The sequence below is a fragment of the Polypterus senegalus genome, chromosome 13, assembly GCF_016835505.1.
Source record: "Polypterus senegalus isolate Bchr_013 chromosome 13, ASM1683550v1, whole genome shotgun sequence".
NCBI lineage: Eukaryota > Metazoa > Chordata > Cladistia > Polypteriformes > Polypteridae > Polypterus > Polypterus senegalus.
In genome coordinates, this window is record NC_053166.1 from 110,381,260 (window position 1) to 110,633,572 (window position 252,313).

Sequence of the window (252,313 nt, forward strand, 5' to 3'; positions counted from 1 at the left end):
GCTAAGGAGATGCCATCGGATCATATGCTGTCTGTCTGCTGCTGCTGCCGAGCTGCATGTTCTTTTTGTCACGCTGCACATTGATTATTTAAAAGCCTGTACAGCAGCTGTCCCTTTGCCAGTTCGTGTCTCTGCCGCTCACATTGTGAAGGGGGGGCTGAACGCACACTAAGGACTTGCAGTCGGATCATCTGCTGGCTTATTGCTGCTGGAGAGCTGCGTTTTCTGTTTGTCGCGCTTTGCATCGATAATTTCAAAGCTTGAACAGCATTTGTCCTTTTGCCACTTCGCGTTGTGAAGTAGGGGAGGGTGGCTAAACGCATGCTATGGAGAAGTGGTCAGATCATCTGCTTGCTTCCTGCTGCTGCTGCTGGCAAGCTGCATGTTCTGCTTGTCGCTTGTCATTGTTTTAAGAGCTGGGAGCACATGATGTATGTCTGCCAAAAGCATTCCAACAACTGCTTGGTTAGATGTCCGTGAACTTGTTTTAAATGTCTCACTGCCTTGTCTCACGTGACGTTAAAGTGTCTCTTGCAAGACGTCAAATTGTCTTCGCGTGAAATTAAAGTGTCTTTCACGGGACGTCAAATTGTCTTCCAAGTAGATCACGTCTCGCTTCCCTAGTCTCCCTCCCAGGATTTTTTTTTATAATAGAGAAACATACAGGGAAGGGTAATAAAAGGGAGAACTAAAGTACAAAAGAATATGTCAAACAAACCTGCTGCTCCACTGGGCTCACCTACACAAATTTCATTCATGTCTCTGTGGTGAAATTGCTGATCAGTTAACATACCTACCAAGCTCCTACCTTCAATTTCTCTCTCCCTGTGTTACCTTCTTTTTTCCATAGCCCCAAAAGGTAAATATTCCCCTACAATTCCAGGGTCAATGGAACTTCTGGGTGAGAAGGGATTAAACCTGATTCTGCTGTCACTTCTAGCCAAGTTCTAAAATCATCTGCAGGTTTTTGGAAAAGCCTTCTTCCCTGACAGTCCTATATTTCAAAAAGTTATTAAAGGACAGGATCTCTCAGGCACTGTGTGAACCAACTGTTGAAATGGCTCTTGACTTTCATTCTACCTTTCTTTCTCATTCTGTCTCCCTCTATGAGCACCACTGTCTCTCTTCTGCCTCTCTTCTTGTGGGTTTCAACTTTGGGACACCATTCATAAAAAGTTAAAGCACTGTGTTTGACTTTTGCTTTCCCACAATAGCATACATAAGTGCTCTGGCAGAGCCCAAATATTTCTTTTTGACTTGCCTAGACATTTTCCGCCATTCTGGTAGTTTCCTTGTCTCAACAATCCCTTCTACACAAATCCTAATTAAAATAAAAAATTCAGAGTGCCTTTCTATAATACTCTGTGTCACTCCACCACTCCTCCCTTACCCTCACAGTTATGAAACATGTTTTTCCACATTTTGTTTTTGCCTGGGCTTGTGAGATGCTTCAATACTTTCCCATGATTTATTGCTTAACTGATTTATTCACTGATTGGATGAAGTGTAGTACAATTGTTGAACCAATCAGTTTACTCTAAAGTTTTGAATTTATGGGAATGACAGAGAGATTTCTGTGCATCTGGATAATACAGATAAGCAAGTGAAGAAATAAATGCATTACAAGAGGTGTTAGGTCCTTAAACCTGCAATAATCAGAAACTACTTTATTGTTCTTCTTGTGGTCAGCTGTGGCCATCTCAGATGAGCTGAATAACATTCAGATCTATGTGTTTTAAATTTTCTGTTTATATACCTTTGACTACATTGTGTGCACACTGATTTCCTCTCTTTGCTTGCATCTACAACTCCTTTATTCTAACCTTATGATATTGGCCAAGGCATAGAATTGGCATTCATCTGAAAATAAAAAAGCACAAATGATAAGATCTGTCATCTTCAAGCTGACTAAAATCTGTGTGCAATCAGATAAATGTGACAACTAAATAACTGGAAGTAATGAGATACAAGCAGAAAAATCTGAGACTGCAGCAGGCTTACTCAAATGGCAAGTGTGTGCAGATAACATAAAAAACCAACCACAACAGCAGTGTGCTGATGAGGTCACACTGTGTAAGCTGCTTTATCAGCCGATCACATTCCCCACCCTACAGACCAGCTGAGTCATAGCCACCTGTTTCCTCTTTCATTTGGCAAAACATTGATTCATCCCAGAGCACACAATAACAAAAGCTATCTGTCTGTCTCTGCAGAATATTAAAAAGTTTGTTTATCTGATCATTAAAAATACTGCTAGATGGCAACATCAACTGACCTGCAACTTTTAGCACCCATGACAGAAAATTATAGGTGTATACAAATTAGTTTAGGGTAGATAGCTGTGGTGTACTGAATATTTAAGTGAGCTGTTCAATAAGAACTGAAATTATATAATAATTAATAAAAAAAAAAACAAATGATGGAAATCATAGTTTTTTTTACATCTCTGCCTAGAACTCAAGTCATTATCATATAGTATGTATATGTACTATATATATAAAATCCTAAGCCTAAAAATGCAATGATTTTATGTGACGTTTTTATGTCACATTTTTTGTCACGCTTTAAATCAGGCTTATTTTAAAACCTACATATATATGTTTGGTATCATTCTTTTCAGAATTTATCGGACTTTAATGTGATGTTAGATTTTCAAATTCTTATTCTGTTTTTAAATTATAAACTAAAAAATATCAAGATCTCACTTTCCACGAGACGAGATTTTGTGCCGACAGATTTAACCACGCCCGGGGCCGGAAATAAAAGACGAAGAGTAGATGACAATGACAGCTGCTGTACAGGATTTAAATGTTCGAAGCACCGCAGGAGATGTTTTGGAGGAGTGACCACATCTCCTTGGGGTGCGTTCAGCCCCCCTCTTCACAAGGTGAGCGGCAGAGACGCGAAGTGGCTGGTGCGTAGCACAGGCAAAGGGGGTTGTTGAGGGGGGTAAGCCCCTAGCTGCATATAAAGTTACTTAACAGTGGGTGACAAAACTAACAATGAATATAAAATAATAACAGATGATACATTTAATTTAATTGTATCAACCATCAATATCTGATATTGTTAAAGTCTGTATTATGCAAATAAACAAAATGATCAAAAAAGAAAGGGAATTTATATGAGAAACATTCAAAAAGTTTCTACACCATTATATTTTCTTTGGAAACGGTGAAGGTGGGAGGAGGAGTAGTAATTGGGCATTAAAAAGTTGGTACGACACTAGGAAAATTGCATCACAAACGAAGGTGACTATGTGACTATATTTTGAATGTCCCTCGTAGTTATGACATTCATGGCCTGCCTGAAGATATCCTGTCCAAACTATCATACACAAGTGTGCCCACCAAACCTGAAGTGCTCAGAAAGATAGAAACTGAAAATAATGTCCCATTTCCTAATCTTCCATCCATTCTTCAGGCCAAGTTATCAGAATCTTGTATGGGACATATACTGTATAGATGTGGCTGAATAAATTGGGAATCTTATATTTATTCAAATGAAAAGTTTTGAAATTAAAATATATTTTGTCATCCATACATGCATTACTTTGGTTCACCATGGAATATATAAAAAAAGACATGAAAGCAGCTAAGTTATTGCTTATGCTTCAAAGACATTCCAAAATGCACAAAATTATTGGAACCCTTGGGAAGTAACAAGAAATACTTGCCTTGTAGTGATCCTTCAAGCAGACTAATGTCTTTTAATGATTATCACAAGTGTATTCAATCTTGTTATCACTTATTCCACCAGTTTAAATAGAGACAAGAACATATGAATGTGAAGGAAAAGCATAAGGCTGTCTGAAGAACAATGGTCAATGCAAAGGTGACATGAACGTCCTCAACAGGCCTGATGTTCTTGTGACTACTGTTACCAATATTATCAAAAAATATAAGCCCCCTGTGACTGTAGCTGACATTTCTGGATGTGGCCGCATGAGGAAAATTTACCAAAGATTGAAGAAAAAGACTGTTCAAATGGTGGAGAAAGAACCAAGGAATTCTTCAAAACAGTTCTAAGCTGCTCTTTAAATTTAAGGTGTAACAGTTTCAAGTCATGTCATCCACTGCTGTCTCCATGAAAATGGGCTGTATAGTAAAAAACCTAATAAGACCCGACCTCTAAGAAAAAAAACATAAACAAGCTCCTGAGTTTGGCATAATGCATGTTGACAAGTCACACTCCTATTGAGAGAATGTCCTTTGGCCAAATGAAACTAAACAAGATTTTTTTTGGTAAATTATACCAATTCTGTGTTTACAGTAGAAAAAAAAACAACAAAGCTTTAATAGAAAAGAACAACATTCCTACCCTGAGACATCTATGGATGTAGGAGGCTCAGTGATTTTTGAGGTTTCTTTTCTGCCTCTTTCGATCTATACTGGACACAATATAATAAGAAAACTATTAGGGCATTTTGCAGTGAAATATACGGCTCATTGTAAGAAAGCTGTGCCTCAGTCTCAGGTTATAGATCGTTCAGCTGGATAACTACCTGAAACATACCTCTAAAAGTACCCAAGAATGGATTAGAAGATAAAACATTGGACTGTTCAGAAGGGGCCGGCTATGAATCCTGATATGAACCCTATTGAACAACTGCAGAAAAAGCTGAAAGACACAGCTAGGAGAAGGTGACCATCAAACCTGAGAGAGCCTTTTTATCTTAAGCAAAAGGAGATTAAGAGAACACATGATTGAAATGATTAAAAATATGAAGGGAATTAATACAGTGGATTGAGACTGTTGCTTTAAGATGAGTTTATCAAGAACATGCGGACACAGTTGGAACTTGTTATGGGTAAATTTCACACAAACATTAGGAAGTTTTTCACTGAAGAAGTGTGGGCCAAACTACCAGTAAGGAAGTATAGAAATCTCACTGTACTACAAAATATTAGGTCAAGAGTACCAATATTTTTGTCCATAGCATTTTCATTTGTTTCATTATTTAAAATAATATTGTAGTGCTAATATGTTTGCTATCCTTAAAAGGACCACCACACTAGATGGAATTCTGTTTTCAACATTAAGGCTTGCTATTTTTATAGACACCACTGCCATTGGTGATGGAATGCCAGCTTATATTATGGGTGATTCAACCATAGGTGATGTAACTTGTCAGAACCATTAAAATATGTTTAGTTATAAATCTAAAGAATAGTTTTGGTTCTATTAAACATGTTTTAAAGAGATGTGAGTACCAAACACTTTTGCCAGTTTCAGCTCATTTAAGAGAAAACTGAGTTGTATTTATTAGTTTATTTATATTAAAGTGAGTGGGTACCAATATTTTCAGCCACATTTGTACATAACTTTAAGCCTAGTTGATTAGTGAAATTTTAACATCAACCTTATATGCACAATATACACATCATGTTACATGTACTAGGTTCTGAAGACTAATTTCATAAAACAGAATAACTCTTTAACCTTGTTAATGTATTTGGGAACAAATGTGTTTAATCTGAAAATCCCCAGAAAAGTCTTGTTGTGTCAAATGCATATTATGCCCATTCCATGAATGATTTTTCAAAGTCTTTGAAACTGATTATTTTAATTGTGTTCTGTTAGCATAAAATGTTTCAGCCACAAGATATATCAGGGATCCTATCCTAATATTGCTGTTACACATTGGAGTGCACCACCTGTAAAGCTGGACCACATCAATAGATATACACCTCTTTTAAGTAGTGTGATCATTTAATCACAACAGTTGATTACGTTTTGGAATCTTAAAACATGGAAAACATTAGCAAAAACATAACATAAAAACAGCTTAGCTGAGATCAGAGTTCTTTTGCATCCATGGTTATTACTTGACAATTAAAGTCCCCTTTTCAAAACCTTGAATCACATTTCAGATGATGCAAGTACAAAATTGTTTTCATCTGAAGAAACTCCCTGTATACAGAAGTATTGAGGTATAGGTAAACAAGGAATTTGGAATTTGCTATATAAAAATGACGCAACCAAAGGATGTTTGGCTGTTGAACTGCAGCAGGCTTTCACATGATGCATCCTACTGTGAGTGATTAAATGTAGAACAAGAGTGACAGGAAATCTGCAGGATGCAGACTCACTTTTCCATAATTCTAAGCATAACTGAGTAAGAGTTTCCAAATTAAAAGTCAGCTCCACATATTAGGTTAAGAATGTAACAGTGTGTTTATAATTACCCATAAATAAGAACAGTAAATATATTATACATCTTTTTGAAAGTTCAGGTAATGTTGATAAATATCTATTAGACTTATATAACCTAGCCTCACAATACAAAACATACATCATGAAGTTTACCATTTGTCATTGTCATGAACTGGAGTTTCCTCCTGAGCAAAATGAGGACGAGCCCTCAGCCCTGCAAGTAGGTCAACGAACCTACAGGGAAAACTTGGGTTGGTGGCAGGATTGCCACCATAAAAAAACCACTCAAGTCCCAATCCAGGTGGTTCGTAGTGTGGTGGGTGCGGCAATGTCCTATCAGTGCATGCTCCCAGCCCCAAAAGGATGGGCCAGGCCTTCTTATCCTGCAGTGTTGTGGTGTATTGTTGATTGCTGAAAGATTGTTCCTGGATGACCAGATTTTGATGTAAATCGGTTCTTTGCTTTTATCTTCTTCCCTGCTGACACATTTTGATTTAGTGCATTCATACTGTTCAATTTGTTTATTAATGTGTAGTGATATAGTATATATTTCAATATCATTATTCTGGGGGGAGATTCAGTGTCTGTTGATGAGAACATTAGAACACTCTAGACAAGAACATTCAGCTCAACAAAGCTTACCAGTCCCATCCACTTATTTCTTCCAAAAAACATCAAGTCGAGTTTTGAAGGTCCCTAAAGTCTTACTGTCTACAACACTACTTGGTAGCTTATTCCAAATGTCTGTCGTTCTTTGTGCAAAGAAAAACTTCCTAATGTTTGTGTGAAATTTACCCTTAACAAGTTTCCAACTGTGTCCCCATGTTCTTGATGAACTCATTTTAAAATACAAGTCTCGATCCACTGTACTAATTCCCTTCATAATTTTAAACATTTCAGTCATGTTACCTCTTAATCTTCTTTTGCTTAAACTGTAAAGGCTCAGCTCTTTTAATCTTCCCTCATAATTCAACCCCTGTAGGCCTGGAATCAGCCTAGTCACTCTCCTCTGGACCTTTTCTAGTGCTGCTATGTCCTTTTTGTAGCCTGGAGACCAAAATTGCACAAAATACTCAAGATTAGGCCTCACCAGTGCATTATAAAGCGTGAGCATAATCTCCTTGGACTTGTACTCCACACACCGTGCTATATAACCTAACATTCTGTTAGCCTTCTTAATGACTTCTGAACACTGTCTGGAAGTCGATAGCTTAGAGTCCACTATGACTCCTAAATCCTTCTCATATGGTGTACTCTCGATTTTCCGAACGCCCATTGTGTATTCAAACCTAACATTTTTACTTCTTTTGTGTAATGCTTTACATTTACTGACATTAAATTTCATCTGCCACAGATCTGCCCAAGCCTGTATGCTATCCAAGTCTTTCTGTAATGATATAATAAATTCCAAATTATCTTCTAATCCACCTATCTTGGTATCATCTGCAAACTTAACCAGCTTGTTACTTATATTCCTATCTAAATCATTTATATATATTAAAAATAGCAGTGGCCCTAGCACTGATCCCTGTGGACATCGGCCAATTCTGATGAGGTTCCTCGCACCATCACCCTCTGCTTCCTGTGTCTGAGCCAATTCTGCACCCATCTAAAAACATCACCCTGAACTCCCACTTCTTTTAATTTGATGCCCAACCTCTCATGTGGCATCTTATCAAATGCCTTCTGAAAGTCAAGATAAATAATATCATATGCTCCACTTTGATCGTATCCTTTTGTTGTCTCCTCATAGAATTCCAGCATGTTAGTAAAACACGACCTCTCTCTTCTGAACCAATGCTGACTCTTCAGAATAACTCCTGTCCTTGCCAGGTGTTGCTCAATCTTATCCTTAATAATATTTTCATGGGTGAGTGATGGAATGGTCTTTACTGATGATGCGGCAATTGTGACCCATTGGGCTGGCTGCTTTGAACAGCTGTTTAAAAGTGATCTTTCAGCTAGGATGTTGAACATCTCTGGGTCCACGGTTCTTGAAGCTGATTCTTCAGTTAGCTGTGAACCACCCAGTCTTACTGAGATTGCACAGGTGGTGAACCAGCTGAGGGTAGAGAAGACCACAGGGATCTGTGGTATCCAAGGTGAACTTCTCCAGCCTAGTGAGAAGGCTGTCCTGCTGGCATTGCAAGCAATCTTTGCTTCCATTTGGGAGACTGGCTTCAACCTAACTGACTGGAATACAGGACTTGTCATCCCTATATGGAAAGGGAAGGGTGATCCCTGGATTGCGGCAACTACAGGGGGATTACAGTGTTCTGTAAGGTCCTTCCTAGGGTCATCTTCAATATGATCCATGATCACTTGCTCACCTCACCTACCAGTAACCAGTGCAGTCTAGTTTTATACCTAAGAAGTCATCCTGGCATTGAGGGTTCTCATGGAGCACAACATGAATATCAGCAGAGTTTAATTGCAGCCTTTGTCAGTTTTCATAAATCGTTTGACTCAGTTGATTGATCTGTCCTGTGAGACATCCTGAAAGATTGCGGGATCCCCCCGAAGTTGCTGGATTTCATGGCCAGCCTGTACACTGGTACTGTGAATGCTAACCAGAGCTCCATTCTGCAGTAACTCTGTGTTTACTCCAATTGATTCTATGATTCATCAGGGGTGTGTTCTTGCTCCTACTCTGTTCAATGCTTGCATGGACTGGGTGTTGGGTAGGGTCATGGGGTCTAGCAACTATGGGGCATCTGTTCATGGAGAAAGATTCACTGATCTTGACTTTGCCAATGATACTGTGATCTTTGCAGAGTCAATGGAGACTCTGTTCGGGGCTCTCAAGAGATGGAGTGAGGATTCTGAGTGTCTGGGCTTGCAAGTGTAATGAAAACCAAGACCCAGGCCTTTAATTACCTTTTGGGCACAGCCATCAGCAGTGTAGCTGTCTGCAGAGAGAATGTCAACCTTGTCGAGAGGTTTACTTACCTCAGTAGTGACATTCATGTTTCTGGTGACTCGTCCTAAGAAGTCAATAGACAGAGTAGGAGAGCATGGGAGAGGGTCATGAGGTCGCTGGAAAGGAGTGTGTGGTGCTCCTGATATCTTTACAAAAGGATGAAGGTCTAAGTCTGTTCTGGAACTTCCTGTTTTGCTATATTGTTGTGAGATATGGATGCTATCCTGTGACCTGAAATGAAGACAGGACTCCTTCGGTACTGTGTCTCTTCTTAGAGTCATTGGGTACTGCTGATTTGACTTTGTGTTGAATGAGCAGTTGTTCACAGAGTCCCAAATGAGGCACATTACCTGTATTGTAAAGGAGCAGCACTATGGCTATGTGGTGCGATTCCCAGAGGGTCATCACAAGATCCTTGTTGCTGAGGAGCTGAGTGGCTGGACCAGGCAAAGGGAACACCCACGTAACACTGGCTGCAGCACATAGATGGTGACATTTGGTGGGGGGGTGGACCATGTTTCTGCCTGGGGGGGTTGCTAACCAATTTTTTTTTAACTAAATTATCTACTAAGTATCTTTTAAATGGAAATATATGGTGTAGGATTTGTTTGGACTAAATTCATATGAATTTGACTGGAAAATATTTAAAAATACAAAATGTGTCACTGTAGGCAATTAGGCTTACTGCAGTTTTTATTTTTACAAATGTATGGAGTATTTTTATATTTTATTTTTTAAGGGAATGTCTTACTGTTCTTACCCTTAATTTTTATATACATTCTTAATTATTTTTGTATTTGATTTTATTTGATGACGTTTATTTGGTTTCCTTTGATAGTATCTTTTTCCAAAGTATGACTCTGCTACCACTCCTCAAATAAAGAGTGAAGTATGAATCAGAAACTGAAAAGAAAGCACCAAGTTTAATCCTTTTTATAAACTGTCAGTGTTTCAGCTGTGAAAACATAAAAACAAATGGCACTCTAATTTTTACCTGTAGTTCTATTTTGGATTAATGCTTTACCAAAAAATAAATAGAAAAGCAAAAATATAAGTACATATCTTCTTGGATTTACCAAAAAAACACAAGAGGACAATCCAACTTGCTAACCTGAAGGTACCAATTAATGGAACCCAAGAATGTAGTACTATAAGAGTAAGTGAATGGAGTCCACTACTTTCATCTTACCAGAGTCTGCTGTCAGTACTTTCTTGGTTCTTAATTGACTATGGTAGCATAGCAGAGGAGTCCTTGATATTTAGAAAAGCACACAGAGATGGTTGTTCCAGTTTGTGGAGAACGTGACAATTTTTTTAATGCAACAACAGTACATACAACTCTGAGCTACACCAAGCACTTTTTTCCAATCCTACACTTCCCCTCCCTAGTTGCTCCTCCTTCTTTTTTAACATAATCAATAAACTTTATTAACACTCTAACATGAGCTACAATTTACAGCAATAGGTTTGTTTAACTGTGAAGCACAACCTCAAAATCAAATTAATTAAAAAATATTTGTTGTATATAGGGTGTAGTTATTATACAACTTGATTACACAAGTTCTAGACACTACACATTAACAAAATTTTCATTATATCTGTTTAATTCATATCATAGCTATAATTTAAATTTAAATAAAATTAAATTTGGTCCCAATTAAATATAACAAGATTTTACTTTTAATTTATTAAGAGTATTTTCTTCATGTACTGAATCTATGTGTGTGAATGTAGTAAATAGTGAGGAATGCAACAGCATTTCGCAAACATTTTTATGAAATTGTTCCTAAAATCCTTTTTGCATCTGATTTCATAATTGTGAAATGTGAAAATCATTAAAGTTAGGGTTTTGGACATTTTTAAAGTTTTTGTTTGGAATGGAAAGCAAGGAATATTGTTCCCTAAGGGTTTATTCCATAGCCAAAAAGCTATCTTCTTCTTAGGCCATCATCAAGTGCTGCTCTGAATCTTTGACTTCCTCCATGTGGTTTCATGCACTCTCATATGCCTTTTGCACTGCCTGTCTGCATAATCATACAGTATATCCACCTTGCATCACTCATTTGGGGATCAGAGGTTACACCATCCTTGCTGAATTTCCTCAACTCTGCCTCTCCAAGCCAGGATCCTTACACAGCCTCAGTACCCAGGCCAATTGATTTTAGCAGCAGAGAAGTATTTGCAGGTCAAGTAGTGTCTAAACATGTCCAGCTCTTCATGATCTGTACCAGAATAAATTCTACCATGCTTTTCTTACATAGAGGAAAAGGTTATAGATGACATGAAAAATACATGCACTAATGTGCACAAACTGCACAAATTTCACATGATGCAAAACACAATTCAATTTTAAGCGAATTGCTCTTAGCTCATCATTATAGTAAATACTATCCATGGACCTCTCCTAGCATCATTATCTTGGTGTGGTACTGTCATTTGAAGACCCTGGGTATCTTTAGAGATATGTTATCAGGAGTCACATACTCTCAAATTTTTTTAAGCTTAGCAGCCAAACAAAGAATGACTCAAAATTACACCCTTCATAGTGGGCTCAGCACCTACGAGGTAAATAACTGAATTTAGATTCAATTCCTTGCAGGACTGCAAGAAAACAATCAAACATGTAAGACCTTGGCAATGAAAAGTTATTTTTAGGACATGAAATATCACTTCACAAGTGTGAAAAACATTTTTTTTTAAGGTGTGGCTTGGATGTAGTCAACTCACATATATGGAGCATTTGGCCCGGTATGAGATTGTTCATTTAGGGGTAAAGTCTTTGAAGAAGTGTGAAAATCCTCAAAAGCTGTGGACTGAGGGTCTTGCAGTTGTAGTTTGTATTGATAGATGGAATTGTCACCTCAATGGGGTTTATACTGTAGTTTTAGAGAATAAATCATTTTTAAGTGTTTGATTGCGTATGCCTAAATATTATTTGGGACATTTTGCTATCTGAGAGATGTGATGAACGGTTTGCCTGCAGCTGGCATAATGTTCTTGAACCTGGGACATTGATATTCATGAAACTGATGATGGACTGGGCAATGAAGATACATAAACACATAGGGATTAGTGCAAAGTGCATTGTGCAAGTTTATTTAACACAATTGTCCAAATATATAAAATGCAGTGCTCCTACAAAAATAAATAATCCAATAAAAACAAAGTGCACAGGGGGGTTAAAATCCAATGAATACATAAATCCAAAACCAAAAGGCAGGTTTTTATCCCTGGGCACAGGTGCCACAATTTTGATCAGAATACTAATGAGGAAATCCACTGAACTGACCACATCTTCACATGAATACATACTCAGCCAATTTCTCCATCAACACCCTGGGGCTGCTTGGTCATGATACTATGTGCACCCACGCACCACCCCTCACCAAGCCTGAACACTTTGTTTTTGTTTAAAACACACTCACCCCATGGACCTCTAGCATGCATCATCACAAGGAAATGTGAGTGCAGTGCTTGAAACATTTTAACCTACAGTATATATTTTTGTCTTTCTTGGGCACTTAAACACTCTGCTGTGGAACAATGCAGATACCTAGGGAGATGTGATTGAACACAATGACTTGACTGATCTGAATCCTTTCTGTGCTGCCGCCACCACCATTTGAAGGGTTGAGAAGAGTAGACAAGTATATTGAGCAGAGAAGAAGAAATGTTGACTGATGACTTAAGTTACTCCATTGCTGAAAAACTCCATTTTGGCTGTGGAAGTGGAAGAGAAAAACTCAAGTTTAAGGATATTGTTTGGATATTTTAGTTAATGTGTCCATTCAGTTTTACCTGGAAGACAAAAATTAGTTGGTAGTGGATCATCTTTACAAAAAGGGTTCTAAAGGCCATTTTCCTGTTAATGAGTGATCTCCTTCATCTACTTTCCTAGGATAGTCTGTTGAAGGTAGTTAAAATGGAAAATCTTGGAGACACTCGAGCTTTGGAGACTTGCTCTAATATTCAGGGTATTGTGAGTTTTTTTCTTTCTATATAGTTGTTTTTTATTTGAAGATACCTTATGACCATATGCCTTGGGGTATTCTGTGCAAGAATATAGATACTTTAACCACTCCTGTATACCATCTGGTTCTATGTAAGATTAAACTGGTGGCCACATTGTCTGCATTAACTGTAAGTCATTTAAGTTGGACATACAGCAGGACTTCACTTGTAAAATAAACTAGACACACTGTCTGCATTAACTCAAATTAATCTGAGAAAGATTTAATGCAGGATTTCACTAAGAGCACACCCGGCCTCCCCTTTTGCATATCATTTTCATGGACAGGACTTCAAAAAGCAGGCAAGATTTTCAAAGTATTTAATTAGGGGCAATTAAAGGATAAATTTGCTACTTTTCAAGTCAAACTTATTTCTTCACAGTTATGGTTTATATTAATTTACCACTTGAAAGTGAAGCATTTTTATACATTTTTTTGAAAACTTGTAGTTTACAATGGGGCTTTAGAGGACAAGGGTGCATAGGTGATAGAAAATACCTTAAAACGTACCATAAATGTCAATTTTTTAAGCCAAAAGTGTTATTTAGTATTGATCCACATCTTGTGATTACACACATATTGCAAAACAATGTATGTATCTCATTTTAAGAAGGATTAAAAGGGAAATTCAAACCAGTGTTGTTAGATTCAACCAGCTCTGCACTTTTACTACCTTGTTGTTTTTACTCCATGGCACTATGGTACCCTCCAGAGCCATTGGGGAGTGGATTCACCTCAGAAAGTCATTACCATTCACTAATATTGACATTGAACGTTGATGCCTAGATGTGAACTGCTGTTATAATTCTGTAAACAACTAGACAATATAAACAGAAAAAAGTCACATGATCACTTGTATTTTTTTCACTATATGGAAGCTTTTTTTCTTTACTTCACAAAGGTACTGTAGGCTTCTGCTGAATTGTCAAAGCATTCATGTGCTTCAGTGAGAAAGAATATTGAACAGGTGCATAGCTTGGGCTTGAAGTGGGGCATTTTTCTGTTTCAGAGGAGGAATACCTGCTGTAAAATGTTCGTGCTCTGACAGGAACCACACCAGCCTCCCTCCACCAAGGTCTTTTAAATAGTGTACCTCTAATAACACCCTCAAATCTCCAAGGGGGATTCCCACACAACAGCTCAAATAAGAAATTGTATAAAATATTAAATGTATTGTGAGAGAGACCAAGCAGCCTACTAATAAATACTGGCATTTATTTGTTTCCACTTCAAGCACTACACATAACATAAATTTGAGTGACAAGACCTGAGTAGATGTTATAGGCATCCATCCCACTTATCCAGGGCAGGGTTGTGTTAAAAATGGAGCCTATCTTAACCATCATTGGGTGGGTGGAAAGAACAAACCATGGAGAGGGCAAACACCCCCATATATATAAATTCATCTAATGCAGGTGAAGGCAATGTCAGTCCACAGTGGCTGCAGGTTTTTGTTACATCCTAACTGCTTAATTAGAAACCAATTCTTGCCAATCTGAGACCTTATTTAATTTAATGGTTTGTTAGTCTGCAATGTTAGATTCTTTCTAAGGATATCATCTAAATGATTTGAAGCCTAAAATGAATAATTTTAAGTCGGTCACATTTTTCTCTTAAGTGTTTTATTAAACTAAGTAGTGAATGATGGATCCATACATGTGTAAATAGGAACAAGTTAAACAGAGAATGGCTGGATCTTTTTTCATTTGCATCTCATTGCAATCAAGGAGCCATTTAAAACAGTGAATGCAGCTGTTTAAGACTGAAATAAGCATTTAAAGGTGGGGATCCTTAACAAGCGAGACCAATAAAAAAAATTATTTTGTGGAAAGCAAAGGTTGTTCTGTACTACTCAATCTCCCAAGCACATACCAGGAGAAGATTCAGTTCTTGTGTCAGATGAAAAGATTCCCCAAAAAATGGCTGACTTCATTTATAAGGTTCCATCAGCTTGAGGGCCTCTTTATTATTATTAATGTTTTTTTTGTTGAGATACAGTCAGTTAGCCTCTTTTAGTCTTGTTTAATAGACAATGGAAACTTACAATGAGAGAACCTGTATAATTCCAATTAATGAAACATACGGTGAAATGTTACAGTTGACAAAATCAGGAACAAGATGATCCATTATGGCAACCCCTAATAGGAGCAGCTGAAAGAAAGAAGAAGACAGTGTAGTAGACATAGCCTCAGTTTCCAATGCTATTTGAAATAGAGACAAAGTAAAAATTGTTGCTCATTAAGTACCAACCACTAAACTTAAGGGCATCTTCCGTGTTTTTCTATCAAGAATACCTTTTCAATGGTAGGCCCTTAGCAACTTCAATCAGTGCGTTGTCTTTAAATTGTATCTCGCTAAATGGCAAGGAATAGGCACGGGCTAATAATTAAAGCAAGCAAGATAAAATAGCTTACCCCAGGCCCCAATAACAAAATTTTGTAACCCCTGTTATTGCTGTCATGATTTGAAAACAGGTGGATGACACATATGAGCCCACAGCACCAGTGTCCTTGAAACAATGGACACATTTTAATGATTAAATCATGGATGAGAAAAAGCCTAGCTAACTATACCCACCATATTGCACAATTCTTCAAGAAAATGGTCTTGTACAGATGTCAACCCACAATTATAAAGGAAATTAATCTCTGATCAACAATTCATTAATGTATCTCTCTCCACATAAAAAAATACAAAAAAAAACTTAAGAATGATGCTTAGAAACTTTACTTCTTGTGCTAAATGGGAGCAACTGCCTGGACAGCTATTTATACCATTTGGCACCCTAATAGTGTATGCATTTGTTTGTTAAAAAAACATATACCTCATATTTATCTGAAACTCTGCAAGCAATAAACAAAAAAAACTGGAGACTTCAATAGCACAATTACATTCGAAAATGGCTGTAACCGGCCTACATTTTACAGAACTCGGCCCAATAAACAAAAAATGTAATTCAGTAACATGGTCATCTTTCCAAACGTTCAACACCACAACACTCCAGGGATAAGGCTGGTCCATTTCTCAGGGGCAGTTGTGCCCATGTCATTAAACAGTAGAGATCATAAATAAAATAATAATTGTGCATAATATATGGTTGCAGGGACGTCACTTTCTTTCAAGATGGCCAACCATGAGATAAAAAGTGTTGTGGAATAACTGAAATTCCTAGAGATGCAGATTCAACAGCTCCTTGCCAGACAAAAGCTTTTTTTTTAGTGATCTGGCTAATTCTGGCTAATCTGTGTCACTTGTACCCTGGGCTAAATCAGCTTTACTCTGGCGGCTGCTCTAGACAACAATGGTGACAGAACCTTGACACAATCCCAACTGGCTTTTCAAAGAAGTCTCCAATGTGCTAATTGATAGGATTTTTGACATAGTTAAGCCGTCATTAGTTGTTAAACCCCTGCTCATGAAAACAACTTTAGACCTATTTATAACCTATCTTTCTTACATTAAATTCTAGAAAAGGCAGATTTCCAGCAATTAAATTTACTTGGAAAAACATTTTATCCTTGATAAGTTCAGTTATAGAACAGAAAATGCATTGGTTAAAGTAGTAAATGACTTGAGGGTTAGACATAGGCCACATATCTGTTCTAGTTCTCCCAGACCCCAGTGTAGCATTTGACACCACAGAACACATTATTCTTTTTACTTCACCTTAGACAGTGGGTGGGTCTCTCTGGTATTTTATTAAACTGGTTTCAGTCTTATTTAACATGACTATTTAAGAAACACATCAATCTTTTGCAGTTAGTTCAGAATGCAGCAGTAAGAATATTAATCAGAAAAAGAAAAACTGAGCACAACTCACCAGTTTTAGCATCATTACATTGGTTACTTGTGCCCTTTAAAACTGACTTTAAAATACTACTAATGATATAAAAAGCTTTAAATATTCTTGCTCCTTTCTATATTTCGGAATGCCTATTCCCCTACATTCCAAGTCGTAAACTTAGATCAAGTAACAGTAGTTTGCTTATTACTCCAAGAGCGAAGCATAAAAGTAATGAGATCGCCTTATGCTGTTATGGACCAAAAATCTGGAATAATTTACCAATAGAGATACACCAGGCTAATACTACGGAACATTTTAAAAAATTCCCAAAAATCCACATACATACAGAATTATCATATTCTTCATGGATTTGCAATCTTTACTGATCTCTACTTTTCACTGCTTTCTTTTCCAGTTTCACTGGCATTTTTCACCACCTAATGAAAGCACTGTGCAGCCACTGTGCACTGTGGTGCTCGAATGAATGAGAATGCCCCAACTGTCCATGAGATCTACTGTGTTGAATCTCTGGAACAAAGCATGAAAACAATGTTGAACAACTGAAGAATATTTATTTTACGTAGAATGCCCAGTGGAGGCTGAACAGACTTTTATCCATTGAACTTTTGTTTGTTTTCTCTCCAGCTTAGCTTTTTGTTTTTTTCTGTCCTTGCGGCAGGCTGACGTTATCACAGGACTCATCTTTAGAGAATTAGAATATGATATTGTATATAAATATATATATGTATATATATATATTGTATATAAAGGCTTTACTTTATATTTCCATGTTATATATTGATTATATATATAATAATATATTATTATATATTGATTATCATATTGATTTATTTTTTATTACTTATTCATTATAATTATTGATTAACTTGTTTTTCTTTTCTTGTATCTATTTTTTGACATCTTGCAAAGCACTTTAAGCTACAATTTGTGTATGAAAAAGTGCTATAGAAATACATGTTGCTACTGTTGTTGTAGTTGGCGGCAGATTTAGCAGAGTTAGGCAAGGAAGATTTACTCATCCAACGGATACTTGCTTATTGCTGATATAATTATGGCATCACATGTCCACTTCTATTCCACTTCTAGTCAATTTATTTAAAACAATTTAGAAAAATGCACACATCACATAACATTCAGATGTGTTTGAGGGCTGTCCAGCCACTGCAGTCTTCAATGGACAGAGTTCAATGACAGGTTCTACAACATTCTCAACATGTTGTTTTCCAAGTGAGCGCAATTATTCATGGAAATTAAGTCGTGCCTCTGTCTGTTTGCGTGTATGTTTCCTGTATGTTTTCTCATTAAAGGCATGCGAATTAGCTAGCTGCACAATACAGAAATGTCGAAGCGAGCACGATCATATACCCTAACTGTATAGCAGAGACTAAGACACACGAGTTTAACTGCAAAATTGAGGGCACAACAATATCCTGGCGACTTTTACGAAGCTGGACAACAACTTTTCTGCAAGTTTTGCCAACATACCATAGACTGGAAACTAAAAGATACTTGCAATGACCACATGAAATCTAAAACCCATCTAAAGAACAAGGAAAAATTAAGATCAAAAAGTGTTCCCCTTCAGATAACAATAGAGGAAATAACAATATCGTCAGATGCAAGACACCAGTTTATGGTCATGCGAATCAGACATACCGCTCAAAAAATGACGAAGATGCATCCTTTCTTTATTAAGCATTTTAAACAAGGAGGCACACTGCCAGAAAATGACAGCAGTGTTCATCAAACTCATTTGCTCTGTGTCTTTGAACAACTTATGGATGCTGTACTTCAAAAGATTCGTAGCAAGAAAATTTATGTTGTAGTTGATGAAACCACAGATATCCAAGACCACATAATTCTCATCGTAGTGATAGGTGTGTAAACATGTATGGTAATTCTTTTATGTTGGGAGTTCTAATTGTACATGAAATATATTTAACTGGTATTAACAGTCATTCCGGTAGAAAGATGTTATTGGTGAACGGCACTGGGTGTTAACGGATTCCCTTGCAAAAATTAACAACAATGTTTCTGGATTTAATTAATGTTTTGCCTCGCGGTGACAAGGCATGCAAGGTCCACACTTCCGTTATAAACTTGGTACCTACAAAACCTGGGCAAAAGAGCAGTGCAAGGTTCAACTTGGATGCTGGACAGGTTGAGACTGAAATCCTTACATTGCAAAATGACCTCCATGTCAAAGCCCATCAGGGTGCACTAAGCCTTTAGTGTCTTGTGGACACAGAAAATTACAAAGGTGTATGCAGAGCAGTTATGAAGGTTGCCTACCTTTTTTGGTTCAACCTATCATTGTGAATCAGCCTTTTCGGATATGAACTTTATCAAAAACAAGCACAGAACACGCCTTACTGATGCACATCTACAAGACTCACTCAGAGTTGCATTGTCAAATTATACTCTAGATTACAGTACACTGGTGAACAGCATGTAATGCCAGGCTTCCAACTAACAAACATTTACAGACAAAGAAAGAGATAACAGATGTTTTCACATGGCAACGTTAAACTCAGATATTGTGCAAAAATGTGAAAAATAATTTGTTCAAAAAGTGTAACAGATGAGATGATTTGTTTAAATTGCTACAGATTTGGTGATTAGTACAAATATGATAGGATTCATTTAAAAATGTGAAAGAACTGATGTTTTTAAAATCTTACATAACAGATAATTTGTACAAACATGGGGCAGACGTCATGATTTGTTCAAAAATTCTACAAAGGTAGCGGGTTAGTACAAATGGGGCATGATATATGAATATTCATTATTGTTGTTATTATTATTATCTTTAAAAGGCAAACCGTGCCACTTTATGTTATTCTGGAAGTTTGTATCGAACAACTATCCCTTCGTATTACTCCATACCTTTAAAGTAGCTCTCAGTTTCAAAAAGGTTGGTGAACCCTGCAGTAAAGTATGTATATTACATTATGCAGATACATTTTTAACTTCATTTAAATAACACTTGCTGGGACTGGCGCAAGCCTGGATGCATAGATAGATTAAATAATTAAACATGTACTACGAAGATATTTAAACGTTCATTAAAAGTTTTGAAGAATCAACATTCTAAGCTTACAGGTGGCTTGACATTTATTACAGAGCTGATTGCATGGTAATTGGTTATTTGGAGAAAGAAAAGGAAGGACAGGAATAAGGGGTTAGTACGTTTGAAAGAGACAGTATTGTGTGACGATACGGGTTCTACTCCATGCTCCCACTTCCAGTTTTGGAAGCATCTTGAACCCAACACAATCAATAATGTAACAGAATGGCAGATGAGGACAAATCACACATAGACCAAGGGGAAGGTGTAAAGTATGCAGTGCTTTTATTAAACAATAAAAATCATAACAGTGCCAAAGTGCAGTTCTCCAAGTTCATAAAAAAATAATTCATAAAAACAAAATTGTGTAAAATGTGTAGTTTAAAATTTCCAGTAAATACTTCAATCAAGGTTAAAATGGCTGGCAGGATTCTATTCCCTTAAAAACTGCTGTCTCCTCAGCTTAAACCCAACGGGACCCAGCAACTGAGGAGACGCCTACTCGACAGGCACAGCCTTCCATCTATGTGGTCAACAGATCCAGATCCCTGCCTCTTCAATGGTTCACTGCACGGCTCCCGTTCCAGACCCAGGCATGGGTCCTTCCCATCCATGGACACAGAAAGGGTCCCTTTCCGAACCATTGTTGCCAGCTCCCATTGCCTTCCTGGACTTAAATGGAGAGCGGGACAACTCTAGCTCTCTGTAATGCTGAGCTTGTGCAATCAAACACCACCGCCCTGAGTGTCAGGAACACACACTTCTCCTCTAGGATGTCTGCTTTCTATCTCACACACCTGCCCTCTCTCTTGCTCCTGCCTTCCCTGAAGGTAACCTCTGTTTTGTTTCTTTTTCCATTTCCACCAGGAAACACATGCAGTACACTCAGGTGTGGTGATTAGCAGCTTCCGGTATCAATTACAGGCATGGACAATTCCATACCTGTGCACTTAACTGCGAGAATATCGTGAATGTAATGTATTCTGCGTCCTGTTGGTGTAAACAAAAGCCTGTTTAAGAAGCACATAGTGATTCACACACAGAGTACATAGAAGAACACCCAGAATACAAAGCATTTAACGTGCTACCTTAGTTACAATGGGATTTGAGAAACTAGTAAATTAAATGACTTTAAGATTAAGTTTATGCCATTTTACTTTCATGACAAAATAAAATATGTGATTAAAGTAGAAATTTCGAGATTAAAGTTGACATTTCCACCTTTTTTTTCCACTTTGTCCCTATTTTTTTTTCTTTCTCTTAACCCTAATAAACTTCCATATGACACTCAGATGCTGGGCTGCAACTCAAATTTTCAAGGCAACTTTGATATCTGACCACTTCTTTTTATTTCAGACACTGTGCAACTTTCTGAACTTGAACTTTCGAGTTTCTCCGCCACTCTATGTCACTACAGTAGATCAACTTCCTTTTGTTGTTTATACCACTGTTTAAACCAGCAAATAATGCGTTTTTCCTTGCCTCCACTTGGTATTCGCTGAAATTCTTCTTTTTTTCCTGTGCTTTTGCCATTGTCTTTTCACAAAATGCTGAACTTATGGGGCTATTTATATGGATTTGCACATTCAAAGAGGCATAAATCTGGGAGAAGTCGGGGTGGGGCGGCAGGAGCGTGCACATGTGTTACGTTACACATTGACCAGGATTGTAGCAGAAAAATGTGTAAGTTGTGCATACACACATTTCTGTTTTGTCGATACACCATGTTTTAGTGTGAATTCTATGCACAGCATTATACACCCCCAGGTGAATGTGACACTCTTAGTGTCAATTATAGGGTGACCAGATCTTCAAAGTCCCAAACTGGGAGACTTGTGTACCATGTAAAGCCCATCATCAATTGTTTAATGCATGCTTTATAACATCATCAACTGTAACGGTTCAGAGCATGAACAAAAAAAAAAAATAACACTTTCACAAATGAACATATATGATTCCAAACAGTGCTTGAAGTGGAAACAATTAAGTGGCAGCTCTGTCTGTTTTTGTCTGTTTTCCCTGCTGGTATTTTGACCATGCTATTATATGTATAGAACTGTGAGTTGCGGTTTGGGGGGGGTAGTCATCTTTGGAGTTTTGTACGTATTGTTCTAAATATATTGTGAGGATGTTTCTGTTGGCCAAGCAATGTGTTATTAGATGGGAAAACTATTAAAATATTTGGCATTCTTTACTTAATCATTTGAATGCATAGCCTAAAATTCAACCCCGGGTCCTCCCTGTGTGGAGTTTGCATGTTCTCCCCGTTCCCCGTGTCTGTGTGGGTTTCCTCCAGGTGCTCCGGTTTCCTCCCACAGTCCAAAGACATGTAGGTTAGGTGCATTGGCGATTCTAAATTGTCCTTAGTGTGTGCTTGGTGTGTGTGTGCCTGCCTGCAGTGGGCTGGCGCCTTGCCCAGGGTTTATTTCCTGCCTTGCGCCCTGTGTTGGCTGGAATTGGCTAATGGATGGATGGATGGATGGAATAGCAAATCATTGTGATGTGTAGATAATGAATCTGTCAGGGCGGTTTAGTGTAAGGTGTGGCAGTAGGGGGCGCTTGTGCTCCCTTGAACCCTCAGATACCACACTAGACACCAGGTAAAAGTCCCAGACTCTTTATTAACTTGTAACAATGTGCACAAAGTACTCTCCACACTCCTCACACAAATCACAAACAATACTCTTCCTCTTCGCCCTACTCCCTCCCAGCTCAGCTCAGTGTCTGGACTGGCCCATAGTCCTTTTATATACCCTGACCCGGACGTGTTCCTGCCCAATCAGACCACAGTTCCTTATTCCTTCCGGGTCAGGGTAAACAGTCCTTTTCTTCACCCCGGGAGCACGTTGTTCCTTCCTGTCACGTGACCGTGACATACTTCCAGGTTATAAGGCACACAAGAGCCCACGAGCCCCCCTACAGCGACTCCCAGTGGCCCCCAAGGTATCCAGCATCCTGGCGGCCTGGGGGTGAGGGACGGAGCACGAAGCCGGCAGTCCTCCACAAAGGTAAATAGTACTCTGTGCAATCATACTGTATCTCAATAACCTTGTTTTTCTTTTTTGCATTTTATATTTTTGTATTCGTTTGTATACTTCAATAAGATCACTTAACTTACTTGTTAAGACTTAAATCACATAAAGGAGGAAGATGCATGCAGCATGAGCTGGGCTTGCTGATAAGAACAATTTTAAAGTACAGTGCAACGGATTCAAGATAGCTCAATGAAAATGGCACTGTCTTGACAAAAATTTTGCCAGCTTTCAACAAAATTGGTCAATGGGGGGGCAGTGTTGTTTCATGCAGACTGACAGATGGGCAGACACAGACGAAAAACAGTAACAGCATGAGCAAAACAGACATAGGAAACAGGGAAGGAGGAAAAGGAAACATACAATAATACATGCATTTGTGTTATGTGTTTCCTGAAATCTGTGTAAGGTTAGGAAGTATACCTAATGCAATATTCATCTCTACCTCCTGTTACAGGTGAGTAAACTTGACTTTCCCCTGCCCACACTCTTAAAAATAAAGGTGCCACAGTGGTTCTTCAGAGCGATGCCACAAGGGAACCATTTTTGCTTCTCAAAGGAAGAACCTTTATTTATTTTGATCTGTAACAGGCTCCATACACTGATTTATGAAATACCAAACAGTCATGATTTTAAAAGGACTCTTACTGCATGTGTTCAGTAACACAAGCTGAGTCCAGGTTTTCTTAATTTGTTAATGCCCTTTAGCCTACCGTACATTAAAGATTTCAGGTTTTTTGGGGTGTATTTTCTACATATTAAGAAGTTTTTCAAACCACAAAGAACCACACGCAAAAAAAATGTATCTGAAAAAGATGGCGCTTTGTCAAACAATGTTTCTATGAGGAACCACACAACCCAGTAAAGAACCATCAAATGCTGCTAAATAACCACTACTTTAAAGAGTGCAGTCCTTTACATACACTTGTCAGCCACTTTATTATGTACACCTTGCTAGTACTGGGTTGGACCCCCAATTTATCCTTCAGAACTGCCATAATTCTTGATGACATAGATTCTTCAAGGTGCTGGAAAAATTCCTCAGGGATTTTGGTCCATATTGAAATGATAGCATCATGTAGTTGCTGCAGATTTGTCACTTGCACATTCATGATGTGAATCTCCCATTCCACCACATCTCAAAGATGCTCTATTGGAAGGAGATCAAGTGACTGAAAAGGCCATTTGAGTATAGTGAACTCATTGTCATGTTCAAGAAACCAGTTTCAGATGATTTCAGCTTTGTGGCATAGCTTATTATCCTGATGGGAGTAGCCATCAGAAGATAAAAGCATCAACATGGTCAGCAACAATACTCGGGTAGGCTGTAGAATTTAAATGATGCTGAGTTGGCACTAAGGGGCCCAAAGTGTTCCAAGAAAATATCCCCCACATCATTACACCACCACCACCAGCCTGAACAGTTGATACAAGGCAGGATGGATCCATGTTTTCATATTGTTGACACCAAATTCTGACACAACCATCTAAATATCATAGCAAAAACCGAGACTCATCAGACCAGGCAACCTTTTTCCCATCTTCTATTGTCCAATTTTGGTGAGCCTGTGCAAATTGTAGCCTTAGTGACCTGTTCTTAGCTGACAAGAGTGGCATCCGGTATGATCACCTGCTGGTGTAGCCCATCGGCTTTATGGTTCAACATGTTGTGCATTCAGGGATGCTGCTCTGCATATCTCAGTTGTAATGAGTGATTATTTGAATTACTGTTGCCTTTCTATCAGCACAAACCAGTCTGGCCATTCTCCAATGACCTCTGGTATCAACGAGGCATTTTCACCCAGAGAACCGATGCTCGTGGATATTCTACCTTTTCCGGGCCATTCCCTGCAAACCCTAGAGATGGCTGTGTGTGAAAATCGCAGTAAATCAGCAGTTTATGAAATACTCAGACCACCCAGTCTGGCACCAACAACTGTGCCATGTTCAAAGTCACTTAAATCACCTTTCATCCCCATGCTGATGCTCGGTTTGAACTTCAACAGGTTGTCTTAACAATGTCTATATGCCTAAATGCATTGAGTTGCTGCCATGGCTGATTAGATAGGTGTGTTAACAAGCAGTTGAACAGGTGTACCTAATAAAGTGGCCAGTGAGTGCATGTGCAGGTATCAAAGAGTAATACAGTCCAGTGGCAGAAAAAAAAACTCCAATATGTGAGGAGACTATTGAGAATTGATAACTGAAGAGGCTGTGAGGAATGGAACATGTACCATAGTATTATGTGACAGGAGTGTGATCAGGTGTATTTAAGGACTAAAATAAAGGTAATGCAGTGGTCGATGGTAGTGCTAAAGATATGGCATGTCTCTCCCTCCACAGTTCAGAACTCCCCAACCAAGAATAGGAATGATGAGACAGAAAAGGCTATGCCAATCAGCATTCAGGACCCACAACATTCATATTCCTGCTGAGGACTGGATGGAAGAAGCTCCACTCTTCACTATTATTCTACAGGGCCGTTCTTAGCCATGGGCGAGCATGGCAGTCGCCCGGGACCATGAGACAAAAGAGGTCATTCGAGGTTTTTTTTTTTTTAAGATTGACGCAAGCTACATATCTGTACTACGAAGTTTAATGCTAAGTTTACTGCCCTTTCCCACAGCAGGGACGCTGCAACAGGGAATTAGGGCTTGATGCATTCGCTATGGCCAGGGCCCTGCGCAGGCACAGGCGGAGCCCTGTTATGACACTCCCCCACAAAATTCAATAAACAGAGTGCTCTTGTCGGAGGAAACCATTCCGTTCCAGACCTCGGTGGCATCGTGAGCGTGGGTGCGGACTTCTTCCTGTGTTTTTCTGTAGCATATAATGTTTTCTTCCCTTTTTTGCCTTGGCATTGGCCTTATCGTACTCTGCTCATAACTGCATCTTATTCATGTTAGCAGTTTCGAAAGTAACATATTAATATGAAATGCAGTTATCCATCCGGTGCTGCTAAACGAAAGAAAAAGGTAGACAATGTAGCTTTTATTGAGACAGGAAAAGGAGCTTTGCTGAAATTTGTCATGGCCGAAAAGGTGCATTCTCCTACTGATTCCTTTCAAAAACTGACCAGCAGTAAGCAACGAGCAATATACCAGTTACTGTCGCTGCTGGGGAACGCAGCTTTTCTAAGCTAAAGATAATCAAGAATTACTTCAGGACAACCATGTTACAAAAACGATTGAATGTTTTAGCATTAATGTCCATTGAGCTAGATTGTCCAATCGCTTGATTACTTGGCATTAATTAAAGATTTTGCAAGTGTTAAAGCGTGAAAAGTTGATTTTGTTTCTTGAGCTTTATTCTGGAATGTTCTCTAGCCCAAGTTTTAATTTGGTAGAAAAAAGCAGAAAACGGTAAAAAAAACACACTTTTTAATTGTGACAAAAAAATAAATAAAATGCTCTAAAATTTATAAAAAATATGCACCACTGCACTGCACATTTTGCACATGCTGGGCTTAGCTACATACCTCCAAGCAGTGCCCAGTGGAAACAGTTCAAATCTGGCTGAACTGTAGCTAATACTACACGCATTAGGACCCCCACAGTCTAATTATGCCCAGAGCCCCCAACGTCCTAAGAACGGCCCTGTATTCTACAAGCTATATTTGCTGCTACCAGTGTCCTAATGCATACCCTTCCAAATTACATATTTTCTGTAATAATTTGAATTGCTCCCAATTGGGATCCCAATACTTTGCTATCTTTAATTTTTATTTTTTGCAACAGGCAATATTTTTATATGGTAATTTAGAATATGGTCTAATTCAGTCGTCCAACTTTGAGGCTACAACAGAGAAGACCTGTCTCATCAGCTACACTGAAGGAATCATTTCTGGTTTTCTATTACTACACCAATAAGAAGTAGAAGGTTTTCGCCTAATTAGAGTCTCGTTTCCCTTGCTAATCATTTACAATGAGTTACAACTTCCGTTCTAAAGAATTTTTTTTTCAGTGGCTTCTCCTAACTCCTTCCAAACAGTATGAAAACCTCAAATTCTGCAGCATGTATCAATGACACATACTTGGCTTATAGACTGATATGCAGAAAATCAGTTTAAACTTAAGGGTTTTTCTGAATGACGTCTTCTTTGACATTATCTCCTTCTTAATTGTGAGCCTCCACAGAAGCAATATTTGAAAAGCAGCAACCCCTGGCAGAACTTCAATGAGCTAAATATAAAATATTTTAGTTAAATTGAGGAAGGGATTGAAAAAGATGATTACTTCAGATATGTCACTAAAAAGTGAAACTTGTAATAGACCCAATCCACTTAAATAGTCTGTGAGGTATGTTAAGCAAAAAACTGTCACATTTTTCACTCATTGTCTAAGAATCATATTAAGGCAACTCAACTCAAAATTTTGAAGAAAACAAAGTCTAACTTGATTAGAAGGACAGCTGGTTCCTCAAGGCTTGACTAGCCATACTTCAGCAGCAGTTCCTATCTTTTGTCCTTCCTGTGCTTATTTTACATGGCACCTTTTAAAATATGAACAACTTTCCTTTCACCTTTATCCCTTTGGTATGTCTAATATATTAAATGCAGTAGTATCGTTGTTCAAATTGCTCATAATATTTCACTTACTTTCTGATAATTACTGAGATTATCAATTGTGTAATCATTTGGTAATGATCCTTCTGATCTCCCTTACATCCTTAGCATGTTCAATTCATTTGAGATCCTGTCTGGCAATAGAATTAATCGGGCAACGTTTGTTCTCCTTAGATTAAATTCTTTATTCTGTCAGCTAGGCTTCCTGCTATATGTTATTTTGACTAACTTATTGACATATTTGGGCATCAACATTTATCTTTTTCTGTAGGGCATTGCTTCATCTAATTACTGATGTACTGTCAAAGAATGCCTTTCTCTACTCTTATCTTGACTATTATGCAGCAGAGATTATTTTGTCTGGGTGCCATCACTGCAAAACTAAGATTAGATTCTTGTTAGAAATTTCCTGACTCACTCCCTGCAAACTTCTGGAAATCATTTCTTAAATCTGCCCTTACTGGACATTTCAGTATTACGGATCTATGGATCATCTGGCTCCAATATAGAGAAGTGACAAGCTTTTGTTTGTTTGATAGGGAATTGTTTGGAAAGTAGTCTGACCTCTCTCTCTGGTCTACACAGATATCAATAACTTTCAGTCCTTAAGGAACCCCTTTACAGGGCAATTTTTTCTGAGGGTGGATTTTATGGGTTTTTATTGCTTTCTGTCACTGTTCCTTTTTCCATGATTGTTTTTCTTTCCTATTGAAGCAAACAAAATAAATATTAATATATTAATAATTAACTTTATATTATAGGCAGTGGCACAGTGGTAATGCTGCTGCTTTGCAACAAGGAGGATGGGGTTTAAGCTCAGAGTTTATATGTTCTCTCTGTGTCCTTGTAGGTTTACTTCATGGCTCTGGTTTCCTCCAATAATTCAAATATTTCCAGGTTAGAAGAAATTGAGATGGCAAATTGTCCCCTGATGTCTGTGTGTGTGTGCGTGTGGGTATGTGTGTGTGTGTGGGGGTGTGGGCGTGTGTGTGTGAGGGGGTGTGTACGTGAATTCAGCCTGTAATAGGCTAGTACCCTGGTCATAGACTGTTCCTGCCTTGCACCCAATGCTTGCTGAGCTAGGCATCAGTTTTCCCATGACTCTGCTTTAAATTACTGTATTTGGAAGATGGATGGATGGATTTATATAATAGGTTCAGACGAAATATAGTCACAAGTTCAAAGATTGACCCTCAAAGTGAGGGCTTATAAATGCTGTATATGGTCCTGTTTAAAAGAGAAGGCTTGTATATGACTGTAGGTGACTTAGTTCAGTGGTTTTCAAGTTCAGTCCTAGGGGGCCCCATGACTACAGGTTTTTATTCCAACCAATTTCACAATCAGTGTGTCATACTTAACTTTAATTTGTTGCATTGTTTAGTTATCTGCCATAGTTTTAAATGAGTACATTTCTTTTGCCATTTTCATTTTAATCCATGCATTTCTGAAGAGTTTGCGCCTTTAATGGTTGTATCCAAATGCTTCACTGGCATGTCACTTGTCTCCTCATTAACAAGTGTGTTTTATAAATAGGTAGATATGTGAATATGTCATTGGAGTAATTGCTCTCCTTCAGTATTCAGTGCTGTCATCATTTGGACACAATTAAATGAAAAAACACGATAGAAAGGGGTAAATTAAAAGGAAAATTGCTAAAGAAACTTAAGAATTGAATGTTTTGGCAAAAACACAAATAATTCAGGATTTCTGAAATAAAAGGACAGCTGACTAAACATTGACATCAATTAAAAATAAAAATGATAAACTTATTGTGAAGCTGGCTGGAATAAAAACCCACATCCACAGGGATCTGCTAGGACTGAACTTGGGATAAAGATATGTCACATTCAATGTTATCTTCTTTTACAGACCTTGGAAATATCCCCATAAAAGATTCATGTAGATTGCAATAGATCTTGTCTTGTGAGAGGTGTAGTCTTTTGTTCTTCAAAGTTGGGCAGAAACTATGCAAAGTGATAAGCTAAAACCATATTTTCTATTAAATAATGAATTGAGATTCAGAACTATGTGTGGTGGGGTAGTTAGATCATTATGCTACCACAAAGAAGTGCAGCCATAATTAACTAACTGTATGTTCAAATGTCTAAATGAAAAGCATGGCATAAACTTAATATGATGGTCAAAAATTGATTTAGCCAAACTCAGACAATGTCTTACTTGCCAGACTATTTTCCACTTATCAACCCAAGCATTGGTAAATTCATGAGATTGGTCAAAGGCTTTTGGTCTAGACTGCATGCACAGCTGATGTTGCAGGGCTTATTATTGAAAAAAATGTTTCCGGTGAAAGTTGATGAACACTCATACTGCATTAACGTCACAGAAAGCCATTGACTACCTTTTTCTATGCATGTGATATGGTTCAATGAAAATGCATCAGTTTTCATATGTGCAGAATCCCAAAATGTCTTGTGATCAAGTGTTCTTAAATATATAACCCCTAACTAAGCTATGCAGAAAGTTAAAGAAAGGCTAAAAAAATGAAAGGAGGCCCACATGAGACAAAACTGATAAACATTTCTCTTTAAATTCTAAATAACACCCGATGTAACTACTTTCTGGATAGAAAATTAAAATCACACATAGACCTTATATATCTTTGGCTAAAAAAGCCTGTTCATGGAGCTTTAGGGCCATTGAAACATGTCTAAGTCCTGCAAGTTAAAAACTGCCATTGGGATCTCATTTTTACACTAGTAGAAAAAATGTCTCTGTGTCATTTACTGTTAGCTTGAAGAATTGGTGTATTATTGAAAGACTCCTAGACCACTAAAGACCTTGTTTTGTACAACAAAATAAAAATGAGCAGATATAAAGTAGCTTTATCAAATAGCAGCACTAGAAGTGACTAAAACATTACAATCCCATTATCATCATCATCATGAGTAGAGCATGTGCATATTTACTGGTGGATGAACTAGGAGAGAAATGCTGTAGTAGCACCCTCACTTCTAATAGTCATTTACTACAGCATTCCATCTGATTGCCTTAGTTTCATCCATCCATCCATTATCCAACCCGCTATATCCTAACTACAGGGACATGGGGATCTGCTGAAACCATTCCCAGCTAACACAGGGCGCAAGGCAGGAAACAAACCCCAGGCAGGGCGCCAGCCCACCACAAGATTGCCTTAGTTTGTTCCACCAAAATAAAGGTTTTTTATATTACTCCTGATTAGATGTATATTGAAAGGGACTGTAGTATGTCACTATTTTTAATGCACATATTAATAAATGATAAATTATGATGAATAAAACGTTTTGGGCCAGTTTCCCACAACATATCTAATACATATACTACTCCCATATTTTGCTTCTACCACTTCAACTGGTATGATCAATGATGAATTCACCTCTGACCATCAGTATGGGCTTTCCATAACAATTGAGGAGGCTACACACAGGGAAAGCCATGGAGACAAGACAGAGTTAGTCCTCAAGTAGTTAAAGCTTGTGCTGACCACTTTTGTGGTATCTTCTGTTACCTGTTCAACCAGTTACTGAGGCTCCAGACATACTTCTATTGTGGAAAACATCCTGTATTGTTCATGTTCCAAAGAAAGTAGAAGATTCCTCTTCATCTAATGACTATAGACAAGTAGCCCTTGCTTTTCACATAATGATGACCTTCAAGAGGCAATTCCTGGACTATGTAAAATTTCTTGTGAAGGACCAGTTTGGCCCACTGAAGTTTGTCTATGTGACACAGATTAGAGTAGAAAATGTAATTATTTATTTGCTTCACAAGGCTTATTTCCATCTGTAAGTATTATTATTTTTTTTTATTTCTGCAGTGCCTTCAATGCCATCTGGTATTGTCAAGTGAATAAGCTCCAGGATATGCAAGTGAATGAGTATCTATCTATCTATCTATCTATCTATCTATCTATCTATCTATCTATCTATCTATCTATCTATCTATCTATCTATCTACATTTTATTAACACCATTTATTATTATATATTCATACACTTTTGCATATTTATTAGGTAATCTTAAGAGTGTGCAATTTTGGAAGCTCACTATTTAGGGGAACATGTTCTTATTTACAGAAGGAAAGCAGGGTTTTAGTAAATTATGCATGTTAGAAGTCTGAAAGTGTTGTTCAGTTTCATTCTCTGGCAGTGTTTTCTCTGCATTAAGGACAGGTGGGCATTGCCCAGATGGCATTTTTGTACAAGAATTAAATAGGAAACTCACATCAGTTAACTTAATATAATGTTAAATTGTTTATAGAAAATTCAACTTAGTAAAGATATTTTCCAATGTATCATGATATGATAAATGCAATTTCTTATCTAGAAACATATTTCTTTTTGGACTATGTAAAACTTTCTTTGTGTCTAATGTTTCCAGAGAGTTGGGCTCCCTGCAGTGTCCTTGACATACCTTTCCTTCTCTATGCATGTGAAGCCTGAACTTTTCCATTCTACCTTGGAACTTGAAGCCAAGAGCCCATAAAGGGATCCATTCATTGAGTTTTTTAACAATGCAATTTAAAAGGATATGTAAACCTGCACATGTTAGTATTTTGTAGTAATTGTCATCATCATCATAAATTAAGTTGATTATTTATGCATAATACAATTTAACACATTGCCAAATGAACAAAAGTGGTACATTTACAAATATTCATTTGTGGTTTTTCTTTCAATTTGAAGTAATTGATGCTGATGTTGGACACCTTTTAATACCATCATTATTATTATTACTGGTACAAAAGGAACAACAAAGATGAAGTTAATAAAACTGGATACAAACAAATATCAAACATTAAACATCAAAGTAATAAATTAATATAAGAAACAAAAAGTTTGGAATTAGAATACAAAACCACAAGCAGGAATATTAAAACACACACACATGCATCACTCACACACACACAAAAGCTACAAGAGTTAGATAAGCAAATAACATAATTTGTTTAAAGTGCCATGTAGGAATATCAACAAAAATGTGAAAAAGCCCACAAGAATGATTGTCTGTTAAAGAGGACCTAACTGAGTTATTGGTTGTTCAGCTAGTTCAGATCTCTTTATAAAGATCAACTGTATTGTGGAGAATGATCAGAAAAATAAGACCGAAATTTATTATTGTTTTAGAACCAAACACTTGATGGGCAATAGACATTCAATTTGTGTTTGCAGAATATAAGAAAAACTCTGTTGATGGATCTTCATTTTGTGTTATTTTTTTGTTATGGTTTTATTTGGTGGATATTTTATTATCACTGGTGCTAATATTCTAATACATTGTGAAACAGAGCTTCTCTCCTTCATGTAAAGTTTATTTGAGTCTAGTCTCAGTGAAGCCAGATATGTAACATGTATTTCTGGAGACAACCATGAGTGAATTTTGCTTAAAACTGGGTGAGAACAATTAGACAACTCACTGACTGTCACATTTCTAATCCTATCCAGTGCCTCATGAAGGCAGTGCTTAAAGTACAGGCAGTGATTTTAAACTGCAAAGAGCAGAGGTTCCCTTGTTAACCTGGTCTGACAGACAGCAAGCTTCTGATTATGATGAACTATTTAAAACCAGAAAGCCTCCTAAAAAAACTATTAACCCTGTTAAACCCAATTATTTAAAAAAATAGCACTTTTTTTCACCTTTCAGATGTTGTTGTAGGAGGTCTCTGATGTAGAAATTAAAGAGTTTTCAAATTTCTGTTGTTTCAGTTAAATTTTAGGGAAATGTAATATTGCAACGTTAGGCCTATTTAGGAGCAGAATTTCCGTATTTCTTCTCACACTGTCTAAACAAACATAAAGAACAACTAAGGGTTTAATTGTAGGTTTGACTGATTATGTACCCCATACGACTATATTATGGATAACAGTTACATTTTTATTAATTATAATTTATTCATAATAATCATTGAATAATAATTATTATTAATTCAAAAACAGGAGAAAATTGTATTTAGAAATTAATTCAGCTTAATGGAAACTGTAATAGACACCCAGTGTTTAACAGTATTCATTACACCTGAGAAGCAGAGACAGACATTGCACTTGCTGCATAATGTGTGGGTGTGTTGGCGTCCCCTTGTTGTCTTCACAGGGAGATGTGCAAGCATGTTGTGGATGCACAGATGATCTCTTGGCAGCAGTCCCATTTAGTGGACTCCCATCACCTGAGAATAGTCTCATTCAAAGAGCTTCTTGATACCTGTGTTCCTGGGATCTTAATTTAAACCCAAGTCCCCCCCCCCCCAGACCTCTTACATCCTCACATTTAAGAGCATTATCACCTGTCCCTAATCTATGCAACAACCACTTCCCCTAAACATTCCAAAACATTCAGAACTTGTTTCTGCCTAATGCAACAAACACCTCTTTGGGCAAAGAATGTCTAAAAATAATTCCAGGATTAGTATTTTTTAAAATAAGATACAGATAGAGTTTTAAATACTGCTACAGAAAGAGTTTAAAATACTGCAACCAGAAATAATGTATTCCTTAATTTAATTTTGGTCAAAACTGCAAATTGTAACAAAGAAAATTGTGGAAGAAAAATGAGATTAAGGGGTCACATAGTCATTCAGGGGTAACATATTGTGCAAAAAGTGTTTCAGTATGCTTTCCACATTAAAAACACAGCATCTATTTTAGAAGTAGCATGAAGGGTTAATAAATATACTCTAATGTTGTTCAAGCATATCAGGAAACCCAATAAAGGTCATCTGAACAACAAGTAACAAGAATGTTTTATGAGATGCTTTGAAGAAGTGGGCAACTGTCTAATTTGATTAATATATTACACAATAACTAAGTATCTACTATATTTCGGGCATTTTACTTATTTGAATGTTGCTATATCCAGTTAAATAAAACAAGTAGATGAACTTCATGGAAAGTTTGCAGGTAGAATGAGTTCATGGCCAAATGGACAGATGTATATACACATTTACTATCCAAAAGAATTGCAAGGCTAAACAATAGGACCCGTTGACTTTGTAAATGTGGTTGTTTTGAACACAACCATTTACAGGTATTAGGAGAGATAGTTAATGTAAGTTAATGTAATTTTACAACAGTGGGTCAAGGTTCAACATATAAATGTGGCTTGTATGTGCAGAGAGAACATTGCACATGTTAAAAATAAACATAACCTATTGCCAGGGAAAAAACGTTCTGTAACATCAGGTTATACACATTGGCATTTGAAGATATTAATTGTCTAGTGGTATGTGTAAGTAATAAGTTGTTGCAGGTGCTGTGTGTACTCTCTGTTTTTCAGTGTTAAAATGATAATGTATGATTTGATGTACGCCTGAAAGAACTGGCATCTATATGCGTGAAAATATGAGCTGTAAAATATGCATTTGAAGTAGACAGTGTGTCACACCCTGTCAAAAAGTCTGCCATTAAAAGAGCTAATAACAAAGAGCCCCAGGAGATGCAGATTTCAGTAAACAAGACACCTAAATCAACAAATCTGCCTAATGGTACCTGTAAAATCATGGACAAGGCCACACAGAACCCACCTTCTGACTGCATGACGAAATGAGTAACTAAAGGAAGTTAATATTACTGTCATTATCAATATTTATCATTAAGCTGCAGTTATCTTGTGCTACTGAGCTTCTGAATGGATAACAGCAATTTTAGCTTTTATTTTGTTCTTAATTTAATATCAAGTGTTTTGTTCAGTTTCTTTTTGCTCTTTTCTTGAATCCCTGTTGGTTGAAAATGCACAGACTGGAGAAATTAATTTGGGAAGAAGCCCAGTGCATGTAACCTTTGTAGCAGCAGATTTCACTACAAACGTTTTAATAGGTTGTCCTCAGACATGTATTCTCATTTGAGAATCACATCTGGCGCCATAAGACTAATTGCATGCCATCTACTTCTTTGGCCATAAAGCAATAGCCAGCTACCGCTCCAGTCTTCCACATGGCTCCAAACACCTTTCCTTTGCTGTGTCCACTGCCCACACATTCATGCTGCTGACTCTGCCTCACATTGCTCACATGGAGAGCGAGACAAAACCTTCTGCACTAATTCTCCTCAACTCATTGAGGTGTATTCAACCAGGATCCTTTCTGAGATTTAAGCAGAGGAGCAGGGCACATAAGCACTGTCTTATAAGTGCTTGATTGTCTCTCTCTGTTTCGCTTTTACACACTCACTCACTCAGTCACATACACTGTGATGCTCCTGCAGATGGCTCCACCACTGCTGACAGCTTCTTTCACTCAGATCCCTGTGATCCCACCAGAATTTTCATTCTGTAGATGACCCTGTTATTTAATAATAATAATAATAATAATAATAATAATAATAATAATTATAAGAAGAAGAAGAAGAAGAAAAAGAAGAAGACGGATATTGCGCCACCTTTTTCATGTTATTTTCTAACTCACTTAATCCAGATCAGGGTTGCACGGTGCTGGAGCATATTCCTGCTAGCACAGATATGCAAATTACAGATTTCATATGAGTAATATATACTTTAATATACAATTTTATTTCTGTTCTTTTACATCCATTTTTTTTTATTAATCTTAATCTAGAGCATTATGTGGTTGTGTCATACACTGTATTGTTCCTCAGTTTGGTATGATTTTTGCATGACCAGACCAAGCAGCAAATACTCTCATTATACTATAAGATATTGTGGTAGTGAGCTGAATTGGTTCAAACAATTATGAAATTAAAATAAAAACGCCATGGCAAAAACAACGCGAGGTCCACAATAAAAAGTCACTGATCTTATGTGAAAATAATTTATTTTTAAGTCATCCTTTCCAGGAAATCAAATATTTTTCTCGATAAATTTCTGTTCAAGTGACTCTTGGCTCTGTTTATTTTGTCACGGTGTTTCTCGTTTTATTCCTTTACTCCTTCTTTCTTTAAGCCCCTCCTCCACTAAAAACAAAACAAAACAAAAATACCCACGGAAAGAATCGAGAAGTATCTTAGGGATTTCCTCGCCCCGGATATGACGTTTTGAGATAAGTTATTTTGCATAAAAGCACCGCCCTAGTACACCTGATAGCTGGGTGTGGTCTAGCGTGGGGTGTTCATTGTCTCTAGTGACTTCGTCACGGTTGCTTGTTTTGTAGCTGTGCTGGGATTTGGCGATACTCCCTCTGTGATCCCAGATTCAGTTCACTCTCGTCTCAGATAACGCGCGTACATTTAGGTTTGAATTTGCTGTGAACGGTAAGTTCTCTGTTAAGTAAAGTTTCGTGATATTTTTTTTTTCGTTTCGACGGTTATTGTGTAAATAGAGGAGTGTTCATGTGTAGGTGTCGGGAGTTAGTTGTAAGAGCTTGTCTGATCCTGTTTCCTCTCTAAACTGGAAGTTTTGATCGTTGAAAAGACCAAGGGAGGAGTGAAACGATAGCTAATTAGAGAGCGGTGGAAAAAGTTTTACGAAATATTCGACTTCGAATCTTTGTGTTTTGTTCCTATATAAAGATATAAAGCGGTAAGTGTTTTGCTGGTCTGTTTCTATCTTTCAGCCGGATTTCTCACTTTTCACCCTGGAAACTTCCAGCGGAATATACAAGTGGTGTTCATCCATGTTGGACATGGGTGTGTACATTTACAACTCGACCCCATTCTTTTTTTTTTTTTTTAAAAGGACGGTTTAAGCTTGGTATAGTGTAAAGACGTAAATGATCTCAGTTGTACATTTTAATTTTGATTCGTTGTCCGAACGGTTAAGTATGCTTTTTAACGAGGCAGGCAGCGCCACATTGAGAAATGACCCCCGCCACTCCATGCACATAACCCCCGCCCCGCTTGTGTCCGCTTTAGTTCGGCGTAATGACGCTGGAATGTCGGAATGTTAACAGGGCCTTATCATTGTGGTAGAGAGGTGTAGAGGGATCTGCACTTCCACGCATATTACCAAAGTAAACGTAGAGCTTTCAGTGCTTCGTTATTTAATTTGAAATCGATAGTTTTAATAATGTGAATTACAGACGTAGTTTGTGGTTGAACTGGAGTGGGACTGGCACCCAAGTACACGTTGAGTATGCTGGGTTGCATCGTCGCTGCACCACCCCTTGTTTTTATCCCAGCGTTGTTTCATTAACTTTAAGGCCATGAATGAACTCGGTATCTTGGAATTAAGTTTTCCTAAAGCTCTGGTTCTGGCCAGTCGTACCTCCAATGAAAGGCATCATGTCTTCCATTATACTGAAGTGCGCGTTTGGGTAAACAGTTATTCCTCAGTAGTGTGGGTTTTTTTTTTTTTTTCTTCTTCTTTTTCATACATTTTACATTCATATCTCAAGTGGAATCTGTTCATGCAGAGCGATAATTTTTATTAGGTTGTTTTTTTTCCTTATGACACATTTTGTGGTTAGATGGAGAGTAATCTCTCTTTAGTTATACTTTTCAAACCTGTAACAGCCCTTGTATATGATTGACCTTGAATGAATGTGCCTGGTAGCTAATAATTATATTCTAGTTGTACTTAACTCGGATTGATTGTTAATAGCACATGGCTGTGAGAGACTATTTTATATATTAAAAATATTTAAAAAAGACTGTTCGATTGTACAGTGCTATATGTAACTGCTTCAGGAATGTCAGTTTTGAGAGAACATAGCTAGTACAGTGGCATCACAACTTTCAACTTGTATTCTGTTTGCTTTTAACTTTGTTATAGAATTTGTTAACCTATCAACATGCTCGTGAATATGAATCTGTTTTAGCCAGCATCCCTAGATGCTTTCCATGTATAATTTGTATTGTCAAGGATTCCTTATGACACATGATTTTGATGCACTGTATAAATTAGAGGAAAAATGCACCATTTTCATCATAGGTTTTATGCTCATTGACTTCCTAAACAGTGTGGGAAATGAAATTGTTTGAGCCTATATATTTGTAAGCATTTAATAAATTTTACATGAAGAGACCTGACACACAGTTCTCAGTATGATGTGTTAACTGCTGGATCTCCTTGTTTTTATTTTGTGATATTTCTCAACATAAAGCTGAAATCTATTTTGTGACTTTCAATAAACTCTTGACTTGATGATATAAAAAGAAGTTCCTGTTTCTAAATCCCATACCCTGTTGTTACTTTTTCTGGCAGCACATTGTTTTTCTTGCTACTTAACCCTTAATGTAAAAGGCCACAGTGAATCTTTTGACTGTGAATTGATATTTTCCTTCTCTTTTTTTCAGGCATATTTAACGTTGACTTGAGTGTGCTAAGCTTCATTTTCAGTCTGCAGAATTTTTGCAGTCAGAATGACGAGTATTAACACGCCAAACATTAATTTTAAATGGGATCCAAAAAGTTTGGAGATTAGGACTTTGGCTGTTGAGCGTTTGCTGGAGCCATTAGTAACACAGGTAAAAAAAAAAATGCATATTTATATAGGTGTGTTAACAATCAGTTTTACCCCTTAATTGTTGCATATATTGTTTAAGCCAGTGCTTTGTGAACATACAGTGTAACATCAGTCTCTTTCAGTGTATACCATTGCACAATTGGTGTCTTAAAATGTGGAAATGTTTATCCAAAATGTACTTAATGTGCAATTATAAAGGGGGCATATTTGTAGCTTGAGTTGCTGTCAAGTGTGTAACTGATGTGCAAATAGTTTAACTATCATAAATAAAAGGCAATTGAGTGCAGTCTCTCAAAAATATGAGCAGTTTATTCTACTAGACAAATATGTAAGGAATATTTTACTTTGACAAATAGATATTTTATCAGGTAAAATAACCAAAAGTTGCAGGCTTTTTATTATGGTTAATAGAAAATAATACATTTGTGTGCCTGTGTCTGTTTTCATTATGGATTTAACACCCTGACAGTTCTATGAAAGGGACAGTAGTTTAGCACTTGCTGATCAAATTTCCTAGGTTCCTATTCTATTTCCAGGCATCCAAGTGTGAAATTTGCTGTTCTCCATGTTTCTCAGTGGGTTTACCTGATAAATCCCCAAAGTGAAGTATTCCTACATCCTATCCAGGGTTTCTATTTTATTTTTTCCCCCCTCGGCACCATTCTATCTGGATTGTCTTGGGTCCCCATTTCATGAAATTCGGAACCTAATTTGACAGTGTTGACCGTGTTATGCTATCCATGTGATATTTTGACAAAATATACACTAACAATGTGCATGCTGTGCCTATTTTTCAGAAGGAAGCTCAAACTTGCTTTTTGGAAACCACCTTATTTAGCCTTAGCATGAACATGGATCTAAAAATTAATGTTGGCGCTGTCTTAAGCCATCTCTATTTTACATTTTGATTGCATTGATCCAAAGACACAGTAAATAAAAGATGACTAAGAATAACTCGGAACCTTTAGTGCTCAAAATGTGGATGGGCAGTAGGTTCTAATAATTTAAGGTCATAACTGGCCACTTAATTTTTGGGCTAAGGTTAACCTTTTAGTGGAAACTTTGGGATATGTGGGGTGTTTGGTAGTTTTAATCCTACAGTAAAATAAGAACTCGCTTGGATTGACAAACTTTGCATTTGATCTTTTTGAATTTCTTAAGCCTCTTATCAATATATTTTTCTTGGCAAACTAAGAGTAGTCCATCCCACTTTACCTTCCATACAGTGGAGCAAGCAAGATTTCGGCCTTGACCATGAAATTTAGAGCACTGTTCATGGAGGGGTGATTTGGGCATCTAGCAACATCTGTATTTGATGTAATGTATACAATCAAACCAAACCAACACCTCTCCCCTTCTTGTATTACAGCTTGATAATGTAATGGCATATCATGTTAATACTGTGTGGCTAATCCTGGGTGGGGAATGCAGAGTGCCATTCTTTTGTTTATAATTATTGCATTCTGATATTTTTGACTGAACAGAAATTTTGCTATCATAGTAATTTTTTGGCCTATCCTGAAAAATTTGCTATTATGGGAACTATAGAGAAGCTGTTCACTCTCTCAAAGGGATATCTGTAAAGCATTTTTGAAAAACTATTAAGTCTACAAAATTAACAAAGGTGTGTGTGTTTGTTTTTTGTTTTTTTTAAAATATATATAAATACTACTGTTAAAGGTGACCACATTGGTGAATTCCAGCAATAAAGGGCCCTCAAATAAAAAGAAGGGACGTTCAAAGAAAGCCCATGTACTGGCTGCCTCAGTTGAGCAGGCAACTCAAAACTTCTTGGAGAAAGGAGACAAAATTGCAAAAGAGAGCCAGTTTCTACAGGAAGAGCTAACTGCAGCAGTTGACGATGTTCGGAAACAGGGTACGTTTACATTGTCTGCTTATTCATAATCTGTTTGAACTGGGGTGATAATCATATAATTCAATCTATTAGACAATTATTGGGTTATGTTTTGAAAGGTATAAGTACTTTTTAATAGCAAAATACAGGAGCAAGGTGTTATACAGGGTGGGCTATTTATATGGATACACCTTAATAAAATCGGAATGGTTGGTGATATTAACTTCCTGTTTGTGGCACATTAGTATATGTGAGGGGGGAAACTTTTCAAGATGGGTGGTGACCATGGTGGCCATTTGAAGTCGGCCATTTTGGATCCAACTTTTGTTTTTTCAATAGGAAGAGGGTCATATGACACATCAAACTTCTTGGGAATTTCGCAAGAAAAACAATGGTGTGCTTGGTTTTAACATAACTTTATTCTTTCATGAGTTATTTACAAGTTTCTGACCACTTATAAAATGTGTTCAATGTGCTGCCCATTGTGTTGGATTGTCAATGCAACCCTCTTCTCCCACTCTTCACACACTGATAGCAACACCGCAGGAGAAATGCTAGCACAGGCTTCCAGTATCTGTAGTTTCAGGTGCTGCACATCTCGTATCTTCACAGCATAGACAATTGCCTTCAGATGACCCCAAAGATAAAAGTCTAAGGGGGTCAGATCGGGAGACCTTGGGGGCCATTCAACTGGCCCATGACGACCAATCCACTTTCCAGGAAACTGTTCATCTAGGAATGCTCGGACCTGACACCCATAATGTGGTGGCGCACCATCTTGCTGGAAAAAGTCGGGGAAAGTGCCAGCTTCAGTGCATAAAGAGGGAAACACATCATCATGTAGCAATTTCACATATCCAGTGGCCTTGAGGTTTCCATTGATGAAGAATGGCCCCACTATCTTTGTACCCCATATACCACACCAAAGCATCAATTTTTTTGTTCCAACAGTCTTGGAGGGATCTATCCAATGTGGGTTAGTGTCAGACCAATAGCGGTGGTTTTGTTTAACTTCACCATTCACATAGGTTTGCCTCCTCACTGAACAAAATCTTCTGTGTAAACTGAGGGTCCTGTTCCAATTTTTGTTTTGCCCATTCTGCAAATTCAGTGCGCCGATCTGGGTCATCCTCGTTGAGATGCTGGAGTTTGTAAGGGTGCCATGTGTGAGTAGCTAATATCCGCCGAAGGGATGTTCGACTAATGCCACTCTCCAGTGACATGCGGCGAGTGCTACGCTGTGGGCTCTTGCTGAATGAAGCTAGGACAGCCACTGATGTTTCTTCATTAGTGACGGTTTTCATGCGTCCACATTTTGGCAAATCCAACACTGAACCAGTTTCACGAAACTTAGCAAGCAGTTTGCTAACTGTAGCATGGGAGATGGGTGGTCTCGTAGGGTGTCTTGCATTGAAATCTGCTGCAATGACCCGGTTACTGCGTTCACCAGACATCAACACAATTTCTATCCGCTCCTCACGTGTTAACCTCTGCGACATGTCAATGGCTGTAAACAAAGAGAAACTTGTAAATAACTCATGAAAGAATAAAGTTACGTTAAAACCAAGCACACCATTGTTTTTCTTGTGAAATTCCCAATAAGTTTGAGTCAAATGACCCTCTTCCTATTGAAAAACAAAAGCTGGATTCAAAATGGCCACCATGGTCACCACCCATCTTGAAAAGTTTCCCCCTCACATATACTAATGAGCCACAAACAGGAAGTTAACATCACCAACCATTCCCATTTTATTAAGGTGTATCTATATAAATGGCCCACCCTGTAGTTGCATTCTTGTGTTTTTTTTTTTAAATATTTGATCAATGTGATTTCATTCAGCAAGCAAGATTATAAACCAGTTTCATGCAGTAGTTTTTTCTGTTTTAACAAGGCTTGCTTTCCAGAACTGATTTCAGTAAATTTTCTCCAAGTCCAAAAAATTTCAGAGGTGGTTCTACTTTGAACAAGAAATAGCATCTAAGCAGAGGTACATTTTGCATAGCAGCGCCTTGTGCACATCAATTTTTACATGTTTATTATAGTGTCATGCACAAGTACTTAATCCCCTTGAAAGATTCAGTATTTTTTTATATATGTGTGTGTACACTTGCGCTGTAACGGTATATTTCTAAAGTGAAACCTTTTTCTGTAGATATGTAACTAAAGAAAAATGCAATGTGTTGGGTTGAATGCTTATGCAAACACTTTTATTACTTTGAGAACTCTTTTGGTGCAATAGCAGCCTTCAGTCTTTTGGGGGTAAGTATGTACCAGTTTTGCACATTGTTTTGGAGTGATTCTACCCAATTCTTGTCAGAATTAGAGATCCGCACATGACTTTGCCATTCTGAAACATTTGTGATGACTTACAAGGGAATTGAATAGGTTTGAACACAGCTGTTATTTCAACATTAAAGGTGATGTTTACTTAAATAACCATTTCTTTTCTACAACATAATGGTCACCCAAGACTTTTCGATGAGGTTCCTATCCAAGTGCCCTTTATCCGTGTACACAAGTCACTCTGTAAAATCATACCTGCATTCCACAACTTTTGGGAAGATGTGTTATGTTCAATCCTTAAGAAGGTTAAAGAATACACGTTAATACTTTCAGAGGAGTGAATAAATAGTATTTTACATCCCTCAAATTTTAAATGGGTTGTCTGTGAAATATACTTATTGTCACAAAAATATGTAATACTAATGTGGTAACTTACTTCAAAGAGTCATTTACATTTATAATTTCCCAGTTCCCAAAGGTTTTTGAATGTTGTACTAGGGAAGAAACTTTAATACAAGTGTAGACCTAGATATCGCCCACCCAAAAATCCTATGCTTTACTAATGGTCTGTACATGTGTGTTTTTGTTTGCATATTTCTGACCAAAAACTCTGATTCTGGTCTGTTGCTGAAAAACCAGTGCATCAATGCCTTTATCATATGGATTAAAACTGTTTATTTGAAAAGGTATTTAAAGGTAAAGGCAGATGTTTAATTGTAGCAGAAATGCATGTGGTGTGTTTTTCTTATAAAATATTTCCTTTCCATCTGAGACCCAAGTGACAAATTAAGTGTGTTGATGATTGTAGTTATGTAGGGTGGGGTATTCTATGAAGCAAGCTTAAGTTGTATTTAGCAACTTTTGCCATGGGGTATGTCAGATTTGCAGACATTGGCATGGTGCATCGATGAGATCAATTATAACCATTTAAAATCTCCCATGTAAAGGGCCTTTTCAGTATCGCACAAGTTTCACAATCCTCTCCAGGGTGCGGTTATCCCTATTGCTTGTACACTTTTTTTTTTTTTTTTCTACCACATCTTGTCCTTACCTTTGCCTCTCTATTAATGTGCTTGGACACAGAGCTCTGTGAACAGCCAGACTCTTTAGCAATGACCTTTTGTCTTGCCCTCCTTGTGCCATTTGTCAATGGCCTTCTTTTGGACCACTGTCAAGTCGGCAGTCTTCCCCATGATTGTGTAGCCTACAGAACTAGACTGAGACCATTTAAAGGCTTTTGCAGGTGTTTTGAGTTAGCTGATTAGAGTGTGGCACCAGGTGTCTTCAATATTGAATCTTTTAACAATATTCTAATTTTCAGAGATACTGAATTTGGGACTTTCATTAGTTGTCAGTTATCAACAGTTATCAATAAACATTTGAAATACATCGGCCTGTGTGTAATGAATGAATCTAAAATACAAGTTTCACTTTTTGAATGGAATTACTGAAATAAATCAACTTTGTTGTCATGATATTCTAATTTTCTGACCAGTACCTGTAGTTTTTAGGCACCTGTAAAGAAGAAATAAGACTCTTGTTTAGTTTATTTCCATGTGTTGTTCATTAACTGCTGCGACTACAATTAAGGCTGATGTTGATAACCGGTTTCATGTTCCTTGATTGGCCAGTTCAGGTTTGATCTTTTTGTTTTCCTTCTATCCCCTTAAACTTCTTAGGCCGAGTTTATACTTCACTCCTGCAACACAAGCGTTTTACTGTTTATACCTGTTTGCGTACTTTATGGAAATCTGGAGGAATCCACCAGGTGGCAGTGCGAGATCACGGTGAGAACAGGTTTGGCTTCACTGTGTTGTGAATTGCCTGGAACACCCATTAAATTCCGATGACGCCTTACCGCAATATCTCTGAAAAGGATATTTAATGATTAAATCCATCAATCCAGGGATTTGTCCATTCCAGCAAGCATTGAGCACGACACTGAAACAATCCTTGGACGGGCATCAGCTCATCGCAAGTTGAATACAAGCACTCGCATACACTAGCATCATTTTAGTGTCACCAAATCTGCATATCTTTGGAAGGAAATCGGAGCACACTGTAGAAACCCAGAAGGAAAGCATGCCAACTCCAGGCAGAGAGTGCCAGCAATGTGACTCCTTGCGAGGCAGTGCTACCGCTCTGTCACCGTGTCACCCATGTGTGTAATTAACAGTATTCATTATTTAAATGAAATTATTGATTTATCTGTGAAATGTAACATACTTTTTAATTTCATCATGAAAGTGATATCAAGTATAAATCTTAGGATTCTAAATGTGCAGAGAGTTGGAATATCATACATTTTAATGTGTTCTGTGTGGTGCTCTATTGCTGTTTGCTGCTGCTGTCAGGTCCGGAGGAAGCTCTAGAAAAAAGACGGTATGTGAGACTTTTAAAATGTATCGTGCCATAACGATCTGGAATATAAAACCACCACAAATGCATTTGTATGTCGGCATTTTTGCTTCACCACATCGGACCGTTCATCAAACATCGAAGTGCGCATATCGATCTTGTAGGATCCACAAAGTGGATTTCTGTCACATATAGATAGTAACCAGAGAATGACGTCCCATTCCAACTTTTAGCCCACTGTGCCCCCCGACCTTTTGCTGGTACTGCAACTTGCGCACACGTCACATTAATCTCTGAAGACCTGCTTAAAGGACGTGTGAAATGAATGCTCTGGACGTGTGGCAGCCATGATGCGGACGCATATGCATTCTGAGCGTAAAGTATGAATGAGCCCTAACACTAAGCTCCTGCATAATCGGATACATAGAAGCCTTATCTCCTATATTTACAGTGTAGTTTTACAACTAAACTATAGACCTCAAGTTTTATTTGTCTTTATTAACAAAGTGAAATTCTTTAACAATACTAAAGTGAAATTTCCTTATTACATAACTTCAACTTAATACAGTGTGCAAAAATATATATCCATAATACATTTGAAATCTGAAACAAAGCTTAATTTAAAAAATGTTTCACATTTTCTGTAACATATACTCTCTCGCACAATCGGTTAATTGATATTGACAATCAAACATTAAGTATACTTGGCACTTGGTGTTAAGTGTACTACGTCCTTTTTGCAGTTTATTGGTTTACCATTTATGTGTGGGGTGGTAGGGTTGTTTTTTTTTTTTTTCCTTCCTCCCTCCCCACCCCCTTCAGTATAACTGCAAGACATTGGGGTGTAATTTATAAATGTAGATTACCATTTTAAATATGTAGTACTTGTTTCTTGCCCAAACTTGACACATGTGACACACAACTAACAAACACATCTTTTTTTAAAAAAAACAATAACTGAATGTATCAAATGTGCATAAGTTGTTTTATAAAGAAGACATAAGAGTAACATGCTTAGCAGGTTTATAAGTAAGACATTTTGCTGTTGGGGCTAACATTTTTCTTTTTCCAATTGCAAATTTAAGCTGCTGCACTTAAGTCAAGCTTGCTGTCCAAACTAAAATGGTGTGCGGTTAAAAAGACTATTTCAGTTCTAAGTAAAAAGGTCTGAATTCATTAAAGTAGCTTGTCTTAATGTCTAATTGCACATGACAACTGCTCAGACACAGCGCTTTTCTAACCTATTGAAAGTTCTACATGTGGTAATTTGCTCACCCAGCAGTCCATTCTAGACTGAAGACAACTGTGCACATTCTCTCCTTTTCTCACACACACATACATACACACAGTGCAGCCGGAAAGTATTCACAGCACATCACTTTCAACATTTTATGTTACAGCCTTATTTCAAAATGGATTCAGTTAATTTTTTTTCCCTCATAATTCTGCACACAACACCCCGTAATGACAACGTGAAAAAAAGTTTTTACTTGAGGTTTTTGCAAATTATATAATACTAGCAAAATACCCGCGCTTCGCAGCGGAGAAGTAGTGTGTTAACGAAGCAATGAAAAAGAAAAGGAAACATTTTGAAAATAACGTGATTGTCAATGTAATTGTTTTGTCACTGTTGTGAGTGATGAGTGTTGTGTTATATATATATATATATATATATATATATATATATATATATATATATATATATATATATATATATATATATATATATATATATATATATATATATATATATATATATATATATATATACACACACACACACACAGCTATTTCAGATCAGTGCAATACGCTGTTTGTTAAACCGGATGACACCGCTCTTACGCAAGTCTGCGTGGATATTATGAACTATCGTATTTGTTCAAGTTCTATTTAAATTTTAAATAGAAGGAATTTTTATTTAGTCGACAGAAATATCTTTGGTAGGAATGGTAAAAACAGACAGTAATATTATTCCTGAATAAATCAACTCAAACCTTAAACAACTTATAATATTTTGCTCTCCATAAAAATATATCCTGTCAAAATTATACAAATTCAAATATGAACATGCTGCATAACAAAACCTGGAAATATAAATAAAATGTGTTCCTTTCAGCAATAACAAATCAAATCATTCAGTTGTCTTTGCTCATATGTCATTTTAGAGCTGGACGCCTGGCATCTACCAAACATGCACGAGGTTCGAGCCGCATGTAGACAGACTTTTTATGTTCTTCAAAGTCACCAAAGCTCCATGCAAACTGAGTGCGCTCAGTTTATCAGCAAAGTGCGTATTTGGGAACACCGTAGTGACGACTTGGTTTAACATTACTTGGTAATAGGGAAAGTGGGGCAAGTGGTTGTGTCTCCAATAAAAGCAGCCTCAATTGAAATCACTTTGTGATTGTGCACGGGTAAAAACGTCAGCTGAAGTGTCAGATTCTTATTTAATTCTTCTGCTTTCTGTGTCTTCTGCATTGCATTCAGGTCTTTCAGGTTACCCTGATGTTTTGTTTTATAGTGCCGTCTTAGATTAAATTCTGTAATTACAGCCACAATAGCTCCACAAATGAGACACACGGGTTCAGTAAACATATACTCAGCCTCCCATCGGTTTTTAAAGGCTCTATTTTCAGAATCAACTTTTCTCTTCAGCATCGTGTGAGCTAGCGTTGCATTATGGGATCTGTAGTTGTGTTACCAGCGCTTCATATACCTGGGCTTTAATAACAATAATACAGTATATAAAATGATCTCGAGCCGGATATAATTACACGCCGGGCGGATGTGGCCCGGCCCTTGAGTTTGACACATATGGACTAAATAGAACTTGAAAAGATATATTTTTTCAAATGTGATCGCGCAATTCAGATAGAGTTGACGCGCACTACAGCCTGCATGCCTAAATGAGTCATCCTCCCCTCGCTCTTACTTTTTTACCGTTCATCTAATGAATACACTGAGTATGGCTTTACCAAAACAATCATTGATGGCGAATAAAGTATCCATTATTTGAGTATGTAGATCGATCTTCTGTCTGTCTGTATCGCAGCGTGTTAAAAAAGCTAGAAAAAGAAAATGGAACATTTTAAAAATAACGTAACATGACTGTCAATATACAGTATTTGTTTTGTGAGTGTTGCGGTCATCAAGGATTTGATTATCATTTCTTTCAATCAGGTTCGTATTTGTGGATGTGTTGTGTTCAAGTTACATTCCGTGTTTGTCAATCGTTGTAAAGATGACAGGTTTCATTCATCGATTCGTTTCTTACTGCATCAATAAACAGCTCGTCTTCTTTATCTGAGACCTGACACACTGCATGCACGGGTTTTTTTTACACTGTCTTCCTTTAGCGGGACATTGACTTTTTCCAACGTGTGCTTTTGTTTCCGCAGTAGTTGGATTTATGAATATGCTTGTATGTATGAGACGCTTCATATTTTTTGCTGCCTTTTCAATTGTGTAATGCGGTTTTGTTCAGCTCTTTGGAACTGTTGCCTTTTATCTGTGCACTGCGTCAGTTCACGTGAGCCACTCGGTGTACATGCATCGAAGGTTCCCAGCTGTGCTGGTGCCATCTCGTGCTATGTCCATGGCTGTATTTAATGTTACCTTAGTCCTGGCACTTAAAACTTTCTCTTGCAGTTTCGCTGAGTTTGTGTCAAACACCACCCTGACCATTTCATCTTCCTCTCCATAAGCACAGTCCTTCACCCGTGAATATTTACCCGTGGCAGTTTGCTATTGGATTGCCGCTGACGGACGGCCTTATATGGGCAGGCACTAAATTACAAACGCCAGCGGCAGCCTGTCTATGAACTTAATTTAAAGTGTAGGTTTACATCGTGCTTTGTTTCCGAAGTAGCAGAACTCATGAATATGGTTGTATATGTCACTCGCTCGCTTCTTATTGTTTCGCTGCCTTCTCAATTGTATAATGCATGTTTTCTTGAGCGCTTTTTTGAGGTCTTCCTGGTTTTCTATGTACTGCGTGATTACGTGGGAGGCGTGATGATGTCACACGAAACTCCCCCACGGCGTTGAAGCTCATCATTACAGTAAATGGAGAAAAACTGCTTCCAGTTATGACCATTACGCGTAGAATTTCGATATAAAACCTGCCCAACTTTTGTAAGGAAGCTGTAAGGAATGAACCTGCCAAATTTCAGCCTTCCACCCACACGGGAAGTTGGAGAATTGGTGATGAGTCAGTGAGTGAGTGAGGGCTTTGCCTTTTATTAGTATAGATACTAGCAAAATACCCGCGCTTCGCAGCAGCGAAGTACTGCATTAACATTTTTATTAAGAAGAAAATTAAACCTTTTTAAACTGAGGGAAAATATGCCAATAATTTGTTTTGGATCTCTGTGTGCCACGTTGTCAGTTCGGCCCTCCGGTTGTAACATGACCAAGCTGTGCGCTGAGCTTACTCTTGAGCATGCAACTTACAGTTGGCCATGTGAACAGTAATCTTGTCTCAAATCTCATAGCTTGGATTGCTGCTGTCATAATCGGTTTGAGTTTCATGGTTTGTTTCAATTACGACAGTATTTACAGGATTAGTTGTGTTGAAGTGACATCTGTGAAGCGTCGTGAGCACACAACCAGTTTCATCGATAAAATCACATCCAGCTTTTGAGAGTTTAAACATTCATAAACATCAAAGTGTCCACTACTGAAATCGTCACCTGTGAATCTAAGATGTTTAAGAGGCATTGGCGGTTGTCGAAAGGTGTAAAATATTTGGCTATTTCGGTACACTTGAAAGCGACAACCGAACAATTCAGCGGCAGCCATCAACTCACATGCAGAACCATAGGTGAAGGGCTTAAGCATTTCACTCTTCTAGTGCTCCTGTGTAGTATAATTATCTCCTGTACTGTCATCGGTCCACACCTTGAACCTGTCCCAGTCATTCAATACATAAGACACAATGTTCCTCCGGATATCAAGAGCGAGCCTGATATGGCCGTGCAATATGTAACACAGAGAATGGAAAAGGTAGGTGGTAAGTGACAGTTCTTTGATCGATAGAATTTCTTTAAGATGGGCCCATAAGTAACAAAGACTGTTGAAAAGTTCAATATGGCGGCTGACAATGGCGTCATACCACCAAAATAAGTATGTACATTGGTTTCGGTTAGCGCAGGGAAGCTGCCTACCAAATTTCGTGAAGATGGTGTCATGCATAAGAAAGTTCAACATGGCGGACGTTGTTGACTGTTATGACCATTACACGTAGAATTTCGAAATGAAACCTGCTTAACTTTTGTAAGTAAGCTGTAAGGAATGAGCCTGCCAAATTTCAGCCTTCTACCTACACGGGAAGTTGGAGAATTAGTGATAAGTCAGTCAGTGAGGGCTTTGCCTTTTATTAGTATAGATAATGCTCACCCACCCTTTGGGGTGCCAGAATTGAGGTAGAAAAATGAAAAACATTATTTGTACAAAATCTTAATCTATCCATTCCTAAATAATTAAATGGGCAGGGTATTTCGTATTAGTGCAGTACGCTGCTTGTTAAAACGGATGACTTCCGTTCTTACGCGCACTTAGTGCTGCGTGGTTATGAACTATCTGAAGTTCTATTTAAATTTTAAATAAAAGTGATTTTTATTTAGTCGACAAATATCTTTGGTACGAATGTAAGTGGAATTTAGTCATCCTTGCATACATTTTTCTTCACCATAGAAATTTAAAGACTAAATTCCACTTGCATTCCTACCAAAGATATTTCTGTCGACTAAATCGAACCTACTTATATCCAAACAGAACTTGAAGATATATTTTTTTCAAATCTGATTGCGCATTTTAGAGCGACTTGATGTGCACCACATCGAGCCCGCATGCTATTGTGCTCTCGCCTGCCTGCCTCAATAAGTCAGTCGCTTCGCTCTTACTTTTTTACCGTTCATTTAATCATGGCTAGCCACAAAAACAAATTAGAAAATGGGAGGATTACAAGGAGTATGGCTTTATCAAAAACAATTATTGATGGCGAAGAAAGTATCCATTATTCATAAAGCTTCAATTGGTGATATGTTTTTCCGCGTTAACCTCATTTTTTCATACTTCTCAAACCATGGGGGTGCGAAATTGGCCTTGTCAGTCACAGGGGGTGTGAGGGTAAAATGAAGCGGGAACCGCTGATATCTATCGCTCTACAGTGGCTACGGAAAGTATTCTGACCCCCTTCAATTTTTCATTTTTTGTTATATTGCAGCCATTTGCTAAAATCATTTAAATTAATTTTTTCCCTCAATGTACACACAGCACCCCATATTAACAGACAAAAAATTTTTGATATTGTTGCAGATTTATTAAAGAAACTGAAATATCACATTGTCCTAAGTATTCAGACCCTTTGCTCAGTATTTAGTAGAAGCACCCTTTTGAGCTAATACAGCCATGAGTCTTCTTGGGAAAGATGCAACAAGTTTTTCACACCTGGATTTGGGGATCCTCTGCCATTCCTCCTTGCAGATCCTCTCCGGTTCTGTCAGGTTGGATGGTAAACGTTGGTGGACAGCCATTTTGAGGTCTCTCCAGAGATGCTCAATTGGGTTTAAGTCGGGGCTCTGGCTGGGCCATTCAAGAACAGTCAAGAGTTGTTGTGAAGCCATTCCTTCGTTATTTTAGCTGTGTGCTTATGGTCGTCATCTTGTTGGAAGGTAAACCTTCAGCCCAGTCTGAGGTCCTTAGCACTCTGGAGAAGGTTTTTGTCCAGGATATCCCTGTACTTGGCCGCATTCATGTTTCCCTCGATTGCAAACTATCGTCCTGTCCCTGCAGCTCAAAAACACCCCCACAGCATGATGCTGCCACCGACATGCTTCACTGTGGGGACTGTATTGGACAAGTGATGAGCAGTGCCTGGTTGTCTCCACACATACCGCTTAGAATTAAGGCCAAAAAGTTCTATCTTGATCTCATCAGACCAGAGAATCTTATTTCTCACCATCTCGGAGTCCTTCAGGTGTCTTTTAGCAAACTCCATGCGGGCTGTCGTGTCTTGCCTCTCCTCAGTGTGTGGAGACAACCAGGCATTGCTCATTACTGACTGACTGACTCGTCACTAATTCTCCAACTTCACGTGTAGGTGGTTGGCAGGCTCATTCCTTACAGCTTGCTTACTTAAATTCTACGTGTAATGGTCATAACTGGAAGCTATTTTTCTCCGTATACTGTAATGGAGTTGAGCTCGATGGCTGTGGGGAGCGGAGTTTCATGTGACATCATGCCTCCCACGTAACCACGTGAACTGACTGTCAACGCAGTATGTAGAAAACAAGGAAGAGCTCCAAAAAGCGCTGAAGAAAACATGCATTATACAATTGAGAAGGCACCGAAACGGTATGAAGCGAGCGACTGACGCATACAACCATATTCATGAGTGCAGCTACTTTGGAAACAAAGCACAGTGTAAACCTAAAGTTTAAATTAAGTTCATAGACAGGCTGCCGCTGGCGTTTGTCATGCCCACGGCTAATGTGGGATACAAGTTTAATGAGGATGCAGGATATAAATGAGAGTTTTGATCACTTTGTAACTAAGTTAAAATTGCTGGTAAAGGGCTGTGCTTATGCAAATTCCAAGAGACTGTGGGGGGGATTGACAGTTAAGGCAGAAGGGAGAGTCACGTCCTCATCTCCCTTTCCATTCACCTTATTTCGCTCTGAGCTGAGCTCCGCAGCTGACGTAGTCTTGCGGAAGCAACTTTGTGACGGTGCCACCAGATACTCGCAGAAAAATCCACAAGTTAATGCACACGCTGCCTCTATAGAGTTTCTCTACACTCTGAATCCTCCAGGCACTACTTACAAAAGGTTACATTGACAATCATATGTTATTTTTAAAATGTTTCCTTAGCACAACCACAGCTGAGAAGCTTCGATGCATGTGTTCCATAACACGTTAAAAAAAATAACGCATTTAATCACACTTTGCATTCTTTGCAAAGGGGAACTTCTGTCAGTGCACGATTTCCTGGTACACCGATTACATTGATGCACACATCAGAGCTACAAAAATGTAAGAGTCAGAAGAAAGCGCGTTGCTACGACTGATTGTAGGAAAATTTCATTTCAAAAGACTACACGACGGAAGCCTTGATAAAAGCGTGGTTTTGTACACATTATGTATGTATGTATGTATGTATGTAATGACAGCAACACTCATGACAATCTCAATCATGTTACGTTATTACAATGTTTCCTTTTCTAAGACCATGAGATATGCTCAACAGAGCCCTGCCTGCCAATTCTAACCCTCCTACCACGTCATGGGATACGCATGACAGAGCCACGCACGCTAACTGTAACCGTCATCCAGCGTCGCTCTCGAGGCATGTGCACTGCCTGCTCATGTGCCTGCACGCAGCAACTCGCCAAACATAGCCTCAGTCGCTTTCGTCTGCGCAAAAGTCCACATGCCATCATCCAACATTTTTGCTTATTCGGCAGTGGAGAAGGTAACGCCTTGTTGAGTTTACAAATGTTGTGTTTTTTTTTTTTATCCTTTTATCAATTTCAGTGAATGTTTTTTTTCTCTTGTTTTGTGTCCAAAAATCCCCCAAAATTGTAGCTTATATATTTTTGATGTAATGGGTTGTGTTGAGTAAATAATGGTTGCATTTTTGTTTTCATGTTAGTAGTGTCGGGCGGTATACCGGTTCATACCAGAAACAGTTTTTATTTTTTTTTATGATATGGATTTTTCTTATACCACAACACCAGTTTAAACTGCCTAAACACATGTGGGACCTTTTTCACTGCTACACCGCTACAAACGCATGCAACAGAGTACATGCATTGGTGGAGGTATTGCGCGGGGACCCTTTTTCACTGCTAAACACATATGCAACAGAATATACATGGTAGTGGAGGTATTGCACGGTGAAAATGGAAACTGAAGCTGTAGCAGACGATAAAGTTGAACATGATGAAAAAGAAGAACTTTTGCCGAAAAAAAGAGTTGTCCATTGCCTGGAGATACTTTGGTTTTAAAAGGTTGGATGTGGACCATTATATTCAAATGTGTGAATACTGTTTCTATACTACTGAATAATACTGCAAGCCAGGTTGTACTTTATTTATTTTTTTTTCCCCCCAATACTGTGTAATGTACCTGGGTACTATAGTGTGACGACATGATGACTTTATTCTTGACATTTCCACTTTAATCACTACGCTTGTGACGAGAAAGTACATTTTGGTTTACAAAAATTATTTTAATTCTTTTCTAAGACATGTTCAGTACAATACAACTTTTGACAAGCACCTCTTGATATTTTACTAAGTCTAAATGCCTCTGGATGGTTGAAAATATGTTGTCAAAATTTTTTAAGTTGTTTGCAAAATTTGTTCAATGAAAAGGTTCTATATTTTTTGACTGCAGCTGTCATGCAATGTGATTCCTTCTCTTCATTAGTGCCACCCCCTTAAACTATCACTTTATGGGGCCATGCAAACCTGTATTACCGTAGATCCCGTTATATAAGCCGAGAATTTCGTCCTAGATTTTTGGCTTGGAGTTTGGGGGTCGGTTTATACAACGAGTATCGTTTCAGATTCAAGATTTCCAGTGCAATGCCGGTTTTGCCGATGAATACGGAAGTAAATGACGAAACCACAGAGCCATCTTTCAGATGAAGTAACTTTGCATGCCGGTAAAGAATAAATAATTTATTCAAAAAAGTGTTTTAGTTGATTTTTATTAATTTATAAATTATCGGGAAGTTTAAAATGATTTTTTGTTTTTGTGTGTGTGTGTATATATAATATATATACATGTATATGTGTATATCTATACTAATAAAAGGCAAAGCCCTCACTCACTGACTCATCACTAATTCTCCAACTTCCCGTGTAGGTAGAAGGCTGAAATTTGGCAGGCTTATTCCTTACAGCTTACTTACAAAAGTTGGGCAGGTTTCATTTCGAAATTCTACGCGTAAGGGTCATAACTAGAACCTATTTTTCTACATATAATGTAATGGAGTTGAGTTAGAGATGGCAGTGGGGGCGGAGTTTCGTGTGACATCATCACGCCTCCTACGTAAGTACGTAGAGAACAAGGAAGAACTCCAAACAGCGATGAGCACAAACCGCCATTTCACAATTGAGAAGGCAGAAAAACATTATGAAGCAAATGATGCATACAAGCATATTCATAAGTACAGCTACTGCGGAAACAAAGCACGGCGTGAACCGTAAGTTTATATTAAATTAAGTTCATAGACAGGCTGCCACTAGCGTTTGTAATTTAGTGCCTGCCCATATAAGGCCGTCCATCAGCGGCAATCCAATACAAACACTGCCGGTAAATATTCACGTGTGAAGGACTGTGCTTATGCAGAGGAAGATGAGATGGTCAGGGTGGTGTTTGGCACAAACTCAGCGAAACTGCGAGAGAAAGTTTTAAGTGCCGGGTCTTAGCTGACATTACACGAGATGGCACCAGCACAGCTGGGAACCTTCGATGCAAGAACACCAAGCGGCTCACGTGAACTGACGCAGTGCACAGACAAAGCAACAGTTCCAAAGAGTGCTGAACAAAAACCGAATTACACAATTGAGAAGGCAGCAAAAAAATATGAAGCGTCTGATACATAGAATCATATTCATAAGTGCAGCTACTGCGGAAACAAAGCACACGGTGGAAAAAGTGAATGTCCCGCTAAAAGAAGACAGTGTAAAAAAAAAAAAAACCAGTGCATGCAGTTTGTCACATCTCAGATAAAGAGGAAGACAAGCTGTTTATTGATGCAGTAAGAAACTAATCAATGAATGAAACCTCTTATCTTTACAACGATTGACAAACACGGAATGTAACTTGAACACAACACATCGTATAAATACGACCCTGATTGAAAGAAATAATGATAATCAAATCCTTGATGACAGCAACATTCAATAACACTCACAAAACAATTACTGTATATTGACAATCATGTTACATTATTTTTAAAATGTTCCCTTTTTCATAACTTCTACTTCTCCACTGCGATGCGTGTGTGTGTGTGTATATATATATATATATATATATATATATATATATATATATATATATATATAAATGTGTGTATATATGTATATATATATATATATATATATATATAATTATATATATATATATATATACCCGATCTACAGTACATACTCTCGCATAGACAAGCCACACGCTGTGGCGCAATTGTAGAGTCTTCACCTCTAATGCCGACATTCGAGGTTCGATTCCCGAGAGGGGATGCACTGAGTATGTACGCGCGCTACCCGATTCATTTTACCTTCGCATCTCCTTGGTTTGGGACGTATGAAAAAATATTCGGTTAACGCAGAATCCTGTTAAGTTTATTTTTAAAATGTTTCCCTTTATTAGCACAAGCACAGCTGAGAAGCTTCGATGCATGTACTCCATAACGCGTTAAAAAAACGCATTTAATCACACTTTCAATTACAAGCAAACGGGAACTTTTGTCAATGCATGATTTCCTGGATTGTCAATGCATGATTTCCTGGTACATCCATTACACTGATGCACACATCCGAGCTACAAAAATGTTAGAGTCGGAATAAAGCGCGTTCTTACGGCTGATCATTTCGACTTCCCGAGCGAAGCCTTGATAAAAGCATGGTTTTGTGCACACTGAAAAGCAAGCAAAATTAGATGCATTACAGAAAGCGGACTTTGGACTTCCGTGACCGTTAGTAATTCTGATTACATCTAATTACAAAATGTTCAATGAACACTGTTTTAGCCTAATGTACAAAATAATTTTGGCTAAGGTTACTCAGAGTTTAAAGATTAAGTTGGTCAAATTACCTTTTATGTTTCTGACTTATTTTTTTAAGAAGAAAAACTGCACTTTATGTTAATTTTGGTTATTATTATTTAAAGACAATACTATTCTGAAAATCTACTTAAACTACCACTTTATTTTTAAGTCTGCCCAATTTTAACCAGGGATGATATTTTTGTTTCTGTTTTGAATTCAAATGCAGTTTAAAGGCTTTTTTTTTTCAGAAATTAAAACAGCTTCAGTTTACAATATTCATGTACATGTCTATTTGATTCTGTTGCCCACTAAAACACTTTTAAATTAAAAAAAAAAAAAAACCATTTGAGATTTGGGGGAAATTTACGTGTGCGATTACATACGATTAATCAAGATTAGTCCCACCCCTTATATGTATATTTATATATATATATGTGTATATATATGTATATGTATATGTATATATATGTATGTGTATGTATATGTATGTATGTGTATATACAGTGTATGTGTATGTGTATAGATGTGTGTGTATGTATATATGTGTATAATATGCCAGCAACACTCATGACAATGACAAAACAATTGCATTGTCAATCATGTTACGTTATTATTAAAATGTTTCCTTTTTCTTTTTACTTCTCCGCTGCCAATCGCAGGTATTTTGCTATAGATATAGATATATATATATAGATAGATAGATATGACAACAACACTCATCAATAACAAAACAATTACATTAACAATCATCTTACGTTATTTTTAAAATGTTTGCTTTTCTTTTTCATAACTTCTTTAACTCTCTACTTCTCCGCTGCGAAGCACGGGTATTCTGCTAGTGGATGGATGGATGGTACGGTGGTGTGAAAAACTATTTGCCCCCTTCCTGATTTCTTATTCTTTTGCATGTTTGTCACACAATGTTTCTGATCATCAAACACATTTAACCATTCGTCAAATATAACACAAGTAAACACAAAATGCAGTTTTTAAATGATGGTTTTTATTATTTAGGGAGAAAAAATCCAAACCTACATGGCCCTGTGTGAAAAAGTAATTGCCCCCTTGTTAAAAAATAACCTAACTGTGGTGTATCACACCCGAGTTCAATTTCCGTAGCCACCCCCAGGCCTGATTACTGCCACACCTGTTTCACTCAAGAAATCACTTAAGTAGGCGCTGCCTGACACAGAGAAGTAGACCAAAAGCACCTCAAAAGCTAGACATCATGCCAAGATCCAATGAAATTCAGGAACAAATGAGAACAGAAGTAATTGAGATCGATCAGTCTGGTAAAGGTTATAAAGCCATTTCTAAAGCTTTGGGACTCCAGCGAACCACACTGAGAGCCATTATCCACAAATGGCAAAAACATGGAACAGTGGTGAACCTTCCCAGGAGTGGCTGGCCGACCAAAATTACCCCAAGAGCGCAGAGACGACTCATCCGAGAGGTCACAAAAGACCCCAGGACGACGTCTAAAGAACTGCAGGCCTCGCTTGCCTCAATTTAAGGTCAGTGTTCACGACTCCACCATAAGAAAGAGACTGGTCATAAACGGCCTGCATGGCAGATTTCCAAGACGCAAACCACTGTTAAGCAAAAAGAACATTAGGGCTCGTCTCAATTTTGCCAAGAAACATCTCAATGATTGCCAAGACTTTTGGCAAAATACCATGTGGACTGATGAGACAAAAGTTGAACTTTTTGGAAGGCAAATGTCCCGTTACATCTGGCGTAAAAGGAACACAGCATTTCAGTAAAAGAACATCATACCAACAGTAAAATATGGTGGTGGTAGTGTGATGGTCTAGGGTTGTTTTGCTGCTTCAGGACCTGGAAGGCTTGCTGTGATAGATGGAACCATGAATTCTACTGTCTACCAAAAAATCCTGAAGGAGAATGTCCGGCCATCTGTTGGTCAACTCAAGCTGAAGCGATCTTGGGTGCTGCAACAGTACAATGACCCAAAACACACCAGCAAATCCACCTCTGAATGGCTGAAGAAAAAAAAATGAAGACTTTGGAGTGGCCTAGTCAAAGTCCTGACCTGAATCCAATTGAGATGCTATGGCATGACCTTAAAAAGGCGGTTCATGCTAGAAAACCCTCAAATAAAGCTGAATTACAACAATTCTGCAAAGATGAGTGGGCCAAAATTCCTCCAGAGCGCTGTAAAAGACTCATTGCAAGTTATCGCAAACGCTTGATTGAAGTTATTGCTGCTAAGGGTGGCCCAACCAGTTATTAGGTTCAGGGGGCAATTACTTTTTCACACAGGGCCATGTAGGTTTGGATTTTTTTCTCCCTAAATAATAAAAACCATCATTTAAAAACTGCATTTTGTGTTTACTTGTGTTATATTTGACTAATGGTTAAATGTGTTTGATGATCAGAAACATTTTGTGTGACAAACCTGCAAAAGAATAAGAAATCAGGAAGGGGGTAAATAGATACAGTGGTGTGAAAAACTGTATTATATGTATATGTATATGTATATGTATATGTATATGTATATGTATATCTCTCTCATGCAAGCAAGACACATAATTGCTAAGGAAGGTAAAGAAAGCGATCGCAATCGAAACGAAGATGAACATTGTGTGGAAACATCTCCTCCTCCTCCTCTGTTCCTGCAGCTCAAAGATGTCAAATTAAATGGTGAGTACAGTATGAAATTGTTTCTAGAATAGAATGCCTTTTATTGTCACTATACACATCTACAATGAGATTAAAAGCAGCTCCTTCAGTGCAGAAAGTTCTGTATAGGGCTTGTATGGTTGTTGTTTAGCCTTAGCATAACGCCGCATCTGTGGCCCCGTTTCTGCTTTCTTTCCCTCCTCCGTCTGTCGTCTCCTAGACCCGACAACAGTCCATGGAGAGCCCGCTGGTCTCGCTATGTTGTCTGGGATGTTGTGCGTGTGATGAAAAACACTCGAAACAGATGTCTGGCTCTGGACACCGATGTGTCTAAGGTTCTGACGAGTGTAGCAGATGTTCGCCGAACCAATCATGCACAAACAAGGACCAAAAAAAAAATTACAAAAACAACGAAGTGCACTGAAAAGGAGAGCCCTGAGCCGCTGCGACCATGCACACCTCCATTCTCCTAGCTTAATCTAAGTAGGCTAGGCACTTTTTATAACTTTTTTAGTTAGTACATTAGAAAAATTATTGGTGTTTTGGTAAATTATGCACATTATACAACCCTTTCTTTTATGAAAAGGTTAAGTGTTGCAGTGGTAGGTTTGGAACGCATTATGGGTTAGCCTTTGTGAGCGAATTAAGTTCGTAAGTCAAGGGTCCACTGTATTGTGTATTAAAGTTAATCAAATTTATAACGAGTCTCCGGAAATCCACCCGCCGATGTACCGTATTTGCGAATATAGTTTCAACACAAAGGTTTCATTTTACTAAACTTCTCCGCAATCACTTCCTGGTTTCGATCAAAAATGCTGGCAGTCTCAATTTCTCGCCGATGAACATTATAAATCTACCCGAAGAGACACTTTTAAGGAAATTTAGAAAATTTTGCTTGGAGAAGGGGGTCGGCTTAAATACCGGTTATCGGCAAATCCATGTTATTTAGTAGGTAGAGAAGGGGGTCAGCCAATATACCGGGTCGGCTTGTATTCCGGGATCTACAATAGGTTTGCACATTTTTATTTATTTTCAGTTCTCATGGCAGTGGAATAGGGTACAGTAATCCCTCCTCGATCGCGGGGGTTGCGTTCCAGACCCCCCCGCGATAGGTGAAAATCCGCGAAGTAGAAACCATATGTTTCTATGGTTATTTTTATATATTTTAAGCCCTTATAAACTCTCCCACACTGTTTATAAATATTCCCCGCAGAGTTATACAGCATAATCCCTTTGTATTCTCTTATTAGGTAAGATTCATTGAAATTATGTATATAAACACACTGTTTATATACAGTAAAACCTAAATATTATTTTAAAGATATTGAGTGTCTCCGATAGCACATATGTTACAGCCATTACGATAGACATGCCACCAGCAATAAATACGTACAATACAAGAAAAATAGTATACAGTAAATGTGTGTACAGTGACACTAAACGCACGTACATGTACTAAGCACTGTAAGTAGAAAATTAATTATGGTTACTCACCAACAATGACACGATGACTTGTCCGATAACAATGAGTTTAATTTTACTGTACAACAAAGGAGAGCGTTACAGCCCTTAAAGGAGCCACTTCAGGCGATTGTGTAGCACTGCCGTTGTTCTTCTTCTGGCAGTCTTCAATGCAAATCCCTAAAGCAGATTCCATCCGGACTACTGCCTTATTACATCCACTTACAACTCGTTTTGCACCCTGGTTAAAAGGACACTGCAGCTGTAGATCTTATATTCCTTTCCTACTTTTTAAATAAAAAGAATCGTAGCCTTCAAAAAATCCAAAACGTTTACCTTTTCGGCAATCATTAACATCTTCCGTTTGCACTTGGGCACGGCCCCTGAAGCAGTAGCAGATCGTTTTGGAGCCATAATGAAGGGCTTGACTATGCACAAAGATAAACACAAAAAAGCACAACTCTTTACACAGCGAAACACGTTGATGCTGAATGAGTGAGACGAGACTTCCTGGTTAAAACTGCATTCAGCAGGCAGGAACTTAACTGCGTGCTCTGATTGGTTAGCTTCTTAGTCATCCGCCAATAGCGTCCCTTGTATGAAATCAACTGGGCAAACCAACTGAGGAAGCATGTACAAGGAAGTAAAAAGACACATTGTCCGCAGAACCCGCGAAGCAGCGAAAAATCCGCGTTATATATTTAGTTATGCTTTCATATAAAATCCGCGATAGAGCGAAACCGCGAAAGTCAAAGCACGATATAGCAAGGGATTACTGTATTCTTAGCCAGTCTACTGCAGTAATTGCAGTAAAATATCTGGTTAACATCCACTCATGCATGGGGGGGGTGAAAAAATATAGTTGAGTACCATGAAACCGGTGGTATTTTGGAAAAAACGTGATTTATAGAATTTTGGTCATACCACCCAGCACTACGTGTTAGGTTTTAAAGCAACAGAATTAATTTTTCAAACTGATTCTTTTCTATAATTGCTGTAACTTGATCTTCAGTTGGAAATGGGTAGGATCCATGCCTAACAGATTTGAGTAGCTTGATGCTTTCCATTGTATTAAATATTTCAGTCCTAGCACATGGGGCCATGTTAACCCTAAGCTTGATCGGCCCATACAATATAATGTATGTTAGTTTTATTGTTGGTCTTCTGAATCACTTCAGGACAAGCCAGATAATCCTGCTCTATTCTACAATAAACAATTAAGGAATTTGAAACATGGCAAATTATTTTACTTCGTTTTGGAAGGTTAAATCAATATTCTTGTAAGTAGGGCGATGTAATTTTTGGTATATTTCTGTTTCAATACACTTTCAGAGTGCGAATGATGCCCAAATCCAAGGGTGCGAATGATGCCCAAATCCAATGGCTGAAACACTGTTGTGCAATTGGGTGGTAGGAATTTAACATGAACATTATCTAAATGTGGAAGCATGTTGTGGACAGCACAGTTATCAATCAGAAGCCGAATCATCATTTTCTTCTTGTGAGGTTTCTGAACTGTGGTGGACCCCCTTCACCCCCCAAAAACGGGATGACGTGCTGAAGTGCATTTGCCGCATCTTTGGAAGATTATCCCTTGCTGGGGCAGGGCAACAGCAAATTCACAGTGCTGCAGAGAAGCACCACAGAAACAAATCCTAAAAGATTGTGGTCGCGATAAGGTCCTGTTTTGCACCCCAAAACATTAAGTGTAGTCTGTTTTATTTAGCAAAACGAGCTTCATTCAACTTGAAACAAACAGGGTTATTTATTGTGGCGTGGTCTACCATTCTCTTATACACAGACACAGCAATCAGGCAGGGTTGTGACTAGGTTAGTGGCCAAGTAATACTTTTCCCTGCTTCACCCATTGAGATCTTTTCTGTTTGCTTCGGTGAACAGCTGCAGCAGAGCTGCGAGCCTGCTGTTACCCCGGCAAAGCGTAAACAGTCTTCCACAGATATCTTCCACATCGCACTTCGGGAAGCTCTTCGGTGTGTTTTGTTGGGGGAGGTCACAAGAGTTTAGAAACCTCAGATTTTCTTGAATGAGTGCTGCATTAATAGGAATGTTTTTTGAACGAGTATCACTGAACCACTTAACTGCTTTATCAACATTTTCAAATGTAGCAGTTTGCATACATTTGCAACCTGATTTTTTTTGCTCGGTCTTTCAAGAAAGTTGAGTGTCAATGGTAATTCCAAATTCGGTAACAACTTTTTTTCTTTTTCTTTTTGCCGGAATCGAGAGCCGCAAAAATATTTTTCAAATGTTGATGAGCAACAAGCAAAAGGTATCACTGACAACCATAGAAAACAAAAGCAGCAAGAAAACAGTACAAGGAAAGTTCGAAGAAAAGAAAAGAAAAAAAAACAAATTTACAATGTTTCTGTTTGGGGGATCGTTATGCACAACTGAGCTACAAGCACAGAACTAACTGCTCTGTGGATGATTCATTCAGGCATTTTAAAGTATTCTTAAAGCTGTTCAGGAACTAGAAATCAAATCACTTGACTTTGTGATGGGTGATTTTTAATTTATGCATTCTGTAATCCGTATTGCAATATTACCCTCGGTATGTTAATATTAATACTAGAGGGCACAAAACATAAGACCAGTGTAATGGAAATGTCATTGGCACCTACATATCACATCATAGAGCAGCCCTGGGTGCGTCTTACCACATTGTTCACATACTACCAAAGTACAAACAAACTGAAGTAAGAAAAAACAGCCATACGAAAAATGCAAAACTGGTGGACAGCATAGTGGAACTGAAGGATTGCTTCTCCTGGACTGACTGGGATATGCGGACATCCTCCGTTACTCAGTGAGGTCACTTTCACTGTAACTGAATATATGAAATTTTGTGAATGTCTGATCATTAAGCAAAAAAAAAAACTGTCAAGGTCTACCTCGACAGTAAACCATGTAACCTCTAAAGAGGTTAAAGCACCACTATTTTTTTTAGAACATGCTCACCCAGAAAATAAGTTGGAGGGAAAACTAACTTTACATCAAAAGATTAAGAGGTTAATTAAACAAAATAAAGACGTATGGAATCAAGAGGTGGTTTAAATCCAGTGCAGGTTCAGACAGGCCTACCAACAAACAGAGGCCTGGGCTCTTTATATATGGAAAAAAAAAAAAAGTGTGAACTTTCCAGTTGACGAAGACCAGAAGCTTTTGGCAGATGAACTTTAACCTTTTTACCATGTTTGAAACGAGCAATTCCAGCACCTGAAATGCAGAAGTAAAGGAGATTCTTTATAAAAACACCAGGCATTCTGCTGTGATATAGTTCAGTTTATCTGGAATGGAAAAAGGCTTGCAGCAGGTTAAAACAAACTGGGCTGTGGGGCCAGACAGCATATCAGCTTGGCTCTTAAATTCCTGCGTTAAGCATCTCTTACCAGGTTTTCATTTGCATTTTAACCCGTCTGACCTGTGGCATTGTAACTAACCTGTGGAAACCATCATTACACCAGTTTGTAAGGTTTCCAGGCCAAGCTTTCTTGACTACAGACTAGTAGCACTCCCCTCTGTTCAAATGAGATGCTACAACATTTTGGTGAAAAACATTTTAATGACAGACAATCTTTTCAAGATAACCACTAATTTGCTTGCTGTTCAACCAGAAGTGTTGAAGATGTTCTGCTTATCTATCTTCAAATCTATATTTGATCAGCCTGATACATATGTCCGAGCACTATTTCTGGATTTTTTTTCTTCAACATACAATGCCATACAGCCTCACATACTGATTGGAGAATGTTAATAGTATGAAAGTAAACCCATTCATCGCATTATGGATTCAGTACTTTCTTTTAAATCGTTGAGACAATCGGGGTCCAGGGTTTATTTTCAAAAGTCATTCATTGAAACGTAGGAAGTCTGCGGGGGTGTGTCTTATCACCATTACTATTTACTCTATACACGAGTGACCTGACACAACAATGACCACTGCTCCATTATCAAATATGCAGATAACACCATGCTCAAAGGGCACATCTGGGGAGGATGAAAGCCACCATCTAAATCAAGTGGACTGTATGGTAAACTGATGTAATAATAAACTTTCTTATTCTGAATATTTAAAAAAAAAAAATGGCAGGGACCTGAGCTTTGACTTGGTCTAGACTGTAATGTAAACTTCCATAGATTTTAGAAAATTACCTAAAAATGACTAGGTAATATGGGTCCTTGATGATCTTGCAGTTTTCCCTGGGTAAGTTTTGTGTGAAGTGAGCAGATGTTATGAGTGCTTTTTAGTTACTGCATCTTTTGGCTTATGTTGATCTGGAATGTATTTTGTGAATATTTTTAAGGTTAAGCCTGAAATGATGTTACTTTACCCCACTCCAGTTAATTTTTTTACCCGTCCTGGGTATAACATGACTCTGCATCCATCCTTGCATCTAGGCCCTTCAACCTGCAGGGAAAAACTTGGGGATTGGTGGCAGAATTGGCACTCCAGTCACCATAAAAAAACCTCACAGTTTCACTCCATCTAAAGTGGTGCTGAGGTATCACCCGTTGTATGGTTGTACTCGGGTCCTAATATGCATCCTGAGTTGGTTTGTCTGGTGGGTGTGGCAATGCACTGTATCAGCACATGCTCCTAACCTCCTCCTCCTGCCATCACCCTCCAAGGCTGAGGGTTTTTTATGAATCGCTGGCTACAATCTATTGCATGGAAAAATAAGGTTATTGGATTTCTGTTCTAAATGTAGTTTTCACATCTTAACATAAGGTATTTATCAAATTTAGTCTTGCAGGAGACTGCTGGAATGTGTATTCTGTTATCTTTCATAAATTCTAATTCATAAAAACATTAACTGCCGTAGTATGGATTGTATTTACTTATTTGTCTAATATGTTTGACAAAGAAATGTTGAGTTAGTCTACTTGTCTTTGTCTTCCCCTACTTGTATGATGGAAAAAAATTGATCTGGATTGTGGTCTAGAAATAGAATTCAGGGTGGTACATTTTGACAGCTGACCATAAGCATCTGAGGAATTTTATCATGTTGGTTATTCTTGGTTGACTTTATTTGTGCAGCTTCAGTCCCCCATGCATTTGAGCCCTTTCAGCTGTTTAAATTGCCTTTCGGTTTCAGAAGAAAGACTTTGGGTTTTCACTTGTTATATGGGGCTCGTTTCCTTGTATTTCAAAATGCCATGCAGGAATGGGGTTCTTGAAAAACTAATGTGCTTCTTGAAAAACTAATGTGCTTCAGAGCATGATGTATACTGTTTAGTTGTTGCAACTCACTATGCTCATTTTGTAATAAGTAATGCTTACCTGTTAATTTCCACAGCCAATCCAATTAGTCATTTTGGTGTTCCTTAAACTCGGGATATTTTCATTTAGCATAGCTTTTTTAGAAAATGTTTTTATCTGGTTTTATAAAGAAGTTTTTACATTTTTCCACACTTTAATTTTCTGTGTGAAATCAAACTTAATCTTTACATTAATTACATTACCTTTATACAAAGATGGAATATTAACTGGACCTATATTGGAAGACTGCATTATATTTGCCAACATTTCTGTTAAATATGACACATGCTTTTACTACACTCGTCACATGAATGCTAGAATTTGCATCTGTTTTTAAAGCTTCATTGCTAAATACCGTTTTTTCTGTTTTGATTCTGTTTAACCTTGGTGCTTTGAAACAATGAATTTTATTTTGCTATTAACAAATGGAATAGCTTTTTTTTTACACCAGTGTAGATTAGTCATATTTCCACTTCATCTGTACCTTACCCTGACTTTTGCTTGCTAGTTATTTGTACTGCCATTGTTCAGTTCTGTATGTGTTTATTGTAGGAGCATTTCTCCCGTGACCTTGAACTGTTATAAACATGTTAGAAAATGTGTGGATACTTGGTTGGAAATCTTTAGATTTTCTGAATGAGGAATGAATGTGAAACCTCAGTTTCTTCTTGAACTGTTTAGGACACTCACTCAAAGTGATTCACCTTGCAGTTTCTCTCCTCTTACATCCTCTGTGGCACCAGTCACTTTTTTGCTTTGTGCTCTCCCCCACCATATCTTATCTTATCTCTGGTTTTCGACAGATCTTGACGTTTTTGGGGTCCTCTGATACTGAAAACCTATCTCGTTGATGGGATGTGTTCATGTGTCTGTCAGTTCCTTGAGGATGGTCTAGAGCAGTGATGGCGAACCATTTAGAAACCAAGTGCCCAAACTGCAATCCAAAACCCACTTATTTATCGCAAAGTGCCAACATGGCAATTTAACCTGAATACCACCTAAAACTGAACACCATCATAACCAAGGAGCTGGTGGTGGATTTTTAGGAGGCCCAGGCCCCTCATGGACCCCGTGATCATCAGAGGTGAGTGTGTGCAGAGGGTACAGACCTATAAATACCTGGAAGTGCAGCTGGATGATAAATTGGACTGAACTGCCAATACTGATGCTCTGTCTATCTACTGAGCTTTTAGTTTAGAAAAGCAACTCGTACATTAACATCTTTTGTCTTAAAAGAAAAACATAATAACAGAGCTTTCAATGATGCAAACAACTTTTTGTTGAAAGGTAAAAGTTTGCATTCGGTATGCTTTTGAACAATTAATGTGCTTTTTGCTGTTGTATGCATGCTGATAATTTGTCTAACCTTGGCTCATACTTTAAGTTTGAGAGCAACACATGCAGCACTCAGGTTATCTGTTAGTCTGTTTCTGGTGTCAGATTTGATTTAATTCAAGGCTGAAAACAGCTGCGCACAAGCATAAGATGTTCCAAACAAAGTAAGGAAAGCAATCTCAAGTGCCTTCATTGTCTTAAGATTATTTGGCAGAGAATTCCACACTTAATTTCATTTTCATAACTAACTGTGCTGTCCTTTGTCATCCCTTCGATCCTCTCAAGTGTTTCACGCAGATCTTCCCTATTAAGCTCCGCCCCAAAGCTTCCATTATATATTACGGGGTCATGGATCAGGTGTGGCAATTAGCAACTCCCGGCAATAATTACAGATGCGGACGACTCCTCACCTGTGCGCTTAAGCGAGGACTGCCCGCATCATTTAAGCCGCGAGTGCGGCAATTATCTGTTAAAACTGGCCTTTTCAATTTTGAGCTGTGGACCCGCTATACCACATCACCTCCAACCCCACCACGGGAATCACAGGCTCAAAAGGCTGCAGTCCGTGCCGCACCCTCAAGCAGCATGTGTGCCGCCTGCCTTACTATTATGATAGCAATACTTTGCAGGTGATGGTAGAGTTGAATTTTTGCAGTATTGCCATAGTAATTGAGGCAAAAGAGAGCTGCAATGCAAAATTCTGCTTTGTACCATTTTTTAAACCATTTAGTGTTTTTAAAAAACACTATCCCAGAATACTTTTTAAATTTTTTTTTTATTTTTTGTTTTCTTTATTTCACCTTATACAATTTCTTGTAGGAATTTGTTAGTTTTCACATACCCCTTGGGGTCAGAGCGCAGGGTCTGCCGTTGTACAGCGCCCCTGGAGCAATTGAAGGTTAAGGGCCTTGCTCAAGGGCCCAGCAGATTAGGATCTCTTTAGGCAGTGACGGGGATTCGAACCAGCAACCTTCTGGATACCAGCACAGATCCTTGGCCTTTGACTACATTATTTTTAGTCTGTTCAGCCTCATGATTGTAATTCCATTTTCAGATGTATACTTGCATATTGTGACAATATATGAGAAGTCCTGCATGCTGTGATTAATTGACTTAACTGGCTTTAAAAAAAAAAAAATCAAATTACATTTTCTTAATTGACTAGATATCCCTGCCCCTTCCCCTCATTGGGTACAGGTAGGCTATGACTTTTTCCCACCCCCTCTGTCTGGGAGTGTTTCTCCTGAAGGCCTTTGAAAAAGGTTATTCATTGTGTAATATTCAGGTTTGAATGCTTTGGTTATGTTGCTGATGTATTGTGCATGATCAAAGAAACGGCAGTGCATGAAATAGATCCAAGTCAGTACTTTCCTAGGGGTTTTGGAGCAAGATATGGCTGGTCTCTGTAGTAAAAATACTCCAGGTTATGTACAAAAATCTACTCATCATACACATTATGGGTAACTTAAGCACATTAAGACAGCATGGCATTGGATATATCTACAAAAGAATGTATTCTATTTGTGCCATAATCGGACACATATATTACAATAAGTAAAACTTAAATGAAAAGTACAATGAGGCCAGCAACACGAATAGTGGGTTTTTTTTGTAACCAGAAAAACAAACATTTATACCTTTTCACCAACAAATCTGTTTCTCTTTTCATTCACTATATTTCACAAAAGATGTTCACTGTCTAGACAGGTATAAGATGCTGATAGGTAATTGATCACTGCCTTGGCCAAGGTGGTGAAATAGGCTCCATTGCATTTCTGATACTGAAGGGATCATTGCTATTAAGCTGAAAGAGAAAAGGTTTAGAAATGTTTACCTATATAACAATAAAAAAATATTAGATTGACCATTATTGTTGTAAAGAAACTGTACCAACCACTGCCATTAATAAAAACTAAAGTTTGACGTGTATATACAGAAATGCCATTTTATGACCCAAATCATTAAAGTTTGATGCTGCAGCACAAGCTGTTCCACAAGAAACACTTCGTAATGCAAATGTGCCTTGACATTTTGAGAGAATGCTGTATATTTCAGGGTGATTTTGTTTTAAAGTAATTCTTACATTAAAACTGGAGTAGATCTTGTTTCCATGTCTTTTACAGTTTAGAAATGGGGATCACTTTTTTTTTTTACATAATTTGAAGCTGCATTTTCGTATGCAGGTGAACCTGTTACTACTTTAAGTGCCCACTAAATTAATCCCCTTTCTTATTTTTCCACAGAGGCTCAACTGTCCAAAATTGTAAAAGGCCACTAACTGTGCTGCTGCAGCAACTGTTTTGTAGGCAATCTGGTAAACATATGTTGTAAAAACCTGATGAAAAGGGCAAGGTGATGCCTTTAACATTTTCCTTTTAATCTCGGCTGATGTTTGTAGAGCAGGTTTGCCCCGTGCTGTTAGCTTGTATTACAGTTCCAACAAGCTGCCATGCAGTGCAGACTGGGAGTTATCGGCAAATTCACAATGATGCTGATTATTTTGAAGTTGCAGTGTATGATTTGTGGATTACAAAAAGTCCATAACAAAGTTTTTATTCCAGGATGTCCAGCCGCATATAAAATTTCTTCAAGAATTTCTACATACATCTCCAAAAATGAAGCTGCAACATCTGAGTGCAGTTCCTTTTTCTTGTGTTGCCCTGTTGCTCTCTGCATACAATTCACCACCCAGTTGTTTCAAGTGCTGCTTACACTTGTTTTTGGCACCTTGGTCAAAAAAAATCCTTGTACTGTGGATTAAGGACAGTAGATAGTATAGTGGCTTAGAGAGTGTGCTAGTGAAGCATTTTTGTGTCGATCTCTAAATGTTTGTATTTCACCAACTGAACACCGCTAAGCAGGCATTTAAGTGCTTCAAAAGAGCGCATCAAGAGTTTGTCATATTAATGATCTGTGGAAGAATTTTTTTTTTTTTTTTGGTCACTGTTTATAACCGTATAATGTTGTTGTGAATGAATATGAATAATGTTGCATCCATGTGACCATGTTTTGCGAAATGTACTATACAGGTCATAAAACGAATAATTCCAAATATCATATATACCTTTTTTTTTGTCAGTGCGGCTTTGACATCATGGACCATAATGTGCATAATTCCGCATGAGCAGGAATCTATACTAATAAAAGGCAAAGCCCTCACTCACTCTCCAACTTCCTGTGTAGGTAGAAGGCTGAAATTTGGCAGGCTCATTCCTTACAGCTTACTTACAAAAGTTAAGCAGGTTTAATTTCGAAATTCAGTGTAACGGTCGACAACGTCCGCCACGTTGAACTTTTTAATTTATGGCCCCATCTTCACAAAATTTGGTAGACTGCTTCCCTGCGCTAATCGAAACCAATATACGTACTTATTTCAATGGTATGATGCTACTGTCGGCCGCCATATTGAACTTTTCAACGGTCTTTGTTACTTATGGGCCCATCTTCAAGAAATTTGATACGCGGGTTCCCAACGCTAACTGAATCCTACTTACGTACATATATACGTCCATATCCTGCAACTTGGTCACCGTGCGAGGCGGCGTTGGGTCCCCCATCCCAACGCCTCCCACGTTGTTGGCTGCCTGCCTATATAAGGCCGTCCATAGCTCTGGTCTCTACATTCCCTTCCTTGCTTCGCCATGGGATTCACGTCTCCCTGCTGATAGCTACAGCCTTTTTATTTAATCCATCCGCTGTTTTATTGTTCATTTATTACGATTATAGTAGCTGTGTAGGTATTTTAGACTTACTTTACATTGTTCAGGTACCCATTTCTTTTATCATTCCAACCGTACCCCCATTAACCTGTCTATCGAGGTGATCACCATCGATGAAAGAACTGTCACTTATCGAGTGGTTTCCATCCCCAGAGATGGCACCTACCTTTTCCATTCTCTTTGTTACATATTGCACGGCCATATCGGGCTCAGTCTTGATATCCGGAGGAACATTGTGTCTTATGTATTGAAATGACTGGGACAGGTTCAAGGTGTGGACTGATGACGGTACAAGAGAAATATACTACTCAGGAGCAGTATAAGAGTGAAATGCTTAAGACTTTAAGACTTTCACCTATGGTTCTGCATGCGAGTTGATGGCTTCCGCTGAATTGTTCGGTTGTCGCTTTCAAGTGTACCGAAATGGCCAAATATTTTATACCTTTCGACAACTGCCAATGCCTCTTAAACATCTTTGATTCACAGGTGACGATTTCAGTAGTGGACACTTTGATGTTTTATGGATGTTTAAATTCTCAAAAGCTGGATGTGAAGTTATCGATGAAACCGGTTGTATGCTTACAACGCTTGACCGTTGCCGAATGTCACTTCAACACAAGTCCTGCAAATACTGTCGTAATTGAAGCAAACCATGAAACTCAACCGATTATGACAGCAGCAATCCAAGCTGTGAGATTTGAAACAAGATTACTGTTCACATGGCCAACTGTACGTTGCATGCTCAAGAGTAAGCTCAGCGCACAGCTTGGTCATATTGCAACCAGAGGGCCGAACTCGCAATGTAGTATACAAAGAGATCCTTAAATAATTATTTGCATATTCTCCCTCAGTTTTAAAAAGGTTCATTTTCTTCTTAATTTCCTCCTGAATGGGAATTCTCTTGCTCTTTATATGGCTCTTGTTGGTGGCTCACTATTCTTAAAAGGACCACTTGAAGTTGCAGGCTTGCAGATTTTTACAGGCTCATTGCAACTGCTGGTGTTATACCAAGTCATTGGGTGTCATCCTGGGCTAATGCATCTTGTCAGTGCTATTATGATGATCACAATTTTTTCCAGTACAATAAATCAGAAGTGATAAAAGCTTGACGTGTTGTGTTAGGAAGGCCAAAGTAGTAGTCTCGAATTTTCACATTCATGGTGGTTACCACCCTTAACCCTTGCTAATGTGAAGGGTTTACCTGTATTCTCATTACAGCCACACTTTAATTACACAAGCAACACACTGACTTAACTCTTGCAGTTAACGATTAAAGTGAACAAGTATTTTTATGGCGTATTCTAACTGGAACTGAATGTTTTCCATCAGTCTGTTCACCCCCCAATATATGAAGGGGATTTTTGAATTACCTATTGTTCAATAGCTCATGGCACGAATATACAAAACTGTCATTCTGCTGGTATAATTTCATGATTGGCAATCAAGATACTTATTTTCCTATGGGGGTGGTTGATGGGCATTGCATTTTTAATGGCTTATGGATGCAAAATGACAAGTTTTGTTTTGGGGAGAAAAAAAAAGTCTGGGATACTCTTATCACTGCAGTAAAATTGGTTTGCTGATTCATTCATATGATATACCTTAGCAGGCCATTTTTATTTACTGAAAGGTAGGTATTCAGACCATTGGAAAAATTAAAGGGGCATGATTTGTGCCACTAGTTGAATAGGCCTGGCTTAAAATATAAATTCACTTTGATTTCTGTGTTATTTTACCAATTACAGAAATGCATGAATAGTACCTGCCTATTGCATTGTAGTATCTAGTGTCTTTTGTTTTAGCTCTTTTTATATAAAGGTGGTGTTGCTGCTGCTAATAAAATAATGGAGTTTTCTTACCAATTTCACAACTTTGCAGATTTTAAAACTGAATTTTTCTTGTAGGTGAATCCATGAAGCTAGCCTCTGGGGAATTTGCTGATGACCCTTGCTCATCAATGAAACGAGGGAACATGGTGCGTGCTGCTCGTGCCCTACTGTCTGCAGTAACTCACCTTCTTGTATTGGCAGATATGGCTGATGTTTATAAACTTCTCGTTCAGCTAAAACTGGTTAGTGACACTTTCATCTGAAATTAGTGACTTTCTTATTGGTTGTGCCAGGTACTTGATCTTGTATTTTGTTTCATAGGTTGAAGATAGCCTTGTGAAAGTCCGTAATGCAGGAACTGAGCAGGAGCTGGGAATACAGTACAAGGCCCTGAAGCCTGAGTTAGAGAAATTGAACTTAATGGCAGCAAAGAGGCAGCAGGTGGGACTCTTATTTAAGTTTTTCGTGTACTTTATTTCGGGTGTTGTAATTTGCCACCTGAAAAATTAGTTTAATTAGAAAATTGTACATTGAATTGGCTTGTACATTGTTTTATTAAGTGTAATACCTGTTACTATGATTTAATTGTATGTTCCTGTGGGCAGTTTTAAATGTTTTATAACGGGTGTTTTGTGCCCCCAAAAATTTGTAAAATGTAAATTCGGTAGTTACAGGTAAGTTATTTGTGTAACTGATCTATTGAATGATCAGATACAATCTGGTGGTGTACTTTCATTTGTTGAGGCCTTCTAAATGCCATTTTCTTTCAGTAAAAAATTTATTTACCCCCACCAAAGAGTCTTCAACTCCTCTGAGGCTTGTCTACAAGTCAAGTTGCAGAGCATGCATTGGTACAGTGAGTTGCCACACCCACTACATGACGAAACAACTCGGGATCCCGGTTGGCAACCCCCCCCAGGCAGACACGAGGTCCACTGCCGCCCTCCGGAAATGACCCTCTATCTGCTGCAACCAGGTGTTATGTGGGCGACCCCTTGTCCTGGTCCAGCCACTTGGGTCCCCAACAATGAGGATCTTACGAGATGGATCACCCTCGGGTGGTGATTGAAGCACCGCATGGCCATTGTGCTGTAACTGACGCTCCCTCACAGGGCAGGTACTGTGCCTCATTCGGGACTCCATGAGCAACTGCTCATTTGACACCAAGTCAAGCCAACGGTACCCAAGGATTTTCCGGAGAGACACCGTACCAAAGTAGTCCAGTCTTCGTCTCGGGTCACTGGATAGTGTCCATGTCTCGCAAACATATAGCTAGACGGGAAGAACCAGGATTCTAAAGACTTGGACCTTCTTCCTTTTGCATAAATATCGGGAGCACCACACATCCCTTTTCAGCGACCTCATGACACCCCCATGCTCTCCCAATCTGTCTACTGACTTCATAGGAAGAGTTACCAGAGACATGAATGTCAGTGCGGAGGTAAGTAAACCTCTTGACAAGCTCGACACTCTTTCTGCAGATACACTGCTGATGGCTATGCCCAAGAGGTCATTAAAAGCCTGGATCTTGGTTATCTGGGACACTTGCAAGCCCAGACACTCTGACTCCTCGCTCAGTCTCTTAAGCACCCCATTCAGAGCTCTCTATTGACTCCGAAGATCATAGCATCGTTGGCAAAGTCAAGACCCGTGAATCTATCTTCATCAGATGCTCTACAGCCACTGGACCCCATGACCTTGCCCAACACCCAGTCCATACAAGCATTGAACAGAGTAGGAGCAAGAACACACCCCTGAAAAACAGAGGTTCTGCCTCCACTCTTCACAGCACTCATAGTACCAGTGTATAGGCTGGCCATGATATCCAGCAACCTCGAAGGGATCCCGCGAGCCCTTGGGATGTTCCACAGGACAGCTCGATCAACTGAGTCGAACACTTTACGAAAATCATCAAAGGCTGCAAGTAATCTCTGCTGATGCTTGCGCTGCATGAGAACCCTCGGTTCCAGGATGCAGCCGATGGTAGACTTCTTAGGCGTAAACCAGACTGTTGGGTTGCTGGTAGGTTATTAAGTGATCACGGATCCAATTGAGCATGACCCTAGCAAGGGCCTTACCTGGCACAGGGAATAGTGTTATCCCCCCTGTAGTTGCCGCAATCCAGGCGATCACCCTTCCCTTTCCAAATAGGAATGACAAGTCCCGTTTTCCAGTCAGTTGGGATGATGCCAGTCTCCCAAATGGATGCAAAGATTGCTTGCAATGCCAGGGGAACAGCCTTACCACCAGCCTAGAGAAGTTCACCCCAGATACCACAGATCCTTGCAGCCTTCCCTTCCCTCAGCTAATTCACCACCTGTACAATCTCAGTGAGCTTTGTCTACCCCATACATACAGTCATATGAAAAAGTTTGGGGAACCCCTCTTAATTCTTTGGATTTGTGTTTTTCATTGGCTGAGCTTTCAAAGTTAGCAACTACCTTTTAATACACTGTGTGCACAATTAGGCAAGTGAGTATTTTGACCATATCCTTTTTAATGCGTATATTCCAACTCCAAGCTGTATTAACTTGAATGCTTATTGGATTTAAGCATGTCAGGTGATGTGTATTTGTGTAATGAGGGAGGGTGTGGCCTAAGGAGATCAACACCCTATATCAAGGTGTGCAGAATTATTAGGCAGCTAGTTTTCCTCCGGCAAAATGGGCCAAAAAAGAGATTTAACTGACTCTGAAAAGTCAAAAATTGTAAAAAGTCTTTCAGAGGGATGCAGCACTTTTGGAATTGCTAAGATATTGGTGTGTGATCACAGAACCATCAAACATTTTGTTGCAAATAGTCAACAGGGTCGCAAGAAACGTGTTGAGAACAAAAGACGCAAATTAGCTGCCAAAGATTTGAGAAGAATCAAACGTGAAGCTACCAGGAACCCATTATCCTCCAGTACTTTCATATTCCAGAGCTGCAACCTACCTGGAGTGCCCAGAAGTACAAGGTGTTCAGTGCTCAAAGACATGGCCAAGGTAAGGAGGGCTGAAACCCAACCACCACTGAACAAGAAACATAAGTTGAAACGTCAAAACTGGGCCGAGAAATATCTGAAGACAGATTTTTTTCAAAGGTTTTATGGACCGAGATGAGAGTGACTCTTGATGGACCAGATGGATGGACCTGTGGATCAGTAATGGGCACAGAGCTCCACTCCAACGTGGAGGTGGGGTACTGGTATGAGCTGGTATTTTTAAAGATGAGCTAGTTGGACCTTTTGCATTGAAGATGAACTCAAAATCAACTCCCAAACCTACTGCCAGTTTTTCGAAGACACTTTCTTCAAACAGTGATACAGGAAAAAGACCATGATTTTTATGCAGGCCAATGCTCCATCACTTGCATCGAAGTTCTCCACTGCGTGGCCAGCCAGTAAAGGCCTTAAAGATGAAGGAATAATGACATGGCCCCCTTCCTCATCTGACCTAAACCCTATCGAGAACTTGTGGGCACTTCTTAAATGCTAGATTTACGGGGGAGAAAAACAATACACCTCTCTGAAGAGTGTCTGGGAGGCTGTAGTCACTGCTCCACAAAAAGCTGATCGTCAACAGATCAAGAAACTGACAGACTCCATGAATGGAAAGGCTTATGACTGTTATTGGAAAGAAGGGTGGCTATATTGGTCATTGATTGATTTTTTTTTTTGAAATGTCAGATGTTTGTAAATTTTGAGGTGTTTATTATTCTCACTATAACAGATGAAAATTTTCCCATCTCACTTGTTTTATTTTCATTTTTCCTTTAGTTGCATAATAAATCTGCACACTAATAGTTGCCTAATAATTGTGCGCACATATGTATTCCCCTGATGATGTTCACACTCACATTTCCGTTGTGAAACATTCAGATTTCAGGTTTATTAACATTTTGGATTGACTGATAGCACTGTGTTTGTTCCATATTAAAATTAATCCTCAAAAATACAACTTGCCTAATAATTCTGCACTCCCTGTATATGACATTCCTTATAGAAACAGTAGTATTTTAGCAGTGACATTACGTTTATTGGATTAACAGAAAACATGCAATATGTATCATAACAAAATTAGACAGGTGCATAAATTTGGGCACCCCAACAGAGATACCACATCAATACTTAGTTGAGCCACCTTTTGCAAGTACAACAGCCTCTAGATGCCTCCTATAGCCTTTGAGTGTCTGGATTCTGGATGGAGGTATTTTTGACCATTTTTCCATACAAAATCTCTCCAGTTTAGTTAAATTTTGATGGCTGCCGAGCATGGACAGCCTGCTTCAAATCATCCCATAGATTTTCAATGATAATCGAAAGTGAGGGGAATGTGGTGGCCCTTCCAACCCCTGCATAACTTTGTGACTGATGCTTGAACATTATCCTGAAGAATTTGTTGATATTGGGTTGAATTCATCCCACTCAACTTTAACAAGGGCCCCAGTCCCTGAACTAGCCCCACAGCATGATGGAACCTCCACCAAATTTGACAGTAGGTAGCAGGTGTTTTTCTTGGAATGCTGTGGTGTTCTTCCGCCATGCAAAGTGCTTTTTGTTATGACCAAATAAGTAAATTTTTGTCTCATTAGTCCAAAGCACTTTGTTCCAAAATGAATCTGGCTTGTCTAAATGAGCATTTGCATACAACAAGCGACTCTTGTTTGGTGTGAGTGCAGAAAGGGCTTCTTTCTCATCACACTGCCATACAGATATTCTTTGTGCAAAATGCGCTGAATTGTAGCGATACACCATCTGCAGCAAGATGTTCTTGCAGGTCTTTGTAGGTGATCTGTGGGTTGTCTGTAACCATTCTCTCAATCCTGCACATAAGGCCACTCCTGTGTTTTTCTTGGCCTGCCAGACCTGGGTTTAACAACTGTGCCTGTGGCCTTCCATTTCCTGATTTCATTCCTTACAGTTGGAACTGACAGTTTAAACCTCTGAGAGAGCTTTTTGTAGCCTTCCCCTTAATCATGATACTTAATCTTTTGTTTTCAGATCTTTTGAGAGTTGCTTTGAGGATCCCATGCTGTCACTCTTCAGAGGAGAGTCAAAGAGAAGCACAATTTGCAATTGACCACCTTAAATACCTTTTCTCATGATTTGACACACCTGTCAATGAAGTTAAAGGCTTAATGAGCTAATCCAACCAGTTTGGTGTTGCAAGTAATCAGTATTGAGCAGTTACATGCATTCAAATCAGCTAAATTACAAGGGTACCCAAATTTTTGATTTTATTTCATACAACTCAATACTGCTTCACTAAAAAATCTTTGTTCGGAAACACCCCAGTACTCAGATGTTCCTAGGAAATGAAAGACATACCACTGCTATATTTTTTGTTGAAAGTAGAGTAAATTATTACACAGGCTGAGATAATCAGACTTTTATCTTCTAATAGATCTTAAGTTTATATCAAATATCTGTATCTGAGCTTTTTCTTGGTAGGTTTATATTTTTTGTTTTATTTTAAGGAGCTTAAAGATGTCCACCAAAAGGATCAGATGGCTGCAGCACGTGGAGTGTTGCAGAGGAACATCCCTATGCTCTATACTGCTTCACAGGCCTGCCTTCAACACCCTGATGTGGCTGCTTATAAGGCAAATCGAGACCTTATTTACAAACAGCTTCAAACTGCTGTGTCTGGTATCTCAAGTGCTGCTCAGGCCACTGCCTCTGAAGATGTTACCTTTTCACAGTCTGCAGGAGGAGGTGAACTGGCCCATGCCCTCAACAACTTTGATGTGAGTGCACTTTGGCTGTATATATTAAAATTGTAGCATTTTGAGTATGGATGGATAGATATACACTGTATATACATTTTATTTTTTTATTAACAAAAAACTTCAGTTTTCCTGGCAGAGAGCTTGGAATTTGTAGCGTGACACCCTTAATGCTCAGTTTTGTTCCCCAAGGGCAAGTCAGATTTTTTTTTCTTTTTCTTTGCTTTGTGGTGTTTTTCATCCTATTACACATATGAAGAAAGAAATTTGGTCCAAGAGTGTTGGCAGAATGCACCATATCATGAAAAAACTTGTATAGGCACTTGTTCTGTCAGGCAGAACTTGAACTAGATATTCTTTTTTAATACCTTGTCGTGTAATCTGACATCAAATCAGTGAGATCATGAATGCTTTCTCTCGGAGTATCATGTAGTGTGCTGTTGGCTTCAGCACCGGATAAGTGGTATCGATTTCATGTTTTATATAACTATTTATTTTTAAAAAAAAAAAAGCCCTCTTGCATCCTAAGTGGAATAAATATTAACCACCTTTTTTGTCTAATATGAAACACTTTTACTAGAACAGTCAGACCTGCCATGCCATGGAGCCTGAAAATCTGTTTACTATTTTGTAACACAGCTCTGTTTGCAAATCTATAACATTTGCCAGCATTTGAAGTGTCTTACAAATCTAATTCTTCTAACTTGCAAAAGTGTCATTTAGCAGATATTGCTTTGCACCTAATGCGAGTTACTGTTACCTTGCAAAGATGGGCCTAATCATGATAATTTGGCATGCATCCTAGGTGGAGTTGGTGGTGTTGTGAAATGGAATATAATTAGCAAACATCAATGTACTGAAGCATTGGATATCCTGTAAAACATTTAGTATAACACCTACTGTAGACTTGCTTTCTATTAACACTTATTGTTGACTCTCTATATGTAAAATGTGATCTGCTCCTGTTTGTGTGACCTTTTTACATGTGAATGTTTCATGTTGTGGAACACCTCTCCAACCTGTTCAGTGCTGAGTATACACATGTGTAGCTGAATAACATCTAGTTATGTAGAAGCTGCAGTTTTCAGTATTTATTCAAAGTGGGGTTGTGTGTGTGTGCATATATAGGAATTTTTATTTTTGGCTCAGTTTGAATTTCTATGAAGAATCCAGTAGATGGAGCACTTGATACATGTTTGGAAAATCCACTGCTAGTTCTGTTGGCCTGTTTACAAAGGAAAGTGCTTTTTTGCCTCTTTCAAAAATTGTGGTTGCCTTTTTTGTTTGAGTTTCTTTCCATATGGATGTAGTTGCACTGTTTTATATGAATTTGTGTGTATATACTATAAAATGTGCTGTTTGCATTAATGCATCCTTATTTCCTTTTAGTTGATGACCAGAATAATGCAGATTTACAGCTTCAGTTAATCTACAGCATTATCAAGAATTCTTTTTTCCAAATGAATAGGTTGGATGGATGGATTTAGTAATTTTTAACTTTAAAATGTTTTATTAGGTGGAACTCGTTTACCTTTTAAAAAAAAAAAAAAAATTGGCTTAGATAACTTAAAGGGTTTATTTTTATTTCGTTAGTAGATCCTTTTCACATTTAACACTGTCATTTTTACATCAGACATGACTGCCTTCAAAGAATACAGATGTGAGTTGCTGCTCACATGTTGGCAGTCTATTATGATGGAGGAACCAATTGATGAGTCATGTTTAGTTTCCTTGACAACAAGATCTAGCCTATAATACTCTGCCAAAGGCTTAGAATAGCTGCTGATATTTTGGATTTGCAATGATTATATACACTGGGCTCTTGGGCTTTCTGAATTGTTTGAAAACTTCTTGTCAGAAAATGGGGAGGGGTTTGGATGCTGGAGGTTATCAAATCTGCAGGATTTTGTTTTCCTGCAACCAAACACTTCCCAACCCTGTGTGTGTATGCAGCACACAATGTTATGTAATTTGCTGAAACAGTCTTCCTCCTTTTTTTTTTTTTTCTTTCCCCCCATATTTTAAATTGTGCCTTACACGTTTAGCTCCCACCTTGGTTATTTAAGGAATATCATACAAATTTCTTAAAAATATGCAAACACAAATGCCTCTAAAATCAGTAAGATTTACTGCGAACTGGGTTTTTTTTTTTATATAACTGTTTGCTTTGAAACAAATTGGTCTAAAGTGGTCTTTGTGGTATTTATTGGGCCTTCATTGCTCGGAGCTTCAAATACAGCTGCTCTTTGCAGATGCTTGGGAGTAGAGCCCATATAGATAAACTATTCTCTGGCATGCTCTTTGTGTGATTGTACATCCAAGTGATGTGAGGAGTGAAAAAATGGGGTTGGGATTATATTAACAATTTTGAATCCCATATGTATATTTGTGTTGGTTTTACCTCGAACCAACCTTTATATTTATGTCCTTGTGAATTTGTTTTTCTTATTGCAAATATACAAAGTTGCTTCTGTGCTCTTAGTGAGTCCATGATGATTAAATGCTGCAGCTAGTGGACATGGCCTTTTTTTACCAAGTCTTGAAGTGCTTTCATAAAGTGTTTTTATAAATTGAAGTACTAACACTAGAATTCCTGAAGCCTACGAAAAAAGTCGTAATCCCGGGCCACCTTAAATTCCATCACGCCTCTCCATTAGCATCTTTTGTTTTGCAAATGTGTTGATAAGCGCAAGCCGCCTGCTATCCCACCACCACCCCTCACTGCCACAGCTTAAGTCAGACAAAATGTTCTCCCAGCTCACTGAGGTGCCTGGAATTTGTATAGAGTAAATAATATATTTAGAACACCTGTGTTTAAGGTGTGTTCCGTGTTGCAGTGATCTGGGTAAATGTAGGATGACAAGAAATGTGAGGTAAGAAATGTTGAGGACCTAACTGTTTTCCTGTTATAGTACCAATGACATTTTGAAAGGAATTGTATAATGTGTGAAAATTGAAGTCCAAATATGAAACGCTTTCACAAAAGATACAAGTATAACAAAACAAGTGTGCTTTTATTCAAGAATATAACCAAATATAACCTGCTGCTGCTGTTACTGTTATAGAATAAACATACATTTGATTTGAGTCTGTAACAGCTGGTGTAAATTTTGTTTTTTTAAATTGTTATTCTGTTACGTTCACGCTCTCCCCGGTCTGACACTCTTTTCAAATAAAGAACTGGTATAGAAGAGGTGAACTCAAATACCTAGCATTTGTCTGGCGTTGTAGACATAGAATATGCATGAAATGCATGTGTTCCAAATAACTATTTACCCTGTACAACTCCGGATACCTCACACCCAGATAAAGAGACTTGAGCTGCGGTAGTGGGGGGATGAGATAGCAGGCTTCTTGCTGCCAGTGCTGATTGATACATTTGTAAAACAAAAGATGTAGAGTAGTTTTCCCGTGCAAGCTTTATTATTTAATTTGCATTATCAAAACGGAGACTGTAGGGAATTTAGTTGGGCTCTTAACATGTTGTCCCTGAATTCTTCAGAATCTATACAGGGCTATAGTCCGTATTTCTTTTGCTTAACTATAGTCTTGGAAAAGAACATACTTTAAATTTGAATCCTGATAAGAATACTGAAAATTGCTCTGGTATACCGGCTGAGTTGAGAAATTTTGGTGTAATTTTTACTACCTCCACAAAGCCACATTTGTTACTTGTCGCAAAGCTGAGTCATGTTGCAGTGGTGGTCTGTGGAGTGCGTGTTCATTACCTTCTTATGGTAGTACAACTCTAAAGATGGGAAAAGGTGGTAAAGAATTATTGGCCAAGATTGACTTGCATCCACTTCACAAACAAAAAGAGCTGGTTGGCTTCAATTAATTACAGCTATATTTGAGTCTTCACATGCATCCAAGTAGTGCATAACCTACATTTTACTAAAACTGAAGTTTTAGTTTGTGAACTGTGGAATCTGATGATAGTAAGTCTGTTAATATTTTGCATTTATTTTGTATGCATTTTCTGCAGAATTTCATGTGCATTTGCAACCTGGAGAGAAACACAAGGGCGTAGAGACGTGAGCTTCACGTTAAGATCGCGGAAGACATTTAAACAAAACCGCGAGATGAAAGAGATTGGCGACAGAGCATCTTGCGGGGACCTTAAACATGAGATTCTTGCAAGACACGCCCGACTTGCAATCAATATCAAATAAGCCAAGAGGCAGCAAAACATTCAGTCATCTAAAGGATTTGTGCACACACAGATGTACAGATATATATAGTAATCCCTCCTCGATCGCGGGGGTTGCGTTCCAGAACCCCCCCGCGATAGACGAAAATCCACAAAGTAGAAACCATATGTTTGTGTAGTTATTTTTATATATTTTAAGCCCTTATACACTCTCCCACACTGTTAACATTATTAGAGCCCTCTAGACATGAAATAACACCCTTTAGTCAAAAGTTTAAACTGTCCTCTATGACAAGACAGAGATGACAGTTCTTTCTCACAATTAAAAGAATGCAAATAGATCTTCTCTTCAGGAGTAGAGAATTTCAGAGGGAGAGAGAGCTCGCAAAGAAAAGCAAACAATCAAAAAATCAATACTTGTGCTTTTAAGTTTGCCGCGCCATTTTTAGAGTAGCGTTAATATCTTCTAAGCAAACAGCCTCTGTGCAAACAGCCCCTCTGCTCACACCCCCTCCGTCAGGCGCAGAGAATATCAGAGAGGGTGAGAGAGAGGCAGAGACAAGCAAACAATCAAGCTCCGCGAGGGATGCATATCTTATAGCATTGAGGAGTTTTAGTTAATGTGTAATACATGCTCTGATTGGGTAGCTTCTAAGCCATCCGCCAATAGCGTCCCTTGTATGAAATCAACAGGGCAAACAAACTGAGGAAGCGTGTAGCATAAATTTAAAGACCCACTGTCTGCAGAAATCCGCGAACCAGCGAAAAATCTGTGATATATATTTAGATGTGCTTACATTTAAAATCCAGCGATGGAGTGAAGCCGCGAAAGTCAAAGCGCGATATAGCGAGGGATTACTGTGTGTGTTACTGTGTGTGTGTGTGTGTGTGTGTGTGTGTGTGTGTGTGTGTGTGTATGGATGGATGGATGTGGGTACACCACCTAAGGGAGGGGCCAAGGAGGTTGGGTGCAGTGTGAGTTGGGTGGTGGCCGAAGGCGGGGACCTTGGCAGTCTGATCCTCGGCTACAGAAACTGGCTCTTGGGACATGGAATGTCGCCTCTCTAAAGGGGAAGGAGCCTGAACTAGTGCGCGAGGTCGAGAGGTTCCGGCTAGATATAGTCGGACTCACCTCGACGCACAGCTTGGACTCTGGAACCAATCTCCTTGAGAGGGGCTGGACTCTCTACCACTCTGGAGTTGCCCCCGGTGAGAGGCGCCGAGTAGGTGTGGGCATACTTATTGCCCCCCGACTCGGAGCCTGTGCATTGGGGTTTACCCCAGTGAACGAGAGAGTGGCCTCCCTCCGCCTTCGGGTGGGGGGAAGGGTCCTGACTGTTTGTGCGTATGCGCCGAACGGCAGTTTGGAGTATCCACCCTTTTCGCAGTCTCTGGAGGGGTTGCTAGAGGGCATACCTTCTGGGGATTCCCTCGTTTTGCTGGGAGACTTCAATGCTCACGTGGGCAATGACAGTGAGACCTGGAAGGGCGTGATTGGGAGGAATGGCCCCCCCCGATCTGAACCAGAGCGGTGTTTTGTTATTGGCCTTCTGTGCTTGTCACAGATTGTCCATAATGAACACCATGTTCAAGCATAAGGGTGTTCATATGTGCACTTGGCACCAGGACACCCTAGGCCTCAGGTCGATGATCGACTTTGTGGTCGTGTCGTCGGACTTGCGGCCATATGTCTGGGACACTCGGGTGAAGAGCGGGTCAGACCTGGTAGGCCCAAACGTGTTGAGGGTCTGCTGGGAACGGCTGGCAGAGTCCCCTGTCAGAAGTAGCCTATATGTGTGTATATATAGCGGCCATATATATATATATATATATATATAATATATGTATATATGTATATATATGTATATATATATATATATGTATATATATATATATATGTATATATATGTATGTATGTATGTATGTATGTATGTATGTATGTATGTATGTATGTATGTATGTATGTATGTATGTATGTATGTATGTATGTATGTATGTATGTATGTATGTATGTATGTATGTATGTATGTATGTATGTATGTATGTATGTATGTATGTATGTATGTATGTATGTATGTATGTATGTATGTATGTATGTATGTATGTATGTATGTATGTATGTATGTATATGTATGTATGTATGTATGTATGTATGTATGTATGTATGTATGTATGTATGTATGTATGTATGTATGTATGTATGTATGTATGTATGTATGTATGTATGTATATATATATATGTGTGTGTGTGTGTGTACATACACATTATGTACATCACAATTTTACTTATTTATGTTCTACTTTACTGTTATCTTTCAATCTATGTATATGTGTGTGTGTGTACACAGTGGTGTGAAAAACTATTTGCCCCCTTCCTGATTTCTTATTCTTTTGCATGATTGTCACACAAAATGTTTCTGATCATCAAACACATTTAACCATTAGTCAGATATAACACAAGTAAACACAAAATGCAGTTTTTAAATGGTTATTATTTAGGGAGAAAAAAAAATCCAAACCTACATGGCCCTGTGTGGAAAAAGTAATTGCCCCCTGAACCTAATAACTGGTTGGGCCACCCTTGGCAGCAATAACTGCAATCAGGCGTTTGCGAAAAATTGCAATGAGTCTTTTACAGTGCTCTAGAGGAATTTTGGCCCACTCATCTTTGCAGAATTGTTGTAATTCAGCTTTATTTGAGGGTTTTATAGCATGAACCGCCTTTTTAAGGTCATGCCATAGCATCTCAATTGGATTCAGGTCAGGACTTTGACTAGGCCACTCCAAAGTCTTCATTTTATTTTTCTTCAGCCATTCAGAGGTGGATTTGCTGGTGTGTTTTGGGTCATTGTCATGTCGCTTCAGCTTGAGTTGACGAACAGATGGCCGGACGTTCTCCTTCAGGATTTTTTGGTAGACAGTAGAATTCTTGGTTCCATCTATCACAGCAAGCCTTCCAGGTCCTGAAGCAGCAAAACAACCCCAGACCATCACACTACTACCACCACCATATTTTACTGTTGGTATGATGTTCTTTTTCTGAAATGCCGTGTTCCTTTTACGCCAGATGTAACGGGACATTTGCCTTCCAAAAAGTTCAACTTTTGTCTCATCAGTCCACAAGGTCCAATCATTGAGATGTTTCTTAGCAAAATTGAGACGAGCCCTAATGTTCTTTTTGCTTAACAGTGGTTTGCGTCTTGGAAATCTGCCATGCAGGCCGTTTTTGCCCAGGCTCTCTCTTATGGTGGAGTCGTGAACGCTAACCTTAATTGAGGCAAGTGAGGCCTGCAGTTCTTTAGACGTTGTCCTGGGGTCTTTTGTGACCTCTCGGATGAGTCGTCTCTGCGCTCTTGGGGTAATTTTGGTCGGCCGGCCACTCCTGGGAAGGATCACCACTGTTCCATGTTTTTGCCATTTGTGGATAATGGCTCTCACTGTGGTTCGCTGGAGTCCCAAAGCTTTAGAAATGGCTTTATAACCTTTACCAGACTGATCGATCTTAATTACTTCTGTTCTCATTTGTTCCAGAATTTCTTTGGATCTTGGCATGATGTCTAGCTTTTGAGGTACTTTTGGTCTACTTCTCTGTGTCAGGCAGCCCCTATTTACTATGTATACTCCTATGTATACATCTAAGTATTTTAATTTTTCAGAGAGCAGTAATATTACGAATATAATGGATTCTGTGTCCTGTCGGAGGAAGCACATAGTGATTCACACACACAGCACAAAAGATCGAATGCAAAGCAAAGCATTTAATGTGCTACTTTAGTTATGATGGGATTTGAGAAACTAGTAAATTAAATGATTTTAAGATGAAGCTTATGATCTACTTTAATGACAAAATAAACTACGCGATTAAAGTGGAAATTGCGAGATTGAAGTTGACATTTCGTGCTTCCCCAAAAACAGTGTGCATTTTTTTTTTTCCTCTGTACCCTAATAAGCTTTCTTTTGACACTCGGACGGTGGGCTACGACTTGCCTTTTCGCGGCGACTTTGATATCTGACTTTTTTTTTTTTTATTATTTCTGGCCGTGTGCGACTTTGATCTTGAGCTTTCCAGTTTCTCCGACACTGTTACTCTATCAACTTCCTTTTGTTGTTTATACCACTTTTTTCGTTTTTCCTTGCCTCCACTTGGTATTCGCTGAAGTTATTGTATTTTCCCACGTGCTTTTACCGTTGTCTTTTCACAGAAGGCTGATTTACATATTCCAAGTGGCGGCGCAGTGGGTAGCGCTGCTGCCTCGCAGTTAGGAGACCCAGGTTCACCTTTACGCCTGGTGCAGCTGCGTCGTTCTATGTAAGTGGACGTTTCTTGCAGGGAGGGCTTCGGTTTTCTCCAATCTGAGTTCACCTCTGTTATAGCGCGTCTTTATTTGAAAACAGCAGTGTCAGAACGCGACTGAGAGAATAAAACTGAATAAAAAAAAATGGTAACTTTGACAAGCACTATAAATTTACTGCGGTTGTTACAGACATAAATTTTTTGTATAATATTAACAATAATAGCAGCTCTCTACTCAAAATGGTAAACTTGAGAAGCTGCCAGCATCGAACCCAGAAGCTCTTGATTGGGAGTCGGCGGTTCTTGGCATTGCATCACGCAAGCTGTCGCATCAACCACCTACCGTAACCTGCATTCTTTTTTCTTCAGTTATATTCTTGAATAAAAGTGCACTTGTTTTGTTATAATTTTTGTGAAAGTGTTTGTTTGATATTTGGACTTCAGGCTTCACACCTTATACACAAGTTGTAAAGACGGTCCTTGGGTGTGTGTGGGAACTCTCTCTATACTATTCTGTCCTCTGCATCTCCTGGAGTTCAAAAGAAATACCAACATGCAGCAACATGTGGACACTGGCCAAGATCGGAAATAAAAGTGCACTTGTTTTGTTATACTTGTACCTTTTGAGAAAGTGTTTATTTCATATTTGTATTTCGGCTTCACACATTAAACATTTCATGTCTACATTTTTTCAGTTATTACTAAAACATGAAAACTGTTTCACTTATTCAACGTTCTGCTGGCCCGTTTATGATGGATAAGCGAGACTCTAGAGTGTGTGTGTGTGTATCTTGCAGCTTGGAATTAAAGTGAAAAGTGCATTAGCTTGTTAACTTTGACAGCCCAGTTTTTAATATTTAGCAAGCTCAATGTGTAGTAAAAACAATCTTGTAGGGTTATCTGTATATGCTTCCTCTAAATATGGCTGCCACTAAGCATCAGTCTTAATCCCTTACATCTCTTACACTAGAGCTGGTTGATTAGACCGATCTTCACACTCTATCAAAATATTTATGAATAATTCAGTTTATAAATGATGATGTGCTGCCAATTCAATTATATGATTCAGTTTATAACGTATTCGCAAACATCTTGGGTTTTAATATTCAGGTTGAATTTTGCCTTGCTACACTTTTATTAAAAAATGGTCGAATTGTCTGCAAATAAACAAAACTGGGAGAGATCATATGTGGAATGCTATAAATAAGCTCATACAATATATGTAGTTACATAGCCTAATATTTCACAGGCAATTTGTGAGCAAGTACATGACTAGGCACATGAGCAGCACACATTTTAATGAAGCCAATTATTGCCTAGATCCCAGCACTTGCTTGAGTTTCTTTTCGGAGCCTTGTGTTTTGCCACCCTCCCAGATTAGGCTTAAGTGTAATTTTTCTTTACTGATAATATCAATACTATAGCTTATGTTTGTTCTACAATTTACAGTGAAGTTGAATGATAGGCAGCTTGGTACCCTACAGGATTTGCATTTCATTTGTGAAGGTTGGAACTGGACTTTCCCACTAATGTATCAGGTGTAGGAGATTTTTAAGATTTTATTTTCTAAGAATTTTATCATAGGGGTTATTGAGAAAGTGATCATCCTAAATAACCTGATTTATCTGACCATGTTGAAATGCAATAAATTAAATAAATATTACTTAAAATCAATTTTAGTAAATTAAATCATTATTATAGCAGTGTCCCATAAATTGATAAATACCAGTATTTAGGATGTTTTAATTTGCACACACTGTCAGTCTGGCTGCCTATCTTATCAAAATGGATAAGATGAAATACAAGTGTTCCCAAGATGATTGGCAGGTCTGTAAATATTGTTCATATGAGCTTTGAATGCAGGTTCAAAATCGAATGCTGTATCTAGTATTTGCAAGCAGATGCAAAAGTGTTACCTCCCAATCATTTTGGGAATTAAAAAATCTGGAATTAGATTTTATTACCACCAGACAACGTTGCTAAAGTGCATTCTGCAAGATTAATCCAAAAGAGCTGCAGTCCACAGCTAGATCGAAAAAGAAAAGGCAGCAAAAAGCATACATTCTCAACATCACTAGCTGCAAGAACATTCTCTCCCACAAGCCTTGCGAGTGAAAGCCATTGCCTGATGTTCAAACCAGATACTCAATTATCCTCATTGCCAAGAGTTCAAGAAGTGTTAGATTATAGAATGAAGAACTCCAAGAATCAATAGAGAAAGAACAGTAGGCATTTCCATTTGGAGGCCAGTGCAAGTTTGACCGCAGTTGTACCCAGAGAGAAGGACCTCTGCTGGATTGGATGGGTAGGAGTGTGTGGGAAGGTTAAGGAGAAGAAAAAGTGAGATCTGAGCAGAGAGAGAGAGTGAAATAGCAAACCAATAGAAAGCAACAGTGGGACAGTTCCAAAACGTGGAGAAAGGTTCTGGGGATGTTTTAAGAAGCAGTAGTGGCAAACAGGGTAGGTTGATAAACCCATAGCAAACCAATTTGTTGTGCTATGATACAAGTGATGGACAAGTTAAATTTAATATTCTGATTGGGTTTCCTGGATGACAGTGATATTCTTGAAGATGCTGTTCCATAATAAGGTAATGGAGGATGGGAGTTCATGCTGTCACACGGAATTGAAGGATAAAGGCTTATTGGAGGCTTGGTATAGTTCTGCAAATGAAGTGGCATTTGGCTTTCATTATGAGAGGAAAAAGAAAGCGCAAATACAAAAAGTGGATGAGAAGGAAAGAAAGCAATACACCACATGTCTTAAGGGCTGAGCTCGGCTGAAGATAAATGAATAGAGAACCTGGATCTAAGTGCCTCAAATGTCTAAAATCTCCCCTATAATGCCCAAAGTAAACCAATGCGAAAAAAGAAAATGGTTGCCCAACAGAATCTAGGTGCTTTTCTGCTTCGTGCTAGGACTTTAAAGCATATGGAATAAATGGATCAAATTCAGACTGGAGTGGTTTTAGCTTTAAGGAAATGAAGGAAAGATTGTGTAGTGGCCAAGAGGAAGACTGGCAAGATCATCGAGCCTGTTCCAGACTTATGGTTAGTGAGGAGTAATACGGGGTTTTAAAAATTTGGAAAATTTATTGGAGTGAAGTTAAAACCCTTGATACAATGAGCGAGGGCACATTGAGCGCGCAATATTCATTTTAACAGTGGAAAATGAAGAGCAAAAAGATGGGACATGTTTGGATTTTACACTTGTGCTTGTGAATTTGAAACTGTTAATGTCTGAATTAGTAAGAATCACTGCTGAAGATGAGTGTAGGGTTTTAGTCATTAATAAAGTTGGCACCAAATAATTGTTTCAGGATCTGGTGAAGCAAGGCCCAGTTCAACTGTCATCTTTGCGTCTAAAGATAGAGGCAGCTGGTAAGGGTAAGGTAGGGACTACATCAACTGAATATGCAAGATAATTGATATTGTCAGCTGCATAACGTGCACAAATATAACCAGTTTTGAAATGGGAGCAGCTGCATCTTTTCCAAGTTCCCAAAATGAAGCATCTCCAATTGGCAAATTTATGATCCAGCATGAATCAAACCTGTGACAAAAGAAATTCCAATTGTCCAACACAGTCCAGTGGTTTGTTTTAAATAACTTTCCATTTTCATTTAACTTATTACGCAATCGGAATAAAAGGCAGAAGTTTCTTCACGGTTTCATTTCAATCTTAGCTTGCACATGTTGAACTTCAGTTGCTTTCTATACTTGTTTTGTTACTTTTCTATGATGAAATTTAAATGGGTTTCAGTATACTCCTTATGTTCAATATTGTTCAACATTATTTGCCCTCCATGACATACCATGTCCAAGGCAGATCATAGACTGAACTAGTCTAGTCAGAAATAAAAAAGAAAAAATCCATTTATATTTTACCTTGTAGTGGTTATATTAGAATCTTCCATTGACTATGCATCAGTATATACAGTAGGTAAACATTTTAACATAACTAGGAAAATTTACTTTTATCAATTTTAATATAATCTGACTTAACAAAGGGCATTTAGAATTGGTATATTAATGTGTAACAGATAAATGCAGCACAGGAGTTTTAGCCAACCACTTGGTGTCAGAGTTGATTAGCAAAATTGGATGATCGGCACAGATCATTTAAAGAGTCTTTGTCTGGTTTTGGCAGGACAGTAATCAGTGTGGTATTAAGTTCATCTGAGATTATAAGAATGCAGACTTTAATATCTGAAGAAGTTGGCCGGATAATTGATATCAAAGTAGGAAAAAGCCTAAGTACTGATTCAATAAGGGCCTGGTGATTTTTTTTTTTTCTTTTTGATAATGGTGTCTAAGGCTTTAAGTTCAGGGGGTCGTAATGCAGAATCCTCAAACACACTCAAAACTGGTAGATCTTTTAAAAGAAGGCATTAATGTCAGGAGAAAAGGGATTTGAATTTTTTTGCAAGCAATTGATTAAAAATTCTAGTGGGTTTAGCTCCAGACTCTCTTGGCCAGCCCGCAAATGTTGAATTGTAAATTCAGCCATTTGCAGGAGCAATGAATTTAAATTTTTGCCTAGTAAAGAATTCTTAATTTAAGATCAACCATATGATGGTTTATTTTTTTTTTTTTTAATGAGCTGCAGTTTTATTAGAGAAGTTTACATTCTGGAGTAAAGCAGAGTTGGAGCACCAGTGAGGAGCACATGGATGAAGCTAAGGGAGAACCAGAGTAGAATGTATTTGGCCAGTGTGAGCTTTAGAGGTATTACTGGCATTCAGAATGGCAGGTGAGGATGATTGCAGGATGAAAATACTAAAATGGTTTTGAGAGAATTAAAAAGAATATCCTTTTTAAATTTAAAGGAATCAACAAAGCTTAAGGTGGTGCCTGTGTGGAATAGGGTAAGCGTACACAAAGGAGCGTAGCATTCTTCTAAAAGACAATTCATAGTAGGGTGTTTTTTTTTTTTTTTTGTCAACACCTAGAATTATTTCATTCTTTTAAAGTGAAGAATTTGACTAGTCAGATACCCAAAAAGGTTGTAAGTGAAGGGGTCCATAAATGCATGAAGGCATTTTATTTTTAACCACAAATCACTGCAAGAAGATAGCAAAATTTGCCCAAGGAAGCTATAATGCTTTTTGTTTATATAGGTCAATGCTTAATGTGCTTCATATATTCAAATTAGTACAAAAGTGATAAATGCACAGAAAAAGATTGATACACATTAATATCCAGCATTGAAAACTGAAAGTAATTAAATGAGATCAAGTTCTATATTTGAATAAGAGACAACCGATTGCGGTAAAAAATACAACCTGTTAGAAAGTGACCATAAGCAAGTAACATAATTGTGCAACTTAATACAACCCCTAATTCGAAAAAAAGTTGGGACGCTGTGTAAAATGTAAATAAAAACAATGTTTTGCAAATCTCATACCCATATTTTGTTCACAATAGAAGATGTCAAATGTTGAAAGTGAGATTTACTATATCAAGTCATTTTGAATTTGGTTGCAGCAAGACATCTTAGTTTGAACTAGGGGCAGCATAAGTCTGGAAAGGTGGTTCTGGAAAAACAGCTGGGAGTGTGTTTTGCAACAATTGAGGTTAATTTTCAATATTTGTTGCTCGTGATCTTATTTCAGGCCCTCGGGTGGCACTGCATTAAAAAACACCATGATTCTGTCATGGAAATCACTGCATGGGCTCAGGTACACTTTCAGAAATCGGCTGTGAATATAGTTCACCGTGCTATCCGCAAGCACTGGTTAAAGCTCCATTGTGCAAAGAAGTCGTCATATGTGAAAATGGTCTAGAAACGCTGCCATCTTCACTGGGCCAAAGCTTATTTAAAATGGACTGCGGCAAAGTGGAAAACTGTTCTGTGGTCAGACTAATTGAAATTCTTTTTGGAAAACATGAACGATGCATTCTCTGGACTAAAGAGGAGAGGTATAATCCTGGCTTGTTATGAACACTTAGTTATAAAGCTTGCATCTGTGATGGTATGGGGTGCATTAGTGCCTATGGCATTGGCAGCTTGCACATCTGGAAAGGCACCATCAATGCTGAAATATGTACAGTACAGGCCAAAAGTTTGGACACACCTCCTCATTCAATGTGTTTTCTTTATTTTCATGACCATTTACAGCACTCCATCACTGTCCTTTTTGGTCAAATAGCCCTTACATAGCCTGGAGGTGTGTTTGGGGGTCATTGTCCTGTTGAAAAATAAATGATCGTCCAACTAACCTGACTTCTGCACAACACAACTGCTGGTCCCAACCCCATTGATAAAGCAAGAAATTCCACTAAATAACCCTGATAAGGCACACCTGTGAAGTGAAAACCATTTCTGGTGACTACCTGTTGAAGCTCATCGAGAGAATGCCAAGAATGTGCAAAGTAGTAATCGGAGCAAAGGGTGGCTATTTTGATGAAACTAGAATGTAAAACATGTTTTCATTTGTTTCACCTTTTTTTTTAAAAAAGTACATAACTTCGCATATGTTCATTCATAGTTTTGATGCCTTCAGTGAGAATCTACCAATGTAAATGGTCATGAAAATAAACACTTTGAATGAGGAGGTGTCCAAACTTTTGGCCTGTACTGTATATACAAGTTTTGGAGCTCCCATCCAGACAACATCTTTTTCAGGGAAGGCCTTGCATATTTCAGCAAGACAATGCTAAGCCACATGCTGCATCTGTTACAACAACATGGCTTCGTAGTAGAAGAGTCCAGCTGCAGAACTGGCCTGTCTGCAGTCCAGAGCTTTCACCAGTTGAAAACATGTGGTGCGTCACGAAATGAAAAATACAACAGACTACCCAGTACTGTTGAGCAACTGAAATCCTATATCAGACAATCCTATATCAGTTTCCAGATGCTGCACAGTGTTAAACACACTACAACTACAGTTCAAAAGCTTGGATTTGTGTAATCAGGCTACACTTTTGTGCATTTCAGGATTTTCTGGAAATGTTTCATATAAATATGTTTAGAAGTTAGAAAAAACTCATATCTGGAACATAGTGAGCATGTATGACTAGTTAGTTGACAGATTGTGTGACACTGATGTTTTGATACTTGCTCTTTAAACACTGGCCCCTTTTGAAGCCCATTGTATGGGGATGCTTCTTAATCCTCTATGAAAATATAACATTTTTAACAACTACTACGATCTACACCAAGTAACAATTTTTTCATCATTGGTAGGAGTATTCCTTTATAACTCACCGTTAAGTTACTCCCCACTTTACCAGTTTTTTTTTTTTTAAACATAAAGTACAGAATGTAATACCCTTGTCTCTCCTTCAGTGTCTAAAATTTGACAAAAATGCAGTTGTGCAGTTTCAGTTTTTTTTTTTTGTACTTGTGGTTTTTTAGCTTAATTGATATGCTGAGGTTTACTTACTGAATTAATGATTTTTGATATAAACCTGATATTTTAAATTGATGAAAAAAATACAAAAGTAATGCTCATTAAAAATTTTCCCTACAGAAACAAGTCATTATGGATCCCCAGAGTTTCACCGAAGAACGTTTCAGACCTTCTCTGGAGGAAAGGTTGGAGAGCATCATTAGTGGAGCAGCGCTGATGGCTGACTCCTCTTGTACAAGGGATGATCGAAGAGAACGTATTGTGGCAGAGTGCAATGCAGTACGCCAGGCTTTGCAAGATCTTCTTTCTGAGTACATGGGCAATGTAAGTGCTTGAATCCACCATTTTTTTTTTTTTTTTTTAATGCCTTTGTTTTAATGGTTTATTGTGATGTTTTATGCTGAAATGTCCTTCAGTTTTTTGCACACTTAAAAATTATGCTGGGTTTTCCAGGAAGGAAAGAGCATGGCCTGAACAGTATATCCAAATCACTCTTGACATACTGTTCCTTTAGAATAACTCCTACCCCATTTCTCTTCCCGTCCACACCATGATAGAACCATTTAAATCCATCTCCAATCCACCTGGCCTTACTCCCCTTCCATTTAGTCTCATGCACGCACAATATATCAACCTTCCTTCTCTCCTCTCAATCATATCTGCTAACTCTTTCCCCTTACCAGTCCTACTGCCAACATTCAAAGTTCCTACCCTCCGTTCCACTCTCTTTACTTTCCTCCTGCCTCCAGACATGTCTCTAACCCCTTTTCTTCTCCTTCAGCCAACAGTAGTCCAATTTCCGCCATCACCCTGTTGGCTAACAGTACTGGTGGTGGTCGCTGTCAACTCGGCGCTCGACTGATCCGGTATGAAACTTTGTATTGTTGTCCGCATATTGATTTGGCAAAATTTTACACCGGATGCCCTTCCTGACGTAATCCTCCCTATTTATCCGAGCTTAGGACCTGCATGAAGAAACGCAGGTTTGTGCATTCCCTGCGGCTGGGTGTTTGCACAAACTAACAATCATAACTATTACCATTTTCAATATTTGGTTGAAAATTCCTTACATTCAATGACTTCCTGAAGTCTGGGGCTCATGGACCAAGTCCTTGGTTTCCACCCTACTGATGCTTTGTCAGGCTTCTACTACAGTTGTCTTTAGTTGCTCCTTGTTTGTTGGATTTTCTGTGTTCAGTTTTTGTCTTCAGCAAGTGAATCTGCATGTCCAGTTGGGTTGATTTCATTTGATTTTGCCAATGAATATTACACTAGTTTGCATTGAAAGCACTTGTGTTGGCTTTGCAGTATGTTTTGGCTCATTATCTCTCTCTAAACTTAGAAGCTTTGCCCTATCAGTTTTGTAGTATTTGGCTCAATCTGAACAGACAGTATAGTCCTACATGCTTCAGAATTCATCCTGCTACTTCTGTCAGCAGTCATCTCATCAATAAACACTACTATGCGATTTCATGCCATGATCATGCCATGAAACTGCTCCATGTTTCACAGATGAGGTGGTATTAATTAGATTATAAGCTGTTTCTTTTCTCCATACTCTTACCAACATTCTGGTATATATTCATTTTAGTTACCTTTCTCCAATGACAATTGTTCCAGAACTGGACAGGCTTTTAAAAAGTGTTTTCTGGGAAAGTCTAATCTGTCCTTCCTATGCTTGAGGTTTACCAGTGGTTTGCACCTTGTGGTAAACCCTCTGTTTTTTGTTTTTACTTTCATGATGTCTTCTCTTGATAGTAGACTTTTGGTAATATGTTTACCTCCAGGGGGATGTTCTTGGTTTGGCTACAAATTGTGAAGGGGTTCTTCACTAAGGATAGCATTCTGCAGTTTTCCAGACTTTCAGGTGTTGCTGAGTTCACCAGTTAATTCCTTCTTTTTAATAATGTTCCAAGTGGTTGATTTGTCAACACCTCATGTTTCTACTATATCTCTAAAGGATTTGTTTTGTTTTTATCAGCCTAATGAAGGACTGTTTTTTTTACTTGTGTGGACAGTTCTTTGGACCGCAAGTTCACAGTGACACCTTCCAAATGCAAAATCAACTCTTGGAATGAACGCCAGACCTTTTTCCCTGCTTAATAGTTAATGAAATAGTAAAGGAACTGCTCCCACCTGGGTATGGAACCGCATCTTTGTCAGATGTCCAAATACTTTTGAACACCTGGAAATGCTGGGGCTAAGCAGGAAAAAAAAAATTGGTAAACCCCTTAAATTAAAGCTACAAGTCTGCACTTCAATCATCTAATTGCTTTATTTCAAATCCTTGATGGCTCTGTGTACAGAGCCAAAATTATAAAAAATGTTACTGTCCAAATACTTATGAGCATGACAGTATGTGATGATCATGCTTTTCAGTCTTTGGCAACATGATTTTGGAATAATATCCCCTGGTCCTTTGTCAGGCTTGTTCCATTGAGACGTTCAAAGGTCAGATTAAAAGGTGCTTTTAGAAAAACCTTTAGGGTAGCATTTATGCAAGTCAGATTATTCTGTTCTTTTTATTCATTGATAAAAAAAAATGTTTCTATGATTGTTAATGCGACTCTACAGTGGTTTCTGGCTATTGGCTGTGTAAGGCTTTTTTTTTTTTTTTTTAATATAGTGGATGTATTTAGGAAATTTTAAGGCTGTTTTTGATTTGTGTTAATGTGCTCTATACTGCCCTTTTAAACCTTTAGAGAAGGGGTCTATTTTTTGGTAAAAAGAAATAATTGCCACTGGAAATTGTGCTTTTTTTGTGTTTTAACTTCTAACACATAGCCCCAAGGAGTAATGTTTAAAGTCTGCACTTTCAGAATTTTTTGTATTTTCAACTTATGTTTTAGATTAATTTATGCATTGATCTCCAAGTATTTTTCCTAAACATTTGTTCATAAAACCTCACTGAGGCAGTGATGATTAAAGCAGCATTTAAGCAGCTGGTAGTGTAATGTTAAAATAACAGTTGGGACTGCTACAAATGAGTTTCAAAAATTACTTTTCTCGTAAATTATAGACCACCAAATTAATGTTCTCCTGACTATACAGTAAATACTGTGGTCATTTGCATTTTGTATTGCTAATTATTAATTGTAAATTGCTAGCTCTTAAGGAGTAACTTGTACAGTATATGAATACCAGTCTTCACCATACACAATCCATTTTTTTTTTATCTGACTTTGGACATTGCGCATGTCCCCTACTTTGAGTTTAGTTCAGTATGCTCGAAACGGAGAAGGTTAAAAATTAATGGCAGTTTATTTTTTGCTAGCTCATTACTCGTGATATAATTTTAACAAGTGGTTTGCATGAATTTTAATTTTTCTTAGGACATTAATGAGAGTTGTATTAAAACATTATACAACAAATACCTTGCATACAGCAGGAGCACTACAACTAAATTGCAACAAATCTTAGAAAAGCTGGGGCTGTAAATATTAGTTTTTGTGATCTGCCTTTTTATCGGAGTCTTTTTTTCCAGTGAAAATCTGCCAATTTCAATCGGTGGCTCATTGATCAGAGACCAGACCTATAAAATATGGTCAAATGCTAGCAAGAAGAGAGCAACAGTGATTCCCGCATGGGGATCAGTGTTCAGTAATGTTGATTCTACAGGTAAAGGTAAATTTTTGTGTAATATATTTAAAAACGCAAAAATCACGTTTTTGAATTTTAGAGTTAACAACACAGGCATTTGCAGCTATTTAGTAAAATGGCACCCAGTCTAATGAAATGTGAATGTTTTGTTAGATTTGAAATTAAGTTCACAATTACCCAGCCTCTCGGAAAAACTAGGATAAAGGTTAAGCATTTGAAGAATATCCGAAGATTGGCATCTTTACCTTCCTAATTGTAGTACCCGACGCTCCATACAAGGTGGAACTAGTAATGTAGATGAGACTCCCGATATGAGATGCAAGGAAATGTCTTAAGGATGAGGTAAAGGTTTGTAAATCGTTAACATAATGGAGCCATGATGAAGTGGATATGGCAGGTGTTTTCTTCACCCTTATACTTGGGGATGAAATTAGGAAGGTTTGGAAACTATTTAACCATTTGGGCCACTTCTTAGATAGGAAGAAGTCAAAATTGTCATTATCTACAACTTCTTGAAGGCCTAAAATCAGAATGTTAATTGTGGCGTGCTGCATTGTTTATGGATTTTCCATGTTGAGGGAGCCATGGCAAAAGGCATGATATTAGAGTGTGAACTTGAATGAACTTCTCTGGTAACAGTTAGTCAGTGAAGTTAGTTTTATATGGTTGCACTAATGGTGTCCCAGAGGTTCTGGCAAATTTGTCAGTAATATGATGAATCAAAATGAGGGTTCCAATAAGTTGAAAGACCTAAGGAAAACTTGAACAATTTAAGATTTGGCATCAAAGCTGGCTAGTAAAAGTGCACACAAACATTAGAAGGGTAATACAAATATGACTGGTCTTGGTACTTAAATTCCTTCTACCACACACACATTAATAGGTTGATCTTACATGCTTGGATTACCAAGTAGTGGGTAATTTTTGTGGAAATAAATGAGTCCAGGGGCGTTCCTGATGAGAATCTGGAAAAACTTTCATGTTGCATATCAATTTTTATATATTGCTGTTTTTAGAACGGCCTTCTTGGGGTGCTGTGTGAAATGTCTTTGCTTGGCTGTTAGTTGAAATTCTTTCCCTTCTTTGGATTGCTGCAATTGATAAACTTCACTTAATATAAATGCATAAATGCATGTACACAGATTAAAAATGGATGTATATTTGGATAGACAAATTTTTATTTATGCATATTTTCCATCAAGAGTGACTCTGATTTTAAAGCCCTGGCTAGTAATGATGTACTTACATATTCTAAAAATGTGTTGTCAGGTATGTTTGCAATAGAAAATGAAGACAAGTATTAAAAGTGGTAGCATTGCAGCTACTTCAAATATGGACACCAAGGTGTTCATACCAGGTCCATCCTATGTGGAGTTTGCATGTTTTCCCTGTGTCTACTTGAAATTCCTCTGGGTGCTCCGGTTTCCTCCCACAGTCCAAAAACATGCAGGTTATGTGAATTGGCAAATCTAAATTGACCATTTTGTGTGACAGGGGGTGTGTTTGCCCCGCAATTGATTGGCGTGCTGTCTAGGGCTAGTTCCTGCATCGTGCCCTGTGCTGGTTGGCAAAGGTTCCAGCACCCCACAGGCCACCCTCTTAAGGCCTATACAGGTTGGAAAATGACTGACTGACAAGTATTACAAAAGTAAAAGACATATAATTTTTTTATTTTTTTTTTAACTATACAGGTCTATCAAAAATTCAGTTTCTAGAAGCACAAGTTGGACTGTTCAAAGATAGTGTATACATACTCATTGATTTAAAATCTTGGTGACTTTCGGAGAGCTCTGTCTAGCAGCTAATGGAGTATCATCTTCACTTTTCTTTGTCCCTGTAAGTGGTGAAATTGCTTGACTCTGTCTCATGCCAATTAGGGTTTTCATGTCCGATGTTACTTTGCAAACTGCATCTTTTGCTTTTCATGGCTTAATTGTTGGCTGCTAGGTGGTAGATCTCAGTTTAATGTTCCTAAATCATGCTACTTTGCATTTAGCTCACATTAGAGAGCATATTCCGAATTCAAATCAAGTGTATTTTGTGTGGGATGGTGCTTTAGCATGCAGCTTCATGAAATTGTCTCTAAAGGAGTTGATTGTTCAATCTAGAGTACTGGCAAGTGTCATCTGGGAGATGCAAATAGTTCGAGGACTGACGCATTCATTAAGACTGTTCACCAATGTCTTTAATAGTATTTGAATAATTAGTTTTCCCTTACTTGTAGTGCATTTTAATAGTGTAAACACAGATACTAGAAATTTGAGTGCATTGTTAAAAATTTCAATGTGTATAAGCCAGTGCAGAAAAGTGGTTACATGGTGTTAAAGTGTGAAGTTGTTCTTGCATTACTATGAATAAAGTAAACTATTATGATTTTTTTAGTTTTGTGATTGCTGATCAGGAAAAGCATCTAAAATAACAAATCTGCCATTTCTGTGAAGAATGTGGACACAATTTATTTATAGATAAAGGGGACTGTTTTTTTGTATGCTATGTTAGTGGTTAGTATTGCTCCTGTGAAGAGGAGGAATTAAGAGACATTTTTCACCCTACATGGGAAATAACCTTAACTTTACATCTAAAAGTGAAATAATGAGGATTAAAGTGGAAATCTTGAAACCTTATTTAGGGGCCCTGTAGCTTGTGAGTGCTATACCTGTTTGTAGTCCCAAGAAGCAACTGAATCAAGAATTTAATGTTGTCTGGTAGATGAACATATAAGGTACTGGCTTCACTTGTGCCTATGTGGTATATATAAACCCTCTTATCAGAAGTAATGCACTGGCAAGGTATCAACCCTCTAGTAGGGCAGTTAATGAAAATGTTTTAATTATGATATGTTGCTTTACATTGGCAAGATAAAATACTTTTGATTCAATTGTCAAAAATGTATGTGATATTATATATACTATATTATATATATAGTTTGATATGCTGTTTGCATGTCTTTGTTTAGCTGACCTAATGTTAATAATATAACAATCTGATGTTATGTTGGCTGAATTGTGAAATTTTCTGTCCTCCAGGTACATCATGGAGTGCAGAAAGTCTGGAAACCATCCTAGAATCAGCCCTTGTAACTTTGAAAATCTAGTTAATAATAAACATTGAATTTTAATTTTGTGCATTAATTTTGAGCTCGTCCTAGAAAAAATGCTGTGTGCCTCATTGCTGAGTATCACATTGGTCACCATTGAAGTGCTTCCCTTGGGAAGCTATGCCAGCGCCTGTCCTGATTTTTCCTATTTATTGGAATCTGTAATGTCCGCTTTACTTTGGTGACCTTATGCTGCATTCAAACATGCTTCGCAGACCCTACCTCCATCACATGTTTATTGTAATAGCTGAGAAAAATGACTCGGGTTTTTATGGGGATTTGTAATAACAAAATTCATGGCACACAAGATTTCTATAGGGACATAAAACAATACTGACACATCCATTTACTTGTGCTGTATAATCCATATGTTAGATACCCAGCTATATGCTCAGTTTGTAGTTTAGTGTACTGAAACAAGAATGATCTTTTGAATTAAGGACAGTCCTGTCATGTAATAGCTCATTCATTGGCTTTAATAGCACTTCACCTCCCAGACTACACCCTACAATAAGATATGAATAGTTGGGAAAGAAATAAGAAGTGGAAAATTTAATTTTGTGCATATCCAAGGTGCCTTAAATTCTTCTTGTTCTTTGTAGAGTTAATGTGCTTGATCAACCATTTCTAAAAAGCTTGGTCCTGCACCTCTTTCAGTCAGGCCCCTTTCCTTTAAATCTCCCCCCCCCCCATCTATCCTCCTCCACTTTGTTCTGTCTACAACGATGATTCCATTTCCATCAGTCTTTTGCCCACATTCATTTTGTCTCCTCATAACTTATCCGTACCACGTCATTCTATTTTGCTGTACAGTTGTACCTCGAGATAAGAGTTTAATTCATTCCATGACTGAGCTCGTAAGTCAAAATACTCGTATCTCAAATCAATTTTCCCCATTGAAAGTTAATAAAGAGATTAATTCGTGCCAGCCCCCAAAAAACCACCCCAATCTTTTGTTAAATGTTTTCAACATAAGAAAAATGTTTTTATTATGAACAAATATTGTATACAAACAAAATAAAACCTAATGCATAAGAGAATCTAAAGAAATAAACGGATGTTGGCGGAGCCAATTAGCTTATTGTAAGGTTTTTTTTTTTCACTTCACTTTTGCTTAACTTCTAGTTTTTTTTTTTTTTTTCTTTTTTGCCACACTTTTTTGTCACTTTCATTCACATGGGTGTTTCGATAGAAATCTGTCCAAGGAGCTTTGTTTCTTTCTCCCCTTTTAGAATGTTTCTGAAATGAGTTAGGCAAGTGTCATTAAATAGTGCCGCTGCATGACCAGTTGCCACTTTTTCAGAGTTTCTTTTCAATAAAGTCCGAAACTTTTTCCCACATTGCCAACACTTCCTTTATCTCACTTGAAGAGATTGGCTCCTCTGCGATACAGATCTCCTGCAGAACCCCTGTATGTTGCTGCTTCTGTAGTTCTGTCAGCCCCTTCGTCATCAGTTCCTCAAAATGTGCGGCGACAGGCTCCTTGATGGGCTTGTGTTTAGAATTTTGGCTCGAAACTCAAGGCAAAAAATCGACCTAGTGACAGCTCGTATCTCAAAACTCGTATGTTGGGACACTCGTATCTCAAGGTACCACTGTACTTCCACCCCCCGCCCCCCACTTTTGTTGCATCTCTAATTGTCATCCGGATACTTCAACATGTAGGTCAATTCAACTATACAGCCACCTTTGGAATATCAAAAGTATGGTGATGTGGCTTAATGACCAGTGAATAAGGGGTGAGGCAGGTCTTCTGGGAGGGTGAATAAATGTATGTGTGTGTATATGTATATGTATATATCATGTAAAAGACTGTTTTTCCACTGTGGTAGAGGAGCATTTCATATTTGGGTGTACACACCAACACGAACTTGAAATGGCAGCAGCTGGAATATCCTTTGAAGAGGTGGAAGAATGGCATAAAGTAAGCTAGTCTTAAGGAGCTGTATCAGCAAGCTGGGAAATGTGTAGTCGTTTTAATCTCTTTACAGGATTTTTTATTCCCCCAAAGAATGACTTATTATAAATTCAGTGGTGCTGACATTAACAGTTTTGCCTTTCTTGTTGAACATTTGATTTTGTACTATGGGTGTATGTTACTAGACACTTGAAATATGAGCGTTTTGTCATTAAGATATCTATAATATATCTTAGGATCCTAATAGTTTTTTTTTTTTTTTTTTAAATCGTAGTACTGAAGTTGTCTTCCAGATAAAATCCTCTGCTTCATGGTTCTGTACTTGCCTCTATTTGCTTTGGAGTCTTGGGATAGCTAAACTGTCCTTTTTATGTTTGACTCCTTTTATATACAGAGGTTGCTTACACTTAATATTCACAGGTATTGCTTTTTATTCTGTTTGCTGCATAGAAAGTGAGTGAAATGGATGTTTTTGCATCATATGTTCTAAATAGTGCTTGTTTCCTTTATTTATACATATTTGATGAATTGTTTGCAGTTTCCTAATTAGAGCAACTGAACATGAAATGTGCATTACTCCTTCTGGATGTAAATCAAATGTAATAGTAGCAGTGATTTAGGATACATAAAATTTCAGTTTTCTTCTCTCACAATCATTTTATCTATTTACTATATTCCTCATTTTAAACTGAACAAAATTTAGGGGTCACTTTATAGCCCCTCTTCTGTTTTAATTACCTGTGCCAGTGCCTCTGGAGAATTCTTGTGGGGAAATTAGTGTGCTCTTCTTGAAACGACTTGTAATTACATTTAATAAATATCCACAGTAAAGGAATAAATCAGCTGCAAATAGATAAACAAGGTCTAGAAAAGATTAATTGCCACCAAGCTCTGCAAACAAATACTTCAATTAGTTTAAATGGAACACAAATGGCGCTACATGCTGTCAAAAGTACTGGCACACTGAATTTGAGAAGACTGATTTCTTGGCTTCAGGTATATGTCTTGTGTGACTGGTTTATTCTGTTGGTAAGAATTACTTGGAATTTGTTTACAAGTTTTTAGCAGTACATAGAATATCTGAAATTACATTATGAAGGGAGCAAAGCTTATCCATTCAAGTGCTTTGTGTGTTGTACTGACACAAACTGTTTTAGTAACACCTGTTACAAGAGACCGTAAAGGTGATGCAGCCTAACCGAGATTATTGCAGAGGTTGTGCAGTAGAGACATCTAATAGTATACCCATTACAACAGGTGACCTTGCACATGCTTTGTCACCTTTCGCATGCTAGACCCAAACATTCATGCAGAAATCGCTGCAATAGTTCATTTTCTGTGCACAATTACAGATTTTATGCACTTCGATCTGAGACCCCCAATTACTTTTAATAGCATTGTTTTTCAACCATGCATGAGCTTTCTGTGGTCTGTGAGAACTGTTCTTTTACAGAAAATTAATACACACTTTTTCCCCTTCTGCGTGTTTTTGTTAAAGCCAGCCATGAGTTTTCCATTTTAGTCCTATGAGTATTTTCACCAGTGTTTTGTCAGATTCAGATCACATGGAATTTGCATCTATCTGAATATGTTGTTAAAGGCTGTGATTCCATTCATTCCTTGTTTAATTTTCAAGAAAACTCAATATGTAAAATCCACCTTTGCAGTGTTCAGCGGTTCATGTTTCCACATCTTCTTGTGAATGTTAAATAAAATCCACAATTCCCAGTGTTTTTTCTAAGCCTGACTATATTGACTGTCTATGTTGACAAAGTGATTAGCGCAAGGAGAAAATAAAATGGACGAGAGCTGAAAATGAAGCGTTTAGAACATGTAAGGTTAGTGCTTCTATTTTGGGTATGATTTGGTTTTCTGTTGGATCACCTTCTGGTGTGATGTGAATTACTGGTTAGTGTAGTTATCAGAAGTCCAGATGTTTGTACAGCATAAATTCCTATCTGTCCATCTAACCATCCGTTTAACATTCTCCATTACCAAAATGTTAACAAGCGGGAATAAAATTACAAGCCATTGTTTTCTTTTGTGCGACTTTATTGTGTATCAGGTAAACTGCATCTTGGCCTCTCAATTTCCCCTCATTTTAAGTTTGTAATTTTGCATAGCAGGTCAGTTGAGCTTACCACAGTAGTTACAATAATGTATATTCAATGTAGAGCATGTTCATTTTGATTTAGCATTTTTAAATGCGATATTGAGTTGGGAGTGTGGGAGATGAAAGAATAGGTTTCTAAATAGAACTAAATTTGGTGTTACTGAAATTGACCATTTATTCTGCAGCTAAATGTGCTACCGCCTTCTTCCACACCACATGGTCTGCATCTCCATGCTCCCATCCCATTGTCTTTGCACGCTGCTGGCCTTACCTGTCATTGATTACTTGGCCTTTGTGAGCACATATGAGGCTTTCAAGTGGCCACAGAACCAGGCAGATGGATTTTAGCAGTGAGGATACTCTTTTGGACTGCTGGCCGGCTTCTCCAGTTATCCCAACTCCCAACAATCTGTCAACATTGTTTGTAGGAAATCGAGTGTACATCTGTATTACTTGGTGAGCAGAGGTTAGTCACAGAATAATAAAATCAATTCATGAATACAAATCTGTTTTTAAGGTGGTAAATTTTAATAGGGAAATGTTACTTTTAGTTTCAAACCCAATGATCAGTGAAGTTTCACATAGTTTCCACAGAAATATAACCACCCTCCTCAGAATTTCAGTTCCCCCTTACAGATTCTTAACCTGGCTGCCCCCTTATCGATTCTTACCTGGGTTTAGACATATAATGTACCAAAATAAGGATTGAAGAAGCCGTTAAGAGCACTTGATGCAAAATACAACTTGTTTAGCTGCAGAAGCAGTACTTGCTATGCTGGTAAACATAAATTAGATATTGCATACATTATAGACTGTCCCAGATGAGGAAAAACAGATACGCAAACAGTCATGCACTGACATTGTGAGACCATCTGTTGGACTGCATGTGAGTGCTATGGATCTAGTGTAGGCCACAGGTATGCATACCTTAACTGTGGAATAGCACAAGCTGATTTTTGAGCTTTACGTGCCTTTTTTCAGTGTACAAAAACCAAACGCCAGTTGCATCATGTTGGCATTAAAATTTTCATATGTTTGTGTGCTTTGGATTTTAGAATTTTGGATTAAGGTACAAAACCTGCATATACAGTGGAACCTCGGATCACGACCATAATTCGTTCCAAACCTCTGGTCGTAAACAGATTTGATTGTGAACTGAAGCAATTTCCCCCATAGGATTGTATGTAAAAAAATATATATATATATTTTTTCAAAGATTTTTAAGCACAAATATTAATTACACCATAGAATGCACAGTGTAATGGTAAACTAATGTAAGTAAAAACATTGAATAACACTGACACAAACACTCAGGCTCCCTGCTCAGCTGCTGGGTCTCTCTCTCTCTCTCTAGCCCTCTCTGTCTCAGTTCGCGCTATAGCCTTACAAGCCGATCGCTATATACACCTTGTGACCCAACCCATTGTTTGCCCTCCACATTACTGGCAGTCTGGCTTTGTTTACATTGTGCTGCTTGAAAGCACGAGGGTTCTCAAATTGGTAAATGAGTAAACTGGTAAACAGTTTTTCCACCTCTTCCAGCACTTGAGGCCTCTGTCTGGTTAACACTGTAACTCCTTTTGCAACATCAGCTGCTTTAATAGATTCTTTCTGCTTTAGAATAGTCAATCGTAGGTTTTGACTTCTTGTACTCTGCGGCAAGATCAGTAACATTAACGCCACACTCATACTTTTCAATAATTTAATTTCATTTTTCTGCAAAACTTTCTAATCGCCACTCTTCTTCCTTAGAAGCCATGGTTAACTGCAAAAGCACACAAAATACTGTAGAGCACAAAGAGATCACAGGTAAAGCATGCACGTCTGACGGAGAACAATGAATAGGGAGCGGTTCAACACATGCTTAAATACAGTAATCGGCGCGCACGAACCGGAAGGGAAATGAAATGGAACACAAGGAGTTCACAGTGAAAGCACGCACACACAAGCACGCACGTCTGACCGAGAACAGTGCAACACGTGTGGAAATCATCAGCGCGCACAAACCGAAAGGGAAACTGGCTTGTTTGTATACCGAGTGTGTGGTTGTGAACCGAGGCAAAGGTTTGGCGAACTTTTTGGTCGTAAGCCGAGTTGTACATGTACCGAGACGTTCGTGATTTCAATCTTAAAGGTGTTTTGCGAATGTATTAAAATATGGAATATCACATTTTGGGTCAAAATCTTAATATCAACTATCTGTATTTTGGCATAGTATGATGAACGAGTTTTATCTTAATACTGCCGGAAGCATATTTAGCATTCATAATGGAACAGAAGAGAGTAACACATTACACAAAGTAAGCTGATGCAAACTAGGCACAGTTTTGAAAGGTTTTTTTTTCCTCAAGCTGAATGGGCCCCTATTCAAAATTGATTTTAACTTAATACAATCTACTATATGATATAAACCTTGAATGTGTATCAGATCATCTTGTCACTGTTTATGGTGCATCATTTTCTGCCACTCTAAATATTTTGTTAGTATACCAATATTTTAATGAGGGAAAAATCACTGTGCCTTTTCAGCAGTGGTGGGAAGTAATGAAGTACTGTACACTTAGTGTATTTAAGTACTTTTTTCCATGTATCTGTACTTAGATTTAACTGAGGATATATTTGACATTTATTCATTTCCACTACATTTTCTAGCAAATATCTGGATTTTCTCTTATCATTCCATTTCTACATTGTGATGCGTTACATGTTACAGTGACACGAATGTTCATTGTTTTTGAATGACACTCTTCAGTGAATTGTGAAAATCTATTTGTGAGCATGAACAAATCAAGCAAGCAGAGCGCCACAGGAGTGCTAAAACACATGCGTGATACTGTCCAGCTGTTTAGATCTCTTAAGCGTGTCTGTAATGGGTTGCAACATGATTATATGGAAAAATTAGCCAAGTTTGTCCAAGTGCGGATTCAGTATTGAGTCACCAACCACTTGCATTTTATCATACTGTTTGCAGCAGTTGCAGTATATGATGATGATATGCTGACGCATTAGTTTAGCACCACAGAAACGAAACTTCTCCATGAAGTGTTCCCACCTTCTATTTTGCAACCAGTGAAATAATCAAACTGAGAAGACTAATATCAAAGACCCATACAAGAAAGGGGCAGAGAGGATGAAATGATAGATGATCTGGTGAGGACTGTGTTGTTAATTTGAAATGTCTAAATGAAAATAGCAGGCTCAGCTCAAGGGTGTGATAGCTTTCAGATTTTTTGGGGATTTTGGGCATGGTAAATCAACAGTGTGGGTAGATGTAGAGCCATGGCAGTATTTTATACTAAAGTTTCTGTGATCACTGATAACTGGTTGGTTCCTCATTGTGTGTTTGTCTTTTATGGCATATCTGTTACTGTGAAATACATGTTTGTTAGACCACAGAGAATTGCAAGAAAACCAGAACCATGTCTCAAGTTTTGAGACAAGCAATTAATATTCAGCATGATGTTAGTCAGTAGAGTAAACATTTCAAAAGTAAACAGGCTGTATTGATTTTCCTTTCTTTTAAAAGCTGCTTAATTCCTTAACTGGTGCAATGAGTCAAAAGACAAATGTTTAACATGACCTTTCAAAATTATACCTTTAAAAATCCTACCCTCCTGTCGCACCCCAAGAAATTAAATTAAACTAAGCATTTCCTGTTTTTAGTGATGATAATTTTTAGTTTGCTTCTCCAGGTGCTTTCAGCCTGGAATTTGCAGGTTCTTCCTGTGTCCGTTTTTAGTTTCCACTTGGTTAACTGGTTTACTCCCAGAGTCTGAAGATCTGCAGATCAGATTTTAATGATGAATTGACCTGTGTATGCTTGAAGGGATGAAATCCTGTCCTGGAAGTATTTAATTACGCTTTGGATCCTGTTGAAAATCCAGTGCCCCTCCTGGTAAATTGACCCTGTAATGAATCAAAAAAAGTAACAACGTCCCAGTTTAAGAGTATGAGTGTGCATTCCTTTCTGTTTCAATGCTTATTCCTGACTCATTATTAACTTATGTGATTTTCATAATGTGAGTAGTGAGGGGTTTGGTGGCCTTTTAAGTTTGGACACTCTTGAGACATGGAGGTCGTAATCTGGTTTTGTTAGTAGCATAATCTGCATCATTCATCACAAATGAACTGTTTCAAAATCTTCTGTTTACTGATCACTACTGGGGTCTTGTACATGTTAAGCTTCCATACTTAGTACACATGACAATAATAATCCTATAAACATTTTTCTGGTGTATGTTGGAATATCCTGGAGTGAGAATTTTATCTCCATAATTTAATTCAAGTGACATTGTAGAACAAGTTCAGTTTATATTTAAATACATCTGTGTTCTCTTGTAGTAAAAGGTGCACTAAGTGTTATCTAAATCGACATACTGACTGAAGCCATGTACAAAGTTGGTTCCTACGTCTATAGAATACTGGATTAGAGTTGATTCACAAAACCGATTATATATACACAGTCCGTATCAAAAAGTTGCGGTGGTCCACGTTTTCTGTAGTACACATGACTTGCCTGAACTGTAATACTCGGTGTCCATAACACATGCTTCTTAACTTTCATAAATGGTGGCCCTTGAGTGATGTCAGCTAATGGATTGACCGGATTAATATAAAGTTTTACATAAAAATTTCACAATCGTGAAGGTTACATTTAAACATAAAATCATTTGACATATAAAATCAAATGCAAATCTCTGAAGCAACAAGTACTTTTTCTGTTGTGCTGTGCATGTGTTCTTAGGATGATATCGTGGTCAGTTTTTTAAACATGTTAAACTTAAGCATAAGCATGAGTGAAGCTCAGCAGTCAGCATTTTTGCTGAAGGACAAACCAAAAATTGTAGATTAATAATATTATCAATGTGATCAGCAAAGTCAAACCATACGTTGAGAAACCTGTAATTAAGCGATTTAAGACTAGCTGTGGCAAACCTCCAGAGCTTTGCAAGTATAGCTGAAGTCAAATTTGATTGACATTTATCCCACCCCTAGATACACCCATAATACCTTTTGGTCTGCAGTAACCCTTCTATTGAGTGAAACTGAATCACAAGTTTTAAACCAAGCACAGAAGAAATGTGTATATTTAGCAGCTTTTTTTCCATTAAACATGTCAAACATGTCTTTGTAATGAATTTTGTAAATTAAGTAGACTTTACTGTAATTAGATTTTTATAAAAAATTTTTTTTAACATTATTCCAATAAGAAATTGACCTACACCAAAAAGAGTCATTAAAACCATTTATTTTTAAATGGAGTTTGACCTATAATTGGTGATGGAGATATCCAGGCCCTTCAGACTTCTGTAATCATGGGTGCATAATGATAAATTTGTTTATGATGGTTATCTTTAAAAAGCCAGGTGTGTGTGTTTGGGAAGCAAAGTGCAATTAGTGAACTTTAAAAAAGTTGTGGGTTTTTTTTTTATTCTGGGCATGGTCAAACTGCTCGACTAATATTTTTGCTGTTGAAAGAGTCTGGTCTTTAATACCTCAGCTTTCCCTCATGATTTGCCACCTTTTTGTCTAGTTGTTCCAGGAGACTGTGCAGAACTTGCTTTATAATCCCCTGAGAGCATTCTTGAATCCTGGTTTGATGCTGCTGTTTTCCTTCCCTCCATTTGACAGTATAAATACAAATGTTTCTCATTGCTTATTTACTGCGCTGCAGGATCTAAGGACTTCAGTTGACATTGAAACAGATTGCTTTGTGAAGATGAATGAAATGCCGTCTGGAAACTTGTTGTTCTGCTTTCGCAGCACTGTAGAGCAGTGAGTAGCTAGATGGGCAGAGCTTCCTTTTTGTGATGTAGTAATGAAAGGGGTGAGGTTTAGGAAAACCAGCAAGTTTATCTAGAGATGTCAAATGAAGACTTATTTAAACGAGCTTCTTAAAACTGGTTACTGATTTAATTGATATTGGTTTTTTTTTTTTTTTGTTGTCTGTTGTGTAGAAATTATTATATAGTGTTGCATAAAATGGAGAAAAATAGTTTTTTGTTTCTTGTAAATTAACTACTTGGTTGACTCTTAACTGGATGTCTTAATGTCACTAATTTTCAAACACAAAAATAATTTCTAAAATCATATGTACTGTACATACATTGAATTGTCTTATTTGAAAGGTTTCTTTAAGCCACATTTGACAATGGGAGACACAGATATGTTAACATCCTGCCCTTTCCCCAGTTTACAGAACAAAATAACAGACCAAACATGAGCATAGCATACAGAAGTGGCTGAATGCTTTTGATCCATAGCACTTAAATAAAAACAAAAATCAAAACTTTTTTTAATTTGAATTAAAATTAAAATGACCGCATGCATACTGTGTTATATACATTACATTCACAAGGCAGCTTAATTTAGTTAAGAGTCACCAAAGGGGTGGGAAGATGTGCATTGAATGTTGGGGATGGATGTGAATGTGCATCTGTGCTTTTTCTTGCATTTCGGCATTGCAAGCTAACCTAATCTATCGTTGGGGGTACTCGGAGTAAAATCTATGTAGAAAACTACAAAGAAAGTATCTGGGCCATCATCCTATCCTATATATGTACTAGCACTAAATTCAGATGTTAGGTCAAAGAATATGTGGTTACAGAATTTTAAGTTGATCTTGGAATTGAAATGAGTGACATGTCCTAACTGTTTAATAATACCTGTGCAACTGTTGTGTCTAACATTTCCTATATTAGATTCCTTACATTACACATTTGCCATTCTTCTTGGATTTTAATGTCCAATGACAAGTTTAGAGTTGGCAGATTTAATTTTAAGCATGGTTTTTGTGCAAAATTAATGACTGAGCATTGGAAGCCTATGCTAGTTGTCTCCATTAGTTTTGCCTCTGTTGCTGGAAGATGCTTAAACATTGGGAGATGGGTTTCAAATGTAGACTACATGTTTTCCCGTTGAGGCTCTTTCACTCAAACCCATTTGCTTGCAGCATGGCCACAAACTTGAGGGGGGACAGCTTTGTCGCTTGTGGAATTCTTCCAGTTTCAGTATTTAAACTTCGATCAACTTGTTTATATATTTAAAAAATAAAAAATAAAAAATTGACTGGTGGTTTGAGGGTAAACTTCATTAAACAAGACAAGACCTACTAACTCAATGCAAAGTACTCCAATTCTTAGTTTATATATGCATGCATGCATGCTCATCTCCCACTACTGCAAATAATAAATGACTTGCATGCGAGTTACACTTAATCCACACAAAGAACAGTCTCCAAATGCAAAATATGCGAATTTAATGTAAGAAAAACTTAATATTGCAAAAAAGTAAATTCTGTTCACAAGTTGGGAAACAAATTGCCAAAATGAGGTGCATGATAAAACAAGTTGCTTAAATATTCTTCCCTAAAACACTACCTAAAGATTTGCTACAGGCTTTTGTTTATCAGTCTCTTGTCATCCTTTTTAATTAATTGTCAATTTCTAATGACTATAGTTTAAGACTAAATGGTTTTACAATGGCAGATGAAGTTCTATTTAGTGTAACCTTTGTTAAAATCAAACTTAAATATTGTATACAGGTAAAATTCCATTACAACGAATACCATTACAAAAAAGTATTTTTACAGTCCCAACAGTTTCCCTATATGAAAGTCTATAAAAATCTTGTTACTATGAAATATATTTAACAGATACTTTCATTAGAAAGTTCCCAAAAGACCTTGAAATGACTGAATGAATCATTCACAGATTAGTTAGTTCTGTGGTTGCAGCTCAGTTGTGCACGATGAGCCCCAAACATTTTAAATGTTCCTCTTTCTTTGAACTTCCCTGTACTGTGATGTGTGTTCTGTTTTTTCAGTGATACATTTTGCCTATTGCTCATCAACATTTGATAAACATCCATTGGAATTTAAATCATTGTTACCCTCCTATAGAAATGGCAGACATGAAAAAACGACAACAGTTCACATATACAGTAGGTACGGAAAGTTTTCAGACCCCCTTAAATTTTTCACTCTTTGTTATATTGCAGCCATTTCCTAAAATCAAATTATTTTTTTTCCTCATTAATGTACACACAGCACCCCATACTGACAGACAAAAAAAATAATTTTTGGAATTGTTGCAGATTTATTAAAGAAACTGAAATATCACATGGTCCTAAGTATTCAGACCCTTTGCTCAGTATTTACCCTTTTGAGCTAATACAGCCATGAGTCGTCTTGGGAAAGATGCAACAAGTTTTTCACACCTAGATTTGGGGATCCTCTGCCATTCCTCCTTGCAGATCCTCTCCAGTTCTGTCAGGTTGGATGGTAAACGTTGGTGGACGGCCTTTTTAGGTCTCTCCAGAGATGCTCAATTGGGTTTAAGTCGGGGCTCTGGCTGGGCCATTCAAGAACAGTCAGAGTTGTTGTGAAGCCATTCCTTAGTTATTTTAGCTGTGTGCTTATGGTCATTGTCTTGTTGGAAGGTAAACCTTCAGCCCAGTCTGAGGTCCTTGGCACTCTGGAGAAGGTTTTTGTCCAGGATATCCCTGTACTTGGCCGCATTCATGTTTCCATCGATTGCAACCTGTCGTCCTCCCCCACAGCATGATGCTGCCACCGCCATGCTTCACTGTGAGGACTGTATTGGAGAAGTGATGAGCAGTGCCTGGTTGTCTCCACACATACCGCTTAGAATTAAGGCCAAAAAGTTCTATCTTGATCTCATCAGACCAGAGAATCTTATTTCTCACCATCTCGGAGTCCTTCAGGTGTCTTTTTTAGCAAACTCCATGCGGGCTGTCATGTGTCTTGCCTCTCCTCAGTGTGTGGAGACAACCAGGCACTGCTCATCATTTGTCCAATAGTCCCTCATGGCTGTATTAGCTCAAAAGGGTGCTTCTACTAAATACTGAGCAAAGGGTCTGAATACTTAGGACCATGTGATATTTCAGTTTTTCTTTTTTAAAAAAATCTGCAATAATTTCAAAAATTCTTTTTTCTTTTTGTCTGTCAATATGGGGTGCTGTGTGTACATTGAGGAAAAAAATTAATTTAAATAATTTTAGCAAATGGCTGCAATATAACAGAGTCAAAAATTGAAGGGGGTCTGAATACTTTCCGTACCCACTATATATAAAAAAAGACGTTGGCAGTGAATTCTGAATTTCAACATCGATACTGTCAACTTTTGTTAAAGACCGAGTAAAAATAAATAACATAGGTTGCAAACCTTGAGCCTCAGCACAAATGTATGCGAACTGCTGCATTTGAAGGTTCCAAAACAGTTCAGAAACCTCACAATATGACCAAGAACAAAAGGAAGATTTTGCTTTTGTTGACTTTGCTGCCCATAGCATGCTTCCACATTTAGATAATGTTCGCGTTGAGTTCATCCCACCCAATTGCACGGCAGTGCTTCATCCATTGGATTTGGGCATAATTAGCAACATAAAACTGTATTATCGCAAGAAATTGCTGAGAGATTCTCATCCACATAATTTGTACACACGAGAAAATGAAAATTACCGTGAAAGAAGCTATTGAAATGAATGTAATTGCCTGGACGCAAGTTAAAGAAAGCACTATAGCGACAAATACAGAATCATTACAACAAAATATCTCAAGTCCCTGGCACTCTGTTGTAATGGAATTTGACCTGTATTCTTTCCATTATATGTTGTGCAAACAAGATCCTTTGGTGCCTGCTCACAAATAGTGTCACACATGCAGACAGGTGCTGCTATTAGTCAAACGTCCTAATGAGGACCTCACCTGTTTATAAAATGTATTAAAATTCTTACATGGAAGCATGCCATAAATGAAACTGATGTCTTCAAAGGGGGTTTGTGGTCGATAAATATTGAAACCCTGACAGCGATCAGTTTCCACAATTCTGAAATGGTGTGTCAAGAAGAACAACAAAACTTGTGGCTTCAATAGTTTGTACACTCTGCCAGAAGACCAAGCAAAATTCCTATATATCAGGTTTAGCTCAGAAAGGAGTAGTGATAAGTAGCACTAGAATAATGTAGGAGCCATCAGATGGAAGTCTTACGTGAAGTTTAATTACAAAAAATGTCAAGCGTACAAATTGCTGCATTAAACAGAGGCATTTGGAAACCAAGTGTAGTCTACAGATGAAGTTTTAATTGTGTACCCATGCGACAACTGCCCAAGTTTGGTTTGGAGGAAAAAAGCAGCAGCATTTGAAGAAAAGAACACTTTGTCAACTGCTAAGTACAAGTGTATATCTACCATGCTGGGCTTTTTGAAGCTATTGTAACAGGAGATATTGTGTGTGTAAATGGAGAAATAGATTCCACTTAATATGAGCAAACCTTTGAGGAGAATGTCATGCAAATAATGCTAAAAAAAAAAAAAAAAAAAAAAGCTTCTACTACAAAAGGACAGAGCAAATACACTCCACAATGAAACACAGCAAACAAAGTTAAGGTCTTGAAATGGCCCTAGTAGTCCCAAAACTTGAACATTTATGAAAAAAAAATGTTCTCTGTATGCAAGGCTAGCCCAGTATCTCTAGATGGAGGAAGGGGTAAATTTTCCAAACCCTGAATTTTAAAGGGTCAAACATGGCAACAAAATACATATACAACCTGTGGTTTTTGCAAAATGTGTTACTAAGCACTGTCTTCGTGGGATGTCCAGACCTTTATAAACAAGAGTGAATGTGGTATTTGCAATCTTTCAGTTTAAATAATAACTAAATTAACATTTCCATAAAAATTACTTTCTGCTGTTGTATTTACTGTTGGTTTTATTTCATCTGCCAAAAAATACGTAATTTGGCGAGGGGTTTCCAAACTTTTTCATGGAACACTTAATTGCGTGGTTATGCTTGGTCTTAGCAAGATTTGAAAGTATAGTTTCTGTAAAGTTTAAGTCTGAAATTAAATTTAATGTTCACCTTACCTTGCTTAGTCAAGTCTCGAGCACATATTTGAATACAGTATATTCTGACTAAACCCTTGCGCCAGCTGTAAATGTCTTTACTCCCACTTAGACTTACTGAGTTCAGATTTAAAATTTGTAGAGTAGCATACTTTATTTATGAAATACAGAGTCTGTTTTTGAGCTTTAAATATAGTTTATTTTAAGTATGCTGTTTTTACATTTGACAATCTGATTTTTGTCAAGTTTTTTTAATTTGCTCTGTTCTGTAATACTTCAGAGATATATGTGTAAAATACTGTATAGCCACTTGCTTTTCGAGTTTGGATCGGTTATATTTAAAGTGTGTTAAAAGCAGGCATGTTGGTGTTGAAACCAGGAAGGGACTTCCCAAATCTACCTGCACTGCTGTATTGCTCAGTATAATTTGAGATTACATTATTATATGTAAATAAACATTGTGCAGAAACAATTGAAACCTTAAATATTGTAAAAATGTGTTTTGATGAAAGTTCATAAGCATGTACAGTCGATCCTCTATTTTGTGACTTCAGGCATTTGCATGTTTTAGTGGCCTTATATTTACTTTCATATGGGTAACCACACACCTTTGTGGGCTTTGCAACTATGCAAAGTAGAGCGAAAAAACAAGGTGCAGTGTGCAGAAATCTTTTCAGCACACACTCTGCCAATTGATAAATCTAAGCACCGCTTATCCAGCATAAACAATGGTTTAAAGATTTTGAGTAGTTAATGGTCAAAGAAAATGGTATTTGGTGCTCATTGTGCTCGAAATATTAAAAAAAAAAAGCATCCCAAAGGAGGAAGTTTCCTTCGGTAAACATGCCGTGCACAAGAATTCGAAAAGAAAGCTTGCTAGACCATGGTAAAAGTAAAACACACTGAGTCTTCTGCTGACCTTTTAGGAAAGCCTGTACTAGAGCAAACTGGAATGGGTCAAATTGAAAGATCTGTATCGGTGTTAAATAACTTGTAGAGAGATGCCTTTGTGGAAGCTTTAAGATCCATGTATTGGTTGGCAAAAACTGAGTTGCCACATACAACGTTGTTTGAAAAGATGTTGCAACACTGTAAAGAAATGGGTTGTTCCTTTTACAACATCAGAATGTTGGTAAAAATGCACATTACACCTCTGAAAGAAAAATGCAGGAGCTGCTGTATGTCTTAGCATCAGAAATAGTCTTAACATGATGAAAAATATACACACTGAAATTTTTTTTTCAGTATTCTGTGTGATGAAATCAGACATCTCAGTTTTAAAACAATTATTTATATTAAATATGTTTGCCAGGTAACTAAAGAGGTCAGAATTAGTTTTGTATCAACCCACAATATGATTGATGGCAAAGCAGAGACTATAACCAACACACTGAGTGAGACTATGGACACTCTAGGCTTGAAAACTGTTAATCTGGTTGGACTAGGGTCAGATGAATATTATGGTTATGTTTGGGAAACAGAGGTGTGGCAAAACTGCTTAAAGATAAAACATCTGGACTCTTGGTCAACTGCCACTGTGTAAACCACCGATTGGCCCTTGCAAGTGCCCAAGCAGCAGCTGCTGTGCCTTATTTAACAAAACTGAATGACATCTTAAGGCATCTTTTCTGTTTCTTCCAAAATTCTTCAGCTAGGATGGCTGGTTTAACAGAAATCCAAAATATTCTGAAAATTCCACAGATTAAGCTGAAAGTGGCCAGTGACACTAGATGGCTGTCTCATGACTTTGCAGTACAGTCAATACGACAGTGTATGATGAGTGTCATAACTGCGCCTGGAAAGAGAGGCCACTGAACAAAATGACATTACAGCTGAAGGATTAAGCAGATGTATTAAAACGTATAACTTTGTTTCCTCTCTGATAATGCTTTTAGACGTATTACCTTTGTTGTCCAACTTATCTAAGGCTTGGCAAAGACAAGATGTCAATCTTACCGAAATTGAGGCAGTTTGCTTGCCACAAAATTGCCCATCATGGAGTTGAAAGACACTCCTGGGAGATATTTTCAAAGCCTTCATCATTGTCTGGCAGAAGAATGGTCAGATCTCCACATTGTTTATACACAGAGTGATTTCATGTCATTCAAAATAGCAATATATGATAAATACCTAGAGACAGTTGTCAAACACTTAGATGCAAGATTCCCTGACATGCCAAATATTTTCAGCTTTTCAAAAGTTTTCAGTGCAGAAAGTCATGATTCAAGCGAGTCTGCCGAAATTCTTCTTGATCATTACTCCAAAAATGTAGCCCTCCAATTTTAAAATGTGAAAGTAGCAGGCACGAGTGGACAATTGCGTCAAAAATGATTAGAAGTCAATCATACAAAGACTTCAGTCCAAAACGGATTTTAATAAAAATGGCAACGACATCAGAGCTCAGAGTCATTTCCAAATTTGCTAGCTCATAATGGGCTTGTGATCACATTCACCTGTGCTCACTGGGAAAGGGGTTTTTCTGCTCTTAAAAGGATCAAGACCTGTTTGGGAAATCGTATGAATCAAAGCACGCTAAATCTCCTGCTGATGTCGTTGGAGGGCCCAGATCCTGGAGACTTTGATTAAGGGAAAGCTGCAGACAAATGGGCCTCTAGGAAGAAAAGAATAATACATATTTAACTGAAGACACCTTCTGCATATGCAAGTTGGCTTTAAGAATATTTTAAAATTTTTCTTCATTAGGTTTCCCATTCTTTTTTTTATTGTTTTCACTTTTCTTTTAGACAGCGACAATTCTGGTGCCTCTTGGTTTATGTCGTAACAATTGTTATTTAAAATATTTGTTGGGATTACAGGATCCTGAACTGGATACTTCTGCCAGAATATTTTTTTTAAATTTAAGAAGTGTCAAACCTTAAAGGAAGTCCTATTGATCACTGGAAAATAATTAATTAATAATTAACTAATAATTTTGCATATTTAATTTTCCCCACCACCAAACTTCCCCGTCCCACCCCACCTGGCTACTTTTTCATGCCACCCAGCTAGAATAAATTTCTGGGGAGAACACTGTACTGTTAGAGTATTAGTATATTAATTTCTTTGCTGCTTAAGTTTTTTGTTAGAATTATCACCCCTTTGGGTTCTGATCCCGCGCAGAACGTTTGTGCTGGAATGTCAGCAGCCGCTCTCTTCCGCAATCAGCTGGCTAGAGAATTTGAGGCTGCTGATCCCATTGATTGCATCCTCAAGGTTAAATATCCACTCATCTCTGCTATGCTCCTATACTTGAAGACCCTTAAGGATCTCAAGTGGTATATGAAGTAGATGTTGGTGACTTGTTTGAAACCTTTTGTGGTCTCTGCCTGCCTTGAAGGATAAAATGTTGTAGGGGACATAGGAACCTCGGCAGTCTTGGCGTTTTCCAGCAGCAGCTGCTAAAGGTGATGCCCCCCATTGAGATATTACTATAAAAGGTCACTTTTTTAGCGAACAATTAGTGAGAAAATTGTTTTTGCTTGTTACCAGTTTTATTTTGTGTTCTGTATTTTATGGGTTATTTCATGATTACTGTGTTATGAAAGTGAATATATTAAAACTGGTTTTATTCTTATGTTTGTATTTTCTTAGTCTAGCAGCTGAAACATTCCTTTTTAGTGGTTGTGGGAATCTAACCCACATTTCCCATAGGTTCAATGTATTAACATTTGTGTCTGACTTTTGCACTGTTTTCTACCAGTGTTACCCCCATAAAATTTGAGGATTGGCTGCAATACAAACCACATGCTGATAACTAAAATAAATTGAACGTCTGTATGTACAGTATGGTTACAAGTTCTCATACTTGTGTTCCATTTTATAAGACACTATAGGCAGAACTCAATATCCTTAACAACCCCATGGGAAGAAGTGTCAGGTTACTCTTTGCACCTTGTTTTTAAAGGATAAGTTTTGGTATTTTTCAAGACTATCTTTTTCTCACGATCATGGTGTGTATTAATTTGCCACAAAAAACTTTATTTTTAGGGTACAATTATTAAGTTACATTTTTTGTTCTTGCAGCTTTCAATAGGACTTAAGGGTACACAACTTCATAGGTGAATAAAAAGCCTTAACTCACTGATTACATCCATTTTCCAGCCCAAAAACATTGAGTACTGATCTTATTACACACATTTCACAAAATATACTTGTATGTTTTAATAAAGTAAAAATGCAAAAGAAACACATTGAGATTATTAATTTTTAATGGAAAGCTAGCTGTGTGCTTCACGCCACCCTGTTAGTCTTCCTTCACATGAGTTCACCTCGAAAAACCATCTGCAATTGCCTATTGTTGACACTTTATGAAATTTGATGTACAGTAGACCCCCATGAAGTCGTAGTTCAGGGTTTGCGGAATTTTCCTTGGAACTATTAATTTGTTAGCAGAAAGCGCAAGTATCCTCTGCAATTTTTTATGGCTTTTTTCGTGGCAATACTGTGCTGTAGAGAGAACAGGAAGCAACCACTTAGGGAAACACGGTTTGGGATTGTGTAAGTAGCCAATCCTAGAGTTATTCATTTTTCCTTGCTGTTGATTGATTGCTGCCCTGTGACGCGACTCCAGCTGAGTGTCCTCGTTTTTGTCCGTTTTGTTATTGTATTCATTTTCTTCTTAAACACGAATCACTATTTAAACATTTTTTTAACCACATCCAAAAGTCGCGGTTTTTCACAATTCGCAGGTTCTCTAGGAACTTAACCCCTGCAAATTTTGGAGGTGTAGTGTACTGACATTTTATGAAATTTGATGTATAGATGAGGAATGCTAAATCTACTCTGCAGACTAGTAAATAATATAAAAAAGGCACACTTACAACTATACTGAAGTTTTTCCATTTTTGCAATGATTGCCTTCTGCATTGTATGTACCCAGGTGAAAAGAACTAAACACAGAGGCAATCATCCATCTTCTTAACCCAGTTTTCCATGTCTGGGCAGCAGGAACCTATCCTATGCAAGCATCGAATGCAAGGCAGGAACAATCACTGGACAGGGCAGTAGCACATCACCGGGCAAACACTCAGACCCACCAGCCATTTTAGCAGTCCCCTTGACCAGAGTGCACTTTGGACTGTGGGAGAAAACTGAAGCATTTGGGGAGAAAATGCAGACTTTCAGCACTTATGAATCCTATTCTCCTTCACTGTGAGAAACCATTGCTGCCACTGTGCATATAATAGCTAAATACAGTATATTCCTTCAGTTCTAATAGAGGAGTGCACCTCTGATGGGATGGCTTAATCTAAAATGTAGCACAGTCATCAGCAAACAGTCTTGTGTCAAAACTCACAGGGATAGAGCCACTCTGGTGGCTTGATCAGCTGAGGGATGATATGCACAAAATAGATGCTGCCCCATGATCCCCTTGGAAGTGGAAAGCAATGTGCCAGAAAGCAGATCCTGCATCATCACAGCATAAACACTAGGATGAATCCATCCCTTTTTTTTTTTTTTTCTTTCTGTCATCGCTGTAGGCACAATAAATATGTAAATGATCCATCCATGTCTAACCCACTTATCAAAGGTATAGTGGTGAAGTAGCTGGAGCATTTGCCAGCAATTGGGCACAAGCCAGTAACAATACCCAGACAGGACATCAGTCCATTGCAGGGCGCACACACGTCCACCAGGACCAGTTTAGCTACACCAATTTGCTATTATATTTGAGCAGCATCTGTCTGTTACAAACCTTGGTAAAACACAACTGCTATAGAAACTGAATTGCAGAAAGCAAAAAGTTGGATTTTACACAGAATATAACTTGTCCCTGAGAGCTTCCAGGTTGTTAGCCTCCAATGAGGGTGGAGTTGTATGAGCAGACAAGTGATCAGGATATCTACTCTTGCCTCAATAAAATTGGTTCCAAATATCTGTGATTAAATTTTTTACTTTCATTATCACAAGGATGCCTCATCTTAAATAGAAAGTCAATGTCTTTGGTATGTTTTAAAGCTCCTTAATTCACCTGTGGATTCATGCTCCCTTAAGCAAAATTGTAATCTGCAAGAAAAGATCAGGTATTTTTCAAATTTATTTAAAAATTTCACATTAGATAGCAATCATATGTAGCAATTTAATATATACCATCATTGTGATGATATAACCTAGTGCTATACTTGTAATAAGCAAGTGCTAATCATAAGAGACATAGATATAATGTATATGTTGATCCAAATGGATTAACCGAAATAGAAATTGTTTATGGTGGGTTGGATTGGGAGAAGGGCTGTTGTAGATGCAGACACATTGCTTATATCATGAACTATTTGCAAGAAAAGGAGGAACTGGGAATCCTGCAAGTCTCAGATTACTTGCCGAAGCTTAAGGCAAGTAAAACTACCAGAGTCTGTAGTGGAACTGTGGCAAGTTGTTTAAGAGAGCCTGGAACAAACCTATTGTGCAAGTACTTTCAAAAACTGTACATATGTATATCTACGAGAATTAGTATGTATACCTAAAATCTGTTTGTAAGGCAAAAGATCATTACTCCAAATATTTGATTCCATTTTCATATGTTGCACGTTCTAGGTAGTTTGATTAATTAACTATTTATGGCCTTAGGTTTGAAATCTTTGCTGATTTACAGGATTTTTTTTCGCCCAAAGTGCCTTATACGTTTGTACAGTACTGTATAAAAATTACAATTGTTGTCAAACTTGTTCTTGAAGGAATTTTTACTGACCTTTTTCCTAAGTCTTTTTTCAAATTTTTTTGTTCACTAGTAGAATCGTCCCTTAGATTGGAGCAGACCTAAATTAGTTGAAATTTTAACTCATCATACACATTGTTTCAAAAATTGTGTTATGTGTAAATTAATGATTTTTTTCTTTATGTATTTCATCATCTTTCTCTTTATATCCAAAATTGTGTGGTTTATTTTATTGGACTTAAATGTTTATATAGTTTTCTGGTTTGCTAAGTGGAAATGTGCCTTATAAAAAATACACTACTTTTTTTTTTAATGTATCGCAGCATCATATGAGTGGGAATAATTTTGGATTTGGATGCATTGCAGATGGTTTTTTCACCATTTGTAATCATTTTCTTCAGTGTCAGTACTTCTTGAATTTTTCTGCTTGATTCATAGGTTTTAAATGTAAACAGATCTACTTACATTTTTTATAGAGTTAAAATAGGAATTCAGAATCATTTTTAGAAGCGGTTTGTGTTTAAAATGTATTTAACACTAGAATTACCAGAGCCTACGATAAAACTCGTAAATCCGTCCCACCTTAAATCGCTTATTAAATCCCTTCACACCTCTCCGCCAGCGTCCTTTGTCTTCTAAATGTGCTGATAAAGAGAAGCTAGAAGCAGCCGGCTATTCCATCCCCCCACCAATTTAGAACTTGCATGAACTTCTCCAAGCCCATGGCTTGATTGAGTATCTGGGAGTGAAGTGGAGTTTTAGAGCGGAAATAATAGATTATTTGGAACACACACATTTCATGTCTGTTCCGTTTCTACAGTAATCTGTGTAAACTGTGTAAAGCTGCCTTCTTATCTCACTGTCACTTGATTTTCTTTTTATTCAGTTTTATTGAGTGTTCCTGCCAGTCCCCGCATGTTGCTGTATGCTGTTTCTTTTGTACTCCAGGACATGCAGCGGAGAGAATGGTAAATGGCGGTAACTTCAGCGCTATATGCAATCATCAGACAGGGCATGCAGCGGAGAGAATGGTAAACGGCGGTAACTTCAGCGCTATATGCAATCATCACACACTCCCCATCTGCAAACACAGGAACATATGTTGGTGTAAAAGTATAACAAAAGTGCACTTTTTCCATTGCGTTTTCCTGTAAGAAGCAATGTACACGCTTCTCTCTATGCTGTGGTTTTTATTACACACCTGAAAGAAAGACAATATATGTGAAAACATCATCGCACTAATGCAATATTATTTGAAAACGAACAGCGTCACATCTGAGAATTCCCTGTAATTTGCAGCTCTATTCATTATCTCAAAACATCACGCACATTCACAGTAACTCCCAGTTATGTCCACCACCCACGCCCACAACCATACAGAACTGATCCCACATCAGAGAAATTCCAGTTCCTGCATAAATTCACACCCGATCTGACGCTGTTCATTTTCAAATAATATTGCATTAGTGTGATGGTGTTTTCACATATATTGTCTTTCAGGTGTGTAAAAGAAACCACAGCATAGAGAGAAGTGTGTACATTGCTTCTTACAGGAAAAGGCAATGGAAAAAGTGCACTTGAATAAAAGAAAAAAAACTTTTGTTATACTTTTACACCAACATATGTTCCTGTGTTTGAGTGACACGGGCAGATTGAGAGTATCTGATGATTACATATAGCACCGAAGTTACTGCTCTTTACCATTCTCTCCGCTGCATGTCCTGGAGTACAAAAGAAACGGCATACAGCAACATGCGGGGACTGGCAGGAACACTCAATAAAACTGAATAAAAAGAAAATCAAGTGACAGTGAGATAAGAAGAAGGCAGCTTCGCCAGCGTTTGTGTCAGAACCCTTTTTTTGGGTGTGCGTTAGTATGCATCGTGGTACACTGCAGAGCTATAGCGCGTCTTTAGTGAAAACAGCCGTGTCAGATGGGGTTGTATGGATTGATTCTGAACGCGACTGAGAGAATGAAAAGTGAATTTAAAAAAAAAAAAAAAAACAAAGCTAACCTTTATAAGGATCATAAATTACACCGGCTGTTACAGACTGAAATCAAATGTATGCTTTTATTCTAAAATAGTAAGACTAAGAGCAGTTTACTTCTCAAAACGGAATACTGCAGAATCGAACATGCGACCTTTTGATTCCCAGTCAGTAGCCGAATATATTGCGCCACGGAGGCGGTCGTAATTAGTGGGTGTCAATGTCGCATGTTAAGGCGGCTTTTTTTTTCTGCAGCTATATTTTTGAATAAAAGCGCATTTGTTGTCTTATATTTGTACCTTTTGTGAAAATATTTCTTTGATGTTTGGACTTCAGGCTTCATACATTATATAGTTTATGCCTACATTTTGTCTACTACTAGAATATAAAAAACGTTTCTGGTTTAACAATGTGTTTACACAGATTACTGTAGAAACGGAACAGACATGAAATGCGTGTGTTCCAAATAACGATCTATTATTTCCACTCTAAAACGCCACTTCACTCCCAGATAATCAAGGCATGGGCTTGGAGAAGTTCGTGCACGTTCTAAATTGGTGGGGGGATGGAATAGCCAGCTGCTTCTAGCTTCTCTTTATCACCACATTTAGAAGACAAAGGACGCTGGTGGAGAGGTGTGAAGGGATTTAAGATGCGATTTAAGGTGGGACGGATTTACAAGTTTTTTTTGTAGGCTCTGGTAATTCTAGTGTTAAAGTAAAATTTAACACTAGAATACCTGAACCTTACAAAAAAAGTAATGTCAGGCAACTTTAAATTCATTTGCACCTCTTCATCAGTGTCTAGGGATTCTACTGTTACATAAAATGACTCCCACTTTACCTTGGCAACGAAGAATTGTCAGTGAATCTAACCTAAGTTCTCATAGTAGGGGAGGAAAACTTGAGAACTATACCTAGTAAAAATACCAATACAGGGATTTGGTGCTAAACACTATCCCAAATGTCTCAAACTAATCTTATGAGCTGTGAAAATTGTCAGTACATAGCTTTTTTTTTTTTTTTTTTTTTGCAATTTCTTTGAATGCTATTGCAAGTAGAGAATATTTTCCCCAGTCATGTACTAAAACAATTAGATGGAATTTAATTTTCTTTTAAATTCCAAAATTTCCAATATTTTCTCATCATTGGAGAGCATCTATACATTTTGTGGTATGTACAATAGGAAGAGTATTTTGCTGATGACAAATTAAATTAATATCATTGGAATTTTGTATAAGTTCTGTTTTTTAGATATGATTTTGCAGTACCCAATGCTCTACCCTTTCATAAATTTTTACCTGTTGGTCTTTATCAGCTCTGTTTTTAAAGTTTTGCATTGTATGTTGAAACAAAGACATTTATAGGTATGGAATACTTCAAATGTCACATTAAATTGGCTACTGAATGTGATTTCCTGGTTTGGTTGGAACACTTTGATTTACAGTTGGAGTAATGGCTGTGAGTGGTGAAGCTAAGTAAGCCTTTCTGAAAAGCATAATATACTGAATAAATACTTTGATTTTTTTAATGTAAATTGTAGAAGAAAATACTTTTAGACAATCAGTTTAATATATTCTGTGATCAACAGGAATGATATGTTCCAAGGTGTTGTACCCCGTGTGAAAAGTTTTGAAATGTTAAATGGTCCATGGATTTTTTTTTTTTTTTTTTTGATACAACACTGGGGAGAAGTTATGTGTGACATGTGACTAAAATAAAGTCTTAAAAACAATTATTTGAAGGCCACTGTCCTATTCTGAAGGATTTTCTAATAGACATTAACACCTAGGGTTTTAGTTATCCATTTTCCCAGAATCTATCCCTGTCATGTGCTCAGTTTTTTAGTATACCCACTAGTAAGTAAGCGCTTAATGTACTATTGTACTTTTCAAAATCTGTTCTGCAATTTCATCGCTGTATATCATAGGGAAAAAAAATGTACACTTGTCTCAAAACAGGTTCAATAATTTATATGCTACTGTATAGGGTGGTCCATATCTAATTATGCAATTTTCAATATGCTGTAGCTTAAGTTTATTACATAGAGAATTCACAAATTATTTTTGTTGCAGATAGATGGCAGCACCTGCCCTGTATCCCAAAATGGCGGGAAGACATTTGTCAGTCAAACGGCTAGTGCGATGTGTTAGCCTTTTCATAATTGCATAATTAGATCTGGACCACCCAGTATATGCAAAAATGATTTTTTTTTTTTTTTTTTTTCCCTCCTCTTCTTTGTTACCACCGCCGTCATTAAAATTTGATAGTTGTACTGTATGAAGTAAGTTAAGACTGCTTAGTTTTGCCACTGCCTCCCTACCAGCCATGAATTCTCTATGGCATATTTGTTTTGATGAGGAAAGCCTTGTACTACTGTGTTGTCTGTTGGAGCCCCACTGAAACATGAATGTTGCTGGTGAAATTCCTTCCTACTCCTGACACACGTGGACCTTTTTACGTTTTGCTAAAAACTTACAGCACCAGATTTTTGTACACAAAGTAAATCTCCAAATTCTTGTAAAATTTAAAATTGGGGTATATTGCAAACTTTGTAAAATATTCAATTTCCTTGATTGGTAAGCTTCTCATTTAAATTTACAGAATAATGTGTAGCTTTGTAATTGTTTTTTGTTTTTCTGAGTGAGTAAACAGAATCTACTATAGTGACTGAAGACCCTATTACGTCACCACAGTGACAAGTGGTGCCATTCAAACTTCAACAAAAATTTGGATTAACACATGTCTGTACAGGTTTTGAAGAGTTTAGTATCCCATTGTCAAGCTAATGTCATTTTTTTTTTTATTTAAATGAGCTTCTAGCTGAAATTGAATCCAGTCTAACAGTTATAAAAATGCAGGCTCCCGAATTCTGTTCTTTGAACAAAGATCATCAATATCTTAAGACATCTAATTTAACAATACATGAATGATTAGCATTTGGGCCTTGTCAGTTTTTCAGTTGTGTGTTAGATGTGATAAATTAATATATTGCCATAACACAATTGTTTGGTTTTTTTGTTTAGTAAAGCAGTTCCTACAGTGGTATTACTTGAAATATTCCTTTTCCTTATAATTTATAATAGAATATTCTCTTACCAGCTAAATCATTTTCAGGGAGTTGGCACACCTGAGCTTGTTTCAGCTGCACTGAATACAAAGCAGAAAACAAACATGGATCTAACAGACTAGCTGTTTCAGAGCAAACTCATGTACACCACTCAACCATACCTTTGTTTTTTAAAGGGATGTATGAGAATAGCCTGCCCCTGGAGCTTATGAGATGTTAGTGCTAATGAGCTATCCATAGGTTGATTTGTTTTAGACTAAATTGAACAGTTTATCCAGTCCCTCAATTGCTTGTTTGTTATAATGCTTGGAACAAATATATTTGTATTTTTTGGCAGCAATGTGGTGTAATATGCTCTCAGTATATAGCACTTTTCAGGCCATTTTGTTCACCGGCACTATCCAGCTTGGTGTCAGGGAGGCCAAATTGTGTCTCAGCAACAAGAGGTACAAATTATGTGTCATTTCTGAATGTTAATATTTTAGTGTATTTTCTGGTTGTGGTTTACATTTCTAAATTGAATGTTTGTTTATATTCGTGTAATCAGACTTAATCTGAATTAGCCCATTAAGTGTGAATGAGTTTGACTGAACTGTTTCCCCACTTTTTTATGCAGTACTGAAAGAATTGCTTGCAGTCAGCAACTATTTACTAGGTAACAAGTTCAGTAGGTCTGTGATGTGGTTTGTAAAAATTTGAATCTTTCATGTCCTTGATTGCCCAGATTTAATTTACTGTTATTTATTCACGCCATATTTAAAGGAGTCACTATTAACTTAATAAAAAGCCCAGCAGACCACCATAAGATTAAGTTAAGTTCTTTGAGCCTCTGTTTACGACCATGTTATCTAGATAACCATATCAGAGGTGCATTGTCTGGCTGACAAGATCGTTGGCATATTTCCTGCCACTTGACAGTTTTACACTAAATTTATTCAATGTGTCAAAAGCCTTCCTAAATTATAATAGGCAATTTTTTTTATGAGATTCTATTCTTTAGAAAAATACCAGTTTGAGCCTTGCATTCATATATATATCATATATATATATATATATATATATATATATATATATATATATATATATATATATATATATATATGTATATGTATATATATATATGTATGTATGTGTATGTGTATGTGTATGTATATATATATATGTATATATATATATATGTATATGTATATGTATATATGTATATATATGTGTGTATATGTGTATATATGCGTATGTATATGTGTATATATGTGTATATGCGTATGTATATGTGTATATGCGTATATATATGTATATGTATATGTATATGTATATGTATATGTATATGTATATGTATATATATATATATATATATATATATATGTATATGTATATATGTATATATATGTATATATATATGTGTATATGTATATATGTGTGTGTGTATATACAGTGGAACCTCGGTTTGCGAGCATAATTCGTTCCGAAACGTGCTCACAATCCAAAACACAAGTATATCAAAGCGAATTTCCCCATAAGAAATAATGCAAATTCAGATGATTCGTTCCACAACCCAAAACTATTCATATAAAAAGGATTAATACAAAATATAAAGTAAAATACATAATACAAATTAACCTGCAATTTACCTTTAAAAAGAATCATGGCTGGTGTGAGTTTCTACACTCGTGTGGAATTCCACCCAACGGGATGACACGCTGAAGAGTGTCCCAAAGCAATCGCAGTCTCCCAGCGCTGTAGCAGTTAAGCGTATAAGCGCATCCAAAAGATCAAGGAACATTATAAAGATCCGCTGCAATAAATAACAGCGCTGTTGCTGTTTCAAACTGAATAAACTGGTGTTTATTCAGCTGGTGTTAAAGTACTGAGACTCAGCTTCGTGTTTTGGGGAGCAAGATGAGGACTCGCACTTCACAGCGCACACACACAGTCACAATGCTGTAGTAAACAGAGAGGCGCTGGGCGAGCAAGAATAGGAAAGAGAGAGAGAAAAAGACGCACTGGGTGAGCGAGCGAGATAAGGAGAGAGAGAGAGACACGATGAGGGAGCGAGCGAGCAAGATAAGGAGAGAGAGAGAGAGAAAAAGACGCACTGGGCGAGCGAGACAAGGAGAGAGAAAAAGATGAGATGAGCGAGCGAGATAAGGAGAGAGAGAGAGAGAACCACCATTAGCTCAGTTGTGATCACATGACGCTCAGCAGACAGTGTATCCATACTACTCGTATTGAAAGACATCGCTCGTTTATCAAGTCAAAATTTATTAAAAATTTTTGCTCGTCTTGCAAAACACTCGTAAACTAAGTTACTCGTAAACCGAGGTTCCACTGTGTGTATGTGTGTGTGTATATAATATATATATATATATATATAATATATATATATATATGTATAATATATATATATATATATATATATATATGTATATAATATATATATATATAAATAATATGTGTGTATAAAATATATGTGTGTGTGTGTGTATATATATGTATGTAAACAGTTTTCTTCAGTTTAATAATCTTGAAACAAACTGTTTTAATAAAGTGATTGACTTACATTTTCTTTTTCTTTTTGTCAGTCCGATCAGGAGTTGTCGGTTGTCAGCAAGCAAAGACATCAGTGTCTGAGAAAGTGCATCCAGAAAGTATTCACAGCGCATCACTTTTTCCACATTTTATGTTACAGCCTTATTCCAAAATGAATTAAATTATTTTTTTTCCTCAGAATTCTACACACAACACCACATAATGACATTGTGAAGAAGGTTTACTTGAGATTTTTGCAAATTTATTAAAAATATAAAAAATGGAGAAAGCACATGTACATAAATATTCACAGCCTTTGCCATAAAGCTCAAAATTGAGCTCAGGTGCATCCTGTTCCCCTGATCATCCTTGAAATGTTTCTGCAGCTTGCTTGGAGTCCACCTATGGTAAATTCAGTTGATTGGACATGATTTGGAAAGGCACACACCTGTCTATATAAGGTCCCTCAGTTGACAGTTCATGTCAGAGCACAAACCAAGCATTAAGTCAAAGGAATTGTCTGTAGACCTCCGAGACAGGATTGTCTCAAGGCACAAATCTGGAGAAGGTTACAGAAAAATTTCTGCTGCTTTTAAAGGTCCCAATGAGCACAGTGGCCTCTATCATCCCTAAGTAGAAGTTTGAAACCACCAGGACTCTTCCTAGAGCTTGCCGGCCATCTAAACTGAGCGATCGGGGGAGAAGGGCCTTAGTCAGGGAGGTGACCAAGAACCCGATGGTCACTCTGTGGAGATTGGAGAACCTTCCAGGACGACAACCATCTCTGCAGCAATCCACCAATCAGACCTGTATGGTAGAGTGGCCAGATGGAAGCCACTCCTTAGTAAAAGGCACATGGCAGTCCGCCTGGAGTTTGCCAAAAGGCACCTGAAGGACACTCAGACCATGAGAAACAAAATTCTCTGGTCGGATGAGACAAAGATTGAACTGTTTGGTGTGAATGCCAGGCGTCACGTTTGGAGGAAACCAGGCACTGCTCATCACCAGGCCAATACCATCCCTACAGTGAAGCATAGTGGTGGCAGCATCATGCTGTGGGGATGTTTTTCAGCGGCAGGTACTTGGATACTAGTCAGGCTAAAGGGAAAGATGACTGCAGCAATGTACAGAGACATCCTGGATGAAAACTGCTCCAGCGCGCTCTTGACCTCAGACTGGGGTGACAGTTCATCTTTCAGCAGGGTAAAGACCCTAAGCACACAACCAAGATATCAAAGGTGTGGCTTCAGGACAACTCTGTGAATGTCCTTGAGTGGCTCAGCCAGAGCTCAGAATTGAACCCGATTGAACATTTCTGAAGAGATCTTAAAATGCTTGTGCACCGACGCTTCCCATCTAACCTGATGGAGCTTGAGAGGTGCTGCAAAGAGGAATGGGCGATAGGTGTGCCAAGCTTGTGGCATTATTCAAAAAGACTTGAGGCTGTAATTGCTGCCAAAGGTGCATCGGCAAAGTATTGAGCAAAGGCTGTGAATACTTATGCACATCTGATTTCTCTGTGAATACTTATGTACATCTGATTTCTCAGGTTTTTTTTTTATTTTTAATAAATTTGCAAAAACCTCAAACTTTTTTCACTTTGTCATTATGGGGTGTTGTGTGTGTAGAATTCTGAGGAAAAAATGAATTTAATCCGTTTTGGAATAAGGCTGTAACATAACAAAATGTGGAAAAAGTGATGTGCTGTGAATACTTTCCGGATGCACTGTATCATTTCTTTACAGACTTGCTATTGGCTAGCTCTTTGCTGTTATTTAATTGAGCAAGTTAGACATTACAGATGGGCACAATGTTCTGTGCCTAATATTTGATTAGAACGCACAAGAAATTAAACATTTTAAAGTAGTGATTATTTAATGACTTCATGCCATTTCATGAGCAGATTATGTCTAAAGAACTTTGTCAATATTTTGGAAATGAATCGGTTTATAAATGGCTAATTTGATCAGTTGCTGCAACATAAATATATTAGTTAGAATTCAAAACATTTGTTCAGAGTCTAACTTTACAGCTATCCTCTTAATGGAACGAAGTGCACAATTCTTTAAATTTGAATTTGCAGTTTAAAATAAACACTAGAATATCAGCACAAGTTGGTTATGGAGTACAAAACTTAAGGTGTCAAACATTTGCAGCAATGTTTTTTGCAATTAAGTGAAGATAGGTGTTAATTCACAAATTAAGAGATTTTGAGAATGGGGGCTGTGGAATTATAATTACTTTAGGGCATTGAATTGTGAATTAACGCTGAATGTATTGTAAATTTACTCATCCCCCCATCTATTTACTGTATATAATTTAATTGTAAAATCGGTAATTTGCCTTTTTAGTGCACTACTTTTTACCATAGCATTTGACTGACAGATGAACCTAAAACAAAAATCTGTTAAATGTCTCTTGTTTCAACTGTTGCAATAATCTATTGGCCATAAAAATATAAGCTCTTTTATAAGTTTATATAATGGTGCTGTTAAAATTGTATGTGGACATTTTTCATACTGATTTCTTATATATACCTGCGCATTGAGTTTGATATTGACAGAGAAAAAAGGCAAGAATTCATTCATTGTGAATTAATATTGTCCACATCTAGTAGTAGTTTGAGCACATTGCTGTTTAACTGCATAGAAAACTCCTTGCATAGAATTAATTTTAATAAATGCTGAATAGCATAGATTGATTGCACATCCACTTCAAATAACTAGGCCTTAAATACTTTTTTTTTTTTTTACCTTTTTTGGGTTTTCATCAATTGTAAGAATTAAGTGCTTTGGGAGATTACAACAGCTCATTCTCTATCACTAAAAAGTGGTGTTTTGCTTAAACCACTGTAATCAGCAAATGTGTTGAATTTCTTTTTTGGATTCTTACCCTGCTCCTGCTGAAATCTTTCAAAAGATTATACTTGTAGGTAGATCATATCACAAACACATTTCAGACCTGACCATTTTAGTTTTACAGGCAAATTATTTAAGATCTTAGTTTTGCAGGTGGTTTTGACACTAAACCATGAAGATGATTGAATTTTCATTATGTATGTACCGTACACCTAGTCGGGAGGTGTTTCTGAATATTTTAGTCTTATTAATCAACAGAATAGAGATGAAATTTAAGTACTGATCAAACCGCATAACCATTTAGTAATTCAGACTGTATTTGCAGCTCTTAGTCATTTTAATGATTATTTGTTATGCATTTTTAGGTTTTATATTTTATGCATCCGAGTAGAATACTTAAATTGTTTTCTTTTTCTCATGACCAAACCTTTAACCTTAACCCCAGCCTGGCAAATGTCAGTTGAATGTACTGGACGTTTAAAGTTTAGGGTCTTGTAAGTGGTATAAAATAGTTGTCCTAGGAAAAGAGGAAGCTCAATTTAGTAATGGTCTAAGATGGATTTAGTTAGGGGTTAATTTTTGTCCTTTTTTTGTGATCTTTTTCCAAACTAATGATGGCACATTGAGGGTTAGTTGCGAAACATTGATTGGAGAATGAATATGAAACATTCAAGCTGTTTGCTGGTTTTCATCATTCAACTGTTGTAGTTGTTGACCTGAATGTACTCCGACTATTGCTACATGAACATTTATTAAAATTTATGCCACCATTCAAGACAGAGTAAATAAGTGTTTCTCAGTACAGGAACTGTCTGGACAGACAGATGCATTTGGCTTCATTTTGTACTTCTAATGAGCACTTTACAGTTTTAGAATTTGCAAAACATTAATCAATCCCCTAATTTACTTAATCCAATTTAGGTTTTCAGGGTGGGATCTAGATACTATCCTGGCATCATTATAACAGAAGGCATAAACTATCCCCAGGTAGAGTGTCAGTCCATCACAAAGCACATTTTTGCTCAGAAAAATAAAGTAGCTGAGCAGAAACCCATGTAAATATGGGCAGACCATATAGATGGTGACTGGGTGAGTCTTCTGGACCTGGGAAGGGAGTAGTGCTAACCATTGTACAAATGTGGGTCACTCTTTGAAACTTTGTTATTCACCACCTTGACGTCTGAAGGGGTACATGATTATTGTATATTTCAGACTACTTCTGGCAGCATAATACTTACTTACTCATTATATAATTACTGTACTCATTTGAAGGAATTTCCAGTGCAAGCTAAACATTGTTGTAATTACATCTACACCATACCTCCAGTTTTCAAAGCACATTTCTAATAAGTTACTGTTGCCTGAACATAAAGACAAACTTTGTAAAAACAAGCTAATATATTTACAGTGTGTTTTTGTTTTTGTAAATCATTGGAGTATTTCAAATATCCAGTGTATTTGTAATTAGCACAGCATTTCTGGTTTGACAATCATTTAGTGCAAGTTTATGCTTGCAGTCTTCATTTAATCTTGTAATTGCATGCACTTCATAGATCTGTGCCTGTCAATTCAGTTCATATTTATTTACTAAATTTTATATTTTAAAATGTCATTGCCAAGTGTATATTTATTCATTACAATCATCCCCTTCTAAATCCTCATGACATTTGAGTGCTTATTTAGATTTTTGCAGTTGGTAGAGTTTAATAACTGATAGTGGTAGTTCTTTAATGTAGTCTAAATTTAAGTTTTGAAAAGGGGTTTTAAAAACCTAATAGTCAATAATTGGGTTACATTTTGCTTGCAACACCAATATGTAAGGATAGATAGAAAAACAGCTACTGTAAGTTTTCAGAGTAATAGCTGTTCTTGGATTGAAATTCAGAGAGCAGACTGAATTTTAACAGTAACTAGAAAAAAAAATAGTACTATATAAACTCTTATTTTTCATAATGTTATCCAGCTCACAAAGCAAGTTCTTGTTTTAGCAGATTTATGAAACTGAAATGTCAAGTCTACCATTTAGCAAAACAATGGTACGCTTCTTGTATCCATATATACAAAAGGCATGAAGTAAGAGTTCAGATGTCTTGTGATTTTTGTAATTTAAAGAAATAAATTGTAAATTGTACTGAACCCATACACCCCCAAAAACTAACTTGTACATCACAAGATCAAAAGAAAAAGGGTGTGCAGCAGAATGTCAAATCATCTAAGCAAAATTCAAAATGCTGTTATCTACTGTATATTGCTCATGGCATAACATGTAAAATTGCTTAGAAATGTCAAATAGGTTAAATAGGTTACCTTTCTCCTTTTAAAGTTGATGGTTTTTATGTAAAAAGGTGGTTATACATAATATAACCTTTAATGTTGCGAAAGAGTGGCATTTCATTTTTACTGCAATGAAAATAATTAACTTGCGAATGCTCCAGATTAAAATAACTTAAACATGTGTGTGTTTCAGAGGTAGCATTTCCTATTTTCATTTTTTTTTTTTTTTATACAAGTATTTAGGTGATTTAGGGTTATTTGGATTTAAGATTTTCTTTTCAGTTTGACTTAAACAAATGTTCTACCATAGTGAGTTGCTAGTTTCTAGAAAATTGCTCCAAAGTTGTTTTATTTTTTTTTAATTCATGTTGCATTTTCTACTCCCCACTTCTCTAGGTTAGACAAATCTTTCTTTATACTGTGTTCTCCATTCCCCAACTCCAAACACCCCCTTCAACCCAACCGCCATGATTATATTAGCTTCTACCCCGTAATATGGCCAAATGCATGTGTACTTCTTAGCTTGGTACAGTTTTAATATACAGAATCCAGCAACCCAATAAATGTGTTTACAGCATTTCTGAATTATCTTGCTGTCAATTGTAAAGCATTCTCGGGCTGAAAATGCTGAAAACCATGCTACTCTCCCAAATCCCAGTCCATCTCCTGTATTAAGCCACCAGACCAAAAGGACCCATTAATTATAACATTTTTATTTAAAAATATATGTCTTCAGGAAAAATCATCTCCGTTAAAGCCACATCTTTTACCCACTATACATATATGAAATTGTATATTTAACATTTAAAAATTAAAAAAAAAAAAAAAGAGCATTCATTGTGTGCTGAAGGATTGGCACAGATGAAGATGGGGTGAATCATGGAGCCTGCATTGAAATCATTGGATGAGGCTGGAACATACTGTGTTTGAAGTTCATGGAATACCAACACAGGTCACTCCTATTAGAAGAAAACAGTGAAATGATTAAATGTGTGGTCAGTATGCTACTTGCCACCAGCTAAAGGTCCCACTTGAGTGTCCTTGTTCTTCAGAAAGCTGCAACATTAATTTGAAGTGTAGGTTTTTTTTTTTTTTGTGTTAGAGACTTTAATGTAAAATCAAACTTTGTTTGCCTGGCACTTAATTATATATGGCACATTTCCTAAAAGCAGTTATTTCAACGTGTTACGGGGAGACATTAGGGGGATGTCAGCACCCACCGAGACCAATTTTATGTAAGCATCATGTTTTAGCCAAGAAAAATTTAATTTAACCTTTTTTGTTTTGTTTAACTTATTTAATGACTTAATCCTTTAAGGAGAGTTGATATTCGTGCTCCGTCTTTTTTTTTTAACGGATTGCAGAGTAAAGCTAATTAGCATAGAGTGTATGCCACTGTGCTTAACATGGTGGGGTGTGTGGAATACTGTTGGATATCACAAATGTTATGCATGATTTAAAGACTATCGCTCTTAGTTACACAGACCTTTTGACTGTTAGTCATTATAATTTTAATGAATGCTATCCAGTTGCCCACCCCAAACCTACCCTTTCTTTTAAAATGTGTTCTGTGTATGTGCAAATGATTTTTAATTGAATAGCAATCTGTTACAATAAATGTCTCCTCTTTAGATTGTGTGATGCGACGATGTATATTTGTGCCCTCTCTATACTTGATGTAAGCATCACGAGCAGATGCTTCTGCCTCGCAACTTTGGGTTATACAACATTTTTACTCTTAATTAGCTCAGTTTACTGCACAGACGTAGCTGGTAAGTGTGTTTCATAAAAGGATGAAGCACACTGCTTCACATTGATATATCTTTAATCCAAAACATTACACCCTCTGATACATTCTTGGCTTTCACCTATCACCGTATGTCTATGGTGTTTTTTTAAACCTTAATTAAATGTTAGTGCCACTTTTATCATTGTCTATTTAACTTAAATGGATCGGGTGACTGTAGCATTTTTCCTTCAGTTCCCTTCATTAGTCACTATACTGATCAAAGATTCTTGGAATAGCCAGACATGTTGGATTTTTCATTGAAAAGATTTTTTTTTTATGGCCTGTGCATAATGTTTACAACTAGAGAGGCCACAAACCCCATATTGTAGCTTCTAATTTAGTGTATGAGTTATAATGGGATGGTCCGTTTTAAAATTACATAAGCAGTAGGGTAATTGTGTGCAAACATTTAAGCCTAGCATGAGTAAAGCAATAATGTACAGTGCTACATGTTCCACATTGCATTTCCCAATAGTAGTTATGCTTAGGGCACAGTTGTGATTGTTTAAAAAGTATGCTTTTTTGGAATAAATCTTTTTAAAATTACACAAATTTCACACCCTGAAATTGTGCAAGGTGGCAGCTAACTTGGTGGCTTTTGCATTAAGGTTAAACTCTTAACATATTGAGAAACCTAAACCGATTTCCATATTTGAGAAGATGACTTGCTTAGGCTTATTGACTGTACAAGAAATGTTAGTTCCCTTATAGAATCACAAGAGGGCAGAATAACTCCTCTTATTGTGCAACAAGGGAGCCAGGCTTTGAAGGCTGTAAATATTCACTTTTTCCCTTAATCATTCAGATTTTTAGCTCGGATGCTAACACTGTCTTGAAATTTTCTAGTGTTTCCTCTTGTATAGCTTTCTTTTAATAAACCTTGGTTCTGTCTCCTGAACAAGAATTATTCAAGTAGCACCATTTCATTAGACTTTTTTACTTCATAGAAATAAAGCATGAATATGCAAATAGTAAAACATAAATAAAATGAAATGGGTATATTAATAAAATGCTGTACTTACAGTCACCTTTTTGTTTTAATTAAAACCCTGTGTTTTGGGAGTGACTGAATGAGTAAAAGGAGTGAGAAACAACTCATACTTCACACTCTTTGTAAGGCAGCTGCTGACACTTGCACTGTCCATACCCGTTGATAATGACCAGTGCACCTTCCTCATGGCTAGGATCGTATTCATTATAGGGGACCTGGGTGGCTAAGTCTGCCATAGGTTGCCTGGCCTGGTTTCTCATCTGTCGACGATTTTGAATGGCTGAGCAATGCCTAATCCGGCGCAGAGTTGGAGGGCAGCACTTGCGAGATATGAAAACCACGAAGATAATGAGGAAGAAGGAGAATAACAGAGCCATGGTACCAATGATGACTCGCTGAGTAAGAAGTGTATTGTCATCTTCAATGTTGTCTTCCTCTGTAGTCTCTGTGCTCAGCAGAGAAGTAGTAGTTGGTCTAGGGGGATTAGTTGTAGGATAAGTGGTTCTGGTAGTACTTGTAGTAATAGTCATTGTAGTCAAGCTCCCTATAGTGTCTGCAGGCATTATTCCAAAAAAATCACTGCTGGCTTCCTGTATGAATGTTGCCTCTGGGGAACCCGTACTTGGTGTAACCACTGCTGCTGAAAAATTCTGGCACAGCTGGAATCCATGAACAGCGTCCAGTATTTCCTCGCCTTTCGCGTATTCCGGGCTGTAACATAGTATGGAGTGTTCCCACCTGCCCTTAAAATTGCTAAGCCAAGTAGCCAATGAGCAGATCCTTTTGGTACATTCCCATAAGTTTTCAGAAAGCCCAATGTTGCTTAGAGATTTCCACCGGCTCAAAATCCGCATGTCCAGGCTGGTCAGTTTATTAGAGTCCAACAGTAGAACTTTAAGGTTTGGCATGGTCTCAAACACGTCTGGGCCAATGGAACGAATCTCATTTCCTGTAAGGTCAAGTTTTTCTAGGGTGGTCCATGTCCACTCCATTCCACATGTCAAGTTACTGATTTTGTTCCATTGTAGGTAAAGTGTCTGCAAGCCTATGAGCCTTGGGAAGTGAGCTAAATTAATTTTGCTCAACTGATTATGTTCCAAGTGGAGTTCTCTCAACTTGATTAAGCCAGCAAAGCCATTTCTGGCTAGGCTTCTTAGACGATTGTTGCTCAGGTCAAGAAATTCTAAGCTGCGGCAATCCCAAAAGATGCGGACAGGAGTAGTGCGTAGTGAGTTCGAACGAAGGTGCAAAGTTTGTAGTTTGCGTAAGCCATGAAAAAGCTCTGGTTCCAGAGATGTCATTAAATTGAAAGAGAGGTCCAGATTTTGAAGATTGATGAGGTGAATGAAGGTGCTGTTGGGTAACTGGAAGATGCGGTTGGAGCTCAGAACTAACTCCTTTAATTTGTACAGTCCCTGGAAGGCATCCTCCCTCACTGCTGTAATTTGGTTGTGATCCAGATGGAGCCAGGTCAGCTGAGTGAAAGCAGAGAACTGGTCTGGACGCAGTTCTGTGATGCTGTTGTGCCTCAAAGAAAGGCCTAAAGCACCTCTGTCCACCCCATCTGGTGGAGAATGTAGACTCTGGGAGTCACAATAAAAGAGGAGATCCTCACAACGACATTTCTGAGGGCAGGCTGTGCCAGATGCAGGGAGCAAACGTAGCAGCATGCTGATCACATAAAGTGCCGCTGGTGTTGGACCCACCAATGGCCATCTTGAATGGAAACCTGAGGAATTAACAAAATAAATCTTGAGCCTCAAAACAAAAAAGGCAAGGGTGCTTTAAAATTATGTTCTATAATGGCAGCTTCTTGGCTTTCAATAAAGCAGTAACTCATTTTCTTTTTCTTTTCAATTTCTTAACGTGTTTAACTTCAAAGTATTTTTGCATGTGCTCGTTTTTCCCTCTTTCATTGGTAGACAATTCCCTCTAACTTTAATACATCTGAATGTAATTTTGCACAAAACTATATTTTAATATACAGGGATGTCTATACCATTTGACTTCAGTAGATTTTTTTTTTTTTTGATTCCTCTTAAAAACAATTCAAATTTAACATAAAGGAAAATCAAATGTTTCAGTAATCCAGTTATCCAACAATGTTGCATTTTGTTCTGCCTGCAACTCAGTTAAGCATTATATTGATGTAACAACATTATCTATAATAATCCTTTTAAAGAGTGAATGTCTCAAGCAGGTTGTCATTTGTGTTTTTTGTGTATTTCTGTTTAGATAAATGACGTTTAGCAGAGGCATTTAATTTACTCAGCCCCCACCACCCCCACCCCATTTTGAAACCCATTGTATAAAAGAGCAAACTTACCCATTCTTTTGTGCACATTGGAGGCTGCATTCAACTATCCTCCTCTGCAGACTCCTTGAGCAACGAGATGGAAAGAAAATCCATGAGGGAAAAAGCCCTTTTGAGAAATCACAAAAGGAATTGCTCTTTCCTTAAGTAAAGCAATGCTTAGTCCCTCCAGCTGTAACGAAAGCAGAAATTCCATGTCAAGCCACAGCTTTTTTGTTTAAATCCACTGCTTTAAAAAAAAAATTGTTTCTGCAAGACAGACAGAATTTTTTTTTTTTTGAGGCATTTGCTTAAACTTCATATGTTGTAATCCTAAAATATCGTGCACCCCCCCGCCCCCTCCACACGCCGATCTTGTCAATTCAGTTGGTTATTTAAGGATCAATCTTCTTTCACGGCTGGGGGTCCACCTGCCTTAACTTGTTGATGGCTGAAGAGACCCTGTGCTGATTCAGGTTTCAGAGTACAGGTCCCAGCAAATATGTAGCACACAGAGCAGTCAGTTCTGATGCAGGAAGTGCTAAAAAAAAAAAAGGGGGAAAAAAATACAAAATAAGTCAGAGCTGCAGAGATGCTTTGGTGTGCTTTTCTGTTGCAGCCACTCACTGCTACAGTATGGTGGCGGGCTGGCGTTGACCAGTGTGTGTGTGCGTGTGCGCGCAGGCTTGCTTGCTCGTCTCTCTCTCTCTCTCTCTCTCTCTCTCTCTCTCTCTCTCTCTCTCTCTCTTGCATGTTCGCGCTCTGTTTCTGTGGTGCTGTTGTTTTTTTAAAAAGCTCTCTACTGCTTGAACCTGTTGACTAATACAATCTTCTCTGCACTTCTCACACCTTGTATCTTACAATTCAGAATTTCACAATCATAATTTAAAAGAAAAGATTAAAAAAAAAAAGCCTGCATTTCATCTTTATATAAGTAATGTTAGAACCGGACTTCTTTTTTTTTTCTAATGGTGAAGTATGGTTTATATAGTTCTTCTGATTTTGTAAATGCTGCTAAAAATGAATATGCTGTAGGTGCAATGACTAATGGAAATATCTGACCTTTTGTAAAGCTTTTTTCCACTTTGCTGATATGTTACGCTAAAAAACAAGCATTTTTTCTGCTTCATTATTAAGTCAAAGGTTTGTTCTGACTTGTCGCCATGACTGAAGCTTATTTGGTTTGTTGTGTTTATGAGGTTTGATTCAATTCACATTAGCTGAAATGTGTGGAGGTCCCCCAAAATAAAACAGTTCTACATAAGGATACTCATTAACGGCAACACCTTAAACATTAATTGTTATAATATTGCCAGTAGAGAATATTTATTTGCCCCAGAGTTTTGTAGTGAATGGAGCAATAACAGTAATGTTCCATTGTTTTATTTTGTTAAACGATGTCAGACATTATTTGCGTCTTTAAAAGGGCCACTGTATGTATTCATTTATAACCAATCATATTAGCTTATTTGTGGGATCTCCTTGATTTATTGGGATATATCTTGGTGAAAGTTTGGAATGTGCCATTTGTTAAACTTCTCCTTAATTTGGCATCTTCCTGCACCAGTTCATGCAGTAAATGTTGGCCTGAATGGAAAAACTTTTTTTTATGAAAGTAGTTCCCACAAATTAACCAAACATTCAGTTGGTGCACACTAATTTTCAATACATATGTACAGTACCACTATTTTGGTAATTATCAATTTAAGGATATAAAAGATTTTTAGGTTTCAGTATTAAGCCATGATCAACCACATTTACCTTGAAAAAATTTTATAAAGGTAAAAGCTTAAAGTTAAGACCTCCTCATGTAAACTGCAGTGGCTGCTTGTGTGAGGATTTATAATGTTAGTACAGTGATCCTTCGCTATATTGCGCTTCGACTTTCGCGGCTTCACTCCATCGCAGATCTTAAATGTAAGCATATCTAAATATATGTCACGGATTTTTCGCTGGTTCACGGATTTCTGCGGACAATGGGTCTTTTAATTTATGGTACATGCTTCCTTAGTTTGCTCAGTTGATTTCATACAAGGGAAGCCATTGGCGGATGGCTGAGAAGCTACCCAATCAGAGCACGTATTATGTATTAAATAGAACTCCTCAATGATATACGATATGCTTCCCGCGCAGTGCTTCGCAAACTTAAAAGCTCTAGCAGCACGTATTGATTTTTGATTGTTTGCCTCTCTCTCTCTCCCCTCTGCTCCTGATGGAGGGGGTGTGACAGAGGGGCTGTTTTCACAGAGGCACTTGCCTAGAGGATACGGACGCTCCTCTCAAAAATGCTGAAAGACTACCTTCGCATTACTCCCTTTTTCTTGCAACCGCTTTATCGTGGTGCTTCGCATACTTAAAAGCCCAACAGCTCGTATTGATTTTTGATAGTTTGCTTTTCTCTCTCTGACATTCTCTGCTCCTGATGCGCACTACTTTGAAGAGGAAGATATGTTTGCATTCTTTTAATTGTGAGAAAGAACTGTCATATCTGTCTTGTCATGGAGCACAGTTTAAACTTTTGACTAAAGGGTGTTCTTTCATGTCTAGAGGGCTCTAATAATGTTAAACATATTTAGAAGGTAAACAGGTTTTCTATGCTCTAACTGCGAAAATATTAGATTTATAAATAAAGAATCCTGCTTTGTGGAAATTCATTTATCGCGGTAGAGTCTGGAATGGTTTAACCACGATAAACGAGGGTTTACTGTATAACTGTGCAGAGAATATTTAAAAACAGTGTGGGAGAGTTTATAAGGGCTTAAAATATATAAAAATAACCATACAAACATGGTTTCTACTTCACTGATTTTTTTTTTTTGCATTTTCTGGAACGCAACCCCCGTGATGGAGAAGAGGGATTACTATATTGGCCTTTTTAAAATCAAGTTTTCAAATGACAATCTATCCACTTCTGACCTTCTCTCCAATTGGGACAGGTAGATCCCTGTCCCAAAAGCATAGGAATTAAGATTGGGATCACCCAGGGTGGATCTGATCAATCACAGGGAATGCACACTTGTTAGTTTAACCTGTACACTTTTCAACTACAGGGGTGAAAAGCAAAGAACCATGCAGTCACAGGAATCATGAAATACTGCACATTACCTTTGGAGTTTGAATTTTTATACCTTAGTGTATGATCTATAAAACATTTTTGTAAAAGCTTGCACTATTATCTCAAAAATTAATTACAGCAGTTTGAGTCAATGTTATAATTGAGTCAGATTTTTGTAAGGTTATGCCATAGAAACACCCCTCTCGTCAAATAATGTCTGTGGGTCATCATGGAACTTAAAGATTAAACTGGGACATAAGGCCACAAACGTTTAGAAGCACTTTTCTAAGATAAATGCTGTAATCCAGGGAAGCAATTCAATTGTTATCCCAAAGTGGTTGAGGAAAAACAGGCAGTAGTTGCAACCTTTTGATGGCAAGTTTGTCAATCTTATTTAAACTTGGTTGTCTAGAGCACTGCACTGGACGGTGGGAACTGGAATTCTCACTTAAGAATTTGTACAAGGTTACAGATGCAATGATGGGTTTTGGGGTGAGGGGGGTAATATCTTTCTACCTGAATCTATGTCACAAAAGTGACAATGCGTATAGCCACATTGCAAGCACTTGATGAACATACCTGTGGGTTTCGTTGAACTTTTCTCCTTTCACTTTGCTTATGCAGTGTACAATTTGCATAAAGCAACATAACAACCTATTTCTCTGTGAGATTGTTTTCAACACTGTGGTGCAACGGGGCACGCAGTGCATTAGAATGTAATAGTGCTGTAGCAAATAAGTCAAATATCAACAAATGTGAAATTAGTAGACTTTTTTTTTTTTTCTCTACAACATTACCAAATTTCAGTCAAATCTGTCAAGGCATTTTTGAAACTTTAAGGTACAGTGGACCCTTGACTTACAAACTCAATTCGTTCATGAGGGCTGGTTGTAACTTAAGTTGCTTGTAAGTCAAGACTATTTTTCCCATAAGAAATAATGGAAATACCCATAATGTGCTCCGAACCTCCCACAGCAACACTTACTTAACCCTTTCATAATAAAAGGGTTGTATAATGTGCATAATTTACCAAAACACCACTAATTTTTCTACTGTACTAACCAAAAAGTTATAAAAAGTGCCTAGCCTACCAGAAGCAACAATTTCATACTGTACTCACCATTTAATTTGACATCTTTGGGCTGCAGGAAGGGAGGAGGAGGAGAATGAAACAGAAGATGGTTATTGTTTATAAGGAGCCTCGTTATGCAAATCCTTTCTTTGTAAAATTGTTGAGATGGTGGATTTCGACATGCTGTACATATTAGCGAAATCGGTCACACGAACACCACTCTCATTTCTGCACAATTTCCTTTGTTTCGATTGATCGCTGTTTCTCAAGTTAATAATGACAGTAGTCGAGCTCTCAGTTCAAAGCTGGTCGTGTTGTGAACTGCTGTAATACACTCCAAAGCAAGCCGGTACTGACTCCGCCTGATGACCTCATCATGTGCCGCGCCAGCCTGCTAGCTAACATCCCTTAACAATCGCTTTCTTTACCTTCGTTACCTTTTCCTTCCTTAGCAATTATGTGTCTTGCTTGCCATGGTCTTAGTGAATTATATATATAGACTAGCAAAAAGTACTGCCTTAAAATTTTTATTTAGAAGAAAATTAAACCTTTTTAGACTGAGGGAAAATATATACCAATAATTGTTTAAGGATCTCTTTGTATAGCACATTGTCAGTTTGGCCCTCCGGTTGTAATATGACCAAGCTGTGCACTGAGCTTACTCTTGAGCATGCAACGTACAGTTGGCCATGTGAAAAGTAATCTTGTCTGAAATCTCACAGCTTGGATTGGTGCTATCATAATCGGTTTGAGTTTCATGGTTTGTTTCAATTACGTTAGTATTTGCAGGACTTGTGTTGAAGTGACATTCGGCATCTGTCAAGCGTTGGAAGCACACAACCGGTTTCAGCGATAAAATCACATCCAACTTTTGAGAGTTTAAACATTCGTAAACCTCAGTGTCCACTACTGAAATAGTCACCTGTGAATCTAAGATGTTTAAGAGGCATTGGCGGTTGTCGAAAGGTGTAAAATATTTGGTCATTTCGGTACACTTGAAAGCGACAACCAAACAATTCAGCGGCAGCCATCAACTCACATGCAGAACCATAGGTGAAGGGCTTAAGCATTTCACTCTTATAATGCTCCTGTGTAGTATAATCTTCTTTACCGTCATCCGTCCACACCTTGAACCTGTCCCAGTCATTCAATACATAAGACACAATGTTCCTCTGGATATCAAGAGTGAGCCTGATATAGCCGTGCAATATGTAACAAAGAGAATGGAAAAGGTAGGTGGTATCTCCGGGCATGGAAACCACTCGGTAAGTGATAGTTCTTTGATCGATAGTGATCATCTCGATAGACATGGTAATGGGTGTTGGAATGATAAAGGAAATGGGTACCTGAGCAATGTAAAGTGTAAAATACCTATACAATAATTATAATTGTAATAAACAAACAATAAAACAGCGGAGAAGCCGTGGATTAAACAAAAAGGCTGTAGTTATCAGTAGGGAGACGTGAATCCCGTAGCGAAGCAAGGAAGGGAATGTAGAGACTGGAGCGACGGACGGCCTTATATAGGCAGGCAGCCAACAACGTGGGGGGCGTTGGGATGGGGGACCCAATGCCGCCTCACACGGTGACCGAGCTGCAGGCTATGGATGTATATATGTATGCAAGTAGGATTCAGTTAGCGTTGGGAACCCATGTACCAAATTTCTTGAAGATGGGCCCATAAGTAACAAAGACTGTTGAAAAGTTCAATATTGCGGCCTACAGTGGCATCATACCACAGAAATAAGTACGTACATTGGTTTCGGTTAGTTCAGGGAAGCCGCCTACCAAATTTCGAGAAGATGGGGCCATAAATAAGAAAGTTCAACATGGCGGACATTGTTGACCGTTATGACCATTACGCGTAGAATTTCGAAATGAAACCTGCTTAATTGTTGTAAGTAAGCTGTAAGGAATGGGCCTGCCAAATTTCAGCTTTCTACCTACATGGGAAGTTGGAGAATTAGCAGTCAGTCAGTCTTATTATAGATAAATCACTGCACTGACAGAAATTGCGTCCACAAACACATGTATCTGAGGTCCGACTGACGCTTATGAACGCTCTCGGCTGTTTCTTTACAATCGCACAAGCAGATACATGTGACCACATTTGGGTCATAACGCAAGATGTTGGTCGTAAATCAAAACAAAAATTTTGGTCGTAAATCAAGTTGTTCTCATGTCAGGCCGTTCGTATATCAGGGGTCGACTGTATTTAGTTTTTCTGTTGTGAGGGTTTGTTTTATTCCCAAATATAGATATATCAATGTCCTTCCTTAGTGGGCACCTACTGCTGTAGGTAGATATGCCATCCTGCCAAATTTTAGCTCATTAGCTAAACAGGAAATAGACTGATTCACTCATAAACACACAACTTTGCATTTTTTTGTATATTTGTATGTCTGAAGGTTTTCTTTTATTATTCAAAAAATGTATCCAACTGTCCTGGCTTAATGCTAGTGGATGTTTGAATATAATTTGGATAGTAAGGGACATGTGGTCCAAAATATAAATTGCTTACAGCCTTATATACAAAGTGAGGTACTTTAAAATTAGTCCTAAAGGACTCGGGTGCCAGTGTAATGATGCTAAGACAGATGATGTACGCTTATGTTTTCTATTTAGTTAAAATTCTCCCTGCATTTTGAACCAGTTAAGCACAGCTATCTTTTTAGGTAATTCCTGGTAGAAGTGCATTGGCAATAATCTGGATGAATAAAGGCAAAAGCATGTATTAACTTAATACCCCTAATGTGTGATTTGAAGTTTAAAAGTGATGCCTAGATTGTTTATTTCAGGCCTTGTTTATAAAGCCAGATAGCGTAGTTAATTCCTAAGGTCCTCTGCTTTTGTTTGCTGACAGAAAATGCTCCGTGTTTTTCAAGAAGAATTTCAAAAATTGTTTCAACTCTATGGGCTAGTGTAGAATCTTATAATTGCAATTTGGATATCTGACCAGTGATATCGTCTTCAGGGGTGCGGAAATCCAACGCCCGACTCGTCCGACACGGGTAAATTGACCATCGGACAAGCGTGTTTTCTGCTTTCAGTTGTCCGCGGACAAGTGCAATTTTTCTGGAGAAAAAAATAATTAAATGTGCAGTGCAAGGCACATTTTTACCACTCCTTTAAAATTTTAAACATTTGGGTACGTACTTCGTGCGGAAACAGTTTACTTAGGCATGTTCTTCATGTCTCAAATTGGTATTCAATATTGTTTACAAAATAATGGCTGATTTTTCAAAGGGGAAGCACTCTTGTGGTCTTAAGTATTTTACCCTACTATTTACACGCTTGGAGATGCGGTCATTTTTTTCATGCCGACATTATGATGTAGTTTGATGATTTTTCATTATAATCTAACTTTTACATATTATTAATATAATTTTTTCTACATAAAAATGCGGTCATTTCACCTACAATGCAATTGTTTTCACCACATAAAGCTTGTTAGGCATTTGATCTTTTCTGAAATTTGCGATTTCGCGTAGGTTGTGATATATTGAGGAGTTAAGAAATTTATTGCGTGACATTAATTTTGATGAGCTGTCTATAGATCGTTTTTGATTAGAGAATTTTTCATATAAAACAAGTTGGTTTCGCGTTGTCAGTTTTTTAAAAACAAAGAAAACATTCTAACGGTTTCCAAATGTTATGAAATATCAATCAAAATCTTCACTTAGACGCGATTATTTTTTTCCCGACAACATCGGTAATATTTACTTCTTTGGAAATGTAACCTCTTACTGAATTTCAAATACGTCATTAGGAATTACCTGCGTAACCCATAATGTACTGCAGTATGCATGTTCTCGAAATATATGCGTGTTGAAACTGAAGCAAGTAGCATTGCGGATGAGAAATGGATCATTTCTTGATTAAAACTGGCATAAGAGGCCTTGGAAAAACCTAAGGAAGCGTAGTAAGGCCACTGTGGAAAAAAATACGGACACAGTGAAGACAAAAAAATTTAAATGTCGACATTAAAGTCGACATGTTGACTTTATTCTCGTAGTTTATTTTGTCAGTAGAATGTCGCAAACTAAATTTCATCTTAAAATAAATGTTTCATTTACTAGATTTTCTCAAACCCCGTCATAAATTAATGTAGCACATTAAATGCTTTATATTAAGTGTTCCCCAACACAGTTGTTAATCTCTGCTAAGCTTATTACTAGTTTTAATCTCACAAAGACATTTATCGTGTGGTGATTGGTTATGTGCAGAAAGAAAAAGGATAGGAACTGGGGGGTTTAGTACGTCAAATAGAGACATGAGTCTAAAAGTAAGGAAAAAGTTGGTTCAATTGAAAAAGCCTTTTCTAAAGCTGAACGCTCGAAGGGTTGAGCGTTATGCTAGGCTGTTCAATACTGCTTCTTTAGAAGAGTTTGACCCACGACCAGCTGTGGAATTCTGGCTGTCACCTGGCAACAGGCACTTCACTCATAAAAAACCTGAAAAGTCATCAGCATCCACTTCTGCAGGACCATCAGTCCAGGAACCATGCAGTTCAGCTCAAGCAGAAATGAACAGCATTCAGCCCATGCTGTCTGAGATGGTAAAGATTCTTGGGGGAGAAGATGTTGCAAGACAAAAGTTGAAGAACATGGCAGAAAATGAATCAGGACAGTGTTCTGTTATGTAACTAATATATGAAAAAAGAACTAGTGCAGCTATAATGAAGGCATTGTTTATTAGCCAGTTAAAATAAGTGATTCTTTTATATAATGTTCTAGAGCAAGGTGGCAAAATACTACTCCCTGAAAGAACTTTTCAGTTTTAAAATAGAAGGCAGTTTTGGTATCAATAAAAGAGATCAGAAAAAATAAATTATTTTTCACTTTTGTTATTTGTTTATGGGCAAGTGAATTTAACTGGCGGACAAGTGGATTTTCTAAGTTTACTTGTCTGTGGACAAGTAGAAAAAAAATTTGATTTCCACACCCCTGGTCTTTGTTTTTAAAATCAGTGAAAAGATTTTCAAAAGTTATAGTACTTGTAAAAGTTAGTGTTTTCTCCAACACACGCTTTTATTCTCTCAGTCCCAATCACAATACATACTACCGCCCCAGATCTGACGCAGTTAATTTTTATCTAAAACTGGGAATAACTCTCTAGATGTGAGTGTTGTTTTGAGACAGTGGAACTGGAAATTCTCTGATCTGGAGGGATAAAAGCTTGATACACAAACACTGGCGAGTCTGCCTGCTTCAAATCTCACCGTCACTTGAAATATTTTTTTATTCAGTTTTGTTGAGTGTTACTGCTCAAGGAGAATTAGTATGCATGTTATGGTCCATGATGTCAAAGCCACGCTCACAAAAATAACAGACATACGTATATTTGATATTTGGGAGAGTTTGAACGTGACTGAGAGAATAAGACTGGGGAAAAAAAAAAATGCCATACATTTACAGCTGATCCGATGCTGTTCTATTCAATAAAACTGAATAGAAAAACATCCAAGTGACGGTGAGATACCCAGCAATTTGTATGTCAGCTTTTATCCCTCCAGATCAGAGAATGTCCAGTTCCATTGCCTCAAAACCCCACTTGTATCTACAGTTAATCCCAGTTTCAGATAAAAAGTAACTGCGTCAGATCGGTGGCGGTAGTATGTATCGTGATAGTGACTGAGAGAATGAAAGGGGGGGAGGGGGTGTTCTAGTGTTAAAAGTAAATGAAATGTCTTTTGCCTGATCAGTCATCTTTTCTTTAAAGTATGGTACACATCCTATAAATTGTCCTAGGGTATGTAAAAGTAGGAGCACAACTGAAGTTTATTTTAGCTATATTGCCCAACCCTACATTGTATACATTGCAGATCAAGTAATTCATGTTGAAACCAAATCTCTGCAAGACTGATTTCGACAGTCAGTGTTGTTGGCCTCTTGTCACTCCTTTTCTAGTGTTTGCAAGGCAAGTGTAATAAGGACAGTTCTCAGTCCAATAGCACTGGTCTCTTCTCATTGTGTCGAAAGAAATTGTTCTTTGTAAATGTGTTTTGTAATTTTGATCTTTTGCATATTAAGTTTTGATAACCATGTACATTCATTACATATTAGCTTGTTACATGATGTATTTTTGCATGTGTGCAACTTTTTTTTGTCAGATTTGTTGGGTTATGAAACATTTTAAGATTATCTGGTACAGTAGTTTTCTTTTTTTTTTTTTTCCTTACCCCCCAGGCTGGCAGGAAGGAAAGGAGTGATGCTCTTAACAGTGCCATTGATAGGATGACGAAGAAAACAAGAGACCTTCGAAGACAGGTTTGCTTCAATCATTCCTTGTATATAAACAAAGAAAACCTTTTATGGTCTGATCAAGGAGGATATTGTTTCCCAGTGAGATTTTATATTCAGTTTTCTACATGGGACTGTAAAGTGACTGGTGTTTAGCTTTCCGCACAATTCATAGTTTCTGTTTAGAAACGGATAGCAGAAGCAAAACCTGTAGTGTACACATTTTCAGTTTCCTCCCATCAGTGTTAAAATTGCTGAACTTTGTAGTAGATTGTATAGTACAATGCTGGAAATGAAAATGTGGATTGAAAATAAGAAGTATTGGTCTCAGATTGGTCACAAACCTTTACATGTTTAACTGTATTGCTTATTCTAAAAATAAGGTCCTCTCTGAAGGAGAGAGAACCTTCAAGAAGGACAACCATCTCTGCAGCAATCCACCAATAAGGCCTGTATGGTAGAATAGCTAGATGGAAGCCATTCCTTAGTAAAAGGTAGCTAGATGGAAGCCATTCCTTAGTAAAAGGCACATGGCAGTCTACCTGGAGTTTGCCAAAAGGCACCTGAAAGACTCTCAGACCATAAGAAACAAAATTCTCTGGTCTGATGAGACAAAGATTGAACTCTGGTGTGAATGCCAGGCATCACGTTTGGAGGAAACCAGGCACTGCTCATCACCAGGCCAATACCATCTCTACAGTGAAGCATGGTGGTGGCAGCAGCATGCTGTGGGGATGTTTTTCAATTGCAGGAACTGGGAGACTAGTCAGGATAAAGGGAAAGATGACTGCAGCAATGTACAGACACATCCTGGATGAAAACCTGCTCAAGAGCGCTCTTGACCTCAGGCTGGGGCGACGGTTCATCTTTCAGCAGGACAACGACCCTAAGCACACAGCCAAGATATCAAAGGAGTGACTTCAGGACAACTCTCTGAATGTCCTTGAGTGGCCCAGCCTTGAATTGTGGAAAAAGTGATGCGCTGTGAATATCCTATGCAGGAGGGTCAGTCTAAAGGAGATTGGAAATTGCAATTGGTGTTCAGGAAAGAATAGTTAGGCAGTATAGGATGTTGGTCTATAGGATGACATCGAAAATGGAGAGGAGGAGAGTGAGTGCAGAGCCAAGGATCAAATGGTAGAAGTTGAAAATGGAAGACTGTAAGGTGTAGTTCATGAAGAAGTTAATCCAGGCACTAGATGGCAGAGAAGTTACCAAATAGCTGGGCAACTTACAGCAGAAGTTGTAAGGGAGAGAGATATATGGGTGCTTGATGTGACATCTGGACATAAAAAGGAGAACCTGGTGGTGGAATGGGGAAGTACAGGAGAGTATCCAAAGGAAGTGATTGGCAAAGAAGTGATAGGTGTAAAGGGAGGGGGTAAGGTTAAAGGTAAGTCATATGTTACGTTTTATTAGAGGTTGGCTGCTAAGGAGGGAAGAGAGGACCTGAACTGATTGACTAGACAGAGGGAATGAGCTGGAAAAGATGAGCAGCAGGTTTGGATAAAGGATAATCGGGGCTGTAGAGTCGGTAGATAAATGCTCCGACTCAGTTTCTAAATCTTCCGACTATGACTCCCCGACTCCGACTCCTCTGTATGTATATACTATGCTAATGTGATTTCTACATCCATTGAAGGAAAGGAAGGCAACATACATGTCATTTCACCACAGAACTACTGGCTAGGAAGCCAACACTCTACTATAATGCCAGATTAAAGACAAACACAATTGATTGGCGGCCACAGATTGCGAGTGCCCACATAGACGGGCAGATCCAGCATGCCGAAAATCTCGACCACCGCCCCATCCAAAGTAATGTGATGCCTCTGTCTGCTGCAGTGGCTGTCTTCTCTGTCAGCCAGCCGGAAGTTTAGTGCATTGTGTCACTCGCCGGCCAGCTGATCAGCAGAACGAGCCTCTGCTGGAGACAGGTAGGGAGATCTGTGTTCTCGGCTCCTTCGGCCCCCTTCACTAGCGCATAGCGAAGGGGAGCCGACGGAGCTGAGAACACACCAGATGATTTTTCAGGCGTTTGACACGTGATGACTCGTTGAACGGCCGAAAAATCGGCAGTGCATCTATAAATGTATGGGGGGCTTTAGGCTAGGTTCACAGTTCCCTGTAACAGTGGAACACGACACAATGGAAAGCGGTGCCGCACCTTACCTGTGCATTACATCCCATGCATGCTTCATGGTTACTTGACATGTTCGTTTTGTGGTAACATTATGCACTGCATGCATTGGGCTTTATTCTTACAGCAGAGAAGTAGTTCATTATGACTGTTTTTGAATAATTGGGACATTTCAACTTTTTTAATTCCCATTTAAATTTTAGTAGGAGTCGGTTAACTTTTTGCCGACTCCGACTCCAGGTACCCAAAATTGTCTCCAACTCTTGACTCCACAGGATAATGATGGAAACATATAGTTGCAAGTGAGGAGAGGTTGTTGAGCAGATGGAAAGAATACTTTGAGAGGTTGAATGGGGAGATAAAGTCGGTTGGATGTTGTGGAGATAGTGAACTAAGAAGTGCAACAAATCAGTAAAGAGAGATATGAGGAGGATGAAGAATGGGAAGGCTGTTGGTCCATTTGATAACACCTGTGGAAGCATGGTGGTGCTTAGGTGAGATGGCAATGGAGTTTTTAACCAGATTGTTCAATGCAATCTTGGAAATCGTGAGGATGCCTGAGGAGTGGAGAGAGAGTGTACTAGTACTGATTTTTAAAAATAAAGGTGATGTGCAGTATTGTAGTAATTATATAGGGATAGAGTTGATCAGACACAGCATGAAGTTATGGGGACAAGTAGTGGAAGCTAGGTTAAAAGGGGAGGTGGTGATTAGTGAACAGCAGTATGGTTTCACACTGGGAAAGAGCACTACAGATTTAGCATGAATGGAGAAGTACTGAGGCGACAAGAAGGATTTCCATTGTGTCCTTGTGGATTTGAATAAAGCATATGACAGGGTGCCTATAGATGAGTTGTGGTATTGTATGAGGAAGTCCGGAGTGGCAGAGAAGTATGTGAGTGTGGTGAAAGATATGTTTGAGTGAAGTGTGATAGTGGTGACATCTGTGGAAGGAGTGACAGAAGCATTCAACATGGAAGTGGGATTACATCAGGGATCGACACTAAGCCCTTATTTGCAGTGGTGATGGACAGGTTGACAGAGGAAATTAGACAGGAGTCCCCATGGACTTTGTTGATAACATTGTGACTTGTAACGGGAGTAGGTTGAGAAGACCATGGAGAGATGGAGATGTGCTCTGGATAGGAGCGGAATGAAGGTCAGTAGGACCAGATGAGAGGGAGATCAGAGGAATGGTGAGGATACAGGGAGTAGAGTTGGTGAAGGTGGATGAGTTTAATTTCTTGGGATCAGCTCTATAGAGTAATTGGTAGTGTGGAGTGGAGGTGAAAAAAGGGATATAGAAAGGGTGGAGAAGAGTGTCAGGAGTGATTTGTGACAGATTGGTACCAGCAAGAGTTAAAGGTAAGGTTTACAAGATGGTAGTGAGACCAAGCTGTTACATGGGTTGGAGATAGTGGCATTGACAAAAAAAGCCAGGAGACAGCTGGAGTTCGTTAAAGATGTTAAGATTTGCATTGGGTGTGACGAATATGGGATGGATTAGGGACAAGTATGGAATGGATTAGTAAAAAGTACATTAGAGGGTCAACTCTGCTTTGATGGTTTGTTGACAAAGCCACAGAGGTGCATTTGCATTGGTTTGGACATGTGCAGAGGAGAGATGTTGTGTATATTGGGAGAAGGATGCTAGGGATGGGGCTGCCAGGCAAGTGGAAAGCCTAAGAAGGTGGTTTATAGATGTGGTGAAGGGGAACATGCAGGTGGTCAGTGTGGCAGAGCAAGATGTAGCTATGGAAACAGAGGTTACCACAGCAGAGCAGCCAAAAGAATTATTACAGATTGTTCGTCAGTTTTTTTTGTTTAGAGCAGTTTGAAGTATTAATCATTAGTTTACAGCCTGCATCTTAGGCATATTAATCTAACTAGACAAAGCCACAGTACACCATATTATTGAATAGTCTTTAAATGTTCACCACATTGCACCAAGACTTAATGTTGTCTATTGGCTGGTTTTCTTCTGCTTCTGCTCTTTAGTTATTTCAAATTCTGTAGCAGATCTTTCAAATATATACTTTAGTATCTGCTGGATTTTCATTTTAGTCCAAACAGAGAAAGTAAACAATTTTTCTCTTTCAGCTGCGTAAAGCTGTCATGGACCATGTTTCTGACTCTTTCCTGGAGACTAATGTTCCCCTGCTAGTATTAATTGAAGCTGCCAAGAATGGCAATGAAAAGGAGGTGAAGGAGTATGCCCAAGTGTTTCGAGAACATGCTAACAAGCTTATTGAGGTAGGTACCTCTACTGTATTATAGAATTCTTATCTTGCAGTTGTCAGTAATAGTAGAATGCATAATTTTGTTTCTTAGGCTTAATTACATTACAAATATTCCAGGCATTTAACAAAATATATGCATTATGTGAACTACAGACATAAAACATCAGTGCTCTAGACTGAATAATGCAAGTTAACTTGAGCAATTGGTCATTCAGTTACATACTGTATAGCATGTTGGATGATATTTAAAGAAAATCACTATTTTGTCACAGTTCGGTAGTGCATGTCCCTTTGGGATGTTGAAATATCAATACTGCATACCTTATTAGTAAAACTATTGAATTGGGTCATTCTAGTTACATTTTAAATTAACAAAAGTACCACAGTAACATTAAGAACATTTCATATTGGTACACAGTAAATTCTTGGCTCAAGGTAATTTAATATCTAGTGAGTAGTGTTGATCAGTGAGTTTTGCCAAAGCGTTATTTGCACCGAATTTGCTGCAAAAGCCTTTGTCTGTCAAATTATTCAGTCCATGCTAGCAATGTGCCTATTCCAAGCTGACTTAACACATTGTATTACAGGTATAGCTAAGAAGGTTTGAGAAAATCCAATGTAGTATCTAATCCAGAAGGGAGATGTGTGATTTTCATGGGCAACTTATTTAATTGTAAAGTGATTTTAATAAATGTTTATGCACCTAATATCACTAAGGAATTCATGCAAAATGTATTTGCATCCATTCCCAATGTGAACACTCATAAAATTATAATGGCTGGGGACTTTAATTGTGTTTTACACCCGCTTTTAGATAGGACTCCTGTCATGGGGGATGACATCTAACACAGCTAAGACAATTACAATGGTTGTAACTGACCACAACTTATCAGACCCCTGGAGGTTTCTAAACCCAAACTCAACAACATATTCGTTCTACTCACCAGTACATCATTGCTACTTAAGAATTGATTATTTCTTTATACATAATGATTTCTTGCCTACGATTAAATCTTGCAAGTACGACGTTATTGTTATTTCCGACCATGCACCTCTGATCTTGAAGCTAAAGTCATTATGCCCAATACTCTCACCTCACAGATGGCGTCTTAACCTGCTTCTATTAGCAGACAAGAACTATGCAGAATTCATATCCAAATAAATAAGCTTTTAGCTCAACAAATCCATAAGCAAGAAATTTGCAATGCAATCCCAGCAATCGCCAACACGAACGGAGATGAAATCATTGATCATAAAAACATAATGTACACATTTAGAGACTACTATATAAATCCTTATATTCTACTGAGTTAAGACGACAACAAACAATCAAATGCATTTCTGGATACATTACAGATACCACAAATAGACACTTTTAGTGGGGAGGAACTCGATAAACCTTTGCCGCTATCATAAATGCTAGATGCTATAAAGTCACTTCAAGGTGGGAAAGCAGCAGGCCCTGATCGCTGCCCTGTAGAATTTTATAAGAAATTCTCCACTCGGCTAGCTCCCATTTTATTAGCAACATTTACAGAAGCTAGAGACAATCAAATTTTACCTCAAACTTTTCGCCAAGCATTAATCACCGTCTTTACTAAACAAAATAAGGTCTTATTACAATATGCATCATTCAGACCAATTTCACTTTTGAATAATGATGTTAAAATACTGTCAAAAATCCTAGCTAGAAGGATGGAGAAAGTGCTGCCTTCGATAATATCACAAGATCAAACTGGTTTTATCAAGGGTCGACACTTCAAATCTTTGACGCCTTTTTAATCTAATATTCTCGCCAGTAAAGTCATACACCCCAGCAATATTATTGTTGGATGCAGAAAAAGAATTTGACATGATTGAATGGAAATACCTTTTCACTACATTAGAGAAATTTGGGTTTGGCCCGAACATTTGTGCATGGATCAAACTACTGTATACCAATCCAGAAGCTTCAGTCTGTATTAACCACATTTGCTCAGACTACTTTAAACTAGAACGTGGTACCAGAGAAGGATGTCCCTTGTCACCACTATTTGCAATCGCCATTCAACCACTGGCGGTTCACTGTCGAAACGCTCATCAGATAAAGCGGATTATCAGAGAGGGACTGGAACAGAAAATTTCTCTATATGCAAATGATATGGTACTGTATATATCGGACCCAGAAAATTCTGTGCCTGCAGTCTCATCAGCACTCGCAGAATTTCAAAAGATCTCTGGTCTCAGAATTAATCTGAATAAAAGTGTACTCTTTCCAGTGAATTCTCATGCATATAATATTAGACACCCTACCTTTTATCTGATTTAACTGATTGCTGATCAGTTTAAATACCTAGGGGTTAACATCACAAGTAAACACAAAGCTCTTTATCAACAACATTTTGCCATCTGTATGGAAAAAATTAAGCAAGACTTGCATAGATGGTCAACCCTTCATCTCACTCTAGCTGGAAGAATTAACATTAAGATGAGTATTCTTCCTAAGCTTCTTTTTTTATTTCAGAACATTCCAGTATACATTAATAAATAATTTAACCAATTAGATTCAATAATAACCTAATTTATTTGAAACTCGAAACATCCATGTATCCAAAGAGCGACCCTACAAAGACCAAAAGCAAAATGTGGCATGGCTCTACCTAACTTTCAGTTTTATTACTGGGCAGCAAACGTACAAGCTATAAAAACATGGACACAAATAGATGAACATACACAGGCTTGGTCCGCAATAGAAGTAAAATCCTGCAGTAGTACTTTATATTCCCTGCTCTGTGCACCAACAAATGTAAGTTATCGCCATTTTACTAATAATCCATTAGTGCTTGCATTTACTGCACTATTGGCACGCACATTTATTTTGCTAAACTGGAAGAATCCTATTTGAAATTGGAAAAAATCTTAATTCTCGGTTAGAGGATCGGTACAGAATTTTTTCAAAACCTGGCAGGGTCTAATCAATATTTTAGAATAAGCTCTTAAAGCACAGAGGAAGCAATTCTTTCTGCATTTCTTCATTCATCTCTATTGCGCTTTTAAACTAATCAATTTAGGTATGTTTACAAGCTTTAAGTTTTACTCCGTTGGTCATGCTCTGTTAGGGGTGAGGGTTAAGTTGTTTTCAGCCTATTTTTTTTTTTTTGTAAAAAAAAAAAATTCAAAATACAGAGCCTGATGGACAAAAAAATGCAGTGCATTAATGTTTACATGATGTTTCTTTGCACATTTTCTCCTATCAAAAAGATAGAATCAGCACTGACAGTTTGGAGAGCCTTCAGTGCAACTTCGAAAAACAATGAGCCAGCGACTTCAATCATGACATGCCACTTTGAATTTTCTGCCTTTAACACTAGAATTACCAGAGCCAACAACAAAACTCTTAAATCCGGCTCCCCTTAAATCCCTTCGTACCTCTCCGTCAGTGTCTTTTGTCTTCTAAATGTGTCAATAAGACCAAGCAGCCTGCTATACCATCCCATTTCCCCCCCCAACCCGCTGCTGCAGAATGGGCAAGAAGTACTCCCAGTTCCTGCCTTGATTGATTATCTGGGAGTGAGCTACCCAGAATTGTAAGGGGAAATAATTTGTGTGTTTTGGGTCTACAACAATCTATGTAAACACAGTGTTAAAACAAATGCGCTTCATGTTTTAGTGATAAATGACAAAATGTGTGACGGCTGTTGACCAAATATCAAATAAAAACTTTCACAGAAGGTGTAAGTACAATATGACAGCTTCCGTGGTGCAGCGGTTGGATCTGCCGAATTATAATCCAGAGGTCGTGAGTTTGAAACCATTTCCCCCAAAAATTTACCGTTTTGAGTAGTGAGCTGCTCTTATTCTTAATATTATACAATAAAAACATACATTTGATTTGTGTCTGTAACAGCCGGTGTAAATTTATAGCACTTGCAAAAATTAGGGTTTTTTTTTTTTTTCTTTCAGTCGCCATACAACATCCCACCGCCTCCCGTCTAATGCGGTTACTTTTTATCTGAAACTGGGAATGCACAAACGCTGGTGAATCTGCCGCCTTCGTATCTCACAGTTCTGGTTTGAGTGTTCCTGCTCACGTTGAATTAGTATGCACCTTATAGTCCATGATGTCAAAGCCGCACTGACAAAAAAAACAGACACAAGTGTATATATATTTGGAATAACTCATTTTATGACCTGTATAGCACATTTCGGAAAACATTGTGGCACTGATGCAACATTATTCATATTCATTTGCATGCCTTCTTGAGCTTGTAATCAGTGACCAAGGTTTTTTTTTTTTTCGGTCTTGGCATTTCCGCTTTGATTTGACAAAATATGATTGTGCATCTCTGACTGCTCTCTTCTTTGATCTTGCGGAGGCATGTTGGTACGGTGGTTGGCAGTGGCAGTCCAGTGCAGTTGGGAAATGTTTCCCTAGCCCTCATGGACACTACAAAGATTATTGCACCATTATAATCCAGTCAAATCTAGTTCAGTTAGTCCTTTCTCATTGACTTCAATGCATTTCGCCACGTTTGGCTATATTCGCAAACACTTCACATGAATTTCTCCGAATTTGAGGTGAAGAGAACACCATGGAGTTTGCCCATCACTGCTATTTAGCTGGGCTTTAATTATAGAAGGGTATCCATTTGAATCATTAAGATTTTTTTTTGTGTTTATTTTTCTAACTCCCTCCCCCAAAGTATGAGTTAATTTGTGGCATTGATGTTCATTGAATTGGCAAGAGTGTAGTGTAATAGTTAAGGCTTTAAACCTACAACTTCAAACCCTGATGTTGAGGGTTCAGATCCCAACACTGGCACTGCAATTATGAGCAAGTCACTTCTCCTGCCAGTTCTCCAGTTGGAAAAACAAAAATGTAACGGACTGTCTCATATGTTGCAGGCCACCTTAGATAAAGGTGTTAGTCAAATAAGCAAATAAATAGTATTGCTTCTCAAATTCTGAAAGTCATTTGTAACCAAGTAGGGAGCTGGCATTCTGTAAGGCTTCTCATTCTCAAAGAAAAGTGCCTGCAGAACCACTCTGCTCAGATTTTAGTGCGAATGGAAGCGTATTAGGACAATTGTTAGAGTACTACTGAAATCAAACATTTCAAGTCCTGGGTGAATGTGATAGCTATGCCTTCCATTCATTTTGTGCAGTATTCCCATAATCACTTCATGGGTTCAAAAAACCGGTGGCATAAAGTGTGGGTCCTTTTTTTATTATTATTTGGTTAGGTTTTGCATGCACATAATCTGTTTTTTTTTTTTTTTGTTTTTTTGACTTTCATATCACTGCCTTATAGACACCTGACTTACTGAATTTACAGTGCTTCAATATTTTATCTTTCATGTACAATAATTGTGAAAACTAGAACGAATAAAGCAGGTTTTTGACTCTGATGATGATCCAAAATGCTCCATCCTCATCTCTGAACATTAGTTGATGAGTTGATTTTGCTGTTGAACATGTAAACAAAAAAAAAATGGTTATCAGTCTGATTTTATTCTTCAAAGAGAATAATAATGTTCAGTGCACCATCTGACAGACTGTGCAAACACCAAAATGGATGAAATAAAGTTAAGGGTTTTTGTGACATTTTAATTGACTGTATGTGTCAGTTGTCATTACTAGTGATGAAAAATGTAACAATCCTGTATTGAATTGCCCCAACACACACAGCTGATTTTATCCAGAAATTGTTTGATTCATTTAAATATAGAACTCAAGTTTTTAACTGAACTTTATTAAATTCTTACAGTTAAGGTGTTAATATGTAACGTGTAAATAAACTGCAATAAAGTAACCAGAAGCTTGCAAAGGGAAAGGGATATAGCTGTGGCAAACATGTTATGTTAAAGATAAACAAAGTTGAATGAAGATTCTTTCCATTACATAAACACAATGGGACTCCTTGTTCACATTTTAAAGGATGTCAGTCTTTTTTTTTTTTTAAGCTCATTTTCTGCTGCTTTGGGAGAGATAGATATAGAATTGGCTGTCAATTTACTTTCAGTAAGCTATGGAGTTCAGCTCATTTTGCAGTAGTTGACAGAGAAATCTAGGGAAATTATGCATTTTGAATATAGTCTCATCTTTTTGTCTTAGAATCAACATTGAACTTTCTTTGTCCCATAATTTTCATTGCCCGCCTCTATCCCTTTTTCCCCCTCCCACATTCAATGTCAGTAGGAGTGGATGCTATATTAAGTTCCTGGCTGATCCATTCCTCTGCCTTTTCACTCGTGCTCAGTTGGTGGTAGGCCATATTGTGAACCTCAGGTTGAGACTGGCTTAGATGTAGATTTTTAGCTACTCTTTCCTTCTCTCTAACCTCTAAGTATGTTACATTTCTTCTCGAAAAAAAATAATGTAAAAATCGTTTAATGCTTTGTCTTGAAAAATGACATTTATTAAATCTGAACTTTCTACTGAAAAGTCAGAAATTTACAAAGTATAATAATAATGCAAATAATAGTAATAAGGGATAAAAAAATGCTTATGCCGTATATGCTGTCAATGTGTCTTTGTGTAATATATCTTGAAGCAGAATGAAATGCACAATCCAGCGTCACCTTCGGAACAATAGTAGCAATAGTATTTCCTTTCGGATTTCCTTTCCTCACTGATCAGCTTTTGAACATGTGCAGTGTGCGGTTGACACAAGTGTTGCTTTCAGATTTATCACAATCAGTTTCAGTTTCACTGCCTGAAGACCGATTCACTTAGTTATCACTACACATCACTTTTAAGAGCGTGCAACACCATTCTTAGAAAACACCATTTAGAGAGTAGCAAAAGCTGTTGCTACACTGTTGGCTGGGTAACACTCGGGCCTGTCGCTTCTGCAGGGCATGCCTATATCGGTTCTCAAGCACAGTTGCCAGAGTAACACTCAGGATTAATACCTTTTCAGTACTGTTTTTACAGCCCGAATGACACTCCGGTCTAATTCTACGGAGGTTAAGGTCTCTCTCTCTCACTCTACCTCCCCTTTTTGGGGGGTTCCTCATGTTTTTCATATACAGTACATGTAAGCAGATTCTCTAGCATATTTAATGAACACTTTCTTGACTAAAGCGCATTGTTTTTGTTTGTTCATATGTTTAAGAATATCATGTAGGATGTTTTTCATATTTATATAATGTTAAGTACTCCCTAGTACTCATTCTATATTAAAATTAATGATATGCTGAAAAGTGTAAGGCTTTTCTTCTGGTAGCAGAATGCATGTCTTAAAATATTAATCATGGAACTGTCATTGACTTTGCTTTATGAAAGTGATACTACTGGGAATCTTAAATCACTGTAAGTGACTTCTCAGCTGGAGCATTATTCTTAACCTTATTTGAAAACTGGTCTGTTTACTAAACAAGATATTTAACCTCCATTGCTGTTTCTTTTTATTGAATGCCAGCATTAATTCTATAAAGAGAGGTACTGGTACATCTCAAACATAAATGTTTTGTTAATTTAAAGTGAAACATTGAAAGTCTTAGTTATTGTTGTTTGATCAAATCCCATCATAACTAACTTATTTTAAGAATAGTTCTAGGTTGTGTAAAATTTAGGACTTTTTGAATGTAGTCAAACACTGGAGCAGTTGATTCTCAGAAAAATGTAAAGTTAATTCTTTTGATTTACAACTTCATTTTCTGATATTTCATTTACTATTCATGGCATGTACTACACCTTGCCCAGTCCTTGGTTTACAGGTTATTTGCAGTGTATAGTGTAAACTCTATGGATTCTTCAAGTTAATGGTCCAAGGTTTTGCTTTTAGTTTGATTTGTTTTAACATCTGTTTTTTTTAAACTGTTTGCCATTGTGGTTTTTGTTAGTAATTTAGAACTGCTCTTTCTGGTCACTATTTCAAATACTTAAGGGATAGCACTCTTTGAACATTGAAACTGCCTTAACCTCAAAATACAAAAATGAAAAATTACCATCTGTGTTTGATTTACATACCATCAGAATTTTTTTTTCTGAAGGTCTTAGGAAAGTTTTAAAAGGTCTTTTTTGAAGTTCAATAACAACTGGGCATCTGTTTGTCTTTGTTCAATTTAAGACATAGTGTTGGAACATCTAAAAGTAGCAATGTTTAAAATTAATTTTGAAATGTCAGTGAAAACGTCATATGTATTTTGTGTAAAATACTTTAGTGTGATTGATTTTTTTTCATGATATAAATGTTTAAAAAAGACGCATTTTAATTTAGTCACTATATCAACAGATGATGGCTAGGGTTATAGAAAGGTCAACAAATTTGAAGTACTAGAATCGGTTTATTGATCTGTGAAGAGAAATATTTGCTATCAGTAAATTTTTGTGATTATCAGCTAAACAACATTAATACTCCAAGATTATTATTAAATCCTTTGTTGTTTGAAAACTGAAGATGGTTCATACATACATAAATTGTCTTGTCTTGTTGTTTTAATTTTAAATTAAAATTTTAATTCTATTTTTAATTCACTATTTGCACTTCATGTTATACTGTGGACCCTGACCTTTGCAATTTCATCCATCTGTATACTTGTATATGGTTGAGATGATAATAAAGTTCACTTTTGACTTTGATAGATGGTTAACCAAGGTGCTAGTTAGATGATTCATAATGGCTCATTCTTTATAGGTTGCAAATCTTGCTTGTTCCATTTCCAATAATGAAGAAGGTGTAAAACTCGTCCGTATGGCTGCTTCTCAGCTTGAAGCACTCTGCCCACAGGTATGTTTAAAATTCTTGGGTTTTGGTTTGCATGTTAGCATAATGCATTCTGTGTGGTAACTGTTCTTGTACAATTTTCAGTAACTTTTACACAGATAACTGAAAATGTGTTCATGTTTCATATATAAGTTTAAGGTTTTGTTCTGAAGCACTGTTTAAGTGTTAGCAATGCATTTCTCCTAATTATTGGTTCATCACAAGCTAACTTTTGTTCAGGTATAATGTTTTATTTACATTTCATTAGGTTTTGACACATTTGCTGCTGCATTCTGGATAAACTTTTGTGGTGTTCTGATGCCATCTGCATGTTGTATGTGATGGGGGTCCCTCTCGGGTAGAAAAGTGTGTTAGGTTAATTGATAACTGTAAATGTGAAATCCAGTGAGTTTGAGGGTGAGTATATCCTATGATAGACTGTATGCTTGTCTAGGGTTGATACCTGTCTTGAACAAAGTCCTCCTAGAATAGTCTTTGGTCCCTGCAGATTTAAATTGGGGGCAATAAAAGTTATTTGCATGATTAAACAATGGATAAGGCACATAAAGCATACTCAGAATTTGGCCTGGCCTGATCTAATGCTGCTGTCAATTTCATCTTCATAATGAGTGTGGACATCCAAACCCCAAATAATGAAGTGCTTTGAATGAAGTTGCAGTTTCTGAGTTCTAGAAAACGTTCTGCAGCTTCTGTTTAATTAGAGTTGTTCTTTGAGAGTGTATTGCTGATGTGATAGGAGAAACAGGCTTAAAATATTTTGTTATAATGACAGGTAATTAATGCTGCCTTGGCACTTGCTGCAAAACCAAATAGTAAAGTGGCACAGGACAATATGGAACTTTTTAAACAACAGTGGGAAAAGCAAGTCCACGTTCTTACAGATGCTGTTGATGACATCACCTCTATTGACGATTTCCTGTCTGTGTCTGGTAAGGAATGTTTCTGTAAATTTTCAGCCTTGTTTTGGTGACTCACATGTAATTTGTATTTTTACAGGTTTATCTTTTGGGTGTTTAATATAAGTATCTTCTTGCTATGCCTTCCCCTGCCTTATAGTTAACCAAATCTTGTGGATTATCTGAGACTTCCTCAGTTTCTAGTGACGTTTCTTTTTTACCACTTTCCAGGTAGATGATCACTTGTATGAGCGGGGTTTATGAGAATTGGAGTGGGGGTGGAAATGAGTGAATTACATCTTAATTTTTACACCAGTGCTGCTGTTTTATTTATTATCAGTGTGCTCTAAATGGTGAACTATAGATGCCATGAAACACCGGGTAGACTGTTTGCAAGCAGTTATGTAGATTGGTGTTTTCACATGAGTAGAATGGATATATTTTCTTACTTATTTTTGTGGATCCCTTAAATTTTATATTCCGTCGTTGTGATGCAATGAAGATGAGCTCCCACTCCTTTTATACAATTAAAGATAAATTAGATACTAAACAAATGATATAATTGCAGGTATTTTTACTTGACGGTAGTCTCCATGTGACTTCTCAGCAGACACCATCATTACTTATGGCTCTACAATGTCTGTTTAAACTTCAAATCTATTCAGGTGTTGTGCGACTCCAGATCCCCAATGAGGGAGAGAGCACTAAAAATGTCCCCATGTAACAAGTGTTCTTATTCTTAACAACTTGAATATTCTGTTGGAGCATCACTTGGCATACCATCTCCAAGGCTTAATGTTTAGAGTACTTTTTTCTGTCCTTAGAGCCAAATATATTTAGATTTTAGGAAGAACTGAAAGTGATATTTCTGCATTCCCAAAGCTCTTTCTACAAATTGTATTTGGGGATTTTAACAAAGTATTACAGATTTGTGTGTGCATGATTGTTGTTCTGCCGCCCAAATCTTCTGCTGCCTGCATTAAGTTGCCCTTATCTGCCTAAATGGTTAGTCCTTGCTAGCGCTGAATTCTTCACTGGATTCTTCAGACGATCCTGTCATTTCTGTGAATAAATTGGTACTTTCTTCAGCTGTCCATGATTCTATTTTGCACTTGCAATTTGCTGCTGTGTTTTTACTAGAGGCCTTGCCTGTGAGGTGGATTGTATAATTATTGTGCTACTATTGGTATTGTGCGACATCCACATTTCGTCCGTCACGGATCTTTGTTTTTTTTTTTGCTCTCCACTTTCCTGACTGATAGTTTTATTCTGACCATCTACTCTGTTTGTTCTGTATTTCTCTTGATGTGATGCAAATTTAAGGGTTAGGGTTCTCTATGCTCATTGAATCTGTTGAGTGAGATTAAATATATTCAAACAGATCAGGCAATTTCATCTAAAGGCTCAGTGAAGATGTCTTTAATGGACTTTCAGTCTGTGACTAATGAACTGTTTGTTCTGAATAATGTTTTTACATCTTACTAGTTGGATTTTTTTATGTATGTCAGAGATTTGGCTGTGTGTCAGTGACTTGGCATCGCTCCGTAATCTCTTGTCTCCAGACTGCAAGTCCTTTAATGCTTTAATCTAGAAGCACTGGTCAGGGTGGTGGGCTTGCAATGGTTTTTGCTAATATATTTAAATGTAGATCTATGCTTTTGGACAATTTTTTCCAGTTTTGAAGCTTAGCTATTAAAATCGGTGCTGTGTGTACAGGGTTACAGATAACCTGGATATAGTAAGGATTCTATCCAGGAGATCACAGACTTTATCTTTGGTGATGTGTACTTTTAGCCTGCTAGTTCTGGGAGATTTTAATATTCATACTTGTTGCCCAATGAAACGCATGGTTAAAGACTTTTTAGGTCTAGTGCAATCTTTTAATGTATCACATGTGGTTTCAAGTCCCAACTCCTCAGAAAGGTCATGTGCTGTACCTAGTCCTTATTTTGGTCTTCCTATGAAAAATGTGAGGTTTTTGATGCCTGCTTTTCAGATCACTATGCAGTCATTTTTTAACTTGATCTCCTATGTCCATTCAGGAATTTAAAAAAACAGCCCCAGCATCACTTACACTTTTAAGTGTGGAATCTGCGCTGCTGTTTTTTGATACCTTTTCAAACATTCACTAATTTCTTGGTGACAGAATCCCTGTCTGTGGTCTGCAATGCACATAGCCTGGTTAGACACCTAGATTCTACATGTGAGCAAACACTGGACACAATTGCACCATTAAGGCTAAGGAGAGCCAAGGTTAAGTCCAGAGCCTGGCCTTGGCTAAATAAAAACCACTTTCAGACAGGAATGCAGGCAGGCTGAGCGCAGGTGGAAAGGTTAAATTTCATGTATAAACTGTATGTCCATCCATCCATTTTCTAACCCGCTGAATCCGAATACAGGGTCACGGGGGTCTGCTGGAGCCAATCCCAGCCAACACAGGGCACAAGGCAGGAACCAATCCTGGGCAGGGTGCCAACCAACCGCAGGACACACACAAACACACACTAGGGCCAATTCAGAATCGCCAATCCACCTAACCTGCATGTCTTTGGATTGTGGGAGGAAACCGGAGCGCCTGGAGGAAACCCACGCAGACACGGGGAGAACATGCCAACTCCACGCAGGGAGGACCCGGGAAGCGAACCCGGGTCTCCTAACTGCGAGGCAGCAGCGCTACCACTGCGCCACCGTGCTGCCCTAAACTGTATGTACGCACAAAAATGTTGTGTACAACCATTTTCACGCTCACATCACGATGTATTAAAAACTAAACTTGTGTGAAAGTGTGTGGCTTTCCGAAGCCAGCTCAAACCATTGTGTACACAAGTTTTCATCTCGGTTTTGCAAACTGCCAGTACCCAGCATCATAGCAGTGCTACTGTTTGTGTTTCACTTCGCAAGATTCACTTCCCTGTTGCAGGGATACACTGAAAATAACCACATATGGATTTTTAGTTTAATGCATCTGATTGTAATCAACCTCCATTCATCCATCCTCTTGCGCTTATCAGAGGTCAGGTCCCGGGGGCAGCAGGTTGAGCAGAGAGGCCCAGACTTCCCTCTCCCTGGCCACTTCTAGCTCTTCTGGGAGAATCCCAAGGCGTTCCCAGGCCAGCCGGGAGACCGTCCCTCCAGCGTGTCCTCGGTCTTCCCCGGGGCCTCCTCCCGGTTGGACATGCCTGGAACACCTCACCAGGGAGGCATCCTGATCAGATGCCCTAGCCACCTCATCTGACTCCCCTCAATCCGGAGGAGCAGCGGCTCTACTCTGAGCTTCTCACCCTATCTTTAACACTAGAATTACCAGAGCCTACAAAAAAACTCTTAATTCCGTCCCACCTTAAACTGCTTCTTGAATCCCTTAACACCTCTCCGCCAGCGTCCTTTGTCTTCTAAATGTGCTGATAAAGAGAAGCTTGGAGCAGCCGGCTATTCCATCCCCCCACCAATTTAGAACGTGCACAAACTTCTCTCAGCTCATGTCTTGATTATCTGGGAGTGAAGTGGAGTTTTAGAGTGGAAATAATAGATCGTTATTTGGAACACACGCATTTCATGTCTGTTCCGTTTCTACAGTAATCTGTGTCGACACATTGTTAAAACAGAAACGTTTTTTATATTCTAGTAGTAGATGACAAAATGTAGGCATAAACTATATAGTGTATGAAGCCTGAAGTCCAAATAGCAAAGAAACATTTTCACAAGAATAACACAATTGCGCTTTTATTCAAAAATAACTGCAGAAACAAAAAGCCGCCTTAACATGCGACATTGACAGCAGTTTATTGTAACTACCTCCGTAGTTCAATAGAATCTGCCCCCGATTGGGAATCAAGAGGTCACGAGTTCGATCCTGCGCCCCTCCGTTTTGAGAAGTAAACTGCTCTTAGACTGAAATCAAATGTATGCTTTTATTCTAAAACAGTAAGACTAACAGCCGGTGCAATTTATGATCCTTGTAAAGGTTAGCTTTTTTTTTTATTCACTTTTCATTCTCTCAGTCGCGTTCAGAATCAATCCATACAACCCCATCTGACACGGCTGTTTTCACTAAAGACGCGCTATAGCTCTGCAGTGTACCACGATGCATACTAAACCAACCCCCCCACGGTTCTGACACACAAACGCTGGCAAAGCTGCCGCCTTCGTATCTCACCGTCACTTGCTTTTCTATTTATTCAGTTTTATTGAGTGTTCCTGTCAGTCCCGCATGTTGCTATATGCTGTTTCTTTTGTACTCCAGGACATGCAGAGGAAAGAATGGTAAAGAGCAGTAACTTTGGCTCTATATGCAATCATCAGATACTCCCCATCTGCCCGTGTCGTTCAAACACAGGAACATATATTGGTGTAAAAGTATAACAAAAGTGCACTTTTATTCAAGTGCACTTTTTCCATCGCCTTTTCCTGTAAGAAGCAATGTACACACTTCTCTCTATGCTGTGGTTTCTATTACACACCTGAAAGAAAGAGACAATATATGTGAAAATATAATCGCACTAATGCAATATTTTTGAAAACGAACAGCGTCAGATCGGGTGTGAATTTATGCAGGAACTGGAAATTCTTTGATGCAGGACCTTCCCCCAGGGAAGAAAGTACAGTGTCAGGTGCTCATTCAGTGTAATAGAAACCATAGCACAGAGAGGTGTGTACACGACAACAAGTACACATGTCGTAAATGTAGGAAGGACGGTCCTTGGGTGTGTGGGAACTGTTAATATTTGAATGTGATGATTTTATATAGCACGGAATGAAAATCTGCACTTCTTAGCATTGCACCATGCAAGCTGTCGTATCAATCGCCTACTGTAACTTGCTTTCTTTTTCTTGGTTATACAGGTAGTTTTGAATAAAAGTGCACTTGTTTTGTTTGAAATGAAGTGTCTGCGTGCACTTTTCGTGGCATTACGTGTATTTTTGAGCATGCCCGTTTGAGCATGTACACAAAACATAAGTTGAAAAGTATAACAAAACAACGGGCAGATGGGGAGTGTCTGATGATTGCATATAGCGCCGAACTTACTGCTCTTTACCATTCTCTCCTCTGCATGCCCTGGAGTACAAAAGAAACAGAATACAGACGCGCTATAGCTCTGCGTTGTACCACGATGCATACTAACGCAAAAGGGTTCTGACACACAGACGCTGGCGAAGCTGCCCCCTTCGTATCTCACCGTCACTTGATTTTCTTTTTATTCAGTTTTATTGAGTGTTCCTGCCAGTCCTCGCATGTTGCTGTATGCTGGATATTTTCACATGTATTGTCTTTCTTTCAGGTGTGTAATAGAAACCACAGCATAGAGAGAAGTGTGTACATTGCTTCTTACAGGAGAAAGTGCACTTGAATAAAAGTGCACTTTTGTTATACTTTTACACCAATATATGTTCCTGTGTTTGAACGATACAGGCAGATGGGGAGTGTCTGATTGCATATAGCGCCGAAGTTACTGCTCTTTAACATTCTTTCCTTGAGTACAAAAGAATCTGCATACAGCAACATGCGGGGACTGACAGGAACACTCAATAAAATTGAATAAAAAGAAAAGCAAGTGACGGTGAGATATGAAGAAGGCAGCTTCGCCAGCGTTTGTGTGTCAGAACCGGGGGTGGTGGGCGGGTTAGTATGCATCGTGGTACACTGCAGAGCTATAGCGCGTCTTTAGTGAAAACAACCGTGTCAGATGGGGTTGTATGGATTGATTCTGAACGCGACTGAGAGAATTAAAAGTGAATAAAAAAAAAGCTAACCTTTACAAGGATCATAAATTGCACCGGCTGTTACAGACTGAAATCAAATGTATGCTTTTATTCTAAAACAGTAAGACTAAAAGCAGTTTACTTCTCAAAACAGAGGGGCGCAGGATCGAACTCGTGACCTCTTGATTCCCAAGCGGGGGCAGATTCTATTGAACTACAGAGGCAGTTACAATAAACTGCTGTCAATGTCGCATGTTAAGGGGGCTTTTTGTTTCTGCAGTTATATTTTGAATGAAAGCAATTGTGTTATTCTTGTGAAAATGTTTCTTTGCTATTTGGACTTCAGGCTTCATACATTATATAGTTTATGCCTACATTTTGTCATCTACTACTAGAATATAAAAAACATTTCTGTTTTAACAATGTGTTGACACAGATTACTGTAGAACCGTAACAGACATGAAATGCATGTGTTCCAAATAACGATCTATTTCCACTCTAAAACTCCACTTCACTCCCAGATACTCAATCAAGGCATGAGCTGAGAGAAGTGTGTGCACGTTCTAAATTGGTGGGGGGATGGAATAGCCGACTGCTCCAAGCTTCTCTTTATCAGCACATTTAGAAGACAAAGGGCGCTGGCGGAGAGGTGTGAAGGGATTTAAGAAGCGATTTAAGGTGGGACGGAATTACGAGTTTTTTCGTAGGCTCTGGTAATTCTAGTGTTAAGGGAAAGCCCAGACACCCTGCGGAGGAAACTCATTTCAGCCGCTTGTATTCATGATCTCGTTCTTTCAGTCACTACCCAGAGCTCATGACCATAGGTGAGGGTAGGAACATAGATCGATTGGTAAATTGAGAGCTTTGCTTTACGGCTCAGCTCCTTTTTCACCACAATAGACTGATGCAGAGCCCGCATCACTGCAGACACCACACTGATCCCCTGTCGATCTCGCGCTTCATTTTTCTCTCGCTCGTGAACAAGACCCCGAGATACTTGAACTACTCCACTTGGGGCAGGATCTCTCCCCCAACCCTGACCGGGCACTCTACCCTTTTCCAGCTGAGGACCATGGTCTCGGATTTGGAGGTGCTGGTTCTCATCCCAGCTGCTTCACACTTGGCTGCGAACCAATTCAGAGAGAGCTAAAGATCATGGCCTGATGAAGCAAACGGGACAACATCTGCAAAAAGCAGTGACCCAATCCTGAGTCCACCACACCGGACCCCCTTAACATCCTGGCCGCGCCTAGAAATTCTGTCCATAAGTTATGAACAGAATCGGTGACAAAGGGCAGCCCTGGCGGAGACGACTCTCACTGGAAATGGGCTCAACTTACTACCAGCAATGCGGACCAAGCTCTGACACCGGTTGTACAGGGACTGAACAGCTCTTATCAGGGGATCCGGTAACCCCATACACTCGGAGCACCCCCCACAGGACTCCCTGAGGGACATGGTTGAACGCCTTTTCCAAGTCCACAAAACACATGTAGACTGGTTGGGCAAACTCCCATGCACCCACCAGGACCCTGCTAAGGGTGTAGATAGAGCTGGTCCACTGTTACGACGGACCCTCCTCTCCAGAACCCCTGAATAGACTTTTCCAGGGATCCTGAGGAGTGTGATCCCTCTGTAGTTGGAACACACCCTCTGGTCCCCCTTTTTAAAGAGGGGGACCACCACCCCTGTCTGCAACATCGCATGGACATCGGGGACAGTGCCTCTGGATTGGCAGAGACGTGTCGACCAAGACAGTCCTACAACGTCTAGAGCCTTGAACTCCGGGTGTATCTCATCCACCCCCGGGGCCCTGCCATCAAGGAGTTTTTTGACCACCTCGGTGACCTTAGCCCCAGAGATGGGGATGCCCATCTCCAAGTCCCCAGGCTCTGCTTCCTCATTGGAAGGCATGTTAGTGGGATTGAGGAGGTCTTCGAATTACTCTCCAACCCACTGACCCACAATGTCTCAAGTCGAGGTCCGCAGCGCACCATCCCCACCATATACGGTGTTGACACTGCACACTGCTTCCCCTTCCTGAGAAGCCGGATGGTGGACCAGAATCTCCTCGAAGCCGTCCGAAAGTCGTTCTCCATGGCCTTCCCAAACTCCTTCCATGCACTAATTTTTGCCTCAGCAACCACCGAAGCTGCATTCTGCTTGGCCAGTCGGTACCTATTAGCTGCCTCCAGAGTCCCACAGGACAAAAGGGTCCGGTAGGACTCCTTCAGCTTGATGGCCTCTCTCACTGCCAGTGTCCACCAACAGGTTCGGGGATTGCCGCCACGACAGGCACCCACCACCTTACGGCCACAGCTCCGATCAGACGCCTCAACAATAGAGGCATGGAACATGGCCCATTCAGACTCAATGTCCCCCACCTCCCTCGGGACGTGGTCGAAGTTCTGCTGGAGGTCGGAGTTGTGACAGTACTTCTGATGGGATTTTGCCAGATGTTCCCAGCAGACCCTCACAACACGTTTGGACCTACCAGGCCTAACCGGCATCCTCCCCCACCATCGAAGCCAACTCCCCACCAGGTGGTGATCAGTTGACAGCTCCGCCCCTCTCTTCACCCAAGTGTCCAAGGCATGTGGTCGAACTGAGGCCTAGAGTGTCCTGGTGCCAAGTGCACATATGAACACCCGTATGCTTGAACATGGTGTTCGTTATGAACAATCCGTGACAAGCGCAGAAGTCCAATAACAAAACACCGCTCGGGTTCAGATCCGAAGGGCCATTCCTCCCAATCATGCCCTTCCAGGTCTCGCTGTCATTGCTCACGTGAGCATTGAAGTCACCCAGCAGTACAAGGGAGTCCCCAGAAGGTATGCCCTCTAGCGCCCCCTCCAGTGACTCCAAAAAACGGTGAGTACTCCAAACTGCCATTCAGCGCATACGCACGAACAATTAGGACCCGCCTTCAGCCACCACCCAACTCACAATGCACCCGACCTCCTTGGCCCCTCCCATAGATGGTGAGCCCATGAGAATGGGGACCCACATTGCCTCTTGTGCCTGGCTGAGCCCCATGGGTGCAGACCTGGCCACCAGGCACTCGCCATTCAGCCCCACCTCCAGGCCTAGCTTCAGAGGGGGGGGCCCAGTGACCCGCATCTGGGCGAGGGAAAACACTCAATTTTTTATTCGTCATAGAAGGTCTGTTGAACCGCTTTTTGTCTTACCCCTCACCTAGAACCAGTTTGCCTTGGGTGGCCCTACCAGGGGCATAAAGCCCCGGACAACAGAGCTCCTAAGATCATTGGGACACGCAAACCCCTCCACCACAATAAGGTGGCTGTTCGAGGAGGGGTTGTAATCAACCTGTAACATTATAATGGTCCACGGAATTGCCAAATTGTTCCAAATACCATAGCTGCTTTAGCATTGTTGCTCTGTGCACCGCTCAGAGTATTTTAACCAACTGTATCTGAATGTGGAATCCCAGCTATACAGCAGCTGATTGAGAAGCTCCACAGCAGATTGAGTCAAGAGCAGAGATAATTATTGGTATACAACTTCTAGCACAGGCTGCCTCAGCCATGTGAATGGCCTTTTTGAACTTCTCCCATTTGGCATATGCTTCAGAGCCTCTTTCCTTTGGGGACCTCGCGGTTCAGAAAGTTTCATCCCAAATAAAAGCACTCAATCACTCCAAGTACTCATGGTAGAACTGTTTGTACTTACAATTACCTCACTTGTGAACTTGCATTACAGTTGTAATATTGCACAACCTGAGCCACTTATGCTTTCATATTATTTGTTTTGCATTGTTTTTTTATTGTATTGTTGTTGTTTTACCATTTTATAGGAAAATAAGTTTATGGAGGATTTTCATATTGAATCTCATTATACAATACAATGATTAAAGGAATTCAGTTCAATAGAAGAGAGCGCATATTTATTGATAACGACTAGCTTCTAAGTAGATTCAGATTTCAAAGCACTGTCTTCTTGGAACTCTATCTTTTTTTAAGATGAAATGCAGTATATATATTACATTATCTCTCTATTATAAAAAAACAGTCGTGGTGGAAGGGAAACCAGGGAGACGAGACATGATCTTCTTGGAAGACACTTTAAAGACTCGCAAGATGAAAGAGATTGGTCAGTGAGCGTCTCGTGGAGAACTTAAACATGAGACTTTGTGCCAAGAGATTGCAATTTGATGTCCCGCGAGACAAGGCAGTGAAAACATTTAAAACAAGTTCACAGGCATCTAACCAAGCTGTTGTTGGAATGCCTTAGGCAGACAGACGTCCTCCCAGCTCTTAAAATAATGACAAACAGAACCCACCGTTTGCCAGCAGCAGCAGGAAGACAGCAGATGATCTGACCGCTTCTCCTTAGCATGCGTTCAGCTAGGGCTGTTCGATATAACGATATATATCGGATGACAATATGAAAACGTCTATCGCTGCACATTACGCTATCGTTTGTTTTGTGGTGTCGCAAAATAAACTGTTTACGGCAATATTTTTTTCATTGTTTTGATGGCCTCCACGTGGATGCAGACACACTAGCATGGCTGATGAAGACGAGGCAACACCAGGTAGCTCCACACAGAAGGACCTTGTTCCTAAACAAGGGGCTATCTCTGTAGTATGGAGATGGTTTGGATTTGAAGAGTCTGACATGGACCAGAAAACGGTACTGTGCAAATTATGCTGCAAACCGATCGCTACCACAGACTCCAACACGACAAACCTTCTACCACCTCCGCAAAAAGCACGTGAGCGAGCATGCAGAGAGTTTACAACTGAGAGGCAGGCCACGTAGGATATTACAGTTGTAAAGGTACTATTTAAACGAGCATGTTAAAAGCTTGGAAGATTAATTGCTACCAAAGCAATTTGCTTAAGGCATAATTTTCCCTGCAGTGTTTGCTGTAAGCGTTAATCTTGTTAAAATTACGTTTACGCCACAACTGCATTAACATGGCAAATCTCCGTTAACGAGTTACCGCGGATCGCCCCGTGCTTATATAGCAGTATTTTATATTGGGCCTTTAGTAATTTGTTTTTGAAAAGTGTTTTATATTTGATACATTAACATTTTATGTTTACATTCTAAGTCAAACATTTGCTCAAATGTTCTAAATAAAAACAGAAATAATTACAAGTTGAGTACTTCTCATTTTTGATTTTTTTAATTTAAATGAAAAAAAAGGGGTGGTGATTATATAAACTATTCACTGAATACAAAGAAAATGTACTATATCGGGATATGAAATGAAATATCGGGATATAAGATTTTGGTCATATCGCACAGCCCTACGTTCAGCCCCCACCCACTCACAAACCACCCCCCCTTCGATTCACAAAACGAGCAGCAATGACGCAAAAGGACATATGCTATACAGGCTTTAAAATGATAGACGCAAAGCACGACAAGCAGATGATCCAACTGCAGCTCCTTAGTGTGCGTTCAGCCACACCTGCCCCCCACCCCTCCTTCACAATGTGAGCAGTGTTATACATCCTGTGAGAGAGATTTAACCATGCCCGGGGCCGGAAATAAAGGACAAGTATTGTTTTTACAAAAGTTTTAAAGTGAAATTGAAAATAATGCATAAGTAAGAATTCCCATGATGATAACATTCTCTTTAAATTGTATATCCGGTAAACCAAACCCGGGGGTGGGCGAGCGGAGCACCCTAGTACAAATACATTTTTAACTTCATTTAAATGTATACAGTTAATTAAATGTGTGGACAGCGGTAGTGATGATTTGACCCTGTTCAGGGATTGTTCCTGCCTTGCGTTGTATGCTTGCTGGTACTGGCGTAACTCTGGATGGATTGATGGATGGAATAATTAAATATGTACTATGAAGATATTTCAATGTTCCTTGTTTTATACATGCTTTAATTCCTATCGTCATGAAAATATCAAGTATATATCTTAATATTTAAATTGTTCAGGAGGCTGTAATATGAATTTAATGTATTCTGTGTCCTATCGGCATAAGGCAGCCCATTTAAGAAGCATGTAGTGATTCACAAACACGCAGAACACAAAGAAAATAGCATTTAACGTGCTGCTTTAGTTAAGATGGGATTTGAGAATCTAGTAAGCGATTTTGAAGTTTGATCTATTTTAATGACAAAATAAACTACATGATTAAAGTGTAAATTTCGACGTTTCCCTGTTTTTGTTTTTTTCCCCCTCCTTCTCTCTGTACCCTAATATACTTCCGTGTAACACTCAAACGGTGGGCTACAATTCGCCTTTTCACAGCGACTTTGATATCTGACCATTATTTTATTTCGGGCACTGCTCGACTTTTTGAACTTGAACTTTTGAGTTTCTCTGTCACTCAGTCAAATTTCTTTTGTTGTTTATACCACTGCTTAAAACAAAATAAGTTTTCCTTTCCTCCACTTGGTACTCACTGCAATTTTTTCATACCCATGCTTTTGCTATTGTCTTTTCACTGTACGCTGAACTTAAGAGGCTATTTATTATAATTTGCATATTCAAAGAGGTGTAATTCAGGGAGGGGTTGGGGCAGCAAGTGTGTTCACGTGCGTTACATTTCACGCAGACCAGCAGAAGAATGTTGAAGTATCTTGCGTACACATTTCTGTTTTTCTCCATAAGCCTTGTTTTAGTGAGAATTCTTCACACAACGTTCTACATAAGGCCCCAGGTCTTATAAATCTCTGAAAACTTGATTGAAGCTCTACCAAGAGGCGGTGAAAACAGAAAAATCAAATTATCTTTCGGATTAAATTGTAAATGATGCCTCAAGACCTAGAGTGCTTTTTAACACCTTAAACATTTTTTAAATCCACCATACAGCAGTCTCCTTATGAGCTCACCGGAGAACTTTGTTATTCCTCAACTGTTTAATAGGTCCAACTTATTAGGTCGGGCATTATCCTTCCAGCTGCAGACCACTTCCAGCTTCCCTTAGGCCAGAGCATAAACCAGCACAAGTTGGCCAGTTTTCCTCCATGTAGTCATGCACTTGGAACCTTCCAGTTCTCCTCTTAGTCTTTAAATAGGCATGCCGATAAAATATTGTTTTGGGGGCATCAATTTTTTTTCTGACCATAGTTAACTGTTTAAAAATGGTGGAAAGGATGAAGTTGTTCGGCCGCTACTGAAAAGGCCTACTCTGGAGTATTTCAAAAGAGGATGATGACTTGCAAACATTTGTGAACTGATGTGAAGGCTGTACTTGCTTCACGACACATAGGGTTTTTATGTCACGTTGCAGTTAAATTTAAATGCAGACACCGACCTGTGTTCAACCTTGGGTGTTTTTTTTTTTTTTTTTTGTAAAGAAGGATGACTGCATATGAACATCCTATAACTGGCTGAAACAATAACCTGGATTTAATTGATTATTATTGATAAACATAATGAAGGGCAATATGTGCAATACTTCTTTAAATTTTTTTTTTTTTTTTTTTTCTATCCATAATGAAATGTGTGATTGGATTAAATGAGGGTAATTTGGCATGTAGCCCACTTGTTGGTTTCAACAAAAAAATATGAATTGGCCTGTAGCAGTAATGAACTTTGGCAAAGGTGCTTTTACTGAGTTATGGTAGTTTCTTGCTTTTTATTACCTAAAACTATGAGTGCATGTTATTTAAGTAGTAGTGCAGTATATTTAGAAACATTTTGAGAGCTACAGTCGGGTAAATCCATTGATTTTATAAATATTCGGAAAGCAAAATATTTATTTGATCCTTACCAGTATCATGTACCCTATATCACAGACTACATGTAGATAGTAGATGGCTTGAGCCAAAACTCTAGTATATTTGTGAATACTTTTTTTTTTTTATGGGAACTTTTTGATTCTGAATTATTTATTCAGATAACATCTCAACATTACTATAGTTCATCTTTTGTTGATCATAGGACTTGCTTTTACTGTGACAAAATTCCCAAAATAGAGTTAATTTCCATTGTTTCCACAGACCTTGCCTTTTCCTGTTTAGCCATTTAGTATAACAGAGGCCTTTCTATGACTGGACAGCAGCTTGGAAATAGTGAAGTGGCACCTATTGCCACGAAAGGACGCTTGGTAAGAGGAGCAGAATAGTGGAGGGTTAATAGTTCATAATTGTTGTTAATATACAGGTGACTATCAAACAGATACAATATGTGCATAGCTAATCAAATCTAATCACAGTGTGGTACACTTAAAGGAGTGAGCATTCAGCCTGGATTTAAAAGATGAGACTGAAGGAGCATCTCAAGTAGGAAAAACGTTCAACCTTGGGTCCCTCTAGCTAAAAGCTGAACCGCTGGCATCTAGATTGTAATAAGTTACTCATGTTTGTAAGTAATGTTTTCATATACTAAAACTGGGCCTTTACCATTTAAGGATTTCCATCCATCCATTATCCAACCCGCTATATCCTATCTACAGTGTCATAGGGGTCTGCTGGAGCCAATCCCAGCCAACACTGGGTGCAAGGCTGGAAACAAACCCCGGGCAGGGCACCAGGCCCACCACACATTTAAGAATTTACTTTCTAGTTCTTGTAATGATTTTTGAAGCGTCATATTGAATTAACTGATTGCTGCATTAATAATTTTGATTTTCCCGTATTTTAACTGGGGTGGGGGGACAATTTTAGATAGTTTTGTGTTTGTTGGGTTTGTTTTTTTTTAATATATAAACATACTGGTGTCGAATAACACAAGTTGTGTGCTTTACTCAAGTCTTGGAATAGTTTAAAGTAGTTTTCTAGTGAAAAACCCTGTTACATGTTTTTTTTACATTTTAAGTCAAATATTAAATGTTTATTTTGGTGCTCTGTGTTTTTGTTTTTTTTTTTTTTTTTGTGCATTGTACCCTAAGTTTTTAGTCCTAAAGTCCTTGGTGCAATTGGAGGACGAGTGATAAGCTGTCGTTACAGTTTTGCTTAATTTCATGCGTAGAATTTACTTTTCTATCAATATGAACCTTTTGCACTTTGTGTGTGTGTGTGTACAGTATGATGCTATTTCTGAAATGCACAAGCCTGGAAGACAAATCATTGTATTCATTTTGTTTAAACAGAGAATCACATCTTGGAGGATGTCAATAAGTGTGTAATTGCACTTCAAGAGAAAGATGTTGATGGGCTAGATCGTACAGCAGGAGCAATCCGAGGGCGAGCAACAAGGGTTGTTCAAGTTGTCACTTCTGAAATGGACAATTATGAGCCTGGTGTCTACACAGAAAAGGTTTTGGAAGCCACCAAAATGCTTACTGAAAAAGGTAACACTGTTTTGGCAACTGGCTTTTTTTATTACAAATATTTAAATCTAAATGCGTTTTTACTGGTGCCTGGTGAAATTTAGTAGATCTGATAAATTAAAACTTGCATATACTAAAGCTAGTATTTAAACTCTTCGATATGAAGCATGATTTTATGTTGTAGGCATTCATTGGATTCCTTATACTGTTCTTAATGCAAAATTATGCCAAATTCTTTTTTTAACTACTTTGTAGCTAAATACTGTGTACTGTGGTACCTCGGTATACATCTGCTTTGGAATAAGTCCAACTTGGTATACGTCCTGTTTGGACACGAAAAATTTTGCTTGGTATTCAACCTTTCTTTGGAATACGACTCGCGTGCTACTCTTGTTTACCTCTCTAGAGACAAAGCCACGACTGCTCACAAGCGTCAGTGAACAACCTGCGCTATAACTCTCTGTGAATTTTCATGTGTGTGGTATAGCGGGTCCACAGCTCCTGTCAAAGGCCAGTTTTAAAATAATCACTGTGCTCGCTACTTGGTGAGGTGGCGTGGTGGTTGTGTAGCTGAAGCGGTTCTCAGGGTGATTCGCGATGCGGCCGTTTCTCACCTAAGTGCACAGGTGAGAGACCATCCGCATTCGTGATTGTTCCTGTGGCTGCTTATCTTGATAAACAGAAGTGCGAGTTGGCTTGAAGGGGAGTAATAAGAGAGAATGGGAGAGAGAGAGAGAGACGGTGCAGGAGAGCGTTGCAGCTGAACAGGGAGCCTGGGTGTTGGGCCGACACCCGGGGAATAGTAGTAGTGATCATGAAGCAGGATTGACCTGAAGGAGGGTGACTCTTTCCGCATAAGGCCGCGGGAGTCGGGACTTGGCCGAGTGTATTCCCCAGCGTAGGCTCCCAAGTCGCTGTCAGGAGGAGCCTACTGGAGCAAGGGATCGGAGAGTTGAACTGAACAGCTGAAGTAGGCAGAGTGAAGGTCAGCTGCAAATAGGGCGACTCCTCAGGGGGGCCACCAGGTAAAAAGGCAACGGCTTCTTGTTGTGTTTTTTTTTTAAAAAAAAGAGTTCTGCTGTATTTTAACCTTTTTTTTTTTTTTTTTGTTTAAGAAGACTTTTTTTTCTGTTAACCTCCACATTTCACTTCTGATTTTATGGATTATTTATTGGAACTTTGGACACTGCACTTTAATTTGAACACCTTGTTTTGTTGATTGTTGTAATAAAAGCACTTTTCACTTTTTCACCATCCCCATACTTTGTTGTGCCTCACTGATAAGCTCATTGGTAACATTACAGACTGTGTAGGATTCAAGGGCTCCCCGACAGCAGATGGGAGCATACAGCAAACCCGCATCATCACAACGTGATTTTGTGTTTTTTCATGTAAATTTGAATTGATTGTTGAAAGTATGAAGCTGGCATTCGTATCCGGGACATGACTGTTGCATACTGTTCGCCGAGAACGACGATATCTATAATTGTGAAAAACAAAGATGTAAGTAAAATGAGGTTAAATTTTCATTTATTTCATCTAATTGCTTTTGTATTTATGTATTTTAGTATTAAGTAGTGTTTAAATTACTTTATACAACACCAATGTATAATGTGCCAGTAACAACAGGATTTTTTTTCCATGGGAACAGATCATTTTCCCATTTTCTTATGGGAAAAATTTGTTTGGTATAAGTCCAAGGATCTGGAAAAGATTAAGGACATATACCGAGGTACCACTGTATTTTTGAATGATTACCTCTTAATTTTTTTCATCAGTATTCATTTAGGAAGATATTTTATGGTATAAAGTCCGTTAGTAATTCAAAAATTTATATTTGGTGCAGAAAAGCTACTGCTCAAATTTACTCATGCATATTTAAAGGATAAGTTTGGTGTTTTTCATGTCAACTTATTTCTTCACAATCATTAATTTGCTGCATAAAATTGTGGTCTGAAGCCTTTTTTTATAAATTAAAAAAAAATCCTTGTTTGTTCTTGCAGTTTATAATGGGAATAAAGGTTTCAGGTCTATAGGTGAATGAAAAAGTCCTAAACTTACTGAATGTCAGTTTGTCCAAGCCAGAAATGTGTATTGATAATACATCTTGAGATTACATACTCTTTGCAAAAACTTGTGTTAAATGATTTAAGGGAGTAAAAAGGCAAACCATAGTTGTGAGGTTCTGCCGCTCTAAAAGGCCTGTATACATTACTTTGTCAGCTACCATGCTAGTCTTTTACTGTTGCAACGTTTCAGCCCCAGGGAAGACTTCTTGCTGCAGTCTTTTGAACTCGCAGGAGGAATTTGGCCCCAGGGATGTGAATTTACCTTGAAAAGTCATCACCAAGCGCCCATTATTGACATCCTTTAATACTGATGTGCAGATGGTAGTTCATGTCATTGCTCTGAAGACTAATAATAACTGAAAAGGGCATACTTAAGATCACTTATTCTTTCATTGTGTGGAAGCTTACTTCATTGTCACAAAGATTGCCTACTGCTCCTGGATTGACAATGCACGTGTGCTTCAGTGAGAGAGAAATTGTTCAGGCATGTTGCATGTAATCAGGTGACAAACCGAGGCATCCATTCCTCTTTATCCTAGGCAGGGTTGTGGGGCAAAGATCGACCTACACATTTGGCTACAAGCACAGATAGCTTGTCCTACACAGCCTGTAATGCAAATGATCAGAATTGCATATGCCAAAGTGTTATGGAGTGTTGGTATTTATATTAAAAAAAAAAAAAAAAGCCTAAACTGACCATATAAGTAAATAATTTGAACAAGAGCGAGCACAGCAAATTTACTGCATATAACTCTTAGATGAAATTCACTGATCAACTCTATTCATATATTATGTTGGTGAGATGTTATAGGGTTTTATGCTCCTTGGAATTTTGTTAAATATATTCTAAATACATAACTCAAATAAATATTAAGGGACTTAATCATCACAGTCTTAACACCTGTCAGTTAAGCGTCAGGGATATCAGTCTGACCAGTTAGGAAGCATAAGCAATTATGAATCAACTTCACCTGCTTTGGTGCAAATGAAAATAAAAATAACGGATGCACTGGAGAAGCATCAACAAAACCACCCCCTAAAATGTGAATGGTTCTTCAGGTGGTGACCACAGACAATTGCTCTCTCCTTATCCTTCCTGACTGATTCTTCTCTAGTTTTACATTTTGCTCGTGTCCTTGTCACAACTGGTATCATGAGGCAGTACCTGCAGCTGATTTAAGGTTGCACAGTTAGTCCAGCTCCTTCAAGATTGGCACTTCCATACATGTCATTTTAAAGAGGTTTGCTGTGTCTCCGGAAATAGTCTTGTAAGCATGGAGGAGATACCTGGAGATGGACTGTTACACATAGATCTGGACAGGGACGTAGAAAGCCATCAACCCCAGCAGCAGTACTGGTATCTGTTCTTTTGTGTGATTAGGAGCACTGCCAGAGCCCTACAAAATAACCACCATCTGGCTACTGGGGTGCATGTTTTTGATCAGACTATCAGGAAGACTCTATAAGGGTGCCATGAGAGCCAGATGTTCTCTGATGGGACCTGTGCTCAAAACCCATCACAATGTAGCTCAATTGACATTCACCACAGAAAACCACAATTGGCAGCTCTGCCATTGATATAGTTGTTCTCTTCACAGATGAGAGCAGGTTCACACTGAACACATGTGACAGATGTGAAATTCTGGAGACATTATAGCCTGCAACATCATCCAGCCTGACAGGTTTGGTGGTAGGTCACTGATTGTCTAGGGAGGCATATCCTTGGAGGGTTGCACAGACCTCCATGTGCTACCCTGACTGCTGTTTAGTTACTAGTATGACATCCTCTGAATCATTGAAATTCACACCAGTTGGATCTGCCTATAATTTCAATTATTGACTGATTTTTTTTTCAGTGTGATGTTGAATCAGCCATCAATCGGTTGGTGATTTTGTTTTACATTGACCATTGCATCATTTTATTCTCCATGAAGTACACTGTATTACTTTGTAAAGATTTTCCACTTGAACATTTTTATTTGAGATTCAATGTGCGATTTAAGTGTGTATATAAATGTGCAATGCACAAATTCAGAACTGTAATGTACCTACTTTGACATTTGTCTCTGCTATGGACTGTTAGTTTATGCACAATTAATGCTTTAAGTCTCTTTTCCTTGTGCTCAAGATTGACGAGTTACCCACAAGAAAATACTTTTGATTGAAGAGCGATTCTCTTTTTTTTCCTTCTCTCCTCAAGTGAATATTTGAAAGTTTGCTTGGGTGTAATTCAGTGGCATTTGGTCAATGTTGGGGATTGGATTGGGGTCCCCATATGCTGCAGTGTGGCATCATATGATTTTGTGACATTAGATCAAAGAGTGGTCTTCATGAAAGTTTGCACAGCCAGTGACATGCAATCAAAGGGCTCCTCATTATTAAAATGTGAGCGATTACACAAAGTTGAAACTGAAGAGCAATGTTAAGAAAACTGACATAGGGACAGTGTGCAGGCAGACAGCATCTGGATATGGTAAGTAAACCTGTGCTACTTCAGAGTTATACTAAGCAGTACTTGTAAATCAAGCATAGTACTGAATCCTTCAGCAAATGCTTTGGATAGAGTCAAAACTAGCATCATTTGACTTTTCTAGGATTTCCTCAATTGTTTTTTGGGAAGATGATAACATTTCCATGGTAGAAACTCCAAGTCTTACTGCACATCAACAAAACAATCTGCATGCAGTCTCACAGAAGCTTATGTTTAGCAGTGGATAGAAATGCGTAAAGATGAGCTCTGTCTTGAGCAATGTGTTACCTACCTTTTATGCATGGATCTGATGTGTCTGATTGGTCATTTGCACTATTATACATCATTGAAAAGGTCTGATATTCAGCTGTCATGGTTGAGTCTCTTCACAGTATGTGGTGTGACATAGGTTAGATCTTTGATAAAAGCAAATTCACTCTACTGGTGGCACACTAATTTCCTCCGCACATGTGTCTGCAAATCTCAAGATAACATAGAAACTTAAGATTTATTATATGCCATGATTGTGAAGAAATAATTTTAGTATTTTTCAAGTTTCTTTGAATTTTTTTTTATAGTTGAAAAGTGCAAGTAACCATTTCATAAGCCTGTAGTGCATTACTTTTGTATATAGGTGCAGTTGCAAGAGTAGCTAGATACCACCCTTCAGAATACATTCTCAAGCATATACTTGAGCGGATAATTAAAGGTTTTTTTTTCTACCTTTCAGCATTTTATTATTTCATTTATTAATCTTGTTTTTTTTTTTGTTTTGTTTTGGGTTTTTTTTTTTTGGCTCTCTAGTTATGCCTCTCTTTACTGAGCAAGTTGAAAAAGCAGTAGAGTCTCTCAGTGCAAACCCTTCAATGCCAGTTGAAGAAAATGAATTCATTGATGCCTCTCGTCTAGTTTATGATGGAGTTCGTGACATCAGAAAGGCTGTCCTCATGATCCGGGTATGTCATTCTTTCTTTACTCACTATTTTACTTCATTGAACGAAGACATTTGCTTAGTAAGAAATATTGCTATCACTAAAAGTCTGTGTAAACAAAGTACACTTGTATTTGTGCTTGTACAATTTGCTATAGTCTGGATTTATACTGAATCTTAAATTCAACATTTTTGTTTGTGTACCAGTATATACAGTAGCACATCCAACAGAGAAGCTCTAAACCATGTTTACATTTCAGAGCTTTTAGGTTTCTGATCTGTAACACAATCTGAAATATACATGAAACTGTGCATTATAATTTCAGCTTAATTAAGACTCTCTTCAGTATATGTACAGGAAACATCTTTTGTAAAATTCTACTGAGGAACCTTCAAGCTGTGTGACTGAAACACCGGTCTGTCCACAGCATCAGGCTCCAGCGTAGCCCATTACATGATACAAAATTTCCTCCAGGGATATGTACGTCTTGTGTTTTCCACGACTCAAATGGATTTATATCCCTGTCCACCTTAGGTATCAAGTAGCTGACACCTCAAGGCTCCATACTAGATCAATTTCACGTTGTAGATTATGAAACAACTTGATGTCAAGCTGCCTTTAGCGGTAAATGATTTCTAACATAGTTTGTAGTCTTTTAAGCAACATCAGTCTTTTCAAAACCAAACCACCTCCACATGATTGAGGATGAACCTCGTCTTGCAATTAAATCTAACAATGTAGTTTCTGAGGCTTTCTATCCCTGGCACTGTTTGCTTACTCAGTTTTGGGCAGGTACTCTAGTGTCACTTATGGTGTGCTGCCTGTGCATGCACGCGCAGTAATCTGTCCTGTTAGGTTACAGTGAATGCATGGACTCTTGGAGTGTGTTTCATTATTTTTTTGCAAAGTGAGTGACATACTCGATAATTTCAGCTCTTACATCATGTTCCAGGACTTCCTATTTTAAATGCACAGCATTATTTGGAGTGACAGTAAAAATTTGCAAGTTCTTGAGTAGTAGAGTCACAGCACTGGCCTAAACTGTATTTTTTAAAAAAAAAAAAAAAATCTGAGCAATGTCTTGCCCGTGGCAGTTGATGTGCATTGTTAAAGGGAGAAAGTGAGCCATTTTTACTCATTGAGCTACAGCAAAATTCTCATTAAAACAATTGGCAAATATTTACAGATGTAGGCACCTAGGAGGTACTCCACAAAGCATGCTTAGCAAGTAAGCCTTGCCTAAATTGAGGCGCCAGGATTATCTGAGCCGGTTTCAGTTCCACCAAATAGGATTAGGGCAAATTGCTCTTGATACCTGAGGCAAGTGAGTATTTTGACCATATCATTTTTAATGCGTATATTCCAACTCCAAGCTGTATTAACTTGAATGCTTATTGGATTTAAGCACGTCAGGTGATGTGTATTTGTGTAATGAGGGAGGGTGTGGCCTAAGGAGATCAACACCCTATATCAAGGTGTGCAGAATTATTAGGCAGCTAGTTTTCCTCAGGCAAAATGGCCAAAAAAGAGATTTAACTGACTCTGAAAAGTCAAAAATTGTAAAAAGTCTTTCAGAGGGATGCAGCACTTTTGGAATTGCTAAGATATTGGTGTGTGATCACAGAACCATCAAACATTTTGTTGCAAATAGTCAACAGGGTCGCAAAGAAACGTGTTGAGAACAAAAGACGCAAATTAGCTGCCAAAGATTTGAGAAGAATCAAACGTGAAGCTACCAGGAACCCATTATCCTCCAGTACTTTCATATTCCAGAGCTGCAACCTACCTGGAGTGCCCAGAAGTACAAGGTGTTCAGTGCTCAAAGACATGGCCAAGGTAAGGAGGGCTGAAACCCAACCACCACTGAACAAGAAACATAAGTTGAAACGTCAAAACTGGGCCAAGAAATATCTGAAGACAGATTTTTTTCAAAGGTTTTATGGACCGATGAGATGAGAGTGACTCTTGATGGACCAGATGGATGGACCTGTGGATCAGTAATGGGCACAGAGCTCCACTCCAACGTGGAGGTGGGGTACTGGTATGAGCTGGTATTTTTAAAGATGAGCTAGTTGGACCTTTTTGCATTGAAGATGAACTCAAAATCAACTCCCAAACCTACTGCCAGTTTTTCAAGACACTTTCTTCAAACAGTGATACAGGAAAAAGACCAAGATTTTTATGCAGGCCAATGCTCCATCACTTGCATCGAAGTTCTCCACTGCGTGGCCAGCCAGTAAAGGCCTTAAAGATGAAGGAATAATGACATGGCCCCTTCCTCATCTGACCTAAACCCTATCGAGAACTTGTGGGCACTTCTTAAACACTAGATTTACGGGGAAAACAATACACCTCTCTGAAGAGTGTCTGGGAGGCTGTAGTCACTGCTCCACAAAAAGCTGATCGTCAACAGATCAAGAAACTGACAGATTCCATGAATGGAAAGGATAATGACTGTTATTGGAAAGAAGGGTGGCTATATTGGTCATTCATTGATTTGATTTATTTTTTTTGAAATGTCAGAGATGTTTATTTGTAAATTTTGAGGCGTTTGCTTATTATTCTCACTATAACAGATGAAAATAAACAAGTGAGATGGGAACATTTTCATTTTTCCTTTAGTTGCATAATAAATCTGCACACTAATAGTTGCCTAATAATTGTGCGCACATATGTATTCCCCTGATGTTCACACTCACATTTCCGTTGTGAAACATTCAGGTTTCAGGTTTATTAACATTTTGGATTGACTGATAGCACTGTGTGTGTTCCATATTAAAATTAATCCTCAAAAATACAACTTGCCTAATAATTCTGCACTCCCTGTAGAGTCCTATGGATTAAGAGTGCGCAAAATTCCTGTTTGATGAGAAACACAACTTCAGAGAAAGATGTGCTTAAAAAAACCTAATGTTACTGGATTATTGTTTAAATTAATCTTGCATGTAAACTACAAAATGATGATAAATTATTCTAATCTAAATCCATTTAAAATAAATTTTCAAATTGCCATTTGCTACCATCTTTTTTTTGTTAGTGATAGTTTGAGTCCCAACATACTGAATCTTTTAAATGTGGTCCATAAAACATGTGTTTAATGACACATTTGTTCCATAACTCAGGATAGGTTTCTCTGTTTGGAATTTCAGCACAAACAAACTGATCTACATCAGCAGTTAATAATTTATTTTGCAAAGTAACCAATAAATGCATGTGAGGTAAACCCCATTTTTGAAATTCTATCGTGTAAATATATGCTCTGATGTAACTGAACGCCGTTTCGAGTTCTTCTAATAAAACTAAGACTTTCTGATAAAACAATCTACTTAGGAATGTTGGAATATCCAGACCTGATGTAGCCAGTGGCATTGTTCTCAAGAACTGACAGATTTCTGGCCATTGTAGATAGCACGTTACTGTAATAAATAAATCTGGCCGACCGATAGTTCAGGATATTACCACTACATCATGATATAACTGTTGCAGTGCTTTTGGGCTACCTTGATATGATGATGGTAATATTACTGAGTTTGTCTAAACTATTGATATTTGAATTTTGAACGTGATCAATGAGACCTTGCATATGTTCCGTTTTTAAGTTTTCCTTGATTCAATTTAATAGACAATTAGCTTCGACTTTTAGAAAAGCATTAATAATGTACTGTTGAGATAGACATTGATGTCAGAAGTGGGTTAAATACATCAGAACATATCAGTAATTTTGCCCCGAGATATAGTGTGGGTGGTGTTCATTTTTCTGAATTTGTGTGTTTCATATTGTACAACTATCCTGTTTCGCCCTCAGGGAAAAGCAAAGCAAAGAGTAAAGGATCGGAATGTTGCGATTTATTTGACAGAAATGACAAGTCGTCTTTTTGCTTTTGAATATACATGAATATCTACTGTCTTTGATATCACTGTCTTTCGAAACTTTTATCACTGACAGTTCGTCACATGTTGATTTATTATAAATGTGACCGTGATCTTTCAGATTCCTATAGAAATCCAAGAAAATTGCTTTGTCCTTATTTTGCAGATATTTATTGGTTGTATAATTTCTAATACTTCCCATCGTTTAACTGTTTCGATTCTATGTTGCATTGCTTCTACATGATCATAAATATACCCCTGACCGAATTGTGGTTTCTTCAAAATTAAACTTGTCGTAGCTTTACTTGTTGCGGGACCACCGATTCTCATAGCGTATGGTCCATTATTGTGTAAATCTACATTTTGAGCATTGAATGATGCAAACAGATTAATGTAGTGTCGGATATTTTGCCTGTAGTGTGGATTTCTTTCACCAAACAACAAATCTTTTAATTCTGTCCATATATTCAATCTCTATTTGCTATTACGTTATTTCACTAAGTAATTTGTTTGTTAGCGCTAATTCGATCTTTACTATAATTTTTCTTGATACTTTCGAATTTTACTACTTTCATAATCTCTAACCTGCTCTGCATGTGTTTCGCCCCAACATTTTTGAACCTCTACGACGTTCTACTTTGTCTTCTACTCTTTTATTTCTGACCTTGCTTGAAAGTGCTAGGTTTTCAATTCCACCTGGTCCGGGATGATTGTTACTTTACTCTTTTCAGAATTTACACATAAATTAATATTCTTTTTTGCATTATTTTCTCTAGAACTCTTTTGGGTCTCTTTTTCGACACACTGCTCTTTCATCTTTGTTTAGTTGTTGACGTGTCATCTAGAACGTATAAAATTGTCCTGTTAAAGTTTATAAGAGCTGAGAGCACAGGAAGTGTCTGACAAAAGCATTCACACGACTGAGAAGTTAGATGACCTTGTCTTGTTTGAAAATTGTAAGTAGGGTGTGGCTTGAAAGAATCTAATGGCTAAAGTCATTGTCTCGCGGGACTTGCTTCCAAAGATTGTAAGTATGACGTGACTTGAAAGAATCCCATGTTAAGTCTCCATCTCGTGGGACTTAATTCCAAAAAGTCAGGTCTCGTCCCAAGATTTTTTTTATTATAGTAGATATCTACTGTTGCTGAATTCTTAGTTTTACTATCGGTTTATTTTGGTGTTCATTGCAAAGAGTTAAAACATTAAAAGCTATATTGTTTGTTAAAAACCACAAGAATGAATAATTTCCAATTTAAATTACATGATTTGTCTCCATTGCCTTTTTTTGTCAGAGAGAGACAAAAGGTACAATAAATAAAATCTTGAATGTGTGTTTTTGGTGCTTGTTCTGACAATTTTAAGGTGATAAACTTCCCTTAAAGTAGTGCAGAGATGTGTAATCTACAAGAAAAAATATATTTCAAGACACTGGATCAACACCTGTCCTTTGCCTACTTCTGTGTAAAACTTTTGAGCCACCAGCACAATTAATAGTGCCTTATCATTTTTGATACAAGTCATAACAGTATGTTGTATGTACCTTTATAATACACATTTTTCCAATTCGTAAATTATTAAAAATGTGAAATGTTCTGTAATTGAGGATATGCTAATAAAATGGAAACACTAATAAAATTTGTCAAGTCTGGTCTGGTACTCATGATGAGTACAAGCCAATGGGATTATCCATTGTGTGTGTTTTCCTTGAAAATCTGCTGAATGAGAACTTGGGTTGCCCCTAAAAATAATTCAATGATAGCACAGATCCCTAGAAATTTCCAGACAACAGATGGCAAATAAAAAATTTTATATGCAGAGAGTTGAAACTATAAGTTGCAAGGACAACTTACCACAGCTAATGTCTGACCATTGTGAAAACTGTTTGCATCAGTTTGACTTTTTTTTTTTTGGCTGGTCTATGTAAAAGATTTGTCCAAAGTCATATCCATGACAGTAAATAATGTTTAAGCATTCCAAATGTCATTGGTGTAATAGAATACACTCCTGTGAATAGCAACACTGCCAAGTTAATTTGAGACAAAATATGTAAAAAAAATCAAATAATTCATAACATCAAGCACCAGTCAGTTCTTTTAAATGACCCTGACATGAATGTCCAGTGTGCAATCTGACATCCTAATGATGGCAAACTAATCAGCAGGAATGACATTGGAGCATTGCACCAGTCACAGAAGCTGCTGCTTCATTGATCACTAAATGTGCAATGTATGTTTGCATATACTGTATATTCTAGGAATTCTGATGTATGTTCTTATGTATAATTTTCAATCGTTGCTTAATGTGCATACATATTTGTACTGAATACTTCTAAGTTTTTCATGTATGATGATAAATATTATATAACTAGACACTAAGCCCGTTACGATATCGGGCGCTAGAACAGTATTGCATAAACATTAGTTGGAACAGTCTATATTATATGAGAATTCCTCATTCTGTTGTCTTAATTTTTTTTAGGCAAGAAGCCTAAAGTAAAATATTAAAAATATTAAAAATAGAAATGTATATGACAATACAGTAAGTATAATTAATATTGCCTTAGTGTAAAACTTTGTAACAATCTGTAATACCTGTAATACACTATATCTGAAGAAGATAGTTAGGAAATTTTTTTTTAACCTCATGAAATTTTTCAATAAAATTTTATTATAGACAACATTTTTTGTAAATACTCAGTTTGGCAACCGTTTGCCTTGTTCAGGACCATCTACAACGTTGACAACAACATCTGTAAATCTTCTAACTCTTGATAATGCAACATATAACTGACCGTGGCTGAATACTGGTTCTGGCAAGTAAATGCCAACTTTTTCTAAGGTTTGCCCTTGAGCTTTATTGTTTGTCAAAGGCTAATGTAACTGGAAATTGTCGCCTTCTTAAGGTAAAGGGTAAATTAGTAGATGGACCCAAATCAATACGGGAAATATTCTGACGCTCATTTTCTTTTTCTTCAATCGATCTATTGGCTCATATTTTGTCTTTCAGCCTTTCTTTTGTTGATGTTTACTTGCTATGCTGACCATTCTTCCAGAAGATGTTGCTTATATACGATTTGAGTGTCTGTGTCTTTTGTCCTACTTGACGTGTCCGTTTTTTTTCGGGTGGCATGTTGTTAGTAGATAGTAAACATGTGCGGGGCAGTATGTGTGGCATCTCCCCAGCAACGGATTTTATATGCGCGGCCGCGACTACCCAATCTGCCCTCTCTCCAGCAATGCTGTCCTTTATTTGCTTATCATGCACGACTGTGGCTACGCCATTCACTGTGTGCCCAGCTTCCAGTGTGTGCGCGTCCATGGTCTCCCCAGCAATGATGTCCTTTATTTGCTTATCATGCACGGCTGCAGCTACGCGATGCCCTTTGTGGCCAGCTTCCAGTGTGTGTGCGTCCACGGTGCCATGTGCATCGTACCGAGACCCGCGCATGCGCACTTCACCAGAAGACACACACACGGACACCTGGAAGCATACAGGGGTTTTATTAAAGAGGATATTTAATTATCCAATACAAAAATTCAGAATTTTAATGTACTTTGGCATTGCTTCTACTCTAGATTGCCTTGCAGACCCAGGCTGTCTTACTTTCTTTATTGCAGACATATATATTTTATTTTTTTGGTATAATAAATTAACTACTACTTGATCAAGTGTTCAGAAGACCACCATTATCTATTACATGTTCTTAATCTCAAAAGTGTGCACATAGTCGTGGATTGCAAAAGTCTGTCTTGAGTTAACAAGAATCTGTAACGAATTGGACCCAATGTTCTGAAAAGTGCCAGTTGCTACCGTTCACCTTCCCAACTGTAAGGCAACTAGTAAAAGGCCAATATTACTCCCTGGTGCACACTGCCTTATTTCCCCTTTTTGAGATAACCAGCTCTAAATAGTAAAGTAAATATATATGGCATATGCAAAAAGACAGTTAAGACAATTTTAGTAAGCAGAAAGTCATGAAAATGAAAAACTGCAGCGATCCCTTTTCTTCCCCCACAATATACAGCAACCCCCTGTACGCGTAAATGTACAGTCCCTGACAAAAGTTTTGTCGCTTCTCTATTTTGTAGAAACTCCTGCTATTAACCTGACTTTTAATTAATCAACTGTTGTTAGAAATAGCTCATATGAAAAGCTAAAGCCCTTCCAAATGATGATTAATGCACTGAAATTAGTTTCACTGAAAAAAGATTTATCATTTAATCAAGACAGGTCAAATTTGGGCAAGACAAAAGTTTTGTCGCCTATACAGAAAATGAACAACTTTACTGCAAATCCAAAAATATGTCAGCAAATTAAGTAGTGATGCTGTGAGATCCAAATTTAATCTTGTGTGACTTCCATGAATTTGAAGGACAGCATCCATGCGGTTTGGCAAGGATTCATACAATTTATTGATGAAGTCATCAGGAATAGCAAAGAAAACAGTCTTGCATGCCTCCCAGAGTTCATCAATATTCTTTGGTTTCGTCTTCCATGCTTCCTCTTTCATCCTACCCCACTTATGACTATTGATGTTGCCTTCCACCCTGCATATCCCTCGCATACCCCCCGCATACCCCCATACTGGATGTAACCCCAGACCATGATTTTGCCTCTACCAAACTTCACTGTTTTCTGGGTAAATCTCAGCTCCATGCGGGTTCCAGTAGGTCTCCTGCAATATTTGCGGTGACTGTGGTGTAATTCAACAGAAGATTCATCTGAAAAATCCTCTTCTGCCACTTTTCCAGCGTCCATCCTTTTAGCAGGCTGTGGGTGTGGCAAATGCCACATGGTTTTTCAAGTGTCTCTTCTTTAGTGCTGGCTTATGGGCACTGATTCGACCATGGAGGCCATTTCGAGACAGAATCTGACAAACTGTTCTGGTTGACACAGAGACATCAGGTGACCAGGTCTCGTGGAGCTCTGCTGCAGTGGAAAATGGGCTGGCCTTGGATTTTTGAGCCAACAAACGGTCCTCTCGTGCAGTTGTCTTGCGGGGTCTTCCTGACCTGGGCTTGTCAAACGTCTCCAGTCTCTTCAAATCTTTTTTTTATCCTCTGAACTTGACACTGAGACACATTGAAGGTGTTTGCTACATCAGAAGTGAATTTGGTCTTCAGCCTCTTGATAATCCACACTTTAGTCTCAGGGTGAATCTTAGGCATGTTTGCAGAGGTCTAGTTGATGTGAAGGTCTAGTGTACTGGGGTTCTTTTTATACACATCTGAGACCTAATTGATCCATTATTAGTCACAGGTGAAGCTCATATGACAAGGCGACAACACTTTTATGTCTTGCCAAAAATTGACTCATTGGGTTTTACCAAGCTGTGAATATTAGAATACTTTTTGTCAGTTTAGTTTTGCACTGAAACATTACAAAAGCTGATGGGATTAAAATGACCCATTTCTTGTAACAAAATCTTGATTAGAAATATATTTTAGCGGCACTTCAGGTCAATTTGTACACAAGCGACAAGACTTTTGTCAGGGACTGTAAATATATACAGAAGAAAACACACCCCTAGCCACTTCCGAAGTTCACAGACTAGTCCAAAGTTCAAGTTGGCTTTTTTTTAAACGGGTAAATGAATTGTAGATGCCAGCTGACCCAAACAAGTTGAAGTCTTCAGTCAGTACTGCTCCATTATTTAAAAAAAAAAAAAAAGTTGTAACAGAATGCAGGATTCACGTTCCTGGCAACTAATGCTGACCTCCATCTATCTAGATGGGTCTTTTTAATCTGCAGATCCTTTTTTTCATAGCCAAAGCAGTTGCTGATCAGATTTTTTTTTTTTTTTTCCCCACCCAATGGCTGTTCTTGTTCTTTTGAAAAATGGTCTAATTTGTAATTCCAGTAAGAACAGTATGCTGCTATGCTAACAAGCAGCCATGGGTTACAAGTGACATCAAGGGCCTTTTGAACCAGAAGAAAAGGGCTTTTAAAGGTGGTGATAAGCATGAGCTCAAGTGCGTGCAGAAGGAACTCCGAGTCCAGCTCAGGGCGGCGAAAGAGCAGTACAGGAGAAAGCTGGAGCAGAAGTTGCAGAACAACAGCATGAAGGAAGTGTGGGATGGGATGAAGATTATCACTGGCTGCAGCTCGAAGCGGGGTGCCGCCATCGAGACAGACGTGGAGAGAGCAAACCAAATGAACAACTTCTTTAATAGGTTTGATCACAGTAACCCACTCTCACCTCGGAGTACTGCATCCTCCAACCATCCTTCTGCTGATACCAGCATAGGTGAGACATCCCCACCCACAATTACAGCAGCCCAGGTGAGCAGAGAGCTGAAAAGACTTTGTGCCAGCAAAGCAGCGGGTCCAGATGGTGTATCGCCACAATTGCTGAAGGCCTGTGCGTTGGAACTGGGGAGTCCTCTACAGCGCATCTTCAACCTGAGCCTGGAACAGGGGAGAGTCCCAAGGCTTTGGAAAACATCTTGTATCACTCCTGTCCCAAAGGTATCACGTCCTAGTGAGCTGAATGACTTCCGGCCTGTTGCTCTGACGTCACATCTGATGAAGACCATGGAGCGCTGCTGCTTCACCACCTGAGGCCACAGGTCCGCCACGCCCTCGACCCTCTGCAGTTCGCATACCAGGAGAAGGTGGGAGCGGAGGATGCCATCATCTATATGCTTCACCGATCCCTCTCCCACCTGGACAGAGGCAGTGGTGCTGTAAGAATTATGTTTTTGGACTTCTCTAGCGCCTTCAACACCATCCAACCTCTGCTCCTTAAGACAAGCTGACTGAGATGGGCGTAGGCTCACACCTGGTGGCATGGATTGTGGACTATCTTACAGACAGACCTCAATATGTGCGTCTTGGGAACTGCAGGTCTGACATTGTGTTCAGCAATACAGGGCGCCGAGGGACTGTACTTTCTCCGTCCTGTTCAATCTATATACATCAGACTTCCAATATGACTCGAGTCCTGCCACGTGCAAAAGTTCGCTGATGACACTGCTATTGTGGGCTGCATCAGGAGTGGGCAGGAGGAGGAGTACAGAAAGTTAATCAAAGACTTTGTTAAATGGTGCGACTCAAACCACTTACACCTTAACACCAGCAAGACCAAGGAGCTGGTGGTGGATTTTAGGAGGCCCAGGCCCCTCATGGACCCTGTGATCATCAGAGGTGACTGTGTGCAGAGGGTGCAGACCTTTAAATATCTGGGAGTGCAGCTGGATGACAAATTGGACTGGACTGCCAATACTGATGCTCTATGTAAGAAAGGTCAGAGCAGACTATACTTTCTGAGAAGGTTGGCATCCTTCAACATCTGCAGTAAGATGCTGCAGATGTTCTACCAGACGGTTGTGGCGAGTGCCCTCTTCTACGCGGTGGTGTGCTGGGGTGGCAGCATAAAGATGAAAGACGCCTCACGCCTGGACAAACTTGTTAAGAAGGCAGGCTCTATTGTAGGATTAAAGTTGGACAGTTTAACATCTGTGGCAGAGCGACGGGCATTAAGCAAACTCCTGTCAATCATGAATAATCCACTGCATCCACTGAACAGTGTCATCTCCAGGCAGAGGAGTAGCTTCAGTGACAGACTTTTGTCACTGTCCTGCTCCACTGACAGACTGAGGAGATCGTTCCTCCCCCACACTGTGACTCCAATTCCACCCGGGGGAGTAAATGCTAACATTAATTTTATTTTAATTTTTTCATTTTATTAACTATTTTAATTTAATGTTTCTTTGTATCAGTATACTGCTGCTGGATTATGTGAACTTCCCCTTGGGATTAATAAAGTATCTATCTATCTTAATTTATGCAGATTCATTTTTAAAAAGTAGAAGTTCCACTTTTAGGGGTGCCTCTGCCCATCACTTAAATATTTCTATGTAGGGGCTGTGTGTGTTCCCATATAGGCAGACCAGACCAGACAAGCCATGCCATGCCATGAAAAACACATGACATTTTCTATATGGTGGTGCTACAAAGCACTAGGCACTTGTGGAACTGATTCAACCTCGATTGGAAAACGGGGCTTACTCCACAAGGTCTGCATTTTATAAGCGCACTTTGTGGAGTACTCGCTGGTTACTGTAGCAGAAACATTGACAAAGCTAATAGACAGAAAGTAGCATTTTGATTTTGGTATCTGCTAACAAATTCATTTTTCTTGTGTATGTTAATTTGGAGTAAATATATAGTCAGAAACAAGATATGTTAGTATTGTTTATAGTCAAGGAGCCCTTAACATGTATGGGGTTTTGTATGTCTTCACCTAAATTTACAGGTTAGGATTACTGGGCTTTTTCCAGTCTTGTCAATATGTCATTAAACCAGCTATTTACAAATTAGTTACTGGGATATCGTCATTGTGGTACAGGAGGTACTATGTTTTCAGGCATTATTAAATGGTCCAGTGTAGCTTTGAATTTCACTTTATTCAGTACTTGGGTTTGGAGCTGAAACAACTGTTCATTTTAGACTTTGAAAATTTTGCTCCTAAACTTGGATCATGACAACCAGCATTTTGATACACCTGCACTAAGGGAAAACTGCCTCAGTGTGTCTCCCGCTGTCTAAATCCCTTTTCAGCATTTTTTTCATAGCTAAGTACAGTTTAATTTATTAACGCATAGAGCAGTTTCACAAAACTATAGTACATAACCATTCTGAATTTAGTTTTCAAAGGAAGAAGGCTTGCAGCAGTTGCCATGTGACGCATTGGTCACCATGACAACACCATTGTAGAGTGCACATGTGCATGCATATTTTAGAATACAGACACTGTTATTTGTTAATTGGTGGTATCTCAATATGCCACATTCACCAAATTTAGTAGTGCTAAATTTATTCTTTTTATTTCCATAATAGCAAGCCATTTATTGTAGGTACATTCACATGCCTATCTGTATTAGAAGAAACTTTTAAGAGTGGATGGTTACTTGTGGTGAATGCTAGCATTGCAAATGCTTGGTTGAGTTCAAAAGATAAATTGTTAATAAAGCCCATTAGCATATGGATTCGTTTGAAAATGCTTTTAATCCAATGCAAACTGCTTGACATTTTTGCAGGAAAAAAAAAAAATCAATGAAGTATTGTTTATTTTCATTAACCACACTGTTAACTGTGTATGGTGTGTTGTACCTGCTGGGGGATTGATGAGTGTTGTGTGATTATTTGTATAAACTGAAGGAAGAGTTTTTAGAGTAAATGTTGGTGAAGTGTTCCATATTTAGCAATGAGCATTTCTTCTATGGAAAATATGTAACCTTAATGTACCAGATTTCTGGTGGTACACTTGGATTATGATATGCTCTTTACATAGACTATAGCAGCCTCATCCCACATACAGATAAAACATGGCCCAATTTCTTGGTGTCCTATGACTTAATTCCCTTGATGTTTCTTTAGTGGTCTTATTTTTCCTTAAGTCAGCAGCACACTGCACAATTTCGAATTGAAGGGAAAGACGGGCTTACCAGCTGCAGTTGCTAGAGCTCTTTGTCCTGCTTCTTGTCCGACTACATGAATAGGACTCTCAGGGAAAGAGGTTACATGACTCCGTGCAGACTTCTGCACAGGTTCGCATTTCCAAACCTTCATGAGCTGACCACATTCTGAAAGTCAATAATGTGCTGTGTAACCACATGGTTCATGTATGTAGCTGCAGTTTCACTCCTTTTCTTTTTTCCAGTTCTGTTGTGATACAATAAACTTTAGACCTCAGACAGACTAGTCTTCTGTTTGTGTGTTACAATACTGCTTTGTATGTTACAATACTGCTTTGTATGTATTTCCGGGTGAGCAGTTATTGGTTGTCAACTCTTGCACATACATTATCCTGCACCTATGACTTAAGTCTAATCAAACTTGTTTGGTCATGTCAAATTGCAGACAGGTCTGACAGAGTTGGTAGGGCTTTTGAATTATATGATGCTTGGTTCCCTGCATATAGGCCCTCCAAAGTGCAGGGAAAAACCTGGGGGTTGGTGGCAGAATTGACACTCCTGCCACCATTTTTTAAAAAAGAAAAAAAAAAAACCTCACACTGTTCCACTCCATCTAAACTAGTGTGGTGCCATTACTTGGCTGCACTCGGGTCCTGAGTTGGTTTGTCATGTGGTGGGTACGGCAGTGCGCTGTATCAGCGGATCCTCCTGGCCTCCTCTCTGATTCCCGGAGTGTTTCACAACTGCTCCTGACTTGCAAGTAAGGTTAGGTAAATTTTAAGTAAGCAAACCAAAAATCCCTGGAAAAGTTATGTAGTGTGATGTGGTCTCTAGATGTGTGTGAAAAGTGTGACTGAACTATAGAGTCAAAGTAAGGACCAAGTTGTACATATTTCCTTGTAGTCAAGGCCAAAATGTTTCAGTATTCGGTGGTGGTTATTTTATATAGTGGCATAGTGTTTTAGTTGTATTTTTAAAACCTTTGTCAACTTGAGCTTTCCGAATATTAATAGATAAGGAAGAATAAAATGTATTTTACTTTAATATTTAGTCTTTGTAGTTGCAGTTTAACTGCATGATATGTACAAGATAATATACCTGAAATCTGTACTCTTTGGTTTCCCTAGAAAGAATGCATAAGATATATGCTTCAATTTGTTACCATTTGGTAAATGAGTCTTTCGTAGAGCCATTCAGACTCTTAACATATCATTGTAATATATGTTAAAAGTAATTATGGATTTTTTGTATTGGTGTAGACTCCTGAAGAACTAGATGATTCTGATTTTGAGACAGATGACATTGAGACCAGGAGCAGGACAAGCGTCCGCACAGAAGACGATCAGCTGATTGCTGGACAAAGTGCAAGGGTAAGAATTTGTTAACATTAACATATCCAGAACACATGTTAAAAGCTTCTGTACTAAACTATCCTGAAAACAGTGCAGGGGTTAAGGGTTGCGAATCCCACAGTAGTTGCTGTAATTTTTATCCATACTTCATATGCATTGTGCAGTAGGTGTCAAAGTTGTGAATTGCTTTGACATGTAAAATGTTCAGGACTTTGAATGTCTAGTAATGAGAACATGGAACTAATGGTACAGTGGCTGAAGCTAAAGATGTGTTAAACCTCTTACACAGTACCAATTGCATTTTCACATTAAGTGTCTCAAAATAGTGATCTAAAAACCAATGTCAATTTAAAATCTAAATTAAAAATCAGATCTCAATTTAAGAGCACAATTTCATGTTGCATATTAATACAGGGTGGTCGAGATCTAATTATGCAATTTTCATTACACTATAACTTAAGTTTATTACTCGAGCCTGTATCCAGCTGAATGGAGGACGAGTGGGACATTGCATGAAAAATCAGTGAATTACTTCAATGCAAGTCCATTTTCATTTATTACAAGATATTTCAAACAATTCTTTTGTCTTGTTTCCCTGCATTGCATTAAAAGTTGCATAATTAGATCTGTACCAGCTTACAGGGTGGTCCAGATCTAATTATGCAGATCCAGATCATCTGGATGACTTTGATTTATGTGGGGACGATTCCAGTTTGGTGCAAAGACGATTCTTCATGTTGTCAGTTCGCACACTTCTCGATAGTCTGGGACTTTTCGGGCGATTTTCTATGTGATAAACTTATAACTTTTATAATGTAATGAAAATTGTATAATTAGATCTGGAGCTAGACAACATACACACACATTCCATGACTGTAGACAAGTAACTGATCTTTTTATGCCAAACTTGTCTAATGTAATGTCAACCAGTAAAAGCATTCACAAACCCAAGGTACCTGAACTATGTTGAAAATAGTCATGGTTACAGTATACTTGGTGCAAAGAGTAGAGTGACAAACTGCTGATTTGGAGGTTTTACTTTTGGTTCCAGTTACCGTTCCGTCATGAGCGCACCTGATAGTGTTGGTTGCTTCATCTCTCTCATCCAAGTTAAACGTTCTATTGAAACAGAAGGCTTTTTTAATGTTAATGTCAGCAGATTTCTTCTGCACCAATTGTTTGCAAAGATTTACGAAAGTAGAAAATAAAAAAGCAATGTTGAATATGGCTTTGCAAACAGTAGATTTGCTCATATCTGAGAAACTGAATTCTTTGTCAAGATCAAACCTGCAGTATCTAAGAGAAATTGCTTTGAAGAAGGTAGCAAGAATATAAAGCTGTGGAGATTTTGTTGAAGCTCATATCATAACACCTCATTACACAAGACTAAAGCTTACCAAAGTCTCAAACACTCTTAAACTGCCATTTTCTAGGCTCCCAAGATGTGCACAGTCCTCCAGCAGCACCCACCTGATGTAGTCAAAACGAATCGACCATAGGAAAACAACCTCTATAACCCCAGATTACTATATCCAGGCTCTACACTCCCTAGAAAAGACTAGGTCAGCTTAATTTGTATGTGTTTGTCCCTTCTGAGTTTAATAAAACTAGCAACAAAAGACTTACTTTGCTGCTTTAACTATTTTGTTTCCATGGAAGGTTTGAGCAGAACTGGAGCCTGTACCCTCTTAGAACATACAGCCTGTTTTCTTAGTTATTGGTTTCAGCTGTGGCGACATGACATTTTTAAATCTGTTAGTAGTTTCAAGAATACTGAATGTGTATGTAAGTAAAAGTGGTGCTGTGTGTTTTTCCACTTAAGTGTAGACTAACCGTGACCTTTAGTATAAGTAGTTATGCTGGTTGGAAAGAGACTGACATATGCACATTAAGAGGAATTTCAATGTTTGCTGAAGTTTACAACTAATTGTACTGGGAAAAGAGCCAAAAATGTACTGTAGCAAAATGAAGCAAATTTAAGTCCAGTGTGCTGAAGCAGCATATCTTGTATGACTCTGATTAAATAGTAGCTCTAAAAATAGCTGTTTTCATAGAGGGTCAAATGGAGGATTCAAGGTGAGGTATGATTTGAAATTTAAATGCTTTATGTGCATGGATTTTTAATAACTGTAACAGTAACTTCGAGAACACACTTTCGCCTTTTCAGTGATCCTTTTCATTTTAACAGCCGTGTTTTCATTTTAAATCTAACATTTGAGATCACATTTCTAATCATTCAATGCCCATGTTAATGTCTGTAGGTCTTAGTGATTTCAGATGTCTCCAGCCTAGATTTAAGTCTTTAGTCTTGCCTATTCTACTCCGATTTAAATATTCCACTATGCCATGGATTGACTTGTTTGTTCTCATCACAATGGACTATGTTCTGTATAAGTATTTGATTGCCAAGGGAACATTATTCCTTAGAGCAGCTGTGGCACAAGATAAAGCAGAGAGATTTGTGGAGTTTTGAGTATCCAAGACTAGGCCTCTAATGCTTTCATAAGTGTGCCAAGGCAAAAAATAATCATGCCATTTTCTAGAGTCCATGGGCACAGTTGGATATACTGACTGTTGACTGGTGTACAGAGTTTCATCCAAGGAAGTAGCTCCTACTATTCTCTGTGGTGGTCACTTTTATAATATGTGCATGTCAGAAATCAGATGAGGGCAAGCAGACCTCTATCTTTATTTAGAGGATGAAAAAGAAATTAACATTTAACACTAGAATTACCAGAGCCTACGAAAAAACTCCTAAGTCCGTCCCACCTTAAATCGCTTCTTAAAATCGTTCACAGCTCTCCATCAGCGTCTTTTGTCATCTAAATGTGCTGATAAAAATCGGGCTGCAAGCAGCCGGCTATTCCATCCCCCCACCGACTTAGAACTTGCACAAACTTCTCCCAGCTCATGCCTTGATTGATTTTCTGGGAGTGAAGTGGAGTTTTAGAGTGGAAATAGATTGTTGTTTGTAACACATGCATTTCATGTCTGTTCCGTTTCTACAGTAATCTGTGTAAACACATTGTTAAAACAGAAATGTTTTTTATATTCTACTAGTAGATGACAAAATGTAGGCATAAACTATATAATGTATGAAGCCTGAAGTATCACACACATACTTTCACAAAAGGTACAAATCTAACACAGCAGTTGCGCTTTTATTCAAAAATATAGCTGCAGAAACAAAAAGCCGCCTTAACATGCGACATTGACACCCATTTATTACAACTGCCTCCGTGGCACAATAGAATCAGCTGCCGCCTGGGAATCAATTCAATTTCTACATCTGTTTTACATTAGTACCTTTGCCTTAACCCTCATGTGAGTGTGTTATAACTGTGCCTTAGTGGAAAGTATACTCTACGTTATTTAAATTCAAGTACATCTCTCATTATAAAATATCTGGATTAAATAGCATGATAGCTGATTTGGCAGACCATAATCTTGTAACAGTGCACGTTTTAACACTAGAATTACCAAAGCCTAAGAAAAAATGTGTAAATCCAGACCACCTTAAATCCCTTCGTACCTCTCCAGTCAGTGTATTTTGTCTTGTAATTGTGTCAATAAGCCCAAGCAGCCTGCTATACCATATCCCCCATCAACACAGAAAGGGCCCGGCTCAGGCCTTGGTTATCTTAAAGTGAAGTGTTGGTGTTTTAGAGTGGAAATAATAGATCGTTATTTAGAATACATACATTTAATGTGTAGGTGGGGGGGAATAAAGAAACATGGTCACTGACTGCAACGGCAAAAAGGCATGCAAATGAATATGAATTATATGAATAATGTTGCATCACTGCCACGATGTTTTCCGAAATGTACTGTACAGTTCATAAAATGAATAATTACAAATATCATATACACATACCTATGTCTGTTTTTTCTCAGTGTGGCCCATAAGGCACATACTAATTCAGCGTGAGCAGGAACACTCCAAAAAAAAAAAAATTCAAGTGATAATGACATACACAAAAAAGGCATGACACAGCAGATTTTGTGTGTCAGCTTTTATCCCTCCAGATCAGAGAATTTACAGTTTCATTGTCTCAAAACGCACTCACGTCTACAGTTATTCCCAATTTCAAATAAAACTACCAGCATCAGATCTTTGTTTGGGGTTGTATTGTGATCGTGATTAAAAGAATAAAACTGGGGTGGGGGGGTGAATGCAAATTTTTATAAGCACTATAAATTTACACCAGCTGTTACAGATGCAAATGAAATGTATGTTTTTACTGTATAACAATAATGGTAAATTTGCGCAACACCCAAGATCGATCTCGCGGCCCCTTGATTACAAGGTTGGTGGCAGAATTGTTATCTCTGCACCACAGAAGCTGTCGTATTATTACACTTGCACCTTTTGTGAAAGTGTTTATTTGATATTTGGACTTCAGGCTTCACACATTATAAGGTTCTTTTATCATTTATTACTAAAACATGAAAAACATTTGTTTTAACGATGTGTTTACATAGATTGTTGTAGACACGGAACACACATGAAATGTACAGTATGTATTCCAAATACCGATCTATTATTTCCACTTCACTCCAAGATAATCAATGCTTGAGCTGGGCCCTTTTTTCATTGTTGGGGGAGATGGTAAAGCAGGCTTGGGCTTATCCGACACACAAGATAAAACGCTGATGGAGAGGTGCGAAGGTATTTAAGGTGGGCCGGATTTACAAGTTTTTTCGTAAGCTTTGATAATTCTAGTGTTAAAGCATGCTGTTCATCTTAAGTCACTGTACAATAATACAGTCATAATAAAGAATAACCATTAGCAAAATAAGCACATCATTGAAACAGAATATTGTGCCATTTCTACATGGATATAGATGTTAGCATTAAAGCCATAGATATTTTTAAACCATAATTTGTAATTTCAGGTGCAAATTTCATAGCTCAATCAGCGACCTTTTTTTTTGGGTGCTCTGCAGAACATTCCAGTACAAGAAAAATATTCCAAAACAGGACTTTAGCAGTTTCTTTGGCAATGATGAAATACACATAGTTGTAACATCAAATGCAAGTGCCTGTTTCAAGGTCAGAAGATAACTTAATCAATATAACTTTGATACCATGCCACCTTAAAACGCAGAGGAGAAAGTGGATTTGAAATACCAAGTTAAAAGTATTGCTAGTTATTTATTTTAATTGGGTAATTCCTAGTCATGGCATACATATTACTAAATTCTGAAATTAGTGGTATAAATCTGCCAGCAAAAGATGCATTATTCCAGAGTTTCGGTGTCCCACAGCAAAAGACCTTTTTACAATAGCTTTGCTTGTATGTTGAATTTAATGCAGTCTTTGTATTGACATTTTAAAGTGTACCTTGGAATATAGTTATCGGTTAAAGGGTTTAAGCAGCATTGAATTTATATCAAAATGTACTCCACTCCTGCTCACCATAAAAACTAACTAAACAATTTATATGAGCAATCTCTAATACACAATAGTGAATTCTGCTGGATAGAACTTGTTGCGATTAGTATTGTGGCCTAACCTGCACAGGGAACACAAATTTCCCAGATAACTCCATGAAAAGGTGATTGAAAAGCACAACTCAGAGGATGAATACAAGACAATATCCGATGCACTAAATATATCCATAGGGATATAGTTAAATCAGCCATTTAGAAATGGAAAGAGTATGACACAGCTGTAAATCTGCCTAAAGCATGCCATCCGCAAAAGACAGTGATTGTGCAAGAAGACGATTTAATAAGGGAGGCCACCAAGAGACTCCTGTGATAACTCTGAAGTAGTAGCAAGCAACAGTGGCTGAGATGGGAGAGGCTGTGCATACAAATTTTGTCCAGGTGCTTCACCAGTCAACTTTTTATTTGTTTTTTTCAAAATCTCATCTAGTGTTTGCTAGGAGGCACATAGGAGACTTGAAAGTCAGCTGAAGGTTCTGTAGTCTAAAGAAACCAAAATTGAGATTTCTGGATATCAGACTAAATGCAACACTGCACATTATCAAAACCACATCATCTCAACCATTGAAATACAGTAGTGGTAACAGCATTATGCTGTGAGGATGCTTCTGTGCAACAGGCCCTGAAAGGGGTGTGACGATGGAGTGTAAAGTGAGTGCATCAAACTGAAGGGAAATCCTGGAGAAGAATCTGATGCAGTCCACTGGAATTCTGATCCTTTTTTTGAAATTGATATTCCAGCATGACAACAACCCCAGTGTGAACGGTCTTTAAGTGGCTGAGACCAGGTGCCTCATGCATAAACGGTGCGTACTCACAGAAATGTTGCGTAAGAATGTTTCCACATTCAAATCGCGATGTATAAAACTTACACTTGGCGTAAAGCCACTCACTTTTCCACAGTACCTCATACCCTGTCGTACGAAAGTTCTCTGCTTGGTTTTGCAGACTGGCAGCACCCAGCATCAAAGCAGTGCTACTGTTCCTGTGTGGTTACTCTTTATTTTCCTGATGCGGCTTTATAAATACACTGAAAATTCCAATCATGATTGTAATTAACTTGTAACAATATAATGGTCCAGGGAATAGCCATAGTATTCCAAATACCATAACTGCTTTAGCGCTGTTACTCTCTGCACCTTCTTTTTCTTCTTTCAGCTGTTCCCTTTAAGGGTTGCCACAGAAGATCATCTTTTTCCATATTACTCTCATGGCACCACTCGGAGTATTTATGACTGTATCTGAGTATTTTTCTTTCACTTTATAAAGCGCGTATTTACAAATGATGATGGTATCATTTGTAAGATGAAATGCAGCAAAATATGTTGATTATATTATACAGAAAACTTTTTAACTTCATTTAAATCTGTATTGTTAATAATTAAACATGTGAGGACATGGTGCCGCACCGCTTGCATGTTCACATATTGTTCCTGCCTCACGCTGTATGTTTGCTGAGACTGGTGCGACACTGGAAGGATAGATGGATAGAATAATTAAACACGTACTATGAAGATATTTCAACGTTCCTTAAAAGTTTTGAAGAATTGTCATCGTAAGCTTACAGGTGGCTTAACGTCTATTACAGAGCTGATTGTGTGGCAATTGGGTATTTGGGGAAAGAAAAGTGAGGACAAGAATTGAAGGTTAGTACGTTTGAAAGAGACAGTACTGCTACAATAAATTATTTCATAGAAAGTCGCACATGGTGCAGCAGCATCTTGTATGACACATGAACAATCACTGCGCCATTGTGTTCTTAATAACATGCTTTCATTCCAATCATGAAAATATCCTATATATACATCTCAGTATTTTAATTAATCAGAGAGCTGCAATATCATGAATGTAATGGATTCTGTGTCCTGTCAGAGAAAGAGAACGGAAGCACGTAGTGATTCTCACACACACAGCACATAGAAGATCAAATACAAAACAAAGCATTTAACATGCTACTTTAGTTACGATGGGATTTGAGAAACTAGTAAATTAAATGATCTTAAGATGAAGTTTATGTTCTTATGATAATGACAAAATAAAGTACGTGATTAAAGTGGATATTTAGAGATTGATTTGCATATTCAAAGAGGCGTAATTCTGGGAGGAGACGGGGCGGGACAGAAGGCGCATGCACGTGCGTTAGTTTTCACGCTGGATCGGGGTTTATCTAGCGGAAGAAAGCGGAAGTTGGAGTATGTACAGATTCCTGCATCTGGAATTTTCTGTACGCAAGCACATTTCGGCTTTTGTGTTTGTCATGTTATAGTGCGAATTCTATGCATGGCGTTATACATGAGGCCCCAGATCTCAGTCTACAATAGTTTTAGAGTTTGTGCCTGCAGTATCGAGATGTGCAAGGCTGAAATAGACCTGTGCTCATAAAGTTAAGACTGTCATGGTTGCCAAAGGTGCATCTACTAAATACTTACTGAAGTGGGTGAATACTTTGTGTGATTAATTTTTTTTTGTCTTTTTTTATATTTGGAATTAATTTAGACCACTTGAGATTAAAGAATAATTTTCTGTACAGCATTGTTTTAAAAGAAAAAGTAAATTCATTGTGATTCAGTGACTGCATGAATATGCACTTTAATAACCCACTTATTTTATAGAAACGTGGTTTCTAAAATGGCATGCGTGCCCTTATTCCGGTTAGGGAAACCAGACTATTCTGTTAGAAACCAGGTAAGCACACACAGACTTCTGCACGAGTAACCAGATTTTTTGGTCATGTATACTCTTGATTAGGTTACAGATAAGGATTTTGTAGTTTGTGTATGTCTGTAGCTTCCCATATGCATTTAGCAGCCACAGGTAGAACCATCCACAAGGTTATTTCCCGAGGCAGATGCTTAGGCAGTCAAATTATTACTTCACCTGGTTGAACTCTGTCTGTGTTTCAGACATCGCTAAATTCATGTTGAGGCAAATGTACACTGCCAAACTCAGCAGTACAGTCTCAGGAGCAATGTTGTGGGTACAATGTTAAAAGCAACATAGATTATGTTTTAAAGTAACAAGAAGTCCAACCCAATACTTTTTATTGAAATAAAAATACCTACATTATTATCCCAGTAGTACTTCTTATAAGGAGTGGAAGCATACATACGAGTTCCTTGCTGGGTTCAAGCGGAAAAGAGTGCTACGTGTGCAGTCTTGTAACATACATACATTTTAATAAAACTAAAACATAAATTATCCATAGCTCTTTGATAAAAAAAAAAAATGTTAAAACAGTGTTATTACATGGTGCAGCATTTGGTGTTCATGAATGGTTTATGTCAAGAATGTATAAAGGGGGATTGCTGTTTACTTCACAGCACATAACACAAGAAAATTGGCGGTATTTATTTAAAAAAGAAAAAAAAGGTTTAATTGGGTTATGCACCTGGTTTTGTGTATGAATGGAAACACCGTGATTGTTCTAGACCTTCCAATGGAGTGAATACTGTATATACACTGTTAAATTAAAGCATGGAGACAAATTTGTAGAAAGTGTTCAAATATGATATAAAAAATGGTCTGTGTTGAACATACTCCCTTGGTTTTCAATAAAATGAACAATGTTAAATTTCAGTTCCATTATGTTGTCATCACGATTTTCTTATTTGCTGTATTCAGTAACTACCAGCTAAACTTTGTCCTTCAGAATGTATAGGATAGGCAATCTTTTGCTTTGTGCCATCCCCCACCATAACCTATGGAGGAGGAGGACCGAAAGCTTTAAATTTGTCATTTGTGAAAAATTTTGATGTCCAGTTTAACAGCTCCCCTAATAACAAAAATATTGATATCTTGATGATGGGTGTGTGTCTGTGTGTGTGTGTGTGTCAGTTTCTTGAAGGTCTAGAGCTAAAACAGCTGGACGGACAAATACCAAACTCAAAACGTAAGCCTGTTATGAGATGACAGTGTGCTGATTAAGTTTAAGTTAAATTGTGCAAATACCATAATTCTACAATTATGAATTCTTCTCATCAATTGCTATCATAATGACCTTTTATGATCAGAAAGATCAGCATCAGAGCAGTAAATTACTGGAATTTTTACAATAGTTTGGGTAACTTGGTCACATCTGAATTTTTTACATATGTTTCACTTCTTTACATAACTAAAGTGTCACTTATCATTTATTAATATTGATGAATGTCACTGAACACACATGTTACTGTTTCCATCGCCAAATGGAAGCATATACAGTAAATCTGAAATTTTTCTTGTGCATTTGTGTCAACAAAGCCTTCAATTACAAGTACTTAATTCCTTCAATGATTAAATTGAGTCTACCATACAGTATTGTATGAGTGCTTATTAATTTAATTTTTTTTTTCTTACCCGGCCAATAATAGGCAATCATGGCACAATTGCCTCAAGAGCAGAAAGCCAAGATTGCTGAACAGGTTGCAAGCTTCCAAGAAGAGAAGAGCAAACTTGATGCTGAAGTGTCCAAATGGGACGACAGTGGCAATGACATTATTGTGTTGGCTAAACAAATGTGTATGATCATGATGGAGATGACAGATTTTACTAGGTGAGTATCACTTCAACCTCACCCCAAAAATAAAGCGTTATGACTGTTTCCTTGACACCCAACCACCCCCTAGGCAACTTTGTTTTTTGTGAGGTTAATGCTTTAAAAACTTCATTAGAAGACCAGTATCTAATGACCTATAGACTGAGTTTGAAGAGCTAGAAAATACATGAAAAATATCAGGTGAAGAGAACAGCTGCATGTCAGTAGTACAAGAGGGAACCTGGTGTACACTTTAAATTTCCTTGAACATGGCCAAGCCAAATAAGTCAGCCTGCCAAGTCAACTATGGTTGGTTATCATAAAAAGTATCATACATAGGAACATAGCCATATGTATAATACTAATGACTTACAAAGTCAAAGATGAAAAAATTCCATATAGGAGTAAGTCAGATTTGTAAACTAAGGCTGCTTGGGATTATCGACACATTTACAAGACAAAAGACTCTGAATGGAGGCGTGCGATTGGATTTAAGGTGGGCCAGATCTACCAGTTTTTTCGTAAGCTTTGGTAATTCTAGTGTTAAGTGTGTGTCCCAGTGTATATCTCAAAACACAATGTGTTTGTGTGGTCATGTTTTCAACAGATGATTCTCCTACCCAAATTTCTGCTCTATGGTGTAATGTGACCCATTTGGCTCTTTCTAAACTCCTTGATTACCCACCCTTTGCTGTGGAAAAATATAGATCCTCATTGTGCAGTTTAGAAACTGATTTGATTTTCAGTGCTATTTTTATAGTACTCTGAGTAGGAATATAATCGTTTTATCTTAAAACAAATTACTATCTACCTTTTATATAGGGGGAAAGGACCACTCAAGAATACATCAGATGTCATTAGTGCCGCTAAGAAGATTGCGGAAGCTGGTTCCAGAATGGATAAATTGGGCCGCATGATAGCAGACCATGTAAGTTAACTTCATCTCTTCCAGCCAGTATCAGGATAATTGAGTACAGTTAGCTGTGCTCAGAAAACTGTTTGTAAATTGTCATGCCTACTTCTAATTGATAATTTAGCAATGGATATATAATTTTATAACAACCATTTTATAACAACCACATTAAAATAAACTTTTTTTAGCCTTGATTTGTCATTAAATTGCTTTTATTTAGTTTAGAATACATGTCAATGCAACTTCTAAAGTATTATATAGTATCGTTGATCAGGATAAGCACCAAGTCTTGAGTTGTATCAGTTGTAAAGTATTTTTCATTGGCAAGTAACCTTGATGCATCTGACTAAACTACCATCTTTCCCCGAATTTAACCTGGGGGTTATACTTTTTCAATTACTGTGTATAATATATAGGGCCTCAGGGTTGTACAAGGTTGAGGGTTATTTTAATAATTGCAGCTACAATTCTTTTTCTCTCTGCAATAAATGATTACCAGATATACAGAAGACTGAGTTTTATGCAGTTAGTCCACAATCTGAAATATCAAAGTTTTGTTTTTTTTCTCTATAGGCTTCACATACATCCTTTTCACTCATTAATGATCTGGAAGTGTTTCCAATGATTAATTATGTTGGTACTTTTCAAATACAGAGACTGGCTGCAGCCCGCTCTAACCTGTAAATGTCAATTTATTTATATAGCACATTTAAAACATAGTAATGCTGCGGCCAAAGTGCTTTACAATAATAGAATAAAAGAAAAAAAAAACATAAAATAGTAATAAAATATATGAACATTAAATAAGAGATAATAAATAGAAATAATGTTATATGATCACAAAGAGGAAAACATCAGTATTACTGAACGTCACTGAATGCAAGTGAAAAGAAGTGAGTTTTTAATCTTGTTTTGAACAGTTCAATTGTAGATGACTCCTTAATATGATAAGGTACAGAGTTCCACAGGCGAGGGGCAGCAACTGCAAAGGCCCTGTCCCCCTTAGTTTTACATTTGGTACGAGGGACAACAAGAGACAACTGACCAGAAGATCTAAGCACTCTGGATGGCAGGTGTACAACACACAGTTCAGATAAATAGTTAGGAGCAAGCCCATGTAAAGATTTAAAAACTAGCAGCAAGATTTTAAAGTCAATTCGAAAACTGACAGGCAGCCAGTGTAAAGAAGCTAAAATAGGAGAAACCGAGTCATACTTCCTTGCCCCAACCAGAAAGCGAGCGGCAGCATTTTGGCCCAGCTGTAACCTGTGTATCAGAGATTTGTTAATGCCAGAATACAGCAAATTGCAATAATTGAGGCGAGAAAAAATAAAAACACGAGTTGCTTTCTCAAGATCTTTAGAAGATAAAGGCTTTATCTTGCCTAATAGACGAAGTTGGAAAAAGCAACTCTTGACTACAGAATTAACTTGTTTCTCAAAAGAGAGGTTACTATCAAAGGTAACGCCAAGATTGCGGACTTGAGGTTTGGAAAAGGCAGAGAAAGAGCCGAGAAGTCCAAGACCAATTTGGGCTTTAGCTGATGAACCCACTATAAGCACCTCCGTTTATTTTGATTTAGATCAAGAAAATTATTGGCCATCCAGGATCTTAATTCAGACAGACAGTTGTGGAGTTGTTTTTTTGCTGAGTTGCAGACGGGAATATAAACCTGAGTATCAGCATAGCAGTGAAAAGAAATGTTAAGTTTCCTAAAAATCGGTCCAATAGGGTGAAGGTATATAGAGAATAAAATATAACCCAAAATGGATCCCTGAGGAACACCATATTTAAGAGGAACAGTAGATAAAAAAGAGGAATTTAAAGTCACTGAAAAGTATCTACCAGTTAAATATGACCTGAACCAGTTTAGAGCAGCCCCTTTAAGCCCAATAAGATGTTCGAGCCGCATCAGCAATATTTCATGGTCAATGGTGTCAAAGGCAGCGGGCAGGTCAAGGAGGACAAGGACTGCCGCATCACCTTAGTCAGTAATAAGAGAGATGTCGTTGAACACTCTCAGGAGTGCCATTTCAACACCATAACGCCTAAAACCAGATTGGTAGATCTCAAATAAATTATTAAAGTTAAGGTGATCGACCAATTGATTATAAGTAATTTTTTCTTGAATTTTAGCCAGAAATGGGAGCTGGGAAATTGGACAAAAGTTGGTTAAAACTCCAGGATCTAATCCTGCCTTTTTTAGATGGGGACAGACTGTAGCATGTTTAAAAAATGAGGGCACAACACCCAAACTAATAGTCATTTAATAATGGCTAGTAAAGATGGGCCTAATACATCAAAGGCTTCCACTAAGAGATGTGGTGGTACAATATCGAGGGGGCTGGAAGCTGGTTTAAGGGTGTTCCTTTTAGCATTGAAAGTGAGACTTGATCAAAGGAATCTAGAACAATGTCATGCTTAACAGTAGGAAGTTCATAACCAGTTTGAACAATGCCACGGCGGATAGTATCAATTTTGCTGACAAAGAATGCTAGAAACTGCTCACATAAATGAACAGTGCTATTTAATCCTATCATAGAATGAGGGTGAATGGCCACATTAATTGAATTAAATAAAACCTAGGATTGTTTGAATGGTGGGATACTAAATCGGCAAAGTAGTCATGTTTCGATTTCTTAACTTCAGCCTGGAAATTGAAAAGAGAAGACCTGAATATCTGTATATGGTCTTGTTATATGCTTATAAACAATAATACTGGTAATTCCAACAAATCTTATTTGGCCGAAAATGAAAAGCTTTGAGTAAAATCGAAAAGCCATAATTGTACTCGTTAGAAATGTTTTTGTTGCCAGTGTGGTGACCTTCTCCCAAAACATTAGGAAAATGAAAAAAGTAGGCTTAAAGATATAACGGTGACATTTTTTCATTCCTAACACTGTTTAGTGGTACTCTAATGTATTATGGTGAACCAGGTGTGCGTATGTACGAGTACAAGGTGTTGCATGTGCATCAGATTGATTAGTGCTTTTTTTATTCATAGTAAAAACAGCTAATGTGTAAACATAAAAACAGTCACTTGCACAGTCTACTTGATTTAACACAATGAGTACATTTAATACACTTTAGCAGTTCATGTAACTAAATAATGAGAAGCATTTTATTTTTTAGTAATGCTTGATATCATTCTGCAACATGTGTCAGTGGTTTTTTTTTTTCCGTTCCAGAAACATTGTTCAGTCCCTAGAACACCAAGCAGTATGACTCAAAGTTCCAAGCTGATGTATCCATGACAGTGTTTGAGTGAAGTACATGCAGGGCTTGTGTGTGCTCTTGTCCTAAGGTTGGAGGCAAAAGTCCTGCTCATAATTCATGCAAGAAGCCCTGTGGGAGCCTAAGTATTTGTTACAGACAGAGAGACCAGATGTTGACAGAAAAATAAAACAATGTCTGTAAAACTCCTTTTACAAAACTTTTGCAACCATGGTTCTTATCTAAAAAGACTTTGATAGGCTGCATGTCTTTCTGCAGGTTATTTTAGAACATTATTATGTAGTAGTAATAATTTAAGTGCTATATATTTAGTATGTTTGCATCATGTGTTTGTATGTAGCTTTCAGTGTTCAACAGACACCCATAGCAAAAAAACTGTTAATGCAATCCTTGAAAAAACAGCACTTTACAGAAAAATGCGTACACCACGAGTACAAAACGATATAATCCAGTAGCCTATATAAGAAAGGCATAGAAAATCACTTATATTTGCTAAAACATATTAAATGCAGTCATTAAACTTTTTTTCTGCATCTATACTGTTTATACCAGGTTTTGAGTCACTAATCAAAACCTGGTACATGCTAGAACCCCACCTTAACTTGGATGGGTGAAAATTACAGCTTAGTATTCAATGCATGTTTCGTCCCTGTCGTGTGCAGTGTCACATACATTCATGAATAAATGCATAAAAAGCAACACAAGCATATTTTGCGACACATCTAATTTTTATACTTCTTACTTATTTACTGTCACATTTCACAATTCTTTCTCCTCTTCATCTTTCTCCATTTCTTTGTGGGGTCGATATGCACGATCAACTTTCTCCAAACAGCTCAGTGTTGCACCTCTTGCCAGTCGGTCCCTTTTTTCCTTCAAGTGTTCCTTTAGTTTATCTCCTCATGTTTTGACCTCCCTTGTTTCATCTTCCTCTGTACTGTAATTTCAGTCACTCATGCCCTCACATGTCCATACTGTTACAACCTACTTTTCCTACTTTTCTGTAATTTCTTTGATACCTCTCCTACTTTGATTGTCCCTCTGATTGTCTAATTTCTTCTTGAGTCCTTTGAAACTCCACATATCCATCCCAATATTCTTATTTCTATCACATCTGACCTCTCCTTTGCTGCCTTTACTGTCCATGTCTCTGCTCCATACATCATTGCTGGACTTAACTGTCTAAAAATTTTACCTTTTAATATTCACCTTAATTCTTCGATCACATAACACTCCTCATACCTGTTCCATTTGTTCAATCCAGACTGCACTCTGGGGGTTGTCTCTACATCAAGTTTTCCATCTTGTGCTACCACTGCTTCTTTTTGTTGCTTCTATTTAGAGGTTGCCACAGTGGATTGTCTTTCCATATCTTTCTGTCCTCTACATCTTGCTCTGTTACACTTGTCACTTGCATGTCCTCTCTCATGACATCCATAAATCTTCTCTTAGGCCATCCTTTTGCCTGGCAGTTTCTATCCTAAGCATCCTTTTCCCAATATACCCAGCATCTCTCCTCTGCCCATGTCCACACCAATACAATCTCACCTTTCTGACTTTGTCTTCAAACTGTCCAACCTCAACTGACCCTCTCATGTACTCATTTCTAATCTTAATCCATCCTCCGCACACCCAATGCAAAGTTCAACATCTTCAGCTCTGCCACCTCTAGCTCGGTCTCCTGTTTTTTGGTCAGTGCCACCATCTCCAACCCATATAACATAGCTGGTTTCACTACCGTCCTGTAGACCTTACGTTTTACTCTTGCTGGTACTCATCTGTCACAAATTACTCCTGACACGATTCTCCACCCATTCCACCCTGTCTTCACTCTTTTTTTTTTAAAAACCTCTTTTCCACAATCCCCATTGCCCTTGTAATGTTGATCCCAAATTTTTAAACTACTCCACCTTTTCCCAACTCTACTCACTGCATCCTCACCATTCCACTGGCCTCCCTTTCATTTACACACATGTATTCTGTCTCGTTCCTACTGATCTTCATTTCTCTCCTCTCTAGAGCATATCTCCACCTCTCTAGGGTGTCCTCAACTTGCTCCCCACTCAGTCCACGGGGCCTCCTGTATAATCTTGTCTGTCAACCTGTCCATCACCATTACAAATAAGAAAGGGCTTAGAGCCAATCTCTGTAATTCCACCTCCATGTTGAATGCATCTGTCATTACTACCACAGACCTCACCACTGCCACACTTCCCTTGTACATATCCTGTACAACTCTTGCATACTTCTCTGCCACTCCTGACTTCCTTCATACAATACCACAGCTCCTCTCAAGGCACTCTGTAATGCTTTCTCCAGGTCCACAAAGACGCAGTGCAGCTCCTTCTGGCCTTCTCTATACTTCTTCATCAACACCCTCAGCGCAAACATCGCATCTGTGGTGCTCTTTCCTGGTATGAATCCATACTGCTGCTCACTAATCCTCACCTCCCTTCTTAACCTAGCTTCCACTACTCTTTCCCATAACTTCATGCATCAGTTTTATCCCACTGTATTATTCTTAAAAAGCGGCACCAGTATACTTCTCCACTCCTCAGGCATCCTCTCACTTTCTAAGATTCCATTAAACAATCTGATTTAAAAACTCCACTGTCATCTCTACTAAACACCTCCATTCTTCTACAGGTATGTCATCTGGATCAACGGCATTTCCATTCTTTATCCTTTTCATAGCTGTCCTTCCTCCTTGCACTTCTTGATTCATTATCATCAAATCATCCAACCTTATCTTCATTCATCAGCCTCTTAGAGTACTCTTTCCTTCTGCTCAACACACACCTCACTTGTGATTACATTTCCTTCCATCTTTATCCTTTATCTGCCTCCACTGCTGCACATCTTTCTCCACTTGCTCCTTCTGTCTAGCCAATCGGTACATGTCTTTTTCTCTCTCCTTGGTGTCCAACCTCTCATACATCTCATCAAATGCCTTTTCTTTAGCCTTCACCACCTCTCTATTCACCTTACACCTCATCTCCTTGTGCTCTTGTCTACTTTTTGAATCTTTCTGACTGTCCCACTTCTTTGCCAACCTCTTCCTCTGTATACTCTCCTGTAGTTCCCTATTCCAACACCAGGTTCTGCTGTAGTTGCCCAACTGTCTGGTAACTCTTCACTGCCCTCTAGTGCCTGTCTCACATCCTTCTCTAAACTCAAACTTGCAGTCTTCCTTTTTCAACTTCCACCATTTGATCCTTGTCTCTGCCCTCACTCTCCTCCTCCTTCTTGATCTCCATCATCCTACAGACCACCATCGTATGCTGCCTAACTACACTTTTTCCTGTCACCACTTTGCAGTCTTCAGTCTCCTTCAGATTGAACCTCCTGCATAGGATATAATCTACCTAGGGTGACGCATCTTCCTCCAGTCTTGTATGTCACCCTATGTTCACCACAGCCATGTCCATCCTTTTTAAAAAATCCACTATAATCTGACCTCCTTTATTCCTCTTCTTGACACCATACCTACCCATCACCTCCTTATCTACTCTGTTCCCTTCACCAACATGTTCATCGAAATCCGCTCTCCAATCACCACTAATGTCCCTTGGGTACACTGTCCATCGATTCATCCACTTCACTCCCGAAATCTTCTTTCTCATCCATCGCTCACCCAACTTGCATCCTATATGCACTAACAACATTCATCATTGCACCTTCCATTTCCAGCTTCATCATCATCACTCTGTCTGACACTGTTTTCCTCTCCAAAACACTCTTGATATACTTAACCTTCAGAATAACCCCTACCCTATTTCTCCTCCCATCCACACCGTAACAGAACAATTTTGAATCCACCTGGCCTTATTCCCCTTCCATTTAATCTCTTTCACACACAATATATCAACCTTCCTTCTCTCCATCACATTGGCTAACTCTTCCCTTACCAGTCCTACTGCCAACATTCAAAGTCCCTACCCTCATTTACCTTCCTGCTGCCTCCAGACACTTCCCCCTCTTCTCTTTCTTCGGTCAGTAGTAGCCCAATATATATCAGTCTATTGATACCCATCACATCACTATTTTGTCACGCTGAAAGGTTCCTTTTTTACTCCTATGTGAGATGTGAAGATACAAGATTAATTTTGGTTTAAATATATATATTCTGTCAGATGTTGTACATGACAAATGTACTGTACATTATCCAACTCTATTTCAGATAAACAAAATAGGTACATATAATAAACTAAAATCTTAATTCTGACCAAAAGCTTCAAGTGCTGTAGGAGAGCACAAACAAAATGCATAACTAAATTTGTTGGTCAATTCCAAATAAATTAAGCAAGAAATACAAAATAGTCTCAATTCTGACCAGTCAAAAGCTTTCATGTTTTACAGGTGGATGGACTAAATTTGTTGGTGAACTCCAAATAAAAGCTTAATTCTAAAATCTTAATGCTTTCAAGTTTTAAAGGAGAACATAAAACACATTCTTTGGTCAGTTCTAATTAAATAAAGGCGGCATTATTACAAAATCTCAAACTACCTGTATACTGCATCTTTTCCTTTGTACAGATTCAAACTGTTTTAAATGTTTGGGAAACAAATAGACAAACATTCTGTATATATCTGCAGTACAGATTCAAACAGCTTTCAAATGTAAACTAAGGAAAACAAGCAGAGTTGACATTCACTCAATTGTGATCAGTTTATGCCCCGAGGCAAAAACTAAAAAAAAAGGCACAAGAAATCCCCATTAGTGAAGTACTTGTTACAGTCTGGGAAGACGAAGTCTTGCATTGTGCGTGTCTCTAAAGGATGGCAGTGCTTCAGGTGGTACAAAAGACTAGTGGTATTACCTGTCTTTATTGGAATATGCTTTTGACACAATTTGCAGTACACACTATTCTGCTTCTTGACTTTAACTAGCCAAAATATCGCCACACTTCCAAATTCCTCTGACCCTTCTTTTCAACATTGTCCTTGTCTTTTGAGCTTTGAGCGATGTCCATTGAGGTGTCTTTGGTAACGCTGATTTTTGTTTTCTATAACATTTTCTGTCATTTACTCTTAACCACTATTTCATTTCTCTGATACAACCCAAACATTCGCGCGTGTATGCTGCTGCCCGCTCCATGCTATGTGCATTAACCTAACCTGACTAGGCCGTAACTGTTTCAGTCACATGATTAGTTTGACACAGTGGTATTCTCATTATCATTATGCTTTTCATGTTGTTGGTCAAAACATGAATAGAATGAGTTCTATCAACTTACTTTTGAAACATGTCTTAGATTTCTGCTGAGGAAAAGTTTTTTTTTGCAACAATTTATCGTTTTATCGTCCAGCCCTAGGTCTGTTGTGTGTTCTTATTAGTGTAACCGTAAACAATTACTCAATGTTCTAGCTTTAATTATTTCAGTCTAACGGGGGCCCTGTGCCAGCTTCAGCATGGTCAATAAACAAGGAGCTACATGTGTCTCATTTTGTAATTTTCTATATTCTTCATGAACCCCTCTGTCTCTACCTCCTATCTTAGCATTATTTGTTTTACTTTTATTTACAGCAATTTACAAATTTTATGAAAAGTTCATATGTTTGAAAGAACAATTCAGTTAAATAATGCCTAGCAAAACTTTAAAGTAAACCAAATAAAGCAAATTATGTAGTTAGTTACATGGCTAAAATGTAAGGATAACTAAATTTAAAAAAAAAAAAAACATACGCTGCTGGTAGACAAAGTTTTGCAGGACTCCTCTGTATTGCCATTAGGATTGCAGGGTCTAAGTGGGTAGTCAAGGACTGCCTCACGTAATTAGTATAAATTAACTGTTTCACTTTATAGCTGAATAAGGACAATCTTAAACCTATTACTTTAGGCAGTGTATATTAAGTGAACAGTCTGCTGTATTGCAGACGGTGTGTAAAACTGCATTTTGGCAAAGGTAATTAAAATGTGCACTACCGAAAATACTCTTAACAACTTGACACGATAACTGAGAGATTTCTGATGTTCCCATTTTAGGTAAGGAGAAAACAAGACTTTGTTTGCATACTTAAACGCTTAACAGTTGTAGAATTAGACGGCACAGAATCAGGTCTCGAGTGCAAGAGGGACTTTCACAATGCTGTTATTGAAGAGCAGCAGTAGGAAAATCAGCCCCCAAATTCTTTGTGTTTAACACTAGAATTACGAAAGCTTACAAACAATTCTCCACAGTAGTGTTTAGATGTGGACGGTGTATGTGCCCAAAAAAGAATTCTAACTGCATTCTCGTCCTATTGCTTGCATACTGAATTGTCAGCAGGCATTTTTCATGGCATTACACGTGTAGTTTGTGAACATGTCCTTGTCGATCAAACAGAGGAAGCTCCGTCTACTTGTGACTTTACGCTGTAGAAAGATAAGTAAATAAATCAAGGTAAATAACATTCAATCTGGAATTTAAGTGACATATAAATATTTCTGTAAAGACCATCACAAAACATAATCACAAACAGGACTTTGCACGATACGTTGGCAAGCTCTGTAAGCCTTGTTTCGTTGAAGGACAGACTGACAGGATGACGCTGGACCTCGTCCTTTATCCAAATGATGCCTTCTTTTGACTTTACACCTGGTGCAGCTGTGTTGCTTTTATGTGAGTGGACATTTCTTGCGGGAAGGGCTTCTATTCTCTTTCTCCGATCTGAGTTCACTTCTATTATAGCTCGTCTTTATTTAAAAACTGCAGTGTCAGATTGGGGCAAGCGTAAACACGACTGGGAGAATAAAACTGAATTAAAAAAAAAAATATAGAAAATCATGCCAGTTGTAGAAGATGTGAAGGATATCACTTACGCACATTAAAGGAACGCAGACTCCTAAGGTAAATGAGCCGCCTCCTGCCCTTTCTTATATAGATTCTTTTTGTTACTAAACAAGTCCAACCTTTCATTGATGTGGATCCCCAAATACTTTTCAGGGAATTGATGTAGAGGTAGTGCACTCCCAATTGTGACAAGATATACAAACTGTTAAGTGCCTTAAGAGTCATTAATAAGTTCCTTGGTTTTGCTTATGTTAGACATTTCTTTCTGCACCAAGATGCACACTTCTCTTCCTGGCTTCTATACTCATGTCTAATGCCTCTTATCAGTACACCTCATAAGTGCAGAATCATCAGAGAATTTCTGCAAGTGACATGACCAGTTATACTATAGTTGAAGGTGTAAAGAGAAAAGGAGACTGTACTGTTCTTGTGTTTTAGTGTTGCTCACATCCATATCAGAATCCTACTACTTCAGTCTCACAAACTGAGGTCAGCCCGACAGACAATACATTATCTAGGATACCATAGGTTCATCCAACTGTGCATCTCTGAACATATCCCTTAACACAACTGGATAGTATTGAAGGCACTGGAGAAATCAAAACACACAATCTTCACAGTACTGCCAGCTTTGTTCAGGTGAGAATAAGCCTTGTAGAGCAGCTGATTGCATCCTCCACTGCAGTCTTTGTCTGATAGACAAAATACAATGGATCTAGGTGGTCTACCGCAAGAGGACTGATAGTCCAGGACAGGTCTCAATTTTCTTAAATATGTGAAACGTGAGTACCACTGGTCTGTAGTCATTATTTGAAGAGGCACGCACAGGAATAATGCAGGATGTTTTCCACAGCAGCGACACTTTTTCTGGACCCTTGGGTATGGATTAAACACGTGACTGAGAATGCCACAAAGCTGGTCAGCCCAGGCCATAAGTGCTCGACGACTGACTTTGTCTGGTATTGCAGCTTTTCCTGTGTATAGCTTTATCAGTTTTATCCTTACTTGGTCTTCAATTATGACCATTCTGATAGTCAGATTTGGATTCAAAACTGGCCATTCCAATTGACATTAAAAGAGTTTATGTAGTAGGGTTAGTGTGGGGAGACTAGTCATTGGAATAAAGTGGCAGTTGAAGGGAAAATCTACTAAAACATTGGTTGAAGGGATTGGCTTTGTCCATATCCCCTTCTACAACCTAAGCCCTTCAGTGGAGTAGTTGTGCCAAGTCCATCTGTCATGTTAATCTGAAAAAAAATTGTTTTTCTGTTTTATCTTTGTAAGCCTTCTTTCCTTTGCTAGTCTTTAGCATATGCTGTGCATCTTTCAGAGCCTGTTAATCACGGGATTTGAATGCGTTTTTTCTCATTTAGCAGACATTTTAGCTTCTTAGTTATAAAGGGCTTGTTGTTTTGAAAGCAACACACTGTCTTTGAGGGTACCACAGTGTCAACACAAAAGTTAATATAGTCTGTGATGCAGAGTCCATTAGTATCATCCCCTTGCGACTTGTAAATCATTTCCTAGTAAGCCCTTTGTAAGCTGTCATTCAGAGCCATTTCAGCCTGTAGTTTTCTCTTCACCACTATTCTGGTGGTAAATGGTTGCCATCTAATAGGCTTTTAGCTGGGAATAGAATGAATCTGGTTGTCATCAGATTTGTCAAATGGTTCCAATAGTTTACACCTAACTTTTTTAGGGCTTTTTTTGTTTTGTTTTTCTCCCAGGGCTGAATATTTTTTAATATTTTTTTTAAAAAAAGAGCACAAAGCAATGGTTTAACACATAAAATCAACAAAAAATTTCTTTTTTGACAAATGTTAGTCTTGCATGTTGTGTGCGCCTGCATACTATATGATTTGACATACATATCACATACATGTTACACAGCAAAGTCCTGCAAAGTATGATATCGCTCAAAGCAGCCAATTGCATGCATTGCCAAATTGCACTGCTTACAATGTCTTTCACTGGTGCCTCCTTTTTAATTGTCTGTTGCTGCACACAACACAGTCAGTTTGTATTTTTGTCCTCGTATGTTGCAGGAAAGTGGTGCTCAGTCAGCTTGTCTGGCACTGCTCTTTGTGATGGCCTTCCTCGCTTTGCCATAGGCACTTCAACATACTCTTAACAACAAGCTGTCAACCACCTTGCAGAAATCTGCTGCAGTCATAATGCTGTCACTGTTTGCCTGCTTGAACAATATATAGCCATTTGTAAGTGCAATCTGACACAATTTTTATGTAAGGTGTGATGCCTTTTGACGTATGGATTTGTATCCATTATTGGCTGTATAATTTCTAATATGTGTGATCGTTTAACTCTTTCAATTAATTGCATGTTGCATCACTTCTCTATGATCATAAATATACACCTGACCAAATTGTGTTTTCTTTGAAAATAAAGTTGTAGCTTTAATTGTTGCAGACCTACAGATTGTCATAGCGTATGGTCCATTATTGTGGTAAATCTGTGTTTTGAGCATTGAATAATGTGAACAGATTATTGTAGATTCTGATATTTTGCCTTTTGTGTTTGTGGATTTCACTTTCACCAAACAACAAATCTTTTAATTCTTGAGGATGCGCCTCTTCATTGGGAGGACAGACAACTTTTCCCTGATGGAAACACGAATTAGACGATCTACAAGTCTCCTGACTTAAACTTTAAAGCCTTACAATATCTACATACTTCTGACATATCACCTATGCCCATATATTCAATCTCTTTTTGCTGTTCCGTTATTTCACCGAATAATTTCCGTTTGTTAGCGCTAATGTGATCTTCACGATAATTTTTTTGATACTTTCGAATTTTACTACTTTCATAATTTGTAACTTGCTCTGCATGTGTATCGCACCATTATTTTTTTTTTTTTTTTTTGTGCCTTTCGAGTTCCTCTGCTTTCCTAATCTCTAACCTGCTCTTCATGTGTTTCACACCATTTTTGAACCTCTTTACAACGTTCTACTTTGTCTTGTACTTTTTGTCTTTTATTTCTGACCCTGCTTGGACCTGCTAGGTTTTCAATTCCACCTGATCTGGGCTGATTATTACTTATTTTCAGAATCTGCACATAGATGATTATTATTCTTTTGGGTCACTTTTCGACATGCTGCTCGCTCTTCTTCACTTAGTCGTTGATGTGTCAACTAGAACATATAAAATTATTGTCCTAATAAAATTTATAAGAACTGAGAGCACAGGAAGTGTGTCTGCCAAAAGTATTCACAGGACTGAGAGGTTAGATGACCGTGGTCTTGTTTGAAAATGATTAAGTATGGCGGGACTTCATTCCAAAAAGTCGTCTCGACCCAAGATTTTTTTTATTATAACAGAGGCATGAAAAAATAAGCTTTAAAAGAAAATTACACCATACATACTGTGAAACATGGAGGAGGTTTAGTTATGTTTTGGGGCTGCTTTTCTGTTTCTGGCACAGTCTCTAGACTATTCTGGAGCAAAACATACTGCCCAGTATCAGAAAGCTGTCTCAGTCACAGGTAAGGGATTCTCCAACAGGATAATGACCCAAAACAAACAGCTAAAAGTACCCGTGAATGGCTAAGACCATTGGTCTGTTGTGAAAGTGGCCTTCTATGAGCCCTGATTTTAATCCTATCAAACATCTATGGAAAGAACTGAAACTTGCTATCTGGAGAAGGTACCCTTCAAACCTGACACAGCAGGAGCAGTTTGGCCAGTAAGAGTGGACAAAACTAAGTCTCCCTGAGAGCTAGAGGAATTGATTGTTTGTAGTGAGTGCCTCTAAGGATTGTGCAACAAAATATTGTGTTAAGGCTCCCATCAGTTTGACAGATTCATTTTCGTTTTAGTTATTTGAAATATCCTGTTAAAATCAGACTTTGCCTTAGAATTCTAATTTTGTTAAATATGGAATGTACTATGACAGGTACCAATTTTGTCAGTTTCAAGTGAATTTCACAGTCAATTATGTGGGGTTTTGTGTGGGTTTGTTGAGGGGGTTCCAACAAATTTGTTTATGCCTGTAAATTGTTTCAGGATGTCTCCACTATTGTTTGGATTTCTGCAGTATAGCTGCATATATGTATTTACAAATTGTTTACAAAGTCTAACGTTCTTGCACATATCCAATGTATGAAGAACTGTGAAACGTGTTTAAGTGTGGCATAAAGATTTGTCTTGCAAATGTAGAATAGCCATTCTGTAGTAGCAAATGTTTTAATTCAGTTGGACCAGTTATGGAAAGAGACTTAAGTTGTTCCTGGCTTATTACTGTGTTCTTAATCACTGTACATCATTCTAGCTGTCTGACTTGCCATTTTACTTATTTAAATGAGTACATAAAGACTAGAACAAAAAGCAAGATACTATTCTAGACAGGACTTTAAGAGTAAACACAGAGTATTAATTTCAAAAGGATGTTATCATTCAATTTAAAAGTATTTTATAGAGACAGTTATTAGAATCCAGATCTTTCTAATTTCTTTAAATCTGATCAGCAAATACTTATTTTCAAGGTAAGTGTAATGGGGTGGTGGTGAAGATGAAATAAAGATAAATGGTTATGGCCTGTCCAAAGATGCCCACCTCAAATACCCTGAAACGTCAGATGCAGCTTCCTGAAAAATGGATCATTATTCAATATACTACTTTGTCTCTGCTCAAAAATTCTCTGGTGTTGGCCATTGGAGTTCTTTATTTAAACTGACCAGAGTTCTATACTTAAACTGACTAGTCTACTTCCTTTGTTGAATTTGTATGTTATCCCACAACCAAGAAACTTGCAGGTGAAACTGTCCAGTCCAAATTGACCACCCAGGCTGTGAGTGTGCCCAGTGGTGGACACAGTTCTATCCAGGTTTGAATTATGGGCGCCATAGTGTTTTTTCTAGCGCTAAGATTTTTTTTAGTTTGTTATTGATTCTATTTTTTATTTTTATTTCATTTTTTGCAATTTTCCAATTATAGTTTTTATTTGGCTTTTCATTTAGTTTCTATTTAGTTTTTGTTTTCACTATTTTCTAATTTTTTTTTTTCCTCTATGGTTTTAGTTTTTCAGCAATTAAAGCTAAATGTTACTAGTGTTGTACTAATCTTAATGTCCACACGTACATAGTTTACTTTATAGTTGATTGTATATCATTCAGAATTGATTAATTTCTATATTTTGTTTATAGCTGGAATTTTGTTTTTCTCCCCAGTGTCCAGATTCTTCCTGTAAACAGGATCTCCTTGCCTACCTGCAACGCATTGCACTTTATTGCCACCAATTGAATATTTGTAGCAAAGTAAAAGCGGAAGTTCAGAACCTTGGAGGGGAACTAGTAGTGTCTGGAGTGAGTATTTTGTTTTTCTTCAGTCCACCGATCAAATTTGTATGTGTTACTTCTGTTTAAAGCTTTGTATTTCTTTTGCAACTTATGACAGTTAAGTTTTGAAGTATGCAGATTCTTAGAATTAATCTTCAAAGGGATATATCTTTTTATTGCTTTTAAGTAACATACTTCAAGTGGAGGCAAGTAAAAAAATTACTTTATGGTGGCTTAGGCAGTGATATGAGCAACAGAAGTCAGTTGCACTGGCACTCAAGTTCAAGTGCAGAAAATTGCACATTGCCCAAAGTAAGTGGTCAGATGTCAGTCTCTGAGAAAAAGCAAGTTGTACCCCACTGTCAGTGTCATACGGAAATGTATTAGGGTACAGAGAGAAGAGAAAAAAAAAATTACACTGAACAAAAAAAAGGCAGAAATGTAGACTTTAATCTGGAAATTTCCACTTTAATCTTGTAGTTTTTGTCATTAAAATAAATGTCATAAAACTTCATTTTAAAATTTGTAATTTACTAGAGTTTCTCAAATCCCATCGTAATTAAAGTAACACGTTAAATGCTTTGTATTCTGTGTGTTACATGACCCAGTCATTAATCACTACCTGCTTCTTAAACAGGCTTTTTCTTTCGTAGACCGCAGAATGCAGGCAGTGATCGCAACACAGAATACATTACATTCCTGATATTACAGATCTCTGAACATTTTAGAATAGATGTATACTTGGTATTATTTTCCCATTATATGCTTGCTGAGACATGAGTGACCCTGAATGAAATTTAATGCTGCAGTACTGTCTCTGTCGAACATACCAACCCCCAATTGCTGTCCTTCCATATTCTTTGTCCACGTAACCAATTGCCACACAATTAGCTCTAGCAAATGTAAAACCAGCTGTAAACTTTTGAGAACAGATTCTTCAAAACTTTTATGGAACATTGAAACATGTTTAATTTGTCTATTGAGGCAGGAACAATCTCTGGATGGGGGCACCAGCTCTGTGCCACCGCACCCTTACATGAATTAACAGTATACATTAAATGAAGTTCACAATTGATTTCATCATAAAAATGCTATCAAGTATACTTCCTAGTATTCTAATAGCACACAGCTGCAAGATGATAGTGCTTGGAAATCTAAATAGACTTAGAAGACAGTCATCATAAATATGTAACTATGAGCTTTCTTCTATTGAATTGAATTCATTTATTGTCATTGTATGGTACAATGAGATTCAATATGCAAATCCTCCATAAAGTAATTTTCCTGTAAAATTATAAAATGACAATGCAATAAAAATAATCAAAAATGCACAATATTAAAGCACAAGTATAATAAACACTACAGTGCAGATAGTACAAATGGTTCATAACGCGGATCAGGTTGTGCGATGTTGCAGTGCAAGTTTACAGTGTTGTAATTGTAATTATAAGTAGTTCTTCTGGGAGCACTTGATGGACTCGTTGAGTGTGTTTGTAGCTCTTGGGATGAAGCTATTTCTGAACCTTGAGGCCCATGCAAGTAAAGGCACTGAAGTGTTTGCTGGATTGGAGAAGTTCAAATAGACTGCTGTATGGCTGAGTGGAATCCATGTAGATGCTGGTGGCTTTCCTTAGACAGCATGTGCTATAAATGTCCTGCAGGTCTGGAAGCTGCATCCTGACAATCCTCTGCCCTCTTCGATACAACCTACCCTAGAGCTTTCTGATTAACTACCATGCAGCTACAGTGGAGGAAATAATTATTTGACCCCTCACTGATTTTGTAAGTTTGTCCAATGACAAAGAAATGAAAAGTCTCAGAACAGTATCATTTCAATGGTAGGTTTATTTCAACAGTGGCAGATTGCACATCAAAAGGAAAATCGAAAAATAACTTTAAATAAAAGATAGAAATTGATTTGCATTTCATTGAGGGAAATAAGTTTTGAACCCTCTAACAAAAAAAGACTTAATACTTAGTGGAAAAACCCTTGTTTGCAAGCACAGAGGTCAAACGTTTCTTGTAATTGATGACCAAGTTTGCACATTTTAGGAGGAATGTTGGTCCACTCCTCTTTGCAGATCATCTCTAAATCCCTAAGGTTTGAGGCTGTCTCTGTGCTACTCTGAGCTTGAGCTCCCTCCATAGGTTTTCTATTGGATTAAGGTCCGAGACTGACTAGGCCACTCCATGACCTTAATGTGCTTCTTCTTGAGCCACTCCTTTGTTGCCTTTGCTGTATGTTTTGGGTCATTGTCGTGCTGGAACACCCATCCACGACCCATTTTCAGTTTCCTGGCAGAGGGAAGGAGATTGTCGCTCAGGATTTCACGATACATGGCTCTGTCCATTTTCCGTTAATGCGATTAAGTTGTCCTGTGCCCTTAGCAGAAAAACACCCCCAAAGCAAAATGTTTCCACCCCCATGCTTGACGGTGGGGACGGTGTTTTGGGGGTCATAGGCAGCATTTTTCTTCCTCCAAACACAGCGAGTTGAGTTAATGCCAAAGAGCTCTATTTTGGTCTCATCAGACCACAGCACCTTCTCCCAGTCACTCTCTGAATCATTCAGGTGTTCATTGGCAAACTTCAGATGGGCCTGCACATGTGCCTTCTTGAGCAGGGGACCTTGCGAGCCCTGCAGGATTTTAATCCATTGCGTGTAATGTGTTTCCAATGGTTTTCTTGGTGACTGTGGTCCCTGCTAATTTGAGGTCATTAACTAACTCCTCCCGTGTAGTTCTAGGATTCTTTTCACCTTTCTCAGAACCATTGACACCCCACGAGGTGAGATCTTGCGTGGAGCCCCAGAGCGAGGTCGATTGATGGTCATTTTGTGCTCCTTCCATTTTGAACAATCGCACCAACAGTTGTCACCTTCTCTCCCAGCTTCTTGCTAATGGTTTTGTAGCCCATTCCAGCCTTGTGCAGGTCTACAATTTTGTCTCTGACATCCTTGGACAGCTCTTTGGTCTTTCCCATGTTGTAGAGTGTGGAGTCTGCTTGATTGATTGATTCTGTGGACAGGTGTCTTTTATACAGGTGACTAGTTAAGACAGGTGTCCTTAATGAGGGTGACTAATTGAGTAGAAGTGTCTAACCACTCTGTGGGAGCCAGAACTCTTAATGGTTGGTAGGGGTTCAAAACTTATTTCCCTCAATGAAATGCAAATCAATTTCTATCTTTTATTTAAAGTTATTTTTTCGATTTTCCTTTTGATGTGCAATCTGCCACTGTTGAAATAAACCTACCATTGAAATGATACTGTTCTGAGACTTTTCATTTCTTTGTCATTGGACAAACTTACAAAATCAGTGAGGGTCAAATAATTATTTCCTCCACTGTATAATACCACACACAGACTATGGGTTAAAATACTCTGAGTGGTGCACTGAGAGTAACAACGCTAAAGCGGCTATAGCATTTGGAATAGTGTGTTCATTCCATGCACCATTATATTGTTACCAAATGATTACAATCAAGTGAAAATTTGTAAACGATATGCAATTTTGGTGTATTTGATAAATCCCGCATAACTGATGTGAATCTGAAATAAGGGAGATTACACAAACCGCTGAGAGCCGCCAGTTTGCAAAACCGAGCAGAAAAGTATGTAAGTAAGGGGGAGGCTGGCATTAGAACGTGCATCCCCACCACCCAGTGTAGATGCTTTTAATGTTATATGGGTAGAGCGGCCAATTTATTCACATTCCAGAAGCATCTGTGTCCACTAGCCCCAATTTCCCAGGCAGTGATATTGTGCATCATTGCTGTTGTGAAATGAAGATGTGATCTTTTAACATTTATTTATATAACATGTTTCCATACAAACAGTGTAGCTGAAAGTGCTTTACAAAATGTAATAAAAGGAAATTAGTATATAACAAACTAGTTTAGGCAATAATATTATATGGTATATAACAAAGAAAAAGGTAAGATCATATGGCCAGGAAGACCAAAAAAAAAGTTTGGGGGAAAAAAAAAATTTGCAGGTGTTTTAAGGCCATAAGACCACCCAGCCTTCCCCAGGTTATTCCACCTAACATAGATGTTCTAAATCAGTCCTTATGGTTTACAGGCTTTACATGGAAGAAATTGAAGATATTGGTAATTATGTGGTCATTTGGGACACCCGCCATTCAATCCATAAAGCCAGGGGGTGCTACACAGTACCTTGATCAGGTGGTGATGGTGCAGATCGCCACTGCAGAAGAACTGGAACAGACAGACGGCAGGGAATTGCAGATTCCAGAGAAAAATTCATTGCCCATGTACTGTAGACTACTATATGATACCACTAAAATGTAGCTACAAAAAAGCCATTTTAAAATAATGGGGTTTTTGAGGAGACTTTTTGGAATGAAGACCCACGAGACAGAGACTTGTAACATGAGATTCTTTCATGTTAAAATAATGGGGTTTTAGCAGTTAGCATTGAGAGTTTCTATTGGTAAAATATTCTGGATTTTAGGTGCATAACCGCAAAAAGCCGCCTCGCCAGTTCTTTTCAGGTTGGTTCTTGGAATTATAAGCAGATATTCAATTGAAAAATCTGAGATTACAACTTGGAATGTAAGGAGACAAATATTCCAAAATAGGACAGGGTGACATTATTTAAGGCTTTGTAAACAATTAGCAGTATTTTAAAGTCAATTCTAAATGGCATGGGTAACCAATGTAATGTTGCTAGAACTGGTGAAATGTGTTCAGATTTTTTTTTTTTTTTTTTCTTGATGCTGCATTCTGCAGTAACTGTAACAGGTTGTCTTTCTTAGGCAGTCTTGTAAGGAGTGCTTTATAGTAATCTAGTCTGGAAAAAAGTGAACTAATTTTTCAGCATCTTGAAGTTAACTTTAGGAATATAGCTAAAGTGAAAAAAATGCAGTTCTTGTAATCTGATTTAATATGTGATTTAAAATTTAGGTCAGAGTCAATAACTTGCCATAAACTCTTACTCTGACTTTTAAAGGGATAGAGTTTATTTCTAATACCCTCACTAAGACTTCTGTTTTCTACTTAGTTTGAGAAAATTGCTGCTCATCGATTCAGAAATGCAAGTAAGACGTAGGATCAAAAAGCCAAGAGTGTCTGGGTCATCAGGTGCTATCAATAAATGTGTCATCTGCATAGCTGTTATAGCTCACCTTGTGCTTTGAGATAATCAGACCTAATAGAAGCACATAGATTGAAAAGAGCAGTGGACCCAAATTAGATCCTTGTGGTACACCATATAAAATTTCATGGGTTTTTGAGGTATAATCACCACAACTAACAAAGAATGTTACGACTAAAACCAATTTAATGTGATGCTGGTGAGGGCCAGTATTTATAAGAATACTGTGACCAATGGAGTCAAATGCTTCACTCATGTCTAAGAGAATGAGAACAAATGTACAGTCTCTAGCCGCATTAACCCACAAGTTATTTACTATACTGTGACCAATGGTGTCAAATGCTGCACTCAAATCTAACGGAACAAGAACAAATGTATGACCTCTATCTGCATTAACCCGCAACTTATTTGCTACTTTAACCAGTGCAGTTTCTGTGCAGTGATTTGTTCTAAAATCTGACTGGAACTTGTCAAGATTAGAATGTTTAATCAAGTAATTATTTTGTAATGATTGCCTTTTCTAGAATTTTACTAAAAGGCAGGTTAGAAATTGGTCTAAAATTGTCAAACAGAAAAGTCAAGATTATTTTTCTGATTCAGAGGTTTGACAACTGCCGTCTTAAGACAGTCAGGAAAGACACCAACCCCACCCATATCTAATAATGAGTTCACTATGTCAAGTACCCGATCATAGGACATCAGAGACTTCTTTGTAAAAGACTGTTGGTATTGGGTGAAGGACGCAGGTGGAAGGTTTCAGTTGAGAAATTATTTTACGTAATTCAGATAGATCCATTCTTTCTTTCAAAATTATTTGACTTTCTTAAAATGGAATACTGCAGTTCAGTTGGATTTAACATTGGGGGTGTGTTCTGTTATGTCTAATTTAATTTTTTGTTTAAAAAAATATAGTGAAAGCCTAAAGTTCATTAGTACTTTTTAGGTTGCATTACATTGAGCTGGGTTTAGAAGATTGGTAGTTGAGAATAAAACTATTGAATTGCCAGCATTATCATTTATAATTTTGGAGAAGTAGGACTGCCTCTTAACACTAGAATTACTAAAGCCTACAAAAAAAATCCCAACCCACCTTAAATCCCTTCGCACCTCTCCGTCAGAGTCTTTTGTGTTGTAAATGTGTCAATAAGCTCAAGCAGCCTGCTATCCCAAAGCCCCACCCCACCACCAGTGCAGAAAGGGCAGAAAGTTCTCTCAGCTGAAGTCTGTGCGAGTTGTATAGGGAAATATATCGTTATTTGGAATACATACATTTCATGTGTTCCATGTCTACAACAATCTACGTAAACACATCGTTAAATGTTTTTCATGTTTTAGTAACAATTGACAAAATGTTTACATGAAGTGTAAATAATAAATCAAGGTAAATGATTAAATGACATTCGATCTGGATTTTATGTAAGTCACATGTAAATGTTTTTCATTTAAATACCATCAGAAAACATAATCAAAAACAGGACACGATACTTGGCGAGCTTTGTAAGTGCTGCTTTTTCTTTGAAGGACATGCGTGTGTCTCATTGACTGGCAGGAATACGCCCGACCTGTTGCATCCAAACTGTGCCATTTTTCACCTTTGTGCAGCTGCGCACAATGTGTGAGTGGATGTTTCTTGAGGGGGGGGGGCTCCTGTTCTCTTTCTCAGATGCAGAACCCTCATCAATCAGTGGAGGGGACGCTGGCACACGCATGTTGCTGCCGCTCTTCCCTGTTATCAACAGCTCTCGTTAAAATTCGTGTTAAACCTTAACTTTTTGCAATTGTTCACTTTCTTTTTATTGTATGTATAGTTTATGGATGCAATAGACTCAAACTGTGTTAATATGGATTTACTTTTATGGAGTTTGCCTTGACTGGGTTTGCAGCCTCAGGGACAACCGAATGTTTCTGTGGCACACTGGACGAGCACTATGAACATTTTTTTGGACCCTGATCTATGATCCGGGAATGGTCTGTCTTGATTATATTTTATACACTGGATTGCTCTTAATTCCTCCTTTTCGTGCTCAATGACTAAGAAATGATCTGAGGTTTACACCCAGCTGGATGCGGCTCTGGACGATCCCGCTTTTAATACCCAGCATTATATGTATGTGGCTGTATGTTGGAACCTCCATATTTTGGTATCTTCATGTGCATTGTGTAATATCTCCTACTATGCTTTTTCTGCTGCTTGCAGCTCGCGCGCATCGCAGGTCAGATAGCCACCACAGCTTGGCTGTGAATTAAGTTCACCCGCAGCATTTGCCCAGGAATACACCGTCCTACTCATGGTCTTTGAAATAGGTCGGTGTCAGTGTGCCAAATCTACAATATGTTAACACACATCGGCTAATATTGCATTGTTTAGCTCAAGATCTCTTAATGGCAAAGCACTGGTGCTATCAGAATTCATTACAGACTCAAACCTTGACTTGCTATACTTAACAAAAACTTGGCAAAAGCCAAATGATTTTACATCTGTCACAGAGGTGACCCCGCCCGGATACATTCACTTCACGGAGCTTCGCAGCTCAAGACAGGGCGGAGGAGTCACAGTAATTGCTAAATCGAAATTAAACATCAAAAGAATCCCCATTGAAGGTCCATTGTCTTTCGAGTGTCTGGCTCTTAAGCTAATAACAAAATCTGGTCCTGTCTCACTTATTGTTGTCTATAGTCCCCCGAAATACATTGCATCTTTTTTATCTGATCTGACTTAAGTTCAATTTCCCAGAGAGTCATTCTTCTTGGCGATTTCAACATCCATATTGACATTACTACATGTAAACTAAATGACTTGGTGCAGCAGGTTGATTCTCCCACCCACTCTGGTGGTCATATACTGGACCTGATCTGCACATATGGATTATCTGTCAGCAACACTTATATCAGTGATTTGGGGCTCTCTACCATAAAGCAGTGTTTTTCACTGTCTCATTACCTCTCCCTCCTCTTACCTGTAAACTTCAAGTTTCTTTCTGAAACCTTAGTGTCCCTCTGTTTTTGCTGGATCCATTTCTGATTTTTTTCTGTTTTCGCCTGTTCCATCAACACTAGATAGTCTTGTTGACCACTATAACTCAGCCCTTCATTCAGCACTAGATAAAACGGCTCCTTTAAGTGTTCAGCTCCATGGTAAAATTCAGGGCTACGATCTGTGAAAGCAACCGGCTGACGCCGTGAGAGAATCTCACGTAAGACTGGCCTCACTGTTCACATCCAGGCTTTCTCTGACCATAAAAGGGCTTACAGGGATGCGCTAACTGTTGCCAAGAACACACGTTATGGCAGAATAATAGAAAGGGGCCATGATAACCCAAGGGTTTTGTTCTCTGGAGTTAATTACTTCAACCTGCATGTGGCCCAATTACCTCCTCTACTGAAGCCTGTGAAAAATTCCTCCACTTTTTCTGCAATAAAATTAAAGATCTAAATAATTCAACTAACATAAATCCGTCATCCATATATATCCATATATATCCATACATCCCTCGACATTGAGTTTGTGCCAGCCACTTTTAAAATCGCTTCTGTAACCCCCATGTTTTTTTAAAAAAAAAAGTCTAGTCTTGATGGTGATGATCTTAACAAGTTTCTGCCTGTTTTCCACTTAATTTTTCTGTCAAAAATTCTTGAGTGTGTTGTAGCCTCCCAGCTCACCAATTACTTGACCTCTAATAATTTGATGGAATCCTTTCAGTCTGGTTTCAGGGCACTGCACAGCTGTGAAACTGCTGCTGTTTGGGTAACCACTGATTTGCTTATGGCAGCAGACTCTGGACAAACCAGCATATTAATCCTGTTAGACCTAGTGCAGCATTTGACACTCTCAGACATGACATTCCACTGCCCAGAATGGAGAACATGCTGGGTATCTCTGGCACTGTGATTCAAGTCCTATTTGACTGATAGACAAGCGTTTGTTAGTCTTGGCAACTGCAGATCCATTCAGCGCCAGTCACACGAGGAGTTTCTCAGTGCTCTGTCATCGGCCCTCCTCTTCTGCATTTATATGCTTCCCCTTGGCCATATTATTTGTAGGTATGGACTGGGTTATTTTGATGTCAAAAGTGCAACTTCATCAGTTTAATCAGCTCATGACTTCCCTCAATGAAATTAAAACCTGAATGGAGCAGAACTCTTTAAAATTAAATTGCAACAAAACTGAACCCCTGCAAATTGGCACTAAAGCGCTACTTAAGAAAATGAGCTCCTTTTCAGTAACTCTTGATGGTGATCTCATCAGACCTTCTTTTGAAGCAAGGAATCTTGTTGTCATTTTAGATTACTCCCTTTCTTATTCTGCCCACATAAACCACATTAAGAAACTCTCTCCTTTTCTAATGCTAACAGACTTGTCCATGCTTTAATCACATCCCGCATCGATTGTTGTAACTCGCTGCTGGCAGGTGCACCTTCTAATCTTATATCACCGCTCCAGTTGATTCAAAGCTCTGCTGCAAGAGTCCTTACTCGAACCAGCAACAGTGAGCACATTGCACCCATCCTGCTTCACCTTCACTGGCTCCCTGTGTCTTGCAGGATTGAAATATAAAATTCTATTAATAACTTACAAAGCTTTAAATGGCCTTGCACCAAACTACATCAGTGACCTTCTAAATCTCTATGCTCTTGTACACCTACTAAGGTCCTCTGATTCCAGCAATCTTGTTGTGCCTCACATTAACCTGCAATCTATGGGCGACCAGGCCTTCAGCTTTATAGCATCCAGAGTTTGGAATGACATCCCAAAATTAATTAGATCAGCTGACTCAATTCATTCTTTTAAAAAGCAACTTGAAAGTCATCTATTTAGGAAGGCCCTTAACTTAACATTCTGCTCTTTCTTTCAGTTTACCTCTCTGTCCAGGTGCTCAGGATAAATTGTGTGTCTGTTATATTACAAATTAAGTTTTTCTTTTAGCATTGAATTTATTATTTTTACTCTGGTTCATTGCCCTTTATTCTATTTAATGCTTTATTTGTTTCATTGTTCTATTCAGGAAAAAAATTGCATCCAATGTTACATATACCCTGCTGTTTTTTTCTGGTTCTGTGAAGCGCCTTAAGCAAGGGAAAGGTGCCATATAAATAAAATGTATTATCCTTATCTGAGTTCTCCTCTGTTATAGCAAGTCTTTATGTGAAAACGGCATTGTCAGATCGGGGGGAGAATAAAACTGAATTAAAAAAAACACAACTAACCTTTACCAAGTATCATAAATTTACACCGGCTGTTACAGACTCAAATCAAATTTGTTTTTGTTCCATGATAGTCAGAATAAGAGCAGCTCACTTCTCAAAATGGAGGCATCCGGGATCGAAGCGGCGACCTTTTGATTATATTCTTGAATAAAAGCACATTTGTTTTATTATACTTGTACCTTTTATGAAAGTGTTTATTTGATATTTGGACTTCAGGCTTCACACATTATACAGTTCATGCCTACATTTTTGTCAGTTTTCACTAAAACATGAAAAACTTTTGTTTTAACGATGTGTTTACAAAGATTGTTGTAGACACGGAACACAAATGAAATGCATGTATTCCAAATAACAATCTATTATTTACCCTAGGCAACTCGCACGCAGGTAAACAGGCTTAAGCTGGGAGAACTTTCTGCATTAATGGGGGGATGGAATAGCAGGCTGCTTGTGCTTATCGAAACACATTACAGAAGACGCTGACAGAGAGGTGCGAAGTGATTTAAGTTGGGCTGGGTTTACAAGTTTTTTAGTAGGCTTTGGTAATTCTAGTATTAAAGCAAAAAAACGTTCAGTTATTTTAGCTATCAATATTTCATAATGGAGTATCAGTTTAGTTTCTCCATCCCCACCCCCACCAAACCATTAACGCTCAGCTCACCAGCATGTTGTTTAAATTGGACACTCTTTTGGTTTTCCAGAGTCTAGTAGTGCTGGATAATTTCTGAAACTGTCTTTTCAGGGGCAACTGTGTCAGCTGCAGCTCTCACCTTAGCATAATTTTCCACCTTGCCGTTAACTAAACATAAATCAATTTAATCAATTCAAAACAGACTGATTGTTTAGACTATCGGCAAACTTTAAAGCAGCAGATGTATCAAAGTAACTTTTAACAATACGCTACTCAATCATTATAGTTATCAGTATTTCCATGTTAAACAATATGAAAAAGTGGTGTGATATACCGATATCCATAACCTGCTTCACCTCAACTTTTAATCCTTTAGCAATGACAAAATCCAGGATTTAAGTTATTTGAGTTATTGCCAATTTGTCCAAATTTCATAATATATCATCTGTACCTGTATTTCTAATACAGTGCACATCAAAAGGCGAAATAGTAGTTAATTTGCATTTATTGTGATTAACCCGGTTTTTTACTTAAACTATGGTTTATGTTAATACAGTGCACAACTAAAGATGAGCTAAATACAGAATTATGACATCCTAGTAAGGCATTATGGAGAGCATTAGAATTATGTAGTCAGAAATTACAGATTACCGTAGAAATGTTTTTGGAGAAGATCTTGGAGCTGAATTTGTTTGGGTACAGACATTCTCACCTGAAGAAACACTCTCCCAGAAGAGATCCCAGTTATCCACAAACTCGATGTTTTGTCCCTTGCAGAAGCCTCTCAGCCAGTAGTTTAATGCCGGCAGACAACTGTAGTATTCATCAAATCTTCTAGTTAGAGGGAGAGGAGGTTCTTTGGTGCTGGGGTCCTCTCCTTCTCTCATACACAAGCACCAGGAAATCAAGTTTCTTTTAAGGGTAAGATATATTAAGGTTATAAATTGAATCCCTAATAAATGCATCACCAGGGACTGCCAGCACCGTGGGAGGGTGTAGACGGTCAAAGCAGTTCTGGATGGTGACGCTTGACTGAGCCAATGGAGATAATGAGCCCCCTGCTTGCATACAGTCATATGAAAACGTTTGGGAACCCCTCTCAGCCTGCATAATTTACTTTTAACAAAAAAAAAAAAACAGTGATCAATTGCAAGTTATGCATCCCTTTGACTCTCCTCCGAAGAGTGACAACATGGGATCCTCAAAGCAACTCTCAAAAGATCTGAAAACAAAGATTGTTCAGTATCATGGTTTAGGGCAAGGCTACAAAAAGCTATCTTAGAGGTTTAAACTGTCAGTTTCAACTGTAAGGAATGTAATCAGGAAATGGAATTCCACAGGCATAGTTGCTGTTAAACCCAGCAGGTCTGGCAGGCCAAGAAAAATACAGGAGCGGCATATGCGCAGGATTGTGAGAATGTTTACAGACAACCCACAGATCACCTCCAAAGACCTGCAAGAACATCTCGCTGCAGATGGTGCATCTGTACATAGTTCTAAAAATCAGTGCAATTTGCACAAAGAACATCTGTGGCAGGCAGCCCTTTTTGCACTCATGCCACAGAGTCGCTTGTTGTATGCAAATGCTCATTTAGACAAGTCAGATTCATTTTGGAACAAAGTGCTTTGGACTGATGAGACAAAAATTTAGTTATTTGGTCGTAACAAAGTGCTTTGCATGGCGGAAGAACAACACCCCATTCCAAGAAAAACTGATGCAACTTATTGTCAAATTTGGTGGAGGTTCCATCATGCTGTCTGGCTAGTTCAGGGACTGTGGTCCTTGTTAAAGTCGAGGGTCGGATGAATTCAACCCAATATCAACAAATTCTTCAGGGTAATTGTTCAAGCATCAGTCACAAAGTTGAAGTTACGCAAAAAGACAATGACCCAAAACACAGTTCGAAATCTACAAAGGCATTCATGCATAGGGGTGAATGTTCTGGAATGGCCGTCGCAGTCCCCTCGCTTGAATATCATCGAAAATCTATGGGATGATTTGAAGCAGGCTGTCCATGCTCCGCAGCCATTGTATTTAACTGAACTGGAGAGATTTTGTATGGAAGAATGGCCAAAAATACCTCCATCTAGAATCCAGAAAATCATCAAAGGCTATAGGAGGCGCCTAGAGGCTGTTATATTTGCAAAAGGAGGCTCAACTAAATATTGACGTAATATCACTGTTGGGGTGCCCAAATTTATGCACCTGTCAAATTTTATGATGCATATTGCATATTTTCTGTTAATCCAATAAACTTAATGTCACTGCTGAAATACTACTGTTTCCATAAGGCATGTCATATAGTAAAAGGAAGTTGCTACTTTGAAAGTTCAGCCAATGATAGACAAAAATCCAAAGAATTAAGAGAACTTTTTCATATGACTGTAGCTGAAACAGCCTGATATCCTTTGTCGTTGCTACAGATGGACGCAGGGGGTAAAACTTGCTTGGCCAAGTGAGTGTGTGGCATAGTGTTGGGTTGAAGTTTTTGAATGAAGGTGACTTGTAACAATTTCAGCTGCCGAAGAAGTTTCTTTTTAGCAGTTGAGCCTTTAGTTCCCTCAGGTGTGATTCTCAGGTGTGATGCTAGTAGATGCTAGATCTGGTTCTCAAGGGCCTGGAATATTTCGACAATGCACTGCATCTCACAGTTCACCACTGTCCACTTCCTGTTCATGTTCTAGGAAAGAAAGGGAGAGATCCTTATGATATCACACAACCTCTGTATGCGAGAGAATATAAATTTTTTTAAAAAGTAAATATAACTGCAATTGCAATATTTGTTTTGAGAGGTTGTTTATGTGCAAGAGACTAAATGCTTCCAAGAAGGGTGATACCAACAGTACAACATTGCAGTGTTATGGGATATTGAATCTATTATTGGTACAATGGTAGCTGACAGCTTGGGGTTAGAAAAGAAAACTGGTTCTCTGGGTTGTGCATGATAAAATTTCTTGGTTATGGACTGCGAAATCCTTTTTTTGAAAGAGAGAAATTCCTAAATGCCTATTTTTGTTTTATTTTAATTGATATTGGTATAAAACAACTATTTTTATTTAATATAAAGACTTAAAAATTTCAAGTGTTATACTCACTACACTTCGGCTATTTGCAACTCTGTTGTTGCATAAGGAGAATAGCAGTTTGTTTTTGGCCTTGTAATTTAAGCCCACTAATGCCATAAACCCCTTCGGGCATAAGGAGTTAATACCTCTAATTATAAGCTAAAGCTGTTGTGAATTTGCAAGAATAAAACTGAAGAATAATAAAGCAGCAATAGGAAGGAAACAGGTGCAAGAACACCAAACGAAACTAATGCATACTGAAACTATCTAAAGAAGATGCATGTATTAATAATTTTTTTTTTTTTTGATTGCAGGTGGATAGCGCTATGTCACTAATTCAGGCTGCCAAGAATTTGATGAATGCTGTGGTACAAACTGTTAAGGCTTCTTATGTTGCATCCACGAAATATCAGAAGTCCCAGGGAATAAAATCTTTGAACCTACCAGTTGTTTCATGGAAGATGAAGGCACCAGAAAAGAAGCCTCTTGTTAAGCGTGAAAAGCAAGATGAGGGCCAAACTAAAGTTAAAAGAGCCTCACAGAAGAAACATGTTAACCCAGTGCAAGCTCTAAGCGAGTTCAAAGCAATGGATAGCATTTAATTACATAACTTCCTGATAGTGCTGGCTAAAGTTGTTAATCAAACAGCACAATGTGCAAATTATAGCTACAGGTGTCTGTTATAAAAAAGTATATTGAGCATTTCTGGTTTGCAGATTGTTTTAAGATGTATGAATAATTTTTAATATTTTTGAAAATGTATTTTTGTTTAACCTTTGAATACAGTGATTTGCAAAAGCTATTTTATGCAATGTAGTTCATTTTGTTGGTAGTTTCACAAATTTAATTGGAGGGCTCTGGTTTGTAAGTATGTATCACAATCTCATTACATGAGTATTTCAGGTTTCAATATGCAGTCAGACGTTTTTCTGAAGTTTATTTGCTGGATTTTTATTTTCTTGCTTAATTGGGTCTGAGGGATGTTGGCACACTATTCAGAAATGTACATTACAGATGGATTTGCATTGGGCTATAGATTTGTTCCTCTGGTGTCTTTTATATATTCTCCAAGCTGCCTTATGAGTATGATTTCTTTTAAATGGAAATACTGCTTAAATTTCAAAACTAGAACCAAAGACATTGCATAAATTACTCAGTTAATTTTAAGTGCTGCCTTTTTTTAATGTCACCTAAAGGTTTTGATATGAAATCTGTTTAACTTTATTAGGCCCTGCTCCATACAAGATCACAACACCAGTAGAAGTTTTCTGCATGGAAGCATACTTCTACATTTCACTTTATAACCATGTAGCTTAGTTTTGGTTGTTGACACTAACAATACACAGTTTTATAGTTCAGTGTGAAATTAAATGCATATTTATAAAGTTATTTAAGTATTAATGATTCTAGGAAAGAACTATTGTCTCAGTATGTATGGTAAATGTTGAGCAATAAAGAAAAGCAGGAGACTATTTGTATAGATTCTCTGGTCGTATGATTGAAGAGTATGTGGTGTTCTGCTTCTTGACGATTATTTTAATTTATAGTCACAAAATACTGTCCTGCAAAGACCCTCCTTTCCTAAACTTAGGACCATCAGTGTAATGCATTTTAGTTATGTTTCAGCAACTAGTCTCTCACAATGACAATCTAGTAGGATAAGAAGCTTTCATGATTTATTTTGTGTTTTATAATAAACCTTACAAGTTTTATTTTCCCTGTAGATACCTAACTTACAATTTGGACTTTGTATATTCTAATTCTAATGAATATTGCTTATTCTAATAAATAAAGTCAGGTTTGTTTTCAAACTGTTAATCTTTTTCTTTTTTTTTTTTTTTTTTTTTTAAATGTTTCAGCTTCCATTTTTGCTTGCACCTAAACTGTCCTACATTGGTGGTTGTTTAGATTTTATTTTGGAAACTGTAGCTAATTAGAGGATAGGGAATCCATTGGTGTTTGATTCTCTATTTTAATTGAATTTTAAGTTTGGAATACTTATTAACCTGTTTATGCACTGAGCAGAGTGCTAAAAATTAAAGTCAGAAAAGCCTGTTTTCACAATGGTTGTAGCACTGTCATATAGTGCATTATTTTCTTCCTGTTACTTGTGCTGTCATTCTGTTTTGTTGTTTTTGTTGTTCCAGTATGGGAAAGCGCTTAATGACTGCCCTTGCCATGTTTGTTCCCAGGTGGATGCTAGCCATTGCCATGGACCCAGGTTTTGGTGCAACTGGAAGCCTTTTTTAAAAAAGGCTATAGTGCAAGAAAAACAAAAACCGTATTTAAAAACGTATTAAATTTTAAATATTAACACTAGAATCACAGAAGCCTATGAAAAAAGTCGTAATCCCGGCCCACCTTTATTGCTTCAAACCTCCTCATCAGTGTCTTTGTCTTGCAAATGTGTCGATCGGCAGTGAGCAGCCTACTCACACATCACAACCACGAGACAGTCTCTCTATCTGGCAGTGAGGTGTTAAAAATTGTATAGGTTGAATAATCTATTTAGAATGCATACATTTCATGTATGTTCCTGTTGGATGACAGGAAATGTGAGGCAAGAAAGTAGGGTTGAACACATAACATCTTACTGTAATGACAAAATGCAAACGTGAATTGTATAATGTGTGAAGACTGAAGTCCAAATTTCAAACACTTTTACAAAAAGTATACCAAAACAATAGCGCTTTTATTCAAGAATATAACCAAAGAAGAAAAACATTCAATTTGTATGGTGTTGTCAATGAGTAAAAATCCAAGTCCAAATATCAATCTACATCTACACTAAACTGACATGTCTGTTAAGCTGGTGCAGAGGTAAGAACTGCTTCCTCCTAATCAAGAGGTTGTGGGTTCAAGCCCTGATTCTCCCCATTTTGAGTAGTGAGCTGCTATTATTATTACTATTATATAATAAAAACATGCATTTGATTTCAATCTGTAACACCTGGGGCCTCATGCATAATGGTGTGTGTAGAATTCACACTAAAACATGGCATAAAGACGAGAGGAAATGTGCGTATGCACAAAAAAATCCAGATACATAAAACTGTGCATTTGCCAACTTCAACATTCTTCCACTTCATAAATACCGGTCAGTGTGAAAAGTAACACGTGCACGCGCCTGCTGGCACTCCCCAAACTCTTCCCAGAATTATGCCTTTTTGAATATACAAATCGATATAAATAACTCAAGTTCAGAATTCTGTGAAAAGGCAATGGCAAAAACACGGGGGGAATGAAAGAATTTCAGCGAATACCAAGTGGAGGCAAGGAAAAATGTACTATTTGTTCATTTAAACAGTGCTTTAAACAACTAAAGGAAGTTGATCGAGTGACAGAGTGTCGGAGAAATTTGAAAGCTTATGTTCACAAAGTCGTACAGTGTCCAAAATTGTCACATATCAAAGTCGCCGTGAAAAGGTATGTTGTAGCCCACCATCTGAGTGTCATATGAAAGCTTATTTGGGTACAGAGAAAAAAAATGCACACAGTGGGGCAGAAAAGCATGAAATATCAACTTTTAATCTCGAAATTTCCACTTTAATAAAGTAGAACTTCATAAACTTATTCTTAAAATTGCTGAATTTACTACTTTCTCAAATCCTATTGTAACCAAAGTTGAAAAACAAAGTTAAATGTTTTGTATTTGATCTATGTGCTCTGTGTGTGAATGAATCACTATGTGCTTCTTAAACGGGCTTTCTCTTCCTCCAACAGGAGACAGAATCCATTATATTTGTGATATTACAGCTCTCGGAATAAAGTACTGAGATGTATACTTGATATAATTTTCATGATGATAGGAGTTAAAACATTTTATTAAACATGGGAACACGATGGCGCAGTGATTGTTCATGCCTCACACTAGATTCTTGCTGCGCTGTGCGCAACCTTCGATAAAATAATTTATTGCAGCAGTACTGTCTCTTTCAAACATACTAACCCCCAATTCCTGTCCTTCCTTTTCTTTATCCAAATACCCAATTGCCACACAATCAACTCTGTAATAGACGTTAAGCCATCTGTAAGCTTAGAATGGCGATTCCTCAAAACTCTTAAGGAACATTTTGTAGTACATGTTTAATTATTCTATCCATATCCTTCCAGTGTCGTGCCAGCCCCCGTGATCGGAGCGCTAGCTCCTTGCTAGCACTGAGGCACTGTGTCCTCATAATGTTTAATTATTAACAATATACAGTAGATCATTTAAATTAAGTTACTTTTTTGTGTATAATATAATGTATTTTGCTGCATGTCTTCTTAAAAATATATATAAATACGCGCTTTATAAAGTGGCTCAGATTGTGTAATATAACTATTGCAAGCTTACAGTGAAGTAATTGTACTTAAGTACAAAGTGTTCTACAAGGAGAACTTGATGGACTGATCGAGTGTGTTTATTTCTTGGGATGAAACTGTTTCTGAACCGACGAGGAAATGCTCTGAAGCATTTACCGTATGAGAGCAGTTCAAATAGACAACAAGGCTGTATACTCTGAATTCTCTTTCCAGTCAGCTGCTTTAGAGCTGTGATTCCCCACTCCGATACTGCACCACTCGGAGTATTTAGTAATATAAATACTCCGAGTGGTGCAGTAAGAGTAATATGGAAAAGATATTCTGTGGCAACCCCTAACGGGAGCAGCTGAAAGAAAAAGGGGCTGTGAGTAACAACGCTAAAGCAGCTATGGTATTTAGAATAATTTGACCATTCTGTGGATCATTATATTGTTACAGTTTAATTACAAACGGACAGACCTCAATATGTTCGTCTTGGGAACTGCAGGTCTGACATTGTGTTTAGCAATACAGGGGCGCCGCAGGGGACTGTACTTTCTCCAGTCCTGTTCAATCTATATACATCAGACTTCCAATATGACTCGAGTCCTGCCACGTGCAAAAGTTAAGCTGATGACACTGCTATTGTGGGCTGCATCAGGAGTGGGCAGGAGGAGGAGTACAGGAAGCTAATCAAAGACTTTGTTAAATGGTGTAACTCAAACCACTTACATCTTACCAGCAAAACCAAGGAGCTGGTGGTGGATTTTAGGAGGCCCGACCCCTTATGGACCCTGTGATCATCAGAGGTAACTGTGTGCAGAGGGTGCAGACCTATAAATATCTGGGAGTGCAGCTGGATGACAAATTGGACTGGACTGCCAATACTGATGCTCTTATGTAAGAAAGGTCAGAGCAGACTATTCTTTCTGAGAAGGTTGGCATCCTTCAACATCTGCAGTAAAATGCTGCAGATGTTCTACCAGATGGTAGTGGCGAGTGCCCTCTTCTACACGGTGGTGTGCTGGGGAGGCAGCATAAAGATGAAAGACGCCTCACGTCTGAACAAACTTGTTAAGAAGGCAGGCTCTATTGTAGGAGTAAATTTGGACAGTTTAACATCTGTGGCAGAGCGACGGGCATTAAGCAAACTCCTGTCAATTATGAATAATCCACTGCATCCACTGAACAGTGTCATCTCCAGGCAGAGAAGTAGCTTCAGTGACAGACTTTTGTCACTGTCCTGCTCCACTGACAGACTGAGGAGATCGTTCCTCCCCCACACTATGCGACTCTTCAATTCCACCCGGGGGAGTAAATGCTAACATTAATTTTATTTTAATTTTTTTCATTTTTATTACTTTTTAACTTAATATTGTTTCTTTGTATCGGTATACTGCTGCTGGATTATGTGAATTTCCCCTTGGGATTAATAAAGTATCTATCTACAATCAGATGCATTAAACTAATAAACAATATGCGGTTAATTTCAGTGTATTTATAAAGCCGCATCAGGAATGTGGATCTAAAAAAGGGAAACCACAGTGGAACATTAGCGCTGCTTTGACGCTGGGTGATGCCAGTTTGCAAAACTGACCACAGAGAATTTGTGTACACCAAGCATTTAGCTACCGTGAAAATGTGTGTGGCTTTACACCAAGTTTAGGTTTTATATATCGCGATTTGACCATGGAAACGGGCTTCCGCAACATTTTTGTGCGTACACACCATTTATACATGAGGCCCTTGGTGTTTTACTACTTGTAAAAGTTAGTGGGTTTTTGTTTTGTTTTGTTTTTTTTTTCTTTTTTTTTTTTATTTCGGTTTTATTCTATTAGTCACGTTCATGCCCTCCCCCCAATTTGACACTGTTAGTTTTCAACTAAAGATTTGGTACAATGAACTTGCCTCTCCCTCTTTGAGTTGATGGTATTTTTCTCCATTCTTTTCACAAGAGCAGTAATGACCACAGTGGGTGCTGTGGTTGATGTCTGCTCAGAACTAATTGTACTGGCAATCAAAGATAGAATGTCCCATGACTGCTATCAGTCTATCATGCGCTATTTCAGAATGTGTGAAAAATTACAGATTTGCCGGGATCTTGGTTATCTGGCAGCGTTTTGTTGAGAACGGTTTTGTGTTACAACCTAGTGTAACATACAGGTGCCGGTCATAAAATTAGAATATCATGACAAAGTTGATTTATTTCAGTAATTCCATTCAAAAAGTGAAACTTGTATATTAGATTCATTCATTACACACAGACTGATGTATTTCAAATGTTTCTTTTAATTTTGATGATTATAAGTGACAACCAATGAATGTCCCAAATTCAGTATCACAGAAAATTAGAATATCAATTAAGACCAATGCAAAAAAAGGATTTTTAGAAATGTTGGCTAACTGAAAGGTATGAACATGAAAAGTATGAGCATGTACAGCACTCAATATTTAGTTGGGGCTCCTTTGGCCTGGATTACTGCAGCAATGCGGCGTGGCATGGAGTCGATCAGTCTGTGGCACTGCTCAGGTGTTATGAGAGCCCATGTTGCTCTGATAGTGGCCTTCAGCTCTTCTGAATTGTTGGGTCTGGCGTATTGCATCTTCCTCTTCACAATACCCCATAGGTTAAGGTCAGGCGAGTTTGCCGGCCAATCAAGAACAGGGATACCATGGTCCTTAAACCAGGTACGGGTAGTTTTGGCACTGTGTGACACTGTGTTGGAAAATGAAATCTGCATCTCCATAAAGTTAGTCAGCAGCAGGAAGCATGAAGTGCTCTAAAACTTCCTGGTAGACGGCTGCGTTGACCATGGACCTCAAAAAACACAATGGACCAACGCCACCAGATGACATGGAACCCCAAACCATCACTGACACTGGAAACTTTACCCTGGACCTCAAGCAATGCGGATTCTGCCTCTCCTCTCTTCCTCCAGACTCTGGGACCTTGATTTCCAAAGGAAATGCAAAATTTACTTTCATCAGAGAACATAACTTTGGACCACTCAGCAGCAGTTTTGTCTTTAGCCCAGGCGAGACGCTTCTGAAGCTGTCTCTTGTTCAAGAGTGGCTTGACACAAGGAATGCGACAGCCGAAACCCATGTCTTGCATACGTCTGTGCGTGGTGGTTCTTGAAGCACTGACTCCAGCTGCAGTCTACTCTTTGTGAATCCCCCCCACAATTTTGAATGAGTTTTGTTTCACAGTCCTCTCCAGGTTGCGGTTATCCAAATTGCTGGTACACTTTTTTTCTACCACATCTTGTCCTTCCCTTTGCCTCTCTATTAATGTGCTTGGTCACAGAGCTCTGTGAACAGCCAGCCTCTTTAGCAAATGACCTTTTGTGTCTTGCCCATCTTGTGCAAGGTGTCAATGGTCGTCTTTTGGACAACTGTCAAGTCAGCAGTCTTTCCCCGTGATTGTGTAGTCAACAGAACTAGACTGAGAGACCATTTAAAGGCTTTTGCAGGTGTTTTGAGTTAATTAGCTGATTAGAGTGTGGCACCAGGTGTCTTCAATATTGAACCTTTTCACAATATTCTAATTTTCCGAGATACTGAATTTGGGACTTTCATTAGTTGTCAGTTATAATCATCAAAATTAAAAGAAATAAACATTTGAAATACATCAATCTGTGTGTAATGAATGAATTTAATATACAAGTTTCACTTTTTGAATGGAATTACTTAAATAAATCAACTTTGTCATGATCTAATTTTATGACCAGCACCTGTATTACTGTTGATGAGTAACTGTTTCCAAACAAAGTCCATTTTCCTATCTTGAAATACATCTCAACCAAGCCTGACAAATTTAGCATAAAGTTTTAGATTGCATCAGATTTGGAGACAAACTGCATGTGCAATGCCACTCCTTATTTAGGAAAAGATCCCATACATCCCACGGGAGAAAGATTTTCTGAGACTGTGCTCGTAAAGCTTATGGACCCGTTTCTGTACAAAGGCAGAACCACAATAGACAACTTCTTCCCTTCACTTTCACTGGCTAATAGACTGCTGCACTGCAACACAATTGTGCTTGCCACCGTAAATAAAGTGGGTCTTCCACCTACAGTTAAAGTCACTTCAGTACACGTGCAACTCTCCATACTAGTGTTTAAATCTGGCAGTGCCATGCTGATAGTGTATGCACCCAAAAAGAAGTCTGTCTGCATTCTCAGTACCATGCATCATAACGTGGAGTTTGAGCAAGATCGGGAAGAAAAAAAAAAAAACACCATGTTCAAATAACGCCGTGCTTTCAAATAACGTTTTAATGCATGGATGTGAGTGAGAAGCCAAGACCGATTTGATGTAATTCAAGTGGTTACTGGAATATAAAATAAACTTTCACAAAGATATAACGAAACAAGTGTGCTTCTATTCAAGAATCAAACTGAATAACAAAAAAATTCAAATGACAACATGATACCAAGAAGAAATGATTCACCAGCGTTTGTGTGCTGCTTATATCTCTTTAGCGATATTTTACAGGTAGCAAAAATTTATATAGACTGAAATCAAATGTGTTTTTACAAAACAGGAATAACCCAGACTTGAACATCAATTTCCATACTGGCCTCTTTTTTTTTTTTTTTTCTTTTGTTATAACTGAACTGTCTGTAAAAATGCATTAAGCAATGGACTTTTGGTGATTCTGTGTTAATGGTTTTGTGGGGTGTCTAGGGATAGTTTTATTAACTGTGTATTCTGTTATCTGTATTTAATTACAACTGCTGAAAGGTAGTAATTCACTTTCTTGTGTGTGGAAAGTGTGAGTAATGTGTGTGGTGTGCATACACACACACACACATATATGTATATATATATATATATATATATATATATATATATATATATATATATATATATATATATATATATATATATATATATATGTATATGTATATGTATATGTATATGAATGATAAAAATCTTAGAATATTCTACCATGGCTGTCAGTTTGTCTGTCCAGGATTTTAAATCACCTGTAGCTCGCAAACAGTTTGACCTGTCCATTATTCCAGTGGTCCCCAACCTTTTTGACTCTAAGGACCCCTGTACTAGAAGCAAATTCTTTCCAGGGACCAGTGGGGGGTGGGTTCGTAGGGCAGTTTTAGACACAATTTACATTTCTATTATTATTAAGTTATAATATCGTAATAGAAATTATACAACTTACCATAATGCACAATCAGTGAGAGCCCTGAGCTTGATTTCCTGCAGCCAGACAATCCCGTCTGGGGATGATGGAAGACAGTGACACACGAAGTGTGTTGCTTATGTTCAGTCTACTCCATAATCTCATTTTGGTTGCTGTTACTGCAGATAATGCTGCCTTACAAAGATAGGATGTTGGAAATGGAAGCAGACTTTTCAGTGGTTTTGTGGCAACCTCAGGATATTCCGCCTTGACTTTAATCCAAAACGTATGGAGATTTGAATTTGTCTCAAACATACTTTTAAGGCCACCATCATTTGCAACCTCAAGCAGCTGATCCTCTTCAAGCACAGAAAAAGTTGATTCACCCCGCTTATTCACAAATGGGTCACGGATCCATTCCTTCCCAATTCGATGGTTGGGAACAATGCTTAAACTCTATTGAAAGCTGAGATACAGTGGGATGCAAAAGTTTGGGCAACCTTGTTAATAGTCATTATTTTCCTGTATAAATCGTTGGTTGTTACGATAAAAAATGTCAGTTAAATATATCATATAGGAGACACACACAGTGATATTTGAGAAGTGAAATGAAGTTTATTGGATTTACAGAAAGTGTGCAATAATTGTTCAGACAAAATCAGGCAGGTGCATAAATTTGGACACCACAAAAAAGAAATGAAATCAATATTTGGTAGATCCGCCTGTTGCAGAAATTACAGCCTCTAAACGCTTACTGTAGGTTCCAATGAGAGTCTGGATTGTGGTTGAAGGTATTTTGGACCGTTCCTCTTTACAAAACATCTGTAGTTCATTCAGGTTTGATGGCTTCCGAGCATGGACAGCTCTCTTTAACTCACACCACAGATTTTCATATATTTTCCAGGTCTGGGGACTGAGATGGCCATTCCAGAATGTTGTACTTGTTCCTCTGCATGAATGCCTTAGTGGATTTTAAGCAGTGTTTTGGGTCGTTGTCTTGTTGAAAGATCCAGGTCTCCAGAATCTGCTGATACTGAGTGGAATCCATGCGTCCCTCAACTTTGACAAGATTCCCAGTCCCTGCACTGGCCACACAGCCCCACAGCATGATGGAACCACCACCATATTTTACTGTAGGTAGCAGGTGTTTTTCTTGGAATGCTGTGTTCTTTTCCTCCATGCATAACGCCCCTTGTTATGCCCAAATAACTCAATTTTAGTTTCATCAGTCCACAGCACCTTATTCCAAAATGAAGCTGGCTTGTCCAAATGTGCTTGAGCAGACCTCAAGCGACTCTGTTTGTGCTGTGGGCAGGGAGAAAAGGCTTCCTCTGCATCACTCTCGCATACAGCATCTCCTTGTGTAAAGTGCACCGAATGGTTGAACGATGCACAGTGACTCCATCTGCTGCAAGATGATGTTGTAGGTCTTTGGTGCTGGTCTGTGGGTTGACTCTGACTGTTCTCACCATTCGTCGCTTCTGTCTATCCGAAATCAATCTTGGTCTGCCACTTCGAGCCTTAACTTGAACTGAGCCTGTGGTCTTCCATTTACTCAATATGTTCCTAACTGTGGAAACAGACAGCTTAAATCTCTGGGACAGCTTTCTGTATCCTTCCCCTAAACCATGATGGTGAACAATCTTTGTCTTCAGGGGCCTCATGTATAAACGGTGCGTACGCACAGAAACGTTGCGTAAGAACTTTTCCACGTTCAAATCGCGATGTATAAAACCTACACTTGGCGTAAATCCACGCACTTTTCCACGGTACCTCATACCTTGTCGTAGGCAAGTTCTCTGCTCGGTTTTGCAGACTGGCGGCACCCAGCGTCAAAGCAGTGCTACTGTTCCTGTGTGGTTACACCTTATTTTCCTGACGCGGCTTTATAAATGCACCGAAACTAACCGCATATTGTTTATTAGTGTAATGCATCTGATTGTAATTAACTTGTAACAATATAATGGTAGAGGGAACAGCCATAGTATTCCAAATACCATAACTGCTTTAGCGTTGTTACTCTCACTTCTTCCTCTTCTTCTTCTTTCAGCTCCTCTTGTTAGGAGTTGCCACAGTGGATCATTTTTTTCAATATTTCTCTCACTGCACCACTCAGAGTATTTATATCACTGTATCTGAGTGTGATTCACAGCAGCAGCTGATCAGAAAGGGAATTATCGGTATACAACTTCAAAGACACACTGTCTCAGCCACTGCAAAATGTTTTAAAGTCTTTCCTGTACGGACCTCGCGGTTCAGAAACAGAAACGATATCATTTATAAGGTGAAATTCAGCAAAATATGTTTATTAAATTATACAGATAAAAC

General features: G+C 38.1%; 2 protein-coding genes across 3 annotated transcripts; one reads left to right on the forward strand and one right to left on the reverse strand.

Annotated features, from left to right (window-relative positions):
* The first annotated feature begins 36,585 nt into the window (after positions 1-36,585).
* Positions 36,586-242,362, forward strand: ctnna1 (catenin (cadherin-associated protein), alpha 1). Of its 2 annotated transcripts, none has more exons than XM_039775526.1 (18): positions 36,586-36,750; positions 38,734-38,904; positions 40,584-40,779; positions 73,520-73,686; positions 73,766-73,885; positions 78,902-79,171; positions 95,069-95,272; positions 151,300-151,380; positions 155,594-155,746; positions 164,354-164,446; positions 165,216-165,372; positions 180,070-180,270; positions 185,593-185,744; positions 200,269-200,379; positions 210,162-210,343; positions 211,148-211,253; positions 226,432-226,566; positions 240,870-242,362. In XM_039775526.1, exons 2-18 carry the CDS (start codon positions 38,800-38,802, stop codon positions 241,155-241,157), a joined length of 2,721 nt encoding a protein of 906 aa, XP_039631460.1. In that variant the 5' UTR covers positions 36,586-36,750; positions 38,734-38,799; the 3' UTR covers positions 241,158-242,362. The 2 variants fall into 2 exon arrangements, with proteins under 2 accessions (XP_039631460.1, XP_039631461.1); XM_039775527.1 differs by lacking the exon at positions 36,586-36,750 and adding an exon at positions 36,866-37,018.
* lrrtm2 (leucine rich repeat transmembrane neuronal 2) lies at positions 136,989-141,241 on the reverse strand. The gene is made up of 2 exons (XM_039775528.1): positions 141,018-141,241; positions 136,989-140,420 (listed from the first exon to the last, which is right to left on the reverse strand). Exons 1-2 carry the CDS (start codon positions 141,019-141,021, stop codon positions 138,796-138,798), a joined length of 1,629 nt encoding a protein of 542 aa, XP_039631462.1. The 5' UTR covers positions 141,022-141,241; the 3' UTR covers positions 136,989-138,795.
* Positions 242,363-252,313: the final 9,951 nt, after the last annotated feature.

What these genes read in the sequence shown, in the direction of transcription:
- ctnna1 (XM_039775526.1), top strand. Translation starts at nt 38,800, where the DNA reads ATGACGAGTATTAACACGCCAAACATTAATTTTAAATGGGATCCAAAA. An exon ending in TTTCTGAGTACATGGGCAAT is followed by an intron (nt 95,273 to 151,299) that starts GTAAGTGCTTGA and finishes CTTACCCCCCAG; the next exon opens with GCTGGCAGGAAGGAAAGGAG. An exon ending in ATGCTAACAAGCTTATTGAG is followed by an intron (nt 155,747 to 164,353) that starts GTAGGTACCTCT and finishes CATTCTTTATAG; the next exon opens with GTTGCAAATCTTGCTTGTTC.